Source organism: Empidonax traillii, unplaced genomic scaffold, assembly GCF_003031625.1.
Source record: "Empidonax traillii isolate 1590-97213 ecotype Southwest subspecies unplaced genomic scaffold, ASM303162v1 scaffold143:size1492093, whole genome shotgun sequence".
Classification (NCBI taxonomy): domain Eukaryota; kingdom Metazoa; phylum Chordata; class Aves; order Passeriformes; family Tyrannidae; genus Empidonax; species Empidonax traillii.
In genome coordinates, this window is record NW_020955336.1 from 1,011,193 (window position 1) to 1,295,540 (window position 284,348).

A 284,348-nucleotide genomic window follows, 5' to 3' on the forward strand; every position below is an offset into this window, starting at 1 on the left:
GATTTTTGCAGAGAGAATAAGTTGAAAGCTTTCAGTTGCATTTTTCCTTATGTATTTATTACTACATAGTCACATGCACTGTTTTGTATCATTAAGTAGCAAGTGGCCACAGTCCTAATGAAAGTGAATGTTCAAAGTTACTAATGCGCCGCTGGACTCCCTGGTATGCCCTGTTCACTTCAGTCCTTCAGTTGGGTGAGCACAGAAACAATTCTGAAATCCTGAAATTCTGCAATGGGCCAGACAGAAAACTTGGCTGTCATGAAGGGCCTGGCTCCCTGAGGTGACACAGCTGAGTACTGTGTATCACTGAGCCTTCACTGGAAAAGGAATAAGCCATCCAACTTCAGGAAACCTTTTAAACTACTAAGATAATTGGATAGCTGATATGAAAGAATTTTCTCCTAAGAGTGAGTCCTGCCACCCATACCCATGTTGAGCATGGCTTAATCCTCCCAGGGCTTCTCTACTGAAAGGACTCATGAGATGAAGACAGCTTTCCCCCAAGTTGGTACAATCAGTAAGGTTTCATGCTGATATTTAGAGCCTTAAGGTAGATGTTCCTTCTCCTCTGAGAGCCTGAACTGACCACTGAGATGATAGGGCTGCAAATACACCTCCTGAGTTTGAATCCTCTAGCTACAAAGATGCAAAGTTCCCAAATGAAACTGTGGTGAAAGTGCTACAAGGATGCAAAGCTTACATCCTCCTAGCTCATGTAGATGAAGAAAGTTAATAATCAAAGCGGGAGCTTTATGTGAGAGCGGAGGTGGCTGTGGGACGTGTACTCTCTCTCAAAACTGTAACTAATGGGGATGACTCCTAAACGTTAGTGAGAATTTGCAAGGAAGAATCCAGTCAAGAAACCTACCCTCTGGTGAGTTGTAAAATGTTTGTAAAGAGACTGTTTCCTCCTGTGTGCTAATGAAATATGCAAAATTAATATGTTTAATTCATTTAAGTTGATGCTCAATGTTTGCTACTAGTTGTGCTGTGGTGGTTGGTTGCATTTGGTAAGATAAACCACGTAACCTTTCTGATTCAGACCAGGGATCACGAACAAGGGTGCCCTTCCCTGAAACACAGACCCAGAGCTGAACTGCTCCTGCAGAGGGTTAAATGTTCACCATGGAGCATACGGTAATACAGGACTGTTCAGGGTCATAGGTTGTGCAACAGCATCCCATATGTGTAGACTGACACAGAGGACAATCTATATAAACACAGTTGGAGATCTTATTTGTGCTGAAGCCAGGATTGATTGCTTTCTACTCACTGCCTCTGCATTTAAAATATCTGTGCAGTGACAACTGCCTACCTGTAATAGTAAATTTTCCATGAAAAGTTTAGCTCAGTCTTGTTCAGTCAGCACCAATTAGAATTTCAGTTACTGGGTAGAATTTCAACTGCTGCCCTTCATCACTAAAAACTGCCCAGGCTCTCACCTTGGGCTGGTAAAAGGTCACAAAAAGGCTTCCTTTTAGTGACTCCCCAGCAAAACCTCAGGGGATAACAAGGCCCTTGGCTTCCCACTGCCCCTTTGGGGACTGAACTGAAGACTTCCCAGATTGGAAGCAATGCTTCTGATAGCTTTAGCCAGAGTTAGACATTGCTTCAGATTTGCATATTCCATCCTTATAAGAAGCACTCCCTGTGCTTTCTGGGCCACAGCTGTACATCTGGGATGCTGTACAGCATGAGCTGCCATTCAGACACAGCAGAGCTGGAAGGAGGTGGTTGGGAGCTGGTCAGTGCCTGCACCATGGCTGCTGTGTGGCTTGGCAATGATCCAATGTCAGCATCTGAGCTCGAGGATGTGCTGTTTGCATCTACTCTGCACAGGCTGGTGAGGTCCTGCTTGGGCATTACACCTTCTCTCTAATTTACCTTATCTTGCAGTAACAGAGATGTGGCTTTAAACCTACAGACATTGCTACACAGAACTTGGCAGGAGAACATAGTGTGGAACCCATACGAGGTACTTGACCTGGTTTTCACTTGACAACATTATGTAACAGCACAGTCAATCCAACATAGTCCAGCATAATCCAATACTATTAGAAGGAGGATGGGAGGATCTGATAAACATTCTGACTGTAACCTAGGGTCTGTAAGAGAAGAAGTGATTTAGAAATGTAGTCAGTTGTATTTTTAAAGCTGGCACTTTCATTGTGTGGGAACCTGCATAAGGTTAGCCCTGGAACAGTTCAGACAGGTAAAATAATTGACTTTTTTTCTTTTTAAATAGTGATCCATAGTAAGTGACTTAAACACTCACAATGATGGAAGAACAGGACAGTATTAGCTGTGCAAGGAATGAATCAGAACAGCCACAATCTGCTGGTTTTGTCTGAGTAGCAAGACTTTTTGAAATTCTACCATTTCTGTGTCTCATTTCTATCACTGCTCCTCTGACAGGGCCTCGCATAACTTTAATTTTATGAACAGATGGACTACTTCTTGTCTGGTTACAATGGATTTTAGCTCTTAAGAGCAAGTCCCTGACTTGACACCTGTATTAGGGCATACCTGCAGACTGGAGATGTACATCTACCACGAGAGACTCAAATTTCAGGAACTTTTAGAAGCTCAGATGTTACTCAACTCTCATATTTTACAGAGTGAATTTTTCTCTATTCCATGGGAGGTTAACTACAGAGTGGGAATATGCATAATCTATTATTTTTTTATGACAGCACCTTGATTGCACATGTTAGTGCCAGACCTTCACAAATAAACTAGAGAGCACTTGGGTATGATCCAGGATTTAGATCTCAATTCTGCTTCTCCTGCCCTTTGGCTAAACCAGAAGCCATATAAGGCACTGGGCTCCCTCCCAATGTACACGGTGAGTACTGGGGAAAGGCTTCAAAGAGACCAAAGTCTCTTTGATCTGGATTTTGTCTTGACCTGAACTTTAGACTCGTAACAGATCATAACCTTTGGGCCCACTGTAATCAGAAGACTGAGATGCTCTTCCAGCCAGTTCTTCCTCGCACCTTATTTAGGCCCCTCTTGCTAGACAAGATACATTTAAGCATGTGTTTTTTCAAGCCAGGCAAAGCACAAGCACCCTCAAATTACCTTCTTTAAAAGCAAAGCAAAAAAGGCTGAAGAAAGCAATTTGAAAAAAAATGAATTCGAGCTCGAGAAATGATTGGCTGAAGGTTTCTCAAATGGTAAAATTATTTTCAAGAGGAATACTAAGTTGGGATGTATGAAACAATCAAACCAGACCCTCACATCAATTGTTCTTTCTGCATCTGGTCTCCTTCAGAAATACTTCTTTATTCCACTTGGGGAAACGATTTTGTTTTCTTCTTCAGTTGACTTCCCTTCCTCAGTTCATTAATATGTGTCACAATTGATGTGCTCAATAGCTTGTTTTCTCCATTGAGAACCATAAGACTCTCTGCCTTTAAACACATGCATAAAGAGATATCTGAGCCACCCAAGGAGTTTACCTTTCTTCCTGATGCATTGACATTTAAAAGCTACATCTTGCAATAAAGCAGAAAAACTGTGGCAGTCTGGTTACATGCAGTTTTGGTGGAGTAAACACTTGATTATTCAACAATGAGTCATTCCTGCAGTAACCTCATTCTGTCATGACTGTATCACATCTGCTAACTCTCCAAAGCAAAACCCATAACCTGTGCTGGTTTAAAACATGAATACAGCCTCATGGTTCATACATAACACTCTATTCAACCAAAGAAGCCATGTGCTATAAGTTTAAAAGGGCAAAGTACTTGTTCTCAAAGAGAAAATAGCATATAAAGCAAGAAAAACAATTAGGAAAAAACCCTTCTCCATTCTTGAGCTCTTCTCACAGTGTCTGTTTTCTCCATTATTCTTCAAGCCTCTCTCTGTTCTCTTAGAAAGCCTTTGTGTGTTTGGAGTGTAGTGTATTTGGAATATGGTATACTGAGGCCAGGACTGCTCTGCCCTCTCAGTTGATTCCCTGCCTTCTGCCATATTCTTACTGTTGAGCTCAGTCTGAGCTCAGGTAGGCCTTGAGTGGAGCAGAATCTTTTCCCCATAATGCCCTGCTGCACTCAAACCAGCCTCTACTCTCTGGACAAGAACACTGGAAGCAGAATACAGCTCCTGGGTCTTAATTTGGTTCAAAATTATGTGATACAAAAGAAGGTTACTGGCTTTGAAACAACAGCACTTTTATTCCATTACTTTAAATCGTATCACTGGAATTTTAATTAAATGTTTTTAACACTTCTTGTAACAATAATTTCATCAGTTTTGTTGGAAAGAGAGGAAACAGCAAATAAGGATAGTGTAGTAATGACAATATAGTAAACTGAGAAATGGTTTCAGTGAAATATAGCCAACATTCAGTAAATTCCTCTTATAAGTGCTCTACATAAGAGCACCTTTTGTATGTTAAAATTAAGCGGTGCTCATCTATTGAAGTAAATTTACCTACTTAAAATGAACTATGACAGATGGTTAAGTCTTTTTTCTTGAAAATGCAGGAGATATATGCAGGAAGGATGATCTGACATTTTTTGCAGAGAATGCCATTTTGCTTAGAGTGCTGTCTGAGTATCCACAGACACACTGCACAAGTGGTTGAGGACTCGAGTCAAACAGGACCTCAGAGCACTTGGTGCAGTAACGATACACACTGAGTGCCCACTTTGTCCTACAGCAGTTTGGTCTCTGTAATGGAATCTTTTTGACACAGCATGATTATTTTGCTTTCCGTCATTCCACTCTGGTATCTATGCTTGTCCACCAATAAATGGTCTAAGCAGAGGACAGAAAATCACTTTGCTGAATCCGCTATAATCCTGTCATGTATATGTGAACACATAGTGGTGGTCCGAGCTTTTTGTAAGGAAAAGTTTAAAAGAATTAAATCAGTTTCTCCCCCTGATACATTACACGTTTGTTTAAAGACACAGCAAATAATGGCAGCTGCAATTATTTTCTTTGTAAGATGAATGATTGAGATACTACATGTAATGGAGCTACAAATTCATAGATGCACAATGCATAAACTTTTTTTTTCAGAAGTTTAGCTATTAATTTTTATAGTATTGACCTGAAAGTTTGCAACAATTTCTTTATTAGTGAAAATAGTCTTGGCTGACACCAAAAATTCGGTGGTCAGTGTGTCTACCATGCCACTAGCAAGCTACTAAATAATGCAAGTTCAGTCCTTCATGAAGCTTAAAGGGAAAAAAATATTCTGAATAAAAGTAGAAATGTATGGTAAACACCATGGGTATGTAGTTAAACCATTACTTCATTAAACTATTACTTAAGCAATTAGCAGTTAAACAAATGGTCAAATAATTAGCTTCCAAAGCCTAATTATAGATGAAAGAATATTTTTTCTCATCAAAAATGCTAACTTCAATCTGTGTTACATTTGCTTTTTCCCCAAACAATAAAATGCTAATGTTGCTATGACACAGGTTTGCCCAATAAAAGATTACAGATAGCCCACTACTTGTCATGAAAAACATCGTAATTTTGTCTTGTAAATGAGAAGTCCTCCATCCCCCGACCACATACGTGGTAAAATATTAGTCACTTTACATTTATCAGCATCACTGAAAGATTAGAAATTAGTGCCACCTACTCATGAGCAGGACTTGAAAACATGCTTTGTCTGTTGCAAAAATACATTCTGAGGGGGAAAACACCAACTGTTGTAGAGGTTAAAGTTTTCTTTGATGACTCCTGTTCTTTTTTCTCCCCCTTCCCGAAAGAAGTGCTTATATTTGTAGACAGACATTTGCCTAAAAAGGTGATAAGTTCTCTTCCCGAGGATGAAAGAGGTTAAACGCAGCCAGTGTGTACTTTGAGCAACCTTTAGTTTGTTTTGCAGCATAAAAAGTTTTCTAAGTGGCAATATATGAACTCTTATTATAAGCTTGTTATACGTATTGCAGGAAATTAGTTCATAGCCAGCTAATTAGTATTTTCCTTAATGAGTTATGCCTGAGTCTTGACACAGAAGAGCAGCCTCTGGAGGTGCTATGTAATCAGCTCAGCACTGTGGTATTTCACACTTGCCAGCCTCGAGTGAGGAGCAAAGCATGTCCTGTTCTGGAAGTGACTTCCATATGTGCTTAAGCAGATAGTGAATTTCCATTCTCTGTTTAACACAATTAAAAAACACCCTCATTTTGCCTTACTAAATCCAGGTCTGATATAGAATCAGTGCTGTGTCCTAATGCAGGAGGGGAAGAGCCTTTCCACTTAATGATAGAAAAATTCAGTATAGAAAGACCCCTGGGGTTTGCCTGGTCCGATGTCCTGCTCAAAGCAGGACCGCCTTTGAGGTTGGATCAGGTTGCACAGGGTTTGTCTGGATGAGTTTTGAAAATCTCCAAGGCTGGGGATTCCACAGCAAATATTTCCATTGAATATGTTCTCAGCCTTCCCAGTGGTGAGAAAAGTGCAGTAGCCACCTTCGTAAGTGTATGTGGGTTGTATTTTTGCCTCTTTTTTTCTGTTGTGCACTGAACTGATTAGAGTCAAATTCAGATCTAGTGGGAGTAAGTGCAACATCATTTTTCAAAGAACTTTCATTGACATCAAGAACTTTTGTTTCTTGTTGACATTGGACTGAGCCATCTGATCACACTGAGGATATCAGTGCATTCTCTCCCCTCTGCATATGTGAGCCTGCTTCTCTGACACTGAAGCTGAGAACAGGACAGATTCAGGACATCTGGTAAGTCTTGTTCTGTACTCTCTGAGGTCAGTGACAAAACCTAGACTGGCACCAAAGAAAGAAGAGGATGTGCTGAGATTACTCTTTCTCCTCACAAGTCACCTCGGCAATGCTATCCCTCTTTTCAAATGCTGATGGAATGGCAATGCAGAACAAAAACCTTTCTTCTACCTCTTTCCTGGTAATTCTTCAAGTTTTATTTCATGAAATAGGAATAGCGAGAAGTAAGTTTTCAGTTGCCCTTTAAAAAACCCAAATTTCTAATTGCATTTTTTTTTCAAAGGCCACACAGTAGTGTTAAGCTCTGTAGTAATGCACTCAGAAAGGACCTGAAAGTCTGGGCTGAGAACAGCATCTCTCACCTCATACTCGGCTGTGCTGAGCAAGGAGTTGTGATTTGTGCCTCTACAGAAAACATTCAATTTGCATCTTATTGGAGCTATCTGGAGAGGAAAAATAATGTTGTGGAGACCAGGGAATTTCTTAAAGTGCTTTACCTGGAGGTCAGTGGAATTTCATTTATAAATGATGAATGCATGCATTTTGATGCTAGAATTGTGATGACTTACAAAGTTTGATATTACTGTACTTTTCTGTGGACAGTGATTTTTTTGAAGTGGTGAACATATTTTCCAAGAATATCATAGACATTTGTAACATGTATGTTTGTGCCAATAAATCTTGTTTTAAGAAGCTGGTTTTCATATCATTCTGTTCCCAATACAGATTAGGGACAATTAAGCAGCTTCAGCTTTCATTCCCTCTCTGTGTTAAGTGCTAGAGGCTTCTGGAAATGAAGATGTTCTAATTCACACCGAGTTCTTATATGTTCGGTCTAATAGAAAAGAAAAAATGCACTTCTGTTGTATAAACAATAGTGAACCCTGTCCAAAAATGTACAGCCATCACAGAATTGTGAAGGGGACCAGGTGAAAGAATGTGTTTAGTGCATTTCACCTTATTCTTAACTTTCTCAGTGGTAACATGTTTTTCTTTTAACAGGGCACAGTTAACTCAGGGAGCTCAGTGTCGTGACATACTGTTAGTTCAAAAGTTTGGTGTTCATTGGACAAGAAGGATTTTCAGTGAGAGGAATACAGACTCCTGCAGGGTTATCTTCTGCCTTACTTTCAAGCAGCTGGTGCTGGCCACTTGTATACGGATTAATGGGGCAGGGTAACTGTTGCCAAGGTTATTCCTAATAAGTAATTAAATCCTCTGAAGGGACAAGACTTGGAAGCTGCTTTTCTCCCCCTGCTAGTGGCCACACCTACATTTTAAAATGCATCAGCATCGCAACAACTCCCAGGCAGCTCTGCACCATCATGCATACGGGGCATTATTCAACAGCTCTTCCAATTCTGTTGCAAATGATGACAGAACACATAAAGGGCACAGTATTGTGTCAAGATGCCTTCTTGTATGACAGTGCTTTATTAGCAAAATTATAGATTTTTCCTTGGTAACTCAGTGCAGGTTACAATAAATTGGGGACACTTTGAGCCTATAAGGAGGAGCTGGGACAAAGCAATCACTGATTTTATACAGTGCATATTCTGATCTATGTGAAATAGCAAATAAGGACGAACTGAGAGAGTGAATTAGGTGACTGGTGCATGTGAACATGATATTGAAGAACACAGGGAACTGATCAAAGCCAAAATGAGGCTTATTAAGAGAACGCAATGGGCTAATGCTCCATTAGCACTCTTACAGTCAGGTTGTGTAGTTAGCTCAGTTTTAGTGAAACAAAACATCCCAATTTCTGTCTTGAGCTCACAAGGAATTCTAGTGAATGATAAAACAGTGTGAAAATTAAATTCTGTGTAAAGTAATGGAGAGAATAAAATGGGCATGGCATAATCAGTAAGATTATATGAAACATCTAATGTATTTTTCATTCTGGTCAGACAGATTTACATAATTCACAGAAGTTCAGGGAGCAAAAGGAAGAACTGTTTCTTAGGGGTTATTAAGTTATGTGAGGTGAAGAGCTCTGGGACCTGCATGTTCTCTGGAAAGTCAACAGAAGATAGTTCAAAGACAAAACAATCCTTGAAATGACTGCCCATATACTTTGCTTTGTGAGCTGAAGTACTTGGAGATAAGTGAATGAATAAGACACTTTTAAGTCCTCCTGACAATTCTAAAATTAAAAAAAAAAATAAATCTCACATGACTAAAGATGGCCAGAACTGCAATCTGAGATGAAAAGCCGTTAATCTTGAGACTGCTTAGAGCTCTATATGAGAGAGTGAGGCAGTGGTCATAATTATTGTAGAGCCAAATCATCTTTTTTTTGCTTTCAAAAGTGATTCAAATCTAGGGGAACATAATCTTGTAACACCACCTGTGGTTTAAGCAGCTACCATCAAAAACTCTTACCATGATGTGGTAGACATAGTAAATATATTTTACTATGGGAATTTCCTGGCACCAAAAGCACTGAGTTACTGCACTTTTAAGGCAGCTTTTAGGATGATTCTGCAGAAATAACACCTTTGCCTTCTCCCTTATTGTCTGAACAGTCTAATTATAATTTAACAGCTGTTAGCTGACTGCTTTACAAAGGCAAGTAAAGCCTGGCATTTGTAATTTCTGTTGGCCATAATGGAGATTTACTCTGTTGAATGTAGTCAGTAAGTCTGATAATTTGACTTCTAGTACTTATCTAATAACTGGCAGGTTGTTATTTTTACTAGAAGTTGTACAGTACAACATCCAGTTATTTATGTATTCTCTGGCTTATCCTAGAAAACACCAGCCCTTTAGTCCAGCTTCACCCGGAGCTGGAAACACTTCCCAATACCATAGAGTGCAAGCCTCTGTGATATAATCTGTAGTAATCCATGACAGTGCACTGAAAGAGCTGGCTAGTTCAAAGGTGTTGCCAGCATCATAAAGCCCTGCACCAACACAGGCTTTGTTAAACTTCCCTCCTAATGATCCCAGAAAGCTACAGATGAGAGAAAACCAAAATTCTCCCTAGTCCAAGTCAAATGATCAGGGGCAGGGAATTCCTTTTCTCAGATCAGACCATCCAGTGAGTCAGTTTAACTGTGAACAGGATGCAGAAAGCAAATATCTGAAACTGTAATGTCACAGGGAACACTGGGGTTAATAGTGATTGAGCATCTGAGAATGTAAACCAGTAATTACAATGCACATATTGCACTGGCAAAGAACAATTTAATCTCCTTTTAAACCACCCTGAAGACGCCTACAAGTTCTAGTGACTTTTCAGTCACTAGAAATTTCAGTCTTTTTTTTCACCAGGAACTGTTTTGTCATCCTTCCACCTGCTTAATAGTCACCATTTGATAACTACACAAGTTATTGGCCCACTTCAGTCCTCCAGCAAACTCGATCTGAACTTCATTCCTGAGCTGGCTGAGAAACTCTAATGTCCTGGTTACTGTCTGGGAACAATGTATAGTTCTTACTATTTTGTTTGCTATTTTTCTTTAGTTTAACTAGCCCATGTGCTCCTTAGTCAGTGCTCCTGACAGTCCATCTCTGCCCACTCTCCAGTTCCATCACTTATGACCATTACAGTTCTCAGTTGTCTGGTCCAAGTCAAGGCTTCCCAAATGCTGTATGTGGTGGCAAAACCATTATGCTGTCTGTATTGAAGAAACCTGAAATATCTTACTAACTGAAATATCTTACATGGCAGCCATCCTAATCATCTTGTCACACCTATTGCTTTTTTTTAATCTCTTTTTCTTACCTGTAGAGTTTAGGACCAACAAAATTATCCTTAATGGAACAATAGTAAGCAAGATCCACAAGAATTAACTGGATCCAAATTCTCCTGCCTCTATCACCAAAATGAATCCTATTGATATGACCAATGCCTATCCCAATGGCAGCTGGGTGACCTGAGTCGCTGCCTATGGTAGGCAACCAACTTACAGTTTCATTTCAGTCTTTTGTTTAACTCAAAAGTCTCACAGTTTGCTTGATATTTCCCCCCCGCCCTCCTTGCTGAGGAATTTATACCAAAAGTAAAACTTGCTTATTGCACTCATCAGTTTAAGCATTTCTTGATTACTCAGGCATCTCTATGCTGTTTGAATGCAGATGCCTGTTGAAAATGCTATTATTTTAGGATGCCTAGGGTTGGCAGCTAGATGGAACAAAACGCAGTAGCAGTCTTTGTTGAGGAGAGAAGACATATTTGGGGAGCTGTAGGCACAACTATCCTCATATCCTCAAGGCTTGTCTTTCATCTAGACGAAGAGCCACCCCTCATGTTCTTCTGCAGCTGAGCCTAGAACTTGAAACTGTATGGAGTGAGAAAGCCAAGCTGGCAGCATCTGCATTTTGGTGGTGCTGAGCATTGAAGTGTCTTCTGATGCCATTAGAACAAGGTCATCTTACAGGTGTCTGGATTTTATTAAAAATGGTCTTTGGGTAGTTAGGTCATTAGTACACAATTAAGTGCACTCTAAACACTCCTTCAGCCTTGTACAACACATCATAGTCGTATGATGTGTGTCTGAAAAGGATAGGAAGCAAAATGGCACACAGTCGTTAAAAGGGAGCCCTTCAACATATAACTTGTCTGCTCCTATTCGACCTAGACAGGAGGGAGGAGTCAAAACTAAATCCACCCAAACTAGTAAATTCTATTCCTGATCGTTTTCTCTTTGCAGAACAAAGCAGAATCTTCAGGAGCTTCCAGCTATTTGTAGAACCTCTCTCTGCTCCTTAAAATATGCTGACAAGAGTGGGCACATCACTATATATCTGCAATGCCAGAAAGCAGACTGTCTTTTTAACTTTGTTTTCCCATAGATAAATATATATATTTATTTATCCCATAGATAAATAAATATTAAAAAATAAATCATCTTGCTTTTAAAACTATCTTAATGGAGGAAAAAACCCCAAACAACAAAAAGCTACGTGTTTTCTGGTTTTAGCTGTCCAGCAGTGCAGCCCCCTGCCTGCTGCAGTGCCCTGAAGTGACTCTGTGCCAGGCTGGGGAGGCGTCCGGTCAGCCAGGCTACGGCCACCCCACAGTGCCCAGCCTGGGAGTGTCCCACGGTGGCGGTCGATGCAGCAGCACTGGGCTGTGACAGCAGGGGCACTGTCAGTCACCTTCCAGTGAATTTATCTGACAAATGATGCCAACATAAAATAATAGGGTCAGACTCCATCTCAAATGCAAATTAAATTTGGTCACAGTTTATCTGACTAAACCGCATTGTCCATCCCTTGGGTTAGCCACTCTGCTGCACTGGCTTTCTTTTAACAGTTTTTCAGACCTTTTTTTCATCTCCTGTAACTCAGTTATTTCAGCCCAGGCTTCAAATTTCTCAAGTGTTTCCAAACAACAGCATTTGTCTTTGTGGATTTGGCATTGTCTCATTCTTCCTCTCTGCTTCATCCCACTTGTTCTCTGTTTCATGATGCTGAATGAAATATTGTTCTCCCTCTTACCTACTTCTCAAGTAATTTTATTTAACTCTTAAATTCCCCACTTGCTCTGCGGAAGAAAGTAATCAGAAGATTTGTGTCTAGCCATAATGGTTGCACATTTTGACTACACCATTGAGGTATTTGCATTATCCTGATGCTTCCAGGGCTGCTTCCTACCTATTGACATTCTCTGTTTTGGTTTTGCTCAGGTTGGACTGATTATGTTGTCTCATTTGTCATTAATAAAATCTTTCAGCTCTTCTTTGAAAACAAGTATATTATATAAATGCACTTTTGTCTACAAGTGAAAGGCTTTAAGTTTCTTATGTGTTTAGGTCTGTCTTGTGCTCTTGCAAGCATCAGATAATGCTGCATCAATGTGGAGAAGTACCTGTTGATCCCTTCATAGAATATCTCTTAAGTCAGGAGCCAGTGTAAAGCATGTTGCCTGCAGCTGTCTGTGCAAAGGCTCCCTGTGTCATGTGCAGCATGGGAATGACCTCACCAGCTGAATAGAGCTACTGAACCAGTTACAGATGTAGTCTGACAGTCACAGAACAAACATGACTCATTTAAGAACATTCCTTACCTTCCTTTTTAATAACTGGTTTCTCCAAAGTCAGTAAACTAGAACTGAAGGGAGAACAAAGAGTACTTCAGGCAGCTCTGCAGGGTTCTCCCACACCCCTTGCTGTGCTGCAGGAGGACATTTGAAACAACCGTCCCACCACAATTACATCTTCTCTGATGGTGCCCAAACTCTCACAGTGTAATCACGTCCAGCTGCAGATACTGACATGCCACTACTAGAGAATACTATACAGAAGTAGCCATAGTAATGCCAATACTAATGAATGAACTGTGCTATGTTCTGGACTTAAAACCAAAAAGCTTTAAAATTACTAAATGTTGGTGTGCTGCAAAGACCATCACCCATGATTATAATAGTGTTGAGATGAGAACAGGGTTCTGAAAATAAGGGGATTTGTGTCTAGTTTGGCCATCAAGGCTTGGTAGTTTAACTTCACACACAAGCATGCTCAACTTTCACACTCAGTTCTCTTAACAAGGGGCTATGAAATTAATTCCTGCTATGCCTTTGCTTCTCCACCTTGCAGTGTACTCTTATTTGCAAAATATTTTTAGTATTATAAAGTTTTAACTACACTGATGCCACTGACAACAACAAAAAAATCTTGATTATATAAGTGGAACTGAGGCTTTATCTCAGATAAAGCTATTAGAGCATGCAAATAGCAACATAATTGTTTGTATGTGCAATACACTAGTCATACTAGGTCTTCTCCTATTGCTTCAGTATGATTGTAGTGGACTGATAGTCCAGCATTAAGTGTGAGTTGGAAACAATGGAGTGCATTCATTTCACCAGCAGTGGCTGTGTCTGGAGGGCACAGTGCAATTTTCAAGTGTATTTGGTTAGTGGTCTTCCTATACAATTCACTGTACTGTAATCCAACATTTGGCTGGGGAAAACATTTTTTCAAATAGATTTAGCTTCTCTAACTGATAATTGCATTAAATCAGTGTGAATTGCAAGATGCTCCATCTCAACATTTGAGGTGTGGTGTAACAGCCCCATGATGTGTTAAGTGCCACGTCTCTGGTCTTGAGCACTGATTTGTATTTCTGGAAGGCCTGAGTCCAAGCTCTAATGATCCAAGTTTGCAGTAAGGTAATAGCTTACAGCTGGTGACACAACGTGCTTTAATTGCATTTTAGAACTTAAGAAGAGGAGATGTTGTCTCAGTATAAAGTCAGTGTATGACAAAAGTTGATTCATTGGTTATTAGGTTCCAGTGAAGTATAAAATCTGTCATTTTAAAAACATTCCCTTTTTTGGTTTGCTTTCTGAAGTGCCTTGAAGAGTAGCACACGCATCCTCTCTGACTAGGCCAAAACACAGCTGAAGTAGTTTAGCCCAGTCTTTAAATTCAGGCTGTTAAGTTTAGTCATAACACATGTTGCTTTTATCACTCCTCTTAACACGAGTTAGGTAATTCTTGATAGGGAATTCTAGATAGGACCATATGCAAACTAACATAGTAAAGGTATAAAGTTCTGCAGAGGGAAATTATCCTGGCACCAGCAGTTAGGAGGATACCAGTGGCAAGGACTGCAGTGGAGACCAGCCTGCCCCAACCTGCCGTGTGCTCCCAGCTGGAGGCTCCACCAGAATGGGATAAATGATTCAGCACTACTGACTTGGCTTCTTGGGTGGGCTTTGCATTCACTCTGAGCTCTATACCTGTCCAGGGAGTTTCCACTGCTTTAAAGCTGGCTTCAATATGTCTTCATAGGCTGTTCCTACAACCAGATGTACTAAGTCACTGTTTTCTCTGCACTGTATTCATTTAAAAAGAACAAGAATGCTATTACAGCATGAGAGGGATAAGTCTCCCTAAGTAAGCACTGCTTTCTTCAGCGGTAAATGAAGCCAGCAAAAGCTATGAGCATTGTTACCAACAATAGCTGGCTGGTAATGCATAGTGAAAGAGCAGGGCCGGGGAACCAAAATAATAATTGTAAATTACCCATATTAATAAAAGGGCTGAAAGGCAGCTGGATATGTTTTTCAAACCCACTAGAAAGAAAGAGCCCCAGATGCTTATTTAGTTTTCCACCCAGACCCAAGGAAACCTCGAGCACTACAGCATTTTCATAAATGCCTGCAGGAGGCAAATCTCACAGCTCTGCTTTTTGGCAAGGTAAGATTTCTTTCAATCTTTTTGTCTTGCTCCAACTACCCCTTTTTTCTCAAACTTTCCTTTGCTTTTCTGTAGCACAGTGCTTTAAGGTGACAGCAATCTTTAATGAGCAACAATTAGCTAATATAAGATTCCTGCTTCCTTTTTATGACTTTTAATCTTTCTCCTTTAAGGAATGTAAGGGTTTGTTTTGATTTGTTTTAGGGGTTTTTTGTATTCACTGGCTTAAATTGCTTGTTTAATTTTTTATTTTTATTGTGTAGCTACACAACAGAAGCATTGAATTTCAGAGTTGTACTGCTAATGGAGTCTCCCATGTTACAAATGGATAGAATATGTCTCATTATGGCAATGAGTGTTATATTCTAGTGGGTTTCTGTGTAATAAAGGCTCATACAATCACTTTGATTTTTGTCTGCTTGTTTGTCTCTCCTCGTTCACATGGCAATTTTAAATTTATTGGCTGGTGTCTACAAATGTGAGAGATAGGAAGAAGTCCCAAGGATATTTCAGCCATGTAATTTTCAAGTAGTTTTACACCTGGTAAAACAGGTAGATGAGGAAAGTCTTCCTAGAGCTGCACTGAGGAAAGGGCTGTAGATAAGCTCGAACCAACTAAACACCAGATAATCCACAAAGATGGGAAATACTTCTGCCCTCTTTGTTTCAGCTATTGTCTTCTTTTGAGCAAGTTGCCAAAGCTGTTTATATGAAAGGGATTTATCCAAACAGAACTTGTAGCAATCCTTCACTCTTTGGTTCTATGTATCAATGACAGTGTGCAAAGTGAGCTGTCCTTTCTCTTTTTCTTCTAATTTATTAGAATTAAACCTAAAGAATTTCTGATTGCTTATCATGAATTTCTATTTATTGATACAGTCTGTAAAACTTTATTTACTGAAGTCTCTTGAATTGGCTTAGTCTACAAGGGGCTTCTGCAGTGCCTGATGGGCCTATTAAAATCCCTACTTTGTTTTTGGCCGTGTGGCCAGGTATGTCAGGCTTCTCTTCCTGAAGCAAACTCAGCCAGTCAGTGCTACCGTCTGCTGAAAACAAAAGCAAGCTTCCGCTGACTTCAGTAGCAGCAGTGCTCAGTTCCAAACAGCTCAAGTGTGAACTAACACCGGAAAACTGACACAGAGCAGTAATAGGAAACAATCTGAAAATGAAGTGGTTTTAATTGAGAGGCACTCTTCAAAATTACACGGAAAGACGTTTTTGCCCATTTAAAATTTGGCTCTTCCTCAACAACTATAAATTACTAATCTATAATTAGTATTCTTAGTGGAAGGAATGCCTAATTGTCTGGCTTAAGTTAGACTTTGGGATAGGAAGGGCTGTAGGTGTGTTGGAACTTATTCTAGCTGGTTTCCTACTTAGCATCCAATTTCTTCAAATGTTTCTGTTATAATCTCTCAATATTATAACCTGTTCCTTAAAAATTATAACAAAGTAAGGAATAAGGGTGCCTCTAGATTCCTCGTAGCTCAGAGCAGCAGTGTTGTGACTGTGTCACACAGTAACTGGGAGTTTGCCTGTGAACAAGTCCAGCTCCAATCCCATGCCAAGACCTAATCCAACATTTTATATAATGACTATTTGATAAAAATTGCATAAATGCTCACTAGTGGGAAAGTCAGTACCCAGATTGTCTCTCTGTCCTTATTTTGTTTTTGAAGGAAGGTACATCTCTTACTCTGTTTTTGTAAGAGATTGTTAACACTTCACTCTACAGAAGTGAGTCCACAAGGAGATCATAAATGCAACAGGGGTCAGTAAACTGACTCTGGTCAGGCAAAGCAGGGTTTAAATCAACACCAAGAGTGTGTATTAGGAACCAGTGGTTGTGGGGAGTCAAGTGTTGGGATACACTGTGTTACAGGCCCAGCACCATCTCATAGGCCTTGCGTGTCTGTTGAGGAATTTGGGTGTCTCAAGGGCAGCTGGTATGTGTGGCCACATTTAATCCAGCAAGTACACTGCCTCAGGTATCAAAATCTGTGGAAATGTTTTTCTGCTATCTCATTGCCTTTAAAAGAGCTTTCCCATCCCCTGTCCATGCCATGCCTGGACTCAGGAGTGTACTTTCTCACTAAGGGATCAGATTTAGCTTACAGGCAGGAAACTAAGGAAGCCTTCAGAGAGATTAACGAATTGAACTGTCTCACTGAAGGGCCAAGTAAGTAGCAGAGTGAGCAAAAGGAATGGCCAGGACCACATAACTGTGAGTACTTGGTGTCAGGGGTGGGGTGAAGAGCAGTGATGCCAAGCCCTTGATGAAAGAGCAATGTCAGATCAGCCCAGAGCCCCTGTGAAAGCTGCCTCTGGCATATGAGTCTGGGTGGTTTTGAACGGTGAACCCCAACCTGACGTAGTCACCTTTCACAGCAGAAGAGGATGTAAAAATCCAACACAGTAGGCAGGAATGAGGATGCACTTTTCTGCTTGCCATTGCTTATTAGCTCTCTTATGCTAGTCTAATGACATGCAAATTTCATTTTAAGTGCCTAACTCTGTAATTTGATGTTCCTACTGGTCTTGGATCCTCGCTCCAACCCAAAATGTGTTCTTTGATCCTGTTTTGGTTTGGCTTTTGTGCTCCCACAGCTGTGATGTAATCCAACCAAAAACTTCTTTCATGGGATATTTTCAGTCAAATCAGTTTCCCAACTTGGCTGACAGCGCAGTTGCATAATCTCTGATTTTTAACTCAGTGGAGGTGGTAGGAATGTTCCTTTCAGTGGATGTATAAAGTCACCTTAGGTAGACTGTGCAATCACAAACTACCACTCTCTGACTTATACAGGAAGCTTAAAACCCCTTTTCATCACTGTGGATTCAATTTCAAGCTCTCTCCATTCAGCCTTCTGTGAGTCTGACTGCAGAAAGCAAGCTGCTAAAGCAAACAGCAGGATCTCAGACCTGGAGTGCTCTGAACTGTTTGCTTCTAAAATCATGTTAATGGTCTTGGGGATTGGCACATGCACTTACAGTGGTGAGATACACCCTTGCCATTTGTATCCTTCTAAAAGAACAATTCGGGCCTCCTTTATGTGTCACTTTTCAAGACATTGGGAACTTAAAATTACACTGCATTTGCCAAAAGAAACTGGAGTTAATAAAGATAACTAGAAAACAGTACAAATAGGGACAGAATGAAAAACTACATTTCCCAGAACTTGTTAGGAAAGGTTTTCTGTCTGGAGACAACCAGACACTTATGCAAAGGACTTCTGAGTGCAGCACATTTCAGGAACTTGCTGTTTGAGCTGGACTTCTTTATCATGTTTCCTAATTTCCTATACATTTTAATCAAAGAGTTTTCAAGACTGTATCATATTGCTATCTTTATGTTTGTTCCTACAGTATAATGCTCTTAGAAAAACCTGTCCGTATATTCACTGGTTATGAGGAAAGTTGGTTTTTTCCTTCCCTCATCCTTTGTCTATATAGAGAGTAACAGTGACGCCTTTTGCTCATTAGCAAAAAAGCCTTTCCGGATCTTTGCAAGAATCAATGACTGTCAGCGTCACTGTAAACGGTGAGTAATTAGACTTAGGAAATGAAGAATTAGATGTGGGCTCCAGCTGTAAAATATTGATTTTTTTAAAAATTATTTTTAATAATATACAGTTCTGTCAGTGCTGTGGTATAACTTGGAACAGGTAACTTCTACAAGTGGATAGGGAAGCATAGTTACTTGAAAACGAGGAGCCCTTATTTCTTTATCAGTAGCAAATCCAAGCAAGCAATCCTCAGGTAGTTTTTCAGGAAGTCTCAATTTCCCCCCCCCCCCCCCCCCCCCCCCCAAATGTAGATAATGTCAATATGTTGCTGCTTATCAGAAGCGACTGAAACACTTTCCTTGAGCAAGAATTCTACTTTTTGAAGTATGCTGGGAAAAGGTTCAGCATTTTGTGTGTGTGGGGATAACGATCTGATCATGTAAGTGTGAGAAGCAGTGGGAGTCCATAAAAAAAAATCCTCACACAGACCGGCATTTTCCTGGCGAGACCGCATGAGGGAGCCGGGCAGCATTTAACGCAGGACAGGGCCCCACTTCACCGCCCCAGAGCGGCTCTGGATGAGCGCCAGTGTGGGACCTGGTGTGTCACAGGGTGAAACAGTCACATAGAAAGGACTTGCCTAATATATGAATGATTTGTTCTCTCCACGCTCCAAGAGTTACAACTGAACACGCACAAAAAAATAAACAAAGCTGGGAAAAAAACCCACAAGCATTTTAATGTTTTTGTTACAACCTTTGTGTTCTTTAGAACGGTTTGTGTATGCATACACAAACATATTTTACTCCTGCTGCTATTAAAACCCCTACCTTATAGCTACTTACCAGACAGAGTGACCTTAAAAACAAACCCATTTTTGTCCTGTAGCATTTTGCAAACGTTTTATTTTGCTTTGTTTCTTAGCAGATGAGCCATTGAGTCAATGGTAATATTCACTCCTTTAGAAACCAAGTGCCTGCCTTCTTGTTATTTCAGATTGGTGGGGTCTGGAATAACTTGTATCTATACACATGATTGCAATGTCCAGAAAATAGGCACAATAGAAAAATTTGGACTGAAGTGGTTCAATATGCACAATTAGATTTTTAGTAACACTGCTTTCCCTGCTTTTAGTAAATTAAAGATATAACTACTACAAGATGACATGAATAGAACTTAAAAATGCTTCCCATAAGCTTGACTAGAATAACTGTTTAGTGTCCCTTTAAAATAAGCAGAACTCAAGTAATACCTCTGGTAGTTACTAGGATGGAAAAGGTACTGGCTATTTCTGGTGGTGGTGATTACTGCTCTCCCGGCAGAACTGGCATGCTCTGCTGCAGTGATGAATGTGTGTCCTGGAACTCACTCAGCTCTAGCACAGTGCCATAGTTGGCCACCCTCCTCGTGTTTGCACTTTGACAGGGTGGGGGCAGTGGGGGCCTCAAAGTTTTGCCTTGGTTGAAGTGTCTTACTTTGAGTCTTTGGAAGAGGTGTAGCCCTTAACACACAGCCAGAGATGGATATTTTTGGCACATGACATGAAAAGCAACATCCCATGGAAACCAAGAATATCATTCTACATCCCTCCAAGCCTAAAGAACTTATATGAAGATGATGACATTTTGGATTTGAAGGCCTAACAGCAACAACAAGTTGACCAAACTATACTGGGACTACCTAATTAGGATTAGTCTTAAAATTAGATTCCTCAGACGAGCACAAACTAAGAATGGTATCCTGGTAAGCTGACTTGTGCAGTGCAACAAATCCAGTAGCAGAATCTGGTCCTAATGCTTCCGCCCACCCCCTCTCCTTGCCAGCAGTTAAATACTGCACAGTCCTTTACTCACAGGCTGTTTCTGTAACAGGCACAGCTTAACTATCTATGTACCTAATGGAATTATCCTTAACACCACAGTGAGGGAGGTGGCATTAACCTCATTTTGCAGATAAACAATGGAAGCCCTCATGGCTTCCCTGCGTTACATCCTATGGAGCAACTCCATGTATGCAGCAAGTGTAAAATGCTGTTCCACCAGACTGAGGTATTGGCACCCAGACTGACAGAGCTTTGGCACATCCTCTGTTCCTTCTTTGCACAGCCATGTACCACTATGGAGACAGAGGGAGTTCGGAATATGGATAAGTTAACATTGACTGTTCTGCTCAGCCTGGGAAGATGTGGAGACTCGAACAGAGCTGGACTGTTCAGCACTGGGTAACCTCACTGCTGACCTGTAACAACTCAGACCTCAGGCACTGTCTCACCACAGTGTAGGATGGATGGTGCAGGGGCCTGAGCAGAACCTGTATGACCGATGTATGAGATTTTTTTTTTTTTGCATTCTTTTCTACTGTAAGATGGGAAATGTCAATATTTTCAGAGAGTTTTGCCTGAACAAAAGGGGGTAATATTTATTTTTTTTCGGAATAAATATGAAAAACTGCTTTTTAAACATTTGGAATGGAAGGTAATCACATGGCAACATGTACTGTATCAGGAACTAGTTTCCACAAGAGAACGGCACATACCTTTAACACCGCGGAAACTATTAGTTTAACCATTGTTGTAGCTATTCAAACCGATGCCGGCTGGCTCCCGCCGGAGAGACCCGCAGCCCTGCGGTCTGCAGCGCTGCACTCTGCTTTGTGACCCGGCGCCTCCCGAACAATGCGCGGGGTCAGTTTCGAAACTTCTCAGGGAGTGCACCCAGCGCGGGCGGCGGCACCAGGAAACGGGATACAGGCGCTGCTGCCTTATGTAAGCGAACCGAGCCCGGGGTCGTAAGCGAGGGCTGCGGCCGCCGCCTCCGCCCGTTCATGCGGTCCCCGCGCCCGCAGGGCCCTCCCGTGAGGGGCCATGAGGGGCCGCTCTGAGGGGGCCGTGAGGGGCCGGGCGCGCGCCGCGGCTGCCAACGGTCCCTCTCCAGTCGCGCGCGCGCGCGCGCGCGACACGTCACGAGCGGCTCGGAGCGGGCGGGGCCAGGGCCGCTCCCCCCGGGGCCGTCACGTGACCCGTGCCCCCCTCGGCCCTGCGGTCCGGCGGCGGGGGGCGCGGGGCGGAGGAGAGCGAGGCGGCCGCGGCGGGAGGGCGGCGCGGCGGGCGAGGGTGAGCGGCGCTCCGGTGGCGGCGGCGTGGGGGAGGGGAGGGGCGGTACGGCGAGGCAGGCTCGGGAGGCGGCGGCGGCGGCGGCGGCCGGTGGAAACATGGTGCCACACGTGAGGCTTATGTAAAGTGAGCGGCGGGCGGAGCGGCCAATGGGAGAGCGGCGCGCCCCGCCCCCGCCCGCGCGCAACCGCTGCGTCACGCGCGCGCGGCCAATCGGGGCGCGGGCGGGGCGGGCGCGCGGCGGCCGGTCACGTTTCTGCCCGTATGAAGCCCGAGCCGGGACGCGCCGGGGCCGCGGGACGGGCCGTGTGTGGTGAGTCGGGGCCCGCCGGGCACGCTCCCCGCGGGGACCGGGAGCTCACAGGGGGCGGCGGGAGGGGGCGGCGGGCTCGGGGGGCACGGGGGCTCCGCTCCTCCCGCCGCCCTCCGGGCCGAGGTTACATAACCCCCGCGCCGGGGCTCTCCCGTTGCCGGGCCGATGGGCGGGCGGGTCGCCTCTTGTCCCGCGGGGTCCGTGCCGCCCCCGGCCCGCCGCGGACGGGGCGCGTGGGGCTCCCTCTCAGCCGAGCGAGGGGCGGCTGTGACACGCCCCCCCACCCCGTCGGGATTGCAGCGAGGGAAGCGGCCGCCGGCTGTGAGTCCCTGGCCGGAGCGGGTGCGGGGCCGAGCGCGGCGCGGCCCCCGCCCGCCTCGCACTGGGTGGGCGTCCGGGAGCGGGGGGCACGGGCACACCCACACCCGGCTGGGCTGGGACGGGAGCGGCGCGCTCCGAGGGGCGCCTTCGCGGGGTCAGGCTGGGGGGCCGAGGGGATGCCGGTGCCCCCCGCCCGTGTCCGGCCGGGGGCGGAGGAGTGCGCGGCGGGGCCGGTCCCGGTCCCAGTCCCCCGGCGGGGCTCCGTTCTGGTGTCCCTGCTGGCCGTGTGCGTGCGGAGGGCACGGCGGGGGCGCGGAGGGCACCCCGTGTGTCTCGGTGCAGGGAGCAGCACCCCGCGGCAGCGCCGTGCCCGCCGGCCCGGGGGGGGATGTTTCGCGTGAGGATTTGTGTTACTCAGAGCCACAGTCTCAGCGCTACTCACGTGCGTGAGGTGCGGGTAGAGTGGGCAACAGGTGCTGTCTGTTTGGTTTTTTGTGCTGCCTGTGGTTGTGAGGACACTTTTTTCCTTGAGACGGTGTGGTTGTACCTGCCGCTCACATTAGTTGCATGCTATTACATGCGTGATTACAAAACAGTTTATGTAAGTACAGTTTCATGCAAATAGATGAGCAATATGGTAACAGTCAATCTGACACTCTACGTCTGACGTTCTGTAATAGGTTAGGATCGGGTAGAGGACTCTCAGTGTACCACGGGAGTTTAAAAAGCCCCCTTAGATGTCCTTATGAAGTCTCTGGTACTTGGAAACTGTAGCGCTTTGCAAGTCTATGCCAGTGAAACAGTAACTTGGCTGAGACAGTGCATTGAAGGGTTTTGAAGAAACAAAATCTTGAAGGTTGGAGAAGACCTCTAAGATCATCGAGTCCAGTTGTTTCAACTTTATGTCCAATCTAAATTTCTCCTCTTGCAGTTTCAAATCACTGCACCTCATCCTGTCACTACAGGCCCTGATAAGAAGTCTTTCTCATCTTTTTTTGTAAGCTTCTGTCTTCCTTTTCCAAATGTCAGACTGAGGTTTATTGTCTTTTACATCTGAGATAATAGCTACCACAATTAAGGGGGGGAAAACGTGGAAGTTCTGTAGTGATTCTAGCATAGAGAGAATCTGTCAAATCAAAAATAAAAACCTGATGTAGTGTAGTGAGAAACCATTTCCAGTTGCCAATATTGTTTCAACCACAGTTTGATTGGTGTAAGGAGAGTGCCCACATTGTTGCACTGTAACATCAAGTTCCCTCTTGCTTATGCTTGCATGCGTTTGCGTGCTTTTGGGATCTTTCATTTTCCCCTTTGTTACTGAAACTTGCATTATTTCTGCAGTGAGGCAGTGTCACTGGAGAACTGGACTGAGTCCTCATTTCATCCAAAACTTGCTCTAAGTCTTGTGATTAGGCACTGTCCTGAGGTGTGGGGCCCTGATTTTGGACTCTGGAGGTTGCTTACCTCATTGGTAACACATAGAGGAAAGGAGGTGACCTTTGACCTAAAGTAGAAGAAAAAAGTAATAGCCTTCAGGTTTTCGTGGGGTTTTGGTCACTTCAAGTGTTTATTTCAAGGTAGAACAGCAAGTACTTTAGTTGGGTAGTTGTCATAAGTGTCAAACACTGTACAGTGAAAGAGCCTGTCCTGTGAAGAAGTCACTACATCATTTGGCTTGATGTAGTCCAGAAGGTAAAAGCATGGAAAGCGGTTTTTTTGCTTTTGTGCACTTCTTCAGATTCAGCAAGTTTTCTGGTTTCATTTACAATTCAAAGACTAAATGGTTTTGCTGGGCTTTTTGTTTATTTGTTGGTTGGTGGGACTTGTTGTAGGTTTCCTCTATTTGCTTTAGCATATGAATGCTCTCAGTGAAAGTCTTAAGTAATCTTCATTTTTACAGCTTACTCTTATTCCTTTTGGATTTCCTCTGAGAAGCATTACAGAGAGAGCATTCTGTCATATTACCTTCTCCACTTTCTCTTCCTCCAGTCATAAGATTGAAATATGTAACAACTCAGTTTATCAGGTAAACTTGCTTGAGCCTGTCCCTAAACAATACATTTTTGTAGTAATAAGTATTGTGAGTAAACTGAGATGTTGATGGAGCCAAAGTATGAGAATAGAGTGAAATGAGGAAGGTGATTGGCAGTAAAGTTCTGGATGTGTCTTCTACCTCAGACTTTACTGTGACCAGGAAGTGTTTGGCTGAGATAGAGAATAATAAAACAGGTTGGTTTTTTTTTTTTTTTTTCCCTGGGTTCTGGCCACACCCTTATTTCTCTAACATCTTTGCAGTATTAGAATATAACTTACTGGAAAAAATCTTTTGTAACCCCTTGAAGTATAAGCATATGTGCAGATTGCTGTGGGGTGAGGTGTATTTGGTGTGGATTAAAAGCAATATGTTACCTGTAGCTAGTAGAACCAGTAAATTATCACTAGTCTACATCAAGTGTAGTGTTTTCTATAGGGTTGCTATGGTTGGCCTATGTTAAAAAGGGAACATCATGTTCTTAGCAAGGCCTTGTGCAATACTTGGCGTGAGTGTCCTGTAGACACTATATAATACTATGACGTTACCACATCATAATTACTAGATGATCAGGTGTTTCTGAAAAGGAATTTTTGTCTCCAGTTTTGGTTGCATGGCCTAGAATTCCTCCATGAGGATGGTGGATTACAGAGCTTATTTACTGGATTGTCTTGCTGCATTCATACTTTCCACATCCATTTATATCCCTGTAGTGCAAGTTTTGAACTGCTCGAGTACTCCTCGTGTTAACTTAGTTTGTCAAGCAATGAACAGCAAAGGGGTCAATTAATACCTGTATCATTCTTAATGTTATTTTTGTATTAGTCTGAAGAGCTTTGACTTGCACTTTTGGGTACAAATGAGGTTGAATACAGAAAATATTGGTCCTGAAAATAATGCTACTGATGTTTTGTATCCTGTGTAAAAGGTGTCCACTTTCCTGCTTTTAACTGCTGCCTTAAACTTACCCACTGCTGTAGCGGGGGGTCAGGCTGTTAACATTGCATGTGTTGGTTGTAAGGCAAACCTTTTACTTGCTAGTAGTTGGTTAGTGAAGAACAACTCTGCCCTCTGACAGAGGATTTTTTGGGGAGGAGGGTGTGGGTGTTTCTTTTCAGTTACAAGCAACATATTTAATTCTGTTAAGTACGTTTAAAGAACATGGGAAAAGAGAAGGAAAAGAGAAGGTAGCAGTCAAACCCATACTTCAGAGGCTAATGGTTTTGCTATCTGTTGCTGGGATTTCTTGTGGCCCAGGGCTGCTTTTGTGAAATGCAGTGTGGCAGAGAGCAAAATGAAGAGGGGTCAGATGATTTGGGTATGTCTGTGAAACCTGTGGAGAGGCTCTGAAGCTGCTCTCCAGAGCATGCTCTGTTAGCACTGCCAGCGAGGCAGAGGCATACGTAGTAGGGAGGCACCCGCACACATGGGGATCCACATGCCCGAGCATACGGCGGTGATCCGATGTTCTGCTAAGTGGCTTAGTAGATCACCAGGCACGCTTGTGCAGCCTGCTTGTACTCTGCCTGCCAGCAGTGCTGGAACAGGGGCAGGGTGGGCTTCTGTGCTTCTGGTTTGTGTTTCTGAGGTTATACTTTCAGTGTAGATAGGGACTTTTTGTCTGAGTGCCTGCACTGGACTTGTACTGGTGCAGAATCCTCTCACTTGGTCCTCTCTCCCAGTTGAGGAGTTGCTGAGGGACAGCAGCAATACTCATTCAACTTGAATGTTTCATTCAAGTTGCACAGGCAGTAGTTCTGAAGTGCATGTTGTCCCTGCTTTTATGTAAGAGAGGTTATGAGAATTTGTGTGTGAAGGCTATTGTAAGATCAAGAAATTTTTGTACAGATGTTTTCAGCTGCTGCTGATAGTGTGCAGTAGTCCTGGACAAGCCTTCTGATTTCACTGACTTTTTTTTGGTAGTCTGATTTAGACAAGTTTGCCTGTAGAAGATACATAATCATGGAGTATAATTTTCCTTTCTTCTTTGTTTTTTCCCAATATAAAGGAAAAATTTATTAGGAGTGCTAAAGGGTTAGAGGCCCAACATACTGTTTCCATGACAAGTGGACTAAAATACAGAGAACATGTTCCTTAGGGTGCAAGAGTTTGAGGAGATTTTACAGATTGTATGAGCAGGCTTGCAGGTGTTTGAAGGAAAAGAGAGCTCATTTGTATGCCAAAATGTTAAGGAAAGACGTTAGGTTTGCTTCCACCTGTTTTTGAGTGTACTATTATAATCCTTAGTTCTTGATTTTTTTCCTATAGATAAAATAGTTAGAGATTTCCATGTATAGATGGCTTTTAAGTAGAACTGGCTTTTTAGAATTAGATCCAAAGCTACATTGGCATTCTAACACCCTGTCTTAAAACAGAGGCACTTCACTGTGCCTCTGCAATGACATCTGTAACTTCTCATAATTGAAGCTTAGGGAGACAAGATGAAGTGGAGAGGATGTCCAGTACTTTTCTTTTTTTGTTGGTTTTGCTGCCTATTCTCCTTATTCCTTGCAGCTTTTGTATCTTAGTACCGTTTTTGTGCTTGACCTTATTACATGTACTTCTGTGTTTCCGCTTAGTTTAATTTTACAAAGATCTCCAGTATATAGAGGACTTATTTCAATTACCTCGCCAGCATGGGTTCTTCGGTGACTTGAGCTCTTATTTCAGTACTATTATGTCCAACTCCCAGGACAAGTACATCATGTTTGTTGGGTTGCTGCACTTCTTGGAGTGTATTACTGATGTGATGGGGTCTAGAATTTATTTGGCACAGAGTCTTCCAGAATGGGACTTTCATTCTGACTGAAATCTTTAACAGGGTGTGGACTGCAGAAATGTTTTAAGAGCAGCATTAGCCTGGAACTTCTGTAAATGTAATACCCCATAGTGAAATCCTGCCCTTTTCTTTAAGGGAGGGGAGCAGTAGATATGCAAGTATGCTGCTTAATGAGGATGTCAACAAATACTATAGTTGAAATGCTGTGTTGAGATACTTTTGGTCTAGTTTGACCTATAATAAAGGCAAAGTATATGAATATATGGTGGGGTGTGATAATTTTTCCCTCCTTTCTGTGACAACACTTGGCAATCTCCAACATATAATTTTTGTTCTTTTTTGAAGAGAACAGCATTTTCTGGTGACAAAGAGAAGGAAATGTTGGGGTTTTTTAAATTCACGTCGAGTGCAACTTTAGTTACCTATAAGAAGACTGAAGGAAAGACGTGTAGAAATTAGGATGGGGCAGGAGAAGGAGATCATGTTTAGTGTCTTCACAACATGTCTTGGTACAAGCTGCAATTTTTTTTTTTTTTTTTAATGGCAAATATGCGACCTGTTGGCAGTTAAACTTGGCTCTGGGCCATGGCTTATTATTCAAGGTGAAGGAATAACCTTGAGAAAGCCAGTTTCTGTTGGCTCTTGGGGATGGTCAGTCCATGTCCACTGTGGAATCTTGAGGGTTGTGGGCTTAACAGAACAAGGAAACCTGAAATGATAAAATAAGCTTTGTTCCTGGACTGACAGAAATGAGAACAATTCCTTCTAGATGATGGAGGAATAGTTTGGAACAACTTTTTTGGGGAAGAGGTAAAGGGGAGATTTCTGTGGTATTTGACTTCTTACAGTCTTTCACTTGACAAGTGCAACAATGTGCTGTTCTCAGTAAAACTGAGTTGATTTGGTCCTGTTACCTTACTTTTCACTGTGAGTTATTCCTCAGGGAAAACAAGCAGCTTTAGAAACAACAAAACCAACCTAAAACTGGAAGGCAGTTAAATAATAGCAGTGCCATGGGTGCTTCAGGAATACAAGTGACTGGTGACATAAACTTAAGTCCATTTAGGAACCATTACTTGAGAACTAAGGGATTTTTTTTTTCCCTATTTGGCCCTCTGAGGCCTGAGAAACCTTCTATCTGTGATACCTTTTTTTTTTTTTTTTTTTTTCTATCAGGTGTGCATAGAAGTGTAAGTTTTAGTAAACTGAGAACAACTTTTGCTCTAAGAATGCATACTTGTGGTTTGGAATATGAAACTAATCTTGGTCATGATGTCAATACTTTTTCTCTGTTGAATTAGCTCTCAGAAGTTTTTCATCTGCTGAGGTTAATTTGTAATTTGAATTTTGGTGATGAATTTTTTAAGATTGTAATGTGCAGAAGAAAAAATATAACTTGAATGTCATCCCAGACTTTATACCAGATAATACTAATTCTTCAACTTGGATGCTGTCAACATTTTGAAATACACAGTGTTAGTATCTGTATGATCTAAACAATGTTCTAACAATAAATTAAGATGGAGATGGAATTTGAGGAAGTTTCTTATGTTTATGAAGAGAACAGAATTCAGTGGGTAGTTACTTTGTGGATTGCTCAAAGAACCACTTTAGAAGTTAGGTTACAATAATAAATATTTTATCAATAAAATCTCTTGCATTTCCTCTCATTTTGTATTCGTAGTCTTTATAACTGTTCTTCATCTTGGAATACATGATTGGACTTGTATTGCATTATTAAATGGACTTGATTTATTTCATAGTAAATTTTTATCTAGCTTATAAAACTATGTTCTCTTTTTTTTTTGTAGGAATATATTAATGACACTTTCAGATTTTGAAAGATCACGATCAGTACATTCATTAAGGTGAGTGTTTTATGCTGTCCCTGAGAAACTGATTTGTAATATCGATACTTTTTAGTGAGTCTGAACTGGGAGGTTTTTTAATGTGCTTTTGTTGTTGCTCCTCTGGACGTTTCCTTCAAGCTGTAATATCAGCAACAGTGTGGGCAGCAGGAGCAGGGCAGGGATTCTGCCCCTGTACTCAGCACTAGTTAGGCCACACCTGGCGTGCTGTGTCCAGTTCTGAGCCCCTCGGTTCAGGAGGGACATTGAGGGGCTGGAGAGTGTCCAAAGAAGGGCAACGAGTCTGGGGAAGGGACAAGAGCACAAGGGCTGTAAGGAGAGGCTGAGGTAGCCTGGAGAAGAGGAGGCTCAGGGGAGACCTTATCCCTGACAGGAGGCTGGAGCAATGTGGGATCGGTCTCTTCTCCAGGCAACCAGCAGTAGGACAAGAGGGAACTGACTTAGGCTGTGCCAGGGGAGGTTGAAGTTGGACATTAGAAAGAAATTCTTTACAGAGAGTGTGATCAGACATTGGAATGGGCTGCCCAGGGAGGTGGTGGGGTCACTGTCCCTGGAGGTATTTAAGATGAGACTGGATGTGGCATCAGTGCCATGGTCTAGTTGACAGGGTGGTGTTGGCTCATGGATTGGACTCGATCTCAGGGGTCTTTTCCAACCTGGTTGATTCTGTGTTCTGTACTGTTTGCAGTGCAGAAGTTTATTAATTAGCTAGTCTGGATAGTACTGTAATATTGCAAAACAGATGAAATTGTAACTGAGATTTTGAGGATTAACACTATGATGTCTCTTTAGTCTAGATAATTGAAAAAAATCAAACCTATTTTTCTGTAGCTAAAAAATGTATTCTGGATTGGTTCTAAAATCTGACAACATTCTCTTTTTAATGCTCCAGGTGGGGCTTCAGTTCTACAGAAAGTGAACTTGGTTCAGCTTGGTTTGCATCCTATAATACAGGTGTGTTCCCTAAAGCAGGTTGTTCATTCCTTTCTAATATTTGAAGTCTTCTCTGCTTAGAATAGATGTATGTTAGTATCAAAGGAAATTCACAAGTTCTGTATTACTTGTAAACTGAACAAATTAGACTTCCTTCTGTGGAGAAGATCTTCTTTGAGATGCCATCCATAGATGAACTCTTACTTCTTTGTGATTTGGACATACTCAGTCACCTGTACGTTTCCTCTGTTAAATAATAGAAAAAAATGATGAGATTTTACTGCCTCTAGTTCTGTTCACACTGTTTAAATACAAGTCATTCAGACCAGGCATTTTGTTTCAGATAAAAGTGCTTTTGGTGTAGATTTGTCTTCCTTTCAGTTAAATTGTAGAAAGGCTTATCATGAGAATTTAAAGTAGTTTACAAGAACTGTTTTTTCTTAATGTCTTCCTAAATGGGCTAAGTAGATGAAGCCAATAGGAAACACAATTAAAATGGTACATGCTGGTACTGTGAATATCCTCTTCAAGCCCAGACTTTGTTAAACCTTTTTTACTTTTTTTAACCTCTGAAAATTTTACAGGGAGTTGGGTTAGAGTAAAGGAGTTAGAAGAGCTGCCTTTAGACAAGGATTTAACTAGTGCCTAAAGACATTTCACGTTTTTAATTTCCAAGCTAAAACCTGTGAAATCTGCAAGTAGTTCTGACTACAGCAATTTCTAACACTTCTTGTGGTCAGAGGTAGAAAGCTCGTAGTTCAAATCCTGTTTCATCAATTTATGATAAAGTCAGAAGCAAAAACATTTAAAGAACCAATGTATACAGGTTTGAATCATAATACGAGTATTTTAGAACTCAAGTCAGCTTTGCAACGTTATGCAGAATGGAATGTTGTGAATAAATTCTTCCTTAAATCTGGCCAACACAAATGTACTTTTAACAGTTAGTAGACATGCAGCATGTTAAATTAAGGCATGTTAACATGGGCTGTCTTCCAAAGTGGTTAGCTTGGGATGTGACACTGTTCCAGATTTTTGTTCCAAACGTTTCTTCTGCATATTCAAATGAAGCACTTAAAATGATGTAACTGTTTGTCACACAAATGTTGATCTTCTGAATTTGGAGGTTTTATTGTACTATTTTTTTGTGCTACATGGCAGTGGCGTGTACCAACAGACTTACTTTGCTGGATTTGATAGAAGACCTTTCAGTTTCTTGGTTTTTCCATCAAAATTCCCAGTGTCTCTCCTAAGAAACTATTTTTATTAGGAAGAATAATAGTGTTGATGGACTTTGTTAGTACAGCCTTCTAACCATAAAAAAACACTTTTTTACTGTGAGGGTAAGTGAGCACGGGAACAAATTGCCCAGAGATACTATGGAATATCCATCCTCAGAGGTATTCAGAAGTCTTCTGGAGGTGGTCCTGGGCAGCCTGCTCTAGGTAACTGCCTGGACAGGATCCCTCCAGGGGTCCCTTTTGACCTCTTGAACTTGATCATTATGCAGATTGAAATTTTGCAGCTGCTTTGTAAAATCTTCAGTGCCTGTACCAAGCCCACAGTGATGTAGATGAGTTTAGATCAGGTGGTAAAATGGTGTTTAACCAAACCTGGAGCTCCTGCTGTGACCACACCAGGCATTTGACTCTTGACCTACTGGAGAGGCTGGCCCTGCTCTGAGTGGCTGTGTCAGCCCATGCAGACTATGTGCATAGTGTGATACCATACTGATTGTGAATCCTAAGGGTTATTTTATCTAGCATAGAAGATTCTGTTGTTTTAAAATGCAATAAGACCTTATTTTAGACCAGAAGTGTTTAAAATGCAAATTTGTGTCTTATTCCTCTGCTGTATGACAGTTTCATGTTTAACCACCATTTATCTGCGTAGGCATGACATAGCTGTGAGCATCTCTCTGGTATCTGTTTGAAGAGGACACTGTTGGGGGGCCCAGGTATTTCTTTTATATTTTATAGTTATAGAGGTGTCCGGACTCTGTAATGGTCAAAGATTTCCAGTAGAAGAGGAGGAGACAAGAATTAAATGCATGTGGCAGACTCTGGACCTAGGCACCTCATGCTTTTGATGCTAGCTGAGAGGGAGCTTGATAAACACTCTTACCAACTTTCCGTATTAAAACCAGGTAAGAAACATGCATAATTGTTGTGATTCATGTTAGTAGAAAGATGCTTCTCCTCCTGCTCCTCTAGAGCTTAAGCAGAAAATATATTGTTTGTTTTATCTTACAACTGGCATTTCAGTCATATATATACTCATTCTGAACAATTTTTTGTGTATGAACCTTATTTGAAGCTAAAACAGTTTTAGCCTAAAACCATACTTATTCTTAAATTCAGGTTTGAGTTTCTGCACTGAGGAAACAACCTGGTTGGGAACATCCTTACTGTGGATGTAAGGGCTCTGATCTGATGCTGACTCCTTCCTGTCCAGGAGCTGCTATAAATTCAGGGTGGCCCTTGGATGGCTCTGGAGCAGGGCTGTGTCTTGATCAGTCCCTTTGTTGGAAAGTGGCAGCTGTGAGCAGTGGTTAATGGGGATGACCTTTATAAAGATAGTACTTTTTTTTAAATAGGAGACTTGTGTTTAGGGTTCCCTTGAACTGAAAGGTGAATCCTTATCAACAAATTGTGAAATGAACACTGTGAAATTCAGGTATCAGCACTTGTGATATATTAGAGTTTGTTGATAATTTTATTGGCATAAGTAGAAATTTGAGTTAAGTGTCATTACCTGTTAAGAAAAAAAAAAACTTGTTTATTATTACTTGAAGTGAGATGAGAAATCTAGTAAAAAAGAAAGTTTTTCTATTTTTGTAGAGTTGAACAAGTCACTTCTTGAGTTATTGTTTGTTTTTCAATATATTCTCGTAATGTTTTGCTACTACCAAGCATTTAATTATTGTCTAATTGCACAGGGAGAATGCATTCATTGTGGATGTTAATTTTCAGTTATCTCTCAAATTGCATGATGTGATTAAACCCTTGCTACTTATTTGTCATACAAATGAGAAAACTTTTACTATTTTGCAAAGCAATAATCCAGAAGACATGCAGAAACCCTTCTTGTTGATAAGATCTTCAGTAAAATTTTATCCTGACCATTAGGAATGTCTCCTATAGGTGCTAGTACAGTTAAGAGTACCTGAATATTCATATGTCTATAGTCCTAAACTGTGGTGTGCCTCTTGCTTCATTGGGAATATTGGTAAGTTCACAGTAGTTGCAAATTTAGACTCAAATCTCAAGATGTTGTCCTCTTAGTTCTTGAATTGGATAATTTTGACTCTGGCCTGTTAGCTTCTCATTTTTTAATTGCCAGTACTAAACAGGATAGGTTTTATGTGAAAAGAAAACTGGAAAAATCTGTTATCTGAATGTAATCAGATCTCTCCTGAAACAAGATTTTTGTGTTTCAATACTATAGTTTCAAAAGAAATTCACCTCCTTGGTATTCTACAGTCCTCCTTGAGGTTTTTTTTCAAAAACAAAAGCTCAGTTACTTCTTCCAGCATTTGTCCATATGTATTTTGGTGTTTTTTTTCTGGGAATGTTAAAGTTCAGGCCTTTTCCTTTGTCTTACAGCAGAATAAAGGAGCTACTGTAGCTAATGAATAACCCGAAGACATTTGCTGCACATCTAACCTGGCATATCAATGCCTACATTTATCCTTAGTGCTCAGTGGAATTACACTGCCTTTTTCATACACTTCTTCAGGACCTTGAAGAGCTCTAGTCTTTGCCAGAGTGACTTTGGAAGGCTTGCTCTATCTATATTACTAGAATGGGGTTTTTTGTAAGCCAGTTGCCTTAAAATCAAATTTAACTGATGCCAATTTAAGATTTAAAAAAAAATTCATTTGCAGCATCAAAAAAGACAACCTCCCTTAAAGGTTTAGAAAGATGGAGCAGCAAATAAAGAAAAAAAAAAAACTGGCTTAATATACTTGTCTCAAGAGCGAACCAAAAAGTTCTTTTTGTTTCCATGTTCAGATGCTCACTGAACTCGGTATGAGATGTAATTACCTTCTTCAAACTGGTAGCGGGAGAGAACCTCAGACTGGCAAAGTATGCAAGGTTTTGCCTTTCCAGTTTTGTTTGGTTAGTGATTGGGAATTTATTCAAGCATATGAGTGGGATGAATATGTGCAATTTATTGTGTCATTTTGGCTGAGATTAGTTTCAAAGTTAATTAATCTCTTTGTGATGTCTGGCTGTCTGTGCTGCTCAAGTGCTTGCACAGTGCTTGCGTGTGCATGCAGATGTTCCACTTAAGGTCTTTCTGTGCCTGAGACTGAAGTCTAGCCAGCTGCATCATTCTTATCTAAATTACAGGCACAGAGCATGGGGTAGGGTTGTTGTCAGTCTGTTCTTTCTTCACAGTTACTCCAACCTCTTCTTAGAAAATCTCTCCAAAGTTATGGCATATATTAACGTTGCTACTTTGGGGGAATCTTGGCTATTTGATTATTCTTATACAAAGCCTTGTTTTAGAAAAACTCCTCTTTCTTCTTTCCCCAGAAGCTCTTGCAAATTTATCATAATATTTTTCTTGTTACTTCCTATTTACTCTTCCTGTATTCCTTACTTTGGTATGTGTCTCTGGCACTGAGGCTTTTGAGATTTTGAAACAGAAGAAATTTTGTGCAATACTGACTTTCAGTGCTGGTAATCTTCCAGTCCTGCTGAGGAACACCATTCCACCTCAAGGAGTTGAGCCACTTCTTTTTGGAAGATACCTTTAAAGAGGTCGAACTTGTATCTTCTCCATTCCTTAGCTGCTCATTTTTGTTTCTGGCATGACATATATATTAGGGAATAATTCTCTCCCACTTAAGGAAATACCGTTGAAGTTTCCTGCAGATACCTGGCAGATGCTATCAGGGAAAGAAGGGAGGAGACGAGACAATAGATGATATTTAGAGGTGGAAAAAATTACTCATCAGTGGTTTAACAGCCGAGAATTTCAAACTGTGTAAGACTCTAGAAGCTACCTATGGCACATTTTTGTTGCCTTTTAAACTTCCAAAGATAATAGAAAAGACTTTCTGGGAAAATAATTTTCCAAAGAAAGGTTGTGTCAAAAAAATATTTGTGGGCAACTCTTGAGTTGGAAATACTACAGCGTATGTAGTACTTTCTGGCTTAGGAATTCAGGAGAAGAGGTTTCTTGTGCCTAAAGACTAAAATACAAAATATTTACATCCAGACTAGGAAAGCTGTGGCTCAATCCTTGTTCTTCCCATAAATAGCACAATTTTACTGATACATGTGTTACTGTGATACTGGGCTAATTGTCTTTGGAGAGTTTAGGGCTATTCTAAGAGTCTGTCTTCTGGTTCATGCTTATAAACCTATCAATTGGGATTTACATAGTTTTCTTTATGGGATTAAGCATAACAGCCCAAAGTTGGTGGGGTTTTTTTAATTTTATTTTGAGAGATTTTTTTTTTCCCCATCTCTAAAAAAACCATCTAACATAGTTTACTAGCAGATAGTGTTGTTCTGGTTATGACAGTATCAACATATGTGTAAAGCACTCCTTACCTTTGCAGTGACAGAAGGTTTGTCTTGTGCTGTCCATGCAGATGTTCCCTGTACCACATTCCAAATTCTCTCTCCTGAGCCCTTTGGTGATTTTGGTCCCTCTCCCACAAAACCAGCTGTGGTTATCCTGGGATGATCAAGCCCAGGCCATGGCACTGCAGATGGTCTAATGGGCACCATGCCCTCTCAGCAGGGAGGCTCACAGGGAGCCTGCATGGCCAGAACGGACTCTAACCTGGCATGGAACTTTCTGCAGATGTCTAGATAAAGGCAGGCAAGTGGAAGTGTGAGCTTACTCTGTCAGAGAGATTAAATTAGACGTGAGCTGTCTGATCTAGTTAATCATTGGCCACTAGAGTATGTGCCGTTGTGACATAATGCTAGTTTCAGCTTAAGAGTAAATACTCTTTTATTGCAAGTTCCAGTTATGTAATTTTTAGGACAGAAGTGGTTAACTTGGTCTGGAAAAGAACTGTTAGAGCTACTGAAGTGTAATTTGCTGCCTGTACAATACTGTTCAATACAACAGCGTGGCAGGATGTCTGTTTTATCTGGATTGGGGTACCTGAAGCGAATACGTGCAGAAATGAAAAGTCAGTTTATTTCACTCTACCCAAAGAATTTTTTTTATTATCACCTACAGTGAAGAACTGCTGAATAAATTTGTAAAGAAAAAAAAAGTATTTCTATTTTTATCCCATTACTGATAGCTTAAATGAATGCCCTTAAACTACACTTCCTACTTCCTCTTTCAAATGAAAGCAGCTACCTTGCTTATTACTTTGGCCAAGCAGGGAGATGAATAGTATTTTCTGGAAAAACTCAAAATAAATATAAAATGTCTGAAAAAAACATCAGTTAGGAGGGTAAGAAAATAGTTTCCACGTGGTTTTGTTTTAAGGGGAGTTGAATCGTAGTGTGTTTTAAATTATTCTTGTGAATGTTTTCTGTTACAGTCTTTCTAAAAATATAAATATTTATTTATTTGTGTTTAAAAGGAAGCTGCTGCACTTGCTATTGACAAAAAGTAGTTAAGAATTTTTTTATTAACTTTGTTATTCCAGTCAGAGATCTATTAGTCAACAAGTGTAATGTTGAATATTTTAAAGAACGAAGAGGAAGGAACAAACATGGTTTACTTGTCTTGAAAACAACACTTTTTTTTCCCTACTGATGAATTATATAGTTCAGAGAATCTTAGTTCATAGGTTTGCAGTGTTGTTGTCTCTGTGGGTTGCTGACATAGATGAGGATGTGAGTCAGATTAAATACGATTATTCATAAAGTTGAACTGCTCTGTAGTACTTCTCTTTTGACAGTACTTCAGTCTTAGTTTGTTCTTGATTTGCCTCCATATAAATGCTGATTTTTGAGCCAGGTGCATTAGAATTTGCTTTAAAAGTAGGGAGTTGTTGTTGTTGTTGTTGTTGTTGTTGTTGCTTTAACCTTTTCTAAACAATTTTTATCAACCCCCCCTCCCCAAGTTAGTGGTAATCAGTAGATCAATCTCAGAGTTATTTCTGTCTTAGAGTTTTTGCTGTTGATAAGTAGGTGGGTTTGTGTGCTTAGTCTCCCTGTTCCTACTGTGTGATCTGTCTACCTGCCTACATGGCTCTTGTATAAAGAAAGAAATGAAGAACTGGTGAAAATGATAGAAAAGATCTTAAAAGAAACAGGCCAAGACTATGTATTTTAAAAAACCCAACATAAAAAACCAAAACAGCCCAAATGACCTCCAAACCAAGTAAGCAATGCTCTGATGTCTGAATGGTCTGGAGGCCAGTGGAATGGTTTCACTGAAAATAATAACAGTTATTGTCCAAATCCAGGCAGTGAAATTGTCAAGTGTTAGGTAGGAAAGTAGAAAACAAATGAATGCAAACTTTTAAGGAGTTATTCATGTTTATTCAACTTTGGGGTTTTTGTCTGGGTTTTTACTAAAATATAAATACCTTTTCTGTGATCAAATGTTGTGAGAATTGTAATTTAACCTAAACTTTTCACCACTCAAATGCTGAATATATTAACTATAAATATCACCTTTACTTTCTACAGTCAGTGCAAATTCCAGTCTGTCAGCAAGGCAAACGAGAAAATAATTTTTTTTTTTCTTCCTTCCCTTCCTCCTCAGATTTGTGCATCTGTACTTCCAGACAGAGTTTGCACAGAGAGAAAACTCTGAATATGGCTTGATTTGCTCTTGATCTTGGCAGTGTTTCTAATGAGTGTCCCACGGACTCTATCAAGGTCAGGGGGTTCTACTCCAGCACTAAGGAGCAGAACCCTGAGCAGCAGCCTGGGATCAGGGAAAGCAGTTCTCTGTCATCCTTTTTAAAAGAACAGTGGAAAATGAGTGATTATCCGGGACTTGCAAATAACCATAGCCAGATGATTGCTGAAGATTCAGAAATTCAGACAAAGCCTGAACACTCTCATGGAGTTCTTCAGGAAGATATTGAAATGAGCAGTGGATCCAGTGGAAATGACTCCAGTGGAAACGACTTCAGTGGAAATGACACAAATGAAAACTATTCAAGTGGGCATGATTCTCATGGCCATGAATCTGATGAAAATGGGAAAGATTCAGCAATGCTCATGGAATCTTCAGACTGTCAGAAAAGGTAATAGCTAACCTTAAAATACATTTCACTTTTATTTTTTTCACTAATGACTTTTTCCATTTGAATATAATTTCTGAATAATAACTAAGGAATAAGATGTATCTTGAGATTGAAGTTGAGCGTTCTAGATTGTACTCTCATGTGGTGTAAATTGTGTAATATATACTTATTCATAAAAAAAAGTTCTCTGGTATTCTGCATGGCCAACTTGATTTGCATCTTTCTTCTCATCATTGTGTGTTTGATTGGCCTTATTTATGTTTTTTCTTGTAAACCAACTTCTATAATTGTGTATCAAAAACTGTCAGTTTGTTCTCATGTATCACGATGCAACTGTGCTATTTTAAACTTTTAAATAATAGCTTACTGTACAGAGCAAAGCTATGGTAAGAACCACCTTCTTAGTAGTCCTGCAAGGACCAGGCAGTCTGACTTGGTGATCCTTATGGATTCCTTCCCACTCAAGTTACTCTGTTTCTTAGACAAATCTTTAACAGCCATAGTTTCCATTTATTGTACCATGCAGAAGCTTTTAAAGTTCGGGTTTGGTTTGTTTTTTTTCTAGGTAGCCAGTAATTAATAGGAAACATAAAACTAAGATGAACTAGAAGTTGTTTGTTAGGTTTACTAATATTAATCTTTTTCAATGGTTCCTTATTCTAGTTCAAGCTCAAATGCATTTAGTCTGATGATTGCAAACTCTGAACACAACCAGTCCAGCAGTGGATGCAGGTAAATTAATGGGCATATATTTTTCAGTAATTTGCATGCCACTTAAATGCTGAAAACTGAATAGAGTTGTTGTTTTGTTTTACCTAAGCCTGGAGGATGACACAAGAAATCCTGTCTTTGATTCTCTTCCTGTCCATAATCAGTAGCATGTCCTATTAACCACTTGATTGCTTTAGAGCTTTTTGTTGCTGTTCCATGCAAGTTGTGTGATAACCTTTCAAGTCGTGTTACTTGGTAGCTTAACTCTTTATGCATCCCTTTGAATATTGCTTCAGCTCTAGTGGGGTTTTTTTTTAGCTTTTTTTTAAGTTTTCTGCTCTTTAGAATTAAGTCTGAACCTGCTAGTGTATTAACATCAGGATTCACCTGTTGAGTTCGATTATGTTCTGATGTCCAGTACCCATATCATCTGCCTCTCCTGTGTTCCATTTGCTGGGATTCAAGCCTCCAGTGTGTAAGGATAAACCAACATAGCTGCAAAAATCCCTCTTTTTGAACTCTGCTTCTAACCTTGGTAGCACTAAAGGCTCAAATCTAGATAGTTCAGAGTGCCCTACTGTACTTGTTGTTTTTTTAAGTCAGCTGATCAGGAGACCAGACAAGGATATCTGACTACAGCATACAAAGATTAAGACCTCTCTCTATACCTACCTACCTGGAAGTGTATCTACCTGATACAGTTTGTAGAAAGGTGGTAAATTAAAATTACTCTTGTGCACCATTTGGTGCTTGAGGAACTTATTTTCTGTGTCTGCCTTGCAGGCACCTGGAGATCTTGTTCCATGCTCTGTTTTCAATTGGAAATTGTGATCTGGAGTTCATACTGTTAAGTATGAAAGGCAGACTGAAACAAAGACATTTCTTAATCTTCTTTTCCCATTAATTCCATTTTCTTCACTGCAAGATTTGGGGGGGCTGCAGGGGTTACTTATTACAGTTTTTCTGATGTCTCTTTATTTTAAATTTCACTAATATTTTTCTGCTCAGAAATAATTAGGAGTCTATCAGGAACAGTGCTAGAGGGTTACAGAGCAGAATATGATCATCTTTTGAAAACGAGAGACTGAAGATATCTAGAGAATGATCTTTGAAGAGAAGGCTAAAGTAGTCTGATGAGCTGCATGCTTCATCTTAGGTTCAGACTACTGGGTTTTGGATTCGATATCAGTGCCAACCAACAACTCTAGTTTAGTATCTGTAGGTATCATTCCAGGTTGCTGTCCACAAAAAACAAAGTGAAAAGCTCCTATTTTTATAGAACTTGCTTATTCTGTCCTCTGCAAGTCACACCTTCCCTGTGGCTGCCTGCTGTGCCTGATGCTACTCATCTCTGGGAAAACATTTATGAGTTGTGTAACTTATTTTCCAGGGAGGCCCATCTTCTGCACACGCTGCTGCTGAGGGCTACTTTGAAAACTTTGGAAAGGTTTCTTTTCTTGCAAAAGAACCTGACCACTCTCATGAAACAGAGAGTAGAAACCAGCTGTATGCTCAGTTATTTCATAATCTTTTCCCTCTCTCTTTTTCCCTACTGCCAGCATAGATGGCTCTTCTGTTAACAAAGCCCTGTTTGATTACATCAGTCCAAACTGTCAAGCCACATTGTAGATGTGATTTTAATATACAGCATGAACATAATGTTTCCCAAGGGAGTGCTGTACTCTTGTGTCTGATCCCTTGCCATTATTTCCCGGTACAAAATGACCACTGAAGAAATGAATGCTGCATTCCTCATGGTACATTGTGATGCAAGCAAGAACAATGTGTATTCTCTAGTACAGGTCAGCTTTATCACTTTCCAGGCATTTTTGGTAAAATACACCCAACACTTGTCAGGTGACTGATTTACCTTTTTCAGACTCTTAAAAATTCTCAGAAAAATGTTCAGAAATCCTCTTGAAAATTACTTGGAAGCTGAAATCACTTTTTTGACCACTTCAGTCAGGGCAGGGCAGTTGCCAAGACTGTTGTTTCCGCAGTGGTGCATAGGGTGACTTCTTAGAGGTGACCAACCGTGACAATCAAGTGGTAAGAGAAAACCTTCCTTTTGATGGAAAAGAATTTATTTTCAGGAATGTTTCAGAACAGCTCTATAATCCTCGTGATCATTGTGAATGGTTAGCTTTTGAAGTCTACTCCAGTGCAAAAGACAAGGTGATTTTTCGTTTTAACTCTTTCCTACCTGTCTGCCACCCATCTTTATCTTCCCCCTCCCTTCCCTCACCTCGTTTTATTTCTTTTTGATTGTGTCAGCACCTCTTAGTAATGGGGAGAAAACAGAGGAACTGTAAAGGAAGGTGACAACTTCCTGACATTGGCACTGATAATCTGTTGTTTGACCTACACTGAGGCAGCACTTCTGAACATGCACCTGAGAAATGCCAATGCAGCTTCTGTCTCCAGCCTCCTGATTCTTTACCTTACATATTTAGTCAAGTTTCCTTATCGTATTTAATGTAATGCCATACTTAACTGGGATAATGTTGTTCAAAGGATTTCTCCATTTGTTTTGTTAATTTGATGCTCTCCCACTGCCATTCCCTTTTCAGGGACCTTTCTTAAGAGAACCTGCTCGAACAGGAGGTGAAGACTTGAGTGGACCTCCTGCTTCTCTCCTTTGAAGTCCATGAACATTTCTGAATTTGATTTTGAAAAGAACTAAGGAAAATACCACTAAAAAGGGAGGAGGGAGACTGGCAAAGGAAAAAAAAAAAAGAAATTCTCTGGTGCTTGGGTATATGTACTGTTGCACATACAGTTGTACATCTGTACATTGTAAAATCACGTTCCAGGTGGTGGTAAATCTTTCATTTTAAATGATTCTAGGTCATGTAAGAATTTTTGTAAGTTCTGGAAGCTGGTACTGAGTACTAGGAAAGTTAATGAGGCCAGTAGTACAAATATATGTATATGACAAGTGTCAGAGTATGTTTGGACTTCCAAGAGGATGTTATGTCATTTCAACCATTAAAGTGATGTTTTATTTTTTTGTTTTAATTTTACAGTAGTGAACAGTCCACTAAAGCCAAAACACAAAAGGAATTGCTGAAAACCTTACAAGAGCTGAAAGCTCACCTTCCTTCCGAGAAGAGAGTTAAAGGCAAATCTAGCATCCTAACAACATTGAAATATGCCCTGAAAAGCATAAAACAAGTTAAAGGTAAACAATGATACTGCCTAGATAATGCCAATCTGGATAAAATGAAAATTTAATAGGAATTTAAATAAACTTATCGTTACACAGGAAATTGCATTGTGTCTGAAAACTTCTCTAAACGGATGTTCTCGTGGTGGTTCCTCTCTGTTGGCTCTGTGATCTTTTGTTCCTTTGGGAGTTAAAGCAGCTCTCTAGATGATTGATATTCTACTGATGTTTTGTTGAGTTAGAAAACTAATTTGAAAACAATTGACAATTTCATACTGTTTGAACTGTCAAATAGACCAAAATATATGATCGTTCATATACGGGTATATTAAGATGCATAAATTTGTTTGGGTTACTGATGAGGAAGCTCTATCAAGGAAAAAAGTGTAATTGGAATAGTACCTCAATTTCCTGACTGCTCATTCTGTGTTTATTCCAAAAAATATTTTGGCCATTTACTGCTTCCAGGCTGAGTGTTTATTGATAATTCTGAATATAAGTTGTTTGTTGTTCTCTGTAGCCAATGAGGAATATTACCAATTGCTGATGATCAATGAATCCCAGCCTGCTGGTCTCAACGTGTCATCTTACACCGTGGAAGAGGTTGAGACTATAACCTCAGAATACATCCTGAAAAATGCGGTGAGTACGGTGACCCAGGTCCACAGTGTGGGTTGAAAATGTTCTCTTCAACTGCAATTCTCAGGCATTCCTTCCTTTTACATGCTAAGAGTTGGTAGCTGGGTCAGCTTGCTGTAGCTGGCGTTTGCATTCCAGGAGATGTTGAGTAGGAACTCTGAGGCTTTGCCTGCAGATGGTGGTGTGACACATCTCAATATCCGAGTGATATAATGTGCTGTGAGACATCATTAGTTTTTGTTTGAAACACCTGTTGGAGAGTAACTTTTTCCAAATTTTAGTCAAGGAACACAGTGAATTACTTCAGCTTGATCTTATAACTAGGGCTTATTTGATGTTTCACCAGTTCTTTGTGTTAGTGTGACTGAAGAGTGATGGAAGTGTTGGAATCACTGTGTATTGTGTCCTTTTCCATGGTGTTTGTCTGGTCTTTGCAACAGGTACAGGCTTGCTATGGGATCTGGTGCTACCCTGTTCAGCTATGATAATCAGTGTAGTTTTAACAATAAAATGTGATAGTCTGAATGATTTTTTTAAAATTATTATTTATTTCCATAATACTAGTATTTTATAGATAAGTTACAGGGTCTTCAAAAAATAATTGTATCTAAACTTATTAGACAACCTTCCACTTTTTTTTTTTTTTAAACTGAAACCTCTACTTGAAAGTAGGAAGTTCTGAAATCTGTACAACAGGGGTGTGATGGGGGGATGTTCTGTAGCTTGGAGTAAGTGGGTTTTGTTGTATTTATAAATAGTAAATCTCCCCACAGAGGAAAATAAATAGGAAGTGCAGAGCACAGCTGAGAAATTAAGGCAAATTCATAAACGTTGTTCGTTTAAACTGAAGCATCTGAGTTTGTGAAACTGGTGTTCTGATGACAGCTCTTGAGTTTGTGTGCAGTGTTGGTGGATGGAGCACTAAAGGTTATGACGCAGGGAGCTCCTCTGTGTCAAGAAGAGAAACAATATGGAACAATACAAGTGGAGTGCGTGGGACGTTTTTTCCACCTGCACACTCATACTTTTCCAAGTGGTTTGGAGCACTTCTTTCGTTTCGCAGTGGATGGACCAGCTCACATAAACAGTCTTTCACAAACAACTGAACTTCGTAAATGTAAACCCTGCCTGTAACAAGCGCAGGGAAAATGTGCATCTATATAGATGGAAGCCCATTAATTCTTAATTTGTAAATTCATTCTGCGTCATAAAATTTTAGACCACGATGTTTAGGTCTTGTAACCTGGTAAATAGGAGTGTATTATTGCACAGTTGGAAAGTGTTCTGTGTGTATATCTCCTTAAAAAGCAGATTAATTTTGTTTCATTACAGATATAGCTCAACAATTTCCTTAGTTTTTATTTTGAATTTATTAATGTTTTTATGTCTTACGTGTGTGTGTGTGTATATATATATAAATACTGGACAGAGGAATATTTCAAACTGTCTAAATAACTTGAGCTTTTTGTTTTTAGGATATGTTTGCTGTAGCTGTTTCATTGATTACTGGGAAAATTTTGTACATCTCTGATCAAGCTGCTTCTATTCTCCGCTGTAAGAAGGGTTATTTTAGAAATGCCAAATTTGTGGAGTTCTTGGCACCTCAGGATGTCAGTGTGTTCTATACTTCTACCACCCCATACAGATTGCCATCGTGGAATATTTGCAACAGAGCTGGTGAGTGGTCTCAACAGCAGATGCTCTTCTAACCTACTTTCAGTCATGCAAATGTAATTCCTTGAACTGATTTTTAATATCCTCCCATCCTTCTCCATCACTTTTTGAGGATGTAACACAGATGCATTATTGGAACATCTCTGAACAATACTAGGTGTATAATACACTTGTATAAATCAGCAAGGCTTGTCTGTTGGTTGAAAGTCTTCCAAATGTCATTGTTTTTTGGTTCTTATGCCCCTTTCATGAAAACAAAGTAAGAATTCATGCTGAAGAGTGGGTTTACTTTCCACTTTTACTAGCAATCAAATGACCACAGTTTTCTTCACACTTTCTCTTCTCCTATGAGGGGGGACAATGCTCTACCTCCTTCTTTTTAAATGGTTATGATTTGAATACTGAACACCTTGATTACTGTGTAGAAAAAGCTATTTCAGCTGTGATCACTGTGCATTCACCAATTCTCTTCTTTCAACCTGGGGGAAAATGATGTTAGGTGAGCTAATGTTGAGATGTCTCAGAGCACTTGATATTTGTTTGTAGGAGGATTGTTTTACTACTATATCTACAGCTGTTAGTAACTGAGAAAATATCTGCCAACTATTTTAACCAAACACTTGCAATTCAAGGTCTGTTCTAAATGTTTGGAAGTCCAATCCATTGCATACTAAGCCTGTGAAGTTAAACCAGGGTGTGAACCATATTTGATCTGAAATGAATATGTACTGAGTAATGCATATATGAAGCAGGTCAAAAGGAACCTTTGTGAGGTCTCTTGTCCGACTTCTGGCTCAAAACAGGGTCAGTGGTAAATGCTGACCATGCAATCCTGATTACAGATACTCAGTTATAAAGGTTTTGGGGGTTTGTTTGATTTTTTTTTTTAAGCCTTTTCTGCAGTTTTATTTAAAAAATGCAGTAAGTGGAACTGAGCACACTGCCTCATGTATCAGCTGCCATGGAATATAATATCCAAAGTTATTGTGCTAGAGGCCTATGAAATGCCAAAGCTTTCCTTGAAAACCAGTCATTGACTGCTCTGGAAAAGGAGGGAAATGAGCTTGAAATGTGAAGAGAAGCCTTCACAAAAAAACCTTTCTTTTGAGAGGGGTGGTAGTAAGTAGATTCAGTGATCTAGCTGTCCTAGTGCCTTTCTAAGAAAATGGTCAGATTTTGGGGTCTCAGATAATCAAACATTATTTTTGGTCAACACTATGAAGTCCTGTAAAAAAAAAAAAAATGATTAGCAGCTCAAACTGGAAAACTGTTTAGGTATGTTTAGGAAAAAGACTTGGTAAGCAAGCAATTGTGATTCACACACCAGCCTCAAAACCTGAGTGGTGGTCGGGCTTAGTTGCTTATGAAATACATTGTTTAGCAAGTAAATATGGATACTTCAGGGAACATAAAGGTTTCTAAAAAAATCAACCATAACCTCTTAAAGAAAAATTAATGTATTAAATATAATAATCTTGAAGTGATTTGTAACCTGTTATGAAATATGTTTAAAATTTCTAGAGTCTTCCACTCAGGATTGCATGGAAGAGAAATCGTTTTTCTGTCGCATCAGGTAAGACGACATTATTGTAAAGCTTAGTGTTGTACTGTGAAACTGTGCATTACCCATTTCACTTTTGTAAGAACCATATGGTATCTGAATTTCACGCTTTTCCATAATGTGATCATAAAGCAAAACATCTGCATGTCCTCCAGTTGATTAACTCTAGAAGCCACAGAGAAAACTGCAAAGCGATTTCAAGAAGTTGCATCTTGGAAGTCAATCAGTGTGAATATTGACCTTTGGGCCATAAAGGAAGCTGTTATAGTATCTCCTCCTGCTATGGAAAGCCTTCACTTCATGTTAATACAACTGTTGTGTCCAGCACCTGCTGCAGAGTCTCTCTCTCTCTAGGAAAATAATGTCTCAAATTTATCTCGAGTGTCCCCTAGAAAGATACTCAAGGATAACTTGATTTGTCTCTTTTACAGTTACTCGATGACACAATTCTTTGGTTCTGCTCTTCTTCCTTCTTTTCCTGCCCCCACTCCTCTTTGGCTGGTTTTATTTAGGAGAAGCTGGCTGCTTATTCCCTGTTGTTTCTTGTGCAATTTGATTTCTTAATGCTTATTGCCTCTCTGGCACCATTTCCAGAAACAAAAATAGCGGATCCTATTACATAATACTTCTGGAGCAAATAAATACTTATTACTGAGCTATGAGTAAACTGTAAACGAATTAGAGGTAATCCACTGCTCCCGAGTGTTGGATTGTAAGGACTGTGGAAGTACTGATGGTGTTATCAGAGATTTTTTTTTTTTTGTCCAACTGATACTGGTTTCAAAAGCTTAACTTTTATAAAGCTGTGCTGTTATAAACTTACTACAGCTGATTTTTTTTGTTCACTGTCTAAGTGGCTGTTATTTTCATTACAGTGTTCTGTATTCTTGTTAAGTAAACAACTTATATATTATATTGAACCTTCACTTTTTAAATTGTAATAAATATTAATTAAAAGATGATCTTTATATTAATTGAGGAGGTAAAAGTGGTCTTCATAAAAATTAGCTAAATTCATCCTTCATAAGGGTATAATGTCACAAATCAAAATTATTGGAGCAACAAATAACTTTATTGTACGAGTTGGGTTTTTCTTTTTCTATCAGATTCCCATTTCATGCAGTTGTGAATCTTTATTTCAGGCAGTGGAGAGAACAACGTATTCTTTATTGCAATTGGTATGCAAAGGATGCCATTGGAATTAGATTCTCTTCTACCAAAAAAAAAAAAGTTAAGATCTTGGGTGCTATTCTAGGAGCTAATATGCAGTTCTTGTGACATGAGGGAATTACAATGGATAAATTAAAATTTTATTTGGCATAAGATTAATCTGTTGAAATAATTAACTCTGTTTAATTATTAGTGCGGGGAAGGAGCGTGAAAATGAGATTTGCTATCACCCCTTTCGGATGACTCCTTACCTTATCAAAGTGCAAGATCCAGAAATAGCAGAAGACCAGCTTTGCTGTGTGTTGCTTGCAGAAAAAGTACATTCTGGTTATGAAGGTAATCCTTTGAATGGACAATGACTACTTTGGTTTCCTAAAAGTAAGAGCTGTTCAGGTTTTATTGCAGTGAAAGATAACTGTTTCTATTCTCCACCTTTGCTGAGAGGCTGTGAGCTAGAAAGCTGCTTTTCTATGTGCTCTTGCACCGAATTTTGGACTTGGAGCTTGATGTGTTGTATGTGCAAAAATGCCACTTGTTAATCTGCTTTTCTTTTTCTCCCAGCACCCAGAATTCCTCCTGACAAAAGAATTTTTACCACTACGCACACACCGACCTGTTTGTTCCAGGATGTAGATGAAAGGTAACTTACAGAAATATTTTTTTAATTTACAGATAAGCAAGCTATCCAGTATCTTCACGGGCGTTAGGGTGTCTGTATGGGGTTAAAAAGTTATGCAGCTGCTGAAGAGTGTTTAACCCGAGAAAAATACATCCCCCTCTTGTCACTAAGCATGAGAATGCATTATCGCTGGTATTTAAGTGGAAAATTATTTGCTTGTTTTTCTGTTTTCCTTCCTTCTGGGACAAATCTGGAGATAAATTCAATGAATGAACCAATGGTCAGAAAAATTTCTGTGCTGATAATGATGACCTGTATAAAATTTTATGTGTGTGTGGGTTTGGGTTTTTTTAACTTTGATCTAACTAATGTGCTGCTGTCACTTTCTGCTGACCCAGGTACAACTAGTAGAGGGTGTTTTTAAAATGAAATATAAGATCTTTAAAAAACAAAAAGTGTACAAAACCTGCTCAAATTGTATTGGCTGAAGATTTCACATTGCTTTGACAATCTTGAAAGATTAGATTAGAGTAAGTATTTACATTCTAAAGTAGAAACAAATATGCCACCTGTGATCTTAAAGTAATACAGAGACCAAGGAACTAAGGTATAAATCAAGATTCCATAGAATCACTTAAGTTGGATAAGTTCATCAAGTCTACCACTACAACACCATCCCTAAACACCACATCTGCACATCTTTTAAATACCTCCAGGGATGGTAACTCCACCACTTCACTGGGCAACCTTGACAACCCTTTCCATGAAGAAATGTTTCCTAATATCCAGTCTAAACCCCCACTTGTGTAACTTGAGACCGTATCCCTTTCAAAGGACATCTAAGTGATGGAACCATGAGGTCTGTGAGAAGAACAGAAGATACTCCTTTAGAGTTTGATTCTTGTGCTATATGTGGGACCTTACTTTGATTTTTTTTCTGCTTAGTGAAAACTAAGTTAGCTGTCATATTAAGATTTGGCTTGTGAGATTCTTTCTGTCTTGTTTTTAAGCATTCTAAGAATGCCAAAATTTTCTTTGTAGGTCAAGATGGGGAGGATGTCTTCAGGCAGAGTACAAGTACAATGGACAATTTTGGGTTTTTGTGGTATCTTTAGGGTGGAAATCTTGTTTCTGAAGACATGCCATTCTCGGCAAAATCTTTAAGTACAGCAGAAGAGAGAGAGGGATTGGGGGAAAGAAAGTTATTGGGATGCTTGACTAAGCTGGAGTCAAGCTGAAAAAAAATACTGTTTGACTTTTGAGATAGTTTATCTGTAGAAAGGTCAGGCACATCAGTATTAGTGCAGTGCATAGGTTTTTTATTAAACAAGAGTTGCAAAAGGTGTTGGAGATAACTGCTACAGAAGAAGGTAGTGGCTAATCAGTGAAGATAAATTTGGAATTTCAGATACAGCTGGTTTTGGCTAACTTTGCAGACATTGTGGCCAAGTATGAGAGTTCCTGTAGGATAGAAAACAATGGAATGCTGACAAAATTTTTTTCCATGGTATGATTTATACAGTCTCTCCAAACAGCTTAAGCTGACAAAAGAACTACTTAGTCCACTGTAGTTCTGTCCTCTTCATGGATTTTTCTCTCTCCCTCATTCCCACACAATCTCCAAGCCAACTGCAACTTTGCAAGGTGGGTTTCTATTTCCAGATGGCTTGATGGCACAGTGCAAAGCTTTCCTTCCTCCGTGGATCCCCAGCTCATGGATTTCCGGTACTCACTGAACAGAAAGGGCAAGATAGCTTTGCCCTTATTCTTGGGCTTGAGTAGAGCAAGTGCAGTAAATCCCTTCCATGTGACTACCATGGAAGCTTCTTTCCTGTCAGTCTGGTGTTGCCGCTTGCTCTCAGATACCACTTTTTAACACTTCCAGTAAGGGTTGATTACATCTTGGTCTGATAGTAGGACTTAATGTCACTTATTTCTGTTCTTCTCTTTTGTGTGTGTTTCATTTTGCTTTTAATTGTTTAGCTCCTAAGAGCATTGGCAGCCAGATAAATGTTTGCCAAGATATGCATATGCAGTTGATTAATCTTAAACTCTCCAGGGTTCAGTGTAATACACAAAGCAACAGATTCTTAGAGAAAGCTGAGTGTAATATTTCAAAATGTGCAACTGAGCACCTGCCATTGACTCAGAATTGTTCATAATATAACACTGAAACTGTTGCCTGACTTGCATTGTTTTCATAGATTGGAAAAATGTGTATTTGTCTGAACAAATCAAATCAGATCCCTGCAAGTGCATCTCTGCACAGAACTTAAGTAAAAATAAATATTTTTTTGAAGTTAAATGGATCATTCCTATCTATATTTGTCTTTGAAATGTATCTTCGTAAGTTAATTTAGAGCAGTTCTGCACGTAGCTTACAATATAAAGAACCTTCTTATTCGTGTTGTTTTGACACTTTAAATTTCATTCTCCGAGATACAAACTAAACTGGCTGCCTCTCCTCGTCAGCCATTCTTGCACCATGTGTGCGTTTGCATTCATAAAATGAGTTTATTAACCTAAACTCTGGATGTGTTATTCATTATGAGGAAGCATAATGATGCTGAGGCATCATTCTCAAATACAGCATTATGTGATCACAGAAGGGCTGGTTGGAAAGGACTGCTGGAGATCTTTTGCTTGAAACAAAGCCATTGCCCAGCTCTAGGTTAGATCATCTGTAATCTTGTCTCAGAAATGCCTGAAAACCTTCAGGGGCAGAGATTGCACAATCTCTGTGGGAAACTGTTCCTGTGGTGCACTGCTCAGTTAAAAAACTTTTCCTAACATCCAGCATAAGCTTTCCAGTCTTCAGTCTGGGACCACTGCCCATTTTATTGTCTGGCAACCACTAAGAAAATTTAACTCCATTTTTGTAACTTCTCTTTCCAGGAGTTGTGGGAAGCTCCTGGATCATTTCTTAGTCTCCTCTTTATCAGAACAAGCGAGCCCAGTTCAGTCTCGCATTCTAGATCCTGACTTTACCAGTGATCTTCGTATCAGTATAAGAACACAGAGGGGGGTTTTGTTTTGTTTTGTTCATAGAAGTGATTGAATTTGCATCTTCATTTATAATTGGGTTAATAAGTAACAGTTGGATAAAATATGATCTCTTTTTCAAACAAGCGTGGTGTTTGCCAGGCTTTCATAAAGCAGGTGGCAAAGAACAGGAATGGTACTGAGCAAAACCTTCTAACTGTGTTACTTGATGAAGTCATTTGGAGTCGACTGGTATTTTAAAGTCCTCTAGTGGCACAACTTTTCTCATGTGATTTGAACTTGGCAGCACTTTTAAATGTCAATGTGTCACAACGATGTGGTTTGGTGAGAGTTTCATGCCAGTTTCAGCTTTGTTGCTTTAGTTCATCTGCAAGCTTCCAAGATCACTTAACTAATTGCTTCAATACTAAGGCATTAGTTGTTCTCCTCATTTTCCCCTGAATATCTCAGCCTCTTTGCCAGAAGGGTATGTTTGATGTTTTGGGGAACTGATGTCATTCCAGTGGGGTGTTGGAAGTGCAGTGTTGAAGGCATATGTTGCATAATGCTTTTGAGTTCTTACATGGCACAAATCCCTTGTCTGTGGTGCACTGTGGCTGAGTTTTCCATTAAAGCTATTCAGATACCTGAATATCTTCCTACCCTGAACCTTTGTCAGAAAACAGGGCTGTGGGAGGAAAGTGTACAGTGTGTGGAGTTTACAAGATGACTTGTTGGTATCTGGCAACTTCAGCATTACTGAGTAGTATTGACTTAATGTTTTCTGTTTGCTTTTTTTTTTTTCCAAAGCTTATTAATCTTCAGGCTAAGGTGCAAGGTGACACTTTTGAACTTTCACTCTTTCTCCTTAATGCAAATGCCTGAAGGGATCAATAAAAATTATTTCATCACATAAATCAGCCATTCACATCACTAGGAGCGGTTGTTGATAATGTGCAGGATTTCGGTAATATTGCTTTTAATCCTCTAGTTAATAAGCTTGTCTCCTTGCAACTCCTTGAAGTTGAACTCTTAACCTGCCTGTGAGAAAGTTGTCTTGAGTCCTACTCAACTGCCCTGTTGCTAGTTCAGCCCTGGTAATCCTGTGATCCCTACCCTTGGCTTGCAGCCAAGGGATTGGGGTACTATTTACCTTCATGAGACTTTTACAAGATTATAGTTTATTAATGCTCTTTTAAAATTAGGGTAAGTATTTATCCTCTAAAGTTAGGCAGCAAAAAACCCACAGAACTGCTGTAGGAGACTCCTTGACTTGGTCTGACCACCACCCCACAAACAAGCAAAATCCCTCTTGTTGAAAGAGTGTTATTAAGTTGGAACTGCTTTTTCACCATATTTAGACTTTAGATTGCTCATTCTCTTCATAGGAAAAATAGCAAAGAAAACTGGAAGTATTTTAAAGATGAAATATACCTTTATTCCACTTGATTTTTATTATTTTTTCTTTTTCTTTCCCCAGAGCAGTACCTCTGCTGGGATACCTACCTCAGGACTTAGTGGGAACACCAGTCTTGGTGCATCTTCACCCAAATGACAGACCCTTAATGCTAGCAATTCACAAAAAAAGTATGTAGTCCCTTATTGGGGCAGAAATATTTTTTTTTCCAAAAAATTAATAAGAATGATGACGAAGGCTTCAAGTAGGAGGGGAAAATGAATTGTGTCTATGATTTTTTTTCTGCAAGTAAATACTGAATCTTTTACTGTGCAACTTGATTCTCAGTGCAAATTCATGAAAATGAGAAATCACTTAGTTTTGTATTCAATATGAAGATATGTATCTGCTGTAAAAAAAGTTGACTGTGAATGAATATTTCATATGTAAAGAAAGTTTTCTTTAGAATGGTGGGATAGAAGTTGTCACACCTTAAATAATAGTCTTTCTTATTTCACAGAGAAGAGAATAAGAGTCATTCTGGCAATGTGAATTTTTTCAAGTTTTAAATTGTAAAACTGTTAATTCAGCCTCCTTTAGTTTGTTGTATTCTAAAGGTGATTTTCTTGACCATAGTCCAGTAAATTACAAAGGTCTCCTTTTTCTGGTAGCCCAGCATTTCTGAAAGTATTGATGTATCTGGCATTCGTTACTTCAAATAGCATCTTCCTCCTTGGCAATTCATTGCAAAATCCTGAATCATTAAGTAGAATTGTGCAAATATTAATCTAAAATTTCCTTTTGAATCCTTCATTTCAGTTCTTCAGTATGGAGGACAGCCTTTTGACTACTCACCAATCAGGTTTTGCACTAGAAATGGAGATTATATCACCATGGACACCAGCTGGTCCAGTTTCATCAACCCTTGGAGTAGAAAAGTTTCATTTATTATTGGAAGACACAAAGTTAGGACGTAAGTCAACGAACTGTTGGGACTTTGAGATTTTTTTAAATTTAATTTATTTTCCCTTCCCTCGAGTTTACCTAGTGGTCCTTGAGAAAGACGTAAGGGAACAGAATAAGCGTTAGATTCTGCTTAGTCTATACAGATGTTAAATTGAAGCTGTGGCCTCTCTGTGATTGAAGTACTTGCACTGGTAATGAGCTGGTATATGTTTGATTTATGCAGGGGTCCCTTGAATGAAGATGTCTTTGCTGCTCCCAACTATACAGAGGATAGAATCCTTCACCCCAGTGTTCAGGAAATCACTGAGCAAATATATCGGCTGCTACTGCAGGTACAGCACGTGCCTTAATTGGTACCCTTTTCATTTCCCACTGAAGGAAGGCTGTTTATCTTTGTGTGACCCTTTGTTTAGCTCTGCTACTGTATTGGAATCTTTGGCTACAATCCTGGGAACTGCTTGCACTCAGGATTACCAGGCAAGACTTACTGAAGTACGTTAGAACTCCAGTGGGTACCTTAAGGATTTCATACAGCTAAGGAGTCCTCTCAAAAGACAAACAAACCAACCAAAAAATCCAACCCCAAAAAACCAAGCAACAAAAAAACCCAACACAAAATAAAGCCTTTTTTTTTTTTTTTCGCATGGAGTTACTGACGTGCTGAGATACATGTGTAGATATAAATGTATATTTTGTTGTTGTTTAACAGCCTGTACACAACAGTGGATCCAGTGGCTATGGAAGTCTAGGTAGCAATGGTTCACATGAGCACTTAATGAGTGTGGCATCCTCCAGTGACAGCACGGGAAATAATAATGAAGACACTCATAAGGATAAGCCAGTAGGTTTGAGTTTTTCTTATTCAAGTATGTGGCACAAAACAAAGTGGTCAAAGTGGGCATTTTTACCTTTTAGATTAACACTTTCAAGTGAGGGATGGAAGGAAGTGTGAAGAACATGTCATCCTTTTTGACATAAGGAAAAACATTTCTATCTAAAGGAATAAACCTTCCTGGTGTAGATGAAGTCTCAGGATACCAAACACAGTTATAGGCGTGAAAGTCAAGGTTTATAAAGAATTTAAACCCGTAAAATGTGTTTACTTAATCTAATATCTGTTACATGTTACATACTGTGTTGGAAAAACCAGCTGGATATTTGAAAGCAGTTTCTTTTTGGAGGGAAAAGTCAGTAATTACTGTTTTCCCAAATGAAACTAAGAAGATTAAATGCAGTAATACCTGCATAATCAAGTGATAGCTTGACTCTGATAGCCTTTAATGTTGCAAAAATACGCCCTATAATACAGAGTGAAATAAATGGAATGTAGTAATCTTTTAGTTTGTGCTTAAAACTTTACTTTACATTCAATTCTGAAAGCCAAAATTTTTATTCACTGAGTTATACTGCTTATAGGCTAATTCTTCCAAATCTAATTTGCACTTCTGTGATCAGACTTTGCAGACTCCAGCTCTTGCCAAAGTGATCACTTTCTTGGCTTTCAGTTCTTCAACACTGGTGGCATAAACAGATGAAGTCTCTGGATTTTTTGTGTAACAGATAAATTACTACTTTTGGAGCTATGCAGAAAAGTGATGTCCCAAGAGATCTTGGTTTTGAGGGAAATAGATACCTGGCTTTCCTTACTTTTTCACCAAGTAATAGGTTTTTTTTCTGAGGTCATTTTTGTAATGTATCCTTTATATTTTCCGATCCAAGGCATTCAACCATAATAAACAAAATACAGAGTAATTGTGTACAAAACCCCTACTTTAAATGTCTTTTATCGATTTCCCAAATTGCTCCTGCTGCACAATAAGATTGTATGCAATGCATGCAGATTTCTCCTGCGATCGAACTAATTGCAAGACTGAGGTTAGATTTGGTCTACTGAGGAGCTTCTGTGAATGTTGTTTTATGTCAAAATTTTGCAATAACTGTTTTTAATGAACTGCTTTCAGCAGGTTTGTCAATATGCCCGTAAGGTCAAGAATAAAGGGCAGCATATTTTCACTGACAATAAAGCAAAAGTGGACTATAAGAAAGAGTCTTTTGCAGGTAAGACGTTAAAAAGTTAATTATAGTCTCTTGTGCTGGTGCCTTGTATAATATGACCTAACTAAACTTTACACCTCCAAGAATCCATAAGGACAGGAAAGTATTTTACACCATGTTCATCCATTAGTGTGCAAACCTCCAGCTTTACAGTGGTTAATTTGTGACCTGTTAAGAAATATGCAGAAATGAAAATGTTTACTGCTACTTTGATGAGAATTTGCAGGGATTTAATGCCATAATTGCTTGATAGCAGAATCTCTTTTCACAGAAAAACAAAATACTCCTGGTGGTCAGGTGAAAGATGTAGGGGGAAAGGATACTGCAGTAACAGCTGCTCCTAAGAATGTGACTACTGAAGAGTTGGCTTGGAAAGAACAACCTGTATATTCATATCAACAGATCAGCTGTTTGGACAGTGTCATCAGGTAAGCAACTAGTGTGTAAATTACTCTTGACCTCTGGACTTAAGATTTGTATATCTCATATTGTTAAATTGTTGTGTTTTAGGTACTTGGAGAGTTGTAATGTGCCTGGTACAGCAAAAAGAAAATGTGAACCTTCAACAAGTGTTGCATCACTGAGTTCTGGAGTTCACGAACAAAAAGCAGCTGAGAATGCTATACAGCCCTTGGGAGGTATCTCTACAGCACAGCTTTTTCTTGATTGATTTTGGCTAGCAGTCAGTTGGGTGTTACTTTTTGTAAAATAATGAGTGTAGTTTGGGCATGACCTCATAGTTGTTTTCTCAGTGTTTGATGCTGGTGATCTTTTCTCATTAAAATCTTCCCTACAGTCAGAATACTGAGCAGTTGATAGAATATCTGGATTGTAGATGCTATGAACTTACTTGTACTGTATAAAATACAGTAGAATTTTGAAGGTTAGGATTTGACACAGTCCCTTGTCTGGATGGGGAAATGAAATACAGAATGTAACTGGTTAGTACAAGAATTGTAAGATTAATAAAAGAACTAAACACAAATGAGAGCTTTGTTCATTCAGCCATGTCATTATATGAGGCTGAAGGGAAAGTGTCCCTGGAGTGTCTCAAAAATTGGTATAGGGAATGATCTTGTCTGTATTTTCTTTTGACCAGCTTCAAAAAGAAGTTCTAATGCAGCTTTTAGAATGAAATTAGAAGCTATCAGTATACATAGGAGCAAAGTGTCCTGTAGAAGGAACTGAAATGCTGTAATTTGGAGCCTCTGCAGTTCTAGTAGGCAGGATGTGATGTGGGTCACTAGTTTTTTGTTGCACCGATGCCTGAGAATGATGAAGTCACCAGCATAATCTAATCAGGAAAAAGGCAAATTTTAGTGGTGAAATGTGTTATGGAAGCATTTCTCTGAAAGGAGGAATGTTTAATACTGTTTTATGAGGCACTGGTATGACCTCTGCTGGATTATTGTGTGTAGCTTTCAGGGGAGGGAATTTGAACTAGGTGCAACTAACTCAGAGCAAAACTGTCAGGGTAACCAGCTAATGACAGATTAGTGTACAACACTATGGGTGCTGGGGGGAACTTAGGCTGGAAGCGGCTGGAAAGTGCCTTCCAAAATTGTGCCATGAAAGAACAGTTAAGACCAGGAAGGAGCAAAATGTCCTTCATTGAAAACGTTTGGTTTGGCTGTATGTGTGAATAGAGGATTGGATTTGGTTGCTCAGTAGTTGTTCTATTCCTAGAATACTCTTGGTGGAATGCAGCAAGTAAAATGCTCATTGTCTTTCTTGTCAAGCACAGTTTGGCCTTTACTGTTTAGCAACTCTAGCAACTTGTAACTTGAATTCTCTCTCGTTTATGTTCATTAAACTGCAACTTTATTTCTTTAATAGATCCTGCTGTGTTGAAGGCATCTGGTAAATCGAGTGGTCCTCCAGTGGTTGGTGCTCACTTAACATCTTTGGCTTTACCTGGCAAGCCTGAAAGTGTTGTGTCTCTCACAAGTCAGTGCAGCTACAGTAGTACCATTGTTCATGTCGGAGACAAGAAAACACAACCTGAATTAGGTATGGTTTTTGCTAATAATTTTTCCTGCAAAATGGCAATTACTGGCAAGGTTAAACGTCAGACTTGTGAACAGCTAATATCTGCTTGTGACTTACATTTCTTACAGCTGAAATGTCACTTGGGAAATGGAATAAGTAGGGATGGAATTTGTATCTTAAACTTGCAGTGAAATTATTACAGAATTGTAATATCTTAAAAATGCATATCCAGAGCTTTTTTTTTTTTTTTAACTTTGTCTTGATATATTTTTCCTTCTATTTCTGTAGAAATGATAGAAGATGGTCCGAGTGGAGCAGAAATCTTGGATGGCCAACCTCTTGCCCCTCCATCCAGCTCTGCACAACTAAATCAAGAAAAGGAGCCCTTTAAAAAACTGGGACTGACAAAGGAAGTCCTTGCAGTGCATACACAAAAAGAGGAGCAGAGCTTCTTGAATAAGTTTAAAGAAATCAAGAGATTTAATATATTTCAGTCGCACTGCAATTACTACTTACAAGATAAACCAAAAGGACGGCCTGGTGAACGTGGTATGGCAGTAGTTTTCTCTATAAGACTTGCATTTATGTAGGAAGTGAATCCTGTTGGGAGGGCATTTCCATTTTTGGTTGTGTTGTGGGGCCACTGTGAACAGTAACAGCTGCGTGATATTTTCAAAGTCCACAGAAAGATTCTTGCCAGAAGATTGAGAGTGGAATATAATTTTTCATTTAGTAACTGACGTTTTGATTTTTACCTGTTCACTATAACATTACTGTCATGCATATACTTTCAAGGGATGAAAAACATGCTTTAGCATGTTTGCTTTACTGTATCTCTGCTTGTAATCCCTTGCTTTTCTTTTCCTTCTGTCTTTCCATCTGTCTTTTTTTCACGTTTTGTGGTTTGGTTTTGTTTTCAACTCCTTTGTTTTCCTGTTTTTCCCCATTCCACTATGGTGAAACAATCTGGTAATTGTTTGGTTGCCTTTAAGTTATTAATGCAATCTGTGGGATGGAAATGGCAGAGAAAAGCAGTAGTAGTGAGACTGTTTTGTTTATTAGGCCTAGGAACTCTGGATGGCATTTCAAGCATTGATCAAGCATTTCAAAAAGGCTTGATACTGATCTGATTTTCTTACCATTTCAGTCTTGACTTGTGTTGAAACAGAAGTCAGACACTGCTAAGCAATTTTTTCAGATCTTTATCTTTAATTTTTAATTTAAGTAGTTATACAGGTCTTGTGTAACTATTTTTTTATAACCTTTATTATAACTTCTTTATTTTTTTGCAGGTGGCCGTGGACAAAGAAACGCCACCTCTGGAGTGGATCAGCCTTGGAAAAAAAGTGGAAAGAACAGGAAATCCAAGCGCATTAAGCCACAGGAGTCTTCAGACAGTACAACTTCTGGAGCGAAATTCCCCCATCGGTTCCCTCTCCAGGGTTTGAATACCACTGCTTGGTCACCATCAGAGACTTCCCAAGCGAGCTACTCAGCAGTGTCTTTTCCCACTGTTATGCCTGCATATTCACTTCCTGTTTTTCCAGCAGCGGGGACTGTGCCACCAGCTCCTGAAACTTCACTCTCTGGTTTTAATCAGTTGCCAGACTCTGGAAATACTTGCCCTATGCAACCCTCCCAGTTCTCTGCTCCCTTCATGACCCCGGTCGTAGCTCTTGTGCTCCCCAACTATGTCTACCCCGAGATGAACAATAACTTACCTCAAACACTTTACCACAGTCAGCCCAACTTCCCTGCCCATTCCGCTTTCTCCTCACAGACAGTATTTCCAGCACAGCCACCGTTTGCTACCCCCAGCCCTTTCCCACAGCAGGCGTTTTTCCCGACACAGCCATTCCATTACAATCCACCAGCAGAGCCCGAAAAGGCTCCTGTCGCAGAGACACGAAATGAGCCGTCCCGCTCCTGCACTCCACAGTCAGTGGGTCCTCATGACCAGGCTTCACCACCTCTGTTCCAGTCAAGGTGCAGTTCTCCTCTCAACCTTCTGCAGTTGGAAGAAACCACAAAAACTGCTGAAAGTGCAGCTCCTGCGGGATTACACGGAGCTTTAAATGAGGAAGGAGCCATAGGCAAAATTATGACAACTGATAACTGCAGTGGAAAGGAATCCATACCAGTAAGTATGCTGAGGGATCACACACCTGTTTTCCCATCTCTGCTACATCAGTTTCAATCCTTTCACTTGCAGGACTTATTTTTTTAATGACAGACAATAGTCTGTCAGTGCCAGGAGCTCGACTCAAAATTGTAGTTAGTAAATTCAAACTGCAGCAGAGTAAAACATGAAACCCAATCATTACAATAGTCTTAACCTTTAAAAGTTAAATCTACCTTGTTGTTCTTCCAAAGTTGCACTAGGAAGCTTGGAAATACATTTTGAAACAGTTTTTTTCCACTTTTTAAAAAAAAAAAGTTTAAGAATATGGATAAGCCCATTGAAAACCCCTGAAATAGATTTCAAAATAATATGGGCACTTTTATTTTTAGCAAAAAGTTTTGGGCTAGTGAATTTATGTAGAGGGCAAAAACAATCTATAATTGGTCTGAAAGAAGTTGATCTAAAATCAAATCACATCTTCGTTTACAGACAAGCAACCAAAGTAACGAAGAGGGATTGTTACTTGCAGATCATTATTTTTGTTTTATTTGGTGCACTAAAACTGTGCTGAATTATTTGGTAACCTCTGTTTCCTGGCTCCTTCAAATTTGACAAATGACTTCAACAAATAGCTTCAGATGGAGTAATGTGTCTGTAAAGGTTTCTGTGGAGGAAATATATAGACTAATACTTGTGCTTTCCAAAGGCGCCATAGAGTATCTTTGTAAGTGCTGAGTCACTGGTGGGATGGAGCTGCAACCTTCACCTTCCTTTGTTCAGGAATGTGTTAAGGATAAAGCTGGTTCTTTCTATTATTACCTTTTGCTAAGTCCTGTCAGCCTTAATTTCTAATATTTAATCTTCAAACTGACTTGCAGGGAAATCTTGCTTGCATTAAAAATCAGCATAGTTAGAGCTCTTTCCCTTAAAAATATACAAATAGATTATCTGACCTAGGAAACTTCACCTGGGAGTGTTTTCTTACTGCTGTCAGTGCGTGCTGAGATGTAACAGTGGTGGACTGGTGATGCAAATCTCTTTGAGGCAGATTATAGTAGGAGCACCTGCTAGTGTATGCCTTACGTGGCTTGGATAAATTGTGACTTGTCTAGGGCAGTAGGTGCTGTCAAAGCTGAACAGGAAATGCCTTTCTTACTTTTTTTTCCCCGAGAGAATTTGGATTGGTGTTACTGAAAGAACCCTTGTCTACCTATCAGTCCACTTTATTTTTCCTCAGTTGGTCTTGTCATATGTCTGTCTGGGTCATTGTCTATCTTTAAATCATTATATAGACATATTAGAATATGAAGTGGACTTCATTTATTACTAATCATTTGCATTTAATAATAAATAGCTGTGATTTTTAGGTTTGTGTTTGTTTTTTTAATTTTATTTTTTTTCTCCTTATCACTAGGCTGAATCTCCAATGGATGCTCAAAATAGTGATGAACTCTCCATGTCCAGTGTCCTGCTTGACATTTTACTTCAAGAAGATGCATGTTCAGGCACTGGGTCAGCCTCTTCAGGGAGTGGTGTATCTGCAGCTGCTGAGTCTCTGGGCTCTGGATCCAATGGCTGTGGCATGTCAGGGAGCAGAACAGGTAACACTGGCAGCCAGAACTCTCTTACACTCCAATTCTTCTGGAATGTTGAGGTGTCACAAATGCCAAGAACATCAAATGAAAACCTTTGTCCTAACTCCTCATTGCGTGGTTTATTCTTGATTTCTTTCTTAATTGCATTAAACAAATGTTTTTCTGTTGATTTACAGGATAGAACCTTTTTTAAGCATGTGTAAAATAGCCATTAAGATACTATGCAGTTATGACAGAGTAATGAAAAGACCATACTCCTTCACGTTTCCTTTCAGAGTTTTAAATTAAAGTTAGGTAATTATTCTGCTGAAATTTAACAGAGACTGAACTTGAGGATTTGAGTTTTAAAAATGTTAATGCAGTTACCCAGGGGTGGAAATTCCCTCTGTTTAAAAAAGGAAATAGAAGAGTGGTTGTATTTTACTTTCAGTTCTCGGTAATCTTCTCTATTTTCAAAAGCATTTGGATAACCTATGTATTTGACAATTTACAGTAAAATTTTAAATCTCTGTTTACAGGTAGTAGTGAAACTAGTCATACCAGCAAATACTTTGGGAGCATTGATTCCTCAGAAAATCATCATAAAACCAAAATGAAGACAGAAATGGAAGAAAGTGAGCACTTCATTAAATATGTCCTTCAGGATCCTATATGGCTCTTGATGGCAAACACAGATGACACAGTTATGATGACTTACCAGATTCCTTCACGGTAATTCCAATGTCATAGTCCTTCATAAATTCTATATATCTTGGAGGGGATTTCTAATAAAAAAAGCTTTATTAACAGATAAAAGACTCCCTGCTTCAATAACAAAGAACAGATACGGGGGGGAGGAGGGGTGTCAAGTCTGCAGATATATATATTTTTTTTTTTTAATTTATTTTGTGGGAGTAGTGAATGGTATTTTGAAAGGATAGAATAGGATATTTCAGTAAAGACAAGCCTTTGAAAAAGAAGGAAAACAGGCTTTCAAAATACAGAAGCACAGGCATGATGGGGAAAGAAGTAGAGAATACATTGCAAGAACTTTAGCATTTTTTCCCTAGATTTAAAAATACTTTGACATTTCTCGGGTTTTGTAGCCTGAAGTGTTGACAACTATAGGTGGGAATTCCAGTAGACTGTAAAAATAGCAAAGCCTGCCAAAGTATGACAGTCTAAAACAGGATGTTGTGATAACAAGAGTTAAGCTCATTGTCAGAGCATGATACCCTAAAAGGGAAGTGTAAAGCCAACTTGTTCTGGAGTATCCTCTAAGGAACAGAAATTGTACTGGATATCTTGGAAGTTGCTTTCTACTGTCGTCTTTTATAGAGGAATACAGCTTGTAAGTGTTGGCATGGGGTAGGTTTTTTAAGTTTCTGTATGAAGGTAGGACATTTGGGGGGAGAGAGAACTTTGTGTTTTCTAAAGATTAGTTCATTCTTGATGACTTTCTGAAACATATTTACATCTGCTACATCTGCTTTAGTATCTCACATGCATCTGGTGTCTGGTTTGGGTTGTCCTCCCACTGAAGGGGAACTTGGAACTTCCTGCAGGAGCAGCAGAGGGAAGCTGGAGTTTGTGGTGGTTTCACTGGTGGTGCTGCCTGAGTAGCTCTGAGAAGACTGTTCTCACTGGTGGGATTTGAAAAGACAATGAGCCAACAGAGATGTGTTAAATTTGTCTGCAAATGTAGGGAGCTGCTGAAATAACCACACTTAATTTTCTTGCAGTATAAGATTTGTAAGCATAATGTTTTAGAACAAAAATAGTCTTGAAAAATGTTAGTATTTGGCTGTATAACTTTATATAGACATGAAACCCAGAAACTCCTGAAGCTCAATTTCAAAATACATTTTATTTTAGGGATTTGGAAACAGTTTTAAAAGAAGATAAGCAGAAATTAAAACAAATGCAGAAACTACAACCAAAATTTACAGAAGACCAAAAAAGAGAGCTTATTGAAGTTCATCCATGGATCCAGCAGGGTGGGCTGCCAAAAACCGTTGCTAATTCCGTAAGTTTAATGAGTTAGTTACCTTTGCATGTATAGATTATTAGTTGCCTATGTTAGATGCTTCCTTTCCTAATGAAAGCTTGGTCAGTTAATGCAGAGAAAAAAATAGTTCAGACTTCACATGCAGTGGTTTTGAGCTTGATTTAATTTACCACAAGTCTCCTTTCCAATAAGGGAAATTGAAGGAGTGGTGAATACAGTGGTGAATAAGAAATTTCCTTCCTCTTTCTCAGTTTCTGTTTATCTGTTTGAAATCCTTTAGCAACATGACCAGAAACTTCACTACATAAAAATCTCTGTTTTGTGTGCAGAAATTTATGGCCACTGTTTTCTAGAAAGTACAAAATGAATGGCAATATACTGTTCCTTTTCTCTATCAGACTTCTCACTCAGGATCATCTCTTGCCTTGATTCTTCTGAGTAGATCAATGGCTTGAAAGGCAAAAAAAAAAAATAAAAACAACAAAAGAAAGCAGGTTTATTTGTTGTAACTGTACACTGGCTTTAGTCTCCTTAGCCCTGCAACTAAACATGATTATGTTACTGCAGTGTTAGCAGTCAAATGGAGGAAAAGGTGCTTGGAAGGTGTCAGCATTATAAATGATCCATGACATAACTGCTTCCAGTAGAGTTCTCAAGTACTTTTATTGATTTACTGCACATTATAAAATCACAGTGTGTGGAAAAGTTGTGGAGTAGAATATATCTGGTAGCTGCAGCACAGATGTCAAGGTTCTCTTGGAATCAAGGCTTGCATGCAAGAGGACTGTTGTTTGGAAAAGCCGTTGTTTTGATTTTTTTTTTTTTCTATATTTTTTTCTTCTTTTTAGGAATGTATTTTTTGTGAGGACAATATACAGAGCAGTTTTTATACATCATATGATGAAGAAATCCATGAAATGGACCTTAATGAAATGATTGAAGACAGTGGAGAAAACAACTTGGTTTCCCTGAGTCAAACCAGTGAAGAACAAACATAGCATTTGAGCCTGTTGTTTTGAAAACTGCTTCAAAACGACAGTGAAGGATCCATAAAGGTTTTAATCTTGTATCCAGCAAGATGAATCCAGTTCATAAAAGCAAATGATTTTTTTCTTGCTCTAGAAGAGTCATTTGTGAATGAATCTCTTTTTAAATGGTGGCAATCTCTTCCCAGTAAGGACATTGTTGAAGATGGTATAGCTTTTCTTTAAAAGACTCACATTTTGCACTTATATGCCTCAAGTATTTCTTTATAAACTGTAGAAACTTTCATTGTTGCCTACTGTTTTTTGTAGAGTGGGTTAATAAGTGCTGGAAATCTCCTTACGTACAAACGGTTCTTCAAATCCCCTTTTGGTAAATGATTCAGCATTAGAAATTGTTGAAGCAATTTTGCTCAGTGGCTCTTTAGCATTGATCTTAATATTTAAAGTGGTCCAGCATTGTAGAAGAAATAACCTTCAAGGAAATCAATTCACACTTGCCCTTCTCATACCGGTTGATCCCATTCTCTTTGTTTGTCTCCTATAGTTTTGAATGTAGGAACTTTTTTTGTCTAAGAGAAATGTTGAGCTGATTTTGTAAGATGGTCTTGGGTTAAAATACGTGTTGTTGTGTAAGTATAGAGGAGTGTTGACAACTTTGTAGCCTTTTATTTAAATGGACACTGCAACACTATGAACTTTGTTACCTTGAAGCATAATTTCTGAGAATTTATACTCTAGGAATCTTTATGCTCAAAGATTTTAAAAACTTTAGACCACAGAGGATGACTGTGTGTGGTCCAGTGGCTGTTAGGGCTTGGCATAACCTGAACCTTCATTTCTGACTAGTTCTGTCAGAAGGTTGGCCATCAGTTGTTCTGATGTGGCAGAACAAACATCCAGTTTGTACGTGGCAAGGGAGGATTAGACTTGTCTTGTCATTGGAAGACAGCTCTTAAAAAAAAAAAAGAGAAAGTGATTTTGAGAATAGTGTTGACTCACTCTATTTGAATTGCATAATCTCAAACTTAGCATGGCTGGAATCCTTTACTGTCGAAGATTTAATTTTAATGCCTCTGAGATTGTATTGACTTGAATATTTGTACTTTATGTTCTTGTGCTGTTTATATGTGTTGGATGTGGGAAGAGAACATGAAAGAACAACTTTATATGTTGGTTAGTTAAAGGACATGTAGTTGAAGTATTGCTGGATGTCAGCTTCAAGTCTTGGGGTGAAAAATGGAGAAATTCAATTGACTTGGACATGTTTGTCTTAAAATGTTTTTCATGGGAAGCATTTTCTTTTTTTATTAGGATAACGTTTCTATTCACTGAAATTTAAGGTTATTTTCATTCTCTAAGAATGTTTCTCTTTGCATACAGAGCGGATGTGAAGTTAGATCTGACACCACCAAAACATGGAGAAGTGACTGGTATTTGCTTAGTGAAAGAAATAATTTGTGTCAAGTAATTAATTAGACATTAATTGGACAGTGTCATGAGGAAATTTGCACTGGAGACAGGTTCTGCAGATAGTGAAATGTGTGAACTTGTGAAACAAGTAGAATCACAATTTAAAAAAAATAAGTATCTTCAATGTAGTGTGAAGCACTACCCAGCAAGATCTGATTCCTGTCTTTAACACTTTAGCAAGGTCAAACGTAAATATCTGTAAATATAAACTGAATGAGAAATGTTCAAGTGTTGGTGTTCACGTCCGATGTATTAAATGTTTTAATCATAAATGGAACAGTGCAGCTATACCAACATATTCAATAGATTTCATTTTTACATGGAAACAGAACAGTTTTAATTGGACCAGGGTTTGGGAAAAATAAAAGCTTTATATAAAAGGAGTGCATCATAATTATACAAATCTTTTTCGAAGACTTTTCAACCACTTTGAACTTCTTTGCTTTAGCATGCTTTTCTTTTTTCATGTTGGGTTTTTTTTTATTTGTTCTCAGTTCTTTTATTATTTTTTCGATGACCATCTTGTAACTGTAACTTAGTGAAAGGAAGAGAAAAGTATATTTAGAGCATTTTGTGGATGTGCTTAATTATGGACTTAATCTTGCATCCTTAAAGTGTTTGCATTTACAGGGTGGTATTAAAATATTTTCCTGTAACTTTAAATCTACATGCCTCCATTTATAGATAAGATTCTGAAGCTGTAATTTTTCCAAACTGTTGTAAGATGATTTATTTGTGATGACACTTTGTCAACATGTCAACAATGTTTTCTGTACACTGTGCAATATATTTTGGTTTTGCCACTTGTGACTAATTTTTATGACTTTGCTTTTTAGAAACTGGTAAATAAAACAGATATATTTTTAGTTGGTTTTTTTTTGTTCCTTGAGGCTTCTACTCCATGTAAGAAGTAAAAAAATATTTTTATTTTACTAGTAGTATGTAAATTGGTATTTCAAATTGCAGAACTTGCAAGTTATGATGTCAGCTGTGGCCGACAGGACATTTCACTGTCCTGAAGTGAAATTGTTGCCAACTCGTCTGACCGGTAAGTTTAGTGGTCAAATGGAAGATTGAATCCTTATACTGACTAGTTGCTCTGAAAACACGTGCAGATGGAAGAGCATATGCAGGTGGGTTCTCTTTTTGTTCAAAACTGCCAGAGGACACGTTGTCCTTTCTGCACTGTTGAAAGCTGCAACCCCCCATGCTTTTCCATGGGTAACTTAGAGAATTCCACTTGTGCCCCTTGACTTGGCTTTGTGTGGTGATTGTTAGCCTTCTGTTAAGGTGTGAAGTGTAGTGTCTGAAGATTACTGAAACTACTGTGCTTCCCTGTTTGTGTTTTATTTTCTGAGGAGTGGAGAAGGCAGACAGCCTGGAAGATGCCTGTTTTCCCATTTTGAGCAGTGGTGTAGCTCCGTGGGTTAGAAGGTACTCAGGTGATGAGACCCTCCTTAGCCTTTTTTTTTCATGATTATTTTGAGAGGTTCACGGAATTTTTTAAACAGAACAAGGTAGTACAAACCCTAGTTTGGTCATGAGGGACCCAAATATCTCTGTAAACTGCGAAATCAAGACGTTTTGGTTCCAAAAAACAGTTCAGCACACAGGTGAATTGCCTTCACACCAAGGGTAGAGTTGTTGTGTTGTGCACTCAGCTGCCAAGACATGCATTTTAAAGTGTGATTGTTCAACACATCATCCAAGTCCCTTTGAAGTCTTCTGAATCGACTCTAAATACGTGAGCAGTTCTGTGTGCGTCTGAAAACATTTTTGTCCTAACAGCTCCTTGGTTCCTCGCTCAGCTCAGCATGCAGAGGAGAGATGTATTGATGAAACACTTCCCAGAACTACAAATCTGAGTGTCATCCACACACTCAGGTTATCTGCAACCCAGAAGGTATCATGCTGGCATTTGGATGCAAGTTCTGATAACTGATGTATAACCTTGGGAGAACTGAAGTGCTGCTGATGTGATAAATTACCAGGTAATCCCTCACAGTTACTTCTGCTTTTTGTAATTTTTTTTGAATGTAAACATAATAAAGAGTATGAGTTAAATGTGGCTGCAGGTATTCACATACTCCTCCTTGGTGATGTGCCTTCTGTCAGCACACGAGGACAATGGCTTGCCTTGCACTGCAGAACTGTTGGGAGCGGGGTTTGTCAGTCTCTCCCACCTCAGTAGCCCCTAGATGTCACTGGTGTTCTGGGATTATATTTGGCAGTTTTGTCACCCCTGTTAGTCCTCTGTGTAGCTTCTTGGATATTGGGGCTGTTGGGTTTGCTGTGGCATTATTTGATGTAAAGGAAAAGCTCTGTGGCTCGAATTCTTCATCATGAAGAGCTGTGGTGACAGTGATAGTGCGTGCAAACACAAGCTCCACTTGGAAAAGGGAAAGGGGCTACTGAAAACATCAGATTTTAGTCCACTTATAAGCTGTCATGAATTTGGAGGAGGAAAAAACAAAGCTGTCCTTACTGAGAATTAAGATGCTGGTGGTGGTTTTGTTTCTAGCAAGGGTGGAAAGGACCTAATGCATTGATAAGCCTCTGACCCAAAAAACATGGTGAAATGAGTTGCATGCTTCTGGCAAAGTTTTGTTAATGGATGACTTAAAAGGAGAATAATGTTTGTAGGTGTAACTTCCAGAAATTCCAGTGTTTACTTGCTCACAAGTGGTTAGGAGCTTAGGAAATATATTCAGTCTGTTGAACAAAGTAATGAACAGCTCAGCAGCTCCTTTTGCTTGGTGGTTGTGGAAGTGGATATTATATTTAGGGGTGCTACACAAAGTGTGTAACAGCTGTCTGCGTTTCACTGGAGTGGCTTTAAAAAATAAACCACAAAGAAATAATAATAATAATAAAAAAACCAACAAACAAAATGAAACAAAACAAACAAAAAAAACCTGAAAACCAAAACAAACCAAACAATGTCTCCAGGATTTCTAAGTGGAAAGCAGTATAAGACGGGGTGGAAACTGAGACACCTGAACTCTTAATCATTGTTACTGCTCTTTGTATCTGCTGAAAAATCATGAGCTCAATCAGGCTGCCATGTGCAGTGGCAGTGTGTGTGATGGGGTTTCATTCTACTGTATTTCAGGCTCGGGAGTGTATCTGGTAGTTAGATACAAACAGAGGAGCTGCTGTGGCAGCCCATGAATAGCGTTTAACCTTAGCAGACAATATGAAGTAGGAAAGCACTTGCCATTCATGCAGAGAAAACGCCTTTGGCTAAAGGACACACTGTGAAAGGAGCCTGATGTCCTGAGGCAGGTGCTGTGCTGGGACTGATGGATGTCCAGTGGTGGGTACAATGGTGCCTGTGTCGTACAGAAAGGGGAAATGAGCAGAGAGCCAGACCTCGAGCACCTGCTGCAGCTGGGGTAGGTGATTTGCACTCAGTTTCTTTTAACTGGGTAAGGAGACAAATTTAAGGATGGGTTAAAATTTCCCGCTTTCCTAGGGTTTGTCAAGATGTTCTTCTCTTTCTGTAGTCTGTGTATTAATACAGTAAAACAGGATATAGTGAATTTATTACTCTCTTTAAATTGTTATAATGGTCTAAGAGTAAAATGTGTTGCTGTTGCACTGTCCACTTCAAAGATTCTACTTCTGTCCAAGAACTTACTGGATATGCTTTTTTAAAAAAATACATATTTATCTGTTGCTTGTGTAAGATAAGGTCTACTGCTTTTCCTTCTGTTGTCACCAGCTGACTCCCTTTGAAATTTCCTGTGGCCCTTGTGCATTGGGTGCTGGATAAACTTACCAAATACACTTCTCTAGTTGGTTTTACTTTGCTAGTAAAGAAGGGTTGGGTGTGTGGCCTGTGTTTCCCTCTGCTCTCGTTTAGGGGGGCACAGGAATGAGTGGCTCAGTTCAGTGGGGCCTGGTGAGACGGACTCGGTTCTTTCATTCCCCAGGTCAGTGGTGTCCTGCACAGGCATTTATACTAATGATTAAATCTGAGCCATCTGTCCCTTCTGTTTGCTGGGACTTTTGCTACTCCTGACTGCACCTCTCCAGCTTTTTTTTTTTTTTTTTTTCCTTCAGTTTTTTTGGGAGCATATAAAGACTGAAGCCAACACTTAAATTGAGGTGGGGGCTTTTTTGGTACTTGTATTAATAAACTTCTTTTATCTCCTTTAGCTTTCAGTTTCAATTTTGAATACTGATAGATCTGTCCTCACATATCTAGGAAAACTGTTTTTTCATAGTTTAATTGCATTTCTAAATTTGGTGAAACCAGAGGCTCATGATGTAAAGATTAATTAGACTGCAGGCTAAGTTTGTGCTGAGCAGTTAGGAGTGGCAGTACCTGCAATGCAGAGGTACTGTTGCTTCTAGAATCCGAAAATATGTAGTTTGTTCCTGCAGCAGTACAGAATTCTGAGAAATAAAGTCATGTTATTTTTCTCTTCCAGAGACAGGACATATGTAATTTGCTATATCAACAAGTATAATTTAGTATCAGATGGTATGTAAGTAACTGCATTGTATTTTTCATTGTTCAATGTAGTAGCTCTCTGCTAGAGTAGTTTCTCTTCCTGTTTGGGCTAAATGAGGTTTCAATTTATTAAAAAAAAAAAAAAATTCTATCCAGGAAATAATGGAATTGAAGAAAGATATCTATGTGCACCAGGGCATGGAAAACCCCAAAATGACCTGAGATGGCTCTGGCTGCAGGATGATCCCTGGAATGGCATGGCAGGCTCAGTAACAGCCCCAGCCCTCGGGCTGAGCTCCACAAGCTGCTCTGGCTGTGCCTTCAGGCCCTTGCACAGACTCAGTTACCAGCCTGGGGCCAAAGGCAGCATCTTCTGTACGGGAATTTGTGCATTTAAAAAGCATATGGTGTGACACAATGCAGAAGGGAGTGACAATGGGGAGAATGTGGCCATCGGGAGTTATTTCCAGGGTCTATATGCAGTTGTCTTTACAAGCCTCCTCCTTTTTTGTGTTCTGAAGAGCTGCTTGTGAATAGAGCAGACTTTGTCTCAGCTGCTCAGAGCGGCCGGGAGGGAAGTGGAGGATGGGGAAGAGAGCCTTCTGTTCAGATCTGATTTCCAGGGAGATGCCGGCCTCTTCCTAAACTCCACCTCCCTGGGAGCGGCTGAAGGCTGGAAGACTTTTTGTTCACCGTTACCTTGAAGTTCTCTTTCGCCTCCACTCTTTTTAGAAACGAATCCAAATATAAATATATTTGGTTTAGAATTGTGGTGAAATTTGTAACAGCCAAAGTCAGGGGGCAATACTGAAGGATTCCCGCATCATGTAAAGAATTAGGAAATTGTTGTGTTGTCTTTATACTCCATTGTCTTTGAGCATACAGCCCCATTCAAAGGCTCCTAAAGCTTTGGATGTTGTCAGGCAGTGAATTTAATATTTTAATAATAATTACCTCGCATTACATTGCAGTGAACTTATGTGGGATCAACTATAAAGACCTGATTGAGAACACACATATGTATAATGTTGTTTTATTAGTCCTCCCAGTCCCCCTAAAATCCTTTCCCTGCACGTGCTCTGCCATTATGAGGTGATGCTTCCATCTTAAATTTAAAGAATAGTTTTCAGGGATTTCTGGCTTGGATTTTTGAGGAAAATCTCTTTGTTTTTTGGGGTTTCTTTTGTCAGATAGTCTATTAACTAGCAAATTAGCAAAATAAAAAAGGTACCTGTGTCCTAATCTGAGTAAATCATTTATAGTCTTGAATCGATTTCATGGCAGAGTGGTATAAATTGAACCAGACTGCATACTGTAAATGATTTCACTCGCTGACAAATTAGTTTGATAAAGTGATATATGACTGCCTTTGCCATGTAATGTAGTGTTCATTGGCCTGTGAGGTTTATGGTGTTAACTTTTACTCATTACACTGACAAGAGTGACGTTACAGGCGGGGTCTGTTGGGATGTATTTGACAGGATCAAATGGCCCGGATGCTGAGGAAGTTGTTGAGCAGCGACACTGCCCGTGGTGCCTTCTGAGGGGCCGAACTGAAGCCACGCAGGGGAAGGTCAGGATACCTTGGGCACCACAGTGTGAATCCTCCATGGCTGAGTGAGCTGGCAGTAAATCAGAGGCAGGAAGTGCAGCACTGTGTTCTGCTCTGTTCTAGGAAGATCTCTGTAAATGGAGATGGTATTTATCACCTCCTTGATTTATACGGCACAACTGGCTTATTCAAGCATTTCCAGAGAAAACTTGTAAAACTTTCAGATATAAAATTTCATTTTCAATAAGAGAGGAGAGTGTGAGGGAGAGGAATCTGTGGTGTTTGTTCTGCAGGGTTTCTCCAGAGGCATGGATGCCAACAGCCTTCCCCAAACTCTGGGGGCTTTATCAGTGCCCACAGTGGTGACTTGAAGCTGGTTGGCAAAACTTACTGTGAGTAAATTGCTGTAATTATTTGTACCCACAGCTTTCCAAGCATTGCCCTACCTCTAAGGCTGTTAGATAAGACTCAGGGTTGAACTGTGACACCTGGGCTATATATAGAAGGTGACAGTTTGCTGCTCTGGAAACATTTGGGTTGTTGCACTCTGATTTGTGACTGTCATGAAAGAATTGGAGGAAGAGGATAATAACACATTTCCAAAGGGCACTGCCTCTTCTTTGAAATTGTTTAACACTGCCTTTTTAAAAATAGTTTTATCAACTGCAAAACACAATTTAATCTTTCTTTGGGTGAGATGTCGTGGTTCCTTGTCAGAGAGAATTTGAGAAAGAAACAGATGAATGACTCTTGAGTCTTGTGGGTGTTTGGAGCTTTAGAAAGAGTTTAGTTGATTGGAAGTAAGGAGTTGTTAAAATACAGACAGAAAAGGAAGGCCCAGGGTTAAATCTGTGTGCCTCCATAATCTGTGACCATAAAAAATGAGAAAGTTGTTAAAACAGGGAAGGCTGGAATCGCCCTGTGTCTAGACAAAAAAAAAAAAAAAAAAAAAAAAAAAAAAAAAAAAAAAAAAAAAAAAAAAAAAAAAAAAAAAAAAAAAAAAAAAAAAAAAAAAAAAAAAAAAAAAAAAAAAAAAAAAAAAAAAAAAAAAAAAAAAAAAAAAAACTTGAAGAGGAAAAAAACCCTGATGTTTAGAGCTATGTTCACCTGTGCTAAGCTGCATTGTCAGATCAATATAAATCTCAACTCTAAGGTAACATGAGTCAAATCAAAATTATGAATCCAGGCATTTCAGGTTTTTGGTGTTCTTGAAAACCAAACCCAAAAGAAGTATTTGGGCCACTTGAGTCTGCCCATGGCTTTGTTCAGAGCAATTTGTAAAATAACATTGTCTAAGCAGTTTCTTAATATTAAATGTTCTCTAAAAACAGAGCCAGTAATTACAAAGTATGTAAAAAATTATACTCTTTTGTTTCAGGGGAAGGACGGGGAAGTGGAAGCCCTTCCGCTTTTGAAGGTGCCTGTGTTTTATTTCGTGCTGCTCCAGCGCCATGGTTACAAGCAACACAGAAAACAAACCAGTGGCACCAGGTAGGCTCTCTCCCTGTTTTCCAGCAGTCCCAATTTCCCTGCCCATTAGTGAGATTCTGATAGAAAATGGAGCAAAGTTGAAGGCTTATGTGTTTCAGCAACAGAGAGGACCAGATGTCAAAATCTTCTAATTTGGGCCAGAAAGACAAATCCTCCCCATTACACTGTAGGATTCTGCTACATTTATATGTGGAATGTATTGTAAGCAACAGTTTTATTTTGATTTCCTGCCAACAAGAAATGAAGGAAAGGTGAAGACAACACACTTAGCATGAGACTTCCCTACAAACTTTCCCAGAAGTGGTGGAACAGACTGGGATTGATGACTAAAGCCCTTCTTGCTTGGGCAGCCATTGTTGTTCCCTTGTCTCAAGAACCTCCTCTTGTCTCAAGAGGATTCCATGTGCTGAATGTCTGTGCAGTGTTTGTGCTGTATTGGAAAAGGAGCTAACAGAAGGATTGCCAGACCAAAGAGCCCACCTGTTTGTACATACAAGATCTGAAAGTACTTGGTGTGGCATTTCATGTATTCCAGGAGAGAGGTAATACCTGAGGATTCCCTTGGTCTTGCCAGCACTGCAGGGATCCATTTTCCCAGAGCAGGCAGTAGGTATGTAAGTACACTGCTCGGGAGGAGAAAGGGAAGAACAAAGAACCCACAACCAAACCAACGACTGAATGCATGTGACCTTTTTTCTTTCCTGATCTGCTGTTTTACATGACACAGATTATGTTTGTTTGCATATTTCCCTTCCCATCTGGCCTGTGTCATCTGCATCTTTTAATTTTACAAGCGTGTATGTGGCTGAGTCAGAGTGGTCATTGCCAGGCTGGCCAAGGAGAACTCTTCCTTGAGGCGCTCAGCGTTGGATGGGACTCACAAAACCTGTTTGGGTGACCAGCTAGAGCAAGAAGATAGAACATATGCATCTATCACTCCTACAGGTACATCAACACTTGCTCTTTGTGTAAGACCTTAGTGTTTCACCCAATACCTGAGTCTCATAATATTTTAGTCATAGGAGACCTCAGAACATGAGATCTGAAGAGGTTCTTTTCAGCTACATTGGCCAGTTAGGCAGGAAAACTCCTACCCTGAGAGATCTGTGACCAGTTCTTCATTAATGTAACTTGGAGTTAAATCCAAACTGCATGAATAGAGAATGGATGGAGGAGTGTCTGGCAGCAGGCTCCGTCCTAGGAAGTGGAGAAGCTTTTGGTTGCTGTGAGTGTCCTTACCTGAATTTCATGTATGATACAAATAAAGTGCAAGAAAACATTGGCTACATTCAACAGCAGTCACTTCTGCAACTTGCTGCTAGAGCTAGAGCCTGGATTTTAGGGAAGTCTTGACAGTTCTGAGAGGTGAGTGAATGCTCTGGCCTTATAGATTCACTCTCCCTTGTAGTCTAAATTAGAGTTCTTTACTGTAGTCTTCTCCCCTTTTTCCTCTGGCAAATAAGAAAGGTTTTTCATCAGCTCCTTCACAGTATTTATCCCTTTGCCTCTGTGCAATGAAATGATTGAATATAACAGCTGTGAATTGTTGTGCGACTATAAATCCACAAAAGACCGAGTGAAGTTGTTGGCAAATTCTATTTTTATTGCTTTTCCCTCTCAAAACCCCCCGAGGTAATACTTCTCCCTTCTTTGTGATGTCTTGCTAGAACTATACAAGAGCAAACTGTTATTGGCTGTCATTATAACATCAGCGTAATATTTTTTTGTATCTTTTAAAAAACATAAATAAATCCCAGGGTGTTAAAGCAATCAGACAGATATTCCTGCTTATCATCCCTGAAAAGGAGCCAACAGACCTTCTAGCAAAAAGCTGAGAGGAAAGAAACTGGTTGGTGTTTTTTGTTTGCTTTTTCTTTAAAAGAAAGGGTTCAGGGAGTAAATTATGGTTTCAGGAACAGAGTGGTGTGTCTGGGAAGGAACAGGGGTGGGAACAGACTCCTGAGTAAGCACAGGGCATCAGGGACTTGGGTTTTTTGCATTGTGTTTTGAAGACTCCCTTTGTCACCGCGAGTTTTCTCGCCTTGGAGCGACAGCACTCTGGTTCAGCATTGGCTGAAAGGATGTGAATCATTTTTCCTGCTTCCTGCAGCAATTGAAAGTGCAGCCTGTCCCACTGTTCCTGAGTCACCCTGGCTGGCTGTGCTCTGTGACAGCCAGTGTAGTCACTGCTCTGTGGCCAAGTGCTGCTGATAGCAGCTGTGCAGACCTGCTGGGGTCCCTGCTGGGGTCCCTGCTGGGGTCCCTGCTGGGGTCCCTGCTGGGGTCCCTGCTGGGGTCCCTGCTGGGGTCCCTGCTGGGGTCCCTGCTGGGGTCCCTGCTGGGGTCCCTGCTGTCCACACCACAGTGCTGCTCTGGGCAGCTGCTTCTCTGCACCTGCTCAGGGCACGAGAGGTGTGATGTGGGAGCACTTATGCCCTTTGGGACTTATAACCTTCTTTTTGAGACCAGGCACATTCAGGAGCTTTCCAAATTATGTGTCACTTTCTATAAGCTTTCTGGGACAGCCTGGGCTCTCTATATGGGTATCCTGAGGCTCCTGAGGAGCAGGTTGCTGTCATGGACTTCTCTGAGAACCTGTGTTGGCATATTAAGAAACTGCAGTCCAGTGGAGGGGTTGATGAGTTAGAGGCTTGCAACTGCTGGGAGAGTAGCAGCTATGCAGTAGAGATTTGCTCCAGAATTCTAGAATTTGGTAAGAAGCTGTGTGCTCCCTCTGCCTGGATGAGGGGATTCAATAACACACTTTTTCTGACCACTTAATCCGCTCCTGTGAAGGGTAGAAGGAACCTGTATGAGGCTCAGGTATGTTTAATGCAGTGTCAAACTCCTGGTACTCTGCAGGCATTTGCTGAGGATCTGTTGAGCAGGAAAGGAGTCAGAGTGTGTTTTGGAAAGCAGCAATGTGTAGGTAGATATTACCGTGTTGGGGGGCAGACGTGAGTACTGAAGCCACTCTTGTTTTATGAAGGCTGACCGTGAGCAGCAAGTAACATTTGCAGGCCCAAAGGAGGCAAATTTGCTTGAAACTTGTGTGATTCAGGCCTTGGTGAGACCTGTGGATGCTGTGAACATCCTCTCCCTGTTGGTGGAAAAGTTTGATGGGGCTGATGATGGAGTGATGTGTCTCTTCTGGGCTTTTCCCCCCCTGCTCAACCTGTGGAGCATTGATTACAAAAGCCATTGCATGCAGACTGTAGAAGGGGTTTTATTGTGACTTTGCTCAGCACAGGTTGGTTCCCATGAGCTGAGTTTAGGCTAGGAAGAAAGGAAGAAGTTTTACTAATGTGTCTCAGTCATGGATGGTCCAAAGCCCAAAATACAGCCAGGCGTCCACAGGGGCCACCAGAAGCTGAAACCCATTTAGAAACTCCAGAGTGGACATGCAGGCTCTGGGTGATGCCCAGGAGTTTCTCTTTCCACTCAGTGGGCAGAGACACATCATTTTAAGGATGCTTTAACGTAAGCCTCTTTGGTGGTGATTTTAAATTAGGCTGCTTTGCTTTGTTCTTCAGTGGTGTAGGAGCTTTGCAGAGTTCAGCTGAGGGTGACTGAATCTGCAGAATTCCTGAAGCAATCTGCGAGCACGTTTGAATATGCTTTGGGTCTGTGCTTTCTCAGATGCAGAGAAAACTACTCTCCATGCTTTCAACTTGTATTTTAGTTGGAGACCAATGCAAAAACTAAAGATCCACAAATTAAGTTAATTTTACATTTAAGAAATGTAAGGCCGGAAGGGATCAGTTAATATAATTGCTTGTATGTTGTTGTTTTACTAAGTGGTTTTTGTTTGTAACCAAAGCAACTTGTATTTGCTTCTGGGAATATATTGTGTCTCACTTGACATTAAGAGAAAGAAATTCATTACTTCTTCCAGTGTTTAATTTCAATCCTTTTCCTTCTCATTCCAAACTACTTGGACTCACTATCTAGGTCTTGGCATTTAAGGCTCTACTTTATTGGATTAAAATACTTTTTGAAGCCGTGATTTCCTCGGCTCTCAAGTGAGCTGTATAACATATGTGTAATACAACATAGGCAGTATAACTAATCAAATCACCCACATTCATCATCTTCTTTAACTAAATTAACTCAAAGTCTTGTGCTGTAAGGTGTATTTTCATGTTTGAATGTTTTCCGGACCAGCTTGGGGTTTTTTTTTTAAACCTTCTTAAAATTCAGTGCAACAAATTGTACTTGCTGAAAACTGTAATTTTGTATAAGGAGCTAAAATCCCATGGAAGGAGAGAGATTAATTTTTTTCTCCTGTGCTTTTTCTTTAGCTTAGCTCATGCAGAAGCCATAGAGGCCTAAAGTGTACAATTTAGTGACACTATCCATACAGATAAGTGTGGACTCAGGAATTTGCCATAAGAGGAGCATAATGGCAACTTGGAACCAGGCACCTCATGCAAGAAGATGAAAATATGTCTTAGGAAGCAGAGGAAAGGTAGGCTTCTGGTTAAGGCAGCTGGATTAGGGGACTGTTTGGATCCTATATTTTTCCATGCTCTTCCTGCATGACCTTGTTGAAACCATTTTGTTCTTTTGTGGAGCAGGGTGATTTTCTCCTCCCTGGCCCTATCCATACTGGCTTCTGTGTTTCTGTGGTCCAAGTGAGGATGGTCCAAGCCATGGCTGATGGGACAGACTTGGCAGGAGATGTGTTGTTTGGCCCAATTGTTTTCATCTCCAGAGAAAAGAGCAAGTGGCTTGGGCAAAGGTCTTGGCATGTTCCAGCAGCTGAACAGCAGCTCTGTAAGCACACCCTGTGTGTCTGCAGGGTGGAGGAGCAGTTAGGGCTGGAGAGCTGCTGCTGTGGGAGTGTGTCCATAGAGCTGTGCTTGGAGATGGGCTCAAAACCTGGGAAATCCTGAAACTGGGCTCCAACAGATGGAATGGATGGCCCCTTGGGGATGTTATCTATGGAGAGTTTACCATAACATGGCAAGGCTCTGGATGCTGGGATTAACCAACACTTCTCACAGGAGTAAATCCTCCATTTTTTGTGACTTGTTTCGATAGCATTCTGCTCATGGCAGCATCTTGGATGGTAAGAAATGTCAACTGTCTGTGTTACAGACAGGAACCAACTCTCTGCTTAGCAGAGATTTTCCATATGATGTCTGTGCATCCCCTAACCCTGCTGCTGAGGGCTGGACTGAGCTTTTATTCATCTGTCCTTTTAAATGGAATAGAGACTCAAGCATTTATTTATTTCAAGAGGGGAAACTGTAGAGAGCTGAATGATACTTGCTAGTGGGAGATGAAAGAAGATGTAAGTTGATTTGGACAACGTAAAAGCTCGATCTGGCCTGAGGCTCTGACAAAAGACCTGGTATTTGTTGCCAAGAGGTTGGGAGGAGGTTTGAGCCATAACTCCCCACAGCTGACCTGGTCTAACAAGGAGCAGTTTTCCCCTGCAACAGGTGTGAGTGACTGACATGCAAAGAGAGGGGAAAATGAGCCCTTCTTTCTATTATTCTTCAGCTGCATATCAAACGAGAGGAGTCCTGTTAGTGCGCTGCCCCTCTCTCCTTTGACAAGGCAGTGCACTGTCAGATCAGGTTGTTTGTATTACTTTAGAATGGAAAAGAATAAAGGCAGTTTCTATAAAGAAGGACTTGAAAAGGCTTCATAGGTTTTTCATCAGAGCTGCTGGAAACCTTCCTTCCCCCACCGTCCCTTCCCCAGTCCCAGCCCTGAAATGCTCACTTCTTTCTGCCTTTGTCAAGGAAGTGTCAGATTTGACACCTTTGCAGTAAGGTACAGAGATGCAAATGGAGAAATCCAGCAACACCTAATCAGAGGATGTAAACTCTCTGTGAACCTAATTTGTGGATTAAAAAAAAAAAAAAAAAAAAAAAAAAAAAAAAAAAAAAAAAAAAAAAAAAAAAAAAAAAAAAACAAAAAAAAAAAAAACACCATTTTGCTAATAACACATTTCTGAAATGCTTTTGACACTTTTGAAAAACTCTTAGTAGTACTGCTTTGACCTGGCTTTTTCTTTTCAGCTAGTACAGGACTGGTAAGTGCTCAGGGGATAGACCTGTAATCCCTGTGCTCTTCCTAACCATCCTGGCTGTGGGAGAGCAGCTGTCTGGGTGGCCTCACCTCTGCCTGTTTCTTGCTGCAGGAGCAGGGATGGTGTGTGCCCTGGTCTGCAGTTGCTGTGGCAGATGTGCAGGGAGCTGTGTGGGCCACCAGCCCAGGAGGGTACCCCAGGTGTGAAAAGTGCAGTATATGCAGAATGGGAAGAGGCAGATGGGGAAGGCCAGCTTTGGCTCCCATTCTGCAGTGCCAATCCAGGAAAAGTTAAGCAACACATCCACGGTGCTGCTTAGAGCTGGCTTTGCTGCCCCTGCCCCCATCCACTGCCCAACCAAGGCTGGCACTTCTCTGTGGACTCTGGGCTGTGTTTCTGTCACTAAAGTGTCAGGATTTGCACTTGCTTTCAACAGGAGTGTTACAGAGAGCTCTAACCCGAAGGTCTTTCATGAGAAGGAAATGAAGCTGCCTCTGGTGTTCCCGCAGCAGCAGAGGGGCTGGAGTGGCTGCCCCAGCCCAGGATCATCCCTGGATGTCACAGCCAAGGTCAGTGAGCTCACGCAGGTGTCTGTAGTGCTGCTGTGTATGAGGGTGTCGGCCACAGGCTGGGCTGAGGCTCTTGTGGCTTCACCTCCCTCTTGAGAGCACCCTCCCAGAAAGGGCCTTCTCCAGCTGTTACAGGTAAGGGGCTCTTGCTGAGTGCAGCAGGGTGACAATGCACAGTGACATGCGCTGTGTGCACCGCCCTTGGTGGCACAGCAAGGTATTGTCACCTGGGCTAACTGTGGAGTGTAAAAGTATCAAACAAGGTGTGATACCTGGCGTAACAGCTTCATATAAATAAACCCTGACTTGTGCTGGGCCTAGAGAGGTACAGCCTCAGTCCAAGAGGTCATCTTGTGTGTAGGGTGTTACTCTCAGTGCAAGTGTCCCAGGTTCCTCTTTCATTTGCACTTCAAAACACTGACCTGCCTCCCCCTCCCTAAAACAGAAAGGTCACTACAGAAGCTCTCACCTCCCCTTGCTCAGCTGGTTTTTGCCCCTCTCCCCCCAGTTCAAAAGGGAATTTAGCACAAAAGGGGATGAGAAGAACCAAACAAATTTGATGGCCATCTTTGAATAAGAACACCCACCTCAGGTAAAGAAAACTACAAAGGAAAGGTCTTACCAGTATCCTAATTTCCATTTTTATTATTCCATAGGGTTCTTAGCAAAAACAAGTTACATATCTAGTCCCTTGGTAGTTAGGTTGCTTCCTTTCTTGCTTGTTCTGTGTTTGAGAACTTCCATGTATTAAGATACTTCACAGTCCTTTTTGTTTCTCTTTACAATGGCAGCTCTCTGAAAGGTATTTCCACAGCATAAATAACCTGGCATCTCCCCAGAGCAGGAATAGGGAGGGGTCAAAGCTCATACACAAGAATGCTGAGGGTCCCCCCCCCACGCCCCCTAGAAACATTAATTGTAAAGAATACTTTTCAAATCCATTGCACTATTTAACTTTGCATTTGAGGAAAAAAAAAAATGGCTCTAACCAACCAACCAACAACAAAAAAAAAAAAAGCCACAAAACCCCACCCCCCCTCTGTGAAGTTATGCCCCAGGACAGGATTTGCCTAGCACTTCTGAAGTTAGGGCTGTACGTGTATGAGCAGCACCTTCAGATGGCAGATCCAGTATAGTAGGTTTGAGAATGGCATCCAGACCAACCAGCCTCGAAATCTGTGGCCTAAGACCAACCTTAGCCAGGATGACCTTGCTCCCTGCAATAGCTTAAGTGTCTTGTAGTATTAAACAAAAGAAACATTTGAATTCCACTACTTAACAATGCTTAGCGCAAGAATTAAGTGCTTAATTACCAGCATTGTTTCCATGATATACACATACTGTTGATATTAGTTAACAATAGGGAAATGTATTTTTAATTTTTTTTAAATGAGTTAGAAGTGCATCATATTCCACAATACATTCCACAGTGTGAATTCAGTTATTTTTTTTATTAAAGATTAAAAATAAAAAACATTTGACATCCTAATATACATAAAGTCACAATAAACTCAAATGTGCTAAAAGCAAAATGTGCATAAAGACACTCGGTTCTAAAAGGCACCCTGCCACCAGTATCTTTTAAATGTTTGTCTAATTCCACCAGGTTTCTAGTTTTCTCCCCCTTCACTGAAGGTGAGACTAGACTGCTACTGCGTACAGATGCTAACAAGACCAACCCCTTTCAGGGGTCTGCACTATCACTAAAACACTTAAAACCGTGCATGCAGACTTAGCTCGAGCTTCTCATGGAGTTAACCATCACGATTTAAAATGCACAAGGGCTTTTCCTTAAAAGAAAAAGGTAGTGGTATTCGGGCCACTTATAAGGGCCAAGAAAGAAAGAGAGAGGGTTATAAAATAACTGCTGTGTATCCAGAGAGCTTTGCTACTACAACCCAACTCCCTCCCCCTCCCCCCTTCCCAACCTCTCATAAAAACAAACCCCTGAAGTTACAAAATGCCACACACAGAGATGAAATGTTAACGCGTTCGCTATTAGCCTGTCAGGGTGTGACAGCGTCAGAGTGCCACTGATGCAGTCCCGGAGAGTGTGCACACACTCCCCTCACACGCTCACATACACACACGTGTGCTGACGGTGCCCGCGCTGCCGTGGGGCCCCTGGCTCTCCCGCATAGGTAGGTCTGCGTTGTCTCCCGCTCCTCCCTTACCAGGGTCTCCACATGGATGTGGGCAGGCCGGGCGAGGGCAGCTCTCGCGTCTGCGACGCGTCCAGTCCGTCCGTGCGGGTCTGGCCCGGCTCGGCCTCCGCCTCGTCCGAGTCGGAGCAGGTCTCTTCGCTGGGGGACGGCGAGGGCGCCGGGGCGGACAGGGCCAGGGGGGCCCCGGCAGGCAGGGCCAGCAGCGCGGCATCCCCCAGAACGTCCGTGAGCGAGTCCGGGCAGCCGCCCTCGCTGAGGGGCATGGACTCCAGCAGGTGGTTGAGCAGCTCGGCGGCCGTGGTGGCGTCGATGCCGGGGCAGCTGGAGACGAAGGTGTGCACCTCGTGCATGCACTGGATGTACCCGGCAGCGAAGCGCTCGCTGGCCTCGAGGAGCCGCCGCCCGCCGCCTGGGACACAGAGGGGTGCGGGTGAGGCGCGGGCCGGGCCAGGCGCCCCCCGCCGCCCACCGGGCCCGCACTCACCGCGGGCGCGGCGCTCCAGCACGGCCCGCACCCGCCGCACCGTCCGCTCCAGCACCTCCGCGTTCTCCAGCTTCGCCTGAAACTGACCCAGAGCGGCCCGGCCATCAGCGCGGCCCCGGGCCCCGCCGGCCCCAGCCCCGCCGCGCCGCCGCCTCACCTCGCTGTCGGCCAGCAGCAGCCGCAGCTCCCGCAGGCTCTCGTTGATCCGCGCGCGGCGCTTCTTCTCCACCAGCGGCTTCCTCGTCTGCGGGGACAACAGCGCCATCAGCCCCCCCGCACCGCCCGGCCCGGCCCAGCCCAGCCCCGCCCCGCTCGCCGCGGCCCCCGCCGCTCACCCTGCGGTCGTTGCGGGGCTCGGCGCAGCCCCGGCCCCGCAGCGAAGGGTCCGTGCCCGGCGCCATGGCGGCCCCTCAGCCCCACGCCCGCCCCGCGCCGCCCGCCTTATATACCCCGCCATTTGCATGTCAATGAGCCCATTGGCCGCGCCGCGCGGGCCGCGCCGCGCGTGGGCCGAACGGGCCAATGGGCACCGCGCGCTTTGTCTGCGCCGGGGCGGGGCCGCGCGGCCGCCGGCGCTGAGGGACCGGGAATGGGAGCGGGACCGGGAATGGGATCGAGACTGGGGCTTGACACCACCCGGGAACTCTCGGTCCGGGCTGTGGGAAGGGGACGTGCCCCTGCCTGCAGTGTGCGGTTCCCCGAAGCAGCGGGTCGTGTCAGTCCAACCCTGCAGTGAACCCCCAAACACCCAACGCTCGCTGCGGGTTCAGAGCATCGGGACACGCGTGACTGCGGTTCCTCGGGGGGCCGTCGGTGCCCCTCGCTGCCGACAGGGACCGACCTGGGCATGAAAGAGCCAGTCTGAGCTCTGAGCGGGAACCAGCGGGACTGAACAGGCACAGCTGGCCGGGGGCCAAGTCTTCCTTGTCCTGCCCCATCCCGGTGGATAGGGAAGCTCTGGAAGCCGGGGTTTGGGTGCTTGCCCGTTCAGGCCATGCTGGGCTGTGCTGGACACCAAGGCAGTGCTAGACACCACGGCTGCCCCTCGGGGCAGCCCAGCCCCACGGGCTGCTCGCCCGCCCTGTGGCCACGGGCAGCCGGTCCCCGAGCACTCGGTGCCATCCCCGGGCGCGTCCAGCCCTCCGCCTCCCCTGCCTTGAAGCGCCGGGCAGGCCGAGCTTTGTGCGGGTAACTTGATGCTGATGACAGTTGGCAGCTGCAGTTCCCCCAGCATACTGAGGCAAATAAAAGCATTAGGGCTCGTCCCCGAGGAGAGCGACAGGTGTTCGCTCCCTCTCCTTTGTTTCCCTCCTTTTATTCTCTTCGGTAATGCATGTCATATTTTTACCCCCTCCCTCCCCCCCCCTCCCCCGAGGAAATGGGAGACGCGTCACCCGCTTGACTCGGCACTGCCGCACGTTCGCCTTCCTCTGTGTGTCCTGCGTAGCTCCCCTCCCGCTCCAGCTTTCTCCCGGTTTGTTTCGCCATGGAAAGCCCGCTGGTTTTGGTGGTGCTGAGGTTATCCTTGCCGAGAGGTCTGATGTGAGCCGCGGGCGCCCGCAGCTGGGTAGAGCCCCGTGACCCCCGGCTCCATCATTTGTTATGGATCCGCACCTGCAGGTCGGTGCCTGGTGTGTCCCGCGTGGTCCAGCGGGTAACGGCACGTGCTCTGGGTAAGGCTGGGGTGGCTCTTAGTCCCGCTGTTACTCAAGGCTGCTTTTCATCTCCAAAGCCCAGTATTAACACCCGTGCCTGCACTATGCTAATCCATGTCTGATAAAAAAAGAGCAGACTGGGATAGAAAAGTTCAGCACCATCTTCTCAAGCCATCACAGAGGAGCACATCAAGGATAGAGCTGACAGTGTGGGGTGTCCTGGCTGGAGACCTAAGTTCAGGCCCCTCTGCTTTTTGTATCACAATGTACAGGTGATGTTATTTTCAAAAAGGTATTTCTTGCTGTGTTTCTTCCTTTTATGTTAAAGCATCAGTGCTTGGATTTTGTTAGAGTTTGTCCAGTTGGTGACAAGTTTCCCTGCACCAGGCAGGAGCAGAGTAGGATGTGTGACTAAGTCTGTCCTTCTGCTTTTGATGTACCCAGTTCTCTGTGTAACGCAATGTTGGAAACTGGCTCATTCTTTTCATTGATATAATTAATGCTGGCTAAGCAGAAGTGCTGTTTGGACCAGGCCAGGTACAAAAGATTTTTGTATTTAAGTGAGTAGAGACACCTGTGGCTGCATTTTGTTTATGTTTTATGCATTCTTGACCTGGCAGGGGAAAACCACAATTGTACAGGTGTAAACTGCAGTGAAGGGTGTCACAATTTTGGAGGAGCCATTTTCTTTCTGAAGCAAAACTAGGCACATAAGGTCTGCAGAGGTGTATAAAACACACAAATATACTCACACATGTTTATAAAATATGCAGTAACCCACAATGTGTGTAATCATGGCAAAAGATGAACTCCAAGAGTTTGCAAGCTTGTTTTCCCTTCAGGGAAAGCTTTGCTTTTCCTAGAACTGGGCTGGGGGGAGGTGAGTGAGCAGCTGCCTGGTGCTTGGTTGCTGGCTGGGGTTAAACCACAACACATAAGTAATCAGGTGCTCCAACAGTGGGGTTAACACTGGTGTAAGTTCTGCTGATTTACACAAGAGGCATTGCAGCTCTGTGGCTGCAGGTGCAGCCCCCTAACCTGTCAGGCCTCTTTACTGCAGGTGTTGGTGTCAGCTGTGTTTCAGAGCTAACTTAGGCTGGAGGATTAACTGTTAATCTAGGAAAATGTGAAGTGGAGGAGTTCCCAAATTCACCTTAGTCGAAGTTCAGCTGTGTTAGGACTTGGGTGATCAAATGCTGGTGGCTGCTGAACAGCAATGATTTCTCACAGGACTTGGATCTGTGTGGTTTGAGCAGTGAGGAGCTGCAGACATAAGTTGAGGACTTCTGGATGCACAAGAAGAGGAGACTCCACCAGCAGGCTAGCAAATCTTGGCCAAGGATGGCTAGAGAAAGTTGGCTGTGGCCAAAACATCCTATTTCTGTTCTGACTGGATGGGTGCTGATGGTAAGGCATTGTACACGTTGCTAGCTCTTGTTCTGCAGCATGTCTTTTTGTATTGTCTTTGAAAAGCTGCAGGTCAAATGAGTTGACAAATGCTGGAGCTGTTTGTGCTGGGCATTAAAAATGTACATGCCATAAATATCAGGGCATCACTAGAGCTGCCATTCTGGAGGAGGGAGTCACTGCAGGCTATCTCCTCTAGCCCCTGGGATAATGGGATATTTTTGTGCTACTTTAAACAAGTTCCATCATATCAGGTGAGGCAAATCATGGTAACCTCATGCATTTTAATAGAAATGTCAACTGCAATCTAGTAAAAGAAAATGTTCCTTAGATACTTTGTCCAGTACCTCAGTGCTTGCCCATGCATGGTTGTTCCTGAAGGAGATTTCTTTCACAAAACCCATCAACTTGCCTGTATCATTCTTTCCAGGTTAAACCCATCCTGCTCCCTGCCGATAGGGAGGTGTATGGGCACTGCTTCCTCCTCTATGGAGGGTGGGAATTTAACCTTTGCTAGAGTGGGCAGCTCTGTCCTGTCAGAGATGGGCTCCTACACGTGCTACAAATTGCAGTCTAGCCAAGGAACAGCACAGTTTTAGCAGATAACAGGATCTGTGCCCTGCTGCACATGCTCTCCTGCAAGCCTATGCATAGGGAAGTATAACACAGCATACAATAACAGGCCTTAATTCTTTGTAGTTGATGCAGCTGGGGTGGTAAGGGCAGCTGTGGGAGGCAATCCTGCAGCCTCAGCTATGTGCTGTGTGATTGGGAGGGCCAGGTAAGAGGCAAATCCTCATGACATGGGGAAGTCTGACATGTAATGCCTCACACAGGTGCATTTGGAAGGTCTCCAGCTCCCAGGAGTACATCCACAGAGACATAATGAAACTTTAAAAATTTTTAAGTACTCTAAAGGCCAGTGTGCTGCCATCTGTGTTCTTGGACTGGAAGCACTGGTGACCCAGGCTCTCCATGGATAATATAATCAGAGCACGCAATAAAGACATGATGAGCATGGACAAGGTCCATTGGAAATGCTTGAGTAGTTTCTTTCATAAATGGCATAACATCTGTTGTCGTTGGAGGCACAAGTTCCTGTCAAAAAGACACGTCACCCTTATAAATATTAATGGTGCATATAAATGGTGGTGGGTGTGAACTGCAGCGGATGTCAGGTTAATGGGTGAATTGCTCCTTAGGCATCAGTTTGCTGTCATCATACTTATTTCTACACTAACAAATACAAACTGTTTAGGTGGCAGAGCAAGCAAAGAGCTATCTTCCCCCTCCTCCTCTCCCTGGAGTCCCTTCACAAATGAAACTTGTACTGTAATTAGTCTCCTGCCTTGTCACTAATGAAAATTAGTGCTGCTTGCAGGGCCGAGGAGGAGGGGAGCATGCCTGGAGCCAGAGGAGCTGAGGCTGTAGGTGACAAATGAAGCAAATGAGGAAGGCTGTTTGGAGAAGTTTGCAGCATTCCCCATCAGCTTGATCCTTACTGCCTTTAGTGCCATCGATTTCTCTGCTGTTAAAAGCTGATGTTTAAGAGGAAAATAGGGTGGAATATCACCACTGAGCTGCTCTTGGACTCCAGTCTGTTACTGCAAATTGTGTTTGCTGCCTTGAGCACTGAGGTCCTGTTGCCCTTTTCAAAAACCATAAGGCTTTTCCTATCTTTTTTTTATTTATCAGCAGACTTGGCAGCAGCACTCGTGTTCATCAGCTGGGGCACAGAAGAACAGTTTCTGCCAGCCACAACACTAATGAGTACGTTCAAAAGGGTCTTATGTCCATTCACAGAAGAGCCCCAAGACCCCATTTGCTGCCTGTGAAGTCTCGGGGTCCCCCTGTGCCTGAGAGGATGGACCTTTATTTCTGCCATTTCAAAGGTACTTGAACCCTCTGCTATTTCAAAGGTACTTTAACTTTCTGCCATTTCAAAGGTGGTGATTTTCAAATGCAACAAGTGGTGAGGGGCTGTTCTGAACCAGCAGTGAGGACAGTGGAGCGTCTCCCTGCCCGTGAGTGATGGATGGGTGTCGTGCACTGCAGGGCTTCCCCCAGCAAAACTCTCTGTGCCGCTTTGATTACCTTGTCAATCTGTTGGGATCAAGCAGAGATTTGCTTAAACTCATTGCAAACTGCTTCAGCTCCTACCCCTTAGCCAATGGTCCACTGTCAGTGGCTGTGACTGGACCCAGTCCTTTGAGGTTAGAGGGGCCCTTGCCCAGTCACATTGTGTGAAACGAATTTATTTCAGGGAGGTGAGAATAACTGTCAGAAGCAAGTACAGAGTTGTTTTTCAGTTGGATTAAAAAATAATCTATCTGTGGTGCTTCAGGGAGCAGTTTTGTCATGTTTCCAGTGAAGCCTCTTGTATTTGATTTCTCTAATATTTTTGGTAATTGAAAGTTATCCTTATCATCGTCATCATAGGCTTTATCCCATCTTTGCAACAGGGATGCATGTATCACTAGTCCTTCTCTGCAAGATTATTATATTAGTTCCTAAATGCCTTACAGGCATCCTCGTTAAAGCACATTTACTTCAGAGAAGGGGCTGAATCCCTTAAAAACAATCCTGACTAAGGCTGAAATCATTTTAAGTGTGTGCCCTTCAGAGCACGTTTCTTCTGACGTGCAGTGCGTGGCCTGGGTAACTCCCAGTCTGTACCTCTGGCAATGACACTCCAAGTTTGTTGACAGGACACAGGTTAACAGGTACAGAATCAGGCTCTGAACTTTGCTCCTGTGTGTTTTGTGAAATGCTCCGGAAAATGCCCGCTTTCACCATCTCTCACAGGTTTGCTTTCACGTTACAAATTGCATATCTGGAGGTGGGAAAAAACCATGTGCCCTCAGGGATGTTTGTGAGATCCTTTTTAGCAATGACAGAATTATATTTTATGGTCAGTTTTGATGAACACTGGTCTTTTCTAAGTCAAAATGAGAAATATTTTACAGGCAGAGACCAATCCCTATTACTTGAGAGTCACAGTACCCTATTTTGTGTTTTGCATAAATATTGGGTTTGACCCTATTGCAAGAGGTGCCTCAGCTTGCACAGGTGTGTTTCCTGGAGGCATCCATGGACAACCTGGGACATGACCACAGTAGCAGATATTTGTGGACCTTGTCTTAACCATGCCATGTTCCCACTCTGGGCTGGTTGTTTCTTCAAGGAGGTGACACTTGGTAGCCCAGGCTCCTTTTAATGGTATGGAAAAGGAACCTTCTGAGGACTTGGTCTGTTGTGTGCTATGGGAGAAGATGTCTTTCCTCTAAGTTTAGAGTGGATTTTAGCCTTGCTGACCTGCACAGCTCATCTTTTTGGCATGCTCAGCTAATTTATGCTGGTGGTTGAGTCCCTTAATCCTCCCCAGAAGCTCCTTGCATCCATTTTGTTGAGGAACCATCGCTCAGAGTGATGCAGGAAGGCACTGATAGGAGGTTGTGTGAAGGAAGCTTAGCAAGCAGATTTGAATGAGCACGTGAGTGCTGTCATTCCTTCCTCCTGCTTTCCGGAGATACTTATCACATTTGAAGAGGAACAATAAAGGTTTTGAATACTTGGACTAAGAAATAGTTCTGGAACTTGAGCACAGAAAAGCTTAACCTCTATGAGGTGCTTCTTCACAGTTAGCTGATATAGGCAATGCACAGTTGAACCCTGTCAGCTGCAGAGCAAGGGGCTGCTGCTGGCTGGAAACCCACTGCCTCAAATGGGACACCAGTGAGGACCTGGCAAGGCAATCCCAGTAATGTCACTTGGCCTACTTATGGGTGTCAGAAACAAAGACATTAAAAGACTTTGCAATCTATGGGTAGATATGTTCTGCCAGTGATTGTTACCTGCCTGGCTCTCCCATTCCCAAAGATTAATAAATGGGATGCAGGGTTGCAACTGGCAGAGGAGAACATAGTTCCTCTGCTTGGATCATCCTTTTTCCTCATGTCTTTTTCTAGTATGACACAGGTGTTTGCAGTAAAATGTCTTCCTGTTTTCTGTGCACTGACTTTTGGTTCTGTGGGGCTGCTCAATATATCCAGTCACCTCTCAGCAGTCATGGAGTGGTGATGGAAGGGACCTTCAGAGGGCTAAAGGTGCTGTGCCTCCAAAATCTCCCTGTGTCAATAGGCACAGAGCACTGTAGCCAGCTCACATGACTAGACATAAATCATATAAGCAAAAAAAGTTCAAGGAAGAGCAGTGGAATCGTGGAAAGTCAGAACCATCATGTGGGCTCCTATTTATGCAATGTAGGGTGAGTTAAAAGTAAAAAAATACTAGTTCATATGAAATAATTATTTATAGAGAATTAAAAATTCTTTATTCTGTTGGGGGGGTGGTTCTCACGGGCTGGAGAAAGGGCAGCACTGCAGTCTGCAGCATGCCTTGTTTTATGGAGCGTGTCAGGAAGGGGTTCATTTACTCGATGAATTCAGGATCCAGTTTGACTCTGAAATGGCTAGTTTTGGGGAGGGGAAAGCCACTTTATTGGCTTCTGGGGATTGCCTGATGTTCTCTGAACTCCAGCAAAAATTTCTTAGCACAGCCATCGCTTCTGTGTCGTTGCAATTAACAGACAAAGCAAACAACAAGTTTGCACAGATGTACAACGGGGGGTTCTGAACAAAGGGGTAGGACTAGATCCACTAGAGCCTAGTGCACATTGTTGTGTCAAATAAAAATCCCCATGATTCACAGCCTAAAACCATAATTAGAGGGCAGTTCTGAAAAATGGCACGCAAACTGAAAATGTGGGCAACTCTGGTATGCTGCCTGATCTACTCTTCTTGGTTTCCTTCCCTCCAACCCCTTTCAGAGGAGTGGTGTGTGATCTGCCAGGGCTATGTGAGAGCTGGGGTGGCTTGTCCCCAGAGCTGCTGAGCTGCCTGGATCCCAGCAAGCTCATTTGACAGCTGTGACATCTAAACTGTCTATGAATAAGAGTAGGAATGAAAGAGAGAAGACCAGACATTTGAAGAGCTGCTTGTCCCTGATTAAGTGTTTGGTGAGCAATGGAGAGCAAGAGCTCTGGGGTTGTGACTGGTGACTTCCTAAGCATATTTGTGTCACAAGAGGCACATGCTGGAGAAGATGCAGAAGGTGGCCTTTGCTTCAGGTGGTCTATGAAATGCCTTTGGCTTATAGGGGTATGTAGTACAAGCACTGTTAGGGATGTTGTTTTGGGCCACAGCAGGGAAATCAGTTTAACTTTAGAGACACCTTCAGCTCCTGCCCTGTTGGCCATCTGCTCTGACACCTCCTTGAGCTTTGCTCATGGAGGCTTTCTGGTTGGATTTCAGAACCTGGGAAGAAATCAACTTGTCAGTCCCCCACCTCTGTGCTGTGTGTCTGGGATCAAACCATTCACCTGCAAGATGCAACCTCGTGCAGTTGGCCAACAGCAAACCCACAGTCGCCTGGTCTTGAGCAGAGCTCACTTCCTGTCTCTGACACCTGTAATTAGAGACAAGCCTGGGAGAAACACGACTGATTTCTTGAAGAGCTCATCTGGAGGATCAGGAAGGACAGATGGCTTCAGTACAAGCTCTGAGGCCGGCTTAAGCTGGGTGTAGTCAACCCTCAGGCTTGACCCTAGATGTCAGTGTAAACAGATCTTCTGGGCACTCTCATTATTGAAAGCAAGGGCAGAACTGCAAGTCCCTACCTGTGAGTGCTTAAAACTGAGCCAGCCCAGACTGGGCAGGTAGGGCTGAGCTGCCTCCTGCAGCTGTTTGGGAGCAGCCTCGGCCTTGTCTGGATGAGAATGGAGAACTTGCTCAGCCCTGAGCCTGGCAGGGACCTGCAGTGTGGCAGCTGGTGGGTGAGACCACTGCAAGGCAAGGGCACCAGCCACCATGGGCAGCAGAATAGCAAGGCTGGGCTGAGGCAGTGCAGGGTTAAGTGGGCTTGTGCTGAGCAGAGGATCAGCAGGTCACAGCATCCTGTGAGAGAGTCCCCAGAGATGCTGATGCTGTTCCTTATGAAGCAAGAAGGCAGGACCTTTGGTCCTGGTGCTGCCCTCCCCCAGACAAGGGCTCTTCTGTTTGAGTGGGATGTACATCTGCCCCAGCACAGGCCCCCTTGTCCTTCTGCTAAAGAGCAATCAGCCTGGGAGGGCAGCAGATGACACATGGTAGTGGTAAATGACTCCTGAACATGTTTCTGCCTGGTGCTGTGATTACTGTCTCTGTTCTGGGCATGCCACATGTTGTATCATCCTGAGCACCTTTGGTTTCTCACCTTTCTTCCTCCTGTCTCTCCTGGACAGCTTTGCGCCCTCTGGAGCTGGGTCAGACAAGTGTGTAGAGTTTCTATTGGCTGTCATGTGGGTTGTGTTTAGCACGTCCTGTGAGTGCTAGAGCGTGTGGTTTCCTTCAGCATCTCCCCGCAGCTCTGCTGACACAGTCAGCTCTCCTAGAACCCTTCCTGTTTTCTAGGATTTTCTCTTCTAGGTAAAGTTTCTATATTATGATGCCTGTTTTGGTTTTATATATTCATTTATGGCTTTTTATAGAAGAGTTGCAAGGAGAAAAGTTGAGCTCCAAGAATGAACCTAAACCTCCACCATCTAAACACAGTGTCTGAGAGTTAAGTTTCTTGAAAGGGAGATCTAGAAAATCCATGTGCTTAGCAAGAAGCCACCTGGAAATCGTCAGGAAACATTGTGTGGGTGTGCCTGAAACCCTTCTAACCCCTGGAGCTGATTTAAGGCTTCAGACAAGTGCTCATCCATTCTGGATCTAGACCCATCTTGTAAGGTTGGGACAGGCAGCGCTGCTTCCATCAGGAGAGGTACTGCCTTTGCTGTCATAGGCTCTTGGCAACCCCAGCCCTGCATCAACCAGGAGACTTGCTTTCAATTTTTCCTGTCAGGCCAGGCAAATCCACCTCTTGGGACTGTGAAAGCAAGGAGGGAAGGGAAATGTGGGCTCTGGGCTTGGTGTTAAGAGAGGGGAACTGTGGTTTCAGCTCCTGACTCCAAGGCTGCTTTTATTCTGTTTGTGTTGGGTCCCAGGAAAAGGCTTTATGATGTTTGTGTTCAGGCCCACGTGGGGAGGGCAATTGAGAGATTTACTCCAGTGCCGCCCGTCTCTTTGTTGTGTCAATAAAGTTATTTGCACAGAGTTCATCTGAAGGAGGAAGTGATCTTGAAAGCTTCTGGTCTAAGTCAGAGTTTCCTGCTCCTTTTGCAGACAGAGGCACCCCAGGACTAGAGGGGCCCCATCATGGTGTGTGGCAAGCCCCTGGGGAGGGCAGGAGGCACATCAATCAGTCCTTGCAGCAGGTGGCCATCCCTGAGCAGCACTGAGAGCAGGGCTGGCAACCTGGGCACGTGTTCTGCACTGAGCAGCTCATCCACTAGATGATGGAGCACAATGCTCAACAATCCAATTGCTCTCTGTTACAAATTGTTCAAAGTTCTCTTTTCACCCTGAATTGCTCAGCATTTCACTGCAGCACCTCTTCCATGGTCTTGGTGGATGGAAATGACCTGTGTTAAACTGCCCAGCACGAGGCTGCATGAGTACTGCACTGTGGGCAGGACTCTGGGTTTGTGCCAATGACAACTGCAGTAACGTTCAGCTGAGGGACCCAGGGGTGAGAAGGGTTGTGAGGGGAGGAGGTAGAGGACCTGGGGGAAGTGGGCTTGTGTACTCTGGTCAAGAAGAGGCTGAGGAGAATCTAACAACAGCCCACAACTACTGGAAGTGCAATTATGGAGTTGGAGTCAGGCTCTTCCCATCAGTGACCGATCACAAACCAAGGAGTCACACAGTGCAGCTCGCAAGGTTCAGATTTGATATTGGGAAACCCTCTCTCCCATGGGACTGTGCAGCACTGGGGCAGGTTGCCCACAGAGGTCAGGGAATCTCCCTCCTGAGTGGCTTTTGAGGCTCAGTTTGATAAAGCTAGAGTCAGCCTGATCTGCTGCTGGCAATGGCTGTGCTTCAAGGAGGTTTGGTCTAGAGACCTCCACAGGTTCATTCCAACAAGTGTTTCAGACACTCTCGATTCTGGAAGGACTGTCAGCACGCTGTCAGAGTTGTCAAGGGGAATTTCTGCATCAAAATACCTGGTGTTTTTTGTTTGACACAGTAACCCAGATCTAGATGGAAGCTGTCTGCTCCAGATTGCTGGGGCAGTATGATCTCAATATGAAGATTATTGTTTCGGGAAGGGGGGTAGATGTGGAGAGGAGTCACTTTTGCCCCATGACCAGGAGGTGGGTGCAAGGGGAGGGAGCTGTTCTAACAGGTCAAGGTGGCTGGAATTTCATTTGCACCCTCTCTGGATTTTGGAATAGAAGCAAGTCAAAGTTTGCTGGAGCAGCAGAAAGCCTCATGTGTGTATGCAGTGCCATGTGCAGCAGACCCTGGGGCAGTAACAACATGCATCTTGTGCTATACAAGTAGCCAGAGGAGGGGTGACATGGAGCTGTCTTTAATATCTTCTGTGATGTACTCTGAGCCTCTAAAAGAAAGTCTTCCACTCTTGCCATCTAGCAAGCTTTTCTGAGAGTGATGAATCTTGATTCCCTGTGGCTTTGTGTTATCTGGCTGGAAGCTCTCTCTTTCGTGCCCATATTGTTTCACTCTGCATCACAACAAAAGCTGAACCACCCTTGCAGGACCTCTCACCTTGGCCCAGATGCCCACGCTCACAGAATTTACATGAACTTCACTTCCTCGTGGTTTTTTTCTTCCTTGTTCCTTTGTTAAATTTATTTGTGGAAGTCAAACATTACTGGAGGAGGATTGAGTGGAGGATTGTGGAGTGATTGTTTCCTAAGGGGAGAAGAGGTGAAGAGAGCAAAAAAGAGAGTCCAGGGAACCCAGCAGTTTATCCATGTCCTGTTATCCACAGATCTTGAACTTAATCATCACAAATATGTCCTCATTGCTGAAGTCATAATGAAATTCAGCATTTTACTGTCAGCAAAATTGTATAAACCAACTTCCTGTTTTGCTGTGTCTCAGAATACAGTCCCTTTTATAGACTTGCTGCTAAGTTATTTAATTTTAACGCGGTTGGGATCAGGTTTGTAAAATGCACCTCAAACACAGTCAATACACTGTGTTTGCAGGGCCTGCCTCATTTCTGCACATGAATGAGATCAGGGGAACAAGCCAAGCGTGACGATGTTGTGCAGTTGAGCACCACTGTACTCGGTGGCACTGAGCTGGCACTGTGTCCCCTGGCTGTACTGCAGAAAGCTGATGACACTCCAACTTTTCCAGGAAGACCTGTAAAATTTCCAAATTTCTTTCTTAAAATCCAGGTTGCTAGAAGAGGCTTGTTCTCCAGTGAACTGCATTCCTCCAGCATAAGTGTTTTCACAGCATAGCCTTGTCTTAGGGGAGGGAAAAAGAAAGGGCACTTGGCCCTGCAGGGTGCTGTGGAAGGTGTCCTGGGGGGACAACATGAGGGGGACCCCCAGAAGAGCCCTCTTGGCCCTCTGCTGCCCTAAAAAAGCTGGACAGACGGACAGCACCCTTTGCCAGGAGAAGCTGTAGCTCAGCAGAGAGCTCTTCTGGCAAATGCTGTACAGTGCTAATTAGCCCTTGGTTGGCCTCCAGCGCTTGTTTGTTTGTTTGCTGGTTTGTTTTTCTTGCACTGAATCATCTTACTCCTACGACACAAGTAAAGCTGTCCCATCAGGACCCTGAGCTGCCTGTTTCAGACATTACCTGTGTTGCTGCTGAAATAGCCATACCATAAAGTAAAGAGATATAATTCTCATCTTCCTCATTAATGCCTGTCCCCTGTCAAAATCCTTGAGGAACTGGGTTTGTAACAGAGCTCTTTCTGCTTCCCCCTTTACTCCAGACAATCGTGTTGGTGTGTGAAGCGTGTGGAGCAGTTGAGGTACAGAGAGAAAATCACCTGGTCTGTATTTCTTCCCCGTGTGCTGGGATTATGAAGAGCAGGGATGTGCTGCAGGACATCAGACACCTACAGAATGATGGTGAGCTTAGAGCTGAGGGACCTGGGGGCAATTCATTGCTACCCTTGAGATCTGACTGAGTGACCTTCTGCTTGCAAGTGTACGGAGGATACTTGTGAAACTGTATCCTCCTCTGTACCGCTGCATTGTTTTGTTAGAGCGCTAAAATTGGATGGCTCTGTCCCATCTCTTTTGCTGGGTGATTTGTCAGCTGCTGTCTGATGTCCATCCTGCCATTCCTTCCCCTCCTCCAGGAGAGCCGTGGCATTACAGTGGCGGTCGCACCTCTGTGTATACAATGCCACTGATACATTCCAGTCTGGCTCAAGCAGGAGGCATGGTTCTGACACAGCCCTTTTGAAGGTCTTCTGTGCCCTCTCTCTGCCAGCTGGCTCGAGAGTGTGTTCTGTATTAACACTCCTTGATCTGTCTGCTGGTTTTGACACCGTGGACCTGAGATGTCCTTGTGGAATGCTCTGAGCAGATGGTGCATCTGGCTGGGGCTGCTCCAGGTTGATTCAGATCATATCTTGGTGAGAGCTGCTCATTTGCACATTCCATTCCTTTCAGTGAGTTTCTGTCTACTTCGTGGTTCTCCCTGGGGACCCTCCCATTTCAGTGCCCATTGATCTGTTTTGGTTAAGCTGCTTAACTCACTTCTGGCTGCCTTCAGGCATCCCCCCCACTCTCTGCTCCTTTGCCCAGCCTGACACTCCAGCAAAGCGGGGACAAATTTGCAGCTCTCTTGAGGATATGTCAGTGCAAGTAGTGCTGGTATTCGTGGATCAGAGCCCTAAAAGATCCAAGCAATGCCCAGCCTGTCTTAGGAAGGGAAGGGCTCTGAGTGTCTCCTCTGTGTACATTGCTCCAGATGTGTACACCTGCCTAGATGTATCTCAGCTTTTATCTCCACCACAGTGCCAAATCTGAGTGATTCTGTCAGCTGGTGACTGATTTTTTTTAAGCCAAGGCCTACCTCTGCTGTTGAAAATCCTCAAGGGATGTCAGCCCCTAGGGTCACTGTCTGATGAAGACATACCAGCAGCCTAAAATTGCATAGCCAGGCCACATGATTGCTCACTGATCACCTGTTTATTGATGTACATGGAGGAGTTTTTGGCTCTCCACAGTATTTGGATGCTGTTCTCTGCTCCACTGTACACTTTAAAGGTGTAGCATTACAAGGATTGACAGACCAATGTACACCTTAGGGCATTAGATGTGTGTAAGAGCTGTGGCCAAAGAAAACAGCCCTTTCCTGAATACAGCACACATAAGTTACTTGGGCTTAAGTAGGCCTGTTATACATGGGACTTTTGTTCTTTAGTTTGCAAATACTGTCATCTAAATACTTCCACAGACTGGAAATATGAGGTGGAGAAATGGCATGACTTCCCCTGAAATCACACAGCAGACAGCTGTGTAGTAACAACCAGCCTTTCTGCTGCCCTACCCACCAGAGAGCATTGCTGCTGTACTTTCCCTTCTTTAGACACAGCCAATGACATTCCTTTGTGTATATCCCCTTCTCTTGTCCTTTCTTCCTTCCAGACTCTGGGGTGAGGTGGAGAGGGGATGGATTTGGAGAGGCTGAGTCACTGAGATCCATCTGGAAGATAAAGCTCCACAACTCACCCTACTTGCAAAAAACACCCCGCTCAAGGATTTTGGCGATGGAGGCAGCCATTAACAGGAGTGAACTCGGTTGGTGTATTCTTACCATCTCTAGTACAGGGCCAAAAATCTGCCTTCTCCCCAAAGGTGACAAACCACTAAGGTGTCGTCACACCTGGCGTCTGCCCTACGCAAACCTTCGTGGCTCCACAGCAATTCCAGGATGAAACTCCACAGGTTTCTTCTTTACGGGGCACACATTGTACCTGAACCTTATCAGAAGCGAGGCAATCCTGGCCGGCCTGTTCCATTCCCCACCTGGAATTCACCACGCAAGCAACAGCAGCGCAATAAAAGCCAACAGACAAGCTGGTTCCCTGGCTCAGCTTTGAAGTGGGAGCATCTGGCACTTGGCCACACTCACGTCAGGGCTCCGCCAGCAAAGCTGGAATTCTAACAGCAGGGAACCCCATGCCATTGTGGTGCAGGTCCATGGATGCTTGATGGTTTCACCCCTTGTGGAATCACTTTGCTGAGTCTTTTTCCTTCAGTCCATCCCATTTTTTCTTGGTGAAGTATGTCTCCTGAAACTGCACTAAAGGTACCCATTGGAATCAACAGATCCTCTTGACATCTTTGTGCATGAGTTTTGGCCTTAAATTAGCTGTTGTCCAATGGAAATCTGGGCAGTGTCTGTCACAGCTCCCAGTGGGATGTATTTTGTCAGTTTTACTTCTGAATCTTCTTTTACCTGGCTTTTCACTGAGTCTAGTTCACTAAATTTAGCAGGACTTTGCATAAATTAACTGCTATGTGCTGTAATTTGGCAGAATCCAGCCTGCTCAGGGCAAACCTTGGTCATTTCTCTCTTATGCTCTTCATTTTTCTTCAGATATAACTGTGCTGCATAAAAGCTGGTCCCTTGATCATCTGAAGCCAGGAAACGGTCTGGGCAACACAGCTGCCTCTCACACCTGATGCAGAGTGCAAAGGAGGATGAGGGAGAAACCAATCATTCAAACAGTGATTAAAAGCACCCAGGGGAAAGTTAGTGAGCTTTTGTTTGGGGCTGCATGAGATAACCTCTTGCTTGCACTTTTGAGGAGAGCAAAGTCCTCCCTGCCTCCCGCGTTGTGGCACAGGAACAGAGGTGAGGGGCAGTGCTGGGGACATGGGGAGGGGACTGTGGGTGCAGGAGATGGGCAAGGGGAACCAGCACTTCAGAGAAAGCCAGTGCAGAGCTGAGGGCAGGGCCCAGCTGTTCTGCATGGCAGTGTGGGACTGTGTGTTCTCTCTTAGGACACCAAAGAGTTGTTCTGTTCTTGAATTATGGATTCTCCTTTCTCCAGATCATAAACTGGGATGCCATCTGCATGCAACTCCTCCACCAGCCCACAGCAGCTCCTGCTCTGTGCAGGTACCAGCGAGGGCAGTGTGTGCCCACACTGCCTCAGAGCAGCTCACCTGGCCTGAAATTTGGCTTTACTCAGCTCTTACAGGCCCTGGCTGCTCTTGCAATCAGTGTTTGCAGCTAAGCTGTGGGTTTGTTTCCTAGAGTTCATCCAAGTGTGGTTTCAGGTTTTCACCAGGCTTTTGCAATAACACAATGACCTTTAAGGAAAGAAGGAAGAGATGCAGCTTTCAGAGAAGAAAATACCTGTGAGTATCAGTGTTTTGGTAGCTCCCTCCCAGGCAAGCTGGTACGAATCTCTGGGCATGTGCCTGTCCTTTTCAGAGCCCAGCAATGACACCGAGTGCTCGCCCTAGATGCTGAGTATTTAGGGTTATCCTATACTCAGTATATTCACCTTCCAAGAGGTCTGGGATGCAGGGGGCATGCAGCAGCTGTTATGTGGCAGTGTTGTACAAACACAAGGCAGGTGTTGGCTGGCATCCTGTCTCTCATATGTCGAGTGTAACTACAGGAGCTGCCACGTTTCCGCCAGCTGGGAGAGTCCCCAGCGTATTCCTGTGGATATTGTATTCCCATAAATATAGATTGTCATATCCCACTGAAATGCCCTCCCCAGCAGATTGTTCCCCACCAGTTACCACTGTGGATGAGCCCCTCACTGCACTCTGATTTTGGATACCAGTAGGGAGGTGTTGCAAACCCTGCCCACGCAGAGGCTTTCAGGCAGGCTGTCCATGCAGGCATGGGGAGCTGGACTGTAGGTCCTTGCAGACTGGTTTATCTCTCCAGTCCCGCTTTGGACAGGAATCTGGAATTTCTGACTCCCATGCTCTGGGGTTGGGATGTGGGGTCACTCATAAGAGGCTGTTTCTAAGTGGAGCACAACCTGTGCAGAGAAGTCTTCATTGATGGCAGCCATTCCTATGCCAAGTTTTCTCACAGGTGTGATGTATGTGTATTATTTTTGGCCTCCCAAAGCAATTTTGGTTGTCAGTCTTTCCAAAATTGCATGTGAAAGGAGGTCTTTCAAAGAGACCAGCATGGAGTTTTTCCTCCCCTGGCCTGCCTGTGCTGTGTCTCCTCCTGAGACACGTCACCTCTCTTTGCAGCTCCCTGTTCCTGTAACACAGGTACCACCCAGAGAGGTGGGTTTCACCCACGGGCTGAGTTGTTGTAGGCAGCTGAGCAGCCATGGCTCTGGTAAAGGGGTTGGTTGTTCAGACTTTGAACCAGAACAGAATCCTAAATTCCTCTGGACTAGGGAAGGGATGGGGTGCCAAAAATCAACTCTGAAAATGTTTTTCCTCCTTATGAATAGCTACTGCTGATGTGAGCTCAGAAAAGCTTCTAGTTCCTGAGGAGCCAAGGTGAGATATGCTCCTGTCCAGGATCAGATCTGCAACAGAGGGAGCATAAGGCATGGTGAAATTCCTGGAAAAAATGGTCCCCAGAAGTGCACATGGGTGTTCCCAGATGCTGTAGGCATCAAAGCAGCCCCCCAAGTGCAGGTGGGAGCCTGAGCCAGGCCCTGTGCCACAGCCAGACTCCACATGCCTTTGGTTTTGTTACTCATGCCTTAATCTTTTTCTTCCCTTGGGGAAACTTATAAAAGTAATTGTAAAATCTCTGGCAAGGTGATGGGAGGAGAGAGGAAGCGTGGGGGAGATCTCTGCCCTGGCTGCCCTGTTGATGCTGCAGCTGCCCCAGGCAGAACTCCCGCTTTGCAGGGGCACCCCTGGGGAGACTCACCCCTGTCATCTGCTCCCTGTTAGCTGTGCTGGCTAATCAAAAAAATCCCCTGGACAGAGTGGGACCAAGGAGACAAAATACAGGGCCTCACCACTTCAGGTGTCTTCAGAGGGGGGCTTGCTAGAGGTGGAGGGAGAGATGCTGCTGCAGAGATCGGGCCGTGACTGCATCGACCTGAGCGGGTGATGGACCCTGGGGTGAGGATCTTCTGGAGAAGCACATCCTTCCCTGTGAGGCTGCACCATCATTTGGAAAATGAGATTAGGGCAAATATTTTTTATATCCCCCAGACAAGAGCACTGAGCTGCTGGGTATTTGATACATCAGAGTGATTGGTCTCTGCTCGCTGCAGCAATGGGCAGCTAAGCCAGGGCGCTTAGCATCAGGAAATCCCTCACAGCACAACACTCTTTGAAGGCAAATGTGACCCTTTGATTGGCAGCTCTAAATCTGACTGGACTTAAAATAGGAACCTCAACATCAGCTTTCTGAAATTCAACTCTCCTTAAGCTTCACTGTTTTGGCCCTGCTTAATTCTGACTTCGGTATACAGGCAATCTGCAAATGGAAACCATGAAAAAAAAAGCAAAATAAGGCTGTGGTATGGAGTGGCAGCTCTGTGCTTGCCCTGTTTGCTCTTTTCCAGGGCCATCAGAGATGGGTTAGGTGGGCTCCTACTCTCTATCTGAAGTGATTCTTATGCCCTTGTATCGTAATGGGTATTTCAAGCAGTGGTGCAAACAGGGGAAATTCCTGTCTTTAACTTGTCTGTTAGACACCAAACACTCCTGCACATGTAATCCCACAGCTCAGAGGGTCTTCAGGCCAGAGGCCACACACATCAGTCTCAGAGTAACAGTGGGCAAAACCTCATACTAAGAGCTCTCCTCTGCTTCTCTGTCTTCCTTTCCAGCTGCCTACAGCATTTTTCATTGCTTGCCCCACCCAAAGCACAGATGAAATCCATCCATGTTTCAGCCCAGTGATGGGAGTTTTTCACCAGCCATTAAATAGTTTTTTGTGCCTGTTTTGCAGAGGACCCCCGGATCAGACACCTCAGATTTTCATGACTGCTCATTGCAGCACATCAGTGGCAAAGGTTTGTTTCTTTGTTTGGTTTTAGTTAATGCTGCTTCACTGCAAGATCCCTGCCAGTTATATGAGTATGAAAGCACTGGGTAAACAAAGCTGCTTTTGTTTGTCTGATGTGTGGATTCCACTGGTGGATTTTGCTGTGGTGGCGAGTTTTGCCAGTACAGCTGCACCAGCAAGACTGGTTAAGAGCAGGTGAGAGGAGCTGGATGCATATCAGCTGATTGGCAGCCAATACACTGCATCTCCCCTGCAGTCGCTGCTGGCTCAGGAATATGATGAATAAGGGTGTTTGCTCCCTAAGCCAGTACTCAGTGTGTTGTGTAAGGCAGGGCTCATCCCTGCTCACATCTAGAAGCAGGAATGTGTGGTGGCCTCCCAGCGTGGGGAGCAGAGCATACACCAGGGAGCTGCATGAACTGTATGTGTGGACTTGTGTTCACTTGGCCACACTCCATTGCATCTTTAGGTTGGGGGTTCCTCTTTAGAGCCCCCCAGAGTCAGATATTTCAGCACCCTAAGCCAAACTCTCTGTAAAAGCTGGGTCCTCAGGCTGCAGGGAGCCCTCGGACGGTGCCGTGCCCCAGGCTCTTGCTGAGTCCTGGGGGTGTGCACAGGCTGGCTGCAGGAAAGCCTTTTGGGTGATCACTTTTACCGCCTTGGCTTGCATTCAAACAGTTTGGGAGTCGTCTGCTGAGGAGCTGCCAGTTGGTGCTGCTGCTGTTTGGTCTGGACCATGCACAGACATGCAGGGGAAAGCATTTCTGCCTCTGCCTCCTTATCTCCCCCACAGGAATGCAGCATCTCCATTCAATGTACACACACCATGCTCTGTCTCTAGAAACGGCCAGGACAAAGCAAACTTTTTGGAGCTGGGGAGAGAGGGTTACTAAGGAGGAGCTGATGGCTTTGAGGGTGGTGGAGAAAGAGGGCAACATGGAAACAATTAGCATTTTTTTCCTTCTTTTTGCTGAAAATGGGGGTTCTACTGCTCTCACACCTGTACAGTGTTCCTTCAAAAAAGGCAAGGCCCCTTTTCCACAGCGAACAAGCTGCATGATCTTGAAGTCGTTTTGTCCTGCCTGTGAGTGCAGTAACTCTTTGGAAGCCCAAAGAGAAGTTTGCCCTGTCTTTGCACTGTGTCTGAGGGGCACAGCAGGAACTGAGCTCTGATTCCTCCACAATACCTGAGAAGCAGGGAGCACCAAAATATGCCACAGAAGGAATCTGGCAGCACATACAGGGCAATTTGCTACCCCACCTTATGCATTTTATTTCCCTGTCTGTGGTTGTTTCTCTCTGCTCTACCTATGTGGGTTTCACTGTTGCTTTGGGCTGGTTTTTCTGCCCTCGGTGGTGTTGACTTTATTGTGGAAAAATGTAAGGAGGCTCTGGGAGAAGCAGTTGTTTTGTGTGCTGGCTTCAGGCTCCTCATGTTTTGCTGCCTCCTTATCTTTCTGTTTCCAAGTAGTGTGACAGATACTTCTTTATGTGTATGTTCATAGGGATGTACAAACATACATGTGCTTGCACCTATATATACATGCACAGATGTGGATATAAATGGTGGGCCAAAGAAACTGTTGAGAAGTTACTGCAGTGGCCTTTAAAATGAGCATATATTGCCTTCCCCTATTTATTGAGAGGGGTTTTCACATATATTTGATATATGTGAAAATACATTTGCTATATTTCACGTGTAGCAGTGGTGAGCACAGGGCCCTGGCGTGGCTGACCCCCACCGGGTCAGCCCAGCACCACACACATTGCAGGTGTCTGGGGACTCAATTCAGCCACAGGTGTTTCGTGGCCCCAAGGCATCCAGACTTTGCTTGTCCTCAGCCCTTTGCCTCCCTTTGGAGAGGTGACAAGGTTGAAAAGAGAGTATTGTTGAAGGTCTGAAAGGCATCTGGGACAAGGACACCTTGCCTTTGAGGAGGCAGATATTGTCCACCTTACTGTGGTTCACACTCCAGCTGTGGAAGGATTTGGGATGTCTGTTTGGGAATGGCAGAGACATATTGGTGCTGGAGTGAACCTGCTCCTGTTCTAAAACATGTAACCTTCTCTCCTGGTTGTTCATTTTTTTTTTGCAGCATTTCATCTTTGACCGGTGAAACAACATTTCCCATGTACATGGAGAATTCTGTCCTCTCAAGCCAGCAGCAGTCTGTCTGAGGGGAAACCCATGTTTGCTCCTCTCCCATGGGTGCTTTCCCAGTGCCTGCCTCAAGCTACCTGTCCTCTCTTGGGATCCACCCTGACCACACAAGCAGTTGTGGAGGTGCGTGGTGTGGAGCAGAAACTCCTGGTGGTGGTGGGGCCCTGGCCAGCTGAGGACAGGTATGTGCTACCCAAAAGCATCCCGAGACTGTTTGCCCAGTGGCCCTTTGGGTGGAGGGGTGTGCCCTCGGCAGGCAGATCCCCTCCTGCTCAGACTTGCTCCCCAGTCCTCAGCAGTACTGCAGGCTGGCTCTCTACAGGCAGCTGGAGCAGCGCCTGGCCTGGGTTCAGGGCAGCAGAGCTGTCTGCGTGCTGGGCGAGGCCTCTCTGATCTGTGTGCCAGGAGCTGGATATAGACACAGACTGCTGGATGAAAGGTGAAAGGTGTGTAAAATCCCCCCCGAGGGGCTAGGATTGAAGCTGTGAAACCAAAAGCGTGTGGAAACACTTTAGGCTCCATCTGGGGCAGCCATATTTCCCTCCAAAACCAGTAGGAGTGGAGAGATCATAGGCTCTAACTCTACTGGTGTTTCGTTTTGGAGCAGTCGTGTGGTTTCGAAGCAAATTTCCTAATTGTCCTCACTCTCTGTGCACTGTGTTCATTGGGGGCGCAGTTTTTGTGCACATAAACTGGGGTCATCTTGGTGGAAACCAGACAAGGAGTTCTGCTCTGAGCTTGCAGCAGCCCTGGAGGAGGACGTGGTGGTTGAAAGCAGCAGCTGCTCCTCTGGGCAGCTGTGAATGACAGATGTGGCCAGAGGTTTGGTCCAGGTGATGAAGCCTAGCTGGAAGTATCATCCTTGAGCAGCATGCATGGTAGATGTAGGAGCCTCAAAAGCAACTTTTTCAGCCAACAGGTCTCCTCTGTCACGCACGGTTATTTGCTGGCATAGGTACTGCCCTTGAGTTTATGTGACCTCGTGCCCTTGGTGAGTAGTGGCCTCAAGTGGGTGTTGAAGTTTTGCTCTCCGGGGACCACAGGTCACCCCGCTCATGTCTCACATCTCCAACTGCAGGATGGCCTGTGCTGAAGTGTCGGCAGGCTTTGCCCTGCTGGGGTTAGAGTTGATCCCCTTTGCAGCAGGATCAGCGTGGGCCATCACGAAGAGCACTGGCTGCTTTTTCATACATTAGGTGTTTGAGAGAATGGCCAGAATGGCTGGTGATTTCCTGGTCTGGAAAGTAATTGCAGCCACCCTGGAACCCCTTGGGAAGGCCCTTGCCACCCTCTGCTGCTGCAAAAGCACATGTATTGGAGAAGATGGGGGTGTGGCATGCAATGGTGAGGTTATGGGAAGTGTTTTGGTGGGAGGCGGGAGTGTCAGCCTGCCTCGGTGTGCCCAGCTGCCGGGCTGAGCAACCTGACCAGGAGCTGCACTGTGCCAGGGAATACCCCCAGGAGCACCTCCAAGCTCATCACCTTTGGCCTCTGTCCTTCAGCTACTGCAAACCTGGGAATGGCAGCAGAACCACCCAGTCAGTGCTCAGAGCAGTGCCAGTTTCCCTGCAGCTGTTTGGAGGAACAGCTGAAACAGAAAACGGCTCTTTTCAGGCTTAATGCCAAGGTTTCCCTCTCCTTCTTGTCTCTCTGTGGGTATCATCTCAAACCACACACTTCCTGAATGAATCACTAGTGCCTGGAGTGGCCAGGCACTGCTTCCAGCAGGAAGGGGCAGAGGCTGCTACTCTGATAGGGACGTCACCTCACAGCCAGCTGATAAGGGGCCAGGGCTGGAAAAAATTCTTCATGAGAGCAACAGAGGGTCACTCTGCAAAAGCAAGGCATGTCCCAGCCACAGATTATTCCTTCCAAGCACAGTTTTGTGCTTTCATGTTGCCTTTATGTCAGATGTGGGAGGATAAGCAATGCCTGGTCTGGGGGGGACATGCCCCTCATGCAGCATGGTGAGTTTAGACAGGACTGGTGCTGTGCATGGTGTAAGATGGGCAGTTTGGGTCAGGAAGCACACCTGGGGTGACTGAACCATTGCCAACACAAGGGCAGAATGGTAGGAGGGCTGTTGGGTGGCCTAAGTCTGGTTGTGATTGTAGCTCAGAGAAGGCTGAGAGCAGTGGGGAGGCTGGGCCAGGCACTGGGGGGAAGGTTCCATGGTAGCAAAGGTGTGTTTGTACAGATGGACTTGGAAGAGGAAAGTGCTGGAGTTGGGAATACAACGGAGAAATGATTCATACAACAGTTGGTTGGAGAGGTGCTTTTTAAGTCCTGCCTCATTTCTTTAATCTATGCAATCCCTGGCATCTTGCTGGTGCTTTTCATCTAGAGATCTCCGAGATGAATACAACCATCACCCCCAAGCAGGAGACTGGAAAAATTCAGGTGCTGGAGCAGGTGGAGGTGAGAGTTGGGCTTAGAACAAGCTGTCCCATGGGGCTGTGCTTAGCTGCTGCCCCACCCTGCACTGCTGTAACTCTGCCTGCTCTGAAGAACCACAGCACTACTGACAAGGAGCTTCAGGGCCATGGCTGAGATAAACTGTACTGGCAGGCTCAGGGCTTTCCTCTGCCATCTTGGGTCTGTGTTGGAAAGCTTTCTCTGCTCGTGAATTCTTATGGACAAGGTAGGAAAAAGCCTTGGACTCCTGCTGTGAGGCCAGTGCCAAACTATGGGAAATGCCAGGAGGCACGGGTCTCCTTTTCCCAGAGGATTTTGACAGCAGCATGTCTGGTTTGGAGAACCTGTCTGTCCAGGAATTGCTTCCGTTGTGTTCGAAGGCTGGACAGTTCACCTATCACACCTATCAAAGTGGTACCTCAGCACTTCTGAGGAGTGCTTGAGGTGAGGTGATTGCTATCCCATGTGGACTGCTTGTTCTCACAGCCTCTCCAGTGGGAAGAGTGCATATCTTAGGGTGCTTTGCTTTGTACTTTATTACCCATGTAGGCTAATGAGGGTAGGGCAGGTGACAGAGAGGTTTGAGGTTATGTGGCTGCTCCTGAGCAGTTCTTCCCACAGTCCCAGAGGGACCCAGGAAAGTCCCAGCTCTTACATGGGGATACTCTGTCCCAAGGAGCTCAGCCATAGCTCTCCTGGCTTACTTCACTGTCCTGCCTAGCTTTTCTGAACTGTGTGGAAATGATTATTTCTCTCTTTCTCCCTTCTCAGTCCATAGGAGGTAGAAAGAAACTGCTTGAGCAGTGGGAGATGGTGAGATCATGGGGAGGGGTTGCTGGGGCTGCCAATTTCAGGGATTGTACAGGATTATGCCAATTTGAGTGAGAAGTTGCCCTACAGCAAGTCCTGCTGTGTGGGCACACTCAAGGATGAGGGGGCCTGGGCAGGGTCAGATGGAGAGAGAGGAGGGACTTTTGGGAAGCTCCTAGTGAAGGAAAGGCCAGCTTGGCAGTGGTTTCTCCATTCTTACTCTTACCTTAGCAAAGTTGTTTCCTGCTCAGCAGCTTTCCAAAAACCACAGACTTCTGCGCTGCCATTTCCCCTGGCCTCCTCAGGAAGGGACCCTGGAGAGGAGGCATCATTCCCAGCTCTCCTCAAGGGTGTTTGCTGTTTGGCAGAGCAAAAGGGACAGTCCTCCATCCCCAAAGATGAGCCCCTTTAAGCTGGTGCTAGAGAACCCAACCTTTCCGTGGCAGCAGATGTGGGATTGATTGAAGAAGACTATTTGCTCGGTGGCATTAGCCATACCAAACTAGATGTAAATGCTCCAACATGTTTTTTAAATCCAAATGTGTGGTAGGATTTATGACAACTAATGCAGGAACCATAGGAGAGTCTCAGAGCAAATCAAGTTCCCAGGCTCTGGTAGGTCTGTGGTGATGCCTTAGGCAGCAAGCCACATTCTCACCAGGGCTGTGACTTATAAATGAAATATGTCAGCAGTGCAGGACAGATCCAGGGCTAGTTCAGCTTCTGCTGTGTTATTCATGAGTATGTGAAAGCTCTGAAAAATGTGGCAGACTTTGGGTTAGGTTCTCAACACAACATTACTCCTCATGAGATGAAATATGAGCGTGTCTCTCCTAAGACAGGAATATATATGCTGGAAGCTGTGGGATAATGGTATATCTAAAGGGAAAGTGAAGTCTTTGGTGTTCTGCTGCTGGTGGGTTTGTTTTCACTTTCCTCCCAAGAGGAATACTTGCTAGCGATCTGCAAGCACTCACAGCCATGGCAGTGGGGTTCAAGTCACTTTGAAAACATTTTGCCCCAGAATTGCTTTTGCGTAAGATTTTAAAAGATCTCTTCTTGAGAGTGCAGAGGATTAGGAGCCCCTCCATGGCTTCTGGAGAGGTCACACCGCCAACCTGGAGTCTCCTTTTTGCCAAAGTGAGCACCCAACAAAGAGGTTAACTGAAAATTTAGCTTGTGTTCCCTTTTTAATCACTGTGCTCAGCCCTTTCAGGTAGTGATCCACAGGGACTCAGCACCACTCCTAAATCCCTAAAGCATTTTGGCCTTGTAACTGGGGGTGGCTGTGGGACCCTCAGGATGGGATGAGGAGTAAGGGAAAAGGCAGGGATGCTCAGAGGCCCTGAGGGTTGTGTGTGCCTAGGAATAGGCAGCCTGGCAGAGCCCTAAGTTCTCTTACATACTCATGAACCTCTGTGCTTTCCTAACGGGAAAGGATTTGTTCCTGTCTTCTGAAAAATAACTGAGCTTTTCCTCGGCTTCCATAAGAGCAGGTCTGGGAGTGAAGTTTATATAAAGGGAACTGCTGTGCACGTGGGTATTTTGTCCACCTGGGCTTGTGTTGGTATATGAATCAGTACTTGCTTTGTATTAAAGGCATGAGAGGGTCCTGAGCTTTGGATCCAGCCTTTCCCAAACACAAAGTTATGGGTTTGATCCCTGCGTGGGACTCGATTCTCTGTGTCCCTTTGAACTCGGAGTATTCTGTGATTCTGTGACGTGTCTGCAGCAGTACTTTGGCAAGGGACAAACAAAGCCCAGATCCGCACCAGGCTGTCCCAGCCCTGTGCGTGCTGGGGGAGATGTGGTGTATCTTGTGACTGCTTCTGGCAAACAAGTCTGTCTGGCCATGCTAAGGAATCTTGTCTGGGTGCTTTTGTTGACTGTTTTCAGCCCTGAAACACCTGGGTGTGCAGTATCCCTGCTGTCTGTGCCTCCAAACCCCTGTGCCTTGGGCGTGCAGTCCCAGGTGAGAATGGTGGAGCAGCCTTAAAAGTGCCTCCTCTGGGTGCTGGGGGGACCTTGGGCAGCCAAGAGACACAGCCACTGGCACCTGCTGCAGATGTGCAAACTGCATCTGTCTGGGTTCTGCTGCTGTGTCCAGAACTGTGATGGGGCAGCTTCAAACGACAGCTTACGGGGACAGTGCTCTCTGCTCCTCAGCAACCAGCTGGCTGGAGCAGCTGCTCTGTTCCATCTTTTTGGGAGAATATGGTAGCAGCTGCCAATGTATTCTTGGGTTGTCAGTGAAGAGGTGCCCATATTGGAGGGCGAAGCATTATTGCTCCTGTACAATCCCAGTTTCGGTAAAACCAGGTGGGTTGGAGGTAAATATGGAGTTCCTCTGTCAAACATAAGTAGGAGCTGAAATTCATGTATTTGAAGTGCTATGAGTAATCCTGTGCCCTTCTGAAGGGATACTTTTTTTTGCTGAAAAACGAGTGACTTGCAATGGATTCCCACAGCACTAGTTGGATACGTGACAAGGAGATCATAGAAAAGGTCACCCTTGGTTTGAAACGAAGGCAGTGAAAAATGAGTGTCTTGTACTGGAGATTGTTGGCCAACTACTGCAGTCCTACTTTTCTATTTTTAAAACTCTCTCACTAGCTGCGATGTGACCCTTCCCTCCACACCCACAGCAGAAAAAAGCCCCTACTGATTAGAAACAGGAAATAATAAAACTCACTAACCACAAAGTATTTTCAGACACAAAATAAACAAGCAGAAATGGTGAGAAGTAGATATTTTCCACTGATCTCTTTTCAGCACGGTAACCATAGCTGATAATTATAGTCACTGGGGATTTACAGCTTTTAGAGGGAATGTATGTTTTTAAGTTGATGCTGTCAAACTGAAGTAAAATATTTTCATCACAGCCTCTCCCAGCATAACAATAAGGTGGCCACAAGTGTCATGAGGTGCATTATTGACACCATCTAGAAGTAAGAGAACACTTCAGATCTTATCCTGGGCAGGGAGCTGCTCCTCTTGTCACTCCCACTGGTGTTCAATGGAGTTTCCTCTGGTGAGTACAGCTGTGGGGGATTTTATGGGGTACAATTTTTATCTAAACTCAGCAACATGTGTCATAATAAACTGGGAAGGTCTTTAATGTCTTTTGTCTTCCAGGATTTTGTGGTTTGCTCTGCCTGACAGTTTTCTCCACCTGTGAGTGTTCTGTGCCCTTTTCTCCAGTGGTTTGCTTGGGGTGGCTCCAGCTCCCAACCCTCTGGATCTTTGCAATGGGATATTGTGTATTTTCCACATTGAGGGCCATTCTGGAGGTTCCCATCAGCAAAGGGGGAAGTCCAAGCTTTCAGGCAGAGGATAGGAACTGAGATTAAGGTAAGATCTGTACAGTTCTATGCCTTTACCTGACTTCTGACCCCATGGTTGAAGAAACCTGCCTTGCCTCCTTGCAGCTATGTGTAGGCCAGTTGTTTCTCCTACCACCCTTATGCCATTGCTCCTAATGGCTCTTCAAGGGGGCTGGATAAAAAGGAAAGCTTCACAGAAAAAGATGCTAAACCCAGAGGTGCCGGTTTTCACTCCTTAGGCACCTCATCAAATAGATCTCGCTGCATAATGAGCCCCTCTGAACTGCGGGTCCATTCATTAGTATGCGTGGTGTTTGTTTAAGAGCTCCCTGTTCTTTTATTTTAACTGCGAGGAGCTTTTAACTGTCTTTGAGATGAAAAACAGGGGACCAAATGTTGCCAGCAAGTGAGCAGATTTGTCCCAGTCTCTGTGGTCCAATTTGCAGGAAATTTTACCTTCTGCCCTTTAGATGATCTTTGTGATTCACTTATAAGTAAAATCCAGGCTGATAAACCCAACTCCCCGTTTCTTTCATGACTTTTTAATTGTTGCTGTGATCCAGGTGATGCTCTGTGTGTGTGTGGTGCACACTGCTTTCCTACAGAGCATCAGGAGCAAAACCCAAACCAGCTCTTTCAACTGCATCGGGGAAAAAATGTTTGTGAAAGAAGAAAACAAACGCAGATGCTCGAGTACTGTTTATTCAGGGCATACAGGACAAGGCAGGGAAAAGTATCAGTCGTGATCTTCCAAAAGTTTATTTAGATCTTTCAGTTAAGGAAACAAGCAAAAACAAATCCCTAAATATAACTATATGTTACATATTTATACATATACAAACACATAGCTCCTTAGTTTAAGAGCGATGTCAGGGTCTAGGTGGCTGGGAGCAGCACAGCCAGAGTGAGCAACCGAGAGAGAGTTTCTAAACAGCATAAAAAGTCCAGACCAAGTCTCTCCCTTTCTCTTTTTTTTTTTCCTAACCAGTGCAGCATTTTTACAGGAATCAACACTGGAGTCTCCTACAGCTGCACAGAGGTAATAATAAAAATAAAAAGCAGAAGAGATCTGCTTACCCCCTTATTCCAGCAAAGTGATCTCAGTGGTTTATGTGAGATCTGAGAGGTAACTTTAATGCCAGAAAGGGTCAATGCCTGTCATCTTGTATTTTTATTAATAGGAGGTTAATTATTTTAGAACATAAGACAAGAAAACTCTATAATTAATATAAGCTAAAGATCATGAGAGGATTCTATACAATAATTTAGATGTATTAAATAAATAAAAAATAATAGCAGCCTTCTACAATGCAGGCTACACATAGGTTTACTTCGGCTTGAAGTACCCTGGTCTTTAGTACACCTACAGGAACAGACTTGCTCCACAAGTGTTTTAAAGAAACATATCTATAAGATACATACGTAAGAGTGTCTAAGGTTAGGATAAAAATTGAAAACACGCTTTACCATGGTCTCCACATATCTAATGACCCCATTCTAGGGTTGTTATGGGAAAAATTTGGCTGCAGAACCTGTCTGGGAGGTGCAGCATCAACCTGGTTGAAAACTGACATCAACGGCCCCTGGAAGGAATTTTTGGAAGCCTGCTTGTTCTCCGCAGGGTAAAGGCGCTCCTGGGCCAGGTTTGTGCCCCGAGTGCTCCCCTTAGGGCTCAGGGGACCTTTTGGTGTCAAGAGAGGCTGTTGAGATGGGCTGGAAGATCTCAGTGCTGCCTTGCAGCTGTCTTCACCAGACCTGGGCAAGGATTTCAGCAGGTGGTTCAGCAGGCGCGCCCCAAGGCTCTTGTCCATCCACTCGCAGGTGAGAAGGAGGTTGTGCACCTCGTGCATGCACTGAATGTACCCAGTGCTGTACCTCTGCTGGGCTTCCAGACCCACTTTGGAGTCAGCTGTATTGGAGAGGAGACAAAGGGGACTTGGTGAGAGGTAAGAGCTGAACCTTCACCAGATTTCCTGGGGGGTTTCTGGGGGACTCAGTCTGAAGACACTGGACTTTACTAGAAGATAACTCGTTTGCAGGGAGAAGGCGAGCAGGGCGTGAGCCCCAGCGCTCTGCTGTTTACTGCAGAGGCAAAACTACGCCAAAAAGCAGAAATAGGCCCGGGAAGGAAAAAGCACCTTGCCCGAATTAAGCAGTGCCCAGCTCCATCTCCCCATCTAGTGGAGAAAGCCGAACCCAGGCAGCAGCGCGGGCCTTGGCTGCTTTGAACGATGCTTTTGCCAGTCTGGCAGCGAATCAAACCTGCTGCTACCCTCCTGCCCGGCACGAGCACTCACCCATCATCTTGCTGCTCTGGATGTTCTGGAGGTGCTTCACCGTCATTTCGAGGATGTCTGCTTTTTCCAGTTTAGACTGCTGATAAGGAAAGAGAGCAGCAGTTAGAGGCAATGAAGGGTTTGCAGCCATGCCCAGTTTCTCACAATATGAGACACCCTCCCCACCCCCCAATTTCCCACTAACAAAAGGACAAAAAGCAGCATAAAAATGAGCACTTACATCCAGGTGAAATGCTCCCACAACTGTCTCCTTCAGCTGGTCTAAGCAGTTATTAATCCTTTCCCTTCGCTTCCGCTCAATGAGGGGTTTCCTTAACTGCCAAAGAAAAGGAGCAGGAAAATTGCAGTTGGTATTTTTTTTCTTCCTCTCCCTGCTGCAGTTCAGTGAGGTCAGAGAGTCCCATCGCCTGTGTGAAGCCAGCGTGGGGTGACACAGGGCTCAGCAGGGACAAGATGAAGATGGATTTGTACCATCTTCAGCCATGGCCTGTCCCTTAGTTCGCATCAGCTCTCAATTCTCCCACTTTCACTCATTTTATGCAGGGTTCACCCAAACAAAACAGAGAGAAGCAGAGAAAGGAAGCAGGAAAAAAAGCAGCCACGTGGGTTAATTTCATAGAACACAGCCTTATAATATGAGGAAAACAACTGTCCCCCTCTTCTTTCCTGGAAACAGAACCCGTAGCCCCAGCACCCATCATTCCCATGCCTGGTGCTGCTGCAGCAGCAGCGCAGGGTGCACGTACCTTCCTCTCCTCCTTGGTGCTGGCGAGCTTGTGGGTGCTGCCCGGGGTGGCTGTGGCGGTCATTCTAATCCAGGCACGGGGTGGGAAGGAGGCACTCGGGCAGTGGGTCGCTCCGTTTCCAGTTGGGCTCTTTGCTGCTCCGCCGCTCCTCTGCTGTATTTATAACCCCGAATTAGCATGTGAAAGGGAACTGTCCTTGGCGGGACTTCTTTTCCCACACGAGGGGTCGAGCCCGGAGGTTTGTGGCCATCAATCAAAGCTGACAGGTCACTGCTTCTTTTCAATGAGCACGCCAGCCCCCCCAAACGGCGACAGATGTCCGGCCTCCGACGCTGGGCTTTGGAGGGATCTTTTGTTAGGGAAGAAGGGAAGGAAAATGGGCGCGCTCTGAGCAGCTTGCACGGCTCCTCGTTCAATTTGCACAGATTCCCAGGGAGGGAAACAATAGCCGGGAAGCGGTTGAGTTACACCTGGGAAAATGCCTTCTCCTCATCTTTTTCCACTCTATCTCCTTGAAGTGATGCCTGGTTTTACCTGCTAACCTGACCCCATCCATTTCACATCTTTGAAACAGCCTCTTAATTTAATAATAGAGTACTTGAGCTAGGAGTTCCCGCTCCCAGGGATTATTATTACAAGGAAACGATGATCGATTAAAAACTGTTGACAGCTGGTTGTTTCCATCACAGAACTCCTCTAGGGCAAACACGGGAACTTTATTTACCTCTTGGGAACCTGAATTCTCTGTTGCACATGGGCAGATATAGGAAATATGTAACTCTTCTAGTTTTTGGCTGCCGTGTAGAATTTAATATTAAACTGACAGGCTGTTGCAGATGTGAACTAACCCAGAAGTGAGTTAGTCCTGTGGGATTTTCACTTTGATTTTTCCCCCCACCGTGCTGAAGGGGGCTTGTCTGTTCTCTCCTCTGGAATGCTGGTGCAGGAGCAGAGAGGCCTTTGGAGGAGGTTTGGCGCAGAGTGAGAACGCACTTCTGTACTTCCTCACTTCTGCCCAGTTTGGGGGAGAGTATAAAGGTGCTTTTCATGACCGTACATTTGCTTTCTGGTGGTTGCTTTGCTAATGAGCAGGATTTGGCAGTGTGCTGTTGAGTCCGGCAGGTGAAGCCCTTCGGGTTGGTGTCGAATGTGTCACCTTATTGAAGTGGAGAGGAAGGGGCCTCAGGGGCTCAGAAGCACCGCCAGCCCTCCCAATTTGCTGGTGGGATTTTCCAGCTCCCAGTGTGGTGCTGTGGCTGCAGAGCCCTCACCCACTCAAGGCGAGGGTGGGATGTACCCCAGTGATAAAAGCAAGGACTTCACGTCCCTTGCTCAACCACAGCGTGGGTGTGTGTGTGTTTGCTTGTCTGTAAATGCAAACGTGCAGCATGTCTGCACACCCTGCTGCCCGGGCTCATCATGGAAACACGTCCCCAGACGTGGAATCTGACAGGCAGAGGCTGTTTGTCGGTCAGATGCAGAGCTGGGGTGCAGTTACCTGGTTTTATAAGTGCACTACTTGGCAGAGGCCTGGGACGAGCTGGTGTGGTTGTTGTGCAGGGAGAGGAGAGCTGGGAGGGTGAGGTTAATAACTTGTCCTTTGTGCCAGATAAAGGGAGCAGGGATGGGCCCCTTATCTCAGGTGTTTCCTCTGCAAAGACAGAGAAAGGAGGTCCCACTGCCCTGTGTGGGAGCCTCTCACATCAGCCAGCCCTAGTGGGCCACCAGTGAAGACTCTTTTGGTTTTCCAAGATTTTTCCAGCCCAGCTGAGCATGGCAGAGTTGTCAGGAAATGCAAAATTACCGAAAAATCCCTAAAAGCATGTCCTGTGCCTGTTGGCACCCCTCCTTGCATGGGTATGGCTATAATGGGCTGTATGCCCCCCCTATTAGTGGTCCCAGAGTCTGGCCATGTGTCCCCAGTGCTGCAATGAAAGGTCTTTCTGGTCTCTGCAGTGGCTCTTTCCTCCCTCTTCTCTCTTCCTTCCCTTCTTGGCCTTCACTTGCTGCTTCTGCTTCCTTTATCCTATGGGCTGCTGCTGAGGTCTGGGGTCAGTGGGAAGCTCCATGAGACCATGATGCAAGCTGGTGGCAAGGCTCTGGGCCCAGGGGACAGCTGGGTGGGAGGGGAGGGCACGAGCAGCATGGTGGCCCCCGGTGCCCAGCCACAGCCTGTGCCCAGCCCACGCAGGGCGAGCCCCCTGGCTTGCCCACGGGCATCTGCTCCGGGTGAGCTCATTTCAAGGTTCATTTGTAAGACAGCACCACAGTGAAAAAGAAGAGCAGCTTGTGCTGTAAACAGTTATTTTACACCTCTCAGTCACGGCAAAAGCCTTTATTTTGGAGGCGGGGAGTGCGGGCGGGAGAGCTGCCCTGGCTTTGGGGAAGGCCGACATCTGTGCTGGGGATTGTAGGTACCCAACAGGCCAATGCAAATGAGCATTACAGGGAGCTTTCTGCAAATTCCTGCTTCCCTTTTGCACTGCCACTGCCAGGTTTCACTGAAAAGGGGATTCTCCTTTGTAAACAAAGCCTCCTTCTTTTTTTTTCCTGGGCTTTCCAAGGGAAAAAAAAAAAAAAAAAAAGGAAAGAGAAAGGGGTGAGCGCTGCTTAGAGTTTTCTTTTTTGCTATTTGTCTACGTTTCACAACCCGGAGAAAGAAAACAACTTTTAACATCTGTTCCTGCACTTTTTAAGAGGGAAAGAAAGGCTCTTGAAAAGGGGGAAAGTGTGGCAGATGTTGGCAGGTTCCCTCCAACGCAGATGTCTTTGCTCCGAAGAAAACTTTCTTTGGGGATTGGCGGCCAGGGCTAATCTTTGACTCGGGACACGCGACTGCCGAGCGAACGGAGGGACGTGGGAAAGCGCCGCCGAACAAAGGGGCTTATTCAAACAAACCTGAGAGCCGTGAACAATCTAATAACCAGCAGAGAAATGGTCAGCGGCCCCGGCCCCAACAGGGAGGGCTTCGGGGCAGCCGGTGGCCACGGGACAAGGGAGTTTGACCGCGTCCCCAGGGCTGCAAGCAGGGGTGTCACTTCCTTGCCCCCAGCCTGCTCCCTCTGGGGGATCCAACGCAGGGCTTTGGCCAAGGACCGTCATTCTCGAGGTGCTGAATGGTCTTGGCTGCCCCGCGGCGACAGCAGAGGAGATGGAGGGCAGTTGGGCTGGGCTGGGCTGGGCTGGGCTGCCCAGCCAAGGCAGCGTGAGAGGAGTGACTGTTGGATAGCAGGGATGTCTTTGGTTAAGCTTTTAAAAAAGAGGTTCTGCCAAGGTAATAAAAAAACCCCAGTACTACTGATTAGGACCAATTGAAAGAGCCTTGTGAAACTGATTTTGATAGGAAAAAAGTGCTTTCTTTAATTGAAAGCAAAAATGTTGAGAGAAAAAAGGTATTTTCTGTAAACCTTTCATTCCCTTTCTTTCTGGTTGATAATACATTTTAAAATAAGTTTTTGCCATGAAAGCTGGTAGTATTTCAGCTTAAGCACTTCATAGGAAAAAAGGGAGAAGCCCAGAGAAAAGGGAGCAGAGTCAAGAAGATTCACACAAGAAAGTAACTCATTCCAGTTTGCTGTTACAGCTGAAGAGCTCTGTGATCGTTCCTCTAATTCCTCCAAGTTTTTGTTCTGCCTCATCTCTGTCCAAGTGCATTTTCTCTGGACTCTGGTCAGGGCACAGCCTTCCCTGCCAGCAAGGCTGCCTTGTGCTGGGACAGCTCTGCCTCTTCCCTGCTCAGGACTGGAGGGGAAAGCCCGGTGAGATGGAGCTGTGTTGCTTCTTTGGAGGTCAAGTGCTGGGGCAAGCAGCCCAAAACGCTGCTGTGGGTGTCCCCTGTGTTTCTCCTGACAGCAGAGTCCTCCCTGCGTGGCAGTTGGAAAGCAGGAGCTGTCTCAGCTGGCCTGAGGAGCCCCGTGCTGCAGGTAGGATACTGCATGTCCCCAGAGACACGAGCACCTGCCCAGGCTGGTTCCTTCTGCCTCTCGCAGTTTGGGGTGATGCTGTGGACACCAACTCACAACCTGACAGGACTAACCAGGGGGCCTGGGCAGCACTGGGGCAGACCCAAGTCCAACCTAGGCCGTGACTGGTTAATGAATGGCCTCCTTAACGCAGATGAGCCTTTTGCAGGGATGGATTTGCTGTGGGAGAGGGGGAGGAGAGCTGAGCAGGTGCTCCTGAGCACTGCTTAGTCTGCTGCATGTGTGGGTCATAGCAGGACTACTTGATCCCCTCTCCTTTCCAAGCTGGAGAGCATCCAGGCTGGATTTGCCCTTAGTTAAGTGACTGCTTGCCCTTCCTCTGGGGTGTCTACTGGCTGGGTGTGAGAGCATAGGTGCCTGGCCCTGGGAGTGCTGGTGAGCAGGTGTCAGAGGAATGGACAGGGTGCTCCAGGGGTCCTGCCCCATCCAGCATTTCCAGCTGTCTGTGGGTTTGCTGGGGCTGGTTTTATGACAGCAGCTCTGTTTTCAGCACGTGCAGTGATGTGGGGTTTGTGGAGTGAGGAGCAAAGCGTGGGTTTGGGAGCAAGAAGGGTAAGGTGGGGGCAGCCACTGCTGCCAGCATGGGGAGTGGGTTGGCCCTGATGTGAAACCACAAGGCATCCTGTACACCCTGCATTCCCTCCCTCTGGTCAGGCTCCAGACCCACCTTGCTGTGAGCAAACACTCTCCGAGGAGAGGCTGTTTTACAGGGGCTTTAGTCATTCTGAATAAAGAGGGGTTTGTCCAGCTTTTTTCAGAAGGTCAGTTCTGGCTCAAGGTTTGAGGTTTAAAAATGAGAGGTAAAGCTCTCCTTCAAAAGGTTTAAATCTGGATGCTTCTCAATAGCTGTCAATCCCAAGCACCCCTGAGTCACCAGGGGTGGTTTGCTTTGCTACCAAAATGTTACAGCGGGAGAGGAATGTGAGAGCAGCAGGACGTGCCAGCGTGGTGACTGGATGTGCCGGGTCCGGAGGGTGCAGGCGGTGCCTGGGCGGGCAGTCTGGCTCCCGGCACAGAGGCACCTCAGCCACAGTCTCCTGGGGATTACTCACTGCTGGATGGCCTGGGGGCACCAGGGCTACACCTCCAGACTGGCCTCAGTTTGGTACATTGTCCCTGCCATGTCCCACCTGCAGCAGGGTCTGGAGGGGGACCACGTGTCCCACCAGGATGGATAGTGCTGGAAAAAAGCTGGGGTAAAAAAGCAGGGGATGATTTAGTTGTGCTTGGGGCCTGGAGAAGAGCACTTGCAGTCATTAGCTGTGTTCAGGAGAATGGGCTGAGGGCACAGCCTCAGTGAACAGATGCCACCCCCAGTGGGATGTGGGGCCAAGAGCACCATTAGAGCGTGCAGGAAGGGGAGCCATGGTTGTGCTGGGGAAGGCTGCTCCAAAGACCTGTTGTGTTGGAATCCTTGGGGCTGGGGTGACACTGTCTGTACCAGGTCATCGTTCCTGGCAGAGTGCTGGGCAGTGATGGGGTTTGTGGCTGGGTGAGAGTTGTGGTGAGTGGGGAAGAGGCACAGGGGATCTGGCAGATGAGTTTGATGTCTATGGTAAGTGATGGCCTATCAAGGCAATATTGTGTGCAATATCCTGTGCAACTCACCATAGTGTAGGCAGGGGTAGGAGTGCAGTTGAAGGTTCACCTGCTCCAAAGACATTTAGTGGAGAGAGGTCATATATAACACTGGACAGTGCTACATGCAGTATTCCATCATAGAGAAAATCCATCTCTAAAAGTAGCACTGGACATCTGGAAATTCTGTTGACATCTCTCACCTCCTTTACCGAGTACACCAAACCTCCCTGGCCCCAGCTCAGCCTCCTGGGTACCAGCTGACTCTACCAACTTCAGGAGTGAACTCCCGGGATAGGAAATAATTACAAGGCTGGTACCAGCTGAGTAATTCTCAGCTTTTCTTTCACACACCCCCATCCAGCCTTCGTGTTAAGGATTGGCTGATGCCCCTGCCATTGCTCAAGCTATCTCTCACCTGGCAGGTTAGCAGCTGGTAACCCCCACAGCCCTGCAGGAAGCCTTACCTGCTGCTTTGCAGCCAGAAAGCTGCAGCTTGAGACACAGCTCATGGCCCAGAAGAGTCATATAGGAAGAAGAAAATCTGATAAGCTGTGTGGGTGGTGACAGGCTGATGAGGGTTAGCCCCTTGCCTGTGCCAAAGTGGTGGCAGGAGTGAGAAGAGCTAAACTTCACAAAGATGGCATAGGGGGCTTGGAGGGAGCATTCGAGGGGGTACTCAAACTTTCCTTATGTGGCATCCCAGGAGTTACTTCATTCAGGAAGGCAGCCCTGGGTATTCTCACACTCTGTGAGACGTTACCAGATGTCACCTGATAACAAACCTGATCTATAATGTAGCAAATGCTTGGTTTATTCAGAAAGATTTGCTTTCACAGCAGGGTGGGTGCCTGACTCCCCAAACATTGGGACCTGGGGCTCAGCATCCTGTACCCCATCCCTGCACATCCCACACAGCCTGTTTCTTCTTAGCTTCTCAATTCTCAAGGCCACAGAATTGCTTGTGTTAAGTTTTACCTTTGTGAGAAAAACATCCCTTCTGTGAATAAATGCAGCTTTTGTCCTGGCTTGGCCATGCACCAACACTTCCTTTTTATAGCATGTGTGTATACGTGTACTGACACCACATCCTGACCCCCTGACACAAAACACCTTGTCAGCATGAATGAGGCAGCAAGGCCAGTCATCATCCATGCTCTGCAGGGAGGGTGATCTGCAGCCCTCCTGCCCATGTGCTGTCCTTGGCCCTGGCTGGCTGGGTGCAGGGCTGCTGCTGCAGGGGCAGTAGGACAGCCCACGGGGGCACCAGGCTTACCAGAAGCATTTCCTGCCAGCTGCCTGTTTCTGTTGCTGCAGGGCTGGGGTTGCAGCACCTGAGGAAGTGGGGAAACACTCACTTGGGTGTTTTTTTGCACTTGCTGGTTCAATCTTGGCACAGCCGGCTGCTGCTGTGACAGTAGAAACCATGAGGGTTTAGGAGTGGAGGGCATGAGCCCCAGAGTCTCTGGTCCTTTGAGCCCAGACCATCCTGGGTTGTATGTAAAATCTCATGATGCTCTCTAAGCTATTTTTTTTGCATCTGTATTTTTGTAACTAATTTTTTACCAATTAAAGCAAAAAGTTTTATACTGCTTTTTTTGTTTACAAATACTGTCTGATTTAAACCATTTCTCCTATTTAATTTCTTTACCTAGGAGACTATTTTTTATTACAGGGATGAGCATTTCTTATTCCTCTGGAGGAACCAAAAGGTGTGGGAAGTCCAGGGGCGTAATCACTTGTGGGTAGGTAAGCCAGGGCCCTGGCAGGATGAAGAACAGCCAGGACCTGTGAGAAGGTGGGTCACACTCCATAGGCCGGGGTCTGGGAAGGGGAAAAGCAGTTTGCACTTGTTTTGGCTTCTCCATAATGAGGCATGTAAAAATACTAACAACCCCCCTGCTATCACAGCCCTTTTATTCTTTCTTGTCTATTTTTAACATTAGGAGCTGTACCTTGGGTTTGCTCTGTCAAATTAAAAAGAGTCCCTGACATACCTGAGCTCCCTAGTTTTCCAGAATAATACTTGCATCTAGCTGGGTGTCTTACTGTGTTTCCAAGGGGATGTTTCCTCCCATCTCCCCATTCCAGGTACGGGTGTGTATACACGTGGAGACAGTGATGCACCTTCACAACTGCACACTGACAATTTTCAGAAGATACAATTTTGCCAGAGAATGTAAATAAACTCTCTTTTGGAGATGTATCCTGCTGAGCGGGGGGTGGGGGGTGGGGGGGAAGGAGCTCAGCCCTTCCCCAAAGCAGTGCTTGATTGAAGGTGGGGACAGGCAGAGCTCTGGGGTGCCCTCCTCCTCAGGAGCCAGGGATCTCATCAGGAGAAGGAGGAGAGGCCCCGAAAAGCTTTGGAGGGTCTCAGGGAAGGTCCCTGTATGTATTTGCTAGAGTGGCTCAACACAGTTTTGTGTGTCAAGAGATGTGACAACGGCTCCTGTGTTAGCTCAGCCCCCCAGCAGCTGAGCCCCAATCCCGCTGAACAGCAGCACTAAGCTCCTGCCCTTCAGTGCAGCACGTTTCTGCTGGAAGAGCTAATTAATTAGTTTCTGCAAAGCCCCTTGAAGGGGTAAAGGGCTAAGCAAGTGCATAGCATAGTTATTCAGAGGGTGTGAGCTTCAGGGCTTAATGGGCGCTACTTAAATATGAACTGAGTTAGTAACCTTGGTTTGCAATTTCTTTATAATGTAAAAGAACAAGGAAAGCATCTAAGAAAAACCCCCACCACCAGTCATTTTCAGCAGTGTTCACAGCCTCGTGTCTTTCTGCATGATTTGGGATTTGTCGTGTATTTGCTTCCAGTTCTATCAAATTAATGGATGTATTTATTTGACTGGGAGGTTGTTTGTTCGTTTGTTTGCTTGTTTTAGCTCAGGAAATATTTTCTACTACAGTGCTGTTTTTCAGGGTGACTTCTGTTAATTCCTTTCATGTTTACCATGCTGATGGAAACCTGGTTTTGATATTAGTAGTAGATTCTCCCTGAAATGGATGCTGCGCTTTGTAGATAGCTTTCAATTGTTCCACACTAACTAAAACTTTATTAAAAGGACTTGCTCTCCAGGAAAGGAATTTGCAACGGATTTTTTTCCTATGATTCTTCTGGCAATTGTTTTTCTTTTCTGACAATGGGGGAAACATAGTTTCAGGGGCAGTCACAGGCACTTTTGTATCCTGGTGATGAAATTCAGCTACTGCAGCTTGGTCCAAAGTCCACAGAAAGACTCGGGATTCTTGTTCTGCCAGACTTGAAGTAGAAGACATTCAGCATAACCACTCTTGCCTCTGCTCCTAATAGTTCCTCCCAAAGCCTTTCCCCTGAAACACCCTGTCAGGAACAAGGAACCCGGGCTCTGGTCTGCAAGCCACACCAGTCCATGCCCATGCCCAGTTAAAACATTAATTGGATGTTGGTTCTGTTCTTTCCTCCTTGTATGTTTGTCCAGACAGCTGACAAGATGACCCAGATTATTTTCTCAGATGATTTGTGTCGTGCCTTTTCAGATGGCCATGCAGGTGACAGAGGAGCACCTCTATCCCATCTCATGGTGAGGGGGGACCTGCTGCCACAGCAGGATATCAGGGAGAGGAGGAAACACCCTTCAGTGGGAAAGGGCACGTGTGTCCTTCTGAATTACAACCCTGGAAAAGAGGAGAGATAAAACAGGCAACGGATTACTGGGCCTCATGGAGAGCCAAGGGCAGCCAACCCTGGAGAGTCAGCTGCTGCCACAGCATTCCATGTGGGCACAGCCACTCTGCAGGAGGTACAGTTCAAAGGAAGAAAAGAGGTGAGCAAAACAGAGCTGCTTGAAGGAGGATTAATTTCACAGGCTGACATATTGTTTTTCCCCACTTTTGCCATTTGTTGGTGTGGGATGGTGGTGAGAGGAGCTGGAGCTGAGCTGCAGGGCTCCTTGGGCCTCCCATCAGCGACAGAAAACCCCAGGATCACATTAGGCTTTCTGTCCCTCCTGAGCAAAGGACCTGCATGCTTGCCTTTCTAACTATGTTTTTTTTTTTTTTTTTCCAGTGAAGTAACCTGGATTTTCAAAGTGTTTTTTTTTTCCATGTTTACTCACTTCCTAATTTGCAAAGATTAATTAATTCACAATGGATGTCTCAGTCATGGCTGCGAATTAGTGAATCGTTAATGTACTAAGAGCTCTCTCATGTGCTGAATTTAATTCCTGCTTCTGAGAGCTTAGAAAAATCATGCTCTCAGTGCTGAGGGATTTTTCCCTGCAGTGTGTAGGGATGGTAATTGCACTGAACCCGTTTCTTGCATGATCTCTTTTCCAATGGTCATTTGTAGTGTCTATTTGCCAGGAGCTGGTGTTGAATCCCTGTACCAGTGCTTGCCTTTAACTCCTTCTTCTCTCTGTTCAGTACCCTGAATATTATCTGTTTAAATTTGGGTGTTTTTAACCTAATTATGGGTTAACAATTTGAACTGCCAACATTTTGCTAACTTCACACTGTGGGTGCAGGTGAGCTTGGGAAGGTCCTGTCACCTCAAACCTGCCTGCTTCAGGTCCAGGGTTGCTGCATCTCTTACATCTTTATATAACAGCAAGTAGATATTTGGGGGATATAAGGAACTATATATTGTATTACATATACTATATTGCAGGGATGGCTGTGATCAGAAGCATTTTTCCGTGCCTGAGCTGTAGCACACAGCTGACTTAGATGGCTGGTCCAAGAAGACCCCCAAGAGGTCAAGAGGCAGCTTTGCCCACTGACACCACTTGCCCTCAGTACAGCAAAGCAGGGAAGTACAACACATGGAATTCAGAGCTGCAACTGCTGCTTGCAGGAAAACATTACTGCATAGAGGAGCCCGGCCCAAACCCTCCCCAGCAATGTGACAAGGAAGTGCAGAAGGGGATGTGGAGACACGCAATCAAAAAGAAGCTGAAGACAGAAGCTGTCAGCTCACAAGGAGCTCACAGACATTTTGGGAAAGCAGGCCAGCAGGTCCCACACTGCTACATGGTGGGATCGCAGCAGACCCGCTGGGATGAGGTTTTGCCTCATGGCTTGTAAGACATTAATGACAAGTTCCATAAAAAATGTATTTTTCTTTTTTAAACATTGTGTACTATGCCACACTAATGGACAATATCAGCTTGTTCTCTGCTGGGAAAGGTGTGGGCTCTTCTCAATCCAGGCTAATCTGCATTTGTCACTGTGACAGTAATAGATGAGTATTATGTACAGGACACAAAAACAGCCCGGAGCCCTTCCGTGCTGCAATGGGAACTGCAGAAAACCTCCAGGCTGTAATTCACCAGCACCTGATGCACCGGCACCGGATGCATCACAACGCTCAGCCCATGTCCAAGGCACAGTGCTGAGTCCAGACTCCACACAGGAGCCCTGAGGGTCACGACATGGGAAAGGAGCTTTGTGACAGTGCACAGGGTGAGGAGGGTCTGCAGGAGGGCAGGGCAGAGAGGGGGATAGGGGGCAGTAATAATGAAAAAGAACAATAAATGCAAATTATAAATCAGTAAATACCAAATAATAAATTTAAACAATAATTGATTAAAAAAAATACTGAGTACTAATAAAGAATAAAAGAATAGGCTGCGCCTGGGGTTTTGCGTTCAGCTTTGGGCCCCTCACTTTAAAATGGAGCGGGTCTAGAGGAGGACAACAGGGCTCGTGAAAGGTCTAGAGAACCTGTCTTATGAGGAACACCTCAGGGAGCTGGGTTGGTTTAGTCTTGAGAAAAGGAGGCTCAGGGGGGACCTCATGGGTCAAACAACCATCTGAGAGGAGGCTGCCGTGAGGTGGGGCTGGTCCCTTCTGCCCTGCCTGCAGGGACAGCACAAAAGGAAGCGGCCTTAAGCCGAGACAGAGGAGATTCGGATCAGACAGCACAAAATTTTTTTTCCCTCTTAGTTTGTCCAGGCATTGGAATAGGTTTCCCAGGGAGGTGGTGGGGTCGCCGCCCCTAGTAAGAGGAGTCTGGATGTGGCACTGGGCGATGTGGTTCAGGGGTTACACTGGTGGACGGCTGCACTGGACGATCCTAAAGGTTTCTTCCAACCTCGAGGATTCCACGATTCTAATACAGAAAAAAATAAAACAACCTGCGAACAGTAAAACGACAAAACAGCGAAGGCGCGGGATGGGCCGGGCGATACCGGGTCCGCCCCCGGGTCCTCCGCGCCGGCAGGGGGCGGTGCGGGGCGCGGCGGGCGGAAGCGCGGGCGGGGGCCGGGCCGGAGCGGAGCGCGGGGAGCGGAGCGGGGCGGGGGGACGGGCCGGGCCGGGCCGGGCGAGCGGGGCCGCCGCTGCCGCACCGACAGCCGGAGCACAGCGCCCAGAGCCGCCAGGGCGGGCCCGCCCGCCGCGCCGCAGGTACCGCCGGGCGGAGGGGGCCGCGGGCATTGTCCGGAGCGGGGCCCGGCCGTGCCCTGCGGGCGGCACGGCCCGCGCGGTGCCCGCCGCGCTCCCGGCCCGCTCCCCGCTGGCTGCCGGGGGGGACCGGCCGGGCCGGGCGCGGCCGGGCCGGGGTGGGTGCCGCGGGTGCGGGGCAGCCGTGCGGGGAAGGGCACGGCCGGGGCTGCGCCGCCCGAGAGGCAGCGCCGCGGTCCTGGAGCTCTCCCAGCGCCGGGCCGGGAGCGCTCGTCGGGGAGCGGCGCGGGGGGATCCCCGGAGCGGCCGGGCCGCCCCCGGGGCAGCGCCGGTCCCGGCACGGCGGCAGGGCCGGGCCGGGGGCTCTTTGTTACGGCCGTGGCCGCGCGGACCGGCCCGGGCTGCGGAGCCGGCGCGGCCTCCCGGGGTCCTGGGCTGAGGCCTCTTCCTACAATTGTTGTTCCCGTTGGGAGCCCCGATGGGCCTCTGCAGCAGGAGCCGTGCGAGGGGGCTGCTCGGAGCCTGTTTTCCTTCGGACTGCCCCATACGGAGCTAACACAGCATGTTAAATAGCAGAAAAAAAGTTTTGTCTCTTTTTTTTTTTTCCTGTGTAATACAACCGGTACTGAAATCAGGATGTACCCAGTGCTGGTGGCTTTTTAAATTTTTTTTTTTTTTTTTTTTTTTTTTTCATTTTAATTTTTGGTGAGGGATCACGTAGGTACTCACGATTTATTTAAAATATGGGAATGGTGTGATTTAATTTGCATGATGAGTCAAAGATTAAATTACATGACCGAGGCTCTTCAGTTTCAGTGAGGTAAGTAACAATATGTGGAAGAACAGTTTTGGTGTAGATCAGAAAAGAAACTTGATTAGCATCCACATATTGAAAAGGTTTTTTATGCTTGTGGATATTTTTTTTAAAGTTACCTGTCAGAAACTCTTAGTTCAAGGCCCTGTGTTTTCCCCTCATCAGGAAGTGTGTCTTCCTTTTTAGCACGGAGAGCTCATGCGATCATAGACTGTCAGAGGAAATTTAACATCCTGAGCTTGTGCCTTGGTATCAAAGCTTTTAAATAATAGATTTTTTACTATCTAAAACACTGTATGTCTTTAATTTATAGCTATTACCTAATACCTGTTGATATGGCACATGCCTTTAACTGGGGACAAAAAAAATACCAGGAAATATTCTGTGAAGTAGAATAACCATGGTACCTGTTCTGGGGTCAGGAATAACTGCATTTTTTTTTTTTAGCTTCCAGTTGTCCTGTGCAATTTTTTAGCTAATATGATCTGTAAGTGGCATGATGGCACATGGCACTGTGTCTTGGTAGGATCCCGCCTGTCATGGACTCGCTGTTGTAAGAATATTGTATTTCACAGCTTCATGGTTCTCTTGTGGTGTGAGAAACTGCTGGGTTAGCCAGCTAGTAGGCACTTGACTTTGTATTTATTTGTATTTAATAAGTTGTGTTGTGATATACCAGTTGTTAGGGTCTTTCCTTGCTCAGACAGGTGTACCTTGGTAAAGTCTTGGAATGTGAGTTTGTGTGTGTGAACTAAGATGCTGCTGAATGTTTCTGAATGCTGACAGCATTGGTTCTTTTCCTCAAGTTAATTGCATTCTCTTCTTTGTGTTGACACAGAGTTCTGGAACTTTGCTGCCTTCTGTGTGCCTGTAATGAGTGGTTGTAGGTGGGGAATTGAAAACTCGGATTGATACATTTTAAAATATATGTATTTATACAAATAAAGGATACTAAATAAAAGTGCCAGTTGAGCAATACTTTGTGACAGTATGTCTTTGAGAGATAATGATGCTCTTTGGGTATCATCAAGTGCAGGCAAATGTATATTCCCAGAGGGGTGTGATAATATTAAAACTCCACCTCCTGGAATTCCTTGATTGGTTTTATGAAACATTTATTCAGGAGGGAATGGTATCTATTTTGCATTTTGTGGCCTCTCATTAATTAATGGATGGCAGTTAAGACCTGGCAGTTGTCCTGTACATGCTGCACTTCCTAGGGTTTTTTTATTTAGGGCATTTTGGTGAATATTATCATTACTGACCAGTGTCCTCTCTTCCAAATCAGTTCTTTATTGATTTTTTTGCAGATTATTTTAATGAGTTGTTTGCAGCCTTAATTTTTCTGTAAGACGTTTCTGAAAGCTCATAATCTCTGTACATGCTTAGAGGCTTTTGACACTTGCTAAAATAATGATTTCTCTTTTTTTTTTTTTTTTTTTTTTTGGTAGAGTTCCAGAACTCTAATAGCTGATGGTGGTTTGAAGCAGGGGGCAGGAAGGAGCCTGGTGACCTTTTGAATTCCCTTCTGGCCCTGCTTTTCTGTACTTGTGACACTTTGTAATATGGTTTAATTACAAGAGCAGCTATTAAAGTATGATTATCGTGGTCTAATTGGAGGCATCTTGCAGCTACCTATCAAAAATAAGATTTGACTCATCTGCTCCTTCAAAATTAAATAGTTCCACAACAGCCTGCAGCTATTTATGTGAATAATGCGCAAGGCAGAAATATGAGTTGAATTTCAATCTTGTAATTTCTACACTGTACACTTGAAATCTGATAAATTTAGCAATTTTTTGAGTTACATGTACTTTTATGACTTCTTAGCTGCAGGCTGAAGCTGGATATTAATGACATTGGAAAAAAACCTCTTTAGTTGTTCAGTGATCCTAAGTCACGGTGCTCACCGTGGCTGTAGATAAACCTCAAGCAAGATGTAAAATTCCTTTTGCTCTTTGTTCTCAGAAAATGCCACTTCCCCAATTTGTTGTCTAATTGGGGGAGTTAATTAGTCCGAATTGTGTGCAAGTTCAGCTCCCCTTCCCTTCCATCTGGGCCCTCTCTTTGCTCTCTCTCAGTACCATCCTTCTGGCACCACGAGGTGCAGAGGTGTGAGCCAGAAGGAAGATGAATATCTGCAGTTAGAAGGTGAAACTTTCCCTCCCCATCCCCCCAGTGCAAACACAAAGGTTAAATTAGAAGATGAGGCTGTCTTGAATTATTTTAACGGACTTGAGCTGAGCTGTTAAATACACGACCGGGGGTACCTCAGGCTTACCCTGGTGTCATGTGAGTTTGGGCTTTCTTTAGCCTGAGCAGATTTATGTGCTTTCCTTATTGCACCTTTTGATAAAATGACATATTCGTTTGTCCCTATTTAAATACTCCTTATGAAGGATTGGATTCAGGCTTGATCCAAGGTGGAAGCAGCCAAAATACCGTGTGTTTACAGGAATAACTGTGGTCATTCCTCAAGAGCCTTCATGGCCTCTTTTCTTCAGACAGTGTTAATTTAGGAAGTAAATGGCTTAGGTTTAAATAAACAACTGCAATTTGCTTTGTAACTCCCTTGTTTTGAGTATTCCAGCTGATGCTTCATATAACCAAAAGACACAACAAAAAGTTTCTCCCTGCCTACTGCAAATTTTAAGCCTATCCAGAAGGGCACAAAATTCTGGGGGATATTGCTACATGTTGTAGCTAATCTTTCTGTTTATTGAAAACCTGCTACTTGTAATTACATTCAGAGTCACTTTCTGAAGATCTGTTTGCTCTGTAATCCTCCCCTTCAAACACTCAGAGAATTCATCACCAAAAGGTTAAATATAGCAAGACAGTTCAAAAATTGGCAAGTTATAATTAGTAGAGAACTGCAGTAGTATTGTAACATGGTTTTCCAAGTTCACAAACATCTTTGGATGAAGTTATTTATTAGTTACTACTCGGGATTGTTTTAAAACGTTCAGATATATCATACCATGTGTGGGAAATGGCTGCATCAGGGAAAAACTGCTCTGTGCTTTTGATCCTTGCCCTGTTGAGTATTTTTTCAGTCAGTATTTATTGATAACAAATTCATTTTTCTTACTAAGACAATGTAACTGTAAGTTTAACTGCAAACCCTGCAAGATTTGAAACGTGACACTTAAAAATAGATAAGATAGAGCTTTGCTATAAATTAAATAGAATTAATTTGTCAGCTTTTCAGGGAGTTGAATGTGTGTGACTGTGAGAGCAGTACTTGTGTTCAGTCACCCGTGTGTGTGAAATGCCTTATCTCCTTTGAAGTTATCTGTGTTAAAACGTAAAATGAAAAAAATGGAGAAGTCTTCCCAGAAGTGTGGAATGCGTGGTCTTTTTCTGGCTGCTAAAGCTGCCCAGACAGCTGACATCTGAAGAAATACCTCTTTCTGAAAAGTTTTTATTGTTTTGTTTACTGACTTTTAAGTAAAGTGTGGTAGTGCAGAGCGATGGGAGGAAAGCCGGTTGTACAGACAGTTGTGGAAGGCCCCTCCATGTCCCCAGCCAGCTCTTTCGTCCAGTGCCACTTCACATTTTGCCAGGCAGAATCCCACTGTGCAGCTCTCTCTGTCGTTTTTCCCTTTGCTCACCTGGGAAGCCTACTATGGATGGATATTCCCAAATATTCAGAGCCACACCAGCTTCCCATTCCCAGCTCATCTGCTGAGGAGCTCGGTTTAAAGAAGAGTCTGCAGACACTGAGTTATCAGTGACATCTTGTGTGGTGTGGTAGATGTGTGTGCTGATAGCACACATTCAGAGCATCCTGCTGCAGTGGAGGCTCTGAGCTCTTCCTCTGGGCAAGCACTTTTGGGAGCTTTTGCTACAGTTATGAGGCAAAAGTTATTTGTGTTGTTATGTTTTACTTTTGACTGTTACATGTGAAGTCACTGCTTTGGCAGATTATGCTCCTTTTAATAGATGTCAAAAGACTTTTATTTCTTGATGCGTTGTGATGGTTTATAAAATTAACCACGACGTAACATTTTGACTTTATTGGAGATCACGTACAGACAAAGAAAGAGCAAAAGCAAAGTCACAGAGAAGTATGGTTTTAGAAAAGAAAATATCTAGGAGGTTTTATTCAACCTAAATGAGACCTTAGGGATGGAGACATGCACTGAGTGTAACACAGGTGATGCCTGAGAAGTCTCTCCCACACAGTTTATGTGTAACCTGTCACACCTGCTATTCGAGTCCTAAGTTTCTTCTGACTGGAGATTGGTGGGGATGGAGAAACTTCTCAGGAAAATGTAAAGCGATACCTTTCAGGGGGGACACTCAAGGCACGGTTCCTGGTAAAGACTTTGTACGTAATATGATATTAGAAAAAGTTGAGAAAGCAAAGTTAACATCTCAAAAGTTAGCAAATACTCAGAACCTTGCTTTGCTTATACTGATTTGGAACAAAAAGTTTGATTATGTGATTGTTTTCAGGCTTTTCCAGCGGGAACCTCCACTCCATCACTGCACAAGAGAGTGCTCAGTGCAGGGACATCCTTCTCTTGTGGTTTAGTTGCAGTGTAGTGTTTGGTCTTTTGCTTTACTGCATAAAACTCAGTTCTGTGAAGACAGGAGGACTGAGGTCCTTGTGGGTTTTCTCTTTGGTTCATAGATACTGATGACAGCACGTATTCCCAGTGTTCCTCAGCATCGTGGTGCTTCTTTCCCCCTTTTTCCAGGGCACGATGCTTAAGCACAAGAGTTTTCTCCTTCTGTGTTTGAGCGTGTGGTGATGTGTGTGTTGTCTCGTGGAGCACTTGAGAACTTAACACTTCCTAAACTTTTTTCCCAGTGACACCCATTTTTGATGTGAAATCAACTGCCTAAACATAGATACCTAGTTCTGTTTTATTGCTCCAAGACACCTGCCCTAGACAGGTAGGAGGTTTGTGATTTTTCTGGAAGGGCAGTTGGAGAATAAGCTGTGCTGTTCTGATGCATCCACAGTGGTGTTTGGCGTTCAGGCACCTGAACTGGGGCTGTGGTATTTGTTTTTAGTCTTGGAATCTCATTTTGGGCTCTCAGAAGAGGATAGACTTTTATGCAGTGACCACATTGGGCACTTGGGTTATGTGTTGCCTAATGAGAAAGATGATTTGGGGTAGAATTCAGCTGTCTGTGGCAGTACTTGGTAGTCTTGTCTGAGGCACCTGGATTTGCTGTCCTCTGCCTTGCTGTGCACTTTCCAGCTTCCTAGAAGGAAAAGTTCTACAGAAATTTTGCCTTCTTTGTAGTCTGGTATAGCTTGTTAGTGGAATGAATGAAGGCTCCTCTTAAAAATAAAGTACAGTTGAGGAAATTAATCAAGATAATTGGAAAATCCCAAGTCTTGTAAGTGTCAGGTGTTGGACTCGAGGACTTTGCTACTTCAACACGAGAAATTCAGATTGTCTTAAAATATGATTGAAAGCAAACAGTGACCAGATCAAATAGTCTTTTTCCATGGATTTCATGGATAATTATTGATAACAAAGGCAGATCCTTGAAAATATTCTGTGTTTTCCAAACAAGTGCTGTTGTGGAGGTGATCATTTAGATTTGTAATCTCTAAGAAAAGTAGTATATTGACTCATCAGCATTGACTAACATAGTTCCGTTTTACGTCTGTAATTGACATTGAGCAATCTCCAAACTCTACTGACTCTGTAATAGGGTGGAGCTGGAGTAAACAGTCCTTCTGTTGAGAACAGCATCCACTCACAGAGCGTTTGGGGCAGAGTCCTGGCGTGGATGTGCTGTCTGACTCGTGTTACCCTTAACTCATGTGCTATGGGGAGGAGATTAACATCATTAGATCCAAAAGAACCTCTTCATTACAGGATTGTTGAATATTTTCCACAAAAAGTCACAAAAATTTCAGGGCATTTGTGCACGATGACAAACTTACGAATGTGTCGAGGTTTTAAATTCTGTTAAGAGAATTGCACTTCAATTTTCTTCATTCCTTTAACCTGGAAAAACCAAACAGCCTTCAACTCCCCCTACCTGTACATACATTTTGTTTCTATCTGAAAGGGAAATAAACTCTGTTCAGTGAGCTTTCATTCTTGTTTGGGAACTTACACGCCTATATGTGTGTGTGCATGTGTATAAATAAAAAGTGTTAACAGCCACATAGACCTGGATTTACAGTTCACATCCAACAAAGGTGGATTAGGTATTTTGCTCTGAGGCTTCCCTTGGGAATTGCACTGGATAAGGTCTCAGCATTGTGGGAGTGCAGTCTGAAGGGTGGTTCTGCTCTCCCTTAGGCACTGGCAGATTGAGGACTTAACAGTATCAAATCTAGGAAGAAATGTCAAATCTGTGTTGCAGAAGTAGCTGTTCTTGAGCTCTTTAGTAAACAAGGAGAACGATTGTTGGCCAGAAATATAGCAGCTTTTCTCTCTAAATAGGTTATTTTTAACTTTCATCATTACTAACAAGCATTGAAAAGTGTATGTACAACAGAAGTTTCTACACCCTATCATGTGTATTCATTATGATACCCTAACTGTCAGTGTTGTGGATTCATGCCTCTGAGATTTATACTAAAAGAAAATCCTGATTCTGATCAAGTCCCTAAATCAGGTAACCTAACTAGTTTTAAAATGATTGTGAACTAGATGGTCTTTAGTGTCTTTTCCAACTCAAACCATGCTATGATTCTGTGGTTACCTTAAAGGATTTATAACCAATAGTACATTTTGATTGCAGTCAGACCTTAGGTTACAGTTTTAAACCCAGCATAATCCTACTTCTTAAATTTGGCATTTTCCAAATAAGTTGATAACCTTTGTTGTTAAAAATGGAACTGAAATACAGAATTTTCTTTTTTTTTTTTTTTTTTTTTTTTTTTTTTTTTTTTTTTTTTTTTTTTTTTTTTTTTTGAGAATTATGGTTCCTTTTGGCTCACCTTTGTAATTAGAACAAGTCTTTTAGCATAGAAAAGAAGGATTTTAAAAATAACTGAAGTTTTTGTATAACTTGGGAGATTACCAAGGGTGTGAATTTTGATTTTTAGACTATTTGATTGTTTAAGAGCTCTTGTTTGATTGAAGCCTCTTGGTGATTTAGAAAGTGGTGACATTATATTGTTGTAAACTTCTATATGAATAATTTTATAATCCCTAATTAAATAAAATTATGTTGAGCTGGTTCACCAATTAATAATTTTGAAGGCTGTGGGGTTTTTGTTTTGTTTTTTCCACATAGCCCTAAGGAATAGAGGGCTGATAGGATACTGATGTAGCTGAAATAAATAAAAATACACAATGTTAGGAGTATAAGTATCAGCTAAAATGCAATATTCCCACCTGAGCTTGGTGTCAGCCCTTTAGAAGTTCTGCTGCCCTTCAGTCATTGCAGAGGTAACGTGTGATCATTCCTTGGGTAAACCTGTAGAGGTGGTAACTTCTGTAGTGTTCCAGTTTTTCTTGGTGGTGTTGCACAGTAACTGCATGAGAGGAAAGTTGGGGCTCTTATTTTAGTATTTCAAAACAATTTGATTGTTGCCTTTTCCAGTCCAACTCTTCTTAGTAGATTAGATAAGGGAACCGTCCCTCAGAGATGCTTCAGTTTTCCCACCATTTTAGTGGAGTTAATATTAGTTACTTCTGGTTCCAAGCCTCATTTTTCACTTGCTGTCTGCAGCCAGGCAGCTCTCAAGCAGTTTTTGGTTTGTGGACCTGTATTTGTTTCGGGAGAGGTGGTGATTCCTGTATAAAAGGATCAACAGTGATTTAGCTACAGTTTTTGAACCCTCTGGGCTCTTCGGTCTTGGAGAGTCATATCTGCAACAGCTCTTGGTGGCTGCTTCCAAGTGAAGTAGGTTGGAATGTCTTCCTTTTGGACAGGTATCTTTCTGCTGTGGTGTTGCCTCCAGCCTCCTTTTCTTTAAAAATGCAAAAATACTTGTTGAAACTTTTGGTCAATTTGTGTTGGACTAGCAAGCAGGAACTGTAAGGTATTTTCTTCTGAGTTTTGGCTGGAATAAATTGAAATGTTAAACGTGTTATAAAGGCTTTCAACCTGCCTGTCCTAAGGCTGTTATTTTTTTGTATTTGTTACTCTGATGGAAGCAGAAGAAGTTTGATTGGCATGATGGGATCTGCCTGGAAAGATAACTCAAGTGTCCCCCAAAAGAGAGGGATGAAAAGTAGCATGTATGTGTACCTGATAGATCACCACAGACATCTGACACATTATTTATATTCTGTTTTCATTTAATATACAATAACTTTGAGTAATTGGAACTCTCAGGTGGTGCCAGGAGGGAGAAGGACTCTGATGTGAGTTTTTCAGGAATATCCAGCTTTTCAGAGTGTGTGTGCTGAAGGATCCTGCTCTATCATAGATCTTTGCTCTGGTGTATTGTGAGTCATCAGAAGGACTCTTAATTAGGTTGGTATGACAAAAGCTTGAGCGTGTTTGGGGCACAGTCCAGATCATTCCCCCTTTTTGATTCTGTGCTTCAGAGCATTTCATAACATGAAGTTCACAGCTAAGCTTAAATTCCCCTCCCCTCCCTCTGCCTCAGAACATAAAAAAGGGAAATACAAGGGCATGGTGGTAAATGTTATGACACTTGCCTCCTCTTTCCCGAAGGTCTGTGCAACGGAGAGCTCTCTTAACCCTGGGATGCATCATGGCTGCCCTAAAATACATCCTTCTGTGCTCTGTCTTACCCCAGAGGAACCTGGCTTGGCACTCGAGGTGTGCTGTGGTTTATGTATCAGAAATCAAATCCATTAGTGACTTGGAAGATTTAGACCAAATGTAAACGGGGAGGAGAAACAGAGGTGTTTTAAGGGAACTGTATAAAAGACACTTGTTTTAAAGCCACTTTAGGTATGTTGTGATCTTGAAATTATTTATGTGAAATTTCTGTATTGCCGTGGCTGGTTCTTTTCTTGGGAGAATGGAGTGAATTACCCTTTAAGGTTTGGTTTTGTTTGCTTGTTTATTATCATGGCACAAAATGTAATCATCAATTCAGTAATGTTTTCTCATTTAGTTAAAAAAGGGAGGTAATATTATCACAGAATCATTGAATGGTTTGAGTTGGAAAGGACCTTAAAGACCATCCAGTTCCAGCCCCTCTGCCATGGACAGGGACACCTTCCACTAGGCCAGGTTGTTCAGAGCCCCATCCAACCTGGCCTTGAACACTTCCAGGGGATGGGGCATCCACAGCTTCTCTGGGCAGTCTGTTCTAGTGACTCACCACCCTCACAGGGAAGAATTTCTTCCTAATATCTGATCTGACCCTGCCTGTTTTCAGTGCGAAGCCATTCCCCTATGTCATGTCACTACATGACCTTGTCAAAAGCCCCTTTCCATCTCTCTTGTAGCCCCTTTAGGCACTGGAAGGTGCTTTAAGGTCTCCTTAGAGCCTTCTTTTTCCCAGAGTGAGCAACCTCAACTCTCAGCTGAATCCCCTCCCTCACCTGCTGCCCACAGGGCTTTTGATGCAGCCCGGGACACACAGTTGGCTTTCTGGGCTCCAGCGCACATCCCATCAGCCAAGACCCCCAGGTCCTTTCCTGCGGGGATGCTCTCAATCTGTTCTCTGCCCAGACTCTCTCTGTGCTCAGGATTGCCCCATCCCACATGCAGGACCTTGCAGTTGGCCTTGTTGAACCTCACGAGGTTCACATGGGCCCGCCTCTCAGGCTTTTCCAGACCCCTCTGGATGACATCCTTTCCCTCCAGCATGTTGGCCAAGACCCCACAGCTTGATGTCATCAGCAAGCTTGGTGAGGGTGGGATCAATCCCACTGAGAAACGTGTTGAACAGTGCTGGTCCAGTAGTGACCCCCTGGGGAGTGCCACTCACTGTGGTGGATAATAAATTATCCGAGTATTTTCTGTTTCCTGAACCCCTGACAGTTTTATTCAGGCTGCTTTCAGCCAGCTGCTTCCCCTGAGTTTAGTTCTTACAACCGCCCTGGTGTCTTGGTAGCCATGAGATGTACATGTGAATCTCACAGGTGTGTGCTGGCCTGTAATGTGCTGATTTTTATTTGCCTTTCTCTTTCAAGTGATGCCCATGAAACTAATTGATGATTTTCAGTGGAGGAAAGAGAATTTTTTCCTGGCTAGCCTGTGATTTTGCTGATCTTTGTGATGTTTTCCCATCAGCCACATTGTCCTTGGTACAGCATACTCAAGAGGGAGCAGGGACTTTGGTCTGAGGATGAGCTGGCTGAAAGTTCCATACTAAAAGATACCTCCACACAGCTGGCTTGGGAAAATTGGACACTTGATTGATGGTGGTACTGATTTGGGTTGGCAGTGGGAAGGAGAGAGTGCTCTTTATGAAGGTACTTAACCAGTAGAGCCCTAGCACAGTTGCACTTATCATGGTCAGAAGGTGTGTTTTTTATTATTCCAAGCTGTATCTGCACTGGTAGGATTTGTCAATAGAGCTGTGTCAGTGAACCCTCTGTATTGTCATCAAAAGTGTGTTTTAAATGCCAGGGACTATGGATCAGCTCAGATATTACTTCAGCTCCTAGTACTAGGTAAGAGAGAATTCAGGGGGAAAAAAAGCCCTGAACAACTTTTCCTTTACTGAATGAAGACATAATGAACTAGAGGGAGAAGATTCACAGTAATGGTGGGGCCGTTTATTGATTGCCCTCTCCTGCTTTCTCCGTGACTCAGTATGTAACTCCCATAGGTAATTTGTCAGGAACTCCCTTTTGCAGAGGAGATATGTAATCATTGAATCATGGGCCAAGTTCCCTCAGTTTCATGGAGCAAGAATCAGCTTGGAATCGTGACAGTTGATCTCAGAATAATTTACATTTTAATCTTTGTGTCACACCACTGAGATCTCTCAGTACAGGGAATAATGTCAGAATGGAGAAGTCTTCCGTGGTCTCAGAGGAACCTCTCGGGAGTGTGACCAGTTTTTTTGCAGTGAAGCTTTCTGTCCCTGCTGGTTTTGGGTTTCAGCCCTATTTCTGTCAAGCTAATGCACAAAAGTGAACCCAGAGACATTAAGCTATGCTTGATTGCGTGTCATCTCAGCTAGATTGTAAAGCTTTTGGGACTGAGGTGAATTGTACAGTAGTCTAACATAAACTTTCTTTAATTGTGATCTCCCGGACTGATTATTTTGCAAGGGAAGCCTTCAGAGGTAGGTCTGTCAAAACAGAGATGGATGTAGTTTGTTCTGTGCTGTCTCTGCCAGGGACTGGTAGTAATCAGTAGGGAAGAGGGATACTCTGATATGTATTCCCAGTTCTTAATTCAGTGTTTTTTGGAGGTTCCTGAGCTATGTGGAGATCACTGTTTTATAGCCCATTATCTTAATGCTTTAACGTTGTCCTTCCTTTAGTCATCTTACTCTTTTGTATATTTTCTTTATTAAAGATCTGTTGATCTTCAGGTAAAGTAGATGAAGAGTTATGTTGTGTTGAACTTTGATAAACTCATGTGGAGCATTAGAAGTTTCAAGCAGGCCATAGAATACGGTGCCCAAAGAAAGTAAAGGAACCATGGGAAAAATATTGTTGTTTTCCTTAAAAGTCAATTTTAAAATGTGACATGGTTCTTACTGAAACTATATTTGGGTAAATACTTTATCCATTTCCTTTTTTTTTTTTTTTCCTAGCTTTGTTGCTTGTGCTACTAGATAATGGTTTTAGTGAGTGCAGTTTCTTGTTTGAGAGAATATTCTCCAAAGAAAATTACCCCTTAGGGGATTGGTCTGGAACAATCCCAGGACCATTCTCGCAGTTTGATTGTTCTCAGCTTCTCTTCAAAACAAGACGCCCCGAAAGCGCACGTGCACTTCCCTTTCTGTCTTGTGCTGCTCCTTGGGATTCTCATCCTCCTTGCTTACGTCACTGACTCCTGTTTGAAGGGATCTGTTTTCCCTCTCATCGTGGCCCTGGCTGTCTGGTTAAGGCCAAATGCTGATGTTGTGGGGCTGGTGGGGTTTTCTGTCCTTCGTCTCTGCAGTTTCTGATGCTCCTGCAGACATGCTTAGTTGTTGGAATGTGTGAACTCCAGACCACGATGCGAAATAGGTCAGAGATTAAACTTCTGTGTCCTTCTGCCTTCCCTCGTGCCACTTCTTCGCTCTCAGAATTCACCCTTAGATGTGTATCAGAAACCTGATGCAAAAAGAACCTCTGGAAAATAATGTAAATAATGTATACCAGGGAATAGAAATAGTTACAGAGGAGACTCTTGCTTTGAATTTTTGCTTCCAAGGGTGCGTGGAATGGCACGTACATAATTGCAGTGTTTTTTGTCTTGTAACAAATATTCTGGGGTTTGTGATGATGCAGTACAGGCATCTGAGCCAACAGGGATTGACTGTAATACCAGGTTATGAGAAAATTATTTCAGCTTCTACCTGGCTAGAAGTGGATGTGGATGTCTGACAACTTTTCTTGAAGCTTCAAGTAAGTTCCTTTTTTATTTTTTTTTTTTTTGGTGCAGTGTGTTAAAGATAGCAGTTACTTTTTGGGGTGAAACTTAGGATTATTATTATTATTATTTTAAAAATATATTTACCAAGGAATGGGTGAGGCATTTACATGCTTGCCTGTACACCACACTGCAGTATAGCAGTAAGGTTTGTGGGGAAATGAATGGGTGGGGTAACTCTAAACAGCACACCAGGGAAAGAAGCTGAGTCATAAGATTTCCTTGAACATGGAGACAGAGCTGGGATTTCAGATACTAAGCATTAGTATTAACAAGCTTTTCTGCTTTATGCTGGATCTCTGAAGCCCCTTAAAAGCAGCAACATTATTTGAAACAGGTTTCTAGTTAATTTTTCCGGGTGTTCAACTGCAATGAATGCAATAACGTGCGAGTCACAAAGGATGAGGCAGTTTTAGGAGGCTGCAGTGAGCTGGTAGAGCCTCGTGGCAGGAGCTGCCCTTCCCTTTGTCCAGCATCGTGCAGGTGTCTGCTTGGAGAAGCAGGCTCTTGAAGAGGCAGAAGGATCAGTAAATTAATTGAATGACAAGAGAGAGGCCTGCTTAATGAAAGGAATCAGCTGGCATTTGGTGCTAAAGAAACGAGCAGGGCTGTGAACTGCCAGGGTCTTAATTGCTTTGAAATTTTCAGGAAGCAAGAAGCTAAGTCACATTTTTTGTAGAAATTTATTTTCCAATTTTCTTTTTTTTCTCCTGAATCCATTGAATTAATTTTTTTTGTTCACTTTTTCTGTTCATCTGTGTTACAGGAGGGATTTTTTTTCCTTCCTGATTTTCATTTTTCCCTGAACTGAGTTGCCATTCTCAGAGAGGGGATTTTTTTTCCCCCATGTCAATCTTTAAATGGGTCACACCACAAAGAATTCTGTGATGCAGCGTCGTGAAACTGCTTTTGAATCGTTTTAAAGCTTTTGTGTGCTGTAGACTTGAACAAGTTAATAGTGAATTTTAGGAAAGCTGCTGGTATTCAGTGGTGGGTGGGACATGCCAGGTATGAGGTGAACGTACCTCTCCTGCAGGAAAACTCTTGTGTATGAATTATATTACTCATAAAATATCATGGCAGATCCAAACAGATCATTGATTGCTTTAGGTATTTAGTATGTCAGTAGTTTTACTTCTTAACACGAGAGAGAGTTGAGGTAGTTCGTCTTCCTATCCATGTTTTGAGGTTATGTTGAAAGAAATGCTGAAAAGGTGTATGGAAGTATTTACAGGATAGCAAAAATGCCTTAGAGCTGGACTGTGCTCCTAAATGCTGCCAGCTGGTAATTACCAGTTACAGCCATAGCCATTCTGTTAATGGCATGCTTATGCAAGTAAAGCCATGGTTATACTGAATAGTTCATGGTGGAGCCCTGAAATACACTGAGGTGTGGCTTTTGCTCTTTATCAATCTCATTTCCTCTGGGATAGGAAAGTTCTGCAGGTGAGGTATTAATAAACTATGCTATTTAGACATATGTTTTGGATGAGAGGCTGTCATGCTTCAATTTGTTTAGCATCTCAAAAAGAAAATGAAAAAAAAATTGTTTTGGTACAATGCTGAAGCTCTTGAAAGTTGTTTAATCTAATAGGAAACCACATATCCAGAATGAGAATGCTGAAAGGTGTAGTAGAAAACAGCACATGAAAAATGTGGAAGAATGTTTTAATGAGGAATGTGAGTACTCAATTTAAATAATAGACTGAAGGAAATGATGGATGCTGCCTTGGGTCAGCTCTACTTGTGCAATTAGAAGTGGTGAGGCCTTCCAGGAAGACATGCTGCAGCCAGGAATTCTCAGGGAAGAGCTGGCAGCGATATTCCAGCTGCCTCACAGTGGCACCTTGCTGCTGTCCTGCCCTGCCAGCTGCTGCACATGCACCAGGGCAGGGCTGCTCTGCTGACAAATTGTGCTTACAGAGAGTACAGGCAGGGACTTACATCTGGCTAAATACTGATATGGTGTCTACTTCTGGCTTTGAAGTACTCGAATTTTTTTTTTTTTCCCAAGGAGCATGGTAGCTTGCATAAAAATTGGTTCTTGGATCAAAGGAATGACTGTCAGTCTTCCTTCTGGATGCTGGGCATGCCTGAGTGTGAGACAGTGCTTTTAAAAATGCATAATTTCTTGATCTATTTCTGGTTTTATCATTCCAACCAGACTGCACAGCGGTGAATTCTGACTGAACCAACAGCCACTTGTGACAGTAAGATGTGATGAAAACTGATTTATGTTATTGTTTTCAATACTGGCTTAATGATCCCTGTTAATCCGAGAGGCCTACAGCAAAAGAGCAGGTTCTGGGCGAAATCAGTTCTATCAAGACAAACACGAGCCTGCTGTGTTATATTTTTTAATAACAACATGCCTCTTTTTAGCAAGATGCAGCATGTTTTGTCAGTAATAGACTGATAAATTGTCAATTAAAAGTCCACATACAGAGCAGACCCAACTGTTTGTTGTGAATCTCGATATTTTGCCGTTGTAGACTCATTAGTTTATTTAACTCTATTTGTTTAAGCCATTCTCCTCTGTGTTATTAACACTGCTGAGTGTAACCAATACATGATATGATTTCAGGATAGAGGTTGGCAGCTTCCCTCTACCTGGAGGAGGAGGTGATGTGCCCTTCCCTCCTGCCTGCCACAGCCTTTTCCTCTCCTCCTCCCTTGGGCTGGCTCTGGCTCGCGGTTGGGAGTGCCACATACTGGTTTGTCTTAAGAACCTTTTCAATTTTTATTTTTTTTTTTTAAATTCATTTTCCCTCATTTTGGTTGGCTTTGTCTTTTGCCATTTCGGAAAGTTCAGCCACACATGGGGCACTCAGACAAATACCAGACCACTCAAAATAATGATGGAGAGTGACCTTCCCCCTTCAGTCCCACTGGTGATTGAGCTCCAGCCTCACCGTGAGGTGCTCTGATGGTGAGATCATGAGCTCAGGGAGCTGATTCACGGCTACTTGCTGGTCAAAAGGATGTATTCTCTACTTTCCTTGTACGGGTTGGTTTTCTGGTCACTCAGTGAGTGGCTCAGCCCATGGATAGCTCAGCTGGGCCGAGCATGAAAGTGGGGGGAAGGAGATGGTGCTGGGAGCAGAGGGGGAACGGGGCATCCCCCATCAGTGGTGGCCAGCTCCTGGGTTGGCTCATTTGTCTTGGGGAAAACCTCACTCTTAATTATTTGGCCTTAGTAAAAAATTATGTTGGTTTTGTGTGATCTTCAGCTTATCTCCTTATGTGCACATTAAGTGGATGTTACCACGTGGTTTTTCATTAGGCTTGGGTTTTGTTTACCATGCGCAGTTGCAGCCAGGAAATAGCTGAAGGGTTTTTTCCTCTTTTCCTCCTTAGGAGCTGGCTAAAAGCAGTTACCTTAAACTCTTGGTGTGTAAACAAGGCAGTAACAGGACTTAATACACTGCAATTAAACTGTGGGGCCTAGGACAGAATAAGGAATTGAGTTAATTGCACTTCTTTGTTTCACAAAATTGGGTTTTGTACATTATCTAAGTAGCATTTTGTGTGGGGGAAAGGTGGCTGTTTGCTCTCCTGAGCTGGAATAGTGCTAGATACTTAAATGGTGCTTTTTTTATGCAGAGAAAAAAAGTTAAATACTTTTTTATGTTGTGGTAAATTCATGGTATGTCTTAAGTAGAAAGGTTAAGTTTGCTTTTTTGCCTTTGCTTGTGCTGCTTGTTTTCCTTTGCCTTCAACGTAGCTTTAAAAGCCTGTCTTGGTGAGACTTCAGTGCTGGTAATTAATTTGTCTGTGGAGTAACTGCACATTTCACTGCAGTCAGGAGTGTCACTGTGCTATTTCTCATACCAGTATTGTTCTGAAAATAGTAATGCAGGGAGCTTGCAATAACAAAAACATACTACCTACAACAGAAACACCCTGCTGCTGTTAAGCAATCAGTTTTTAAACTGTAGCACGCATTTCTGGTATAGAGGTGGCACGTTTTCTGAACCTTTGAATATGAAAACGTGAAGTTACACGAGAGACCATACTCCAGGCTGGCGTGCCTATTCTTTGGAGAATTAAATTAATTAAAGGAAAGGAATTTGTTTATCTTGCTTCTCTGTTTGTTCTTGAAACTTTTTTTTTTTCTGCAAGAGGGTTGTCCTCGCAGAGAAATGCTTTTAAGCGTTCTGCCTAGTTAGAAAAACAATCTTATATATGGAATGTAGTAGATTTAAATTGGACATTAATTGATTGTGTGGTCAATGCAGTGAATAAAACAATACAAAGGCTTACACATAAAGCAAACTGCAGGGATGCAGGCTGCATTGACAGAGCTGGAAGTTATATACTATCTGAAACAGAGGGGTTACTATCTCTGCTTATCACAAAAGCCCAAATGTCCCAGTGTGCCTGAGTGTGTGTCAGTGGAAGTCAAATCTCTGGGTGTTTGGCTGAATGCCACGTTGTTGTTTAACGGTCCCTTTGGATTGAGAGCGTCATTCAAGATTTCTAAATGTGGCTGTGACCCCGGTGCTTTGAGGACCTCACATCTCGGTAGGTTCGGCCTGCCTGAATATTGGTGAAATAAAATGCCTGCCTGAGAAGGCTGGAGGTTTGTATGATACTGTTCATGGTCTCTTTTAAGAAATGGATAAAAGTGAGGTTTCTGGGAAGGGAAGATAAAGCCAAGCAGCCCAGCAGAGCACAGAGCTGCCCGTGTACTTGTTGCAATTCAACTTCTTGAGAGTCCTGTGATCTCTTTCTTTAACCACAATCCGTGTTTTTGTCCAAGATTTGCAAGGCAGCCAGGTGCTGGTATTGTGAATCAGTTATCGTTTGACATGATGTAAGGCCTGATCTTATTTACAGAAAATGTCACTTGATGTTGTTCCCCTTTTTTCTCATGTTGCAGATGTGGGTGGTGGCAGCTCTTTCCAGTCTCACACAGATGTTGTCATTGTCTATTGTGCACACACAGGGTGCTGCTGGGGGTAGTTTTGCTGGGCTGAAAAAGGAACAGCCTGTCTATGTTCTCCTGCATGAAGTACAGCTTTGAGAGACAAAGGGCTGCTCCTGCTTTTTTTCCTTTTTTTTTTTTTTTTTGACAGGATGTGGCACAGGTTCTTCAGTAACAGAATTTTGCTTCAGGGTTAGTGGGCTCTTTAGTCTTGAGGCCCCAGATGATGTTCCTGGCAGTGCCACTGTGTTCCTTCCAGTAATAAAACTGAAATGGCATAAAAAGTGTATTTATTCCATTTTATATAATAAATGAAATACCTTGAAGCAAAATGTCACCTTCAGTAGTCAAGGGTGTGGATTTCCTTCTTAACGGTGCCGACAGTCTTTCCTGATTTTTCCAAATTGTTTACGAGAAATTCATCCAGGAACTTGCCTGAATTGGGAAAAAACATTTAGTATAACTAGATGCTAGTGAACTGCTATTAACTGATTATTTTTTATTAGATATGCTAGTACATACAATGAAACTTGTGTACGACTTGTGTTTGCACGTGTGTGCATCTGATTTATGCAGAACCTGCAGGGTTTTATGAATAAGGCAAAACTGTAGACTATTTTTAACTTGAGCACTGCGTGGAGGCAAAGCAAGTTTTGCAAACCTAGATACTGGGCACACCATGAGGGCAGTTGTTTGTCTTTATTCTGTGTTTCCATAGGCTGTTTGTGTTGTCCATATAGTCTTTTAGTTTAGGAGTAGCATAGTTCTGCTCCAGAGAATGAGTGTGCAGAGCCATTTTATTGGTTTATTTTCTTTGTATATTGCTGTAATACCAGATTTTGTGATTCCATATAATGTTTTTGTTCTCTCATCTGTTCTGATTCCTGCTGGTTTTGATTCTGTTCTGAAACACAAGCCAAAAATTAAGACTAGCAGTTTTTTGAGCCAGTCCTGCTCTGTTACATGGGTATAGCCCTCTTCCAGGATGGATATGCAGAGTAGTTGTTAAATGCTGTTATTATCAGTGATGATATGCAAGCATAAAAGAATTCAGATTTGCTTTCAGGGCTCATCTTCATTTGGCAGGAGTGGTAATCAAAGGGAGAGATAAAGGGAACATTTAAAATGTTGCTGTGATGATCGAGGTTTGTCTCCATGTTGTAGGGAAATTGTGCTTCTTTTCACACCTGTCTCTTTATAGGGAAAAAAAAATCCTGTGAAATTTTCTTTAAATATTTTTTGAAATGCCATTAAATTTTTTGTTAAATAACAATAAGGAGTGGTGCTTTTCTTAGATGTAGGTTTTGGTTCCACTAGATGTGATGAAGTTTGAGGCATGAAATTCTCTTGTCTAAGGAATAACCTGAGGGCACTCAATCTCTTAGGGTACCAGTCCTGTGCTTGTAATTTCGGTGTTACAGCCCCTTTTTTTGTGCAAATTGTGAATGAGAGGTACTATAATGACACAAATATTATACTGCACGATAAATGCAACAGAAGGTCCTTGTGATCTGTTAAAGAATGGAAATGGCTGGTGGAAAATCTTGTTTCAACTTTCCTGCTGATACTTTTATCTGAAAGTAATTAATTAAAAAAACTACCTACCTCATGTTTTTTATGAGCTGTGTGGAGTCAGCTGCAGGCATGGAACAGTGAGGGATGATCTCTGTAGCTGCTCACCTGAAATCCCCGTTTATGAAAATTTACTTGGCTAAAGATCCGAGTGCTTCTGTTCTTGCCCTTGGGCCAGCCCAACTTGTTTGCTTTAAAAATCAGAGTAACTAAAAAACAGTATTAGATTGGTATTTTTAATCCTTGATCAAAATGCTGTTGAGTAAGATCAGGAGTAACATCTTGGAGTTCATGGTGGATGAGCTGGTATTTTAATCAAGGAGCAAAGTACTGCTACATGTACTGGTTATAGCTGACTTGTTACCAAGTACGTGGTCATTGTAGGGAGATAGAAATTAAACTTTCAGGGTAGTGTCCCTTCTTTGGAATGACAGTGCAGTCTCTGCTCTGCCAGCTCCAGCTGTCTTTTGTGTCTAGCAGAAGTAGCACTGTCAGCATTTTTAATATAGTTTCCTGTTCTTTTCTGTCTAGATTAGAGAGTTTGTAGAAGTGTGCTTTATGGAGTTCACTTACAAGAAGGTTTTATTATTGTTTGGATGTGGGTGTATGTTTTTAGTAACAAAAGATTTATTAAAAAAAGATTTATTCTAGTAATAGTCTTCTGTTTTGTACAAAGAAGCGAATATATGTATGTGTGTGTAAATGCAAATATATGTAAATATACAGAAGAATAAATGTATTTGGATTCAAGAGCCAAATATTTTCAGGGAAGGAAAGTTTGTCCCGTAAGACATGCATTATTTTTTGAAAAAGATACATATCAGAAGTTGGTTTTACAAGTGCTTTATTTACATCTGTGTCACATTTGTCACGCTGTTATTGGTGACAAATTGTATCTCCCATAAAATGAGTGAGGGTGAGACTGTGTTTCAGTATGAAATTACAGTAGTATTGATATGAAAATGCCAGGACATGCCAAGTGTCTTGACATAGGAATAAGCTGCTGTAGCCTTGTCTGCATTGTACTTGTAGGTCTGCACTGAGGTGCAGGCTTTGGGGTCTGCTTTGGGTTTATTATGGAATGAATCTGGATAAAAGCACGTAACCCGGACAGTCTCTGCAGAGCCACTGAGACATGGTGACCTGTGTGTCAGAGACCTCATGTTAGGGAGGCATTTTGCTTGACAGCATTAATTGGACTAATTTATCCTGGTTAGTCTTGCCCAAATGTGGCATCTGTACAGTGTGTGGCTTTGGGTATAATTAATGTGCTCTTTAATTTGTTCCTGAAGGATAAGATGATGGTCTTAATGTGAGCTCTTAGATTCTATATCTTGTGTTTTAAAAGAATTAGAAATACAAGAATTTAAGTTTGTCGTGGCAAGCTCTAGTTCACCTGTTCATTTTTGATGTACCTTTTTTCTCCTCCTTTTCCAGGTGAAGCAGGAGCTGTAGGAGGAAGACAGTGTGGTTTGCAATCATGCCATTCCCCTTTGGCAAGTCCCACAAGTCTCCTGCAGACATAGTGAAGAACCTGAAGGAAAGTATGGCAGTTCTCGAAAAACAAGATATCTCTGACAAAAAAGCAGAAAAGGTACAGTTCTGACTTTCCAGTTGCTAAACAGTATTTGAAAGGGGTGGGGAAGGAGGTGGATAATTTACAGCTGTGGAAACCGAATCAATTAGGAATTATTTTTGGGTTTTATAGCCTGATAAGGGGTAAGTTATGTACCTTTGAACAGGTGTGTTTCATGTTGGTTGGCTTTGCGTTTTTATGCCGCTGGCAGCTGATAACACTACTTAAAATAATTTGGTTTGGAACTGTAGGACATTGCATTCTTTAGGAAGCAGCTCACAGCTCTAGGGTGTTCTGGTGCTTGTGACCACCGGAAAGCCTTTACTATTGCAGGGTAGTTGCTTATCCGTGCAAATGTTCACAGGCAGAGTGTCTCCTACTGCAACCAAAGAGCTTTGTGTCTCGATGGATATCAGCAGAGAATATACTTTGACTTTCCTGCCTTTTCTTCAGCCCACAGGAAGATGTAGTGAAAAGTTCCTGTGCTAGTGCAGCTTCCTTTAGATGGATGTGTTGCTACTTCGGGATCTCTGCCTGTCAATGATCACTTCCTTCTCAACTGGTAGTCTTGATAACTTGGCTGAAAATGATCTTAAAGTGCAGCCTGTGTGCAGCTGCATCCCCCCTAGTGACTTGTGTGACAGAGGTATTCACTGTTTAGATGAAGTTTTTCCTGATGAACTCAGCACAAGGTCATAGGTTTGAATACTTAAAAAACCCCAACAAACCAAAAAAACCCAAACAAAGCATCTCCCTCTCCAATATACCAGCTTTTGAAGCAGGCTGTGATACCCTCCTTGGATCCTCTCCCAGCATTATTTAACTCGTCTGTGCCATTCTTGTTATCCACAGTGCTGTGTAGGAGTTAGTCACAATCTTTTCACGTTCAGTAGTATTTTAAGCAGAATGTGGCCAGTTGCTCTATATTCAGTTTCACCTACTTTTGACACTACTACGTTTAAGTGCAGGAGAATCCAAATCTTAATTAAATTGTCGTCTTTATCCCAAATTCTTTAAAAATCAGCATCTTCTACCCCACTGCCAGCATGTGTTATGTTCCAGGTGTCTTGCAGTGTAGCACAGTATTTTTCCTTGATGCTTTTTCTCTCTTGCTGGAGAGAAAAATATTATGGTATGTTATGCAGGCCTGTGTGAAGGCTTTTCTTCTTTTACTAAAAGAGACATCTGTCAGGAGAGGAGGGGAAGGTGCGTTCTGAAGAGTCTGTGATGAGACATGGCACTACCCCCTTCATCTCAGCCTCACTGTTAATTCCTGGAGATGGGGCTTGATCTTAAAATCTGTGCTCTTTTGTGGCATCTCTTGGTGCTTAGACCTCTAATGGGGGACATCCCACTGTGGATGGCTGTGCACTGCAGCACATGCCTGTGGTCTGGTGCTGTAGCTGAAGGTTATTACGTAGCATTTCCTCTTGCTGGCCTTCAGTCCCACACCTCCATCCTGCTCAGAGACCTGTGAGGCTGCTTCTTGGGCAAGAAACAATGCTCTGAGCCTGTAGAGTGGTTTCTTGTGTCATGCAGAGAAGCAACACACGCTGCTTGAAGGAGTGGAGAAGGGAGCCCTGCCCACCAGGTTAACTGAGAGGAGGGTTAAATCCTGGCATTCAGGGGACTGAGCTTGGGTGTGGTGCTGCTGTTCCCTGTCATCCACTATTCACAAAGGAGAGCAGCTGATGGATCCACACATACACAACACCAATGTCAACACCTCCATATAGAGATTCTTCAGGAAATAATTGTTCCTTGGCAAGCCAAGACTTCAGGAAGGTGCCTCTGGCTGTGACTGTTTATCTCAGATGGTTTGCTGGTGTGGTAGAGAAAGGTCTTCACTATCTTCCAGATCAGTCATCAAATCTTTGAGGGCACAGCTCTGATCAGACACCCTGAATTTGTGTCCTCTTCCTGTCCAGTCTGTTGAAATGGCTGGTGTGACTTTGGAGTTAAAAGACAGCAGGGGTCTGAGCAGCAGCCACTATTAGAAAAGAACAAAGATTTCTTTGTGCCCGTATCTCAGTATTTAGGCATCTTTTTATCTTTCATTATCCCTTTTATTATGATGATCCTTTCTGTAATGTAACTTTTCAGCCTCTTTGGAGAAGAATTCTGTGCTGATGAAAGGGTGAGTTCTGTAGATAGTACTGTAACAGAAATAGGAAAACTCACTGCACATAAAGCACAAAAATTACTGCCTTTTACTAAAAGGGAAGAAGATGTCAGAGTTTTTCTTTTTTAATGACTTCATTTTATTAGTGATTAGACTTGTATAAAATATGGTCTCTCTCTAAGTAATTTCTTCTTTATGGTCTCTGATCCAGTGCTTTTGTAGCCTGTCACATATCAACAACAAAATTTCAGTGCTAAGCAGCCTGGTACATACTCACTGTTGATTTCTCTTTGTGGTAATGACAAGCTTTTAGCAGGGAATACCTACTTTTCCCACACTACTTTGTTTCTTAGAATTAAAATATTGAATTTGCTATGTAGAGGATGCTCTTAGAGAGTTTCATAACACATTTGGCAATACAGGTTTGTAAGAAAATTAGACAAATCATTTTCCCTAGAAATAAGTGTAATTAAGTATGCTTGAACAGAATTGCTTGGTTTTTTTCAGTGCTTAGGCTGAAATTTAAAACCTTTAATGTTTTGTGACAGAAGGAAAAAGCAAAGGAGATAATGATGATTTTTTAAGTTTGGACAGTGTGTGTTCCTGTACATTCTTTATAATCCACGTGGAAGATATTCTTCAAAACAAAAGGTGTAAAACAGTAGGGGTCATGATGCCTCTTGCTCACTTATGAAACATTCTGCCCTGCAACACTGGAAAAAAAATACTGTAACTGAAAATCTGAAATTCAAGTGAATTCTAGTTTACCTGGTATGTGAAAACTGGAGAAAAATTAACCCTGTAGTTCTCCGGGTCATTTTGAAATGCCCTTGAAGTGTGTGGTACTTTCTCAGGAGCTGCAGTCTGAAGTGGCTGCCCAAGCTGGACTGTGCTGAGGGGCTGCCCCGTGTACCACAGCTCTGGGGGCTGGCTGGCTGTAGCCCTGTGCTAGATAGAGGGGACAGCTTGCTGTCTGTTAGCATTTTCAAAGGGAAATGAGATGTCAAGTGCTTTATAACTGAAAATGTGTTCATCACCTATGCTGTTCGTTCTCCAGGACTTGTGTTCTCTCAGAAAGGGGGGCTAAAGGGAAGGGAAAATTCCTTTCGTGTAAGTGGGACCTACCTTTGACCCAGCCCATTAGCTAGTCTTGATTTGCATCTCTTCCCCCTCTTTGGCTGACATCAGCATTTATTTTTACACTACCAGTTAGCTCGGTTTGCGGCACACGTGTACTGTCGTGAAGGTAAATATTTACTCATGTAATAAACTCGTTCTTCCCTATCCTCTGACCTTGGGTTAACCTGCCCAGAGCAGCTCTTGCCATTGCAGGCATGGTTGGCCTCTTATTCCCATCCCCAGCATCCACAGTAGGGTGGGCACACTCTATGTGTGGGGCTGCACCCAATGTAACGTTAGGCCAGGTTTCATTCAGTGAGTTAACGCTGCCATTTACGGAGCAGTCAAACTTTAACTTTGCTGTGCACGTGTGCACAATTAACCCATGGCTGAAAGAGGGCTGAAGGTTAAGTGATCTGCCTGGCCTACAGTGTGGGGCTGTTACTCAAAGAGTAAAGATGAGGCTTCTTCTGGAAGTAAGGTGAGAAGATGTGCTGCTTCTCTAATTGAACTTGACTCTTTGTACTAAATAGCTGCACTGATGTAGGCAGTCATATATTTACAAAATTGTATGTTTTTATAAACATTTTGAAATCCAGCCAATTTTAAATAGAATCATTAAAAAATTATGTTTGTTACTTATGATAGATACTACTCTAGACTAGTGAAAATATTCACCGAGTGTAGGCTCAAAGCTGTATCTGCTTTATCTTTTTGATGGATGTTTTCATTAATTGTGCAGTTGCTGTAACTGCATTATCCATGTGTCTAGAACCCCCAGCCACAGGGGTTGCATAGGCCTGGAGCCTGTCAAGCTCGTTGGAAATATTTTGGGACTGACTATGCTCTTTTTCTACTGTTCATAAACCCCAAATACTCCTGCTGTACAATTCTAAATGAAGTATTTGGTATTTGCACTGCTTACTCTTTAAGGAAATAGTAAATTTTAGAGTATTTCACTTATAGTTCTGGACACCATAAACCATAGCAGTTCATAGGTATAAAGACATGGATCTGTTCTTGTGTAATAATGTGTGCCTTCACGGTATCTGCATTTATTTTTAAGTGTCTTCTTATCTTTGATAAAAATAGGGAAGTAAGTACTTTCCTTATATTCCTTGCTTTACATTTAACTTTCATAGTTTGGTTTGTCCTCGGATGGTGTTGTCTGGCACCATTAAATTTCAGATGTGACTTGCCACAGAATTTTTCTCTAAAATGCTGGTTGCTCCTTCTTAGTGTTGAGAACATACATATAAATAAATGTTAATACCTCTAAAATATAAATTTTAATATATAAAATATATAATATACAGTTAGAGGCTATTTATATATATTTTTATATATATATAAAAATAGCTATTCAGTATATATAAAATATACCCTGCTTATATATAGTATTGGGATGTATTTTATTTATTTTTTACATATGGTGTCTGATTGTTAATTCTACTTTTGACCATGGGTTTTTGGATTAACTTCATTGTGTATTTTGATTGTTCTCTGGAGACTTTTCCTGTTAAAAGAAAGTGGTGCATTAGGAAATTATGTAGATCTCAGTACCTTAGGTAAATCGTGCAAGTAATGCTACCCAGCTTTATCTTTCTTGATTTTTTTTAATACTAGTTTTTTGCTTGGCTCTTAACATTGCTATTTAATGTGGCTTTATATTTTTCAGTGTAGCTATCCACATTCCATTCTGCATCTGAAAGGGCAAAAATAGGTCTGCACATCTTGTGTTTGGGATACGTTTGAGAGTTCATGGAGTATGGAAGAGAGATTCTGGATGTTTGTAGGAGTTTATTTCTATTCTTTTTGATGTTGAGTTTTTGAGTAGAAGAGAAGGAAGTATAGAGATGCAACATTTATGAGATTGTAGCTCATCAGAAGACCTTGGTTATTGATATAATAGTTTCAGAAGACCTCCTATTTCTGTATTTGCAGAACATATCCAGAAATGGTAGTTTGGCCTAAGCTGAAGTGATGCCAGCAAGACTTCGTGATGGAGGTGGTCAGACATTGGTACAGGCTGCAGTGTCCATCCATGGAGCTGTTGAGAGCAGGGCTGGCCCTGCCTGGAGCAGGTGGTTGGTCCCTGATGACCTCCTGAGGGACCTTCCAGCTAAGCTGTTCCATGTTAGGGGCATGGTTTAGTGGTGGACTTGGCAGGGCTCAGTTAATGATTGGACTTGGTCTTAAGGGTCTTTTCCAACATAAATGATTCTGTGATTCTGTTCTATGACTCTGTGTCTCTAGCCATTACTTCCCGCTAAAGCTTCATGTTGTTCCAAGTTCAAGTGAAGGATATGTGGATGGTTTTGACAGTTGTGAAGAGCATTTAAGTCCTACTGTCTATTCTTAAAGTTACCAAGTTGTATGTTTACACTAGGCTAGAAAGCTGCTGCTTTTTTTTTTTTGCTTTTTCTCTCCCTTTTTTTGTTAAAGCCCTCAGTGCTGAGAAACACTGCAGTGTTTTCTTCCTGGTTTGTAAGCATTGCCATCACTAATACCTTTCTTGGGCTGATGGTGAGGGACAGCCCTCAAGTGGGATTAACAGTTTTGGGTTTGTGGGGGCTTGTTCTGTTTCCTGGAGTTTTAGGATGAAAAATTCTCCACTAGCATTGTTCTTAATTACAAGCATTTCCTCAATACCATCATCTTACTTAAAATGGGTAGTTACTTGAACTTCTGCCTTTCTTCCTCTTTCATCTTGCTTCCTACATTAGTGTGCAGGGACAAACTGCAGTAGAGGTTTTATTACTGCTTCTTCTTTTTTTGGTAGCCAGGCATCGAAGACAACTCTTCTAATCTCCATGTTTGACAGATGTTCCTGTTCTTTTCCCGGAAAAGAGACATTTCTTCTGAATTTTAGAGAAATAGAACACTTGTGTGGTATAATACTGCTACAATATGGTGAGCTGGCTTTCCCATTTCATGTCTTCAGGAGCTGTCATGAATCTAAGCAGTCTTACTGAGCACCTGCTTCTTACTGTCTTACTAACAAGTGCACAGAAAATCCTTTGGAATTTCGATTGAGGAGGAGACAACCGGGACTGGGAACTACAGTTAGCAAGAAGAGGGAGGCAGCAGGGATTGGAAAGTTGTGGAGGAGCTGAAGATGATATGGAGCCTCCTTAAAGGTCATGGAATCCTTATGTGCATACCTAGCAAAGCTGGAATGGCTCTGGCTTGAATAGTGCATGGGTCATGCTGTTCTTAAAGCCTCTCCAGATAAAAAGCACAAATGAGAAATCTTCTGACATAATCCTTTGGAAGACTGGCAATATCCAGAAAGTCATCATTTTTTCACTTCATTAATTTTCCCCGAGCTATCAATCATGAATACTTTACATTAAAGTGTATGCATACTTTGTTGGCAGGTTCATCTAATTACTGAAAATCAGTCGCTTACAAGCCATTCGGACTTTTTAGGCACGTGAAGAACTAATACACTATAATTAAACCACCTATTTAGGATGATCATTTCCAGCATTTTGCCCCCAAGCTAAGTAAACATATTGAAAGGAGTGGTTCTTTTTTGGGGGGGCCAAGACAATCGTGCTTTAAGATTCAGAAGTGGGTGTTTAGAAGTGTTCTTGTTGATTTATTATTTTGTTGGTTTTACTCATGAGATAACTGTGTTTCCACTGCTAAATGCTGCTCCAGCTCATCATGGCAGCTTAGGAACTCCTCACCCTGGTTTTCCTAAGTGAGAGGTCAGACCTGTCTTTCTTCTGTAAGATGGACTTGAAATGGGGAAGGATTTTAGACCTTTAATTGTCTCCTGTATGGCCATGCCCTTTTGAGGCGATACAAAGGGGACTGTTTGCTGGTTTGTTCTTTTATACTGAGACAACCTGAAAACTAAAGTAGGTTCTCCCTGAGGTTTTGTTTGCTGGAAAGGAAAAATGTCACCTGCACTAAGTGGAATGGGAGTCCAGTATTTGACAATACCTGATGAGGGCAGAATCTGTAGGAGGGATGCACTTGGTCTCTCTGAGCAGTTCACTAGGGACAGACACGAGTCTCCATGTCATATTTTCCAGTCTGACTGTGTGTAACTCTGGTTTGCAGAATGGAAATTCTGTCGGGTTCTTTTCATCCCATTGCTGTTCTTTAGGGGATTTTTGAATGGGAAGTTGACAAGTGGTAAAAAGGAAGAGATTTTATTTGTAGTAACTTGTCAAATTGTGTGTGTCTTCCCTCCTCTTTTTGTTTGTGTTTGGTTTTTGTTTGTTTTTTTTTTAAATGACCACTGTTATAACAGTCTTATTTGCAGAAAGAATATCTATTGTTTTTTTTAGCAGGTTGTCATTTCCTGATTATTCCTCCCCCCCCCCTTAGTGGAAGTTTGCAGATGTTAAGAATAATGGAGTGTGCAGTTACAAAGACAAATGGCATTGTGCTCTAACTCTATTGTTTTCCCATTTTCTTTAGGCCACTGAGGAGGTCTCAAAAAACCTTGTTGCCATGAAAGAAATCTTGTATGGCACAAATGAGAAAGAACCCCAAACAGAAGCTGTGGCACAGCTTGCTCAGGAGCTGTACAACAGTGGTCTTCTTAGTACCCTAGTAGCTGATTTGCAGCTAATTGATTTTGAGGTAAGAAAACAGGTTTGACATTTCTTATATTCTGTATGTTAAAATAAACACGTCTGAATTCCTACCACTTAAATTGGTTAAGATACAATTCAGTCTTCTGCTTTTATTTTCTGGTTATGACAAATGCATTAGAGAGAGAACTCATTGTTCTAAACTGCATAGAAAATTAAGCAACTGTAGAATATGAAATCCACGAATTTAGGCATATAAGCAACACAAATTTGAAGCAGATAAACCTCTAATCCAATTATACAGTTCTGGTAAAATTAGGGACTAATTCCTAATTGTTGTGTAACAGAAGGGTTAATCTCTTAACAGTAATACCATAGCGAACACAAACCATAATGCTGCAAGACCCATCTATATTATCATCTTGTTAAATTACTTGGAAAAAAGAATTTATAAATTAAGGCTTTTAGTTTTATTAACAGTCTGGTATTTCTCCCTCTTTTTAGAAACAAGTGATGCAACCTTTTTTTCTGTTTTTCTCATCTTTTTTTTGGTGTTTATTAAAAAACCCAACAAACCCAAGTTTTTATCGATTAATTCAAAATAGCAATACTTACATTAAAACATATCTCTCTACAAACCTCTGTGGCATTTGTCACTATGCCACATGGAACAGTTTAGCTTCCCAGTGCCACAGTGAAGAATCACCCTGGTTAGTTGTATATAAGAAGCTGCAGCACAGTTGGATTTTTCTGTTTTCCCTGAGGTCTCACGAGAAGCGTGTGGTTGTCTAGGACAGGAGCCAAACCCCGTGTATCTCACTCCACAGCCTCCACCATAAAGACCATCCCACTTCAGGTTGCTTAAAAACAGGATTGTTCATAAACAAGTTGCTCACAATGCAAACACAACAGTTTAAAGTCCTATTGTAGTTTGACATTCCAAAAACAATGGCTTTCTTCCCAGTTCTTTCTTCTCTCCCCTCCACCCCACCCATAACTCCCTCTGATTTGTGTTTAATTATAATACAGTGGTATTTTTTCCCTATCCACACAACTGTTTATACCAAACATAAAACATTCAAGTTGTTAAATAAGCAAGGAGACCTGGGAAAGCTGAGAGGGAATGCTGAAATGCAATGGCCTTTTTATTGCTGAGGAAAGGAAATCATGAAACATCATCTGGATTCTGCTGACCTCCAGATTTGTATCAGCTTGGTGTTTACCCAGCCCAGTTATGAGCAAAGGAAACCTTCATTATCTCCTGGTAATGAGGAATGATAACAATTTGTGCAGGCTTGCTTTCATTAGGGAGAACTGTGCTTTTTATTCCAAGGGGACTTGAAAAGATTGTGAGTCGTTTCCTGCTTGTGGACCTTCTGCTGCTTTGTTACACGAGGATATGACGGTTCCCCCTTGAGAGAGAAAAGTCATCTGTGCTGCTTTCTAGGCTAGTCTTAGTCTGCTTTTTAAGGATGGGATCTGGCAGATTGTCCAGCTGTTGTTGTTACCTGGAATTAATGTCAACACACCTGTGCTCCAAATGTGCTCCAGCTGTCACAGAGTCAGTGAGATGTTGGCTCTGATACCCCACCACAGAGTCAGTGAGATGTTGGCTCTGATACCCCACATCTTTGAGGTTATGGGTTTGCTGCATTTGAAATGGTTTCTCTATATTACTGATGGAAATACCTGTCTGATTTTCTGTTATTTTTTAAACTTCAAGAGTAGGTCTTGAATTTTTTCCTTCTTTCCACTGCAACCTGAAGTCATTCAGTGATAAAGTAAACTTTTTTTTTTTCTCGAGAACGTCACTAATTTCTGAGGAAGGTTTCCTTGTAGAACAGGAACAGACAGCTAATTAATAGACAGGGGCTGTTCACTCTGACTCTTAAACTGTCTCAAATGTATTTGAATCTGAATTGTTATGGTAAAAAAACCCAGAAAAGTAATATGTGAAAACTAGAAAAGTAACAAAAGTCCAGCCTTTGCTGTGTGTATGTAAAGGCCTGTTTAAAATGATGCCCTTCTCTGGAAGTCTGTTTTCCAAGTAAAGGCGTCAACCTAGCCATCTACAAACTTATCAGTTATCTCCTGGCTGATCTGCACTAGCGTGTCTGTAGAAGAGATGGTATCTCTTGTGGAAGGAAGAAGAAAAGCCAAACCCAAAAATGCCTCTTGCATAAGGGAGGCTGACTCCTTGTGCTGGTAGGACACTGCAGGCACAGTGTCCCTCTCACCTCTCGCAGCCGTGGCCGCTGGCACGGGGTTTGGTGCCTGTTTGCCCCCTCAGGCCATGAGGTCACTTAGCAATGTCCCTGTGACAAGAGCTGCCTCTGGGACTGCTGTGTGCCACCAGCAGCTCAATGATATGCATAATGAGGAAATGCTGTTCTTGCTGGGGAATCCAAAGCAAACTGTGAGATCCAGCCCGGAACTGGCAGTGTTAGTGAGTGATAGCTGATGACTGTATTATGTGGAGTTTGAGGGAAGCGATTTCTAGAAACACTGCTCCACTCATTGCAGAACAAAGAGTTCTGGTGTTGCTTTGGGCTGGCTTTCAATGGAATTGTAATTGAGAAAACAGCGTTTACAAACAATCTCTTATATCCTGAAAACAACACTCCAACACAACTGTCGGTGGTAATTCACAAACACGCCATTTGTAAAACTACAGTCCTCCTACATTTTTATAAACATAAACATTGCATTTTTTCTTACGCAATCCGCTTGACATTGATTAGAAAATGGAAATAATTTTAAATAATTGCTGTTGTTTTTAAAATTCCTACTAGTTAAATATGCCCTTCATTTGCTCAAAAGGTTGCTGATGTTACTGAGGAGATTTCTAGTACAGTTGGAACCTGTCAAGAAACATTATATATATATATGGGGTTTGTTTATAACATTCATGGAACCTTTAGGTGGAGTTGCTTAATGGGCCTTTATTTGCAAGTCCAAGCTTAGTAGAAGTTTGCCTAATCTTTTTCTGGGTTAGATCTGATAACACATAATCCTGAAGGTGTCATTGTATCCATCCAAAATGGACACTTAATTGCAGAAATATGGCTTAAAATGATGCATGTGAGTGACAGTGAACAGTGCTTATATTTATAATCAGCTTTTTGTTAGATGCCTGTGCCAGTTTGTCATCTTTAGCTGTTGTCTGACAGAAGAAGTAAATGGGAGATGTGTGTATGGATATTCAACAAAGAACATTCCCAGCTCCTTTTATGCTATCTTGGTGCTATCCTTGTGCACTTTTTTTGTTTGTTTGTTTGTATAATCTACTGAATTCCAGCATCCTGGTCTTTTTTATACTTCTTTTTTGCACTGAAAAATGTGAGACTTGCATTTTAGGTCAGTGGATGATTCCTGTGTGTGTTACTTTTTTCTTTATTTACTTACTTATTCTCATAAGTTATCGTTCTAAGTGGGATGTTAACACTGAGGTTGGAAATGCTCTGCACACTCTTAATGGTGGCATTATGTGCTCCTAAATGAGGGAAGAGGATAATGGAATGTTGAAGAAACACACTTTCAGGCAAGAGCACACTTAAAAACTGCTGTGTTATTAGCAAAACCAAGTATAAAATAAGCCCAGAAGATTGATGCTACATAGAAGTATCTGATGAAACATCAACTGGCTTTACTTCTTGATGTAAATTACCCGTGGTCTGGCTGCAACGTGACGTCATGTTTTGAGTGCTTTGGCGTATTTGAAATGTAATAAAGAAACAGAGTATTTAATCTGTTTAAGGTCAGAGTATGGAGGCTGAGTGTGCTGCAGAACTCAGTAGAAATGCATGAGGTGATGGCAATGTTCAGTTGTTGGCTCTCCTGGTGAACTTCAGTACTGTGTGTTTAACTGCCAGTGTTTTTGACAGGGCAAGAAAGATGTCGCGCAAATTTTCAACAACATTCTCCGAAGACAAATTGGTACAAGAACTCCCACAGTCGAATACATCTGCACTCAACAGAATATATTATTCATGCTATTAAAAGGGTATGTGCACTGTGAAGCTTAAATATGCTTTCACTCGAAGTAAGGAGTCTTTAAATTCATGGAGAAGCAGAGAGTTCTGACGTGATTGTTCTTCCTTTGCAATATGCTGGGGGATTTTTATTTTATTTTTTTCTTGGTCTTGGGGTCTGTAATTCCCCTAAGTAAAGGAAAATTGGAGAAATGAATCACCAGCAATTTACTTTTGCATGAAATATAACTGAAAGTTGAGAACTGTTAGTAATCTAAAATATTCTTACTGGGGTAGTCAGACATTTTCCTTCAGTGTAGTATTTGAGCCTATTTAAACTATTCCCTGGTGAACTTACCAAGAGTTGAAGGCTGGGGTGTTTCTTTCCTTTTAACCACTGTCATTTCTAGTTTGCTGGCCTATCCCCTGGTCTTAGTGTGATCTTAGACTTTTTATTCACAGTGGTTTATATTCCTGTAGAGACACAAACACACCAACTCAGACTTGACCAAACAAATAATTTGGAGCACATTGTGCATGCCAGATGGCTGTTTCTTCCTCTAATCTTACATTATTGGGTGTGCTGCATATTCTTATATTGTCTGATGGGCTGGATATTGGAGAGCAGTGCTATACTGAGTATGGGCATGTAGAGCTGTGGTTCTCAAAACATGAAAGAGGATGTTGTTAATATTTTTGTATTAAAATAAGATTTTTTTTTTTAAATTTGAAAATGTGCTCTCTTAATTTCAAAAGGAATTGCTCACATTTTAGTAGCATTAATTAAGATAGTTCTGAAAATTGCAATTCCAGTGTGTTATTTTGGGATAGAAAAGTTCATCAAACATTAATAAACTATTTTAAAATAAGTACAGCTGTTTGAAGTAGTAGTTTTACAATTACCAAACCATATGACTGTAAGATCTACACTTGTCTGCCAGAGGGCCTGCTTTGGGGTTTTCCCCCCTGCATTGCAGCCCTAATTTTGAGGTAAAGCGTGATTTAAATGTTAGAGGGGCAAAAATATTAATTGTGGCATAAGACAAAAGAAATTACAGATTCAGTACTTCTTCAAAATAATTTACAAAACAAGGCAACAACATCTGAGGTGCAGAGAGAGAAAACTGCTTCCTCAGCCTGTTCTCGTTGCTGTGTGACTGAACGAGGGATGTAACAAATTCCTGCTCACTTCTAGCCTGTGTTGTCACCCTTCAGAGAGCATTATTCCCACAGGGATTATTGGAACTCATATTCATAAGTCAGGATGTTTGAAATGGGCATTTAGCTTTAGCAGCTTACATGTTACATCTGGTTACATCCAACTGAGACAGATTTATGTAAATTTACGCTATTGGATGAGTTGCAAAAAGTTCAGTAGATTTCAAATCTCCATGAACGGGGAAGTATTGCACCATTTAAAGTGAAAATGGTTTTATAAGGCAATGTTTTTGTATGGTAATATAGTTAATGCTCAGTATGCACAATGGTACTTTGCTGCTGAATTATTCTGGTGAATTTTAATTACCTTGCAGTGGAATGGGATGAAGGATTCTTTAGGTGGGAGGCAGGAAGGTATATAATGAGTCTGTGACTGCTCCAGAGGCTTGAACCCCACAACATGTGAGCAGCCAGTGATGCTGAAAAGTGGTTTAATGAAAGAGGAGATGTGAATTTATGTCCAGTGTGATTACCCCTTCATGGTTAGATGGATCATTTTATGTAAATTGCTGTCATGTTAAGCAAGTAGATTTCAAGTCAGAAATAATTTACTGCTTTTCCAGATGTCTGCCATCCTACCAATATGGAACAAGAAAACTGATTTTGAGAACAAAGAAAATATATTTATTTAATCTTGTTCCTCCGTTTGTGAAATTCATTTGAATTGGGTGTAATTTATCAAGTAATGGGCAATTATTTCAGTAATATTTTGGAGCAATATTTAAAAATTGAATCCAAGAAAAAAATTACCTCCAACTTTTGAGGTTTTGTTTACTTGATAGTACTGAAAAGTGTAATTAGTGTGGTGTTGCAGTGCTAACTTGTGAAAGTATTTATAAAAAATCTTTGGGTTTTTTTGTTTGTTTGTTTGTTTTTTTATAGGTACGAATCTCCAGAAATTGCTCTAAATTGTGGAATAATGCTTAGGGAATGCATCCGGCATGAACCACTTGCTAAAATAATCTTGTGGTCAGAACAGTTCTACGATTTCTTCAGATACGTGGAAATGTCAACGTTTGACATCGCTTCTGATGCATTTGCCACATTCAAGGTAATTCACTGGCAGCCTTGGAGTTATTATTTCTGTAGTTCTCTTCGTGAACCCAGATGCTGTGTGGGATATTCCTGGGCAAAACAAACCTTGGGAGAGGAGATAAAAAAATAAGATGTGATGCAAATGGTGGGCTGGGCACTGCTCTTCCTTATTTCTCAGAATGCAAGACATGCCTTTAAATATACACCATGTTCCCCAAAATGTTGTTCCAGAGACTAAGATGTAAACTATCCTGCATTACCTGAACACAAGTACCCTTCCATGCCAAGGGCTTTAAATCTGTGCCTGCAACTCCTCAACTGAGCAAACTCCTTTTCATTCCATTACAAACCTGAGTATATTTGATGCTGTAGCTTTGTCTGGGGAAATTTTCTGTTGAATTATGGGAGTGTGAGCATAATATTCATCAATAATAAATAATGGACTTCAACCTTGGTTATGTGTAGTTATGTGCAGAGCACAGCCTTGATCCCTAAATAGCACTTTTCGGTGATAATTCCACAGTCTATTTATCTGTGAGTTAAAGTAACACAGCACAGATCTTGCCTAAGTAATGCCAAGACCCTTAGCAGTGTCCAGGTCACTGCATTCATGTCCTGAATCTCTTTGTTTAATGAAACAGCAGAATTTTCTATTGAATGTCATACATGTACTCACTGTTTAATGTGAATGTCTATGTACTGTATAAATACTTTAGTTAAAATATTTGGTTTGTGCTTTTTTTTGCAGGATTTGCTTACAAGACACAAGTTGTTAAGTGCAGAATTTTTGGAGCAGCATTACGATAGGGTGAGCAGATCTGTTTTAGTATTTAGAACTCTCTAGTGCTGCATATCTTCTTTTGAAGAAATCGGTGGGTTTAATTTCTGCAAAACAGTAAAATTCAGATCAAAACCCTGTTGTTGGATGTAGAAAGGGATAAAAGGAGGAGGAGAAGGCAGCGGGAATGGTGTACTGTGGGTGCTCGGCCTGATTTGTTCGCTAGAGGGAGCCCTTGCCTTTCCCCTGACACCGAACAATCCAGGATATCCCTCTCCCTGCTGCTGGGAGTCCGGGAATTACGGAACAGCGTCAGGTGCCAGGAGCTATCACAGAATGGCCTTAAAGATCATCTGGTTCCACCAAACCCCCCCTCCATTGGCAGGGCATCTTCCACTAGACCAGGTTGCTCCAACCTGGCCTTGAACACTTCCAGGGATGGGGCAGCCACAGCTTCTCTGGGCAACCTATTCCTGTTACAGTTTAAGAAATTATGAGGTAACTACTTTCACCTCATTGAAATCTAAACGTTAAAGGCTCCTAAAGGAGTAAATAGATATTTTTTAAAGGCATATACAATGTTTAACAATAGTGATTTACAGGAACCTATTGAGACTTCGGATTTTATGTTTTTGTTAGGGATTGGCATCTCCACTTTGTCACAATAATTTAGAAGAAGAGTGACTATGACACTTGGAAAAGTCTTAACCCTTCTCTTTATTCTGTGTTTAGTTCTTCAGTGAATATGAGAAATTACTTCATTCAGAAAACTATGTGACAAAGAGACAGTCACTTAAGGTAAGGCAGTTTTATTTTCTTATTAAATGCAAAGTTACAGAATACCTTTAATTTCAGGATGAGTTGACTGTATTTAAAATGGCTTATGTAACTGCCTTCAATAGTGTTTGTTTTCATTTCTCTTATGTGTTAATTCTTGGGATCAACTAGTTAATTTTTGGGATCAACAAATTCTTGGGTTCGACTAACATTATTTGGTGTCCAGCACAGACCCAAGTAATTTCTCTCCCTGTGAAGAAATTGCTCTTCAAGTGTCTTTATTTTTATTGTTTTGTTTTCACTTTCACAAATCTGGACACATTTAAATAATTTTTAAACAAAGATTCACAAGATGTGCCTAGAGCAATACTAATCTCACATTCAAGGGGGTAAGCAATAGTGAATGTAAATGTGATACAGGACTTGAAGCAAAGGTGATCACTGTGGGGAATATCCTTTTAATCCCTTTTGGACAAAGAACATAGCAAAAGGAATGAAAATATTTCTCATGTGAAGTACTAACTTAGGTTTTTGTTTAGGTTTTGGTTTATGGTTTTAAGGCATTGTTATTGGTTCTGAATAGCTTCTGTATAAATGAAAAAAGTAATAAAGTCATGGGGAAAAAAGAATGAAAGACTGTTCTTTCATTTTCATTTCTTAACAAGGGAGAGAGCAAAGGTGGTTTTTCACTTTTCTGAGAAGAAGAAGAAGCTGCATCATTGAAATAAAAGGAAAATGCACCCTGCACTTTGAAATTTGGGACACTGGAGTTCTGTTGTTACTCTATTTACAGCCCAGTGTCAGCTGCTCAGGGTGTTTGAAAGCACTTATGAAACGGTTGATTCTTATGTCCATTGTTAGTAATTTTTCCATCTGGGCTTGTTTTCTGCCTTTAGCTTCTTGGCGAATTGTTATTGGACAGACACAACTTCACAATTATGACAAAATACATCAGTAAACCCGAAAATCTCAAACTAATGATGAACCTTCTACGAGACAAGAGTCGTAACATTCAGTTTGAGGCCTTCCATGTGTTTAAGGTATGTTTAAAAATCCCACCACGAAACAAAAAATGTAAGAATCCAAGCAGAAGTTGTTTAATTAAGTAAACTACTTAGCTGAGCCTCAGTGGAGCTTATCTTAATGTGTGCTAAGTGATTAAAGAGAGTGCTGATGTTTGCCTTTATTATGATCCATCTTTACAGAGAGATATCTTGATGCCTTTTGAAAACTGTTTAGAAACTACTTGGAGGCATCCTGTAATCTCTCTTAAAAAATTTTGGAATTAAGAAGGATGAAGTGCAGTCAAGATGAGGAGGAGTACGTAATTCCATACAAAATCATGAAGCACCCTGGAGTTCAGAAGTGTTTTTATCATGCTGCCTGATCTCTGAAGAACAGCAGTGTTTTAGTCAGGTTACCTAATTTGCCCATTATAACAGATGCCTTCTCGCTTTGCAGCAGACAAGCAGCTGAGAGTTACAACTTGAGATCTAAAACCTTCTAGTGAACAGTGAGATACCATCTGATGCTATATATGATATGAAACCATGCCTTTGCTATAGAATTTAACCATGGTTCAGTGGTTTCTGCAGAGGGTATTGTGGTTGGTCACCTCCCACTGAATTTACTTGGTGCTGGTGTTCAGCTTATGTTCTGATGGAAAAAGGAGTAATTTTATTTTAAAATTTGCATTTACTCCACTATTCTTTTCTGCAGGGTACGGGAATAATTAAAAAATAGTTTTGAGATCATCAATATTTTGTTGGATAGCTTTGTTTTTTAACTTAGCCTTCTGTTTCTCACTGTTTTTCCTCAATGCCTTTTATTTTCTTGCAGGTGTTTGTAGCCAATCCTAACAAGACACAGCCTATATTAGACATCCTTCTAAAGAACCAGACCAAACTTATTGAGTTCCTCAGCAAGTTTCAGAATGACAGGACCGAGGATGAACAATTTAATGATGAGAAGACCTATTTAGTTAAACAGATCAGGGATTTGAAGAGACCAGCACAGCAAGAAGCTTAATCTCCAATAAACCTTTAAAATATTAAACCCAAATTCAGCATTTGCTGTTAGATATTCAGCATCAGGCACTCTTATCGATTCATGAGGAACATTACTGCTAATCTGCTGTTCAGTGAACGGTTTTTGTTTTTCTCTTTTCATTTTTAGTCCAAGTTGAGAAACATAGCTGCTGCTTTCTTGCACAATGTGGACTTTCTTGATATTTGTGTCATTTCAGAATTCAAAGACACTGCTTGTTTTAGGAGTCCTGAAAAGAAAGATTCTAGGTTCGTGAAAGCAAACATATAGATACTAGTTTGGCTTAGGAGAGAAGGTATTAATGTAGTTAAGTAACAGGTTGCATGCTTGCAAATCTGAACAAATCTGTATGTTTGCACTTACCTTGTTTGAGATAATGAGCACAATGTGACCTGTGCATACCTGGCACCATAGTATAAGATTATATGCCTTGATTAAAAAAAAAAATGTGCAGTGCTTTATTTGTAATCAAAGGGGAAATGTATCTAAGATGTGAGCTTACTGGGATAAACAGTTGTCTTGCAAATAAACTGATATTGAAACTTAGCAACTTTTAAAAGAGTGAAATCTCAAGGTTCATAAGGAAAATGTATATATGCCTTTCACTGCTTTATAGAAGTTTTTTTTTTTTGACATGATTTGATTTTTCTGAGACTTGACTTGTAAACTTGGAAATATGTTCTAAGGGTTTTTGTTAATTTTACTTTAAAGGTATTTCAGACAGTAGACCTAGCAGTGACATTTTGCATTTCATTTCAACGATGCTTGCTGGTTTCTTTTGTATATAACTCCTAGGCTGCTCATTTCTTTAAAATATGATTTAATTTGTACAGCAGAGGAATGTTATTGTATTAGTCTGTAACTATTACCTAATATTGAGTTTTGCAAAATGAATGCTCATGTGTAATTGAATACTTCAGATCACATGGAAATGCTGATTTAACAGTCTTAAGTACTGCAGCATTTGAAAGAAAACTCAAACCCAAACAAATCCTTTGTATTCACCTATCTAATGGGGTGCCATCAATTAGGGTAGGCTGAAATAGAGAACTGGAACCCTTTATACTACATTCTTACTGGATAATATTGGCCTTATTTAATTAAACTAGCATTGTGCTCACCAGCTCTGCAAATGGCAAAGATTATGCTAAATTAATATCGATCCCTGTTACTTCTGGGGAGCCTGCAGTGCGTCATTTCTTTCTTACAGTGTATAACTCACTACAATAGTTGTATAAGTGAATGATTTAATTCCCTTCAACTTCAAGAAACTATTTCATAGGTGTCCTAGGATAACAAAATGATTTAATTTCGTTGATTTTGTTCTTTCGTGCTGCAAACTATCAGTATAAAAAAAAAAAACAGAAAACCCAACTGATTTTGCACCATGTTTTTGTTACTGTGACCATACAAAAGGAATCTACTAAATATAGCTAAATGATGTTATTAAAATTGTATCTATCCATCATATAGTAACTCTAAGATCACAACCAAGCAAACTTACGGATTGGGGTCTGAAAGTTCAAATTCTGCATGACTGAGTGATTGTGAATGCTCTAGAAAATGTTTGTTGCTTCCTGTCCTCTTCCCACTGAAAATCCTTTGCAATCAGTGACGTTTAAGCTGATTTGAAAGCCTTCACAAGGGAAGCCCGAGAGCTCCAGAAAACTGAGTGTTTTCACTCAGTGGTTTAAAATTGCTCTTCACGTTATAATTGGTCTTTTGAAAGGTTCTTAACATTTCCTTTGCAAACCAAATCATTTTGCCTACAGGAAAGAAAACAGCTTCCTGTTCCTGGAAATCACAGGCATTGAGGTGGTATTGTAGTTCAGTACTAACAGTCTACTATATTTTGATTTATCGTAGCTGAGTGGAGGAAAACATTATTTGCAAAGTTACTCACCATAAACATGTAAGGCTTCCTCTTTAGAAAGATGTAGACGTGCTAAAGATTTGTATATGTCAAGAAGTGAAAACATTTGGACTGGGGTAGAGGTTACTCTATATTACGCCTTGGAATCAATGGCTATGGTGACTTTTTTAATATGTGGAAATATTTGAATGTTGGCTTTCGAAAAGAAGTTGTATTTAAATTAAAGCTCCTTTGACGTGCTCTTCGTATTAAAAAAAAAACTTGTTCTGGAAGTGGTTTCTTATCTGCTTGAAGGCTTAAGGGTATTACTAAAAGATATTTAAATGCGAGCGGTTTCTTCGTTTGGCTTTTTTTTTTTTTTTTTTTTTTTTTTTTTTTTTTTTTTTTTTTTTTTTTTTTTTTTTTTTTTTTTTTTTTTTTTTTTTTTTTTTTTTTTTTTTTTTTTTTTTTTTTTTTTTTTTTTTTTTAAAGTAAGAGATGTATACAATTGTAATTCTATTTCCGTGGTAGCATTTCATTTCTCCTGAGGAAAATGCGTTTCGTATCCAAAAAAAATCTGGCTGGCCCCATAATTTAAATTAAAATAAAATTTTGAAGAAAAATGTGTGCTCTTTACTGTGTTGCTGAAGAGGATGAGTTTCTCGTGGATGTGTCAGTTCTCCTTTATTGCCTTAAGAGTTTATCACCTGCTCAGCTTTGTCCCTTTGAAATCATTTTAAATCATGAAAAACTCTGGCTTGACAAAACATTTTTAAGGAATTAGGAAAAGGTGCTGTGTTAGGGTTGTAATCAATTTTAATCAATTGTTGGTAGCCTCTCTTGCCTGTTTGTAGTACTATTTCCTAAATCTGTTTCTCTTTGGTATGACCAAGGGCAAAGAGAGGAGGTGCTATTTCCTGCATCGTGCCCAGAGACAGCACCTGTGACAGGGTTAATGGAAGTGATTCCTTGATAATTTTTGGCCCTCCACTTTTCTCTAATTTTCAGGAGCTGAAAGTGTTTGCAGTCGGTAACTCTTTCCTTAGGACATCCCATGCTCTCTGTGCCTTTGAAGCTGCCTCTACACAGGTAACACCCCAAGTTGTGCAGCGTGGCAAACATCAGGAGAGGCTGTTATGTTTTATACAGCGTTCAGGAGCTTTTGAGGCATATTCTTCAGATGGTTTTTTTTTTTAGCAAAATTACTGGAAAAAAAATCAGTTTCCCTTCAGGAACATAATTACCTCGAAATATTTGATCTTTGATACCTCCCACAAGAGGCTGCACCGGTTTGAACCTCTGTAGAAAATGTTAGCATTTCTCTTCCTCACTGGCAGTGAGATCACAGGTTACGGGGGAAGGAGGAATTTACACTTGTAGGCAGACAAGGTGCAAATTTTAACCAAGAGCGGTCAGGTTGGGTACTTGTCTGGGTGTTTGAAGTGGCCCTGGTGGGAGGAGGTGTGGGAAGTGCCAGGAGATGTTGCCCTGACTTCTTAAAATTTGTTTTCCCCACCAGTGGGAGGTGACTGGCTGGACCTGCCGATGAGCTGCCATCTCTATGAATGCCAGGAAGAGTTGTCCCTGGAGCCCGTGGGAGCAGGTTGTGGACAGAGCTGCTTTCAGTAAGTTCTCCTCTGTTGGTGGCATCCCAAGTCATTCCTAGCAGGCAAATTCTGTTTTCCTGTTGCTGCTACCCCATTTCCATCCCCCCATTATTCTGGACCTTTGCTGGCTGCTGTGGTGAATTATTGCCCTGTCTGTGTTGCTTTCCCTCCCATGGCTGGTCACTCGAGCTGCTGCCACCTCGCTGGGTGCAGTGCCTTTATTTTCTGTCATCTTTGTGCTTATTTCTCCAAAGGTTTTGGCCTTTGCAAGGCTGTTTTAAGTGCTGTTTCTTTTCAGCATATTATAATTCAAGTTGATGGTTAGTACCGTAATGAGGATGAAATTATCCTGTTCTTTTGCGTGTTATCTCTTCAAATCAGTGTTCAGCTTAAGTTGAGCACACTGAACTTGTGAAGAGTTGTTTCTGGCACGTGGCATCTGTATTTACAAGTGTATTTGAGCAGATCCAGTGTAAATCCTGTGTGACTGGGGACAGGTCAAAACATTCAAAAAAATAGTAATATATGGGAAAAAGTTGAGAGAGGGCAGAGGGACACATCATTGTATTGCATTCTTTGAAGGAAAATGGCTATTTTGTGGGAGAAGAATGATGGAGAGAGAGTGTTTGCAATATGGAGTGACAGGACAGTGGGGAAGGGCTTTCAGCTGAGAGAGGGCAGGTTTAGATTAAGTATTAGGCAGAAATTCTTCCCTGTGAAGGTGGTGACGCCCTCGAACAGGCTGCCCAGAGATAGAATATCCAAATATCCAAATTATGTGAAAATAGCATTTAAGGATTTACAATAATAATACATTTTAAAAGCATTTTTTCCCTAAAAATTGTTTCTGAAAGAAGTAGGAGAACAATCCCACAAACCAACCCAGTGTATGGGCAGAGCTGTTTTTTTATCATGTTTCTTGAGGCTGTCAGAGCAGTAGGGAAGTCCTTGGGGCTGAAGTTTGTGATGATGCACATGCTGCACGTTTGAGAGCACTTACAACACACAGACACGCAGGTTAGGGCTGAACCTTGGTTGTGAGTCATATCAGTGATGTTCTAGAAAGAAAAATACAAAACAGATAAATTAACGGAGCAGGAAGAGTTACAGACCTACAGAGAAGTGTAAGATGAGTTCACTGGAGCTTGTAAATATCTGCTATGTAAGTTAAAAGCTGAATTTTTTTGCCATACTAGGTTGTAGGCCATCAGAGTGCAATATATGTCATATGGTACACACTAAGCAGACAGGCTTGGAATTTTGGCCTCAGCTTATCTTATACAAGAAACAGATATTTTACAAAGAACAAAGCATGAAAGAGCTGTGACAGGCAGTGGCTGAAAGTGCTCTTGCTTCTTGGTGTTATTTGGGAAGCAGGAACCCAGCTCTCCCATTGCTAATGGCAGCCTTCCTTTCCCTTGTTCACCACGTTTGGGTGAAACGTACAGGTGGTGACAAAAATAAATATTCAAATATCACACAAGTCATTCCTTACTGCTACTTTGTAATTTTAACAATGTTGCCCCTTTATGTCTTTCATACCAGAATAACCTGAAAGCTGGCAAAATTCAAACTTTTGCACAGAAACTTTTAAAGGAGCATTAAGTTACAAGTTCATCTCTTTTAGCTGAATGTTTCTTCCGAGCCACGCTGCTTCTTTCAGCCTTGACTGATGTAAATTAAATTTCCCCTGACTACACATGGCATTAATTGGTAACACATGACTGCAGTGCCTAGTTGATGCTGAAGTTTGTGGTGTGCTCTGGTGTAAGGTTCATGTGGGACAATGCAGGTAGGCTAAATTCATGTGTACAGTGAGTTACTGTCAGTTTTCGACATCCCAGTTTCCAAAATAAACCCCTTATTTTACTAATAAAGATGTGCAAAACCCAGGAATTGCTAATAATTGCACTGATATGTTGGCTGATGTCTCTTTACAGTGAGCAGTAAACTTGAAGGCTAGTTTTGAAAAGTATCTGGCAGGCAGGTGACAGCCAAGGTGACATACTACCATGTGGCTTGTGGTTTTGGCTCATTTCTGCAGCTGTAGAGGCCCTTGTGCCAGCTCCTGGCAGGAGAGTGCTGGCACTGCTGCTGGCACTGCTGCTGGCACTGCTGCCTCTGGCTGTGCAGGCAGCTTTCTGCAGTCTCCTGGCTGACCTGGCTCTTGCCTCGTCCCACAGACTTCTTTCACATTACCTTAAAACATCCAGGAAAAGGAAGATGGAGCAGGGCAGGGCAGTGAAGCAAAGGTTCAGAAGAGATCCAGTTCTGCAGCAGAGCTGTCAGCGTTCTCATGGCACAGCACTGCTGTGTGAACAGCAGTTTTGTGTGACCTGTCTTTGGCTCGGGTAGCCACGTGTAGGCAGCCTCAGGAGCTGAACTGTTCCTGCTCTGGGGATGGGATGGCTTAAATCTTCTTTATCTCTTCTGGTGCTCCCCCTCCTTGCTTCTGAACTTCCAAGTCCATAAAGGATATTTTCTGCAGCTCTGTTTTCTGTTAATCTCTCTCTTACTGAGTCGTCTTCTATACTTAAAAAATCCTGATCCTCTTGGCAAATCACTTCTTTCTACTCTTGCCCTTTGCCTTTTCAGCTCTTTTTCCAAGGGGCTCTTTTGTATATTTAGGGAAATATTCCATAATTGCTGAATCTCACCTAAGTGCAGTTATTTATATCTAAAACTTTTTTCTCCAGCTGTAAAGAGTTTATCACGCTGTGTCATTGCTGCAGGTAATATTTCCTATAGGAAATACTATTTGTGTGTTATTAGAAGATGGCAAATAGGCAGAATGAGAGTAGATTACAAGTACTGCACATGTGGGGCTCAGTGCTGTGTCTGGCACGAGGGTGTTGCTGGTGATGTGGAGAGAGATGGGAGCAGCACTAGCACACTTTGACCAGAGTGAACCAGTTGGGAGGCCACAGGTTTGGCCTGTGGGTTGGCTGAGCATAGCGTGTTAGGAGCTATCAACACCCACACACAGCTGTGTGGGGCACTTAGTATCTGGAACTGGGAACAGATTTATAAAGCCGCCAGTGGTTTACCTCTGCTTTCAAAATGCTGGCCCTGTTTGTATAAACCTTTAGATTTGGGTTTTTGGTGTCAGGGATGGGCTCTGTCAGTGCGTGAGCTTTGGAATCTTTCCTGTCACTTGTGGGCTGTGGGTTGGTGGCTGGGACGGTCTCCCTCTGAACTCAGGGTAGCTGGCAGGATCAAATGCCGTCTGCATCATCCTGGGACTAGACAGCAGTCTGTACTGAATTGTCTGAACTCAGCAGAGGAGATCAGATCTTGGATTTCCTATTTTCTCATTCCATTAGTCCTAAAAAGACTGTTTCTGCAGCAGCAGTTTGGTATGCTGTGCCCCCACCAGATGTGACAGGTGTAAGGATCGACCTCTGTCTCTGGTGCCCCGGTTCAGACTGACCCTGGCAATTCACAGGCAGTTGTCAGAATGTCAGCAGGCCCTGTTTCTGCTACTACTGTCTGCCTGGTTCATCAGCACTCTCAGGACACAAAAAGGCAATTGCAAATTGGGCAGTGTTTGGGTTGGTACAAGAGGGATAGATGAGCTCCAAACCTTGCCTGAACTTCGGTTACATGGCCTGACACGAAGGCTGTTCCAGGGACTGGTGTGGAGCCTCTCCAAGAGAGCCCTGGGGAATGATACCCATGTCACTGTTATTTGCTGCTTGACTGAAACTGCTTTTTGTGCCAACATCTCCACACTTCTCTAACCTTATCCTCTGGCAGTTAAGAGCTGTTTAAAGGCTGCTGGAAATAAGTGCTGCCTGGAACACTCTGCTTCCTTCAGACTCTTCAGCCTATAGCTCCTGAGCTTCTGGACACGTGTGGTCCGTTTCTTAGTGGTCTGCAGAGTCTACAGGTTTATCTTCATGGCAGAGAGAGGTTTTGCTTTATTTGGAGGGGAACCAAAAAAAAAAGCTCATAGATCAAAGGTCAGAAGTCCGGTGACAGCCAGGAGATGGTTTTAATTTGAATGTCCTTGTGTTGCTGTGTGGCCTTTAATTCTGTAGGCAGAAGGCAAGTGAGAAGGTATCTCCACCCAGACAGAGTACTGATAGTTCTGATCTGAGGTTCTCCACAACTCAGAGAAAACTCCTGTGCTAAAGTGGGTAGCTTTTGCCTCCACAGCAGCAGAGGGCACAGAATCAGATCCAGGCCGGACACTGCTTGTTCGTGGTGACATCAGTTTTAGGTTTGGGACCTGGTTTTCTTGGTGTTTATCTGTATATTGTGGCCTGATCCAGAGCCCACTGAAACGTTAAAAATAAAGTTACTGGTGGCTTAGAGGGGTTAGAGGCCAGACAGCCCAGGTCTCGGGGCATTCCCGATCAGTACTGGGTGGGCAGAGGAGGGGCCTCCTTTTAGCCAAGTGCAAGAGGTTGTGTGTTTTTTTTGTTTACAATGCAGAAAGAAATGAATGAAAACCAAGCTTTGGGAGTGTTTTCAGCTCTAGGAGAAGCTTTTGCTCAATGAACAAAGGACTGTAGAGAGTCTGCTTTCCAATGGATTTGTCTCCCATCCACGTTTCCAGTGACAGGCTGACAGGTGGGAAGCAGCGTGGAGGTGCCACTGGAGCTCTACGTGTGTGCCTTGCCCAGTTTACTGGTGCCAAGCTAAGTTTGTGCCTTTGTGTGGGGTGAAGGCAGCCGGCAAGGGAAGTGTGGGATGGGGGGAGGACACAGCCACAGCTATTTCCAGTGTCAGTGTGGAACTGCTGAGTCGCAGCAGGGATGTTACTCTGGAGAGGGAGTTGGGATATGAGGGGTGAGGGAGCAGGGATGGAAGCTGAGAGAGAATGGGGATGGGAGAGATGAAGATGCTCTCCTCTCCAGTGGAGGAGGTGGTTCCAGCAGAGAGGAAAGGACATGGAGATGGCAATGCTAGCTCGGAAAGCATCTGGAGATTACTGGGAAGTGCATCCTCCCTCACTGGAAAACCTGTGTCTGGGCCTGTATCTTGCTGGTGGAGATCCCTGCTTGGGGCTGCTGTAACTCTGCTCTGTAACTGGGGAGGATTATTGACCACACTTCTGCCCTGCACAGCATGGCCCTGTGTCAAAACTGAGCAGTCACACAGGACTGTCTGAACATTAAAATCACAGCCTTTGTGTTGTCTGAGACTAGGTTCTGGCTGGGCTGTCTTCATCTGAAAGGATCTGAAATTCACGTGGATTATCTGGGGCATTGCAGAGTTTGGTTAGTTCAGGTCAATTCAAAATTAAATACTGTATTTTGATCCTCTTTACAAACAAACCTTTTAATTTTTTTTTTTTTTTTGGCAGAAACAACTTTTTTCCCCGCATAGAAAATTCCTGTTTTCTCAGAAACAGAATTCTCTTTCTGAAAAATCTCCCCTATAGAAAATTTCCAATGAGCTCCGAATTCTAAACCTTGATGCCAGAAAATACCTAGCAGGCATTAGCAGAGGATGACTCAGGGTGTAATGTGTCATTTAATTCTGACTAGGGCAACATAGCCACATGAATTTGAGCAGGCTGTCAGCATCCTCAACTCAATATGCAGTTGGCAATCCACCAAAAACACATGCAGAACAGGGAAAAAGTGTTATAACTACTTTTCAGTTTTGAAAGCTCAGTTCTACCCTGAGAAAGAAACGGAAAATATCATCAGATGTACCATATCTGCTTCCTCTCACTGATTTCCAAATCCAACATGTTCGTGTTACAAGAAAATGCTTTTATTTTTTTATTTTTGTTTTTGGCAGATAGTTTCACCAGCAACCAGTCTGATAGTAAAAGGTTTCCTCCTGTTAGAAGCAGCATGCTGCAGAGAAAATGACCCAGCATTTTGCAGACTTGAAGTTTGTTCTGTTGATGCACAAGCAGTGGTCTCCAGTCCTTCTCCAAAAGCAGCTCTGCTGCTGCTTTCCTACTCAGAAGAGAGACCAGCTGACTTTTCCCTTGAGCAGAAAAAGGATTTGGGATACAAGCCTCTCTCAAAAGGTAACTTAAAGCCTGTTCATGGAAGCATTGCCCAATTTAGCACACACTCAGGGAAGAAACAGGAAACGTGGCTTTGCAGTGCAAGGCAATGTCGTGTTAGCAGGGGAAAAAGATGGAGAAAAGCAGGTGAAATGCTTCAAGATGTGCCAGCATCTTGTGTTGATGGGTCTCTCCTTGTTTTCATATGGACTGTACAGGCTCATCTTTAAGGACTGAGGTCACAGGCTGTGATCAAGCATCTCAGACTTTGTGTCCTAAACCTTGACTTAGTGTATGTTAAGCCTTCCCAGGCACTGGAATACTTTTCCCTCTCTATCTTCAGTGTGAACTGCTGACTTGCCTGCCCACCTTTGGTAAGATCTGAGCAAAAGGAGCAGCTCTGGTTCAGGTCTGGGTACATGGGGCCATGGGGCAGCAGCAGCAGCAGCCCAGCAGTGCTCCCTCTGCACAGCTTAGGGGATGAAGTCGTGTTTTGAAACCTATGTGGATGCAAGTTTGCTCAAGTCATTGCTTGGAGCCTGAGAACAGTCATTGGCCATTACACAGTCACTGTCCCACCACTGCTCACTGAAAGTTCACCCCTTACCACCTCCTGATGGCAAAACAGAGGGATTACTGCTCTTCTTTAAAAAGGGACGTCTTCCAGACACACCTGGAGACACAGACAAAATTGCGATAAATATCCAGCCACAGACCCGTCAGCATAAATTGTTGTCAAAGGCAATGAAAAGGCATTTTATTTATCATTAATTCCACTTCAAGTAGGAAGGTCAGGTCTCCTCTGCTCAGAGACAGCTGTAAATTTTTGGAGGGTTTTATTTTTTTTAAAGCTGAACCATTGGCAGTTTAAAGAGATTAATTTTTTTACACCTATAAAAATATTTGTTGCAGCTGAACTAAATTTGTTTGTTTGGATTTCGAATCTTCAAATTCTTTGACTTTCATCTGCAACCTTAAGAATTCAGTGCAAGATGGGCATTAACCAAATGTCCTTACCAATGTACTTGATCCTGACTTGTGCATGTCTTTGATGCTGTTTGCCTCAGAGCCTTCTATTCAAGGCAAGACTTGAATTTTTAATGTAAAAGAGAAGCAGGAACAAAAAAAAAATCCTTTTGGAATAAGAAAGAACTACTGAGAAACCTCCTTCATGTCCTCTATACATTATAAAAAGGGGAGGAAGAAAGTAGTCCAGAGGTTCTTTGCCCCCTTCCTTTGAAGGTCTCCTTTCATGATTTGTTCAAGCAATTCTATCTAGTTTTTTTGGGGTTTTCTGTAGTGTGAGCCTTCTTCCCCACAAAGAAACATTGAATAACATTTCTCTTGTTTGTCATGACATAAAATATGAAGCTTTACATTACTGCCTTTCAGGTGCCATCTTGAGCTGCTCTTGGAACAGCACACAAAATCCTACTTGCTTTTCCTGTTGTTGCAGCCTTGGTCTGGAGAGTGACAAAAATGAAAGTCAAAGTGGGATGGCAGCATTTAGGATCCACTTTGTTCCTCAGGGGTACAAAGGTAGAAACACTCAGCAGTTCACTGCTCCTGCAGCAAAGACCAACCAGATGCCTCAGGAAGGAAGTTCTGTTTCTGCACAGTTGAGCACAGTTGCAACCTCACAATGGCAAGATTTCCACCTGAGCTGCTGCTGGCAGTTCTGCAATGCTCAGTTAGCCTGTTATCTTTCCTAAATGTATAAATATAGGTAGGAATTTAAAAAGGAAAAAAGGTAGAAAGTAATAGGAAGTTAAGTCATGCAGGGTATATTCAAACTCCAAGTGTTCCTTGTTTATCTTGTATCTTTACACTGAATGCAGTATTGCATAATGTCACAAAGTGCTGAGTATTTTCTCCAGCACAGTGATGTGTTTTAATTAAATTCACTGCTTAAAGTGCAGTTATTCATTAAAGGCACCCAGTTGTCCTGAAAGGCACACTGACCTTGGATATACAATCCTCCGAAGAGGACTGTTAGGGATATGAACTAGAAGAACATAATTTCATGTAATTCACAGACCAGAAACCACTGGAGCAGTTGACTGCATCCATGTATACTGTTCACCTCAGGTAGTTCTTCTGACAGTTTCAAAGTGACACTTTGCTGTCTCATATCAGCAAATCAAGGCATGGATGTCCTTTGGTTTTTCTCTCACAGACTCTGGCTCTTGCAGCTGAAGTTGAGCCTCAGCCCCCCAGCAGCTCCATCCTCTCCTCTGGCCAAGGTGGGAACCCTTGGGTGCTCCTGGTTAGTGCCTCCCCTCTGAAGGGTGTTTTCATGGTGGGAGCAAGCAGATACAAAGGCTTTGCAAAATTCAAGCTGCATTTGTGCACAACAAAGAATGTACAGTTCTCAGCTAACAATAAAACGTTTATTCATTTCCGTGTTCTTATTTTTTGTTTTCCACTGCTCAAGTGTTCTCTGTGTTGAGGCTGAATCTTTCAGGGCCCGGTAGCTCTCTGCCAGCAGATGTCTTCTTCCCTGGAACAGAGAAGTCCTGTTTTCTCCTAGGATCCTTTGCCCTTGTCCAGCCTCAGTGTAAAATATCCTTTGCTGTAGAAATGTGTTTCTTATTTCTCTCATCTGCCCAGCGTTCCTTTCTCTCTGAAATTTGTTTCTTCTTTTATCTTCTCAGCTCCAGCACTACTGGTTTGATCTTGTTTTCTTTTGCTGGTATTATCCCATCGTCAGCCAGTGAGAGACAGACAAGAAAACTGACTTTAGCAGGAAGACAGTTATTCCTTTGTTCTCCAGGATGACAAAGGGCTTGGCTTCTAAATGTTCTTTGATCAACCTGGGCATGGATAAGCAGGTAAAAGACACCACGGTCTTTACTCAGCACAAGGGACATGGGGAAATAGGCAATTAAAGATGGTCAGAAGGTAAGAAACTCAAGTTTCTAACAAATAAATTTGATCCAAGGGGTTTCCCCACCTCCTGAAAATGTCTATGAAGCTATAGCAGCTCACTGCACTTCGAAAAGTTTACCTGCAGCCCAGAATCTGTGTGTGCTTCAATGAGGGTAAAGGCTTGAAATGTTTTTTTTTTGGTTTCATCAAGATAATGTAATCTACTGTCTAGGAAATGGTGATCAAAGAAAGGCTGTCTTTGGGGGTTGCAAGTATCTGTTGGTAAGTAAACGAAGTGATGTTCAAAGGTCAGAGCACTCTGTTGATGAGAGATGCACTGAAAGAGCAAAAGAACCACAGAGGACTTCCTGTGTCATTACAGCAGGTGCTGTATGAATGGAGGGAATAGCTGAACAAAGCAAACCACAAGGATGACAGGATATTTAAAGCAAAATGGGGAAATAATGAGTCATCCCTATTTATCAAAGTGGAGGGAAAGAGATTTCTGTCTCACCTAATTTCTCTCTGGGATATAAAGGCAGCCTTTAACAAAAGGGAGAAAAAAAGCACCAAATTCCATTTCATTTCCTTTAGCCCAAGCACCTAAATCCCTTTAGACTATGGAAGTTACCAATTACCTAACACTGTTACCAAGAAATCAGTATTTTCCAGGAGTCTGAGGTTTTATCTGCCTCTGTAACCAAAACAATGTGCTGCTTGGTTGTAAACAAATACATCTGTACTCATGAGCGTTTCTCAGATAGCAAAGTTGAACAGCATTGGTGAAACCCCATAGCTGAGGGCACGTCCTCAGCTCTGTGCAGTGCTGGGTGAGGACATCACCAGCACAGTGGCCTCGTGCTGCTCTCCTGGGCTGCACAGCTCGTGGGGCAGGGCAGGCTCAGGGGCTGCTCTGCTGTGCCCTGTTGTGAAGAACTGCCTGCAAGGCCTCAGGCAGAGAGACAGCACAGGTTTCTGTGGGATAGGTCATCTCCATTGAATAGGGAATGTATTGATATGGGAATTTACTGGATCTGGTGTTCCATATTGCAAGTCTGACTTCCCAAAAGGAATGCTTCTTCGGGGGAAGACCATGCCAGTGCACTTCCCAAGACATTCTTGTTCTGTGTGGGTTTATGCTTCAGACCCTCTGATCTGTTAAGTGGCCTTTTGACCTTTTTGACCCCTTTTCCAAAGAGCCTTTAGGCAAGCTCTGTTGCTACGTGTGACTCTGGTAGTGCATCAGGTTGTGCGTGGTGGATACCTCAGGTGCCCAGCTCTTACACGGGGGGTGCTGTCTGAAATAATGCTTCTTAACAGGGCAGGCTGGTGCTGTGAGGAGAGCTCCCTCCTCGTGGGGACTGCCCATATGGCCTGTTACCGGCTGGCTGTTGGCAGGGAGACAATCCTTTTGCAAGAAATGGAGGTCTGGTGATGTGCACAGTGTGAGGTTGTGTGTAGGGATAGGTTAATGTTGACATCATTAGCGCTTGGTTACCTAGGTGATGGATCCTGCTGCTATAGTAACCTGCAGGCTACATTGCTCATCAAAGAGGAATTTTAACAAACAGGATTGTTTTAAGGTGTTAGTGGTGCCCTGTCTGTAGCTCTTTTAAAATTTTTACAGGTGTTGTAAAATGAGACTTTGCAGAACAGGTTTTATTTCCCATTTTTTTTTCTTAGCATTGTATCCTGGAAAAGATGTGATGTTTATGCCTGATTATTGAGCTTAGGGCAGAGATTTTTGAAGAAAAGTAATGCTGTAGCTTATCGCCTTCTGAACTCTTGCCTCTTAAGACCATCCCTCACTATGGAAGATGATATCTTGACGTGTATCAAGAGGAGTTTGAGCCAACTTTCTCTCTTTCTCTCTCTCTCTCAAAAGAGACTGTAGTATGTTCATCCAGGAATACATCCTTATATGCTGCTGGGTGAGAGATTGCCAGGGGTTCATACAGCAGCATGTGGTGGTATCTCACTGAGATCTGTGGAAGATGACTCAGAAGTCATGAGGACACAGAGTGGGAGATCAGCTCATGAGACTACAAGTTTTTCTTTTTGCTGACGATATGACGTTGTCCATGTGTTTTCAGGAGCCCCACATTTATGTGCCATCCATCACCCACAGCATGTTGTCTTTTCTACTTGGACAGTGTAGATGATAGGAGGTTTTTTATTCTACATGGTGGTACTTAATACAAGAGGTTTTTAAGTTGTTTGTGGCAGAGCAGGATGGGACAAGGGGAATAAGTCCAATAACTTGTGGAGGGACAAAATGTGTATCCTTCACAATCTGACCTGACTGAACAGGCTTTTTGCTTTTTGGAAGTCTTTACCCAGGAGGAATAAAAGTCTGGAAAAACACTAATGAAATTAAACCCACAAGTGATTAAAAATGAGACTGCCAACTTTCTCTCTCACTTATGCAGGGTTTACCATGAAGACAGAGCAGGGCCAGCCTGTGCACCCCAGGACTACACCAAGACAAATCTCCGTGTAAATGGGGAGCCACAGAATACAGCAGCCCCATTCATCAGAAGCAAACCTGTGGAAATACCCCAAAGGGTAACTCCAGTTATGCTTGAAATGTCCAGGAAAGTGTTCTGATGTCCCACCCTATAGTACTGAAGCTTTGCCTGCTCCTGGCACAGCCAACTGCACAGCTGTTGATGCAGCTGTGTTAGATGGTGTGAAAAAGCCTGAGAAGGATATATCTACATGGCACTCCAGCTGTAATGTAACGTGAAAATACTGCCTCTGGGCATTAACAAGACTTTAAATGCTCTGCAGGCCAACATCTTCACTGGCAGAACAGGACTAGCTGTGTCTGCTAGCGGATAGTTTCTCATATGTGGCGTTAACGTAGAACACACATTCTTAGGAGCAGTGGTAGTTGGTGGGCAGGGATACAATTTGATAGGCCTTGAAGCCAGAAACACAGGAGTGGAGGCTGCCATTAAAGGATGCTCTGTGCATAAAGTCATCTGGGTTTGCTATGCACCACTACAAACAGAGAGTGCCAAGAGAAAGACTGCAGTGTAGTTTGGGCACTTGCTGGTAAACTGGGGCATCTACTTCTAATTTGTGTTGCTCTTATTCCTGGTCAGAAAGGTTTCAAGCAGTGTAGGGGACAAGAATAGAGTGTAGAGAGCTTGCTTTAATTGCATGATTATTTGGCCCATGTAATTAGCTGAATTAGAGCTAATCTAAGTATATTTTTCATTACTTGTCCATTGACACTATTGGCTTCTAAATGTCTTGGAGTCCAGTTGACCCCATGAGTCTCTTCTAATCAATGAGCAGCTGCCCTCCACATCATGTGAGATTAGGCTGGTTTTCAGAGAAAAAACACCACTGAACATCACTGTAGATGTTATCTTTGTTTCCTCTGTCCCTGGCACCTCCTGAACAGGAGCGGGGCACTTACTACATGTGGTTTAATTTGCTTGCTTTGGCTTTTATTTCATCTGGGCTGCAAAGCAGAGGGTACTTACATAGCAAGGCTGGATCGATTTCTGCCGATTGCTGACTCTGAGCTTGCTTGAATATGTGCTGATGTTATAAATAAGAGAGGTTCTGTCTCTCACTGAAAGTTCTTTGTCAGCCCTGCAATACTGAGGTTTGTTAGGTATTAATTGAGTTACAGGTACGTACAGGATGCCGTGTGTTGCTTGGAGGGTTGGCAGCTTCTTTCCATGTGACCTGATTTGCAGTAGTTTTGGGTACAACAGGCAAGGTGACTGAACAAAAGGATTATTCACTGAGTCACCCTCCCAAAAAGAAGGCAAAACTGAGGGTGTCCAAGCAGTTGTTTGGTTTGGGTTCTCAGTGGCACGCTTATGTCTGCATGCCTGTCTAACGTGCTGGCCGTGGTTTTGTTGTTCTTGGTTTTCCTCATTGTCTTGGTGTGTATTTTCAGGAGTACGTTCAAAGCCAAAGGCACCAAAGAGAAGAACCAGAAGAACAAAACCTAAGGAACCAGAGCAAGGAGGAGGGTGCCTGCTCGGCAGATAGTTTGGGCAACAGCAGGGCATCACACAGAAATTTCAATAGATAGAAAAGGTGAAAGGGGTGGAAGAGATTCAGGCTCTTTCTTGCTCAGTCCCACAGCCTGTTAACATGAAGTCTCCATCTCGTAAGGATTATTATATTACTGTGCTGTCCTATGATTCCTCTTGGGTTCAAGATAGTGGCAGTTTTCTAAGTGTGTAACATAAAATCCTGAGATGTTCATTAAGATCTGCTAATTAAAAGAGACAACAGACTCATTTAGAGGATATGGATGTCACAGAACACCACAGCTAGTATCTCTGAGGTTTAAAAGCAGTTCTTCAACAGTCAAATTGCTGGAAAGAGATGACATTTTCTTTCCTTCTTCCCAACCTAAAATTTGCTGGAGAACTGGTGCTGGTATTCCATGTCATGTTCCTTTCCCTTCAGTGTGTTCTGCTCTTGCCAGAGAGCATTTTATTCAGGCTGACTCAGGTCATTCACTCTTAACAAACCCTGAAGAAGTGGAATACCAATAAATAAGAAAAATGTGGGGCCTTTGCTCCCAGCAGGTTACTTGTATGATGGATGGGCATGAGCTGGTGAAAGCTGGGGGTTGCTGGTGTAAGCTAATACACAGCTCCTGAAACTCCCCAGCTCTGCTGTAGCTGACTAAAATAAGCATTTGTGCTCAGAACTGGAATTGCAGTCATGTTTTCTTGGAGCCAGGCACCTGACACTGGAGAAGCTGGAGTCGGTGGTGCTTCACTCCCCTCATCTAGGGCTGGTGCTGTGTTGCATCTGCACTCAGTGACCACACGTGGTATGTCTTGGTTCAAACACTGCTTTGGCAGAGCTCATGATGAGGGAACTCTTGCCTGCACCTGTCCAAAGGTAGTTTTTGCCAGGCCTACTGACTTTGATATATTAGCCCTTATGGTGAGGGAATATCAGCCAGCCTCCCCAGATCCCTTCCCACTCCTTTGGTTCTGGCAAGGAGGAGAGGGCTTTGGTTTGTGGCTTTTCCACATCAGCTGGCCTGTTTCAATGTCAGCCAAGCTGATTATGTCAAGGTTGGTGCAGGTACAGGAAAAATCTCAGTTCCTGAACATAGAACCAGAAATGAGGTGCTGGAAGGGAAGGGACAGCAAGAGCTCAGATTAATTTTCTTGTACTTGGGGCTCTGTCCCTCTTTGGGGCTTTTGGGGAACAGGGGATGAGTGCAGTTTAATTCTGTGGGGCTGAGACCTCACACCCACTTTCTCCTGCAACTGATTAAATCTACTCCCAGCCTTTTATTTTAAACCAGCATCTCCCCTACTTTCCTTTCTCCTAATTTTAAGCCTAATATGTGTTTTAACACCTGGCATTCATATGTAAAGATAAGGAATAGGGCCCTTCCTGGGCTTTCTTGGCTTTCAGGCTTGTATCCTGTTCTTTTCACCGGTGCTTTCCCACCAAGTCAAATGCCCTCCCTTCTGGTCCCAGCCTTTCCAGAAGCCATACAAAGTCAAAGTATTTTGATTTGTGGAACCCCTAACATATTTCCAGGTAAACAGTGGATACTGCTATAGAAAAACTCCCTCTAAATCATAAAAACTATAAACTGTACAATAGTTCTGGTAATTTTGTTATCCCAGTTACGTTCCCTGCTTATTCTGTGACATCAAAATCCAGATTGGGTATTTAGGGTGCTGTCTCCAAGCCACCTTTTCTCTTCTCTTTCTCACTATGCCTCCACACTTTCTGGCACATCCTGTGAGAGGGTTTTGGTGCCACAGCAGGCAACCGAATGTTCACGAGCCCCCTGTTCTGGCTCGCAGCAATCCTGCCGCCAGCGGTTAATGAAATGTTCAGGTCAAACCCACTGTGCTTCTGGTTTGTGCCTTCCATCTGAAATGTGAAATACTGACTGAATGATGCTAAGTTTTGGCCTTTAATACACTGGAGTTTATGAAAGAGAGGTAACTGGGATACCTGGAGCTTGCTAGTTTCCAGGAGGGAGACTAATCCAGGATAATTTTGACTATTAGGAGAAAATTACTCTCTTGTTATTTTTGAAGTGCATAATGGTAATAGTTTTCCATTTACTGTCCTAGGTGGCTCAGGGCTTCCTGCTGCTGCCAAACCATCAGGGTTTTTTTCAAAGAAGAGAAAGGAGGCAACAAAAGATTGAATCCATGAGAGCTGTAGCAGGGATTGACAGGTTACCCCAGCTGTGCAGCATGAACATCCAGGAGTGACAAGAAATTCAGCTCAGTTCAGCTGCCAGTGAAAGCTGTAACTTTCCATGGGAACCACTGGATTGATTTTCTGCCTTTTGCTACAGGTAATTGCTTTACTTCATGCAATCATGTGTGGTAATTAGAAGTCAATTATAGAAGAAACAACAAAAACCATGAGTGTACTCTCCGAATTTGTGGTCTGTTCTTTTAAGAGTGACTATGATTTTTTTTAACTGTTGTGTTGGGTTTTTTTTAGTCCAACCTGTCACTTGCTTTCTATTCAGTTGATCAGGCATAAGAAGGGAAAATAAAAGTATACTTTCAGCACGTTACAGAGTTTTGGGGTTTTTTACAGCAAGCTGTCTAATACAAGCCCTTAGTGGAACTGCAGTAGAAAAGCAGAATGATTTAAGGACCCTAAAATTCACATTTTCTTCCAGTCTGATATAGTAGGGGACTATTAATACACCAGGCAGACCTCTGAAATAGATGTAGCTCAATAAACGACAAACACATTTTGGTTGGCTCAGAATATATTAAGGCAGTTATCTTGTGTTCTGTCTTTAATATTTGGGTTTTTTCCATGAAGTGCTTTTTTGCAAGGTGAGAAGTGGCAAGGTAGAGGACAGTTTAATAAAGCTTTATAAAGGTCCCAGTGATCCATTATTTGAGAAGTGCTGTCGTGCTGCTATACTTAATGAAAGATCAGTCAAGTAAATTGTTCCTGGGATTCAACTTAATTACATGCAAGAGATGGAAACCTGATTGTCAAAGACTAATAAAATATCAGATGGCTTTAAGGAAGTCAGTAAGGTGGCAGTTTTAAACGGAAACCTGCTTGCTTAAAAATAGAAAAGACAGTAAATTTGATCAAGATGTTCTATAAGCAGCGTGTCACTTCACTGCAGGGTAAGAGTTTTAAGCTGTGTTAGAGAGAAATGTTGAGTTCATTGTCAGTGTTTATCCTCTAAGCCTCAGACTGAAGGGCCTGTAGCTGGAGGAGATTTCTTATTGAAAAATTCTTTTCGTCTGAAACTTGGCCTGTGATGACTAGGGTGATTTTTGTAATGCTTGCAAAGCCATTTATCCAGCTATGTAATTGAAATCCGGAGATGCCACAGAACGACGTGGCTGGGACTGATACTGATTCCTGAAACATTAAATAAGTAAAGGTGCTTAACAGTTTAGACCTTCAATGCTGACCCATTTTATAATTATTTGGATGTTTCCCTGTACTTGTTCTGAGTTCATTGTTACACCGAGAATAATCTGCCTTCCTTGTCGGTCCTGCAGTTTTTTTCATGGTACAGTAAAAGTAATGTTCCAGTATTCCAGCTATATTCACAAATATTGCAAACTGGTAGATTGTTTGAGGCATTTGTACATGCTCCCATTTATAAAAGAAAAAATAATTTTAGAAAAGCCTTTTTCGAAGTGCATGTGAATATTAACAGCATCCTGCAGGTTTCCTGGCCTCTCAAGGAGCAGTTTTTACTCTGCTTTTGGGGGCCAGTTCACCTTTTACAGGACGTGTTTAAGCTGTTGTTTAAGCTGTGCCCGGGCATGAGATGCAGAACCAGCAACCAGGGAGGGCCGTGGGTTGTCAGGTGAGGCTTCCTGATGGGGAACAGCCAGGCTGGTCTGAGCTGGCTGCTCAGGGGGCTCCCCCAGCACCTACCCTTTGATGTCAGTCTTGTACATTTGATCAATGCTGCTCTCCACGTGGAACAGTCGTTGTGCTCTGGGGAAGACCCGTCATGTTGATTCAGCAGTTGACAGGCCAGCACCTGAGCCACTGTCACTGCTGCCTGGTGCTGTGCTGCTGGCTTGGCATGGTGTGATGCTGCCTTTCAGTCCTCTGAGAAAATCAATAGACTAGTTCTGTCAGGAGCTTTGTGCTTACTTCTCTCAGTCTCTGTCACAAATGACCTAAATATCAGCAGAGGATTCTTTGCTCTCCTGACTGCAGAATTGTCCCACCAGTCCCACAGACTGACTGATTGGGGATGGGGGGTTGGAGGCATGTTTGCCACAAATGGAAGGAACAAACCCCAACTTTGTACAACTTCTGCCTGTAAACTGAAGATTTTCGTGTCAGGCTTCCCTGCTGTTTATCAGATGTACTGATTGTTTATCACTTTTCCCCAGCTGCATCCTGGCTTTAGATTTCCTCTCTGTGGGGTGAGAGCTGCCCAGTGGACCACTGGACTGGAGACAAAGGAGGTAACACAGCAAACACAGTTTCTCGTGCAAAGAGCTGTAGCCAAACCACCTAAAAAGTGCAGGGCCCAGTCTTGCCTGAGAGTGCCCAAGAGGGTAGAAAGCAGGAAACCTGGTGGATCAAGAGGACTGGGGCACAAGGATTTCTGCTCCTTTGCTCCTCCTCTGGGCATTTGGAAATGCAGCCCCTTATCTCTGTGTGAGATAAAACTTGCAATCCCAGTGTAACTTTTACTTACAGGTTGGGATGCTGGGAGGACCCACAGGGCTCCAAATATTGAACAGTGGCAAGTCAGCACTGTGAGCAATTGTTGTTGTGAGTCAACATTGAATCCCTGCCAAAGATGCCTTTTGCAAATAAAATTTAGCACTAATTTATCAATGGGTTAGTTCAAAACATGATGTAAACTACTCAGTACATAATGAATCCTTCTGGACCAAAAGAAAATGCTCATAATGGCTTTATTATAAATAAATACTATGTTTAAGGGGACCAAATCAATGTAAGGGTATTGCTGTGTTTATCCACTCATAAGTTTGCTACTTCTCTTACCACCGGTGGCTGACAGAAGGGGTTTTATTAACATGTTTTTTTCCCATTTTGTTACCTTAACAAAACTGTCCACATGTGTTCTTTAACCTTGGTTCCTGCTGTTCAGAGAGCCTTCATGTCCACAGGCATAATTCTGCTTCACAGCCGGCATCCAGTGGCACAAGACCAGAATCAGTGGCACAAAAGCAACTCCCCCAAATTCCCTTCTGCATGCCACACTCTGCTTCTGTCAGACAGGGCATTTTCTAGAACCCTGTCGCCATGGTGTAGGTAATTCATCTGTTCTGCTGCCCAGAGCTGACCCTGGGGAGACCCCTGAGAGACCACCTGAGCGCTTGCAGATTCTTGAAGCAAACAGCAGCTGGGTTTTCGGAGCTTTCCCCAGAGTAACTTCTGCTCTTTGTGTGCATCTGCTCCAGGCTGATGCACCTTCAGGCTTGGGGGAAGAGGCGGGGGGTAAAGGAGGGGGGGGTTGCTTAGTTTTATTTGTTTTGTTTTATTTTGTTTTCTCCTCTTTGCTGGCGTGATTTCAGCAGTGCCAGTGGCTCTAATCAGTACTCTAATGCCGTCGTTCGGGGGGTGTCCCGGACCGAAGGCTGTCCCAGTGAGGACCGGCCGTGGCTCCGGGGGGCGAGGAGGGGGCAGCCCCGGGGGTGCTGCTGCTGGCAAGCAGGTCCTTGATGCCGGGGTCCATCCGGCCTCATCCCCATCCCCGTCCCCGCGGGCGGGCCCGGCGGTGCTGCGGGCGGTGCCAGGGGCGGGCACAGCGCGGTCCCTCCCCGGGGCGGGGCCGGGCCGGGGCCGGGGCTGGCGGCGCGGGCGGCGGCGGAGCGGGGCCATGGTGAAGATCGGCGTGCAGCAGCCGCCGGCGGCGCTCAAGCCGGACAAGGAGAAGGAGAAGGCGGCGGGGGGCGATGGCGCGGCGGGCGCGGTGCTGCTGCCCCCGGGCGCCGTGAGTGGGGCGGGGGGGGAGCGGCGGCGGGCGTGGGGCTGGTGCGGGGAGGACATCGGGACAGGTGACCGGTCCAAGGAGGGGGTTCGTGGGCAGACGGAGTTCGGAGAAGTGGGCAGGGGATGGGGCAGGGCAGCGGCTCCGCTGCCATCCTTAAGCGCCGGTCGGTGTGGAGAGTGGCATCAGAACTCATCCCTCTGGGTGGTGTAGCCTCGGGGAGTTATATTTGGGATTGGTCATACATGGGTTGGATTTCAGATTCTAACATCTCTGAAGGCTAAGGGTCGGCATGGAGAAGAGGCAGGAGGAGCGAAGTGGATGGTGCTGGAGGATGCTGAGGAGCAAGGGGCAAATAGCACACCCAGCTCTCTAGATGCTTTGCAGATGGGAGTTGACATGGTGATGTTGAGCTGCTCTGCTGGCTTCAGGTGGTGGGTGAGAGAGGGGAACAGGCACTCACGCCTGTGGAGGGTGGGATCCTGACAGGCTCAAAGGGATTGAAGGTGCTGGGCATCCCTAGCAGGTGCAGAGCATGACTGGGGCCTTGGGCTGGAGTTGTGTGAGTCCCGTCCAGACTGTGAGTCATGGGCAGGTGCTGCTGGCAGCGCTGGACACGCACCAGGGGCGGTACAGCCAGTGCCCCTCGAGGACTGGAAGGTGAAATGGGCACTGTTGTGTTTGGCTGGGAGTTGACTGTTTCTGGAATCTGTTGTGCCAGAAAACCCCCAGCTTGCCAGTTCTGCTGCCAGGGTGGACCCACGGGTAAATACCACACTGCGTAGTGTGAGGGTGTTGTCCTGAGACAGGCCTGACCCACAGCATAAAGTCTGCCTTGTTATGGTGCTTCCATTTCAGAGGAGGAGACTTAAATGACGTTTCTGTATTCCTCATAAATGCCTTGGGATGTGTGTGCAGTTTGATCATTTATTGAACCCTGCCATCTCCCTGACTCAAAAAATGATGGGGGAGCTGCAGTTCTGTTCTGTTCCTGCAGCAGTGCAGAGTGTCCCTCCTCATATGCCTCTCTGAGTGAGTGGGAATTACCAGTCCAGGAGAGCTACTCTTCAGCAGGGGTTTCAGGAGACTGCTCAGTTCTGCAGAGTTCAGGGAGTCACATCCTTATGATCTCTCAGGCACGGATGTGCTCATAGGTCTGGCTGTGCTGTCAGAGTCTGAATGTGCTCAGCCTGTCATGGTTGCATCTGTTAATCTAACACCTAGGAGCTGTATAGAGACCTGTAATGGGGGAATGTGGCCAGCTGTGACCTCGTAGTGATTTCCTGACTTTATATTGCCTAATTATAAACCAAGGTGGTAGGTTTTTTCCTGCCTTTGATGTCCAGCCCTGAAAGTTGACTATCACACTGGACTTCCAGCTCATTCTGCCATTAAACCATTTCTTCAGTTGGGAACTTGGTTCTTCTGCTGATCCTCCATGAGTTCAGGCAGGATTTGTCTTCTTCTCATGAGCACTTTGAGAAAAGGAGTTTAAAAAGTAATAAAATAAAAGTAACAGAAGCTTATTTCTATCATTAGTGCTGCCAGATCCCAGCAATCAAAATTATTCTAATTCAGGGCTTGCCAGATGAACGAAATTGGCTTAGGTAGCAAATCATAAATTTGGGGTTCTTTTTGTTGCCTTGGGCCTTTCTCTGACTCCTGGGAGGTATGGTGGTGTTCTTTTAAGCCCACATGAGCTACAAAGGAACTTAAAAACATGGATTCAGAACAAAGACTCCTCAATGGTCTCTTAATTCCAGCAGGCAGACATGTATGAACATCAACATAAGGCCCATGAAATAAGGGCAGGAGTGGTTTGCAGTAAGTCAGGGCAGCATGAGAGTGTCCAGGGAGCAGCACATCCACTGACATCAGGTGGCCTTTTCCTGATGCTGTTTTTCAGGTTATGGCACTGGATTCTTTGGTATGGTTTCTACGTAGCTAGACTGAGGGGCTGTTTGGAAAAACCATCCCCAACTGGTGGGTTGGTTTTTCCATAGCCAGGCTTTCTTGCCATGCTCACCCTCGTGCTTCCAATAAATCCTGTCTGTGTGTGTCTCTAGCTGCCTTGCAGCAAAATGGCATTGGTGACATGCAAACAAGATGCTCTGCATTCCTTTCCTCTTTGATCTCGTAACTTCAATCCCAGTGATAGGAGCCAGAGCTGGGAAATGATTCATGGGCAGCTTCCACAGCCTGTGAATTTTGGCAAGTGCTCCGTGAATGCAAAGATGCAGCAGCAGGAAGATGTCTGAGATGCTAATGTGTCCTGAAAAGTACTAGGTGAGGAGTCCTGACAGCAGGATTGCATGTGCTGAGCCTTGTTTCTCCCCTGTGCAGCTCGGTTTGAATTGCAGAGAATATGCAATTTAAACTCTTGTCAGAAAAATCCACATAATTTTGAAGCTGTTGCAACATTTTAAGGGCTTATAAAAGAAACAGTCTTTTTGTCATTAGTAGAGCTGCAGGGATGTAGCAGCCTTGAGCAGAAGGCAGTTATGCAGCCAGTAAAATAATTTGTTGTGTTCATTGGAAAATTGTTTTTTCAGATGCAGAGTAGTATTCATTGAGTTTTGATTGAACTCCAGATTTACAGTCTGAAATGGAAATAAATGCATACCCTGTGTCTTTAACTGCTCTGGGAAGTATGGTCCTTGCAATTGTGATGAATGTTGAAATCCACAGCAACCAAGTAAAACTGATGGCTGGAGCCTCTCCAGTCAGAATTTGTTTTGGGGTTGGGTTTTTTTGGCTGATTCCTTGTGAACCCCTCTAACACTAGCAAGTTACTCAGCAGAGACAGTGCAAGAGCCAGAGGAGAAGGGGTTTCATTAAAATCTTCTGCTTCACCAGGTGTAAATGATAAGCATTGGAGGGAGGAGGCACCTCTCGTCCCTCTCATCCGTGCTTAGCAGACACCGATGGCGGGCTCTGCCCAGCCCTCCGTGCTGCTGGCCCAGGGTGGATCGTGGTTCACAGCCCGTGGGAATCAGCGTGATCCAGGGGCTGCTTTCACAGAAACCTTTGGGGAGGGGAGGTAGAGAGCAAAATCTGTTGTCCTGCCTCTGGGAGAGGCTGTGCTGAGACAGCACGTGCAGCCGCGCTTGTCTCCAGCTCGCCAGCAGGATGAACATCGAGGGCAGGACAGTGTCGGCTCAGACTGTGGCTCAGCTCTGGCTGGTGGGAGAGAAGGGCTTTGTGGGTGAAGCAGGAGACTGGGAGAGCTCTTTCCATACCCACAGGCCTGACAAGCCCATTGGAAACACCTTGGCAGTGGCTCATAGGCACGCAGTGGTGTCTCCTGGGTGTGGCTGATGTTCTGCTCTTGGTTGGTTACGGCAATACCAGGCTTTGATTTTGTGCCTTTCATCCCATCCATGCATTTCCAAAGACTTGACAAGACTTGGTGGTCTTTGGATCACACCCTTCCTGGTTGGATGGAAAAGTTTCCCATAAGGATCTCCTTGCTGCCTGGTGCTGGATCCATCCAACCCTTCTGTCTCTCTGTGTGGTGTCTTTGTAGGCTGCACCTCAGTCTGGTGGGTGTCTCAGCCTCCTGGCTGCAGGGCCACCCTCCCTCAGGGGCTGATGGCTGAGTTGCCCCTGCCTCCTCTTTGCTGCTAGCCTGGGGCTGCTGCATCAGCAGCTCCCACGCTGAGTGAGGTTGCAGTTTTTAGTAGAAATAGCAGGAGAAAGCCCTGAAACTCATGGGGAGCGTTTTCCCTGAGGGGCATTTGCCCCTCTGGTGCCCAGGAAGGTCTCTTTGCTGTGACTGCCACTGCAGAACTCCCCAGCAAGGAGCAGGGCTGCTGTGGATGTAGAGCTCTTAGCAGAGATAATGTCTTGATGCTGGGGCTGTTGCTGTGTCCCTGCTCTTTGGCAGGCACAGTGAGCTGGGACTGGTTCCCACCTGCCTGAGCAAGCCCAGGACGATGAGTGCTCCACAGTGGCAGCAGATCAGAGCAGGACAAGCAGCAGTGCCACTGCTGGCCTTCCCAGGGGTACCAGCGCATCATGAACAGTGATGCTCCAGAGCTGGATTCCAGCACAGGTGGCAGGTGGGGGAGTGGTGGCTCTTGCTGGGCAGGTGAAGCAGAGTCACGCTGGCTTATGGAAGCTGCTGTGCTAATACAGTGCTGGGTTTTGTGAGGAACTTTCTTGCAGGATGCTGTGAGGTGGAGGACAGATGGCAAGGGAAGGGGATGTGAGGAAAAGTCTTTTAAACAGGCTTTTTCACAAAGCAAGCTGTAAATTCAGAAAGAAGGACTAAGACGAGCTGGCAGCAATGTGGATGGATTAAGCTCATTGACATGTTTGCAGGCCTGAGTCCAGGCTTGATGTGCCCGAGCTGTGGGTGTTCTCACAATGTCAAGGGCTTGATTTAGGGGTCTGAATATGGCAGATCCTAATTTGAAGAAGCAGTCTCCTGTAACAGAAGGTATTCCTGGCCTTTGCCCAACCCTCCTGTATCCTTGTGGGCTAAAGTGATGACTTCTTTTTGTGTCCTGTATGGAGTCTTAAAAAGAAGCATTGTCATTGGTTCTTGGTCCTCTGTGGTTTGGGGATGCCTTGGAAGCAGAGGAAGAAGGGAAAAAAAAATGTCTATGGATCTTACAGGATCTGGTCTAATGAAATACTAGACTTGAGTATCTTAACAGACTCTGGACATGAATATTTGATATTCCAGCTGAGCATGACAAAGGATCTGGCTAAAACTGGCGGAGGGATTAGGACAGAGAATGTCTATTCCGAGCAGAAATGTTATAAATGCAATTGAATTTTGAAACATGGAGCTGCCTTTCACCAGAGAGATGTAGACTGAAGAGCTGGAGACGAAGAAACTTGTAATGTCTGTCTGGAGGTGAGTGTTCTTCCAAACGGAGAAGAGGGGGAGAGCCAAGGCAAGTGCAGCTTTGCATGGAGGTGCTCTTTACATGGGAAGAACCTGTTGTGTTTACTCCCTTTGGGCACAACATTTGTTGTTTTGGGGTTTTTTTTGACAAAACACAGAAAACCAAGGAATACCTTTAAAAAGCAGAGTTCCAAAGGGTACCAGTGAACCAAAAGCAAGTACAAGACGTAAGCTTTGCTGCATACACTGCTGTGTCCCATCTGTAGGAAGGAGCCTGCCGTGCTCATCTGGCAGGAGCCCTGTGCTGTGCAGTGATCAGGCAGTTCTGGTTTCACCCTGTTGTTGCACCTTGCTGCTTGCTGGCTGTTTGGGGAGAGGTGGCCTGGCAGGTGTGTGTGGCTGCTCAGAGGAGGGAAGCTGAGCACTCTGGCCAGGTCCGGAGAGATGGAGCATCTAGAGAGGATGAGGTGTTTTGTGCTACCAAATCTTTGCTCATTAACAGGTTTACAGGAGATGGAACAGGCATTTTCACTTCTCGACAGGTATTTTCTTCCCAAGTGATGTGTGGGAGCCTCGGTATGTTTTGGGTTTTTTAATGCCGGTGTTGCCATCTGAGGGAGGACAATGTGAGGGTGTTGGGTTTTTAACTCATCTCTCTGCACTCGATGCCCTACCTTTGAAGTCAGTTTGAACAACAAAGAGAAGGGTAAATTTGCCTCCTCTCTCTTGCTGTTGTTAAACTAGACACCATTTCTTTGTGGTGAATTTTTAAGTGTAGGATTGACTGTCAGAGTTTTCCTACGCTGTTGCTGGGAGAGATAATCACTGTCAGTGTTCTGAAAGGGAGCAGTGACTTCATTTTATGGTGTGACACTGTGTAAGTCCTGATTTTCAGGGAAGAGGCAAATGCCTGAACCTGTAATCGGGTTCCTTGTTAAGATGATTCAGCTTGAACTCCAGGAAACTCTGGACTCTGACCCCTCTGCTCGGTGAACAGTACAGGTTTATGGCTGTGATTCATTCTCTTGTCTGAAGAAGCAGCAGAAGGCAATCCCTTGGCTGTTCCAGCTCATAAGTATCTTGGGCATGGCTGTGTCTTCCTTTCTAACAGCCTTTTGGGAATCAGTCACGTCCAGAGGAAGAGTGAGGTGAGACAGTGATGGCTTAACTGGCCACGGCCACATCAGCAGTACTTGGCTTGCTCTTGGTGGGACCCAACATAGTTAATTTGACCCTCTCTGCCTGCCTGACTGTAGAAGCTCAGAGGTGGGTGCTGTAATTTTTTTTGCACCCCAAAACCTTCCAGATATGGAGTTCCCTGGGGGAAGCAGTGGTTAGAGCATAGTGGTGGTGTTCAAGGGAGTCCCGTGCCCAGCTGTTGCTCTGCTCTGGTGCTTCATCAGGATCCAAAGCCATTACTGATAGTCAAAAACTGCAGGTGTGAAATCTTTTCATGCGTCTTTTCCTTGTCACGTTTTCTGCTTTCAAATGCATTGAGACAGCACATAATCCTTTCCCTCTCTTGCAAAATCAGCCTCCAGCTCTCTTGGCTTGTGCCCAGGGCTCCCTGGGTGGCTTTTATGGGTTGGAAGGTGGGTTTGTTTAATGTTGGAACAATTGTACAGTTTTAGTCTGGGGAAATGGGTAGCATGTCCCACTGTCATGCCATGGGACAGCTTGTCCCTTTGGTGGGGCTGCTTCTTCCCAGGCCACACATGAAGGTGGAAATAAGCAGACTGGTTTTGGTAGCAGCTTCCCTTCCCTTCACCTGGGAGGAGGAGGAAGACTCAGCTACACAAGGAAAAAGCTGAAAACTGTTGGCATTTCCTTACCTCAGTGTTCTTCAGTATTTTTGGCATTTATTAAAGGTCTTTTAAGGAGTCAGGTGTCTGCCCACTTGAATATGTCTTTACCTTTGAATCCAGTCTCTCTTCAACTTCTCCAGCCTCTCGATTTAAGAGCTTCCCTATTCCCAGAGCAGCCACTCTGCTTTGCTCTTGCTTGAGCTGCCTTTTGTCTTTAATGGCTTTAATGGTTTTGAGACCCAAGGCCAAAGCTTAACCTCTATTCTTCTCCTAGGGAAAATTCTCATTATTTTAATGTCACCTCCCACTTCAGGGGTGCAAAAAACCCCAAACAACCCTGTCTTCACATGGCTGTACTCCTCCTTCCCTCTTCCCAGGTGCTCCAGAGCTTTTTAGCTGTGATGTTGGAGCTGCTCCGTGGCAGGGACTGATTTTCCCCATCGTCTCAGTGAGTGGTATCGGATTTCTGGAAATCAGGCCGTGTTTATCAGACTCTGTATTTTGGCAGTCAGGCTGCTATATGCCCAGGTTGGGTTGTTTTTTTGCCGCTTCACAACAGCTGTTTATTTTCTCTCTGCTTGCCTGTCTGTTCAGTGTGGCATTCAGGGCTTTAGCCATGTGCCTGGTAAGAATAGCCTTATTTTTACAAGGGGCTTTGTTGGCTCTGCTAATGGTTTAAATGGTTTTACTCCTGGGAAAGAGGAGAGGGAGGCTGGAATCATTCCAACTGGAAGTTGTTGTGCCTCTGCCAAAAGAAAAAAAAATTTTAAAAAAAATGTATGGAAATGAATTCCTCACCCCTGTGCAAAGAGCGGGGGAGAAAGAGCCCCTTAGTTCCAGAAAGAGATGGAAAAAGGAGAAGAGAGGGGGATTTATGTCTCTCTTGCTGATGAGGGAGGAGGAAAATATGATCACTGAGTGCTTAGGTCCCACATGCTAGGCTGTGTTTTTAACACCCTGCTGTCTTTGTCATATAGCAACAAAGCTGGGGGGGTTTAATTACCTAGTGGTTTGTTTTGATATTCTAATTTCCAGTGCTGCAAAGTGACTCCTGAGGCAGGTGGCTTTGTTGGTAGTCATGTGCTATGGTGTCATTTAAAGGTGTGATTAGATTCATTTACTGCAACCCTTTTGCCTTTGGCTGTGATAGTCTCTTAATTACAGGTTTGGTTTGGGTTTGTTTTTTTTTTTTTTTTTTTGGCTTCCAGGCATCTTTTGAGTCCAAAAGCCATCAGTTGTATTCTCTGTGGAAGGCCTGCACAAGCACTGTTCAAATACTGGGACTTTGGTTGCCTTGGAAACTGTGTGCCATATAGATATATATATGTGTGTGTGTATGTGTATTTCTCTCTGTCCATGCATTAACGTGTTTTTTTCTTTTCTGACCTAGAGCACCAGAAATGCTCTTCAGCGTGGAAGGACTCTTCCTTCCAGGTGTGGGATCCTTCAGAGGTCTGTCTTTGCTAGTGCAGAGCATTGACCCCTGTGGCTCTGCCAGGGCGTTGGCACAGGCACTCCTTCCTTCTTGGTGCCACCTGGTATTTCTCCTCATTTTGCTCCCTCTCCTCTCTCCAAGCATAGCTGCTCTTGAGGACAGGGCTCATTTTTTGTTCTTCTGGCAAAAGAACCTTTTCTGGAGTGTGGGAGGTGCTTTGGTGGATGCCAGGATGAACTGCCTTTGCTGTGATGTTTTATCTCTCTCTGTTCATTTCCCTTGTCTTGTCTTCCTTTGTCTGCCTTTTCCTTGTGTGTAGTCCCCCACTTTCCATCTCCAGAGCGCTGGAGAGGAGCCCTTGGCAAGGGCTCCAAGTCTGGAACCCTGGCTGGCCATCCCAGCTCGCTCTGGCCATCCCTGGGGACTCTTCACCACTGAGCCCCCCTGTGTCTGAACTCCTGAGTATGGGAGTAGTTGTTTCTGGGAGACAAGTCTGGATTTCTTCACTCTACAATTTATCCCACCAAGTCTCCAGTGCTTTTTGTGGAGCAGAGTAGTGGCAGTAAGCACCTGCAGGTAGTAGGGGTGCTGCCTGTGGGGTAGGTGGATGAGAAGGCTTTGCTTTGTGTGCAGGAAGAGCAGTCTGTGGCGGTGCAGAGTTGGGAGTCGCTTTTCCAAGAGGTGACACTCCAAGCCAAGCCAGCACATCAGAGGAGAGGTCAGTCATTCCAGCTTACACCAACTGTGGCAGCACTGCAGTTTTCCAGCAGTTGGCTGTGGGGTTTTTCTACCTGAAGTCAGTGGAGGTGCCATTATTGCAAGTCCTTATATTTTGTAAACCAGTAACTGATTTTGCTGTGAATATGAGACTTGATGTGCTGGAGTTAGAGGCCTTGAACTGATTTTTTTCTTTTCCCATGGTCCATATTGGCCTTTGGGTACCAGAAATGAGAAAAACAGCACGTTAAGTTAGATTTTCTGATGTGGGTTTCCTAAGTTTTGAGCCAGCATCCTTTGAGGAAGCCGTGGCAGTGTCTGTAGTTCTGTCAGTACATCTAACATTGAGAGCTCAGGCTGCTGCTTCCTTGAAACCAGCAAGGTCCCAGAGAGGGATGACATACTTTGCTGCCTTTCAGAGAGCATCCTCTGCAAACCACATCCCTTTGCATCGCGTTGCTCTGCATCGCCTTTCTCTCCTCGTTTGTCAGTCATCAAAAATCACATCTACTATTTTTAGTCATCCCATGCTTCTTTTCCGGTTGGGGGTGTATATTTAAGGCGCTTGTCCCTGTTTGTCAGGCCCTGCTAAACCTAAAATGAAAGATTTCAAACCTGCCTTTTTCAGAAATGCAGGAAAAAATGGTGTGTGGAGGACTTGGAGCTGTTTCCAAAGCTGAAGAAGCAGAAAAAGGCCGAGAGCTGAGCCCATCTCTGCTGAGGCAGGGTGTGACTTGGGAAGGATCAAGGCATGACATGACACCTCTAATTTTCTCACTTCTGTTGTCTTCAGCAAGGGTGATGAAGGAGCAATAAAGTCAAATTTCTATTTTTACAGCCTCCTGCTGTACTAATGGCAAATATCAAAGGCCACACCTTCCTGGGTATGGTTGTTGCCAGCAGCTGCTGCTGGTGGTGTGTCCCCCAAGGCTCGGTGCCATGATGCCAGGAGGGTTTGCTCAGCAGGAGGTGCCCTCAGCAGTGCCTGGCAGCTGTTGGTGGTTTCCCCTCTCAGACTGACTGGGCCCTTTGAACTTGATTTCCATGCCTTGGACCAGACATTGTAACTATAGCACAGCCAGGCTTCTGTCCCCCACCCCCTTGTAGGGGAGGTGTTCCATAGCGATTCAGTGCCAAATAGGGGTGACAGGACACCAGCCATTTTCATTGTGTCCTGACAAAGACCGGAAATTCTGAAGAAAATCCTCAAAGACTGAGTTAGTCCTTTTTTCCCCCCTGGGCTACTTTCAAGCCTTCTCTACCAAATGGTCTGTAGCATCACTGCATCCTCTGCCATCTGGGTATCTGCTACCTGTGCTCTGTTCCTGCAAGCCAGGAGGGCACTGAGTTGTAGTGAAGTGCCTGTTTTATCCAGGGGGAGGAATTCCTTTGCTCCAGTATCCTGTCTGCTGCCGGGCACGGAGTTGAGTGTCTGAAAGCAGTCGTGCCTGCAAGCTGGAGCCAAGTCAGCATGTCTGGTTGCTCAGGCTTGTGTGTGGAGCTGCCTCTGTCTCTTCCCAGTGGGATGAAGTATTAGCAGGACAATGCCTGGCAAAAAAACAAGCTGTGGGCCCACATCCTTGAGAGGTGGGTGCTTTCCCCCATTGCCTATGCAGAGGAAGAGCGAGCTGGTTGCACAGAGGAAGGTGCCGTGCCCTCTGCCTCTTGCAGTTTCTCCACTGGAAAGGGAGCTGGCCCGGCCCTTTCTGTAGGGTCAGCAAAGTGGCAGCTTCCACTGCCTGTGCCATCAGTGAAGCACGTGGTGGTGCCAAGAAAAAAGGAGCAAAGAAAGGATCATTGCATGGAGTGGCAGCGTTTTCCTGCCCTGAGGTGAAGAGTGGGTTACTCTGCAGAGCTGTGGGTCTGTCTGTGCATCCTCCCCATGTGCACATCTGTAGTGTCTTGTTTGTGGACACTGTGCCACTGCTGTTGCTTTTCCATCTGTTCATTCATGGAGAAGCAAATGAATGTTTGTCTTCTGCACAGCCCAGAGAGGGGAGGGAGGACCTAATGTTGATTTTTGTGTAAAATATGCCCATCTGTTGCCATGTCGTGTTTAAAACTATGAGAAGAGTAAACCATGTTTGCCCAGCTGAAATACTTGCCCTTGCCTCTACCCAGGGGTGGTTTTGACTTCAGCCTTTACCATTCTTCTTGACCAAAAAAAACCCAGGCTTGATCAAGGCAGAAAATTAGTAGAATGGCTTGTTGCAAGCAGTGTGTCTGGTTATTGAATTATTCTGGAATATTGTTAAACATCTGGTAACACAGCATTTCTGTGCATTAGTACTTTGATTTTTGTCCATGCACGACTTGAGGGCACGATCTGCTCTTCAGCAAAACCCTGCTGCCAAATCTGACTCTTTCCCCCCCCACACCAGAATTCGTGGAGATCGTCCCTGCTGCCAGACCCTCCAAGTGCAGCTCGAGTGCGGTGCACGGTTTGGTTTGCTGGCCGGTCCTGGGGGTCGTTCTGGCAGGGCTGACTTTCCTGCAGGTTCCTGCTGGGACCACCTGGTTCTCTTTATGATAAGGTTGGCTTAGGGGAAAACTGCTCCCTTGCTGGGAAGCCAGGCATTCCTACGGCAAAAACAGATGGAAATCGGCCGCGATGCATTTCCTGTTTTGTAAAATACCCACATTTCCACTGCAGGGAGCAGCGATCCTATGGGAAGGAGGTGTGTTGGGGCACGAGCAGGGCAGCAGCCTGTAGAAATGGCTTCTTGGATTTTTCCAACCTGGTGGAGGTTTGTTGTCCTGGGCGAAGTGCTGTTAAAGCAGGTTGTGCGCTGGCTGTCAGCACTGGGAACGCCTCCAGCCTGGAGCAGAGGCACAGACTAACATAGCTGCTTTTAAATTGTAATTTACTTATAGTGACAAAAGCTGGTGGCCCTTTTGTCTGCAGGGCTGGGGGATGGAGATGCATACCTTAGTGAGGGTTTCCCAGATGATTTTTGTGCAGTATTTTGCAGGACTGTGGTTAACTGTTCCTCTTGGCCTGGCTGGCAGTATTTGTAACCTCACTGCCTTAATTTCTGCTCCATCACAATGCTTGATGTTGATTTTTTTCTTTCCTCCCTCAGAATTTGAATTTTTGTTTGAGATTTTTTTTCCCCGCTAGTGTTTAATAACTTCTCCCAGGGCAAAGCTCTGCTTTGCTTCTCCCACCTTCTCCCAAAACACAAAGCTTGGGCATTTTTCCTGAAGCCAGAAATGTTTCGTAGGGAGCGGAACTCATCTCCTTTGGCAGTGAGAGGAGGGATATCTCCGTGTCTTTGGTTGTGCGAAGAACAAAGAGCTGCTCTAGCAAATAGTAAATCATAGAGGGCTTATTCTCCCCTTCCCTACCACTCTGCAAACACACTTTCTTTTAGTGGGACTATTTTTTTCCCCTTTGAGTTGCTGTGTCCTCATGAACCCTCTCTCCAAACCCTCTCTGGAGTTAGCACTTGCAGCTCACTGAGGAGGAGAGCAGTGAGCCAGTGATCACAACAACCTGGCACCTTTTGGATGGGTTCACTTGCAGAGCATTAAGCATTTTCTCAGCCTTGCTTCAGTGTCAGTAGCAGGAGATATTTTGTTCCTCTTCACCCGCACTGTCTGCACACTTTCTCTGATGACAAGTGTCTGGGAAAGCTGTTCTTGTGAAACACTTGACATCTAGCATGACTTTCGTGTCCTAGCAGTTCAAGTCAGAGAGCCTTTAAACTTCCTCTAGTAATGTGATTTTTTTGCTTCTTTTATTCTGTTCTTTGTGGCTTGTCACAGTTGCTGGCCCTTGTCTGCAGAAGGAGGGAAGTAAACCTAAAATACGGTATTTTTCAGCTTGCTCATCCCTTTATTTGCTGGAAGAGCAGCAGCAAACTAATTACATTGGTTCTTCAGTGCAGGGAGCTGGCAGTGAGTAGAGGTGCTGTGGGTCATCTCCCCTTAGGGCTTCAGCACCTGCACCACCCACAGGGTTTTAGCCATGGTACCCTGGAGAAACATCTCTTCATTTAAGAAGTGATGGATCTTAGAAATGAGGGACTGTTGCTCACTGTTCCTGCTGTTCATACCAGTCCCTGACTAGCCATGGAGACATGGAGAGGGTCTTTCCAATCAGACACGTCTGTGAACTGCACAGAGGGAGTTAATCTGCAAGAGCTGTCTCTGGTGCCTCTCTCCCCTTCCTGCCTGCTCAGCTGAGGGCAGCTTTCTGTGTGGAAACTGGGGCATCTCTGAACCAACTTCTTTCATCTGCTTCTGAAAGGCCTTACATCCTCCTGCTTAATGTTTTGAAGGGTTATTTTGGTAGTAAACACCAGAGCATCATAGGTTGGGGTGAGTGGTCTCCCAGGAAATAACCCTGCCTTTGCCAGGCCCTTCTGTTTCAGGGCTGTAACGAGGTGAGCTGGTTACTGTCTGTATGGATTGGGCTGCACTCTATAAAGGGCAGATATGTTTTATTTTGATGTTTTGTCCATATCCCTGGAAGGTGCGCTGGAATGTGCTTGAAAGTGGAGATCAGCACATCTAGTTGTGTCGGCTCACCCTAGGAGGGCCAGGAGGCACCTCTCTGGGACCAATAATTTCCACCCCAAAAATTTCCTATGAGAAATTCTACCAAAAGTGGCAGCATTTCCACAAAACTTTTTGAGTATAAATACATAAATACTATGACATTCAGTAGCCAGGAACTCTTAGTTCCTGATTCTTTTTTTTTTTTCCCCCTAATCTTTATCCCCCACTGAAACAAAGCTTGGCTTTGTTCCGAGTAGTCAGTGGGGAGCAGAGTATACATGTATGTGTGTATGTTGTCACACAGATATGTTTATATAGAGATATATACTGATTTATATACCTGGAGCGGGGAAGGGGGGCAAAGAGCACTAGTGTTTTGCTGTTGCCAGATGTGAAGTTGTTTTGCCAGACACTGCCTCTCTTCACTGCACGCCACAGTGTGTGGCCTTTGCATTAAAGGCAGTTGGTTTTCTGCCCCAGCAGGTGACAGTGTTGTGTTTTCTCCTGGCAGGAGGAGCCGGCTCCAGCCGTGCAGGGCCGGAGGTCATCGCTCAGCGGGGTGTGTTACCTGACCATGGGGCTCCTCGTGCTGCTCCTGGGCCTGGTCTTCGCGTCGATGTACGTGTACAGATACTTCTTCATCACCCAGGTAGGAGAGAGCTGGGAAGGGCTTTTGGCTCATCAGCCTGAGCAGCCAGACGAGCTGCTCCAGCCTTTGGAAGAGGTGGTGCTGGTTTTTTCTGTCCTGCACAGATAAGGCATTTCCAAAGTGGTAGTGGCTCACCTCCATCCCCACTGCCAGGAAGGGCAGTCTGAAAGATTCCAGAAATCCTCTTCTTCCCCTCCCTCCTGGCTTTGGTTTGTCCCCTTTTTTTTTTTTTTAACTCCATAAAAATATCCTGCCAGTTCTACCTTTTAAACCTAGTCACTGCAATCATGAAAGCATGGCTTGTTGTGAGAGGACAGCAAGCCTGGAGAGAGCAAGAGAGAGTACAGGCAAAGGAACAGCTTTTTGCGGTAGGCTTTGTAGGCTTTAGCACAGCAAAACTCTGTAGGTGTACCAAAAATAGGTGCTGCTATTAATAAAGCAAGCAGAGAAGTAAAAAGTAAGTGGGAGATGGTACAGAACATGAGCACTCGACCTCCATTAAATTCAACACCTTTTCTTCCCCATAGTCTTGGCAAAGCCTGGCTTGGCCGAGGCGCTGGGCTGGCAGCATTGTGGTGGGTCAGAACAGAGGGAATGAGGCAGGGCAGAGCTGCTTTTTAAGGAGGAAACTGCTGAGCTCTGGCTTGCTCAGAGTGTAGCCAAGAAGCCCCAAAGCACTGATTTGCACTGAAGCCCTTGTTCTGCTGTGGAGTGGCAGTTAGTGAATGAGTTCTCCCAGGACGGCTGCTGCCTTCGTCTCTGTAACCAGCACTTACCCTCTCAGCAATGTAGTCTTTTTGTATAAATTTCCTTGCTGTCAAATTAATTTGCAGTGTTTGTTTCAAGACTCATCAGTGCTTTATTACCCGTTCCCGTTTCTACCTGATCTGGAAGCGCTGTGATAGCTGTAGGGCTGCTGTGCCCTGGCACACACTGCTGTGTCACTGTGATCACAGCCTGTTGGAGGGCTTTTGGTGCAGCCATTTCCTTGTGAGAAGAAGCCCTGGCACTGAGAGAAAGTTATCAACCCAGTTATAGACAGCACTCAGTCCATCCCCCAGTCAATAACCCACCTTGGACCGTGGGGCATGGCTCTGAGAGACGCCCATCAGAGCACCTGCGGCCACCTGCTGTCACCCCAACTGCCTGTGTGTGATACCAAGTGGCAGCTTTTATCCAGTCTCCTGGGAAAGTCCATTCAGCATGATCAGGGATGCTTTGGAGACCGAGGCAAGGGGACCTTCATGTCTCAGTCTCTCATGGCTGCTGTCTGTCCCTGTGATCCTTGTGCTCCAACTTGATCACTCGCCCTGCATTAGCTTTTTTGCCCATACCTTGTGCTTCTGGAGAATCACAGAAGGGTTTGGGTTGGAAGGAACCTTGAAGATCATCTAGTTCCAACTGCACTTTCATGGGCAGGAACACATTTCACTAGATAGGTTGCTCAGAGAGCAGCAGTTCCTGTTTTGCTGTGAGACAAAGCCACTTTGTTCTGCTGCATTTGCCACATCCAAGCTACAAGTGCCTTTAGCAGTTGTGTTCTGCTCCCCCAGCCTTATACGCCTTGTGTAGAAAAATGCAGTTCCTGGAAGCCATGGCTATGGAGGCACATGAACAATCTGTTTAGGGAATTTAAGAGCCTGCAGGCTGTCAGTTTGCCTTTCTGAATTACTTCTTGTGAAATCCCAAAGGCAGTTCTTTATTCCTTTTGGACCTGGCTAGCGTGAAGTGAGACGTGGTCGTTTCACAAGGGTGTTTTGCACTGTCCTGATCGACGATGTTTTCTGGTAAGAAGACTGATCTTGGAATACCTTCCAGCATCTGTTTCGCTCAGAGTGTTTTACCAGAGGGAGGGATACATTTTTTCCCGTGTTTGCCGTAGCTGGGTGTGGGGGGTGGCAGTGTTGTACCCCTGCCTGGGTGTTGTCCCCACAGCTGCCCCGTGAGAGCGTGTTCCACTGCGGTGTCCTGTACGAAGACTCGCTGTACTCGCCGTTCAAAGGGCAGCTGGAGCTGCACGAAGACGTCAAGATTTACCTTGAGGAGAACTACGAGCAAATCAACGTCCCAGTGCCCCAGTTTGGAGGGAGTGACCCTGCGGATATCATCCATGATTTCCAGAGAGTAAGGAGCTTTTGGGGACCCTGGGGGCATAGCATGGGGCTGAGCTGAGTGCACCAGCACCATGGTTGTGGACTGGTGCTGTCACTGTTGTCACATATGTATATGGTGATCTTATTAATGAGCTGCCCTCCTGCCCAAGGCACTCTCTATTTTTTCCAACCTGTTTGACTTGCTCGGTAGGGAGGTCCTTGGACAGGTTTCTTTAAAGCAGTTTCCTGTGTTCCCTGAAATCCCTCCCTTCACCCATTTCATTTCAAAGGGCTCAATTCCCTAATTTCTGTGCTTGGAACGCAGGGTCTGACAGCTTACCATGACATAACACTGGATAAATGCTACGTCATCGAGCTGAACACCACCATCGTGATGCCTCCTCGCAACCTGTGGGAGCTGCTGGTCAACGTGAAGGTACAGCTGCAGTCCTGCTTGCTTTGTATGCTTTCCTTGAGTTGGTCATGGGTGCCAGCTGGAAGCTCATGGGAAATCAGAAGTGCTGTGTCTGAGCAAGTTAGCCTTGGCCCTGACAGAAATGAGTCTACATGGAGAGTGAAGGGTTCAGCAGGTTTAGCTGAAATACTGATTTTGCAGACAGCACAATAACACCGGCATGATGATAAACCTGAGCAGAGAGGCACAGAGAAGCTGTGGATTCCTTCACTGTGGTGTTCAGTTATTGTAGGAATCAAGGGGGGGAAAAAGGAAAAATTTCCTCCTTTCACTCTTGCCGTGGTTACTGCTGTGGTTTGCCAGTTGCAGATCTTTGTGTCCTCTGGGGAGTAACAGGCCTTCTTCAGCTGTCACCTTTTTGGGGTGGAGGGGAATCTGTGCTGCTCTCCCTGCTGTGCTGAAACTGTAGCACCAGACGTGGGCTCATGCAGTTGTGCTCACAGCCAGCGCTAAGTGGGTTTAGCACCAGTGGTTTTGTTCAGTTCTTAAGCCTGTGCTGCCATTGCAGTGACTGAAAGCAGCTCTCTTTAAATGGAGGACTCCTTAATCTTAGCAGCAGGAAGAAAGCACAGGGTTTTTCAGACTGTAGAAGGTATATGTCTGTCTTAGTCTTCCCAACAGGTAAAGCAAGGCACTGAGCCTGGGTCTTTTATCCATTCTGTGAGGGTCTGTTTAAAAGAAAGGGAAAAAAACCAAATGGAACTCTTTCTTAAATTCCCTTTGCTCGCTTGCTGCTACAAGTGGTGTAATCAGCTCTGGAGGGGTTAAACTCAGAGACAAACGGATATGCCTGGAGAGATGCCTGATCTCCAGTCCTTGTCAAACTCCCAGTTTGTTTCCTACCAGTCCTCACAGTTTCATGCACTGTGACCATCTGGCAAATGTGCTGGAAACCCCACTGGGGTACAAAACACATTTACCTCCAACTCACTCCAAACCTGTCACAGCTTCTGACCGTGGCAGGTGACCAGTCCCTGGGGCAGAGGGAAATGGAAAAGGCAGGATTACACAAGATGACAGAAAAACACCTAAAAGCTTGGGAATGCTGCTCACATCCTGAAATAACAGATACGAACTCATAGTCAATGAAAATGATGCATGATCATTGAATTTAAAAAAGGGATAACAAATAAAATGTTCTTATGCACTTGAAGAGCCCAAAGCAGGTGTGGATTTAAATAACTTCCTGATTATTAAGATGGACAGGTATCCAGTCTGTCTGTGGAGGTTTTAATATGCACTTTAGAGACATTGTTTTAAAGTGTTTAGGTTGGTGTTGAGCTCAGAAAACATTTTTCATCATGAGGACAGTGAAGTAGTAGAACAGGTTGCCCAGAGAGGTTGTGCTACCTCCTTGAAATCCTTGAAGATTTTCAAGATCAGATGGGATAAAGCCCTCAGGTCCCTGCCCAGCTAAATCATCCTACGAGCCTGTGACCTTCATGGCCACAGGTAGGGCCTTGCTGGTCAGGCAGAGGTCAAATTCCTTCCTGCTGCAGGGTTCTTCATCACCTTTATGACTTGCCCTGCTGCTCAGAAGTGCTCCTGTTTGGTTTTTGGATGAGCTGTGTTGGTCCTTGGACTCAGAGACTTTAGCATTCTTTGTATCTCTGAATCCAGTCAAGTCCCTAAGGAATGAGACCACTTTCCAGATGAAAGTTTTTGGAGGTTATCAGTAACTGCAGTCCTGTTTTTAGGGTCAAACCTCAGTCCAGCAAGTAATACTTACTGATGTTTTCCTCCAGCAGCACAGGGGGTTGGTGCCTGTCCTCTGCCCTTTCCTCCCTCGTGCCAGGGTGCCCCTTTGCAGTGTGGCTGCAATGTGCCCTGTGCCTGCTCTGCAATCCCTGCTGTGTATGGGAATAGCTGTGCCAGACCTCACTCAGACCCTAATGTATGCATTACCAGGCCTCTTCTGTCTGATTTTATGCCTGTAAATGGCAGCTCTGCTGCTTCTTGCAGGCTTTATTCTGTACAGGTGTGACAGTTCAGTGCACAAGCCCGATCAGTGTCTGAGATAAAAGGATGGAGGGATGCTCCCCCCGTGCAGCAGCAGGAAGTTGGAGGTGACCCAGTTAAATGATGGATGATCCATACCCTTTGCAGAACACAAGATGCTCAGAGCTTTAGCTTTCTCAAAATTCTTGGCAGGGAATTGAAGGTATTGTCCTTGTCGCACAAGAGGGAGTGGTGACTCCCACCTCACCTGCCACAGCTATTTCAATCCGAAACAGTGAAGAAAATGGATTGTGTGCATGTGTCTGTCTCTCTAAGCCCTCTTGCTGGGTCATGGATGTGGCAAATGCTGTTCCCCAGCCCTGGCTGTTTCATGACAGCTCCTGCCAGTAACTGCACATATCTCATAGCCTCTCCTGCCTTCTCCCCCCGAGAATCAATAATTCAATTTCTTGCAGAACTGTTGTGTTAGCGTAGTACAAACTTCCACTAATAGTCTAATCCTGCAGTGTTAGGGGACAGCTGTATTGATCCAGTAGGCTGTGCCAGCCCAGCAGCACAACAGCAAGTTCAGTTAGTGTGTTTCCAGGTACATCTCTGTGGAGATAACCAGTCCTGGGGTGGAAACTGGAGGTTGTATTTGAAATGGTGCTGCTGTTCCTTGTTTTTCACCTTGATTATACTTATATTGGCCTCAGATCTGACAATTCTTTTATTTCTTTGACTTTCTTAAGCACAAGGAACCAGAAGTGAGTCTTTGCTTCATGGCCTAATTATCATCTAGTCTGCTCCCAAGTGCCCCTGGCCCAAGCAGCACTGGTAACACAGCTCGTTGTTGCCACAGCGATGCCCAGAGAGGCAAAATGCCCTGAGAACCTGGGAATCAGCGTGCAGAGAGTCTCTAGTGCTGAGCTGCTCTCTTTCCCCCAGGGAAAGAAGTGGCCTCTGTCACTGGGGTGCTCCCAGGTACCCCATTTTTCCATCCCCCCATGGCTTTCTGCCATGTCCCCTCACCAGGCACCCCAGTCATCACCCTGGTCTTCATAGTGGCCTCCACCTCAACAGCAGGGATGTCGCTGTCCCAGATGTTCCTGTGGCAGTGGAAGTATGCTGAGAGCTCGCTTTTCCTCTGAATGTGGTGCCCATGGCCCGTCTCTAGTCCCTATTCCTGTGTGCAGGAAGGGCAGGACATCATTGTGGCTGTGCTAAATGGACCAGGGAGGAAACAGAAATGTTGGAATTTGAGCAAGGCTGGTGGTTTTGGGTTTTGCCCTTTGAAGTAAATGGAAAATGCACATTTCAGTGGAGTTCCTGGCATTTTTGTTGGGCTTTGATCCCTCTCCAGATGGGTTTGTTGTGCTCTCAGAGTTTCAGCTTTGTGCATCCTGCTTTAAAACCTGGGTTAGTTTTATAACAGGGTTGATCCTACATTGACTTCATCTCCTTCGTGAACATTCCACTTGTGGATCAAATCTGTTTTATGTGCCCTGTGCACTGGACAGTTCACTGCACAGATAGGGAAGCCTGTTAATTGGTCTCAGTAAAGAGGAGTTTGAGCCTTCCAGCAGTGAATTTTCTGCAGTTTGATTGCCCTTGGCGCTCTGCACAGGACAGTTCTGTTCAGCGAGGAGATTGTGGCAGTGTTTGTGCTTTATTTTGGTGGAAACTCTGTCATTTCAGAAAGGGACATACCTGCCTCAGACATACATCATCCAGGAGGAGATGATCGCCACCGAGCACGTCAGTGACATGGAGCAGCTCGGCTCCTTCATCTACCGCCTGTGCAGCGGCAAGGAGACCTACCGGCTGAAGCGGCGGAGTGCGCGGAAACGTGAGAGCCTTGACTTCTCCTCACTCGCTTCCCCCCGCCCCCCCATTGCAATCATATTTTGGCTGATTTAGCCATGCTGACCTCGTCATGGCAAGAAGGGAGTCTCCCTGTGTCTGTAAGCTTTTGAGGTGTTTCCCATCCGGTTCGTCTAAACCCGAATCTGGGATGAGGCCGCTGTGGGTGGTGCCGACTGCTGTGTTTCTGTTCTCTGTCAGCCTGGTAGAAACACTGGGAGGATGGTTGCAGGAGCCAGCAATTCATTTACATGTGGACTCCTGGGGCTGAACTAATAGCGGTGCTGTTGGGAACCATTTGGGAAATTTCCCTAATGGAGGCTCCCACTTCATGGCAGCTATTCAGAGCAGATTAAATCTGCAAATGGCCTTTAATTAATTGCTAATAATATGGAAAACATTATGAAGAGGGAACACTGTGGTAAAATGATTTTATGGAAAACAGCAATATGGATCTTATATACAAATGGTAATATTGCTGCAAAAAACTCCTTAACATCAGTACTTGTGTTTATTTGTTTTTAGATACTGGTTTAAAGGCTCATCTGAAATATGAACCTATAGTCAGTTTGGATTTGGATCTCTGGGGAAACTGCAGGGTACAGAGGTCACCATGGCTGTAGTTCATGGTGCTTTCCCAGTGGGAGCTGCTCTGATGTGCAGCAGCTGCTGGAACACTGACTGCTGGTCTTGTGGAGCCCTGGCACTGGCCTGCTTGTCATCAGGGCACCACTGGGTTTGCTGTAAGAGTGGAGTAGCTGCCTGGCAGAGCTGCCCAGAGTTGAGGCTCTGCAGTTTAATGGCATGGGGAAGTATTTCTTTCTTTCCATGGGGGCAGAGGCCATAGCAGAATCAGTGTGTGCAGGGATACAAAAAGCCAGAGGGGAAGTGACTATTTTAAGCCCTCCTTGGCTGCATTCAGGGCTGTGTCTGTACCAGCCTGTGGCTTCTGCTGGTTTCTTGAGGCTTTCTGGTCTCTGATATAACACTGAGATGCTGTCAGCTGAAACGAGCTGTTTCCAGCCCATGGCAGCTCTTAATGCAGGACTGTGGCCCAGAGCACATGGTGATTCTTCCTAAGACCAGACAGTATTGCTTTCCATATGGGCGGGGTTGTTCCCGCATTTCAGTGTTCAGCAGTTTTATCTCATCTGCTTTCCTTCCCCTCCTTGCTTCAGTTCCTAGAGGTTATCATTTGTTGAATCTCCTCTCTCCTCTCTTTAAATCACTTCTAGGTATCAGTCGACGTGAGGCTGGAAACTGCCACCGTATTCGTCACTTTGAAAACACTTTTGTGGTCGAAACTGTTATCTGCCAAAAGTCATGAAGCCACTCTCCAGATGTAACCTTCCGTGGCTTTGCTTGCACACACATGCACACACATGCTCTCAGCCCCCTCTTTAGACATGGTAATCTGGCTACTTTTTATACTCCCCCCTGGCTTGTGCAGCTCTAACCTCTTGGGTCCACTGTGGCCTCTTCTCTCCCTGCTACCTACCTGAGACATTTGCTGGGCTTAAATTTACACAGTGGTCAAAGATAGCCTGGGAGTAGACGCAGTTTTTTTCCACACACCACAGGATGGGAATCTCTTTTAGGGGCAGATTTGGGTAGAAGGGAGGGCTGAGAAATAGGAGCACTGGAAATAGGTGGTTTTTTCCCGCCTGAGCAGTTTCAGGCTGGAATAGTGCTCTGAGGCTGCCTTGGCAGCAGGACAGGGGGTGTATGAACAGGGAGGATTGCCATTTTGATACTGATGTAATGACCTAAAATCTGTAACCAGATGCACTTAGGAAAAGAATAGTTACGAGGCAATTTGGAAAGCTCAGCAGAGGGAAGGTTTCTGCCCAAACCATGCTGTGGTGGTCCCAGCTTGCTGTGTGCTGTCCCTTTGAAGACCAGATTTTCAAACACTGAAAGGCACTGCTCTGTGTTGTTCTTGTGACTGGCTCCTGCACTCACCTGTCACCACATCTCTTCCTGAATGTGGCTGAGTGTGACCCACTGAGCAATGCAAGGTGTCCTGAAGGGTGTTCAGGGTCAGCAGGAGGACAGGGCAAGGGGCAGTGAGGAGGGCTGGGACTGACACAAATGGCACAGCACGTCCCTGCTCTCCAGCCACAAAGCAGAGGGTGAAGTGCAAGGCTCTGTAGCCCTTTCTCTAACACAGAGTTGCAGCTGCTGTGGGTCCTGGGCAGATCTACTGTCCCTTTGCCTGAGTAAAGAGAGGGGTATCTTTTGATGCAAGGTGCCAAAGCCCCACTGGTGTGCCATCTATAGGCTGTGGCTGCAGGTGGAGCCCTGTGTCTGTCCTGGCCAGCTCTGCGTGCTTGAGAGGGTGAGTTTGTTCACACAGGTCTGTCTTCCTGCATGGTCGAGATCCCATCTGTGTGTGGATGGGCTGCCATGCCCACATACGAAGTGTCAGCAGCAGAACGGGGAGTTTCTGGCAAGCGGAGAAGCAGATTTTTTGAATCTTCTTTTCTTTTAACAGAGTGTGTCTTCTATAACTCTTCTGATGAAAGCTGTTTTGATAGTAATTACTGTAATCCAGCTGTGTATCACATTATCTGCGGGCACCATTGTAATATAGATACTGATACAAGACTAGATTCAGCTGATCAATATACTGCAGAAAGACTGTGTGAACAAAACTGCATTTCTGTTGATCATCAGGCAGAAGAATTGCAGAGTAATTAAATATTCTTCCCTCTCTTCCATAAATATAGTTAAAACTAATTAGGTTCTTGAAATGCAGGCAGCTTTTTGGCTTGAAAGAATGGGGTGAGTTTCAACTTGGCACATTCTTGTTAATTGGTTTCCAGCAAATCTGGACTTGCTCACCATCTGTTGAAATGAGCTTGTTGTTTTAGAAGAGGAAGGATAAAGTAAATGCAAGTACAATCATTAATTCTGCAGAACCAAAAAAAACAAAGTGAATATACTTTGAACTTTTAAGTAGTAATACTATGAGTTAATTATGTGAAAACAAAACAGGATCTCAGAGTGCTCATGCAATGCAATAGAATTAGTATATCCTTAGAGGCTGAGAATTTATTTTTTTATATAAACATGAACTCTTAAGTAGTAGAAGATGACACGCACATTGGTTTCATTCTGCTTTAAGCTTGATGTACAATGAAGAATTACGTGCACTTCCTGCAGGGTGGTAAGGAAGGTTTCCCACTGCCAGAGGGGTGTTTACTTCTCTAGCATTGTGTTTTTCCACTGATAACTTGCTGTTTGCCCCAACCTTTAACTGCCAAGAAGATGACAAGAAGTGGGTCAGAGAATTGGTTCACTTAATGGAAGTGCTGCAAACTGGTAAATTTAAGCTCTGCGTTTCTCTTCATTTCTAGAAACCTAAGCCTGCACTCAGGTGAGCATACAGACCTTTTTCCCCTTCCTTCTGATTCTGCATGATTTAACTGGTCATTGAATATGCTAACTCTGTGCAACCCCACAGCTGTAAGGACAAACATCAGTTCTTTAAGGTGAACTCATGTGGTCACTGTTTCATAGGGTGAGAATGCAGTTGTCTAGAAAGAAAACATAAGATGCTTTGTATATTTTGTCTGGTAGGACTCTTACTTCTTAGGAAAAACCCGTGGGATAATAAAATCTTTTACCTCTGATATGTAAAGCGTGTGTTTGTTTGGAATGAGAAGCACATGCCCTCCACAGAGCTGTTGCTCCTGGAAGGCAGCAGCTGGACTGCCCTGGAAGGTCCAGCCCAGTGGCATCGTGGAGCTGGGCAGTGGGAGGTGCTGCAGGGGGGAGGTTCTTCCCCACAGATATGAGAGAGCTGCGTGGGGACATGACTGAGCAGCCTGCTGGGGAGCCTGCCCATGCCTCCAGGCTCTGTAGGACTCTCCCCCTGTCCTGGCACATCCCTGACAGGCCCAAGGGCAGCCCGTGTGGGGAAGTTGCTGCTGAGGTCTGTGAAGCAGCAAGATACCTCTGCTGCTCGGGTGGCTAGTGGGCATTTGATCCATGTGCTCAGCCTTGCTTCTTCAGGTGCTGGATTTCTGCACAGACATGTGCCTGTCTGCATGTGACCTAAACCTGCTGTTGCCTTCTGGCTGGCCAGCTTTGGGGGACTTCTCTCCTTACTGCACGCAGCAGCCTTAATGCTCTCTCAAGCTTTTTCTCCCAGTATTTCATCCTTCTAGGAGGGAAGTGTCAGAATATTTTTTCCTGAACTTGACTGTTCCTCTTTTCACAATTAGTCTCTGGTCAGCTGGGGAGGAGATTCCTGTTTCGCTTGTTACAGTAATTTTTGCTGCATTTTGCATTTAGTTCTTCAGTATCTGGGTGCTCTTTCCATCCTGAGGTTCTGCCAAAGGGAGCTGCATCTTATTATAACTGTGTTTGCCAAAGCCTCTTCTCCCAGGTAGCCCAGTCAACTCTGCCTGATAGCCCTCTCTTTCCCTCAGCTCTGGGCTGAGGAAGCAACTCTGCAGCACCCTGAGGAGAACCTGACCCATTCAGATGTGCCTTTTGAAGGCTGAAATGCTGGTACTAAGAACATGACTGATATATTTCAGTAAATCTAGTTAACAGCAAGTCAGTCACCTGGAGACTTGTCCACTACAAAGAAAACCAGCTTGTATTGGGAAACTTTATTTTTCAAATTTCCCTCTTGATTCACTTTTTCATTTCCTGAGGTTATATTAAGGGGCAGTTAATTAGTCATTGCCTCTTGCTCTTAGGAGACTTTATTTTAAGTCAGTTCTACTTCCTAATCCTGCTCACACTCTGGCAGAAGGCTGCTTTATTTGATTGAACAGTGGCATGTTAAAAAGCTTGGCAATAAAACCTGCTTTAGGAGGACTGCATGACAGAGATGCAGTTGAAACCCTAAGATATGGGTCACTGTGATAGTGGCTGGCACCTAATACAGTTTACTTTTTAATACTTGCATATTGCAGCTTGGCTGTTGTTTAGCTCTGCCAGGCAGTGCTCAATAAATCAAAGTTTTGGTCTAACTGTAAGAGCATCCACTTCCAAGCTCTGGACTTTTTTTTTAAAAAACATGCTGGAAACCTATTAGCTTAGCAGTTGAGGGAAGGAACCTCAGTGTCTCTTCTAAGACATAAAAGAACTCTTTATTTGTCACAAGTCTTCTACAGCTACATTTATAGTCCAGTCCTATCCCATGAAGTGCAGCCCGTTGGGATCTCTGCAGCCTTGGGAACTGACTGCAGCCCAGCATAAACAGCTGTCTGGTGTATTATGCTGATGCCAAGCTAATGAAAGCCTGTTCTCTCTCTTATCCATGCTTATGTATGTGCCTTAGGATGTACAAGTTGTTCCCAAGCATTTTGCTGCCATTGTTCAGAGTTCTACCCGGGACATTATGAGTATTGTGGATGATGCCATGGCTTCCCAGGAAAAAAAGGCATGTTTGGGTAGCTACATAATCCTCAAAAATAGCTTCTCAGGTTAATGTCCCAGATCTCAGGTAAATGGCCCGTTTCTTGCTCTTTTGGCAGGCACAAATCCTGGTTGGGGACATTCGTGTCCCAGTGGAATCACTGAGGTGCTGCAGGGAATGTTTCCTGGATTAAATGAGCAGAAAGCAGTTTGAGGGGACAGAGGCTCTAGCTCATATGGGTTGAGCTTTACTGAATATTTTCAGCTAATAAATCGTAGTATAAAAAGATGGGTAGAAGCAGCTAAACTTCTGATGTTAAGATGAAGCGTTTGTTTTAATATTTTAGTGATTAGGTTATTATTTCTACTTTTGAAACAATTTTAATATAAAAATGACGAATTAAAATGGTCAAGTGACACAGGAATAAATGAAATGCTGTTCGTTTTGTGTTAAACATTTATGTTGACCAAAATGTCTACAAAACAGTGTCCAGTCTTACTTGCCAGCAGGGCCTAATGAGACTGAAAATGGGACTGGAACTTGAAGCGATGTTTGGACCATCCAACTTGTCATACTTAATTTAGGAACCTTTGATTCCTAGAGAGTAATGGCATCTCTAGAGAATGCTTTTGATTGCTCAGTTTAGGGATTCCTGCATACCTGAGTTTCCTGAGTTAGGCAGCGTGGACACCCTTGTTTGCCAGATATTTTAAATGACTGGCATTTTGTAAAACGACCGACTATGGGACATGGTGACACTGGCTGTTGTTTTTCCTATCTGCTGTGTACACGACCCCCCCGTATGTTGGACATTTGTGCTTCTCTGCCTGAGAGTAGATCTGCTTCCTCTGGAACACAGATGGCTCTGACTTGCTGTGTCTGCAGGTGAGGAGGTAAGTGTTGAGCAGAAATGATGTCCCTGTGTGCTGGCTAGTGGCTGCTGCTTTTGGTCTCTGATGTATCTGAGGAAAATCTCTTTAATACAGCTTGGAGCCTCCACCACAGCATCTTCAGCTGATCACCAAGTGACCTTTCCTATCTCCATAATCTCGTTTTGTATAGTCCCTTCTCCAGGGGGTCCTCACGGCTCACAGGTGGGTGTCACGGGGCAGAGCTTTCCCCACTGCGGGGGAAGATCCAGAACAGAGCAGGGAGGTGCAGCACATCCCAGAACCTCAGCCCCTGCCCCGAGCCATCTGTCACTGGGCTGTCACTGGTGGCCTGCTGGAGGCAGCAGGAGGATGCTGCAGAGGTGATGCAGCGTGTAAGGCAGCCTTTTGTGACCAATTCTATAGGCCTGGGCACCTCTTGTGTAGGCAGGTCACGTTGAGGCCAGGCAGGAGCTGGGAGCAGCAGGCGGGAAGAACACATGGTGCAGGGGCTGCTTGACAACTACCAGCACTTTAACTCCTTCTCTCTTATTAAAATCTTACGAGAAATGGGTGGGTTGAAGAATCAAGAATAAGCTATTTCCTTAAGTTTACTGAAAAAATTTGCTCTGGGGGTATTATTATTCATGGTGAATATGGAAGGTGTTTGTGCCAGCTCTAATTAACTGTTCTTGCTGGCACAAAGATGTTCTCCAGTGAAAGTCAGTACGTTACTCTATTCATTTGGATTAATTAATGTGAAAAGGCCAAGTATGTAATTTCATACTTGAACTTTTAGATCAGTGTTTGAATTGAATTGAAATCAGGTTATGCAATGATTGAATATTCTCCTGGTTTGACTGGGGAAAGAAGTTTTGAAAAAGAAGACAACTTAATGTTGAAGAAAACCTCTGAAATTAAAATTTGTCTTCCTGAGATTTCACTAGGATGTCACTCTGTTCCCCCAATTGTTATTCATGGAGTAACTTGTTCTCAGTAAAGTAACAGGGAAGGCTTTGTATTAGGCCTCGATTCATTTCTGCCCCTTTTCAGATGGTGATTATGTGATTGCCACTGCTAGAACAGCAGTCAGTCCTCATGAGTCATTCTCCCTTCTCCAAAAATTGGTGCGTGTAAAACTCAAAAGAAGCAGCTATAAGGTGACTTGTTCTGGTACTGTGGGTATGCAGAGCTGCCATCTGAAAATGCCTCTGTGTCAGCAGTGTTGTCAGAGCAATACCTTCTGCAGAGGTTTTGGGGTTGCAGTCTGCCTCTGAGCCTTAGGTATCTTCTCCTGCAGTGTGGCTGGGTCTGATGGAAATGAGGAGGTGTGGGAAGCGCCTGTGAGCGAGTGGGCAGTCACTTAGCCATGCACATCATGAAGAAATTTGGCAAGCTGGATTTGAGAAATACAAGATTTACAGCTCAGTGTAATTAAACCAGCAGCACCATGTTAATGGTCTCTGTGGGGCTGTACTGGAAAATACAGACCAATGTTACCCTTTAGAGAGAGGCTTGGACACGACACAGCTTGGTTTGGGGTTTTAAGTGCTGAAAGTATCAGCTTGAGGCAGCATTTTATGACTTGGCGGAGTCCAGTTTGGTCTCCAAATGGACTGGTAATTTTTTAGGTCAAATATTTGGGAACAAACTAGTAGATTGTTGTGGTGTTGTTATACAAGCTAAGAATAAACACTGGAGGTCACTACAAAAAAGCCTATGATGGAATAAACCATGCACAGACACCCACATGTACAGGCTGGGTTTGCAATGAGTTGTGACTGGCTTTGCACGGCCACCTGCCGCCCCAGCTCCTGGGGAGGGAGGTAGGGGAGGTTGTGTGGGTGCTGCCAGTTTGCTCCTGTCACAGGTTGTGCAGCTGATTGCTTTTGGTTTTGTAATGACTTTATTAAGATCTCAGTGAGAAAGGACTGTCAGGCCAGCTGCAGGGAAAGGGAGTTGGGTTGGGGTGGGGTGGGGAGGGCAGCCCTGTGTGTTAGACTGGATGCTGGCTCCAAACTTCAGAAAGCACTCCCCACCCTTGTCCTTGCCCAGCACTACTGAAGGCTCCCTGCCTTCTAAGGAGCTTTGAGTATATATTCCAGATGCCCCTCTGGATGTGGCATGGTATGCAGGCAGCTTGCCATAGGGCACACACCACAAGGGGTTGCAGCAGAATGCCTCCGAGGCTTCCCATGGGGTGTGAGGTGGTAACACAACCCCCTCCTGAAAAACTAACAGCACACCCAGCTATTGAGCAATGCTGGAAAAATCCCATGGCACGCTCAGCACCTGTTTGTGCACAGGTCCCTGTAATGTGAATGTGGCACACACTGAGCAGGCAATGAATGTGCCTGGGAACAGCAAACAGGTGATTTGCCACTCCATCGCTGGCAGTAAATGTTTAAAGGTGTTGTGTTTCCCTTTGTGGGCAGCGTGGTTGTGAAACTGTTCCCCAAGTCAGGGTCTGGGTCAGGGCAGATGGTGAATGGCAGCCGTTTTGGGGCAGACTGTTGCACTTGCCTCTATCATGCTGGATGGTGACTGTTGGGAATGAGCAGTGAGCCCCATCCAAAGCCCTGGCACCTTGGCTGGCTGTGTGCTGCCTCCCTCCCCTGCCAGCCGCAGAGACTTCAAAGACCCTTAAGTAGGTCTTTATCAAGCACTTAGTTGTATTTTGGGGACAGCTGCCTGTTCAGAGGGTCACAGCTGTCAGTCTTGCCTCTGCTTGAGCCCAGGGCCTGGGAAGGAAATATGGGCCAATTACACACATTCTGTCTCCTGCCCTATTTTATTCTCCCTTCAGTTGAAGACATACAGGTCCCTGGCACTGCCAGGAGGGGCTCCTCTCTTGGCAGCAGCAGGCTGGGGGAAAAGAATTGCCTGATCAAAGTGCTTTGAGAAGCATTTTGCTGTGTTTGGAAAGGAGGCATTTATAACATCCCTCATCCAGCTCTCCAAGAAAAATGAATGCTACAGAAGTACAGACAGTTGCAATGTAGCTTGAGCCCCTCTGAAGCATGAAGCAGGTTTGTAATAAGCCTTTTGGACCATCTCTTTCTGAGCTTTATATCGGCTTTAAAAAAACACAACATTTCAGTTAAGATGTCATGGATTGAAAAGCTTACTCTTTCTCCCTGACCAAGTATTTTAGTGTTAGCCCATGAAATGCGTGAGAAAACAACAATGAAATTCAAACCGAGTTGCCTTTATAGCATCAGGTACCAAATATCAAATAGCTGGTTGAAATGTTAAGTCAGGAGAGGAAGACATGGCAATTCTCTAATGAGGTTTGCAAAGGAAATGCCCTTTGCTTTCATTCAGTGCTTTTGGTGAAGTTGTTTAATTGCAATAAAAGGTAAATATTTGGTATCAATCTCCTTGACAATATGAGTTTATGTGGTGTCGCTGTTTCTGAATTGCTGTCTCTGCAAGAACAGCATGTTGTGCTCGCCCATGTAGGGACTTGGTGGGTCTTCACATCTTCAAGGGTCTTCCCTTCCTTCCCCAGATTTTTCATTAGTAACAAGTGCTCCACTGTTTTTACACTCTGCTGGACAGGCAGTGCCATGTGGGGCTGTTTGCAGGAGCTGTAAAATCGATCCACGCCTTCTAACACTTGCACCTCTTGGTATGTTCAGTTCATTTGCTGTGACACCTGTGGGCAGCATAATCTTAGCCCCCTGCAGCTGTAGTGGAGTAGCCTGGAGTCAGCTTGGCCAAAAAGAGTGATTTTTCCAAGCGAGAAGAAGGTTCTCAGTGCCCGCTGCCCGCTTCTGAGGGCTCGGTGACTGCCCCCATCGTGGCTCCAGTGCAGGCAGCGGGCAGGGCCGAGGGCTGCCCAGCACGTGTGCCCTTGGTGTGTGTGGTTCTTGCTGGGATGAGCATGTCATCAGCTCATGGAATGACCCCCTCACTCGGCAGCTTTCCTGGCTGTGCTGCTGCCGCTCAGCAGGATGGGCAGTGGAGGTGCCAGGTGGTGACTGACGGCGGCAGCGCTGAGGGGAGACCGGAGCAGCCGCTGGGACCTGCACGCCCACACCTCCATCCTCCCCTCATGGGGGTTTACACTCACTTGTGTCCATGTCCTGGCACTCACCCAAATACACAGTAAGTGATGGAAGCTTAAACTGATATTTTAATGTCCAATGCCACGTTGTTCCCTCACAGAGATGAGGCCTCAGGGCCAACCCTTTGTCTCTGGAACTGTGAGTGTTTCTGTGCACTCCCTGGGTACAGGGAGTGTTCAAAAGTAATACTGCTTTTCTGATCGAAACTGGTTTGAATTTGGCAAATGGCTTTGAGGAGAAAAAAGTTAAATCCTTTGCTGTCCACCTTTAAAATAAATCCTTCTGTCGCTGTGTTGAGGCACAGCTTGCCAGTGTCTGGGCCTGCCCTCATGATTCCCTGGGCTCCTGAGGGGAGTCCTTGCAAAAACAGGACGCCAGGATATCTCATTGAGGTGAAATCCTGAATGTGGTGGTATATTTAGGAAAGTATTTGAGGGTAGTTGTTTGTTTGTTTTTAATTTTATTTTTTATTTTATTTTGTTTTGTTTTGTTTCTCAAACAAACAAAACCAGGCTTAAGGCAAGGGAAGCTGTGAGGGCTGTAAAGTCCTCTCACCGTGGCAGCAGGAGGTGGAAGAGGATAGGGCTTGGGCTGCATCCTGTGCTCAGGGATGTGTGGCACCACAAGGGGTGGCAATGCTTTGTCATTTGTCATCGCTTTGTCGCTCTAAAATATGTGGCAAAAGAAGTGGCTGGCATGGTTGGAGCCAAACCTGGGCAGCAGCAAGCCCTTAGTGGTGGCAGTATTTGATTTAATGCTGTGCTCTGGCGTCAGCGGAACAAGAAAACAAAAACAAAACAAAAGATTAAAAAAAAAAAAAAAAAAAAAAAAAAAAAAAAAAAAAAAAAAAAAAAAAAAAAAAAAAAAAAAAAAAAAAAAAAAAAAAAAAAAAAAAAAAAAAAAAAAAAAAAAAAGGAAAAGAAAAAATAAAGCTCTCTCTCATGTCATCATGATTTACCTAAAGAGCTGTCACTGTATATACCTTTTCCTGACATTTTCCCTCTGTGGCAGTAAAAGGCTGGAGTTCCCCCCATAGATGTAGCAATGCTCTGCACAAGGCCTTAAATTCTCTCCCCTTTCTGCTGCAGGTGTGCACTGTGCCCCCTTGCTTGTCACTTCGCTGTGCCTGTGCCAAGGAGCTCCCTCAGGCTTCTGTTGTCTCCCACCACCAGCCTTTGCTGGTGCTTGCTCGCCTTGGGTCCAGGATGCTGTTGCCAAGTTCTTCCACAGGAGCTTTTCACAGCCAGCACCTGCTGAGCAGAGCTGCTGGCATTGTCACCACTCCTTTTCACTGCATTTTTCTTTTCTTTATTTTTATTCTTTCTTTCTCCTTTAGAAGTTTGGTAACAGATGCTGAAATTTGTTCCCCTCTGAGGGTGTGAATAGGAGCTAAATTACAATAACCACGTTAAAGGTTTGGATTTTTGACTGGCAAAAAGTGGGAGAGAGATTTGGGGTTTTTTCCAAAGATGTTTTGTGACAGGTGTATGTGGGCATCCCAAGGCAATTGACACAGGCTAATCTGAGGGAACAATAACCCATAATAGTATGGACTATAAAAATTATTTGAATGATATGATCATGCCCAGAAATGAACTCCGGAATAAGACTCAGTGATACTGCTCAATCTCGGTCCTGTTGTTCCAAGACTAGGGAATATATTTTTCTAGCCTCTGTATTTTATGTTGCAACGGAGAGGGGTATTAATGGTCTTGCTATTGCTGCTGAGTGTGGTGTTAAGTTCTGCCTTTTCATTATAGCAAGAAGTGGGTTACAAATGCAAATGTGTCCAGCCCATTGCTTTATCTCTTCCCACTCCTGATAGCCTAAATGTGTTTCCTCTGAGAAATCATAAGGCATGAGGTGTGATAGGCTGTGGGTTTGAATTAAGTGTGATAGGCTGTGGGTTTGAATTAAGTGTGATAGGCTGTGGGTTTGAATTAAGTGTGATCTGGCTCCTTTTCTGTGATTTCTGCAGTGAGAGATGGGTAGGAGTGAGATGGGCCTGGAATATCCCATCCCTGTCCAATTCAATTGGAGGCTGGGTGAGACACCATGGGGCACCTCATATGGGAGCAAACAACCCCTGTCACACAGCAGGATCCTGCCCGGGGTCCCACCAGGTCTCTGTCAGCCACAGGCACGAGCAGCAGCAAGAGTCAAGCTCAGAGCAAAATGAAGGGTTTTATAGCTCAGGCTTTCTTTTATCTTCTCCCTGATCACACAAAATGGTCTATGGGACATGTTTATTATTAATACCAAAGTATTTTACTCTGCACGAGGGAAACAAACCTACCTGCAGGGTTTTTACTACCATGCCAACCTTGCTCTGTCAAAATTCACAGTCCTTTATTTCTGCCCCCTTCCAGCTGCACTTTTTTCAAGCCACTGCACTTCCTATTAGCACGAATGAATTCATATGGGCCTCTGCTGTCTGCAGTGTCTTGTGCTTTCTTTCCTAAGCTCCTCTTTAAACTGATAAAGCTGTTTCAGACCGTGTCCTTCACTGTCTCAGTAGTGATGGCTGGCCCAGGTTGTATTCTGGTCTCTGGGAGGTGGCTTTACTTGTAGTGACAAAGTTAATAGTTACCCAGGAATGGTCAGGATTGTGTTGGTGTACTCTGAAGTGTAATCTAAACTGGATTTCCTGGGTTTGTAATGCTTAGTTTTGGATTAACAATTGCCTGGCAGTGTTTATAACTCTAAACTGCTGATACTTGCTTTCAAATATAATCCCAGTTTAATGCCCTTTTTGTCTTGGAATAGAGAGAAGGATTAATAGAAAACTAGCATACAGCAGACATGAGGTTTTACATCATTTAGTGTCTGCAAATGGCACTGATTCAGCTTTTCTTCCTGGGAAACATTTCTGATTCCTCATAGATTTTTGATTGTATCCGTATCCCACAGCAACTTTTTTGTCACATTAGAAAAATGTGGTAAATACCATTCTTACGGAGTGACAGTGTATAAAATCAGAATAAGAAGAATCAATGTGATAAAATGAAGGAGACTTTTGTAGGTGCCCTTTGTCTTTCACAGTAACTGAAGACACTGATTCATTAGAGTTTGCTGCTATGGTAGATCTCAGTAGCAAGAGATTTGATGGAGGGAGAAGTCTCAGCTTTGCTAGAGGGTGCAGTTTCTCCACAAACCAGAAGACAGAGGCATGTGGAAGGAAAGGAAGGATGAAGACAGGGATGAGTAAGGCAAGCTGGAGCACTTGATTGAATTGTAGCTCTGCACTGGACCACTGCAAATCCAGGAGCAAATTGCACAGGCGGAGTGTGAGAGTCAGTGTTCTCCCACCAAAACCAGTCATGCTCAGGACTCTCTCACACCAAGGTCAGCAGTGGGAACTCTGTCACCTTCTGGTGTCGCTTAGGACATTTTTACTTCTTTGTGAGGCTTCCACCAGTAAATGCAGCAGATGGAAAGAACATGCAAAGAGCTCTGCTCTGTGGGGAAAAAAACTGTGAAGGGAGCTGGGCTGTGATTTCTGCCTGTGCCTATCTGTAGTACTTCACTGTCACAGCATAACTATACCACTTCTCAGAGGGCTTCTCCCGAGCAGCTAGAGTGCTACAAATTCTTCTTTAGATCGTGTTGCTGTCCTGCAGAGAAAGCAAAGGGCAATTTTAACCATCTTTAGTGGCAATAAAAGCACTAAAAACATTCTGAGAGGAGGATAGCATAATAGAATCTCTATAAAAGCCTTGAAATTTCTCTTGAGACTTACTTTTCTGAGGTTTTTCTTATTACCACTGACCACAGATGTGATATTGCTCATGGTAAATAATTTGTTCCATTCATTTTATGTGAACATCTTTCACAAAACATAAGAAGTGAACTTTTAACCTTTTCTTAAATTCCTAATGTAGTGAAATCTCTGTAGATGTTTCTGCACGCTTGGTACCTGTGCTAATTTTTTCTTTTTGGGAGATGAATGCTTTGGTTGGGATTTCCATGGTTGTTTGCAAATAGCGTCAGTGGTGTTTTCTTTTTAAACCTTTTTTTTTCTTTCCCAAGCCTAACAGATAATTCTGAAACATAGATAATAGTTGTACTAGAAGAAAAGAAATTTAGAAAGCAAAGGACAGATGTGCAGAATTAGTGCATAACCTAAGTTTGAGCTTCACTGTTTTCCCAGGTGAGTGAGGCTGCAGGGAATAAGGCATTTGCTGCTGAAACACATGTCTAGTCTCCTAGTGAAACCTGCAAGTAAGTGAGTAGGAAGGTTACTTATGTCAATATGATACAGGCTTAAATGAGAAATCTCTTGGCAAGAATTCTGGCAGCCTCAGGATGCATTTTTGAAAGGCCTCTCAAATGAAATGGCTCGTTTGGCCCAAAGGGTGAAGTTCCCCAGCGAAGCAGCTTCACCAACTCCTACACCCAGCTTTCAAGGCTGCTTTAAACCTTTTCCCTTTCACTTTTCAAATGCAAAAAGAAGTGCAAGTAGAAAAAGTGCTCCAAACCAGCTCTCTAGCCCCTATTGTCATGCTTTCAGAATAAAGTAATGATTTTAAGCTAAGAACTGTGTGTTAGGAATGAGTCCTCCGTTCTCAGGGGTGAATCATTTCTGAACAAATCTTTGGGTTTTGCTTTCTTTTTTCTTAATATGAATTTCAGGTTTTCAGATTTTTCCCTTTATTTTTTAGCACTTTATATCTTTAATATTCTCTTGGTGCAAAGAGGAATCTCTGCAGTCTCACTCGATACGCCGTGTCAAGTTTTGGGTATTAAGCCCTGCAAATGAAAAAGCTGTTGCAATTACCCACCTGAGCAAAGAAGGGATCAGACCACACCAGATTTGACCCGAACAGTAAATGCTCAGAGGCCCAGAAGCAATAAGATCCAGCAGGGAACTTCTGAGTAGAAAATGTTGCCTTTGCAGAATTATATTTTATCCCAGGAATCTGGAATGAAAGTCATCACTGTGCCTTGATAATCACTTCTCTCTCAGAGCCAGCAGAGGCACTGGGGGCTGTGTGTAGGCGGAGGCAGGGAGCTCTAACGGTGGTTGGCTGTGGTGGTCAGGCATGAGCTTTTTATACACCTCAACCTCTTTGTTTCCAGAAAAATTGATGGCCAGAATCACTGGAGAAATGGGAGAGACTCGGGAGAAGAAAAAATGCCTCAAGCATTTTAACTTGTCCTTCCTACAGTGTTAACAGTGCTTGATCTGGTCAACAGCGCTGCCTCTTCTAAGCAGTGTGTTATTGCTGAGGAAGGTAGCCAAGAAGCAAAAAATGCCTAATTTTATTGTTCACCTCACTGCACTGTCTACAGGAACTCTAAATGAAATTACAGTGCAAGTTACTTTATGATCAGTGGGACCAAGGACAGTAGGGTAACAAAACAAGAAAGAACAGGCATACTCAAAAACGGGGATCAAAAAGCAGAGCAACAGAGGAAGCATAAAATTACAGGTGATCTTCTGGTCTCAGCTATCGCAGTGTAAGCCCAAAATCATGTCAGTAAAACAAATGGAGCTGCCTCAGGCTACATAAAAGCAATTGAGATCAGTTTTCTCATAAACTTTGGCATTTTCTGCCTCCTGAAGTTCTGACTCAGTCCCTGTTTCCTGTGTTCAGGCATTATCAGTCAAGCTGGAGGCCCTCTTGGCATGACCCACTGCTTTGAGATGTAAAATAACTCTTTTGCCTCAGCACTGTTTTCTTGTATTATTTGTTAACTCTGGTTCCAAAAGGAGTCTGAAGTCACAGTGGTAAAATCTTTGTGTCTACTGAAGTGTAGTTAGTTAAGAGATAGGTAGTGAGCAAGGAGCTGATGAGGATTCACTGTCTAGTGGCAGGGAAGCTAGTCAGATATTCTGAGGTTACGGAGGGAACTAATGGAAATGACCATTGATAAGGGGAGGGAATTCTTGCTGGAATATCGTGGTGAATTTGAATTTCATCCACTTGTACATAACCAGGACATCATCAGTGTAAATGCACAGCCCTTGTCTTCTCAGAAGCACAGTTATCTCCTGAACACCAGAAGGACTCTGTGAACAGCAGCACACACTTAGGTCTATGCTGCATCAGTGTTCTCCTCCTCAGCAACTGGATTTGTTTGGTACAATCTCATACACAGATGTAGCAACTCCTGAAAAAATTCGCTTTGACAGAGTGGAGACTCCACGTGTAAATCACCAGCTCAAGGGAGAAATCAATACATAGTTTGTGCATTATCCTTTTCAAAAATGTGTGGAGAAAGACAGTTCAAAGGCTAGGATTGGCATCCCTGCCAAGAAGAGGTACTGAGAGGATCCAGGTCAGCATGAATATGAAAACTAATTGCTTCAGTTGGTTGTTTTTTTTTTTAATCGACCTCATCCCTCAGGAAAGTGGCTGCTGGCTCCTGGGATAGTATCAAAGGCATCAGTGGGGGTGATGCCTCTCTCCAGCTGAATGCACATTGTCATTGACTTTACCTAGATGCCTGTGAGCACTGATAAGAAGTGACTGACTGGCATGTTAGGCTTCCCTTGGTTGGTTATTTTTTATTGCCTTGTTTGTTTGGGAAGCTGTAGTGCTCTGCTTGCTTTGAGGTCTGAAAGGTTGCTTTCCACTGTTTCTGACTGCTGCCTTAGGGATCAGGGCTGCTCTTATCGCCCAGTAAGGTGGGGGTTGCTCCTTCAGATTCATGTGTTTGCCACTATTTTGGGCTCAGGCTCTTTATTTCATGCTTTTGTTTGGTTTGGCTCTGTTCATGAAACTAGGTTTGTAACCAAGCAGGGTGGGCAAAGTGTGCAAGCAGGAGAGGAGCTGGTCAGGGAGCCTGGAATCAGGATAGTTGATCAACCTGAGCTGTCTGGGGACTTGAGCCAGTGGTTATATTACTTCTAAAATTAGTTAGAAGTATGATGAGATAGGCACAAGAGCTGTCACTAGAACAACCTTGCAGAGCAAATCAACCAGTGGAGGAATTACATGGAGATCTTGCTATACCCATATTACCCTAAAGCTGCCTTTGCATTTACAGTGACAGTCTTTTTTTTTTTTTTTTTTAAATAGCCTGTGTAAGTCTAAACCTGATGGGTGCATGTACATGACTACAAGCATGCAAGCAGAGCAGGGGAGGCAGCACAATTTAGTCTGAAGCTTTTTACCATAAGCTCCAAGTTTCTGTTTCTCAACAGCCCAAGTCTGTAGTGACTGAAGTCTTAAGGAAGGTTTATAGGTGCAGTGTAGATAGGGAGGCTGAAAGATGCTACCACATATAAGTGAACGTTTTTTTTTTTTCCAAAGCAAAGAGGAATCACATCCAAAGAAATAGGCATCACCATTTATATGAATAATTACATTTCTTTTCACCCATAAATAGTAACAGAAAACATTATGGAAGGAAATAAAAAAAGTTAGGAGCAGTCTCCTGGAAACGGACTTAATTCTATTTTTTAAATGAAATGTTTTCAGAACTGCATATTTAGAGCAAATTGCGTAGGTAAGAAGTTCAGGATCCTGTACTTTCCGTGAAAGCCTCACCACACATCATCCCAAGTAATTAACATGCAGTATGTAAATCAAGGCTTTGGCATGACTCTTCTTTCCGTGTTTTGTGATGGGTCTTCCAAGGACTCCTTTAAAACAAAATAGTAACACACCCCATCGAGACAGCAGTTCAGGTTTGCCCAGCAAAGGGTGATCTGAACGACATCTCGCAGCACCTTTTGAAAACTGATGTGGATGATTTTATTCTTTGCCAAGAAGTACATGAAGTATGCCACGTGGTAAGGGGTGAAACAGACCAAAAATGCCACCAGATTTGTCACCACGATCCTCTCTGCTCTAGAGATTTGTGTCTGGGGGTTGTCTGGATCTCTGTGCCTTCTCAGGCACCTGACAATTTGGGCAGTGCAGAACGTCATGGCTGCCATGCTGCCGAAGAAGATGGTCTCCAAGGTGCTGAACAGGCCTGTGTTCCCCCATGTGCTCTGGGAGAAGTTATGGAAGCAGGATGAGATGTTTTGGCCCTTTTCATGCAACTGGGTCGTAGAGACTGTCCCCACCGAGGTGCCCAGGCAGACAAGAGCACAGACCGTGGCAGCTTTCCTGACGGATCTCAGGGAGCGGGCTGTGAAGGGGTGCCGGATAGCGATGTACCGGTCCACGCAGATGCAGAGGGAGATGAGAATGCTGCCATACATGTTCACAAAGTAAAGACTCTCCAAGATGGAGCAAAACACAGACCCCCAGTTCCAGCTGTTGTGGTAGGAAATGATTTTAAAAGGAAGAGTAAACAACAGCAAAGTATCCAGGAATATAAGGGCTATCATGTAGATTGTAGATTCTGACAGCTTTTTAATCTTAAAAAAGAGGAACAACAGAGCCATCACATTGAACAGCAATCCCAGGCTAAATGTGGGGGTGTACATGATGAACTGGAACCATTCCACGGTAGCACTGATATTGCTCTTGTCATGGATGTCATTCATGACTCCAGGTACGCTGGAAGAGAAGAAAATCACCTTCACTGCAAGGAATGATGAAGACATAGACTTGGAGATGCCTTTTTCCCCCTCTCAGGCTGCTGTGTGCTGAATTGCAGCTCCTGGTGACATGGAGCTGCTCAGTGCCAAGGGATCTTGGGGCAAACCTGTGCCTGAAGGAGGAGCAGGGCTTTGTGGGGTCCAAACCTCACTTGCACTGTCACCTTTTACTCCTAACAGTGCTATGATTTAGGCTAGGCAGAGTATGGATGTGACGGCACCATCCCCTTGGAGTGATGCAATCTCTTTGCAAAACTGAGGTAGCAGCCCTTGATTTTGGGGTTTCCTGGATTGTGAGGGTGGAGACAATTATTTGGATCTGGTTTCCTGCATCAGGCAGGAAGGAGACCTTGGGGAACCAAGACCACGAGGGTCTCCCATGTTTGTTAATGTGAAGATCCCACACAGCCATTGCCCATCCCGCACCCTCTCCCACCACCCCTGGGCAAAAAGGGACTGTGATTACTTTTGGCCCTCCTACAGACTGTCTAAAAGCAGCAGTCAGGAAGCTTCAAATAGGCTATTTGCAGCAGAAGTTAAGTCATTAGTAGAAGGATGAGATTTAAGAACCCAAGCTTTTGTCTAAATCAGCCAGAGTTACCACAGCAGAGACAGGGTTGCAGGAAACTTGCATCTGGATTCTCCTCTGCAAAGAGGGGACTAAAAGTGTGAAGGTACTTACTCCCTAAGCTCAGGTCATGGAACAATTATCTTCTTTAGAGGAAGGGTACTGGCTTGATCCTGCCCTCAGACTCTCCTGATAAGGACTGGGAAGGCGCTCATTGGTTTCTGCGATGTTTGTCTCAGCTGGAATCACAAATGCAAATGCCCAGGAATACCTCACCCTTTTCTCCAGCCAGTTCCATGACGGCAAAAGTAACCTGTGAATAAAACCTGTCAGAGATCTTTCTGTTGGTGCCCAGAAATTGCTTTTGCCTACTGTTCTCTAATTGTACTTCTTCAAAACATGAGTTACTAATTTTGATGCTGTTCCATTTCAGGCTTGTCAACCAGTTGTCAACTGTGCAGTCAAAGTTTCTGTTCTGCAGACCAAGTCACCCCCTGAGTATTTCAGAGGTAAACTGTCCCTTGCTGTGGTTTGAGAGAGATTAGGATCAGCAAAAAGGAAATTCCTTGCTCCTTAAGGACACACTGATGCCGGGTAAATGATTCTGTAAATTACTGGCTCACATGACAGAAGTAAGAAAACCGGCTCCAGAAACCCAGCCTGAGGAGGAGAATGGGAGCTGGTAGGGCTGGGGGTGCAGGGTCAGGTGCAGGGATCCATCTGCAGCTCCTGTCGTGCTGGAGCAGGTACAGGTTTCATTTAGTGTGAAGCACAAACAGCCTCCTTGCAGAGCACCACGGCCTGTGAGGTGTGGGGGGTTGTGGGGCAGCAGCCCTGTCAGCAGGGCCTGCTCTGCTGCAAGGGACTGAGAGGAGACTGGGGGCAAATAATGACATTTCCTTGCCAAAATGACAAAGGACATGCTGGAGGTTGTCCAGTATCTGGGAGTTAAACCCACAGGTCTGTAGAGGTTTTGGGAGCTGGGTTTGGTCCCTGAACCTCAGAATTGAGGTGGCCCATGACAGACAAGGGGTGACAGTGATAATGCCCCATATAAGAGCATGACCAAGGCTTGGTCAGACAGTGTGCTGTTCTCCTGCTGAGTCACCTTCAGGGAGTGAGTCTAATGCAGGGAGGAAACCTATCACAGAGAGCCAAAGGGAGAAAAAGTAAATTAAGGAATTACTGAAAAGTAATAAATGCTGACAAAGTTCTTTACTTCATTGCCTCAGTGGGAAATTTCATTTCCTTTTTCTTCAGACTTGTTTTTAATTTGTTTGTTTGGTAGCACGTCTTAGAAATTCTGCGTCTAGAGAAATAGAATTTCAGCTTCTCACCAAGATGTTTAGCTAAGAAAATTCGAGTTATGATTAAAAGCATTTCAGACTAGAGTCTCTTGTGTAGATTTAAAAAAAAAAATCCCAAACAAACAAACAGAAAAAACGTTCTTTAAAGCGTAAATGCAAAGGGCAGCTTTGTTCAGTCTTCTAAAAAGAGTAGGTATGCTATGAGCAAAACAAGTTATGTAAAGTATACTTAGTTTTCCGATCTTGTAGCAAAAGGAAAGCTTTTAAGGCAAGGTTTTGCAGTAGTGAAAAATTCCCTCTTGTCATCTTACCTTTGGACTGTCTCTAGCTTTGGATGTTGAATTTTTCTCCTTCTCAGCTTGTAGAATTCTGGAGTCCTGTGTCTTCTTTCAAGACAGCGGAGTGAACCGCATACAAAGCAGCTGCTGGTCAGGGTGTCAGAAGGCAGCACGAGGTGCTGCTGCTTTTTGCGTTGTCGCAAATTTCCGTTACCACCATGGTCTCCCCACGCTGTGCCTGTGTGCACGCACTGTGTACACAGAATGTCACACAGCTCATTTAAGGATGCAAATACACGGCTTTGTGGGACTAACCTCTGAGTCACCCATTAAAATGAGTCTCCAGTAACAGAGAAGGAAATGCTGGCCCTACAGACCTTTCTCTATTGTTTTTTTTCCTACAAGACATGATTTTATTGATTGTCTGAAACATCCATGGGTCGAATGTTTGCTGTCAAGATGTGCTTTAAGCTAAATCCTGAGCTATCACTGCCATTGTTTCCCCCACTTTTCGTTATATCAAAAAGGAAAAAGGGATTGTTGATTTTCAGTGGTTTGTTCAATTCAACCTGGTATTTTAAAAGAGTCAAGAGTTACTCTTAAATCTGTTTATACTCCTAGGGAACAGGAAATACACCCATCTGTATTTTTTTTTCTCCCCCATTGTATGTGTGTTTGCAATGTTCTTACCAAAAGGGGAAAGAAAGGAGAGATGTTTAGTTTTGCTTGGTCCTCTGCATGCTCCTTTAATACTTGAAAAATGAGGGTTATAGTGGCTATATTAAAACTGTGCATCTCTGAAAGACATGGGGAATAGGAAACGTGAGAAGAAATAGTACTTGGGGTCCCCTATGATATTTTAGTTGGAATTGTTCTACCTAAGGAATAAAAAGAAACACCACCAAAGGGAAGAAACAAGTCAGAAGGTTTGCGTGAATAATGCCTTGTCTCGTGCCTCAGCTGGGTTTCACTTCTGTGTATCTAGTGGTGGTTTTGTGACCATGGCTGCTTTCTGGATATTAACAAAAAAACCCACACAGCACAGGCAGGCACCGCTACCACGAAGAGGCATTTCGGGGGCTGAGCCACCCCGGGTGGTGGGAATTAAGGTTCTGACAGGAACTAAGGTTACAGAAAGGTTCTGACAGGAACTAAGGTTACTGTCAACATGGACAGAAACCCAGCCCTGGTCAGGGGTTTGCAAATGCCAGTTCTGATGGTGACACCAAGGCTCGGAGTGGATGCTCTTTTTTCCCCGTTCAAGGTTTTCCTCTCACACACTTGGAGCTTTCTTTTCTGTTTGACACTCATATTCTGATGCCACCTGAGCACTGCCCCTCTCACCAGGGGCTGCCCTGGGTGTGCTTGCTGCACAGAGCCCTGGGTGGCTACACATCTGGAGAAAGATGCTTTGAAAAAGAGAGGAAGAGGAATCAGCAGTGCCAAGGTTAATCTAGTCACCACCAGCTATTGGTCTGCTTTTTTTCCCCAGAAACATGCTTGTGAGTTTCTGAGGGAAGAGTATGAGGAGAAAGGGCCAGAAAGGCATGCAGTGGGTACAAAAGCACTTGGGACAAGGTGTGAGGGCTCCTTTGCTTTTAAAATGGAATGGATAAAAAATGTGTGGTGCTGAGAGCTGATGGAGAGGGTAAAATAAACCTAAGTGAGCTGCATAATGGAGAGGCTGGGATAGCCCGTGAAGGGTTCTCAGGCTGTTCAATAATAGCTTTCTGAGGATGCAGGAGTGAGAAAGCAGTGGATAGCCAAGGTACCTTTCTTTTCTCGGCAGGCCCTACCCTGTGCTAATGGAATGTGTCTCTTCACAAAATCCCCAAGACCAAGGGTGGGTCCCTTTTCTTGGAAACTAGGGAGAAGAGGGCCAACCCTGCAAATCCTCCTCTGTCCTTGTTGCCTCTGTGCTTGTCACCAATGCCACCAGTGCATGAAGCACCTCCTGCTTTGTGAGATTGAAGATGCTGAATGCACCCTCTTGTGCCTTCTTCCTGATAAAGGAGCTGGTTCACATGCATTTTTTTGCTAGTATGGAGGACTTACTTTGCCATATTGCTGCTGCCACACAGACCTCCCCTTCAGGCCACACACACATCCCTGGGTGGCAACCAGTGAAGCTCTGCTGATTCCCTGTGCTTGCCTTTGAGGCAGACCTTGTCCTTGCAGTGCTGAGCTGTGCCAGCCATCCCTGGGCGCTGCTGTGCCCTGACACTGGACTGCACCAGAGAGCAGTGCTTTGTCCTGGCTCCCCTGCTGTCAGTCCTGGCTCTCAGGAACAGTGTCAGCAAGGGGCTGGTGCTGCTGTCATCCTTCAGTTCAACAGGTAAATCAGTAACCGTTGCACCACTCAGGAGTGTGCAGTGAAGACCTGGTAGGTTTTTTTCTTGACCTAAATCAGAGTCTAACAAGTGAGAAAAATATCTGCTCTGCTTGAAAAGAGGGAGCCTCCACTACTGTGATCCAAGACTGCCTGCAGCCTCTGGGTGAGCCAGAACTGCGAGGAAAAGTCCCATCACCTAAATCTGGTGGCTCTGCAGAACTGTTTGTAACTGAGTTGCTCCATCTTGTGGCTACAGGAGAAATGAGAAACACGGCTTCAGCCCTGCACTATCTCTGTCTCTATCTGTGGTAAGACACATTATCCCAACCTGCCCCACCAGCCGAGCACCGAGCTCCTTGTCCTCACTGGCTCTCTGTTTGCTCCACCATTCTCACCGTGGACAGCCCAGCAGTGACGAGCAAGGGAGAGCCAAAAGCTCTGATGGTTGTGGGCAGAGAGGGCCAAAGAACAGAAACAGCTGAAATGGAGCTTTTCTGTAGAGGAAGTGACCACAAGTACTGTAGATCGCTGGTGGGGCCGAGGGGCTGGGGGCAGGAAGCTGCTGTGCTGGTACAGCGGTCTGACCACAGGGCTTCTCACTTGTGTTTAGTGTCCTCTGGAAAGATCCCACAGGTTGAGGGAGGCACCAGCAAACCCTGGCAGTTTACCAAGGCCAAGAGTGTCCCAGAAGATAAGGGTCGTTTCAGTGATGGAGGAGCTAAATCTGCTGCCTGGGAGAACAAGTGAGCTGGTCTCACTCTGAGCCCTGACATGTTTAGTATTGAAGTGATCTAGCATATGTTGAGAGACATGTCTCAGTTTCCACAGAGAAATCAGCTGGGGATACTCCTGAGGCCAGGTCAGCAAGGTAGACATTTTCCACCTCATTGCCTTGAGACTGGTGAAATTTAAAACTGGTGGAGATCTCTCTCTTGTGTTGCAGCTTTTGCACTTTCAGTAGTTCTCCAGTTCAGCACAGCAGGTGTTCAAACAGGGCTCATGCACCCCAGCCGAAGGCCCTACGTACCACATCGCAGCCCATGCCTCTGCTCTGCCTAATGACTGAATCATTTTGACACTTTTAAGGTATTTCTTTTTTCTACTCAAACCATTCGCTACACTGGTCTTCAAGATATCGTTACCTTTGAAAGACCTGAGGCAGCAATTTTGCAAATTATTTCCTGACAGATCATACAAACCTCCAAACCATAAGACCGCCCTGTCGTGACTAGATGGGTACTTCAGCTGTAATTTTGCAAGGTGGGAAAAAAATCAGTTACTGAAGATGACCAACATTTCATTTTATTTTTCACTGTTCTGAATTGCACATACAACTCCAGGAAACTGTGTAACCTCCTTCCCAAAAGGCACTTGTATGCATTTTGAGCCAATTGGCCTGCCGGTATGGCCGAGGAACTGCATCCCTCTGGGGTGCACACATTCTTCTGTGGGGACCACAGGAGTCTCAGACCCCACGTGTCTCATCGCTTCATTTCTTCTTACTGGGAAAAGTCAGTTTTCCTTGCCTTGTTCCTGTGTAATGGCACAAAGTGTCTGTGAGAAACTGTTAGATGTGTTTACAGCAGCCCTCGTGGCAGGAAGGGAAGGTCCTTGAATGTCATTATGAATGACAATAATGAAGAAGAATGTAAGCATTGTTTTAGGCAAGAAAAAAAGCGTGTCTAATGTGGCATCCTGTCTTTGACTAAAGCCAGCAGTGGATGTTTAGAGGAGGAGTGTAAGAAACTGTGTGAAGAGAAAAATTCAGGTTTCCAGCTAAATGGTGGTTTCTGGTGTTCCTACAGTAGCAGAAATTAAAAGGCAGCAAGTCTCTGAGTTGAGATTATTCGCATGAGGAGTTTAATTAGATAGAAATGCAGTGAGAATTTGGCAACAATGCTTTTTCCTGAGTTTATATTGATAAGATATTCCTCAATGGAAATATTCTTACAAAACTATATGTTTTCAAAAGTCTTGTTTGAGGGGGAAAAAGGGAAACTTTTAAAAATAGTTTTATATTAAAATTTGTGTTGCTTTCTCTGTGTTCTGCCCTATTACTTCGTTATATAAACTGTGTGTACCATTGTTGTCCCAAGCATCAACTCATGGTCTGTTATAATGCCAACAGGCCAGCAGCAATGCATGTCTTTATGATATCATGACGTACCAGTAAGATTTAATTTCGCTGCGGTCAGAGGTGGAGTGCACAGAGGATTTTGCTGCTAAGCAAAATCTCTCCCTTCTTGTTTATGCGTAGTTGGAAGTGTCAGTTTGGCGTTTTGATAACATTACAACCTGTTTATCAAATATTATCTCTACTGAGCACTGGGCTGATGGGGTGTGGTGTTTGCTCTGCCTGAACACACCACTTTTAGGGTGATTTAGGTCTGCACAGGGCATCACAAGGCACCATGACGGGCTTGCCTGTTTGGCACTGTCACGGTAGGGTTGTCTGTCCTCTTCTAAATGTACCTGTTTGTTGTTGTCCTGGTGGCATAGGTAAAGTCTGTTCTTTTTTTCCGTTTTATGTGTGGGGAATCAAAGCAGAGACAATCAGAAGGACATTCCAAAGGCTATACAAGACACCTGCAGTGGAGTGCAGTTTCCCATATCCAACTATCCAGTGTCAACACAATATTTTTAACCAGTTCCTTCCTCGTGTCCAGCTCCCTGTCTGCAGTCCAGGAGAGAAAACATGACATCAATCATGGCTGGAGTTCACACCCTTCTAGAAGTCCTAAATTCTTACAAAATAATTTGTCTGTCTGCCCTGTCGTATTCAGAATTAACTATTCTCAGGTTGTAAGCATTGAAACTGTGTTGAAACTATGTAGTAACACGCAGAAGAAGTAATTAGGAATATGACTACGTATATATCCTGTCATTTTCTGTAGGTGCATGATCCCTTAATTAATTTGAATCCTTCTGTTTAATTTCAGTGAGGTTTTACTTATAGCAAGGCTGTGTGAACCTGGGCAGGGAGAGGTTCGTGTCGCCTCCCATCTAAGGGAGCCTTTGTATCTCTATTATGCTACACTTTGCGTGCATAGTTAGATATTTGGTGCCCATAGGAAGGGGTCCACATGGCATCACAGCCTGAGTTTCAACCAAAAGAAGGGAGAGCTGCTGTTCCTGCCCTCTCCTTTGTGCCACCTTCCCCTCCCCTTCCCACTGCCCATCTCTTGCTTTCCTCAGAGGGTTGGTGTGCAAGGGGCTGAGCCTGCACCATTCTGTCCTCTTTTTAAATGCCTTTTCAGTGAAAGGTTTAAAGGGCTTTTAGTGGAAAACATTTGCTGTGAGTTTAAAGATATCTGTCTTCCTGCCTAAAAATGGAGCTCGATTACTGCTCATTCAGTACCGCGAACTCTTGAGACTTCTCACACTTATTAATTTTTAGTGAAATCAAATTCATATGAATAAATAGATGACACTGATGAAGATGTTACAGGCATTTATCAGGCCACATCCTTTTCCTGTTCTTTTCCTGGTAAGCAGTTCTTAAGCCAAGTATTTAAACATTTTAGCATAAAATTTCTCTGGTCTTGAGCATTTCTTTGTAAATAACCACAACCACTAAAGAAAAATGAAGCAGGGCTATAACTCTGATGCTGATTTACCAGTCAGATTTGTGATTTGAATTGACTGGGGAGGGGGAGAAAGTGTTAGACGATATATTTCTTTAACTATAGGATTTTTAATTTTTTTAGTGTTTCTACCATAATTCAGTTTTTGCAGAGTTGATACTCGGTTATGTTCTGCAGTGCTGACACCTGGTTCTTTTGAGTAAACTGTCACAGGATTCAGAATATTGTTTCCTCTATTCTTTCTGATTTCATGAACTTGTGAAAAGTGAGATCAAATTTGAGATCAAGAAGAGTCCAAGCCTCTAGAACTGCAGTTTAATAGCATGTACATAGCCTGCTGCATTGCAGCCAAATCTCTGCATGAAAATATAACTGCTGGAACAAATTCGAGTTCCTCTAGAGTAGTAAAAAAGAGTAACTATTTGTTGTACTCGCCTTCTTCTTTGTTTAACCATACCTGGTTTATCAGACTGAGAAATATTGACCATTTCTGTGTAGGAGAACACTTGCTTATGATTCTGGATTGAGGAGAAGGTATGTTTAGAGGGAAACCCACACATGTAAATTTAATTGTAATTCTCCCCCAAACAAATGGCTACACAATCTAATTATGTCCTTACCACTCTTCTGCTCAGTAGCACCTTCCACACCAGTGTCCAAGTGACCCCTGGTAGAGGCAGCTGCTGCTCAGTAGGACAGGGATTTTCAACCTGCTCTTAACATCACGTAAGCAACAGGACAGGAACAAAAAAAATGCTGTTGTAAAACCATTTATATTCGTTCACTTGGTGCTGGTTACACCAACACACTTATTTTTGTACAGACTGGAACCACAAAGCGAATGTGAGTGCTGGGTTTGGTTTGTGTTCAGCTGAGTTGCAGTCACACAGGTCAAGCACTGCCGTGGTGTACAGGCACAGAGCAAGCCCAGTTTGCCTTCAGCTCCAGCTTGCAGGGAGTCCAAAGGCTGGCTGTGCCCAACAGAAGGGCAGGAAAAGCAGGCAGGCCCCAGTGCTGGCTCTGTGGCAGGCCGTGCTGGACATGGCTGATTTCCTCATCAGAAATCTTTCTGCCTGTGGTCAATGTCTATATTTGAAGGTGTTTTCATTATTTAAAGGTGATTTGTTTCACATAGGTCCATCTCCTGTACCAGAGACACCTAGGCTCCATCGTGCTTCTGAAGGCAAACCTGGGCTGGTAACTGAGAAGTGTCTGGGCACTGTGCAGTGAACCTCTCAGCAAGAAAGAAACCCAGGCAGGGTTTTCGTGTTCATGGGGTTTTTTTATGTTGCATCTCAGTCATTTCACACCCTCCCCAGCTCCTCACTTTTTACCATGTGCTCCAGCTCAAGGTGTACACAAGATCTTCAGGTCTCCCAGCTCCCTGACATGAGAAGAAAGGGAAACACGTGGGTAACACGACACGAGAAGAAAGGTGACTCAATCCCACAGCTTTCAATGTACAGGAAAAAGCGGCCTTTTCTCACCGCTGAGAGAAATCTGGGGCAGATTCTCAGAAGAGTCCCAGCTGTGGCTTGCTAGCAAGCATCAAACCTGGGAAAACTGCCCCATGGACTGCCAGGGTGGGTCACAGGAGGTAGAAGAAGGCAGGGGCAGGAGGAGGGGAATGTCTGTTCAGGGTGACCACTGTGGGTGCTACAGGGATTTCTCTGCTTTCCCTGTCCTGGGGGGATAACTTCCTACTTTAGGAAGGAAAGAGGACTTAGAGGACAAGCAAAGTGGAAAAGTTTGGTAAGGAACCTATTTACTTTAAGCAACTGAGCCACAAACCAGTTTTGAGAACTGAAACATGATGTTAAGGAAACAAATTTTAGGTGCAAAGTTCAGGAATGAAAGAGGGTTTGCACTTCAGTTGAGACCATGCTCAGGGACAGAAACACATTGCCCAGAATTTTAAAATTTAGAGTAATTGTTATTATCTTAGGACCTGGAGGAGGATTGTGATGTATTTGGTACTCTAGATGGTACAACCACTTGAAAAATGAAAGAAGTTTTTGTCAAAGAACATATCTAGCTCAGAATTTGGACTTGCTGAGAGACTTTAGAGTGCTCTGGATCACTACATTTTTTGTTGGTCGTTTGTCTGCCTGTGGTGATGGGGAACAGACAGTGGTTTATTTATATCCTTTTCCAATATATGTATTTTTTTTTTATTTACTGACGTTTGCCAAGGGATTGGTTTGAAGCTGTGTGCCAGGTCCTGTCAATGCAGTGACTGTGTGGTACGCACTCTGTCCTTTAGGGACCAGCCTTCAACACACCCCAACTTCAGTGCTGTCCTCCAGGCCTTGCCTGTGTTAGTATAGAAGCACATCACAGAAATAGAGGAGGTGAAATCTTTAATAACTTGAAAAAAATATCAGTACTTTGTGATTCATAAGAGCCTGCTGTTACAGAGGTTTCTGGCCCCAGAGGTGAGTCAGGAATGACATCACCTCTATGTGATGCTCTCACAGGAATGTTTAAAAGGACTTCTCACTCAGCTGTGAGTGTCACTGTCACAGCCCAAGGGGATCTGCAACTTCTTCCTCATCTACAAACCTCTTCCTCAAATGGTACTTGACAGTGGGTGCCTGAGACGAGCTGTAACCAAAATCAGGCTGCTGTGGAGGAGCAGCACAAGGCAGAGTTCGGAGACACTTGCACCCAGCCTCCTTCTTTGCTGCTGCTGCCCTGAGTGCTGGGCACAGCCCCAACTCTGGCTGTGTCCCTGCAGACCTGCCCAGGATGGGGGCTCTGGCTGTGCCTGGCTCCCACACGGCTCACCAGGCACAGGCACAGTATGATGCACCCTGTGGGAAGGATACAGCCACTGGTGCTCCCAGTGCAGCCACACTACTGACAGCCTGCCCAAAAGGAAGTAACCTGCTTATTTCATGATGACACCTAAAATTTGGCTGTGACTTCATGTTCAGCTAGTTAAAAAAGCTGAGTGACACCTCTGATATGGGTGGTGATTGTCAGTACATCTTTGGGCTAGATGTTTGGTTCCTGTGTTCTAGTTACAGTAAGAAAAAGCAAAAAGCCCAACCCTGTAGACACCCACTCTTAAAAAAAAACCCCAACTATTTTAAAAATATTTCAGAAACTACAATAGTCTGAAATTATTTTAAAGCTGAGATGCCTCCTGATAACGTATCTCTGATCTTTAGGCATTTGCAGATCTCACTGAAGCTCATATGTGCACTCTTCACCTTCCAGTCGAAATAAGAACAGCTGACTGCTCCTTTTATAGTGATGACTGAAAAAGCAGGGACCTGAAGACTGGACTAATGGTGAGTCCCTGGTGTGGATGTAACTCTGATATTGGCAGAGACTGGCAATGAAATCAGCCACGCTGAGCTCTAATTAATTTTTAAAGACATTTGATGTTGGCATTGATAAAGGTTTCCATCAGTGGGTGGATTGGGTGAAAACAGGATGAAAGATTTATCTGGTGATACCTCTTGATTTGTACAAGGGTCAAACTGTAGGAAGAGTGCAGCAGAAAGTAAGAGACAGCAGCTTAAAAGCAGGTGACAGAAAAACCAAACCGTGGCTTGTGTGGCCAAGGGTGTTTCAAGGGCAGAAGGCTGGAGGCAAGATGGGAGACCGTGTGTGACATATGTTCTTTGTTAAAAAATCACATGTTAAATCTTGTCAGCATTCCATAGAGGGAAATTCTCACTGATTGATCTGCTGGAGTCAGGCTGAAGGTGGTGGTGCCAAATTCTGTCCTAAAAATCACCCTGAATACCTTTTTTATATAATAGACCTGGTACTTGGTGCAGTTAGGAGATACCAGAATATCTGTATTTGAAGGTAGGACATTTTTGCTTCTCTTTTTCTCCTGTCTGCAGTACTGAGCCAACACAGAGGCAATTCCCACTGAGCTGGACTGAAATCTGTGAGTGATGACACTCGAAGCACCAGGCTGTGCTCTAAATGAATAATGGTGTAAGAGAGAACAGGCGTTTGGGTTCCAGCGTGAGCGTGGAAAGGCAGCATGTGCTCGTTCTCACGCTGTCAGCAGCCTTGTTGCCCAGGCTCTGGCTGTAGGATCGTCTTAAGTCCCTTCTTATGTTTGTGTGTTGCCAGAAAACACCAATGAAATGGACTTTTATAAACTTTAGCTGGCACAGAATTTGTTTGACAGGGGTATATAAGTAAGAGATGATCTGGCTGAATCCCCCAAGCTGAATTTCCAGCCCTGGAAGTCAAAAGAGGAGAAGGAACAGAAGGATTTGCGATGTAGACTGGGCAAATGTGGTTTAGAGTCATTTAGAGAAGTTTGTGACTCAAAACAAATCATACTGTCTACTTTCAAGAGAAAGATTTAATTCTCAGGATATCTTTGCGTTTTTGCTTCTTACACCTAAAAAGAAACAGCTTTGGATGGTGATAGTTTTTGTAACAATTTTACTTTTCTTAGGCATACAGGTTGCTTTTACATTAAAAACAAACAACAACAAAAACCCTAAAAAAGTTCACACTTAGCACAGTTCAGATTTTGGTAGTTTTAACCAGCCAAGTGATCTCCTATGGTTTCAAGGCAATCATGTCACAGGGCCCTGCTTTGCAGTATGATCTCAGTACCTTAGAATGAGAGAGCTGGAAATATGCAGAGTTCTCTGATTTTACTGAAAGTGTTATGTGCTGGGCACACTTCAGAATACACAGTGCAGCGGAAAAAGAGGGACAGCGACTCGCAAGAACTCAGTGGAGTTATTTTGATGCCTTTACAGTGTTTCAGCAATTTTTTTCAACTGCAGTAGGAACTGAGAGCAAGTCTTGCTTTCGCTGTAATGGAATTACTTGCTTTTGAATAAGGCTTGGTGTAGGAGCAAAGAAAAGGCTCTGCCTGTAAAAGGTATAAAGCAGAGTATTAGGATCTTTATGACATGTAGGTTTTGGTATGATTTTAAGAAATACTCAGAAAAATTCCCCAACCAATGTAAACTTGAATGAAGGGATGATGAACTATGGTAACTTAATAAATAAACAGATCAAAGGTATCGGAAAAACACCACAATCTTCATTTTTTCCAGTAACACCAGGCAGCTACTAGATTTAATAGAGATAATAATGGGTGCTTGAACTCTTATTAACCTACAAGGGCAGTCATGTGTGGTCTCCTTTCCAGAACTCAGATAGCTGCCAGCATAATTATTGGCTGCATCTTTTTTAGTAATGAGTTGATTGGGATGGCAGAGGTGCTTAATAAGCATCTCTATGGTTTCATCTGCAGGATACAGATATGCAAGTATCTGAAATCTGAGAACCCAAATGTCCGAGCACCCTGCTGTCCTTGGGGTGGGCAAGCCAGAAGTTAAAATATTGAATTCCTCACTGGAGATGCCAAAAACTCTTCACTGACTGTCGAGGGAGCCTCAGTAATTTCTGTATTTGACACTTCAGGATGGTGCTTTGCTTGAGGTGGAAGGAGTTGCTTCCTTCGAATGACAGTGTGACATTTTTTTACGGTGTGATAAAAGGCAGCTCAGAAATAAAGCTATTGAGAGGACCTCTGGGAAACTGGAAAGGTACACTGAGTGCTGGCACTGCTGTGGGGGCCAAAATGAAACCTTAGTTTTATTTCAGCACATTGCAGAAAACATAAAATATATAAATTTTTAATATATAGCTGATATGACCAGACAACCTACAGCCTTTCTCTTCTCTCTCTGTTAGCCGTAAAAGGAATGTCTCATGTTTACTTATACATATCTCAGTATTTACTTAAAGTTGCATTTTTAAAAAGGCAAAACAGTGGTGTTGGAGTGCCATCTTGGTGTGGTGATTGTGTGCATCCATGCTGTTTCCATGCTGTTTGCGGTTTCCAGAACTCCAACAGGACTTCACCCATGCACTGAACTAGGTAAATTGAGTCTTGGTTGGAAGGAGAAGATAAATAGCAGGTTGTGTTTTTGCTTCAAAACACCCACATCATGGGCAACCTTTAAGATTTGCCGTGAGGTCTGCGAGCGTGCCCTGCCTCCCCACAGCGCTGCCTCTTCTGCTTTAAATGAGTGAGACTGTGACCTTCAGTGCAGGCAGCACGTACAAAAGCAGCTGGGCATGGTGTGGAAGAGGTGCCAGATGCTGGGTGAGGGTTTTTGGCAGTGAAATGTGTCAGTATAGATCAGACAGTGTAGGTGGCATCCTGGTGCCCCTCAACTGCAAGTCTGTTGGACTTGGGGACTGAGCTCGCTCCTGGGTGTGTGAGTCCTCACCTTGGAGCAGTGGGCGCTGGAGAAAAGCAGTGCCATCCCTATGACCTATTGGTGACACAGAAAGGACAGTGATTAAAGAAAAAGTAAATTAAAAATCCATGTTTCCAGCGTGAACTTGGCCGTGGTGATCCCTCAGTCATGTCATATGCTGCAGTAAGTGCTGCCAGCATTTCTTTTATTTCTTAGGTTTTTTAAAGTGAAACTTCTGACAGGGCCAAAGGCAATAAATTGTGCCACTCCAGTCACACAGAATCACTTTGCAGGACCTGAGCTACACCAGCTGCTTGGCTACTGGTTTACCTTTTTGCTTCCCATGTTTCTATCACTAGATGGAGAGCAGTCTGTGCAGCGCGGGATCGTATCTCTCACTTTCAGTCATTCTGACTTCCTCAGATGAAAGGCACTATATAAATATGACTATTCTTAGTCTGTTCAGGTTTGCTTCGGTGCTAACACTTGCTTTAGTCTGTGCATGGGCCTGATGTTAAAAAGATAAACAAAAGATTGCTGGTGTGAACTTGGCATACCCCTGCTGAAGGGGTAAGCTTTATCTCTCTGGAATTTTCCAGCTAACACTGAGGTAACAGAACTTCAAAAGCTTGTCACATAGTGCTATTTTGTGGCAATCGGTTCCTAGGGGTGGTATTCCGATGCTAATAGATTTCTAGCCAACAGTTGTTGCTGCTGAGTAATTTTTAGACAGCCAGGATATTTCCTCACCTCAGAGCTGTTTGAAGAAGAAAACAGCAAAAGTTTGCCGTGAAACAGGAAGAGGAAAATCATACACTGTTGTCAAACTGGGAAATCAAATTGGTGTGCGGCAGCCAAGGTCTCCTCGTCCCCTGACTCCATAAAGGGATTGCCCGAGCTTCTGCCATTGGCCACTGTGGTGCCGAGCAGGTCCCTGCAGGCTCTCGTGGCAGATGGCAGTCACCTCAGGAGGTCTGTACGCAGGGCTGGTGGCCTCTCTGTTTTCTCCCGCTGGACTTGCCTCTTCCTCAAAGGACGCTGCCTCTGCACAGCTCCTCTCCTTGTGTTTGGGTGGGAGGATGGAGAGGGCATCCAAGACTTGTAGGAAGAAATGAGTCTAAAGTGGAAAATGTGAGGAGGAAAACACCTGCTAAACCATTTTGCTGAGAGAGGTGAAAGTCTGTACCTTTGAGTAGCCTCGGTTTCTCTCTCGCATGGGTTTTAGACAGGCTGGTGTTGGAGGGTAAGCCCTGAGTGAAATATCATTTCGAGCAGCACACAGTGCTGTGAGGCTTGGGAGGATATTTCTCTGAAGATCAGTTTCAGTCTTTTAGCCCCGTTCAGCTTCTTTTTGTGATCTGGAGGCTGCCTTAGGCAGTGAGATTGCTCTTCTCGCTTTGAAGATTTCTGAACACTTGAAATTACCTGATATGACAAACTGCCAGTGACATTTATCAGGCTTTCTTTGTGGTCGATCATTCTCAACTGAGTGGAAAACTCTCTGCTTTATGTGTTTTAACTGAGGTATTTAATCATAATGAAATGATGTTGGACTGACTTTACAGGGCATTTGGCTGTCTGTGCTCACTGTGGCCCCTTACGAGAAGTTCTGTGCTCAAGCAGGACTGGGAAATGGAAGAGGATATAACTCACCAGGCAAAGGGACAGTAAAGGAGTTTGGAGAACAAATCCTGTGTGGGTTTTTTTGTTGTTAAGGTTTGTTTGTTCATTTGTTTTAAACTGGGTTCTGGTTATTTTCCCTGTTGACCAAACTACTTTGTATGCTCTCCTGTCTTTCATTTGTTTCGTGAGTTTACAGAATACAGCTTAGGAAATCACACTGACTATTGAACAAATGCTAATTGTAGGATGTTGATGGAGTAATCTGCCATTGATAAAAATGCCCTCAAGAAAAATCAGCCCTCCTCTGTGTTGTGAAGACCTGTGGGGTTTGGCCCGGTCGGAAGAGGTTAATTGGATAAAAACAAAATTGCTTTTTGTGAATATTCTCACCTGTGTGTTCTGAAACAGCCTTGTCCAGAAAAATTGAAGTTGCTCTTTAAGGTCTGTGATTAATTGTGCAATTGTGGTTTTGTTCAACTCACAGAAGACAGTAGAACAGAAAGTGTAATTTTTAAAGACATAATTTTGGGTGGTTTTGGATAGCACTTGAATTTTTTTTTTTTTTTTTCCTTCACTGAGACAATGTTTTTTTGACTTTGCAGTATAACTGAGGTCCTGGAAGGAAACCTAGACATGTGAGGCATTCACATTCAGGTTCCTATAATTTTTCTCTGTATTAAGAATAACATCATGAGAGAAGAAACTTCATCTGTTGTGCTGAACCTATGTACTAAATCAGGAAAATTGTCGTTGTTTTAAAATATCAAACACTTCTCAGTTTTATTCATTAACAAAATTGTTGTGTTCTGTCTCAAGCTGCATGAGGATTTTTATTGCTTCTGTCCAGGTATAAAAATACAACCAGCTGGAGATGCCCCAGAAAATTTCATAGAGGAGCCTGGATGTAAAATTCTGATTTAGAAAGAACTATATACGTAGCTTCAGGTCAAATACAGGATTTAGGTGTTTTATTTAAATGTAAGTTCATCTTGAAAAGTAGTGGATGGAAAGTGACACCTTCTTGCTCAGAAGACCCCCTTTCTTTTTGTGGTAAAATAATCAGGCTATTGTAATCACCTGCAAAGCCATCCCACCTGGGCTCTCTTTCTTCTTTCTCTTTTCTTCAAAGATTTCAAGCGTGCTTAGAGAGTCTGCTCTTGTTTGCATATATAACAGGCAAAATTTAGACAAGTGAAGATTTTCATGAAATGGCTTCTGTTTCCTTCACTGAGAAAATTACACTGATCTTTTTCTGTAAGTGGAAGTCCCTCCCTGCCTGAGTTTGCTGTGACTCTACCCCTGACTAAGCACTGACAGCAGCGAATGTTGTCTCCCTAGTCCTGGCCATTCACACCTCTCCCCAGCCCCTGCGTGTGAGAGCCCCCACACACTTTCCCTCTCTGCTTACTGCATATGTGCTCTTATTCCTTTGAAAATTAGAATATGACCTTTTTGAAGTGCTTAGTGATAAATGAGGTGAAAGCCAAAGGTGCTGGTTCATTAGTCCTGACTTTAATAATCCTAGCCTTGTGTGATGGGTCACAGTTGCTTCTGCCGAGTAATTTCTAGGCAGACAGTGTCTGTCCTCATCAGTGTATTTCCTCCTCTCAGAGCTGTTTTAAGAAGAAAATGGCAAAAGTTTGCTTAGAAATAGGTAGAGGAGAATCCTACACTGATGTCAAATTGGGAAATTAAAATGTATTTTCAAATCATAAGCTTTATATATATAGTTTATTTAGTAAATCATGTTCTTTCTCACACACATTTCATATGCAAAGTGAAAAGTGCAAAAAAGAAAAGTTAACTCATATAGAAAAGGCTGTAAAGGCAGTAACAAATAACGTTTAGAACACCTGCTGTTTTGGAAAGCTTTTCCACTTGCTGCTACGTGGATAAGGGCAAAGACAATGATAAAAACCTTTCTTTGCCTCCGAACTCCTCGTGCTCCTCAGCTGTGGTCACAGTTTTAGCACCAGCAAGTTTTAGAATGTTCATATATCAGGCCTGCCATTAGATATGTGCAGCTGACTACTTGCACAGTCAATCGTTTCTGTGGAAATCAACTGACGGCAAATTGTATTTTCAGAACCGGCCCCCTTTCTTTTTAATTTGCTCCAGACAGAAGGTAATGCCTTTTCACATTTTGAATAAAGGGCATATCTGTCCCAGAATGAAGATTAAATTACCATCAGTCTTAGATTATTTTTACAGCAGAAATTGATTTCTCGAAGTGAAAGAGTTTCTGGCTAAGAGCATGAACAATGCCCCAAGAAGGGTACGTGAAAAGCTAGGCTTGAACTGTAACAAGGAAACCTTTGGGTTAGAGTCAGAGCCAGACTTGCAAATGATATTGTGGTGGTGACAATCCAGAAGTGCTGACTGAGAAGGGTGCAGGCATGCCCAGAAGTGTTTCGGCAAGTGTACAGTATAGGCTAGAAGGACTTCTCTAGGGAATGAGCTGGATGGAGCTGATCCAGTCTTCCAGCTGGAAGCGAGGAGAATATCTGTCATTTCCTAATTTTCTGTGAAGCAAGGTTTTCTTAATTCTCCTCCTCCAAGAAAGAATGAGCAAACGGGCAGAAGAATTTTATACGTGTGTTATGTTATGTCTTTGGTAGAAATACAGTGATGTAGAAACATTGCTAATCACTTTCAGTCTTTCACTAAATGCCGTATTTGAAGGGATCCTTTTGTATTTTCATGTGCAAAAGCAGTTTTAAAATTGCAAGGGAAAACGGTGATGATTCATCGGGAAAGGTAATCATAAATGTTTATTGCTCAGGAACTGCTGGTACCAAATATACTCTATGGGGTTTCCATACTGGGTAACGTGTCCTCCATAGAAAAGCAGGGACTGCTGTCCCAGGTAGCAGCCCTGGCCAGTGTATAATGCTTACAGGGAGGAGGATTCACTGTTATCCCTGGCTGGCCAAGCTGTCCAAAGCAGTGGCTCCAACAGTGGCCTTCTGTAGGCTGTACAGAAGGAAAGAGCAGAGTCAGACTTTTGGCTGGATGCTGCCTTTTAACCACCAGATACCTTCTAAGTTAGAAAGAAGGTTTTGAATTGTTATTTCTGTATTTGCCTCTGACAACAACTTTCTGATCACATCAGCAAAAGGAAAACCGGTGCAGCTATGACAAAAGCTGATTTTAAATGATATTCTTGTGATCTGGGTAGTTTCCTCTGGCAACCCTTTCATGTTTAGTAGATACTGTCAAGGCTAATGCTTCTTTTGGTGTCACTCTGTCACTTTGCTAATGCTGGTTCCTTATTTTTCTCCTTCATCTTTAAAGGGAATAAAAATATGGCACAGGTTCACATTCAGTGGAGAAACATTGTCCTTCTCCCTCTGGCACCCTCCCTGCCATGACCCTCCTGTGGTGTCAGGGATAAAGGTGTCAGTGTCCTGTGAGGCAAGGGGGAGCCAAGGAAAAGGTTCTTCCACTGCTGGCAGTGCCATCACCTGGCACAAGGCTTGAACACAGGGCACGGCTCAATAACTTTTTTCAGGAGTGTTTTCTCACGAAATTCTTTTGCGGCAAAATAGTAGAAGATGGCATCCAGGCAGCAGTTGAGGTTGGCAAACAGCATAGACACCTGAATGAAGAGGCTGATGGTTTGTTTCAGGCTGCAGTCCCCTATCACATGGTGTCTCACCAGGCACTGCAGGCAGATTGCCAGGTGGACGGGCGTGAAGCACACCAAAAACACCACGAGGTTGATGATAATTACTCGTAAGGAGCCACTGTCTTCTACCTTCTTTTTGACTTGGCTTTTGTGATTTAGAAGAATCCAGATGTTCTGAGCAGAGCAGAAAACCATCACAGCAAGGGGGATCAAAAATCCAAATATTTCCACAGAAACAATGAGGGGGGCACTCCACGCCTCTTCTGACATGTTGTGAAAGCACATGAAAGGGTCTTTCCTGTGAAACACATACAGTGGGCTGCTGCAAATGCAAGCTCCTGCCCAGACAGCACAGCAAATCAAGACAGCCCACCTGGGGGATTGGTTAGCTCGACCTTCAAAGGGGTGCCTTATGCAGATGTATCTGTCAACAGTGATGCAGACAATGATGAAGATGCTGACGTACGTGTTGACGAAGTAAAGAGCCTGTATGAAGGAGCACAGGAGCCCGGGTGCTTTTGTAACAGAGTAGTACCACTTCAGCGGCAGCGAGAGAAGCAGCAGGACGTCCGCAAGTGCCAGATTGATCATGTAAACTGAGGTTTTGGTCTGTTTCTTCCAAAAGCAGCAGAACACTAAGAGGGCCAGGGCATTGAGAACCAGCCCAAGAATGAAGGTGGGGATGGAAATCCCCAACTGCAGAGTCTTTGCTAAGCTGTCGACGGCTGTAAAATCACATTCCTCGCTGCTGTTGGTCATTTCTCCCCTAAAATGACAGAGAGAGCAGGTTGGAAATGTGTCAGGCTCCTGGTAGTGCCTTGACAATCCAGATGAAGATACTTTCAAACACAGTTCTGGGTTTATTTGGTTTTGAGCTAGACTCTTGGTCAGCCTTTGGCTATCGTGGGAAGCGAAACCTCACTTCAAGCACCGAGCTTTCTGTTTCCATTTTGAGTGGCTTGATCTTTTATAAAGGAGTCTGATTCTCAATGGCAAGTAGCCAACATCCACTGACTATCGTGCACTTTAATATAATCCCATTGAGATATTGAAGAGACTGGCCCATTCAAACATACATTTTCAGAAGAGTACTGGCTGTCTCTAGTAACTTGTACATCTGTTGAAACTTCCCTAACACTTACGTTTGGTCCTGTTGCTACATAGAGATTCATTAAATTATGTTTCTATATAAGGCATGTCGATCTGATAGCTGGGATTTTACTCTTATGTCAGTGATTCCCTACATCAGTAGCTTTTGCTGATGTGCTTTTACCAAGCCGGGATTTTACTCTTATGTCAGTGATTCCCTACATCAGTAGCTTTTGCTGATGTGTTTTTACCAAGCCCACATTTACAAGATATTTTCATTTCATATACTGCTTTTATCCAATGCAGTATTTGAAAAGGTCAGATCTTTTATCTAGGTGCAAAATGAGTAAGAGCGTTTTCTCACTTGTGTTTAACTTTCAGCACTGTTTAAATTTGGGGTTTGCAAGTACTTTGGATTTTAACTGATTATCTCAGATAATCCAGCAAAAATTAGCAAATGCAAGGCATGACGTCTTCATAATACAGTTCTTAAGAAACTATAATTTGTGGGGGATTAAGTGTTATTGCTGTTCTTAAAAATATACTAATGCTTTAATAAACTAAGCCTTAAAAGTGCTTTTTTATAACCTCTCTAAATCAAAATCAGCAAAAATCCTAATAAAGGAGAAGAAATTGATAGTTAAAGTTCCCAGACCAGCTTAGCCAATCAAGTAGCTCAAAAAAAAAAATTTAAGAGTAAGTGAAGATGTTTTAGGAAGAATTTGATCAAGAGGAGAATCTCTGCTTTGGAGGACAAAAAGTGACAGGTAGGTCTTAAGCAATAACAAATGGAGCTGAACTTTGCTAGAGAAACCAAAAACCAATTAGTGAAAGATTTTTTGTCTGCATGGCTAAAAAAAAAATTACAAAGCAGAGAGATAGAGAGATGGAGAACAAGTAGTTCTGCTAAACATTAACTGAGGAGATAGCCTTGTGTTTTGCCAAGTCCTATACCACTGCTTTTCATAGGAATGCTGGTATTGTGCTGAAGGTCAGAGGTGGGATGACTTGGGGGAATCAGTGAGTGACAATGGAAATTACTGTGCCTGAACACAGAAAGCACTCAGGGCTTGACATGCTCATATTAGTGAAAAGGTTTATTCCCAGCTCACACTACAGGAGGAACAGGCGGATAATGCTGAAAGTTCAACTCAGTAATTGTTATGAAGTATGTATGTTATTATTGTAGCTGGAAAAGGATTCATCTAGTTCATCTGTTGAAGGCAAGAGTGTCAAATGTGATTAAAGCCATTCTATAACTGTTGAGTCTAAGCTTCACACAGATTTTTAAAGGAAAACTTCTACATAAGTCTCTGATAGTTCTTACCAGACCATTATCTTCTTTGATGAAATATCTGCTTTTTCAAATAAGGGAAAGGCTGAAGATTTTAGGCACTTACATTTCAGCAAAGTACTAGAAACAACTAAATAGCAGTAGAAAAAACAGGGGTTAGAACAAGGGCTGTTAACTAGGTGGTGAAATCGTTACATGAGAGCTGATGAGGACTGCAAACAGAGTGGCTGGAGGTTTCTGAGGGGATGCACAAGTTCACTGAGACTATTCCTTGGCTGTGTTTCCCGCAGTGACCCCGTTGGGGAGTGAGGGTGACCTGTGGGGAGGTGCTCTTGGTCAGGGCTGGGTACAACAGCCACCTGCAGAGAACTGGACTGAGCCTCGTGAGTTGGGCTGTCGCAGCTCTGTGAACTTAGGAAACAGCAAAAAGGAAATCTGGATGTTATCAGTGGATTTATCTGCCAGAAATGAGAACAAAAAGAAAACATTGGTTTGGTCATCAAGATGAGGCTGAATCGGTCCCTTTGAGCCAGCAACGTGTGGCAGTCACTTAGAACATCACGTTTGGTGGTGCATGACAGGTGACAAAAATTACACTAACCAGGGAGCTGCACTGGTGCCATGTGTACAGGGATTATTGTAGGCAGGTGCTGCTGTCACTGGAGGGCAGGACAGGGAAGGGGACATAGGAAAATTGTGCTGTTGTGTGAGCATGGGTGTCCTGTGATCGAGAGCATACATCTGGCTGGGCAAAATTGGATTACATTAAACGCTTCATGGAAGTGACAAAACTTGTTAATCCAGCACTTCATGTGCTAAGTAAATATATCAGAAAATTGTGCATGATGTCTCTTACGAGTCTGACGTTTGGTTCTACTTTTACCAAATTTCCAGCTCACTGTGTGCTTTTTCTTTTGAATTCATTAGTACCAAAGTACACATAGCATTACTCCAGAAAATGATTGATTTAAAGAAAATGTCAGCCAGCCTTTAAATTGGTAATTTCAAGTACTCTAATGGAGTGTCTGATTGTCAAAACCATGATGTTTTTTATCATTTTACCCTCTCAAATTCAAATTTCATATCTTGAGTAATCCAAAGGAACCGTTTGCAATCAGACTGGACTAAGTAATATTTTTGCTTGCAGTTATTTAAAGTTTCATTTACATCGACAAATAACCTTGCAGTCATTTAATAAGCATCATCCTCACTGTGTTATCCAAATTATTAACAAAAGTACTGATACTCATCCTGAAAGATACTGAACTGTACCAGACATCTTTCCTGTATGGCAGACACTGATTAGTATCTCAGTTGGTACTCACTAATCATATAGAGGTTTCATACAGATCATGTTTTCTTTGTCTGCCTATGAGAATTTCTGTAGAGATAGTGTGTGAAGCCTGTTTCCTCCTCCTACACCCCATCCCCCAGTGCTGCCAGTTTGTCACAGAGGAAGTCAAATTACTTCTATTTCAGTCATTCTCAGATTAATCTGTGCAGATTTTTACTTACCACTTCTGTGTGCTTGCAAACAGATTCTGTGGCAGGTGATTCCAATGTTTTTTCAAATATTAAAGCCAGGTTTAGTGATCTGCCTTCTCCCAGCTCCTCCCTTTCCACCTTCTTAAGAAACAGGTACCATGTTTGCTCTTTTTCAGTCTTCAGGGGAAAATTTCCCTGTTCTCCACGAGTTTTCTGAAGGAATCTGCTGTGGCTTTAGGACTGTTTCAGACAACTTCTAAAAGCCAAAAGATAACATAAGAACCTGTAATTAACAGTACTTGAGAGAATGTGCCTAGGCTGCTTCAGCCTCTGTGTCATTGCTGCACTGTTTGTTCTCAGTTTCTCCTACTGAGGATTTTCCATTTCCTATGAACTAGTTAAAAGTTAGTTGGGTTTACCCATAGCAGGAGCTCGTGGTTTAGTGAGCAGGAAAGGTGTGCTGGCCTAGGAAATGAACAGCAAGGTTTTACAGTATTCACTTCACGAGGTTTTTTACAGCACAGCAGAATCCATGGATGGTTTCCTCCTTGTAGCTTGGATCCCAGTTCATCTGCTCTAGCTGGGATTCACACAAATCTCTGTTGTTGCACAGACTGGAGATGGCAGATTAAGAGTATTCTTACCCATGAAAGCTTCATTAGCAAAAACATCTCTTGTTTACATCTATTTTCTAGAATGTTATTCACGTTAGATGTAAGTTATTCTCTTGTTGGATGCACTAGAAAAGAATAAGATGTCTTAGTGCAATGATGAGCAGCAGGTCCCACACCTGCCATATATTTCAACTGCAGCTGGATAATTTCTTGCCATTTTTTTCTAAATATTTAATTGCAACAGAATAGATTTATACTTACTACTAAAGCAGATATTTTTCTTCTCTTCGTTAAGCAAGACTAGATGTTTGATCTTATTGTTTGACTTTGTAAGTAATAATCATCTAACTAGCTTAAAAATAGTGTCTACTATCAATGCTGTTTTTAAATTATTGGAAAAATAAAACTTAATAATTAAAATATGAATTACTTTACCTGAACCCCAGCAAGCAGAGCAGCAGCATTGCTTCAGTCCATGTTGCTCTACAGAGCACAAGAGCATTTGCTTACAGACCATGCCTTACAAATATTCTTCTAAGTGGCATAACCAACCACATCCTTCTTTTCTTTTCTTCTCTTTTTTTTTTTTTTTTTCCTGTTTTAAAAAGCCCTCTGTGCATATTTATATAGACAAGAAAAGGTGGGAAAAGTGTATAGATTTGAATCCTCAGCTATTTCCAACCAGTAGTCAAATTAGGGTAGGGAGCACTTTTGTCTCTGAAGTCAGGGGTTTCAGCCCAGTCTTTACCTGGTGTGATGCAGCTGAGGGCTTTTATGAGCTTGTGGCAGCTACCTCCAAATTTCCAGTTATTCCTCGAGCTGGAGGGGAGATGGTAGGGTGGAAAACTGTAGGATAAGTTATAATAAAAATAGTGTTTCTTCCCCCAGTTTCTGCTCCATTTGCATATGGGAGATCAGTAGTTTAGCACTCAGAGGCTTCTGAAAGATACAGCTACTGACACATACGCAGCTGTTTAACTATTTAAAGGGCATGTGCCAGTTTTAGCCAGTTCAGGTGTGCAAGTCATTACTGTAAATTGGCAAACAAATGTTTATCTGTGAGAGGAGTGAGGTATATGGAGCACTGAACGAGTGCCTTGTGTGTCAGTCACATAGCAACCAAAACACACTTTTCTTTGAATGAGTTTTCAAGGCTTTCCCATCAGTAAGTTTTTTCTGATAGAATCTGAAGCTCTTCCCCTGCTCTGGGAGGAGTGTGCAGTGTCCACCTTTTGGAAAGGTAATTGTGCTTGCAGAGCTTGAACAGGAATATGGGGACACTCACTCACTGCTGGATTCAGGAGAGGGAGGACAAGGGCAGGACCTAAAGCTGCTCCTCAGGTTCTGCTCAGCTGTGGCTTGGTTGGGACAGGCATCAAATGGATGTTTGGGGTTATACAAAATGACAGAATGTACTGAGAAAAAGTTAATACCTGTTTGATGACAATGTGATATTCTCATACACTGTAATTCTATCCCCGAGCAACAAAACTAGCAGAAGAATAAGACCTTAAGCAAAGGCTCATCTGTGTGTGTCATGTGGACACTTCACATGGATGAGTGCAAACCCTCCGGCTGGAGTGTGAAACTCACTTGCTAGTGCTGACAGCTCCTCTTCTGACTTGTGGACTGCCCTTTTGCCTTCCACACTGCAACCCTTTGCAGAAAAACACAGGAATAAAAAACAACTCCAAGCGACATTTTTCAAATTGGAGCCTGGGTTCGGAAGTAATTTGTCTCTCTGCAGAACAAGTAGCGCCAGCATTTGTACTACAAGACTTGGAGAAGAAAAAACTTGCAGTTTTCTTCCCGTCTCATCTAAAACTGAGATTTGAAAAAATAAAGAAAGTAAAAAAAGCAGAACCCAAACAAAGTTTGGGTAAGCCTCCTAAGAAGATAGCGTGCAAAGTAATTGAAGACAATATGATTCATAGCATTGGAAAAACACATTCTGGAACTGAGAAGTTTCAAGGACTTTTAAACTTCTGTCTTCTCAGAGCTGTGGGCTAGCTACAAGTCTCAGCAGTAGACTGAAATGAATCTAGACTCACAAAGAAATCTAAGAGTGCAACTAAATATTAGCAGAAAACAAATACTCTGCAACTCTGTGTGACTTCTGAACAAGTTTCTCTGTGTCATGTTGCAGCTGAAGTGTGGTTGCTTTAATCCTCTCACCACAGGCATAATCCAGGCTTAGCTTAAAAAATGAATTTTAATGCTCTGTGCTGCCTTCACTCCCAGCAGTAGGTTCATTCCTTGTGGCTCTATGAACTTCCCCCTTGGTATCATTTGAAACAAAAAAATCAGCGTTTCTGCACACATCAACCATGTTTGCTAAGTTGGCAATTTGCTTCTGATACGTGGGGGCTTGTTTTCTTGTAGGCAAGTATGCAGTTTGTTGGTGTGCACATGTCATCTTTTTGCAGGTTGGTGTTTCTGGCTTAAATTAGGACAACTTTTATCTAGAGCGTGTTTAAGGAGGGCAACTTATGAATGACTCAGTCCCAGGCCTGCAGGTAGATTATTGGCTGAGAAATTAGGGCTTATTTCTCCCTGTCTTTGGTGACGGCTTTTGTAGATTCTCAGGTGCTACACATGAATATGCTCAGCAGGAATTATTTCAGTGAGTCCTTTGTGCCTTTATCAGCCAGCACTGCTGCTTGATAAATGCTGTGTTTCAGGGCCCCAGGTGGCTGCATGGCCCTGAGGTTTACAATGGGAAGGAGAAGGTCTTTGTTTATTTCCGGTTTTTTTAAATTTAAATTAACCACTAAAATGTGCTGGATGTATACTGTTTGTGCTGCCTAGAGATAGCAATCTTAAACACCCCATTTGTCAACATTGTGTTCCAGATAGCAAACAAACAGTGCCTGGAGGAACCAAAATAAAACCGAGTAACTAGAAGGAAGTGTCTGAGCAAAAAAATTAGAATGCTTATGGCAAAGATGAGTAAGGTTCTTTGGTTGGTTTTATTTTTCAAGGTTGATGGGCTTTCTCCATCTCTTATTCTCTAGGTGCCATAAATGCTGTTCTTGCTATGTCAGGCACCACCAGGCAGGACTTGCTCTTTTCAAGGAACTAAAATCTGTTTCAGAGGAAACATTCATACTGTGCAAACCCACGTTCATTTGCATTACAAATGCAAATAGCGTGAATTCTGCTGTTCTTTTTAAGTGGAAAACATATCAAAGCAGTTTTGCAGTCCAGCTTTCATAAGTGTCTAAATTATGTGTTTGCTTGTATTTAACGGCCAGAACAGAGTAAGTCAGGTCTCAAATCCAGGATTAGGATGTTCAAGTGCAAATGAACCAAAATTCAAAGGTAGAGTCCAATGTGCTGCTGTGAATGACTGTGTGACTTGTTCTCTCAGACAACTATTAAATGTTGTCTTACATAACATGACTTAATCATCCAGAGCAAAAAGACTCTGGAAAAGATATTGCTCAGTGGAAAGCTGGGAGGTGAGTGACACACTGCCTTTGTCCTTCTGAAGAGTGCTGGATAAAGTGGGAAAACAGGAAGCTTATCAGCCCTGACCTGAGTCTAAGGTATCTTCCATGTTGTGCTGTGATTGGTTTCTGATATTTTTGTGTTTTTAAAGGTTTCAAAAACTGGATGGCCAAAGTGATTTAAGCTAACAAGTTATCTTGTTATTGAGCAGGCTACCACAGCTCGTTACCCCAAAAGGGACTGGCCTCCTTCTCTTCAGGGAGATGCTGGGGACTTGATCTAACTCCAGCTGAGCAGCAGAAAAATTCTGGAAAGGAAAACTATGCAAAGAGCTCGTGATGTTGTCACCTACATCACCTGTACTGTGATATATCTTTTTGCCTCAAGAACAGGTAAAGAACAAGCTAAATTTTCATTGGTGACCTAGAAATTTTTGTTTGTGCTTGAGCTGGAATATTTTCTTCATGTTTTCTTCTTCATTTCTTCTTCATTTTCTTCATGTCATGTTTTCTTTATCTGGAGGCCTTTTGCTTCACACAAGTGCTCTTTGAGTTGCTCAGTACTCGCTTTCTCATCTTCATAAGCAGTCAAAGCCTGGTGTACAGTGAGCTACCTTAATTGCACAGCTGGGAACTTTGGATGGCTAAGGCGCTGTGTTTTTCTCATGTAGCCAGTTTTTTTGAGTTCCGCAAAATTTTTTTGAATTGACTGCAAAACTGGAAACTAGAAAACCTAGGAACTGCTGTATTTTATAGAGAATGGGCACATTCAGCCTCTTCAAGATGAGGCAGAGACCTGTAAAGACATCCCAGGACAGAGCAAAACATGTAGTTTTTCTTGGAGCTGGCCAGCTACGGGGATAGATTTGTTTCTGATTGCATTTCAGAAACCTCACAAAGGTGTGTCAGGGTTGAATGCTAAGAGGAAGGGAACTGGACAGTCTAGTGAGCAGCCAGTCTCACACTAATACGGTTGAGAGAGCAAAACCATGGGAGCAATATTTTAAAGCACAGAATATCTTCGGCTGTTTCTGACTCAGTGAGTTACCATTGGAACACCAAGCATGCAGGGTGCCATACCCACAGTCTCCAGCTGAGCTCGAATTATCTAATTTTCCAGAGTTCAGTTTGGTCTTGCAGAGCCAAAAAGGCCAGTTAGACAAGGCCAGTGCCAGCCAGGTGCCAGTGAGGACATGTGCTTCCTGGCCAGTCCGTTCCTCCTCTGGGGAGGGACAGAATAAGTTTGTGTATGGCCAAAAGCAATTCTGATCATGGGAGTGCCAAAAGGCTACAGATTCTTCTTGCATATTTGTAGGAAGGAGCTGCCAGACAAGCTGCAAGCTCAGCTCTAGTGAAACTGTGTAAGAATAGACCCTTCACCCATGTGCTTTGCAGTCTGCTCCACAAGGCTCACCAGCACACCCACCTCGGCCAGCTGGCCAGTCGGGAGGGTTTGTGGTTGCTCAGCAGAGCTGGGCTGGTGCTGGTGAAGCACCAGCAGCAATTGCCATCCACTAAGTTGTATGCAATCCTTGGGGGTTGTTACCATGGGTAACACACAGATTGTATCTCTTGAGGGGCCCCCGGGAAAGAGAAAAATGAGAAGCTGCTGTGTTGATCTCTTAAAACAGAGAAATACTTTTGTTGACTGGAGATGCCTTGCTCACTGAGCCATGGCACTGCCAAGGGAAATGGTAAGTGTGCACAAAACCAAGGCTTCAAATGAAACTGCCTGCTAATTTCACAATCAACCAGTAAAGGGAACTAATGGGTAGGAGCATGAGGATACAAACCCAGCACCTGTGCAGAAGACCCCATGGCTCCTAGCAGGCCTCCTGACCTCTCAGTCTTCTGTGGGAGCAGTGAAATAAGGTATTTATCTGCTTTGTCTTACCACTCCAGTGCCAGTGTGTGGTTATTACACACTTGTTCTTTCTTCTGACACAGGCAGTGATCAGATTAGTCATGTAATGCCTATCTACACCATATAACATAAGCATGATAAATTATGTATCTAGATTTTTCCTTTCCATAGAAAAACATTTTCTTCTCAGCCTTTGCATTACATTAGTTAACAAAACACAAAATGAGAAAGAATTCTTCTCTTCTATGCAGTACCTGAGCACTGTTGACTGGACCATCACTACAGGACAGCAGCCATCCCTGCAGCCTGGCACAGATGGATGCCAGTGCAGGCAGCAGCAGCTGCACTGCTCACTTGTGCCTTGCACAGTCATTCCTAAACGTTCCCACAGACAGCCCTGCACAAAGGGGAAGGAGCTGCCTCATCTGCAGGGTTTATGTGCTCTTGATGCTACAACCTTCTGCAAGACTCATTTCTGTTGAATGGCTTGTTCTGAAAAGGAGCTGGCTTGCATGACATTTTTGCCATTTCCTGTGACTTTTCCTCATCCACCCCTCCTCAGGGTAGGAACTGGCATTTCTGGAAAGAAAGCCTACCCACTCAAGCCTACACAAAATGGATAACAGTCAAATGAAAATCACAGATTGCCTTAAAAGGAACATTTTCCAGACCTGAGATGTGCCCTATATCATTAATGTGTGTCATCTTTGCACTCAGGGCCTTTGCCATTTTAATTTATGTGTTGCCAGGCACATTGTATTGGTTTTGACCAGTGTGTGTTCAGCTGTGCATCAAGAAGGCACCTCTCAAAGCATGTCTCAAAGGAGCGAAGGTTTCTGTTCCAAGGACGTGGCTGTTCGAGCTGCCAGCTGAGGATTGTTTCTCACACTGGTATTGTCTCACCTGGACGGTGGCACTTAACACACCCATGGCTCTCTTGTTTGCTTGGCTTGGTTTTCCTGGTGGTTTCTGCAGCCTATATATAGCATGAATTCCTCCATCACAGCACAGAAAAGTGCAGTTATCATTGCAGAGACTTCAGCCTGTGTCCTCTCATCTTTGATCATTTTAGATCTCTGAGGGTGTGAGAACTGCAGTAAACCTCACTGCTGCCATAAGAGTGTCCAGACAGTTTCCAGGGCACCAAAGTTCCAACTTGAGCCATTAAGTGGCTTATCGTGGAGTGCTGCAGGGAAATAGTGCCCAGAGAGACCTCATCAGATAGCCAGGAAAGAAAAGTTTAAAAGTTTAAGAAAATGCTTGCAGGAATCGCCACTTTACTTTAGCATCACAGTTCTGAGTGACTGTCAGTTCTGGTAGAGGAGCTGCTTCCCAACAGTGCCATCTTTGGGTAGTTTGTGAGCTGGACAAGAGGCATCAAAGTGGAACTTAACTTTTTCTTTGTTTGATGCTCTCTCTCCCCACATATTAAAAAATATGTGTGTATATTTTTGTCTGCACATCAATATCATAATGAATTATTTACAGTAGTTATGTTGCTCACGTGGGTTGCATGCTTACTTATTTTATGAGCTTCCCTTTGCTCTCATCTCTCCTAATGTCTTGGCCAATCTCTTCTTATTGCAGTAAGACAGCCAGCCTTTGAGAGAGAGAGAGCTCAGTTTAATGCTGCTGAAAATAATGTCCCTTTATGAAGGCACGGCTTTGTCTATTCTCCTTTGGAAACGGCAACTGAGAAAACCTCCTGATTTATTCCATTGCAAAAGTGGTCTTTGCCTTGAAGAGAATTGGCCATCCTTATATCTGGCATCTGAAGAGGACAGTTCAATAAGCTGTAGCTTGTTTCTTCTGTGCATATAGGCTATCTGCCCTTTCTATCTGCACATGATTAGTATTTAAAATATAACCAATTTGTCTTGGTCTCAGGGTCTTGGATGCTCCAGAAGGGGGAACAAGGGAGGGATGCTGCAATGTGCTGCATCCCAAGGGAGAAAGGCACTCTGGTTTATTTCTCTGAGAATGGGAGTTCATCCTCGTCTGTGCACAGACAGGTTGTAGTGTTTGAGCTTAACAGTGACTGATCCTTCCTTCTGATGTTAGTGTAGCTGAGTCAATATGACTGTCTTTGTTTTGGCTGCCTGGCATAGCCCAGTGTCTTTACACACAAATCAGAATGACTGCATGGCTTTGGAAACAAAAGCAGTGCACTTTATTTATATATAATCATGCCATTTACATTGACAACCTTCTAGCTTTGCACTTCAAACCAAGTACTAGAGATTTATTTGAAAAGCTGCAAAGGTCCCTTCCCTTTAGCACAGGTGCATTCCTATAAATAGCCTGCGGGGGAAAGCCACATAACATGAAAGGCTTCAAGAAAGCAATTTGCAGGAAAGTGAAAAACCTCAAACAGATGAAAACTTCTCCAATGAACTAAAGTTACAGTGGCAGAAACTATCATGTGACCAGGTGCAGACTTTTTTTTTTTTAAGGAAAAAGAAAAAAAATTAAAAAGCTAAGGTTTCAGGAAAAAAAAATCTTGAGGGACAAAAGTTTTGGCAAGCCTGAGATGACAACTTTTGAATTTCAGTGGACACAACTTCCACAAGACCCAAAATTGTCTGAAGCCCACAGTGGCCTGGCCTGCCTGCAGAGGTAGGGAGTGTGTGTCTGTCTCTGTGGCAGCCAGGATGGTCTTCACTTTAAAAATACACTTTTATCACTTTGCATCCAGCTAGAGTTATGTTGGCCTGTGCAAGTGTTCTGCCAATTTGTTTGCCCCCTCCCTCCCCTGGTAGCAAGGATGGATTTAAGGAACACAGACACCAACTTTAAAGAATAAGTATGTAAGTTTACTGTAGTGTAAAATATTAAAGAATTACAAAAGAAGCAGTGGCTTATGATAGGATACACTTAGCAATGCATCTAATCATTACTACAAAATGTCTATGGTGATTAAGAGAGAGACACTTCACCAGTTACCCGAAGTACTTAACATAATCCAGACCACACTTCAGCTGGAGAGGCCCCTGATCACAGTGAGGGAGAACCCCTTCCTTGTAACTGGGAAATCCTCCACAGTGCATCCACTCGCAGGTGAAGCTTCACCTTTGCTGTGAGAGGGTCCAGCTTATACAGTGTTAAAAAACCAGTTTGCATCATTTGATAAGTGTAGGAAAATAATATCTGGCTTTATTCTCCCCCTGGTTTTCCTCTTGGGCCTGGCCAGAACCCAAGGCAAAATCAGGGAATCAGTTTGGACAAGCTTCTATTCAATGCCTCACTGCCTTGACTAGTCTCTAAAAACAGAACTTATGGCTGCACTGATGTCTCAAATATGAACAAGCTGCGGCCATGTGAGGCCCTAATGCTTTTCATGGCCTTGGACTGAAAGAAAAGGCATATTTATAACAAATACAGGTCTTACTAGTTATTGATAATATGCTGTGCTAACGAGCCTAAGTGTGTATTCCTAAAGCATCACTGAGGATTAGATAGCATCTTAGTTAATAAGCAGATAGATGGCTAAATACAGTACCAGGCTAAATATAACATTAGGTTGGAGAGTTCATCTTACAGGTCAGTTCTGATCAGGGTCAGTCCTTCCAGCCCTAGCATTACAGCAAGGTGAGCAGGCTGGACACCAGCACGGCCGCCCCCCAAGATGACTCTTGTATGTTATGTAGAGGTTTGTTGTGCTGCAGTGTCCTGGACATGGAGGCCTTGGAGGATTTGGATAAAGGCCATGAATGTGTGCTGACTAGCTGGCTTTCTCCAGGAAGGATTACCTCCAGTTTTTGTGCTACAAACCAGGACCATCCTAAGGGACTGCCTCATCTGTTTGGAGTAGAATGAAGAGTGTGTGAGCAGAGTGCAAGTGCCAGCTTCTACTAAAAAAACCCTTGTGTGCTGTTACAGTAGGCTACTCTGAATAAACTCCATTTCCCCCTGAGTTTGGTGGGAATGGTGATTGTTGAGATCAGGGTAGTTGTATAGAGACTGTACAAGTAGCCAAGAAATTTGTGAAGGTAGGTTATCAGGTAGGAATTTATTTGTATTGTTGCCTTGAAGTCTTGTGCTTTTGGACTCCTCCCTGTCCCCAGGAACTATCTTGCATTTATGCACAGAGTGTGAACTGTATTGTTTCTTGCAGAAGGGCTTTAGCTGTGATGCTGGGCTTAAATTTCCTAGGCCAGAGGAAGACATTCCTTTGCAAAGCCTTTCACTGAGCCTTAACGTCCAACTGGGGTTGTTCTGGAGCACCCAGGTATACAATGGCAACCAGCCAGATGTGTGGATGTTTCTCCATTTCTACCTGAAATTTGCAATATTCCTCAAAGAGCAGGACTTTGCCACTCCAGATCACAGCCTGAGGATCATCTGCCAACCTGAAAGAGCAAAGCTTTGCTGGATGTGCTTTCAGCTGGTGAGGGACTTGCAGCCTACGCATCAAAGTCTGGTCCCAGCTAAGGCTTTTGCCACTCCGTCAGGGTGAGTGCTGGGAATCTTCCAAGCGTCAGGTGCTGCCTGCAGTGCTGCCAGAGAAAGGCAATGTGATGGAGCCCCAGGGCTCTGCTCAGGGCTGCGGTGGAGAGGGTACAGGGCCTCCTCAGGTTCTGAACAGCAGAGGGCAGCTGTGGCCTGGGGAATATATTAATCAGTCACTAGTTAGACATGTGTTAACGATGACTTGGTCATGTGTTTAGCCCTGACAGAATCCTCCTGTCGTGCATGAGATGTCACCAGAGGCACCTGGCAGGTTCCCGGCTGTCTGGCTGTGACCTTTCACTGTCTCGGCGATGCACGTTGTTCCTCATTGTTCCATAGAAATGTCTTAAACTGAGGTTCATTTAAACCCAAACAGTGTTGCCTCTCAGCTTTGTTGTTCTGAAGAACAGCATTGTTTGGGCTTGCAGAGCTCACAGCTGGTAGAGCTGCAGCACCTGTCGTGTCCCTCTGATCTTGCGCAGGGGTGGGGAGAAGCACCAGCTTTCATAGCCGGTGGGAGGGGATTTACCTTCATGCTGCCTTCTGATAGTTCTCTGACAACTTACAGTCTAGAAAGTGATGACAAAGAATCAGAGTTTTTGCATGAGAAAGCAGTACTATCTCCAGATCTCTGGCAGGCTGTCTCCTAACAGGGACTAGGGTAGTTCATAATGGTATAAAGAAAATGTCTGTAGTTCATGACTGTAAGAACAGACTCTTTTACAATTATATGTCCCCATATTATTGTAAGTGTTATGAAAAGTGTTTCTCTAATCATGATCACCTAACCTAAGACTTATTTATTTCAGGAATGAGACAGTCTATGAGACAGTGGAGTTGACTGCAGTATTTCAAATAGTGTTGACAAGTTGTATAAATGGTTTGGAAAAGAAGGAATTCAGTGAGGCATAAAGACATATGCAAAGTTTTACACATAGGAATAGTTGTGAGATATGGGTGAGCTTGCATGCAACATGTCTGAAAAAAGAGGATCTGCATCTTAGAATAAATTGCAAATGGAGCAGGATGGGAAATGAAATGGAAGATTAGGCTGTTGTAGAAAAAAGTCAACATGATTATGGGATATCAATTCTTTAAAGATTTATATAATAAATAGTTTGCTATATCCACTGTGCAGTAGGAAAAGAACGAATGGATTTACACTGCACTTGGAAATGCTCTGCCTGGAAATTCGAAGAAACCTTTTTAATGCTGAAGGTAGATGAAACCAGACAGATCCCTTCCTGTGCAGTGTTACACAAAGCAGGTTAGACAAAATTCTGCTGGCTATAACATGGGAATGCTTGAGCTGGCCTTTCATTAGATGGTCTCTTCCAGCCTTTTCTACAAGTCTGAGCTCTCACATGTGAAACACTGAAGTGAATTAGAAATCACCTTGGATAACATGACTGCTACACGCTTGTTAATGTCAAGGAGGGCAGAGAAAACCCTAATTGCTTATACACTCTGAGTACAGATCAGTGTAATCCCAGAGTGGCACAAAGACTCTTCTTGGTGTGAGTCCTTCTTTTCTGTAAGTGGACAGCAGCCTTTTACCAGGTGGCAGAATCACTAGATTGCTTTGTGCCATGCTCAGTTTAGCACAGGTTTGTTCCCTGATCTCAGCAGTGGCTATAGCTGACTGGGTTAGAGAGTTCTCCCATACATCATTGCACTCCATAAAAAGAAACCCAGGAACAGAAAAAGGGTGGAAGAAAAAAAGGATGTGAAAAGAATTAATGTTGTTTTCTTCAGATCCTTCTTTGCCATTTGTCATTTGGAGGCAAGAATAAGCTCTACTGAAGCAGGCCTCTCTGGGTTATTGGCTTATCACCAGGCTTTGAAAAAAGGTCTGTGAGAATTATTCTTTTTACTTTAGATCTTTGAAGCAGAATGGGAATTCCACTGAAAAATTACATTTCTTGCTTAAGGTTAGTCCCTGCTTCCCGTCCTGTCTCCCATGGAACTGAGAAGAATGAGAGCATGAGCACAGAGGTCTTTCAAAATTATCAAAACTGACACTGATGCATAGTTTGCTTGACACCCATGTTTCCTTTCCCTCTCCCTTTCATTTAATCCAAACTCCAGTTTCCTTTTTCCCCAAAATTCTTTTGCTTGGCTTTGAGGTGAGGTCTCCCAGCCTACCCGAACAAACAACTGTGGGAGGGAAGAAACTGGCTAGAGAGGATGAGGAAAAGCATTTAGGGAATAAGTTTTCAGGTTATTTTTCTCTTCCAGATGTGTTAGACATACTGCTGCATGACTTGTTTTAAATGTCTTTGCAAACATCCAAGCAAGGGTGCAAGTTCCCAGGGGAAACAGGCCAGGGGAAATCTGCCCCAAACACCTTTTCCTACTTTCTGAGGCCACTTTCTGTCCTTCCTCTCCCAGGACTGCTGGAGTTTGTTGCAGACAGAGGAGAGGTTCCCCTCTAGTGATCTGACACTTTCTGTGCAACTCCACAGTGTAACAACACAACTTGGGCCTTTTGAAGAGCAATATTTAGCTTTGGCAGCTCTAGGTGTGTGCAGATATTTTCCAGTCAGAACAGTATCCAGCTCAGGATTTCCCTGGTGGGGGCTAGATGCAGTTGGCTCCTTTTGCTGTGCCTGGTTTGATGCTGCACCAACCTCTGGCAGGTACAGGGACTATGCTGCAGAAGCTGAATGTGGATAATATGGTTAATTTTATGTGTTTCTGTGTGCCTATGGAACACAGAAATGTCCCTTATGGGCCATTTTACATAAAGAAACAATCTCTGGTTTACAAGGTTCATAAACTACAGGCTGCAGTAACCTGGGAAAGTATCTGGTGGGTTTCTAGTCTGACACAGCAAGGATGGTCTCCCAGCTCTGCAGTGTAGTTCCAGGGCCCTGCAAACCCGGTGGTCTCTGGGCTCGGATGCTGTAGATAAACAGCACTGCAGCAGCAGGGAGTCTGCCCATGCTCTCTGCTCAGAAATATTATTCAAGGGAAATTCCTAATTTCTCTAGTTTTACAAGCCTAGTGCATCAGGAACTAAATGTATGTTGATGTATGTAGGCAGAACTAAATATTGCTCTCACTGACAAATTGGGTGAAGTTGCACCAGAATCAGCAGTAAATGCTGCTTCAGAGAAAACCAGTGTATTTTCATGAATTGAAGGCTCCCTAGTACCTACATCAGCATGGCTTAGAAACAAATTTAATGACAGACCTGAGGAAGAATTCTGCACCCTCTGCTCTTATCTGTGAATTCACCCTGTTGAGAAGAGAGAAAGGATATGCTTTTACCTGGCATGCCAAAATATTGCTGTTTGCCAAGGCTCACAGGGGTGCCACAATCTGCAGCATCAGAGGAGCCCCTGGTGTCTGGGCAGCAAAAGGTGCTACAGGGAGGAAAGGGCTTGCACAGTTCAGTACTTAACAGTTACTAGGCAAAAAAAAATTGTCCTCGTGTTGTTGTGGTTTCAGCTTCTGCCCTGGCCCAAATTCCTCGTGATGATTCAGGCTGTGAGCATGCTCATAGCTCCAATATGCCCTTGACAACCAGAATGGGTAAGCACCCAGGGCAGCCAGGCCTTGTGGAAAGGTCTATGAATTTGGTGGTCCTTTCTGTGATAAACATATTCTGAACATTTCATCTTGGCCCTAGGTTAGGAATGGTTATTCTTGAAAAAGAGTGTGAGAAAAGGCCAGAGAAGAAGATAAGAGTCACGTGCTTCTTGGAGAAATGTGGTTTTTATTAAGGTTTTCTTTGTTTGCTTGTTTGTTTTTAGGCTGCAGCCTTTTAGCATGTTATGGAATGAGGAGTGCATGGTGTCAGATTGTGCATGGCTAGTGCATGCAGGACATCTCATCATCCCCTTAGAACAACTTAGTGTTGTTTCTGTCTTCATTCAGAAACTGAGAGATATTGCTTCTGTCTCGATCTAACAACAATGAGCCACCCCAATTTTCACTTCCTCAGAAGTGTCCTCTTTTTCTCTCTTCAACAAAAATATTTTTGAAGTGTGTCACAGGTTTTCTTGCACAGCTTTCTCACTTTCCCCCCCCACTTTTGATATTTAGCTGAACTCTTGTTTTTCGGTCACATGCCCTGGTTCAGTTCTTGAGAGCACCGTTCATTCAAAATGTGACAGCACCAGCAAATGGAAAGCCCCAAGCATGAAATCTGGTGTGAGATGTTACCAGACTTCTGTGAGCAAGTACATGAAAGTCAGAGGAAGGTTTGCATGTCTACCTGCACTCTGTGTGTCCTACCTGTTCAGCCACCTCCAGAGCTGCAGCAGCTCCACTCATGCTTCCAACAGGCCTGTTTTTGTAACAGGTGCATTCAGTGTTTTTGACAGGTGTATCCAGCTCTGCCATAAATTCACAAAATCATAGAATTAATATGATGTAGGACAGGCCAGTGCAAGATATCCGTGCTGCCTGTGTTCTGCAGCTGCTGGGAGAGCAGGGTGGCCTGATGAGAGCAGGATGCCGTTGTGCATGTTGGGAGGTGCCTGCTCAGCCAGTCTGGGAGGGGTAGGTTTCAGCCCTTTTTGCACCTGTACCCTCAACACTTGGAAAGCATGAGGTTAATGCTTTCCAGAACTGGCTCCAGAGAAATAGGGAAGTCCAAAAGACAGAGCGTGAAGGGTAAGTTGCACGTATTCAAAAGCTTGGTGGATGTGGTGAGATGAGTTTTCACAGTAAGGTAAAAACAAGCCAGGCAAGGCCTGTACCTCTTGGATAGTTATGGTCTGTCTGTGCATGGGGTGAGGGTTGTCCGCCTTCCAGGCAATGGCAGTAGAATCAGTACCTTGCAGGCAAGTTCTTGGATCCCCCTTGGCTCCCAGAAGTTACTGACTCCACCAGAAATGTCTAGTTCTGCAGACCACTGCTGTCTCCTCACCGCTTAATTTATCCCTTAGCATTTCTCTATATGATGTGGGAGAATTTGGCCAGCTGGGTTATGAATTTAGGGAGCACTCCTTCTACTAAATCAGCCCAAAAGCTCCAAAGAGAAGCAAAAAGCACTGAATAAAAGGAGCACCATAAACCAGTTTTCAAGCTGGGGAGCCAGAGAGTGTTTCTTGATGCTTGTGCCACATATTTCAGCCCCAGCACATGTGAATCCTTGGCTGCCCTGACTGAATGGTGAAGGAGTTTCAATCCAAAGGATATCACACCTCTTTTCTGAGAGTAAAACATGCTGTCCTGCCTCTTTGCCCTTGGTAACCAGCTGCTCCTGAGAGCCACCAGGAGCAGTGGTGGTGGCCCTGGCTCAGGGCTGATGCGAAGGCTGGTGATGGCAGTGAGGACCCTCCCTGCACTCTCTGCCCAGCACCACCTTGCACTGGCACAACCTCACTGCTTCCTGCACACCACCCCAAGACTCCCCCAGCTCTAAACCTCAGTAAGCACTGGAGGACTCACAGGTGTACAGAGGCTCCGATCTGAGGTTTCTGTGGTGATGTAATTTGTTTAAGGGCAGGCGTTCATGGTACGTATTGCAAGGCGAACGGCTGCTGGAGGAAGAGGGTTACTAGACGTTAGGTGGGTTAACAGCATGTGCTCGAAAGTACTTTGTTTGAAGTTGGCTTTGTTTGTAGTCTGCTCTGTATCTCCTCCACCCTTGTAATTAGTGGTTACTGGAGTTAGAAGTGCTTTTTCCCTGCCCATCTAAAATAGCAGTTTATTTTGTGCAGAGTTTATACCCCTGAAGAGCTCACATCCATGCTGGTCAGACTGGAGGCACAGAAAAAACATACTGGCAAGGATGTCTCAAATCACTGTGCTCTCACCAAACAAATCCTGTACTGGGGAGGAGACCTTGAAGGTGTGTTTAGCCCTATTGGGGAACAGTTTAACAATTTAGGGTCACAAAGGTGCCTGTGTTACTACAGAGGCTTAGGAGACCTATGAGCACACGGGGCTGGGGAAGGCAGGGTGTGTGCTTGGCTAGGCAGTGCCAAGTCCCTGCCAGGGCCCTGCTGCACCTTGGGCTGAGCCAAGAGGAGATAACCCATCTCTGCAAATACAGTGCCCTTTGTTGCTACTTTGATCTTTTCACAGAAAATGGAAGTGTAGAAAAGGAGAGAAACCAACCTCCATAAAGGGTCTTCTTTTTCAGCCAAAGCCTCTCCTCTTCTCCTTCCCCATTGTGTAGTGAGCAAAGGAGATATTCTGTTTCAGATTTTGGTGATTACAGAGCTGATACTCCATTTCTACCTGAATCTCTGGCAGGCATGGTAAGTTTGTATTCCCTTGGGAAGCTGACAGGTTTTTGCTCTTGTCCTGTTTAGGTGGCAGGGGCGTTGCTGGGCAGCACAGCACAGCCCAGGTGGATGGAAAGATCTGAGCAACTACTCTGTGCAGCAGAGGCTCTCCTTGAGAAGGTTCCTCCTTCTGACATGTGCCTTGAGTAGAAGGAGATGCAAAAGCCCAGCTGGGTGTGGGGGCCGTAAGGCTTCATTGGTGGCAGTAGGGTTTGGCACAGCAGGTACCGGCAGATGGAAGCCCAGCCTGGGCTGGGAGGTATGAGTGGAGGTGTGTGCCCGGTACATCCCATCCTGGGGCATTGCGGTCTGAGGCCTGTTGGTGATTCCACCTTCTTAGCTTTTTGTGGTGCCGTGCTCCGCTCTGCCTTGGAAAATCCGAGTCTCAGCTGCAGCTCACACGTGCTGCCCCTTGCTTGGACAGCAAGAATATGAGCTGTCCCTCTAGGGGCAGAGAGCAGAGCAGGTCCTGTATCACCCAATCTCCACCCTTTTCCATTTAACTCCTTAAGAAACTGAATTCTTTGCCAGTGACACTACTTAATTTAGGTCGATTTCTTTATAGCAGCTGCTGCCACTTTCTGTAGACAGTCCTTTACATTATAAGGTTGAACAGGGTCCTGATACAGAGTCCTTATTCCCGTTGCCCTACACACACTGTTTGGATAGTAGTTTTAATGCCATTTGTCTCATACATATGTGTTGTAAAGTTTTGCCCCACTACAAGCAATTGCAATTTCTTCTGACCTTACATTGCAATGGTGACCATTTTGTAGCTGTTACATTGCTGTAAGGTTGTCTAAAGCAGGTAAAACTCCCTTTGCTACTGGGATTGTGCATTATTAACAACTAAAATCCAAAATGTTTGTCACTTATAGAAACACCCTCCCTTCTTTTTCTGCACTGGACTCACCCTAATTTTTAAAAATTTTTTCATATTTGGAATAGCCTCTGTTTCTTTGTCACAGCTGCACAAAAACCAATCCAACGTGGGAATGAGGAACAAAACCCAAACCTTTACCACTGCCTGGATTTGTTTTGAATTTCCTGTAAAATGAAAGACAGGGGATTTTTGCAGGGGAAAGCTATTATTTTACTCCAATTTGAATAAGGCAGAGAAAGGCAATCTAGATCATTACACCAAGATCTGGACTGCTGTGATTGTCTGAATCAGAGCTCATTTTCATGTATCTGAATGTTTCCCATTAGCAAAACATCCCTCTATCCCACTCTCACAAAAAGGAAGTGCAATTCAACTGGGACTGCTTTCGAGTCTCAGTTGAATTTGAAAACAGCAAGTATAAAAGATGTGCTGTATTTGTTTTGCACTAATCTTTGATCTGTGAGAGCTGAATTTCATCTTCTTCCTTACTGCCTTCAGATCTGGACTTTGCTAGCTTGGAAGACGCTTCCTTAAATTCCTGGCTGACAATGCAGTAACAAATAGCATCCAGGAAGCAGTTTGTGTTTGCAAGGACTGAGGCAAAATGAACAGAGTTGTTAATGCTCCGTATTGCAGAGCAGCTGGAGCTGATGGAGTCCATTGTAAAATGAGGGAGATGTCCAAGGTGAAGAGGTAAAAAGCATATGATGAACACAGCCATGTTTGCAGACAGCCTTCCTGACTAATTTTTCCTTTTGTGAGTTTTCATTCTTCTTTCTTCTGAGTTCTGCAATGACTTGTATGGACCAATAACTCAAGATGAGCAGTGGTATGAAAAATTCTGCAATAAAGACACCCAGTGAGAGCACCGAGGGCGTCCTAGCAGATTTTCCAAAGCGAAGGACTTGTCCTAGATCCTCTACATTTTTAATGAGGGACATCTCACAGGTGATGAATATCCAACGAAATCTTGAGGCGAAAACTCTCTTCAGTGGTGACCTCAGTGCCCCAGCTGTCAAAGTGAACTTTACTGCAAGGTAACTATCTGCTGCTATGATGGTGATGATACCCATGCTCATAAAGCTCACAGCCACCGTTCATCTGCCTTCAGATGCTGGAGCTGGAATAATGTTTTAAAAGGCGAGGTGAAGAGCAGCAAGCAGTCAGTAACACACAAGTTGACCAGGTATACTCTGTTTTCTGTCCATTTGCCAACTTGCAGCATAACACCCACAGTGCCAACACACTCAGCAAAATGCTAAAAACCAAAACTGGGACGCAAACACACGGCTGGACAAGTGAAAAACTGTCATTGACTGTGATAATGCAGCTGCTGAAGTTCATTTTGAGGGTGGTAAAAGGCACAGTTCCTGCAGAAGCAGCCTAAATTTTTAGAAGTGAGGCTCTGGACAGAATCAGTGATTAATTCAAAGATTTCAGGGCTTTACCAACCACAAAAACGGAGAGGACTGTGCAAAGCTGGCTGTAGGGTACCTAGCAGGGAGAAGAGGGAGGAGAACACCATCCTGATCAGTTGTGGAGGAGAGAAAAGCACAGGTTCTCTCTGGGTACCATCTGGGAAGACTGCTTCTGTAGAGAGGCAGGGGAAAGTGCTTGAGCATCTTTTTTCGGTCAGACTTGGATCAGGCAGCAGCAGATGTCCTGCAGCCAGGAGTTATGTGAGCTGATACGAACATCTGATAAAGGAAAGGGGCAACATAAACTCAGTTCTCATCCCTTCCATTATAGCAGTCCTCAGCTGAAGCCAGCCAGCATCCCCGCAGCTCAAAATGTTCCAGGAGACGGGTGGCAAAAGGACACCTGTCCTCTCCTTCAGTCCTGAGCTGTCTCTGCATGACTTCTCATTAGTGGTGAGTAATTATTACTACATCTCATTAATTTTTGGCTGCCATTGAATCCTTTACTTAGAGGCAGCCTTTAGTGACCTGAAGCGAGAATCAGAGTATTAGGTTCTCCTTGCTGCCTCTCAAGGATCATCAAAGTTGTTCTTCATCTCAGAAGGATAACAGCAATCTTCCACAATTCCAAGACAAAAAACCCCTACCAATGCCATGGCAAGAAACATGATCAGCAGCTATGTGAGAGGTGAGCTGTGTTTTATCTTGTGGGTGGTTTTATCACCTCAGATCTAAGGACAATATTGCTGTTTGCCCTCCTGCTTTGGAGGAATCAATGCAGGACTATATTCCTGGTGCAGCTGTTCATGGAGAGAAAATGCCCAGGGTGTCTGACATATCTTTGGATTTTCTCTGCAAGAAAAATTGCATTTGTGGGGCTCAAAAGCATCTCCACCCAGTAAAGCATAGGGCAGTGCTGCAGCTGTTGGTTGGCTTTAAAACCACACATCAGAGGACTCCTGCCAGGACACCTATTCAGAGGTGAGGGAACATGGTACAGCAGAGACCTGCAGTACATTTGTCCTCTGGACATGAGAAATGAGTTATATAACTCATATAAGGGTAGATCATAACACAAAACAGGGAGATCTACCAAAGACTGAGACAACCCTTGAGCATTTAAAACACGTTAAATGTGGCCAGCATCAAAATAAACCTTTGAAAGTACATTGCCTCTGGCCCTCTATGTTTCTCCATCACCATTTTGGTGTCTCACCATGGCTGGGGAAAGGCAATGCCTTGCAGAGCTCAGATTACCATGTCAGTAAATAGCCAGGAAAAATTACCTGCTAGTTTGGTGCCCTTGGAGAGAGAGTTCCTCCAGACCAGCTGTGATGCTCCACACAGTCCCGGGGAGCAGTGCTTCTCACACATGGACAGCAGCAATGCTGGCCGAGGAAGCACCACCGCCCCTCTTGAACACAGTTCCTCAGTGCTTTTCTTCCTCTCACCATTTCTGTGTCTTGTCCCACCTCCTGTTGACTGAGGAGCCGGCAACAGCCCTGCTCTGAGGTGAAATGTCTGCCGTACACCCCTGCCGAAGTTCCGATGGCCACAGAATGGCTTTGGGCTTTTCCTTTGTTTGACTTTCCATTGGCTGATGTTTCACTGGTCAAAGCCCCCTGACCTTCCTCACCCAACAGACTGCGCATATTTCTTGGAGGGGCCAACTGCCCTGGCAGGTCCTGAGGTCTCCTCTCTGCCTTCCAGACTGCTGATCCTGCTGGGACTGGAGCAGGGAGTGGCACCTGCTGTTCCACTGCTGAGTTCCAGGACAGAGCAACGGCTACAGTTCCAGTCCCAAAGCTGTCGAGAGGTGGGAGCTGTGGTTCTCAGGTAGGTTTTTAATTATTATAAAGGAGTTTCACTCTGAATCACAGTAATACTCTTCTATAGTTCTCATCAGCCAGCAGTTTTCTGAACAAACATGACACCAGGACCCTTTGACCTGCTGACTTTGTGGCTGCCCTGAGGCTGTGGGTGCCTGCTGGCCAGGGACTGCTCTTTGGTGGCCCATTGCGTTCACCAGAACATATCAGAGTTGTGATAATAAGCTTAGAGGTCTTGATCTTAGTTCCTTGAATTTCTGTTTTAGGCAAACATATTTCCCCTTCCCAATTTCCAGGTCATCTTAGAGGAGCTTCAGGAGTATTTCTGCATTGTCTGTCTCTGCATCACAAGCCAACCTTTAAGAATGATTCCTTGCCAGTGTACAGAGTTCTTCCCAGTTCTTCTTACAAGTACACTGTACCTCTGAGTTTCCAGGGACTTCTGTTGACTTTCTTGTCGCTGCTTCTTGGTGGATGCTTGTAAGTAGTTACTGACATATATTAGTACACCGAGCTCCTTGATCCCAGGCCATCATTTTCATATCATGGTGCTTGATATTACTTTAGTTTTCAAAGTCATCCAGCATCTGGGTTGTGATAGTTTCACCACTGTACAGAAAACTTTGCATCATCCTCAAGATCCCCGTATGGGCCATCCATTTAAGAGCTGGACCCAATGATCCTGTGTGGGTCCTTTCCAACTCAGAATATTCTGTGGTTCTGTGAAGTTCTTTGTCAAGGCAATCACTAGCAGTATAAACCATGAGCAGTCATAATCAAGCCTGGAGAAGCTGTTCAGTGCAGTGCTTCCCATCCACACCTTGGTGCTGTGGTCACCAGACGAGGGTCTCCCTTCAGCCCAGTGCGGTTGCAACAGATGGACAAGCTGTGCCCCAGTCATGAAACAGCTGCCTGTGATCAGCAGGTTCACCAGGATATGTCAAAACAAATTCAACATCAGCTACCAGAAGTCAAAACTAGGAAAAAGTGTTACCTATGGAGAACTTACGTGTCTTGTGGTGAGGCTCTCGAGTCTCTGATTGCTGGACACATCAGGTTCCCCATGCTTCTCTTCACCTCATCTCCCATCAGCCACACTCTCAAGCTGCCTCCTTCTGTCCAGTCACGGGTTTTATCACCCCTGCCATGGACCAATGATGCTCCCTTGGTATTTTGCTCTGTCTCTGCAGTTTTCAAGCTGTCTCAGCACTGCAAGTGCTGTCACCATGTGGCCCAGTGTAAGCGACACTCGTGCTGTGCTCTCACTTCCTCACTGGCAGGGTCTAGAGCACCACCAAGTGCCTGTAGAGAGAGCACTGCTGTTCACAGAGTGCCCCAAAGGGCCTTTTACTGACCCTGCCTACAACATTGTGCCCGGAAAAATTCTTTTCTTAATGAAAGTAGGCAGTGGGTCCAAATATCACCATAAGGGAATATTTCCCCACTTTAGTTTTGCCTTTCTATTTGTTCCCTAACATTTAATATTTGAGATGTGTTGTGAAGCTGCACTTTTTTCAGATCTGAGCATAGTAGTGCTGTCACTGGCCAGAGTCTTCCTTTTCTTCCCCAGTCTCAGGAAAGGGACTGTGTTTGGTGGTTTCTACCCCAGTTCTGACTGACTTTGTGTTGCTGCTGCTGTGAGATTTCATTCCTTTAAATTCTTTTACTTCTCTGGTTCCTCATCCATATTGGAAGTTGTGATAATCAGGTAGTTTTCAGGGCACATCTGGGCAATTTTTTTTGTTTTATCAGCAGCAGTACTGGGTGATCTCACTTCTTTGTTGGGGCCCAGGAACTGATAACTCATCTGTTACATTTACTGGAGCACTCAGGGAGCTGAAGTTTTGTCCAGACTGAAGGAGGATGTTAAAAACCTGTCATAAACTTGACATATAAGCAAGATGAAAATTTTTATCCAATTTTTATACCTCTACAGGGAATCAGAAAGCTCCTTGCTCATTTTTGGGCTGCACGGTTAAATAACCTGTTGTGAGGCAGCTCCTATACTGTAGTAACTAAGTCTTCTCTCACAATCTCCAGTATAGGTTTGGCATTAATAACACTCCTGTGTATAATGGTAATGAGTGAATAGTGACTTTAAAAGGCAGAATGAGGGCCAAAGAGTGTGCAACAATTAAATTTGTCACATACACACACGGCCCTTTTGCTCTGCTTGCAGTGAAACACCAGTAATGCCAGAGCATTAAATAATACACCAAAGATGAAAATTGTGACATAAATTATCAGCTGAATGACCAGAGTAGTTTCATTCATTTTTATGCCACAGTTGCTCACTGCAGCTTCCACCCTGTTGGGTCACCTGCCAAAGTATTGACACAAAGCAGGTAGATCTAACTTTGGAGGGGGGATAATTTCTGTGATGGGAAAAGTAATTTCCTTTGTTGTTTGGACAGTGTCTGGACAGAGGTTTCAGACTATGGTTTGCAGAAAGAAAAAGGTGACAGTCTTCTGTAGGGGAAATAATTGTTGTCACTAAGAAAGTTAATGGTGTTTAGGTTTAAATGAGCAGAATATGGGTTTGCAGTCTATGGAGGATATTTTTTAGAGGTTTATTAGTCAGAAGACACTGAAAGTGAGTAACAGTAAAGCCAACCAAAATCACCAGGAGGTGCCTGAAGCTGCGGTACAATGATACAAGACTATAATCAGAGCTGGAATAAAGTCACCGAGGACAGAAGGGCAAAATTCAACTTAATATCAGACCCTCTGGTGGGGGTTGCTCTGTTTTTCAGGTATACCTGTATCTACAATGACTGCACATGGTTCCATTCCCTCTGCCTCAAAACTTCAGCAGCAGAGTGGCACTTAACATCTCTCTGGTGCTACACCTTGTTCATGCCATGACTTGATCTGTGGGTGGCTGTGACTCTTGGCTTTCATTTGTCTTGGACCTCATGCAGGTGGGGAACATAGAAGAAAATTCTGGAAATTCCTTGGCTGCAAAATAATAGCAAAATGCATCCAAACAGCAGTTACTATTTGCTAAGCATCCAGAGACCTTAAAAGAGATGTTAACTGCTGGCACCAGAGAAGCAGCTCCAGTAACCTCCACTGCGAACCGCACGAGCATTGTAATGTAGAAAGGTGAGAAACATACAATGAACACCCACAGATTCACAGAAACGATGTGCACGGCCTTCTGGATTAATTTTGTCTCATGAGGGCTTGTGGCCATGTTCTTTTTGAGACATCTGATGACTTGAACTGAGCAAAAAATCACAATCCCTAAGGGAATAAAGTATCCAAAGATACTAGTGAGTAAAGATGGATAACTAGGTTCAAGAGATTCCTTCCGAAAGCAGAATTTTTCCCCCTTATTGTGAAGTTTTGGACGGACATTGGAATAAATTATGAGCATTATCCAAAGAAAGCCACAGATAGAAGCTGATTTCAGCGGGGATCGAAAAACCTTTGCTTTTAGAGGGAAATTGATTGCAATGTATCGATCAATTGCAATCAGGGTGATGATAAAGATGCTCATAGGCATATTTGTAAAATAGATGTTGTGTACGGCAGCACACAGCCAGTCTGCAGGACGCTTGTACTTGGTCAGATACGCCACCAAAGGCAGGGCAAAGAGCAGGAAACTATCCGCGACGATCAGGTTGATCATGTACACCTTGGTCTCAGTCCACCCCTTGAGTTTGCAGCAGAAGACCCAGAAGGCAATCGCGTTCAGTGGGATCCCCAAAGCGAGCACTGGGATGTAGACAATCAGCTGAAGTATTGCAATGCCATCTGGCAGCGTGTTATTGTCAGTGCTGTTGTTCATGCTGGGTTGTCTCTGCAAGGGAAGAGTGCAGGCATGAGGCCGAGCTCTGGTTGGATTCATGGCTCATCAGCACCGTCAGACCCTCAGTCATCAAAGTTACACTGTCACTCGCTGCCAGACAACAAAAACACATAGACAAGCCTCTCGCAGCTCTAGGGTAGCTAAGCCTGCCTCACTTTCCCTCCAGGCCCTGGTAACAGTCAAGGCTCTGCAAAGCAGAAGGATGATTTTTGTTGTCCCTTACCTTTGCTGCTGTAGTTACCAAAGAGCCACTGCCTTTAGGGCAGGCCACAGCAGAGCTGGGCAACATTCCCCTTTTGCCCTCTGAGACCCTTGTTTTGATACTGGAGCCACCTCATAGGTTTGCTCTGAGTTTTTCCAGGCCTGAAGACCTCCTCAGGACTCGAACCCTTCCAGCCATGGGGTAGCTCAGGTGGCTTTACTCCCAGGGGCAGTGGGAACACTGCTGCAGGCTGCTCAGTGGGTCAGGCTGCCCCCAGGCTCAAATCCACTCCTCTCTCTGCAGGATGCTGGGGAGGAACAGTTCAGCGTGAGTACCACCAGCCCTAGCAGATAAGAGGTCTCAAGAGAAGGAAGGGGAAGTGAGAATATGTGTCTGATCTCCACCTTCAGAGATAGGAAACCAAATTCTGCTAGAGCAGAAAACAGAAATCTGCAAACTTAGACTATCTTCTGGTACTCCTCTAAATATTTCAGGGCATCCACCACCAGCAAGGCAGATGAATCAGGTTTTGTCTGCAGCTCATAAAGGCAGTGTTTACAAAGAGGCTGGCATGAAAAACACCCAGATTCCTACAATCTCTTACAAAGACATTGCCTTATAAGTCAGCAGCTTGTAAACATTAACCCGAAAACTGAAGTGAAACTGTCTGACTGCATGAAGTAAGTGACCTGCTTTTAGTGTCCAAGATTGGGAGACAGATCTGGCAACCACAGAGGAAAGCATAGCACCTGCCCTAGTGGCAGAACTGGTATGGCATTGCTGAAACACTGGGATGCAGTCATTTTTAGGATGGAATTTATGGAGCAGCTAACATACAACCGTTGTCCTGGTGCTCTTGAGTTTTCAGCCACACAGGTTCTTGGCTGCACTGTGGTTACAGTGGCTGCCCTGTAGCTGTTCCCTATCAGCCTGTTGCTGTCACCTCGCAGTGAAAAGGCCACTCTCTGCATGCATACCACTACCCTGAGGAGCAGCTGAGCCCACTGGGCCATGCATACCAGCTCCATCCCATCCCCCATATAAGCACAGAGCCCATGGTATTTCCCAAGGGGGTGTGCCAGGGGTCCCCACACTCATGGAAGGGGCATGGGAGGAAGCATTGGTGTGAAACTGCAGCAAGGAATGAAGAACCCACCCGAATGGATGGGTACCTGCATACCTGCAACACAGTGGGGCACAACAGCCTCCTGTGAAAGCAGGAGGAAGTCAGGGCTCCTGTGTCCAGCTGAGGACTGACCTCTGTCTGGAGCCATGGCTAGACATGAGACAGCACACCCTGGAGCAATGAGCAGAACACACTGCCACACACTGGTGTGGGGAGAATTAAAAGCCATTACCTGCTTCCTGTGAGGCGGGTGGCTGGGTTTGTTTAGTCCCAAGAAATCTTGCAGGGTAAACGCAGAGAAGGTGATCCGTGGGAGCCACAGGTGTCGGTGCAGGACACAGCTGTCCCGGAGCCTGCTGTGACAGTTCAGCAGCCTTGAAATTCATCAATGAACTCCAGTGCACTAGAAGTTCTTCCTTGTCACCTTTCAGGCTGACGGAATCTCTGGTGATCTCTGTTGTTCCACTTCCCAGAAGGTCAGTGCTTCAGCGTCAGTTTTTCCACCCAAAGTGCCCTCCCCCTCATCCCCTCACAAAAAACAGCAATTAAAATTTAATATTTTCAGTCACGGGAAAGCAATTTCTGAAGTAAAATCCATAATGGTTGGAAATTGCCCTTCTGGCAGCAGAAGGTTCCCCAAGGAGCCCAGCAGCCTGTGCAGCCTCTGGTGTGGTTGCAGAGTGTGCCCCAGGCAGGCAGCACTGTGGGGACAATAACGGGGTCACAGCACTGGTTGTGCACCCCGTGACATCAAGCCCAGGGCACAGGGACCCAGCCTGCTGCTATTTGGTGTCTTTACAAGTAAGGTGACGGATGCCATGGGCTTGCCTGACTTCTCTGCCTCAGGCAGGTGTGTAACACTGCCCATCAGCATCAACGGGAGCCTTTACGAAGATGGTTAAGTAGTTGTCCCAGTCATATTTTACAGAAACTTGGCTGGATTTTGCTGTCCACTGGCTACAGCAGTTGCAGTCCCATCTGTGTGAGCCAGCTGACAGGTTCTGTGTACCTCAGGATTTGTCCCATTAATTAATCTCTCTGGAGATCACGGTCTCAAAGGTGACAGCAGAAGATTGACCATCCTCTCTGGGCTCAGATGTGGAAGGCAGATGTAGGTCACAAGGGAAGATGCATAAATGGGCAGGAAACACTCCTCCACACTGTCTCATGAGCTCTGAGCAGTGCTGGTGCAGAGATCGGGACCATTTTGGACATTTTTCAGTATTTAGAAAGAAAAAAAGCCCAATTCTGGGAGCCTTTGTATAACACAGAGAGAGTTAATGCACTCCCCATCCACCCTGACTCTGCCAGGCTGCTGACTCACAGAAAAATGCTTTTCTCAGATGGAAATGTCAGGGGTGTCCATGTGGGCAGGCTGTGGAAACCCAGACCCAGCTGGGTTCAGCTGGGGGGGTGATGCTCTGACTCTGAGGTGCAGCTGGGAGGGGGAACCATCCTGGTGCCAAAACACAAAACCAGAGAACAGCAATGCATGGGTGGCAAATATTTAGCCAGTGATAAAAGGGTTTCCCCATGGGTGGGAGCAACAGCCCCTCAGGGATGGCTGCTCTAAGGAAGTGTCTGTGTGCCAAGGCTCAGCAGTGCAGTGAGAGGGGAACCAGCAGGAGGACTCAGCTCTAAAATCTGAACCTTGTGCCTTCATGCACCGGACAGTTCTTGCTTTCACTCTGTCTTCCCTCACAGCCATCTGACCTGTTCAGTTGAAGAGGAAGGAGTGTGTGATGGTGTGGTGTTATGTGCAACAACGCAGTGGAAGCCATTAAAGCACAGTGCTTTTCCTCCAGGTGAGGAACACATCCTACATCTTATGTCTTTTCATCTTTTGCCTTGTAATCGCTTTTGTTATCCCTGTTTATTCGTATGGGAAGCTGCTCTTTGCTGTAAGGCAGGTAAGTCGACTCCTCATCTACATTTTTACTTTGACCCCAAACCAAACAGAAACCAGTGATTACCATTTTCCACCTTAAAACTTCTCTGCTATCAGATATGCTGCCACCCTTGGAAACTGTGACTGTCTTTCTGACAGGCTCCAGTCTACCAGGGCTTTAAAAGTCACATTGAAGTGTGAGCAGATGGAGGTCCCTCTGAGAAATGGTATATGAGGGAAGTTTGCCAGACCACTTAAGACCACTAAAGTAGCCCTAATTAAAACTAGGAAAGACTTACCTACCTTGAATGGATTGGTCCTAGGATTTAAATTTGCAGAAAATCTATTGAGAGGTGAGCATCACCAGCAGGTCCAGAGGCTCTATGGTCAGCAGTGGGTGTAGGAGCCAACATTTCTATAGCTCGGTGCTTCTCTGAAAGCATAAGAATGAACCCTGCAAAAAAGGCTGCTAAAAAAGTAGTCACACATAATCCAGCTGCTGGCAGATTCAGGCACAGCAGGAAGATGGAGTTTGGCAAATACAAAGCCCAAGGCAGTCCCATGGCATGAAGTTTTCCCCTTACACACAGAGCAAAGCCAATCCATACATGACAATGAGCTCTTTTTTCCAAAGATAAGGGATATTTGCTTTTAATATTGCTAACCCACCCAGTGCAATGTTTAGTACTGGACACTGTCAGGTCAGCACCATCAAGCAGCTGGAAATGCTGATGCAGAGGTATTTCTTCTCTTGTGAAGAACATCTGCTGTGAGTCCTGGGGAGTGAGGTACAATCACTGCCTGCTCACGGCACAGCAATGCTGGGAGAGACCCACAAGAGTGGCAGACCCCTGTTGAGCACCAGTCTGTGGACAGGCAAGGACCAGGGAGCTCAGGCTGGACCATTCCAGCACAATGGGATCATTCACCATCCTACACAGCTCCACACTGAGCCCCTGTACCCAGGAGTCCAGCCCAGGATGGGTGCCAGCTCCATCAGTAATTCCAAATCTGGCTTTGGTTCACCTCGTGCAACAAGCGACTGAGAGATAAGGGGGAATTAGATAAAAATCACTCTATGAACCACATTTGCATATGTAAACATTTAATTTAAGCTTATTATTCCTTAGGGATTTGGGGCAGAATTAAATCAAATCAGTGGAGATGTTTAAATTAATCCTCATACTTCCCCAGGCCATTGCCTAGTTCCAAAGACCTTTTGTTCCCCATGAAAGCCAGCTCAGTCCTGTTTGGTCACCCTTTGCTGAGAACAGCTGCTGCTCCTGCACCACCATGGACCAGCACCCTGAGTGCAGGCAGGGGCTGGCTCCCAGGAACTTCAGTGTTTTTTCCATCTTTCTTTTAAAGCTAAAGGTACTGGTTTAAAGGTGCTGCTTCTTGCAAGGTATTCATACCACCTGGGGCTGGAACAGGTAGTGCTTGCAAAGGAAGCTCTTCCTCTCCAAAGCTCCAAACAGCAAGAAAACCTGGCTCCCTGTGGGAAGGTTGTGCAGTCAAATATGTCTGAGTTACTTAGACAAGCTCCTGGCTCTGCCCTCTCCAGTGCAAATGGAACCTCTGTTTCTGTTGGAGCTGCACCTGGGTGGGAGCATTGAAGAGTGTAAATTTTCATGTTAAATATTCTTCCCACTGAAGTATCCATCACGTTGTCATGGATTTTTCTTTTTTAAAGGAAACAAACAAAAAAAATCCTGCTTTGAATTTTTTCCCTTTACCACTGTGAAAGAAGGGTGCTGAGCAATGGGAAGGGGAAGAGAGCCACGCAAAAAAAGGATTAGCTGATAGCCCCACATTCCAAATACAGCTTGGGCTGAGGAAACTGGGGGAAAACAGCACTGTTTTCCAGCAATACCCTTCCACTGGCAAGAAGGGGAAAGGGTAATTACAGTGGTTCTTCAGCATTAATCCAGACAGTGTGAATGCTGCTGCAGTGCTTAGCCAAAATAAACTGAGACTGAACTAGGCATATAAGACAAACACATTCACAAAGGCAGGGAGCATGACAGCATAAGCACTGAAGCACCTCATGTGCCAGGTGAGAGAAACTGGTCTTGAAACAGCTGAGCCCAGAGGAGCCTGCAGAAACCCTGCAGGCCAAGGTATCGAAGAGGGCAGTCATCTTGAGAAACGGGAAAATGCCACCCACGCACAGGATAACAAAAGAATTGGCTTTCTTTTCCTCATTTGACCTCAATCCCAGTGAAAACGCAACTGTGGGATGTTTTTGTATTTCCCCACTCGAACGGTAGCAGGAGCTCTCCCCATTCGAGATGCTCGGCTTGGTTCATCATTTGAGCTTCTCGAATTTAGTTCATCTCAGATGCAGCTTCCCCGGCAGTATCTGCTGCTTCTTGGAGCTGGGGGAAAACTCTTCCCTCAGCAGCTGTGGGCAGTGGAAGATCTGAAATCTAAGCAAACACAAAGCACATGTGCAAGGGGGGCCACAGCCCATGTGCTGGCTCTGAAGAAACAGGAAACACTTCCCTCCATTCAGGGATACTGCGAATCCCTGGAGCATTTGCTTGGCAGAAGGGCACAGTGACTGTCCTCAGCTTCTCCAAAGAGCTGGAGGGGAGATGCTTTGTGCTCCACCATCGCATACCTGTGCCATGGGATTTGTCCACAGCAACTGGACCTGCTGAACACATGAAGGGTTTTTCTAGTTGAAAACAAAGCAGCTGTGATATATTATTCTTTTTTTTTTTTTCCTTGAAGCTCAAATAGTTTTCCACAGGTGCTCCCAAAATAAAGTGGAGTGTTCAGGCACATGCAGTAAGGGAAGGAGCAGCTGTGCCCCCCAGGCTGAGCTCCACTGCCCTTCTGCTCAGGGACCACATTCTCCTCCTCCACTGGCTCTTCCTGGTACTCTGTTGTGTATCACAGATAACATTTTAGAAGATCTCCCCTTCCACTCTCAGTGAGAACAACATATCATCACCACAGTCATTACCAATTAAAGCATCAATGAAAGAAAGAGGGGAACCAAACCAGTGAGGATGTCAGTAGTGCTGAAGTGCTTTAATAGTCATTCTCACTGACAGATAAGTTGTGCACATTAATAACTCCAAAGGACGTGCTTCCTTCTCACTGTAACATTTCCTGCTTTACACAATAAGCCCCCAAGCCTGGAATCACACCAACACTGTAAACAGAGAACTCAGCTGGAGAAGGATAAGGTAATGCTTAGAACCCAGCTACCTCCCAGCAGCCCTGCATCGTGCCTGCACTCTGCACTCCAGCTTTTGCAAACAACAACCAGGATGAATTAGTTAAATATTCTGACATTTGAAATTAAAAATTCACCCCTTTTAGTGATCACAGCCCTCTATGTTTATAACAGCAAGTGAGAAACTGAATTTAGATTAAGATTCTAATCTTAAATCACGTGGTCCACCCTTGTGAGGACAGAGGTGGGTACGTGAGAATACTGTGAGTACTTCAAAGGCATATCTGAGCTATAGAGCTCTCTCTCTTGCACAGCACAAGACTCTAACTATTATTCATCTATCACCTTCCAAGCCCTCTCAGAAATGACAAGTTGGAAATCAATTTCTTCTTCTCTCTCTCCTCTCATCTCCCTATAAGCTTTGGCAGAAGTCTGTGTTAATCCTGGAAACTGCAGCTTCCAGAAAGTTCCCGGTAATTGCAGGGCCAGGTCCTCTGCCTGCACAGGGATGGTCCTGCCAGTGGGACACAGTCCGAGACACCTTCCCTTGCTTACAGCCAGCTGCAAGTGCTTCTGGCCAAATTTCCACAGTATCATTCTTGTTAAAACACTTAGCACGGGAGATTTTCCACAGCCTTCATCTATGGGGGAAAAAAGAGATGATTTGCAGAGGCAAATCTTGCCCAGACTCTTAGCGCTGGACAGCACCAGGAGCACAGCCCAGGGGGCAGAAGTCCTGTTTGGATCCACCAAAAGCAAGCTGCTGGTGTCCCAGCAGGAAGGGACAGGCAAACTTGAAATATATTGTTGTAAACCTAACTAATTAGGTATATGAACACGCGTTTACGCATAAGCAGCACTGGGATTTGGAGCACAAGACTTTTTGCACATCAGGAATGGCTACAACAATTGTCATCTGGATCCCTTTGCCTGTAGCACAGCCAACTGAGGTGGAAGCCTCAGCACCTTAAAAGCACTGAGATGCTGCTCAGAGAAGCCCAAACTGTGCCTAAGAGGGAGCAAAAGGTAAAATATAATAAACATTTGTATTTCCTCTGCAAACAAAACCTTTTTATTATTATTAGGAGAGACCACAAAATAATGTTAAACCAGGACTGTATGACTACCCACTGTTTCTATGCTTCAAGGAAGATCTCAGTAATCACAGCATCATAGAAAGAGTTGGAAGGAATGTTAGAGATAATCTTGTTCAAACCCCAGAAGGTCGAAGGTTTCCCCTGAAACATCCTACATATTTACTGCAAATCTGTCTTTATCAGTTCCTAAAAGTAGGGCACACTCTGATGTGCAGGGACCAGGAGGCATTTTCATATCCACTTTAGAAGAAATTGGATTGAACTTTAATGTACAGGCAATCCAATTTAATTGCAAGTTCATGAGGTTATAGTCTTGTTCTCCTGCATATATTCAAGCAACTGCAGTCATGAATTTGCCAGGGCAGAGTGTAACTGGGTGTATCTGATAGCTCTTGGGTTCTTTTGTGATGAACAGGCTGAAGGTGTTCAGCTGCTGCCACAGCTCAGGGGTGTCTGTGCTGCCCACTTTGTCCCTGCTTTGCTCACATAAACCAGGGGCTCAGCTGCTGTGCTCAGGCTGGTATATACACAATTTTTCCTCTCTTTCTGCCTTATTCACACATTTCTCAAGGATCATCTTCCTAGTCCCATGAGAGTTCTCCAGTGTCAGTTTTCCAAGCTCTAAATACTGGAGTGGTTTCACAAAAAAACCAACGAAAAAAATAGTCGCTCAGCTGAGGTTCTCAGATAATCCTGGAGATTTAGGAATTCATGGCTAAACCTCCCTGGTGGCCATGGGTATATTCAGCTGTGCTCTCTGGTCCTGGATGTTACAAAGCAATTTCCATATCCATTGCTAAAAATGCATATTCTACTTTCCTAGCAATGTGATGACTCTGTTATTTCTGCACAGTGTCAGCAATATCAACCAGGAATTTGCTGTGCCCACAGTGACCTCTCTTTAAACCTGTCCTTATTGTTTATTGCATTAGTTGCTCATCCATGTTCTTCTCATGTCCATGACACTCAGTGCCACACCACACAAACACAATTTGTGATCATCTGTGCTCCTACATTAGGAGGATGGTAAGTTCCCAGTTATGGTCAGTAAAATAAAAAAAGGCAAATTAATCACTTCTGCAGGATGAATCACCATCTAGAGGTGCTTTTCTGCAGTAGAAAGCATAACATATCTTAGCTAGTGCATGATATATCTCAGCACAGGGTTTGTCCTTCTCCTGTGTTCATGGCCATCTGCACCAAGGATCCTGTCTAACAGCAGAAGGTAATACACAGCACAGACACATCATGGTTTAGAATGTCCCAGGAAGAGGCAAATAGGCAGCATAAAAAATTCCCACTGCATCCAGGAAGCCCCTGAAGTCATGGGTTGAATTGAGAGAGTGCATATTCCACAGAAATGCCTATATAACGAATGGGATTAAATACTGCACTGGCCACAGTGTTTGGCATCTTTGTGTTTGAGTTTCAGCTGAGTTTCAGCTGGAAAGGGCATAGCAGAGTGTTATGGTAAGCTCTTGGATGAAAAGGACAGCTTATCTATCTGGAGAGTGAGTGCACAGTAACGATTCCAGTACATTAATCTTCCTCCTGCTCGCATCAGTTGTCATGGAATGTGACTCCAGCCCACTGGAAAACCATCTTTTCACTACCCACGACTGTTCCCAGCATCAGCCTTTACTGCCTGCCCATGGTGGGGATGGGATGCTCAACAGAGCCAGCAGTTGAGACCTTAACTGGGTGTGGTGGATGGTTGCAGGTATTTTCCGTGGGTGTTTTCTATATCAAAACCTACAGAAATAGTGAGATTTGCTACAAAAATTTCTTGCACAGCAGATTGAGGTTTAGATGTTTGACCAAACCAGAAGCAAAGGACGCTGTACAGCAGCTCAGTGCACTGCCAGGGTAATTCTGCTAAATTCCTGTGGCAGCATTGCTGCTTTTAGCCCTAAGCCAGGAACAGCCTGGGCTGACTTTCCAACCTCCATGGACCAGCAACTACAGACAAGCCACACGTGCTAGACTTGTGCTCTTACTATCCTCTGGAAGTTATTAAGCCAAAATTAAAGTAAAAGCCCACAGCACCGCTCATCAACATGACACAACTCTTTGCTTTGCCCTCCTACAGAAGCTGATCCAATGGCAAGTCTGGATGCAGTTGTGTGGCATAGCTGAGCCACCATCTGCTGCTTATGAGCAGCGACATGTCAAGGTTGCTGAGTTTAGTTTTGCAAAAGTTTTCTGCGTGTGCCTCAAATACGAATATCTTGGGTTTCCTTGACTGACCAGGGGAGCTTTGTAATTGAAAGCAAAAATGCTTCAAGGAGAATTGCAGAAGTGGGAGGATATTCAAACTTTCTGGCCTCATAGGATGAAAATAATAATTTCCTGCTGCTGGCAAGGATATTCAAACCTTTCCTTGCTTACCCTTGAAGCCGTTCCCTAGCAGCAGCACTCTGAAAACTGCAAGCTTTCCTCTTTTTTTAGGAAAGGATAAAATACTTCAACAGTATGGAGACCTGGTAGAGGTTTTACCTGAGGAAGGAGCATTGCACAGGTAGAACACACACCATCAGAGGTATCCCGCTATCTTTGTGTCAGTGTTCAACCCACTGACCAAAAGCTGTTTCTCCCCCTTTATCTCTGTGCCAGGCTGCATCAGGATATTCAGAAAGAACTGTGCAGACCAAGCATTGCACCAGCTCCCTGTGACCTGGGCCCTGCTCAAGGCTATGAAATGGAAATCCCTCCAGAGCCCTCCTCCCACGCTCAGCCTCAGACCAGGCTGATTTGGATCTGGGAAGCATTGAGTAAACATTTGTCTTTTCTGACCTTATCTGGAGGAAGAGGTTGTTGGTTTGCCTTTTTCTAAAACTGAGAGGAATCCATAGAAAAAGAAGAGCTTCGGTTTTCCTCAAGGAATTGAGGAACACGTGCAAGTCATTGCCCACCACCCACCCCAGCTGCCTCCTGACATAGAGGGCACTGGTGAGGCCTTTCAGTGCCACTTCTCGGGAGCTTAAAAACCAAGTGCATGTGATGCAAAATGCAGCCTCTCCTCCGTCTCCACTCCTGTACACGTGTCCCAAACAAGCTGCTTCAGCTTCACCACACAGCCTGAGCATCTGGTAAAGTTTTATACCAAGATGGGGCAGACTTTCAAAAAATCCACACACAGGGGAGGTGCCATACAGAATTCTTATTGACTCCATGGAATACAATATAAGCAGATAGATTTGAGCTATCTAAGATGTCTGTGAATAAATCTGAGCTACTGATGCCTGTGGTGGCTCTGAGTGAAATACTCACTTCTTACTAATGGAAATATTTTGATTATTTGCCTAGTGGCAAATACCACCTTTTTTCTTTTAAATCACAGGCAAGTGTCATAAAAGACTTCATTTGCACATTAACAGGATATTTATAAAGTAGTTGGTATTTGAGTTCTTTCAGCAGGCAATTAAAGAGATGTTCTCTTTTTTGAACAGTTTTGGTTAGGTGTTTTAATTAGTCTCAAGGTGACTTCTAGCACACTAATACATCCCAAAGGATTTTCCATAAAACTGCTTGTCATAATTAGTTCCTCGCACTTCCTGCAGCACTTTGCAGTGCAGGCATGACACAGCAGTCAGTGAAAGGTCTGATTTTCAAAACAGACTGGAAACTAGAAAAAAAGGGTGAGGCATAGGCCAGCAGCATTTATATACAATATGATTTACTTACAAGTATGTGTGAGCCCCAAGTCCAGGGAGGGAGCCTGTTTAATCAGTTTAATTCAACTGCTGACTTGACCAATGGATTCAGAGGAGAAAGTTCTCTGAAAGCCTTCTTTTTTCATGTTCTCAGCTGTCTCCTGCCCTGCCCCAGAGCCCTCTGGGTACAGGGCATTTCATTCTTGGCTAGGGGCATTAGGTCCTGGCAGGACTCAGACAAGCAGTCCTTTCAGGAACTCTGGGATCGGCTGTCCCCCCAGGGCCAGTTAGACCAGGGCAGGCTCCTTCTTCTTCCCTCCTGCCCAAGATACTCCCATTAAATGCTGTGATTTAGAAAAGCTGGAGGAGTCTATTCTAAATGAAGAGCACTATTCCCAATCCTATTCCAACTGTTAGGTACACACTCTGGTTATATCACATACCCTGCTGGGCAGCTCTTCTCCAGCCAGAACACTTCAGATGACACTCCCAACCCTGTCCTTAGTGTGGCCACTCCAGGAGCCCCCATGCTCCACCAGTACACCT

General features: G+C 43.8%; 8 protein-coding genes, 3 long non-coding RNA genes and 1 pseudogene across 18 annotated transcripts; 4 read left to right on the forward strand and 8 right to left on the reverse strand.

Annotated features, from left to right (window-relative positions):
- Positions 1-28,736: 28,736 nt before the first annotated feature.
- On the forward strand, positions 28,737-65,868 carry PER2 (period circadian regulator 2). Of its 7 annotated transcripts, none has more exons than XM_027884335.1 (25): positions 28,739-28,793; positions 29,686-29,747; positions 31,712-31,872; positions 37,425-37,914; positions 38,578-38,646; positions 41,652-41,806; positions 42,312-42,433; positions 43,906-44,107; positions 45,626-45,677; positions 47,029-47,171; positions 47,397-47,475; positions 51,917-52,023; positions 52,652-52,805; positions 53,022-53,130; positions 53,508-53,639; positions 54,760-54,856; positions 55,125-55,281; positions 55,364-55,491; positions 56,690-56,863; positions 57,131-57,391; positions 58,135-58,982; positions 60,379-60,565; positions 61,078-61,270; positions 62,414-62,564; positions 63,395-65,868. In XM_027884335.1, exons 4-25 carry the CDS (start codon positions 37,643-37,645, stop codon positions 63,542-63,544), a joined length of 3,942 nt encoding a protein of 1,313 aa, XP_027740136.1. In that variant the 5' UTR covers positions 28,739-28,793; positions 29,686-29,747; positions 31,712-31,872; positions 37,425-37,642; the 3' UTR covers positions 63,545-65,868. The 7 variants fall into 7 exon arrangements, with proteins under 7 accessions (XP_027740139.1, XP_027740136.1, XP_027740135.1 ...); XM_027884334.1 differs by having other exon boundaries at positions 28,775-28,793; positions 31,620-31,872; XM_027884337.1 differs by lacking the exon at positions 31,712-31,872 and adding an exon at positions 31,620-31,683 and having other exon boundaries at positions 28,775-28,793.
- Positions 29,470-35,571, reverse strand: LOC114057702. The gene is made up of 2 exons (XR_003571282.1): positions 35,294-35,571; positions 29,470-29,972 (listed from the first exon to the last, which is right to left on the reverse strand). It is a non-coding gene; the product is annotated as an uncharacterized LOC114057702 (long non-coding RNA).
- A 14,678-nt stretch (positions 65,869-80,546) lies between the features above and the next one.
- On the reverse strand, positions 80,547-82,194 carry LOC114057729 (transcription cofactor HES-6-like). Its single transcript, XM_027884375.1, has 4 exons — positions 82,101-82,194; positions 81,923-82,009; positions 81,766-81,847; positions 80,547-81,690 (listed from the first exon to the last, which is right to left on the reverse strand). Exons 1-4 carry the CDS (start codon positions 82,164-82,166, stop codon positions 81,287-81,289), a joined length of 639 nt encoding a protein of 212 aa, XP_027740176.1. The 5' UTR covers positions 82,167-82,194; the 3' UTR covers positions 80,547-81,286.
- Positions 82,195-84,567: 2,373 nt separating this feature from the next.
- LOC114057705 lies at positions 84,568-123,074 on the forward strand. Its single transcript, XR_003571283.1, has 9 exons — positions 84,568-84,827; positions 85,527-85,608; positions 86,526-86,719; positions 102,751-102,997; positions 109,176-109,391; positions 110,865-111,006; positions 119,623-119,765; positions 121,484-121,770; positions 122,613-123,074. It is a non-coding gene; the product is annotated as an uncharacterized LOC114057705 (long non-coding RNA).
- LOC114057704 (transcription cofactor HES-6-like) lies at positions 110,602-113,228 on the reverse strand. The gene is made up of 4 exons (XM_027884343.1): positions 112,407-113,228; positions 111,881-111,976; positions 111,661-111,739; positions 110,602-111,272 (listed from the first exon to the last, which is right to left on the reverse strand). Exons 1-4 carry the CDS (start codon positions 112,467-112,469, stop codon positions 110,827-110,829), a joined length of 684 nt encoding a protein of 227 aa, XP_027740144.1. The 5' UTR covers positions 112,470-113,228; the 3' UTR covers positions 110,602-110,826.
- A 1,182-nt stretch (positions 123,075-124,256) lies between the features above and the next one.
- Positions 124,257-163,318, forward strand: CAB39 (calcium binding protein 39). 2 transcript variants are annotated; one of them, XM_027884340.1, is made up of 9 exons: positions 124,257-124,351; positions 145,552-145,708; positions 153,369-153,533; positions 157,369-157,487; positions 159,556-159,724; positions 160,457-160,516; positions 161,219-161,284; positions 162,160-162,303; positions 163,103-163,318. In XM_027884340.1, the coding sequence occupies exons 2-9, from the start codon at positions 145,595-145,597 to the stop codon at positions 163,289-163,291; spliced, it is 1,026 nt and encodes a 341-aa protein (XP_027740141.1). In that variant the 5' UTR covers positions 124,257-124,351; positions 145,552-145,594; the 3' UTR covers positions 163,292-163,318. The 2 variants fall into 2 exon arrangements, with proteins under 2 accessions (XP_027740141.1, XP_027740142.1); XM_027884341.1 differs by lacking the exons at positions 124,257-124,351; positions 145,552-145,708 and adding an exon at positions 149,294-149,411 and having other exon boundaries at positions 153,366-153,533.
- An 11,789-nt stretch (positions 163,319-175,107) lies between these two features.
- Positions 175,108-177,063, reverse strand: LOC114057725. The gene is made up of 3 exons (XR_003571291.1): positions 176,838-177,063; positions 176,545-176,547; positions 175,108-175,552 (listed from the first exon to the last, which is right to left on the reverse strand). It is a non-coding gene; the product is annotated as an uncharacterized LOC114057725 (long non-coding RNA).
- An 8,334-nt stretch (positions 177,064-185,397) lies between these two features.
- ITM2C (integral membrane protein 2C) lies at positions 185,398-209,520 on the forward strand. Its single transcript, XM_027884357.1, has 6 exons — positions 185,398-185,547; positions 199,371-199,508; positions 201,444-201,632; positions 201,927-202,037; positions 205,713-205,863; positions 207,113-209,520. The coding sequence occupies exons 1-6, from the start codon at positions 185,434-185,436 to the stop codon at positions 207,202-207,204; spliced, it is 795 nt and encodes a 264-aa protein (XP_027740158.1). The 5' UTR covers positions 185,398-185,433; the 3' UTR covers positions 207,205-209,520.
- Positions 209,521-223,512: 13,992 nt separating this feature from the next.
- On the reverse strand, positions 223,513-226,981 carry LOC114057727 (G-protein coupled receptor 55-like). The gene is given in 2 exon segments (XM_027884374.1): positions 223,513-224,672; positions 226,880-226,981. Coding segments are annotated over 2 exon segments (1,047 nt in total). The 3' UTR covers positions 223,513-223,727.
- A 17,067-nt stretch (positions 226,982-244,048) lies between these two features.
- LOC114057730 (G-protein coupled receptor 55-like) lies at positions 244,049-245,103 on the reverse strand. The gene has a single exon (XM_027884376.1). The coding sequence runs from the start codon at positions 244,973-244,975 to the stop codon at positions 244,049-244,051; it is 927 nt and encodes a 308-aa protein (XP_027740177.1). The 5' UTR covers positions 244,976-245,103.
- A 20,930-nt stretch (positions 245,104-266,033) lies between these two features.
- Positions 266,034-266,932, reverse strand: LOC114057731 (annotated as a pseudogene).
- A 3,798-nt stretch (positions 266,933-270,730) lies between these two features.
- Positions 270,731-274,645, reverse strand: LOC114057722 (G-protein coupled receptor 35-like). Its single transcript, XM_027884366.1, has 2 exons — positions 274,210-274,645; positions 270,731-272,640 (listed from the first exon to the last, which is right to left on the reverse strand). Exon 2 carries the CDS (start codon positions 272,626-272,628, stop codon positions 271,690-271,692), a length of 939 nt encoding a protein of 312 aa, XP_027740167.1. The 5' UTR covers positions 272,629-272,640; positions 274,210-274,645; the 3' UTR covers positions 270,731-271,689.
- Between the last annotated feature and the right edge of the window lie 9,703 nt (positions 274,646-284,348).

Bases quoted from the DNA above. Each gene is read 5' to 3' on its own strand.
- PER2 (XM_027884338.1), top strand. From the start codon at position 37,643: ATGAGTGATTATCCGGGACTTGCAAATAACCATAGCCAGATGATTGCT. The intron at 45,678-47,028 runs GTAAGACGACAT...TTTAATTATTAG, and splicing joins TCGTTTTTCTGTCGCATCAG to TGCGGGGAAGGAGCGTGAAA. The intron at 55,492-56,689 runs GTATCTCTACAG...TTTCTTTAATAG, and splicing joins TGCTATACAGCCCTTGGGAG to ATCCTGCTGTGTTGAAGGCA.
- LOC114057729 (XM_027884375.1), bottom strand. From the start codon at position 82,166: ATGGCGCCGGGCACGGACCCTTCGCTGCGGGGCCGGGGCTGCGCCGAG. The intron at 81,848-81,922 runs GTGAGGCGGCGG...GCTCTGGGTCAG, and splicing joins TGCTGCTGGCCGACAGCGAG to TTTCAGGCGAAGCTGGAGAA. The intron at 81,691-81,765 runs GTGAGTGCGGGC...TCTGTGTCCCAG, and splicing joins GCTGGAGCGCCGCGCCCGCG to GCGGCGGGCGGCGGCTCCTC.
- LOC114057704 (XM_027884343.1), bottom strand. From the start codon at position 112,469: ATGACCGCCACAGCCACCCCGGGCAGCACCCACAAGCTCGCCAGCACC. The intron at 111,740-111,880 runs GTAAGTGCTCAT...TTTCCTTATCAG, and splicing joins TGGGAGCATTTCACCTGGAT to CAGTCTAAACTGGAAAAAGC. The intron at 111,273-111,660 runs GTGAGTGCTCGT...TCTCCAATACAG, and splicing joins CCAGAGCAGCAAGATGATGG to CTGACTCCAAAGTGGGTCTG.
- CAB39 (XM_027884340.1), top strand. From the start codon at position 145,595: ATGCCATTCCCCTTTGGCAAGTCCCACAAGTCTCCTGCAGACATAGTG. The intron at 153,534-157,368 runs GTAAGAAAACAG...TGTTTTTGACAG, and splicing joins TGCAGCTAATTGATTTTGAG to GGCAAGAAAGATGTCGCGCA. The intron at 162,304-163,102 runs GTATGTTTAAAA...ATTTTCTTGCAG, and splicing joins AGGCCTTCCATGTGTTTAAG to GTGTTTGTAGCCAATCCTAA.
- ITM2C (XM_027884357.1), top strand. From the start codon at position 185,434: ATGGTGAAGATCGGCGTGCAGCAGCCGCCGGCGGCGCTCAAGCCGGAC. The intron at 201,633-201,926 runs GTAAGGAGCTTT...CTTGGAACGCAG, and splicing joins TCATCCATGATTTCCAGAGA to GGTCTGACAGCTTACCATGA. The intron at 205,864-207,112 runs GTGAGAGCCTTG...AATCACTTCTAG, and splicing joins GCGGCGGAGTGCGCGGAAAC to GTATCAGTCGACGTGAGGCT.
- LOC114057730 (XM_027884376.1), bottom strand. From the start codon at position 244,975: ATGACCAACAGCAGCGAGGAATGTGATTTTACAGCCGTCGACAGCTTA.
- LOC114057722 (XM_027884366.1), bottom strand. From the start codon at position 272,628: ATGAACAACAGCACTGACAATAACACGCTGCCAGATGGCATTGCAATA.